This window comes from Hoplias malabaricus, chromosome 5, assembly GCF_029633855.1.
Source record: "Hoplias malabaricus isolate fHopMal1 chromosome 5, fHopMal1.hap1, whole genome shotgun sequence".
Taxonomy (NCBI): domain Eukaryota; kingdom Metazoa; phylum Chordata; class Actinopteri; order Characiformes; family Erythrinidae; genus Hoplias; species Hoplias malabaricus.
In genome coordinates this window covers 45,074,972-45,363,329 of record NC_089804.1, presented here as the reverse complement: position 1 = coordinate 45,363,329, position 288,358 = coordinate 45,074,972, and the positions used below count along the sequence as shown (strand labels likewise).

Here is a 288,358-nt window from a genome sequence, read left to right as displayed (position 1 = left end):
AAGCTTTGTTTCCTAATCAGTGTGTCGCTGCGTGACATTGCTCAACATGTAGGGAAATCACAAGTTTGACCCAATGTAGTATAGACATTGCATTAACAAAGCACATCATTGCCTAATACTGCATTGCAAAACTAGGGCACCATTGAGCACCAATGAGTGGCCAAACAACCATCGATCCCCAACACTGCACCTCATTATTGTCCTGTCCTAAGACTCAACACTGCTATAATAGCTATTTAATGATCCTCAATCCATCTTCTATAATCAAGACGGTGCCTGGAGGCACCAAAGACCTGGAATGCACTTGAAATTTATGAACGCTGTTTTACTCACAGAGGGGAAAACAGCAGAAGCTCATGGTAATTGTTAAGTGCAACTGTTTGTTTTTCTTAGGATTTTGCATAACAAATTCATGACTTTACTGCATGTAAAAAAAACAAAAAACACTACAAATTATAAATAATTTTCCACACCATGGCATAAACCATTCTTATGGACCCAAAGTACCATCTAAAATCCAGTGTGCATAGTCCTCACAGGTCAATCCTGAGGCAGGACTGCAACAAGCGTGATACAGCTAACGGAGCATGGAGGAGAGCACAGCCTTAGTTCTCGTGTCCAGGCATCTCCATGGCAACCCCTTTAAAGTGCAGGACCTGGAGCACTTCTCTGCCACTCCCTGTGCTCAGTAGATAGATGGGGAAGAGAGAAAACAAGAGAAAAAGAGAGCATTCAAATGCCCTAACACCATGGCCTTTAACTCACTCAGCCAATAACCTCCACCACTAGATTATAGATGGGTCCCTCTAAGAAATAGGTGGGCAAAATGAAAAAGGGATTAATGTCATTCATTCAGCACGGTACTGAACCAGTAACATCACTTACTCACCAGAGCCTGTATAATAGGGGTGTTAGGTCAATGAACAAAAAACTCGATGTATTTTTCACATCTTCACCTTTAAGGTACGGTATGACTGGAATATTGTCAGTGTGATAGCATTACCTACTAAACTAGCATTTCAAACAAGAAAGGACAGCTAATGCCCAATAATTAGTACAAACAGTACACTGAAATGAAATTGTGTTGTTTTAGCCTCTGAGATTTGTATCGGTGGTGTTTTAAAAAATAAATATATTTAAGTAAATAAATACGCTTGAGATAAGTAGTTTAGTGCTTGGTGCAAGGAAAAAAAAGCAAGTGAACAACCCGTTCTGGTCAATCACAGCAGGGCTTGATTATTTAATTATGTCATTTTCAAGATAGAATACTTTTATTTCCAGATCCAAACCTCATATCTCCAAAATAATAACCATTCAGTATACAAAATATATTCCATTCCCATTTAAGAATATGTTCAGTGTTCAGTACCTCTACTGATTCATTATTCATTAAGTTTCTACATAATGTTAAAACACTAGACAGCTCCAGCAGCACTGCTGTGTCTGATCCACTCTTACCAGCACAACATCATTGTCCTTGCAGTACTGAGGATGATCCACTACTCTAATCATACCTGTTCTCGGGTGGTCATGTAAAGGTCCTGACCATTTAAGAACAGAATGAAAGGTGACGAACGATGCATGCCGAGCAACAGACGGACTACAGTGTGGTCTCCTGTTAGCTCAGTGGAGCTGAGAGAATGGACAGTGAATGTAGAAACAAGGAGGTGGTGCTAAAGTTATGGTGAATCTTTGTAAGTGAATGTGTGTGTACTAAAGTCCAAAATTGGTTCTCACTGTTGTCTCACCGCAGCGTAAAGCAGGTCAGTGTTTAGCCCTCATACAGAGCAACAGGTGACAGATGTTCAAAAGAGTTTAGCTCATCTCTGCTTCCTCTTTTTTTTTGTGAGCTCATCGTCTGTTTCAAATGAAAGCACATGAAAGAACGGGGGAAAAAAGCAAAGCCGCCTTTAACTAATCTGCTCACAGCCGAGTCAGTGCCACATAGAAATATCGGCTGGTTGTGACACCAGCCTGCACCACATTTCAGAAATAAAAACCAATCCACATACACACACTCCCAGGACAATAAAATGAAATGGCTCAGAGGTGGAAGGAACCTGCTGGGCCTTTCCGAGTCCATCTGTCTCTGTGTTCTATTGACTCATCTGACCTTTCAACTTAAAGTCATCATGTCATGTCCTGAGGTCAGCGTGGAGTGTGCCATCATTTCAGCTGCCAAGAGAAGTGTATGTGGGTGGGAAGGCATATGTTTAACTCTCTGCTAAGATCAAATTTGACACTTGCAGGACATCAACAGATTCCTAGAAAATGTTTTAAAATGAGATCTTTTGGTTACTAAAATCACAGGGAATTTCCACTTATTTTATTTTTATTTCCCAACCAATGAGCTGTAAGCAAAAGTCATTCAGGGCTTTTAATGGTTTTTAATGGTGACAAACTCTAAATTTTAAGGTGGTCACAATATGGAACATGGTCACAGTACCTACAATGAAAGCACAGACATTTACTACCCATACTGACTGTCCATCCATCCATCCATCTATTATCTGTAACCGCTTATCCAGTTCAGGGTCACGGTGGGTCCAGAGCCTACCTGGAAACATTTGTTCGCAAGGCGGGAATACACCCTGAAGGGGGCACCAGTCCTTCACAGGGCATACTGACTGACTACAAATGTATTTACATGTAATTGAGATAAAGATAAAACAACTACCAAGCATCTTAATGCATAAAAACTTTGTGTTATAGCTTTTATATTACATTCATTCATTCATTCATTATCTGTATTCATATATTATCTGTAACCGCTTATCCAGCTCAGGGTCTCAGTGGGTCCAGAGCCTACCTGGAATCATTGGGGGCAAGGCAGGAATACACCCTGGAGGGGGCGCCAGTCCTTCATAGAGCAACACACACACTCACACCTACGGACACTTTTGAGTCGCCAATCCACCTACCAACGTGTGTTTTTGGACCGTAGGAGGAAACCCGAGCACCCGGAGGAAACCCACGCGGACACAGGGAGAACACACTTAACTCACAGTCACCTGGAGTGGGACTCAAACCCACAACCTCCAGGTCCCTGGAGCTGTGTGACTGTGACACTACCTGCTTTTATATTACATAGTTTATATTAAATGTAATATACAGTATATATATTAAATATATTATACAGTATATCTGGCTCCTTTCACCACCAATGGAATTATATCTAAGCTGGTAAATTTCCCTGCCTTTTACATTAAAAATAATTCCAGACTGAGTGACATTGCTTACATCTTAACTCTTTAACCATGCAAAGCACAATGGAACTCACATTTAATGCTGTGATAATTTAGCAACATTATAGAAATCACCCAGAACACCTCACAAGGCTAGGTATATAAACTTGCATGTAACTCCAGGTCTAGGATGTATAAAATCCTTCCCAGAATTTTGTTTCAACTGACCTGACACCTCTAAGGACCATTTCATGTGATTCGGATTCGAGAAGCTAGGTAAAAGAAACCTTTGAATGGATTGTTACTTTTGACACCTCCGATGAGGATGAAATAATAACAGGTCTAGTCAAGTTTATGAAAAAATGTCTTTCAGGTTTTGCCCTTGTCTTTCAACATGCACCCACCTTTGCTTTTATGCTTGTCCCTTTTCTCTCCAGCTCTTTCAGCAAGCTATGAAGGGCACCTATGAAATGATGGCACCCTGGTTTAATTAATATCACAGAGATTTAGAAACAGTCAAAGCATTCTTATTGATCCCCTGACACTACGGGGTTGAGAGTCTTCAGCTTAAACGGACTTTGCTCACATTCTTAAAGCAATCTGCCACATCGTGATGAACATCTAATTTGGCAAAAAATGTACTTTAGTGCTTTTCAAGGTAGAATATACTATTTTCAAAAGAAGGTCCATTCAGAGTGCAACTCCTCACCAATTCGGATTTGTGTCCAAATATCACTGAACTAAGATACTACTAGATACCAACGTCAACGCTGAACCCTAAGCAGAGAAAGCCAAATATAACAAAAGTGTAATACCAAATCAAAGTAATTGTTGATACCTGGGAAAAACATGATTCAAAGCAGCAGATTTCCTAAGATTCTGAATGGCACAGACTTCTATTACTCATAAACAACATTAGCCTCACAGCTCCACTGCAAACTCAAAGAAGCGACTCTCAGAATCCAAACATATCTTGGCTGATTGACCTCACCTGGTATGAGGCAAAAACAGAGGCTATTATGTAAGCACCCACAAAAAAAAAAAAAAATATATATATATATATATATATATATAGTGCCATTTTGTACATTTAAGAATAAATTTTTAATTAATTAATTCAATTAACTACATAAAAAACAAACATTTTAACTATTACAAATAATAGGTTAAATGTGTTTTTGTTTATGCATAAAATAGCAAAATGTGGCTAAGCATCCATGCTAAAATTGAGTACAATAAAGAACAATGATTTACATAAAATGCACTATTTTAAAGTTGATTTTAGTGTATGCTTAGTTGAACTTCAGAGATCTGAGCGAACCCTGAAATAGAAAGAACATGTAATTTTCTTCTTCCTTTTGATGTTAAGGAAATATGTGTGAATAAGAGTGAATGAGAGACACTGTTATTATTTTAAACTAAATATTACAATATAACAAGGCAGAAAAACATATTTGTATTAATGGTCATATTTCATATTTGCGTGAAAAGTCCTATTGCCCCTGATAGCAAGGAGATGGCGGACCACTGTCGACCCACTGAGGGCAAAGTTGGAGGTCCACTAGTGTTTTCAGTGTTTTTTTGGCGGACCACTGGTGATTAAACAGAATTTTAGACAAAATGCCACATTTTAGCACTTTTCCATTCACAGTCCAATTTACATTTTTTCCTTCATTAGGTTCTTTGTTATCCTTTATGAATAAGATTAGTAAATAATTTTAATCCAGCACAGTGTCAACATTTGTAGGATAATCATTTTATATCATTATTATATCTCTCATAGTTGTTGGTAATATTTGTATTGGTTTGTTTTCCAGAATAAAAGTCTCTGTGAATGTAAAATCTGTTTGAGGAGATTATAAATGAGTTATATCCTGTACAGGACAGTGATCTGAGTGGTCTGATGGTGGACCAGCAGTGGTCTACAGTCAGTGGTGTGCCAGACTTTTTATGCCAGTGGACCGATACATGCTCGCTGTCTCGGGATGTTTTTTTATATAGAATAGGAGTTATTAACCCAAAACACACGTATGAAAGACACTTTAAACTACACATTTAATAGTGAATCAGATTCTGACACTAACAATTTAACGTGGAAGGGAAAAATTGGAGTAGGAAGAGAACTTTAGCCTCAGAAAACCGTGGTGATTTGCCTCTCGAGGTAAATGGAGATGATAATGGGGAATGAAGGTTGCAACCATTTTCACTCAAATTACTTTCCATCCTCCATCGTCCTGAGGGTTATTTAAGGTGTTCAACAACAGAAATGTGCCCTTTACAGAGCTCTGTGCTCGCCAACGCTGTCCTAAAGCCTCACCTTGACAACCTTGGTCTCACAACAGAAACTAAACTAACTCTCTCTCACTCAGAAACACTCCTCCACTCTCGCCCGCGGTCACGCTTATTCTCTCGCTTCATCTCTGACCTCCTTCACTTAATTTTCATTACCTCTCTGTTTCTCATCTACTCCATTATCGCTCTTACTTTACTGAGGAGAGAATCTGGTCGAGTATTCTAGTCTCACAGTTTACGCTGTGGTCAATGCTGACCCCTAGTGAACGCTGTCCGCAATTACAACGCAGTTTTAACCCGGGAAGGGAGACAAACCGGACATTTGTTGAATGACTCAATACACTATATAGGCTGCTGTTGGATGCTTTTGGCACTCATTGTCAAGGTCATATTTCTTTCAGTTATTTCGTCTTTATAAATGATTGGTTTTATTTGTAAATTATTTTGTATCTGTACTGGCCTCCTCCTCTTTCTTTGATCTAAAGCTCTCATAAACTTCACCACTGGCAATTTGGCATAGTATATGTCAGACAGGTGTGCCTTTATTATATTTATTTACATATTATTTGTCTTGCAGGATTAACCATGTGTGTCTCGGTAATTTAGAACTTTGTTCGTTTGTTTGTTTGGGCCAGTCTCACTATTCTTTCATTCCTCTTCACTTATACTACATGTGTCATTCGGATGATCTGAGGTCTGTGGACACTGTATGGACCGTTGTGCTACATTCCATTCAAAATCTGAGAAAGGAAATGAAAGAAAAGTGAGCAGAAAAGAAAAGAATTATTGTGGTGAATGATTATAAAGCCATAAAGCCACTGTGTGTGGTTCCTTCACTGTACCCTCAACCCCCCTGAACAGCAATAGCTGTTTGAAGGCAGAGGGAGGGCCGAGAGAAAAAGGGATGGATGGAGGGGACAGAGAGTGAGAGGCATGGAAGAAAAGAAGAAAGGGGGAGCTGGGGGGAGGGGGTCAGCCTTGGGATAGGCCTGGTACACTAGCGGAGGAAAAACAATGGGACAGGCATGGTTGCCAGGGCAACATGAGAGAGGCTGGAACTGCTTAGGTGAGTGGTAACTAAGTAACAGGAGCAAACAACAGATGAGGATTAGAGCGGTACCCAGATACTGGGATATGATATTAAAGAATATTTGATGAATATATGAACACACATACACAAACACACAAACACACACACACACACACACACACACACACACACAAACACACACACACACACAAACACAAACACACACACCCACACACACACACACACACACACACACAAACACACAAACACACACACACACAAACACACACACACACACACACACACACACACACACACACACACACACACCACACACACACACACACAGTCCAAAGCACTGTAGAGTCCCTGTGTCATTAACAACCTAATATTGTTAATATGGGTGTAAGATGAGAGAGAGAGAGAGAGAGAGAGAGAGAGAGAGTGAGTGAGTGAGTGAGTGAGAGAGAGAGAGAGAGAGAGAGCACAATTATAGAAAGAAAGAACTACAAATTGAACAAAATGAGAAAATAAGAAAATGTAACAAGGACAAAATGTGATGTGAAGCACTATCTTTTCTAAACCTGCATGAGTGACCGAGTGAGTGACCGAGTGAGTGACTGAGTGAGTGAGTGACTAAGTGAGTGAGTGAGTGAGTGAGTGAGTGAGTGAGTGAATAGTTACAAGCTGGTTCCATTTGGTGCTGCGTATCTAAAAAGAGATAGAGACAGACAAAGAAAGAGTGGGAAAACAAAAACAAGAGAGTGACAGTGAGAAAAATAATGTTAGAATAAATAGAAAGAGAAAGCTTTGAAAAGAGACAAAGCTATAGAGGGAGAGGAAAAGACATAAAACTGTATCCTGATGTCTGGCAGGTAAATGGCAGTGTAAGCCTGTGAGAGAATAGAATGTCAAGATAACTGTTTTTTTTTCTTTTGAATATCAGAGAGTAACACACTGCTGTGAACAGTGCAGCTGTGTTGAAGTAAAAATGTTTGTGTGTATGAGCTCCGGAAATTTCAAACATTTGTTTCTATCCGGGCTGTGAATGGGGGCCCCTCTTACCCTCCAGAGAGGCCTCTCTCATTGCGCCTGCCCAGCCCAGATTAAGGGCTGCTCTGCCTGAACTGAAATACTGCAGGAAGTCCCCTTGTCCACCGCAGGACCCAGCCTACACACACCAACGTCTGGACTGTGGTCTGCCCTGCAGGGAACGAGAACAAGAAGCCATCAATTATAACCCTGTGAATAAAAGCATCAAAAGTCATTGTGTGTGTGTTTGTGTCAGATTGGCTTGGTCGGTGCTGCCTATCACACCACAGAACTAATTATCTACATAAATATAAAAGTCTACTGTGGCCAAATTAGTAGGTTAGGTATTTTGCTTTCTAGCAAGTGCCACTTGGTCACTTCCATTAAGCTCTAATAAACAAACTACATTTTCACATTGCTGTCCAATAAGTGGATTACAAACATCAAATAAACAAATAATACTAACCACTGCCATCTTATACCATCAGGCAGAATTTAACTTTTGTTCGTTACTACGATCCATAGTATGTTAGTAACTGTGACTACAGTTGGGCAAAATATCATTCATTCATTGTCTGAAACCGCTTATCCAATTCAGGGTCAGGGTGGGTCTGGAGCCTACACGGAATCACTGGGCGCAAGGCGGGAACACACCCTGGAGGGGGCTCCAGTCCTTCACAGGATGACACACACACACTCCCTCCTACAGACACTTTTGAGTCACCAATCCACCTACCTATGTGTGTTTTCAGACTCACAGACAGTCACCCGGAGCGGGCCTCAAACCCACAACCTCCAGTTCCCTGGAGCTGTGAGACTGCGACACCTACCTGCTGCACCACCGTGCCACCACAAAACATCATAAGAAAATAAATGTACTTTTTTTACATTTGTGGATGGTTAAATTTGCAGAATTCTTTATGAGAGATTCACAATATATGAAGAGCTCATGGTTTTGTCAAGTGATGTAAACATTTAATGACTAAAATATAGTTGATTAACAAGGTTTTGGTAGGATACTGATATTATATAAGACATGAGGAAAGATTGACCCCGGCAGTTAAATTATTACCACAGGGCCATGAGCAAAAGTGAAAGACAGCAGAGCACAGCCTTACCTCCTGTTTAAAACCACACACTTGAAACATGGGAGAAGATGAAAAACGTGTGTATGTGTGAAAGTGTACATAGCTCCTCCACCACTGGGTACACCCCTCAAAGAACTTGATGAACTGTGTGTAAACTCTCTCTTCCTGTCTGAACACTGTAGTGTTACAGTCACATTTACCACCAACCACTCTGATCACATCAGGAGATCCCACAATCAAAGTTTTCAGTCATGGTTTCGACCATAAATTAACAGTCATAGAAAAAAAATGATATAGTCAAATATTTTATGAAAATATTTAATGGAGCACTAAATAAGCCAAATGTAGTGTACATTTATATTATTATTTATTTTAAAACATATTTATTTACCATCTTTTCTGCCATTTTATGTTTTGTTTAATTTTATTTGGGCAGCACAGTGGCAGATACTGTTGCTATCACACAGCTCCAGGGTCCTGGGGTTGTGGGTTTGCGCCCCACTCTCCGTATGTTTAAGTGTGTGGGTGAATGTGTGAGTGTGAGTCATGATTCGAAGGACTTGCGCACCCTCCAGCCTTGCGCCCAGTGATTCCGGGTAGGCTCCAGACCCACCACAACCCTGAACTGGGTCAGCAGTTACAGAAAATGAATGAATACATTTATTTTAGTTATTTGTTTATTTATTTATCGACTGATACTAATCTAAAGCTATGTCCCAATTGCACATTTCTAACTATTTGACTATGTAGGACACAGTGGTCAAAGTTGATTATACTAAGAAATCCACAATGCATACTTCAAATTTTCGAGTATAGTAGCAAACGGAGGAGCTTCTCATGTCAGGAAAAGTTTTGCCTCTATCTAGTGTCCAGTTACCCACATAGTGCACTTAAATGTTTTAAAACACAGACAGTGCACTGAATGCTGACCAATTGACTTGAAGGGTTGTAAATATGGGGAAAAATGTATTATCTGCCATAAAATGCAGTATTTTAAACTACAGAGGGAGATATTGGGGTTTCAACCTTTGAAAAGAATGGCGGACAATGTTGCAACTGTAGTTTGATGTTTGTTGTCATAGCAACACTTTCATGCCTTTTTATTAAAACAATGTGAGTTTGTAGTGAGTAATGTCAGTTAGTACTATACTGTACTTGTTAGTACTGTATTAGTTTTCTCTCTGCATCTAGGCACAGTTTAACGCCATTTAAGACCAGTTAGATGTAGTTATATTTATAATGACAAAATAATAAATGTAACTGAGGAAATGCAGCATGGTTGCCATGGCTCCCTGTGTATGTCTGTGTTTTACCCTTTGTGTGGAAGGAACATGGGAGTTCAAGCAAGGTGTGAACAAGGTGTGTCTTCAGCTCGATGCCACGAATCTTACTCAGAGTTTAATCCTTCCTGTGTCACCATGCTTTGTAGTGAAGGAAGTAATTAATAAGTACTTGATTGATGAGCGCTGTTGTCATACAAGGGCTGATATTCCTTAAAACTTCCTATGCCTTGGAGCAACAGAAAAAGAAAAGCTTAAAATTCCATTGGCCTGGAGTCAGAAACTTCTTCAGCTGTGAGTTTCCACATGTGCTCTAAGTTTTAGCAAATACACCCATGAACAATATTTTACCAGACATACTGAATAAATTAAAGGTTATTTTCTTTAAAACATTATTATGTATAATTTTAGGGCGACATAATGTCTCACAGCTCCAGGGTCCTGGGGTTGTGGGTTCAAGGCCTGCTCTGGGTGAGTGTCTGTGATGAGTTTGGTGTGTTGTTTTCTCTGGGTGCTCCGGTTTCCTCCTATGGTCCAAAAACACAAGTTGGTAGGTGGAGAAGTGACTCAAAATTGTGTGTGTGTTGCCCTGAGAAGGACTGGAACCCCCCACAGGGTGTGTTCCTGCCTTGCACCCAGTGATTCCTGATAGGCTCCAGACCCTCCACGAACCTGAACTGGAAAAGCAGTTGCAGAAAATTAACGAATCAATGTATAATTGTTATTTTCAATACTGATATTTTAGTTTAGGCTTTGGAGGTAGCTAGCAATTTATGAAAAAAAAGAAAGTGGCTCCAATGTATGAGATATGGTTACAATGGGAAAATATATTCATTTTGAACACTTTGGTCACATTGGTCATGTATGAATTATGTAAACATGGACTGCAGTGGAAAGAAAACTAGTGGGGCAGTGAGAAATGCTGGTTAATGTATTTAGATGGGATCCTTAGCATCATTTTGTAATCATTTGTACTATAACCTGATAATCTTGCCACATTTGAAGTTCTGTAGTTAATGCATGTGCATGCATAAACCGTTTAGTGTTACATTAAAAAATATTTAAAGAAAATATATTGAAGTGAACATGTAGATAATCTCTATCTGTTTAATTATAGAGCTGGAATTTAACAAGGAGTACAACTGAGGTGACTGCACTACAAAGACTGAAGATACCCCCAGTTTCTCATTCAGAGTTCATTCATTTCAAAGCTGTCGTTCCATTCCATTCATTCATTATCTGTAACCGCTTATCCAATTCAGGTGGAATCATTGGGCACAAGGTGGGAATACACCCTGGAGGGCGCGCCAGTCCTTCACAGGGCAACACAGACACACACTTTTGTGTGTTTTTGGACTGTGGGAGGAAACCCACGTTGACACGGGGAGAACACACCAACTCCTCACAGACAGTCATCTGGAGCGGGAATCGAACCCACAATCTCCAGGCCCCTGGAGCTGTTTGACTGCGACGCTAACCTGCTGCACCACCGTTCCATTCCAGTGGTCTTCAAAAAGTTACATACCAATTACATTTCTCCCTTCAGCACGGCACTGTCTCCATATTAACATGCCCTTAATACGTATATTTAATAAAATGCTCTGATCTGTGTAGTATGCTAACGGCAATGGCAATTGACTCGCCAGCCGACAGTGCCAACGTGCAGCCGGAATTGGGCAAGACGTGGCGTTCCTCATTCACGCCGAGACGGCAGACAGCCAACGGTGCCGAGCCTGAGTCAGAATCGGCCCAGTTCTATCTTGCTAGCTGGGTATTTGCCTAAGAACATTTATTATATATACGTCATATTGAAATTTTCAGTTTATTTGATACTTGAGGAATTCACACTCTTGTTGCATTCGTCTAAATAAAATATGGCGTTATTTTTTTGCCACAATTCGAGCGAGCAAGAAGGTTTTTGCACGCGCGACGATATTTCGATATCTTGCTCTCCTGTCCTGCGCGGGCGATTTCTCTGACCCGTGAGCTCGCTTCACATTTACCGTCATTACAAAATGCCTCAGTTTCAGCCAATCAAAAACGACAAAGGTAATTTCTGATTGGATGGCTTGACCAAGTGGGCGGGACATACAGGCCGGAGACCAGTAAATAGTGGGACACCGGTTACAGGTTATGGTTTGGGGCGAAATCTGAAAATATCCTCCGTACGGCAACAGACCAGTGCACCACAGCCAGTAATTTTATTTTATATTAATTGAATTGGCCAAATGGTAGAGTTTTTATTTGTTTTTGTTTTTTTGCCTTAATTGTATTTATCTAGTTTTACTGAGTAAGCAACGTAGCTGATGTGCTGAAAATAATGTACATAGTATAAAATAGTGCTAGAAACGACTGTAAATGGTACTGCAACTACTGTAGAAACTTCTTTATTAGTAATCCCAGACAGCGAGCATATATCGGTCCACTGGCATAAAAAGGCTGGCAAACCACTGTAGACCACTGCTGGTTCACCATCGGACCACTCAGATCACTGTCATGTACAGGATATAACTCATTTATAATCTCCTCAAACAGATTTTACATTCACAGAGACTTTTATTCTGGAAAACACACTAATACAAATATTACCACCAACTATGAGAGATATAATAATGAGTATGTGTCTGATATAAAATGATTATACTAAAAATGTTAACACTGTGCTGGATTACAATTATTTACTAATCTATAAACAATAACAAAAGAACCTAATGAAGGAAAAAATGTAAATTGGACTGTGAATAGAACAGTGCTAAAATGTTACATTCATTCATTCATTCATTATCTGTAACCCTTATCCACTTCAGGGTCATGGTGGGTCCAGAGCCTACCTGGAATCATTGGGCGCAAGGCGGGAATACACCCTGGAGGGGGCGCCAGTCCTTCACAGGGCAACACAGACACACATTCACTCACACAATCACACCTACGGACACTTTGGAGTCGCCAATCCACCCACCTAAAATGTTACATTTTGTCTAAAACTCCACCAGCGGTCCTCCCAGAAAACGCTGTGTAAAACACTAATGGACCTCCAACTTTGCCCTCAGTGGGTCAACAGTGGTCCGCCGTGTGATAGATATCTATCTACCTATCTAGATAGGTAGTTATCAACATACACGGCTAGTTGGTTATGTAATACTAAAATCTAAATAACTTATAATAAGTTATAAATAACTTAAATAATAGCTTAATACTGCAGTTAAGTTAGCTTGTGGTTAGCTATTCATAATTCTGTCGGCTATAACTCTAATGTAGTAAAATATCCGCGCGCGTGCAAAAACCTTCTTGCTTGCTCGAAATATCCGTGCGCACATGCAGAATTGTGGCACAAAAGTAATGCCATAATAAAACAGCATGCTTTCTGGTGTATCTGGCAGTTGACAAAAAACAAGTTATGAAGTAAATATTAACATGGTAAAATAGAATAAAAAGTAGAATAAAAAACATGGTTTGAGACCTTGGTTTACAAAGATGTCCATTTCATATTAATGTAGTATTTATTATTAATATTTCATTCATTCATTCATTATCTGTAACCCTTATCCAATTCAGGGTCGCAGTGGGTCCAGAGCCTACCTGGAATCATTGGGCGCAAGGCAGGGAATACACCCTGGAGGGGGTGCCAATTCTTCACACAGACACAGGGAGAACACACCATACTGCTCACAGAATAGTCACCTGGAACGGGAATCGAACCCACAACCTCCAGGCCCCTGGAGCTGTGTGACTGTGACACTACCTGCTGCACCACCATAAAACATATTTTGTCCACTATCTCAAAAATCAGTGCTTACTTGGAGTTTGTCAAGAAGATTTTAATGGTAATGACTGTAAGAATAAACAGCACATTAAGGTACCCTTGGAGCAGCTTAAATCCATACACTAGTAAATGTATACCTGCAGTCAATACAACTTTTCAAGTCCAAGATTCGTCCAAGACCATAACTCAAAGTATTACTTCATAAGGTATCCAACCAATGTCCATTCTGAATGAATCCAAACAAAAGCCTACCCTGAAAGAAGCCAGCCAATACCAACGTTAAAACGTAAACATGTGCAATGACTTGCACTACACTGCATTAAGGCTACTTAAATACAGATTAAAATTCCATTCTGTCTATTCTTGCCTGGGAGTCATACTTTCTTTACAACTTTGCAATTAGAAACATGTTTTCTAAGCTGTAACTCTGTCAAAATGACAAATCAAATCACCCATAGTGACTGGGGGTTTTTTTTCATGTGAGTTTTGACATTTATGGCCAGAATTGAATGGTTTACCACTTCTTTCGTTTGAAAATACATACTGAAGAACCCATTTATGTCAAACTCCATTTTAGTACAAAGAACTGAGTGAACAGAACTAGTTGCTACCTGCCTCTATCAATAATTGTGATCCAGTATCCAAAGAAGTAAACATCTGACCACAATAACTCTGAATAAATCATGCAGATCATTAAGCAAAAAGAGCGATGATGTCAGTTGCACAATCATGTCAAGTCTTGTGTTTTAGAACATGGTATTTTGCCTTCTGGGCAGACAGGCTTTAAAGGGGCACCTCTGACTGGGTCTCTCTTTATTGGCAGCATTAGGTGAGGAAGTGATCAAAGATGCTTTTATTGACAAGGAGCAGGCCCAAGCCTGCCACTCTCTCCAACCCAGTCACAACCTCAGAGTAAAAAACAACCTGCAGCAGTGTCTCTTCACTTCTACACTACACTAACACAGCATTAAAGACAGCAGAAGATTGAAAGCTTGTTACACAGGTCTGACCCAGCTTCAAACTTTAAGAATGGATGGTTATCTCTTCTATCTTATGACAGACATGCTTTTTCAGGCGTGGAGCCCAATTCAGTACTGTGCTATATTCAGTATGTCTCAGTTCTTGCAGCAGTACAGTGGCAAGCATTTTGTCCCCTCAAGCATATACTCTTAAAAATTAAGGTTCCTAAGTGGTGGACCTACTGTTACAGAAAGAACTGAAAAGATGGTAGGTTGGGGCCTTATATATACACATGTGTGGTATAAAACTATTTATTTGGTTTGATTCAACATTTTGATTATAGTGAAAAAGCAAAAACATGAAGAAAAGCAACATTCTACGTCAATTCAAACTTTTTCCAATGACCTATCTTCATCTACAGTCAAATAAAACATTACTTAATGAAATCTTTTTGCATTTAATTCCATTGAAAGTTTAGAAAATTATTTACTTCTCCTGTAAACTTACTATTTTTGGAGATACATGTTTTTAATTGGACTGTGACCAAACTAAAGATGAAAATGGAGCAAAAGATATATATTGCTCTATTTTCTTCTGTAGGCAATCATCCCTCCACTTCATGTCATGTGAAGTTAGCCACCACATCTTTTCAAACTGCTTTAAACCAGAGTCATAGGACAGCTCAGTGCGCTTGGAAAACACAAATCAATCCTGTTATACAAGGATTATAGAAAACACATTTTAAAATTTGTTTCCTTTAATAGCTGGTTGGTCTGCAGTGTACCACACCAAATTATGTCTTAGGCAAAGAAGTTGCAATGACTCACGGTCACTTAAGTTATCGCAAAGCCAAAACCTGCAGGGCTGAAGACTGTGTGCCTTTCACTCTCACTTCTACTTTCTGTCCCCAAAGGAGTTCTCAGTAATGTATCTGATATATTACACCCACACACACAGACAGACAGACACAGCTCCAGGCGACATTTAGAAATTTACATATGTGGGAAAGTGGCACTATTTATTACAGAGCTAGACTGTGTAGGATCAAGGGACCATATACATATTCAACCATACATAGTTTAGATTAACAATTTCTGATGAATTAATCCATCTCAATACTTCCCAATATCTGATCCATGCTTGAGTAACTACTGCAGTGTTTCTTTAGTTTAACTGTATACTTTAGCTCATTTCCCCCAGTCTGTCTAATGCCCTGCCAACACGTGCATGCACAATAGGTGTGGGATGGTATGAAATTTTTTTTTCATACATATATTTCTTCATACAACTTTATAAATCTTCATTTATATTATTAGGTTATTAGACATTGCATTGATTAGGGTTAAGGTTTTAGGTCTACTTTTTACCAAAACATGAACCCTACATACAGGTGCATCTCAGTAGATTAGAATATCATCAAAAAGTTGCATCATAAAAAAGGTGCACAAGCAACAGGGATAAATGCAGACTTGAAAGGATTGTCATGAAAAGGCCATTCAAAAAAATTGAGGAAGATTCACAAGGAGTGGACTGCTGCTGGAGTCAGTGCTTCAAGAGCCACCACACACAGACGTATCCAGGACATGGGCTACAACTGTCGCATTCTTTGTGTCAAGCCACTCATGACCCAGAGACAACACCAGAAGTATCTAACCTGGGCCAAGAAGGAAAAGGACTGGACTGTTGCTCTGTGGTCCGAAGTCCTGGTTTTAGATTAAAGGAAATTTTGCATTTCATTTGGAAATCAAGGTCCCAGAGTCTGAGGAAGAGTGGAGAGACACACAATCCAAGCTGCTTGAGTCTAGTGTGAAGTTTCCACAAGCAGTGATGTTTGGGGAGCCATGTCATCTGCTAGTGTCGGTCAGCTGTGTTAAATCAAGTTGAAAGTGAGTGCAGTTGTCTACCAGGAAATTTTTGAGTACTTCATAGTTTCCTCTGCTGCCAAGCTTTATAGAGATGTGGATCCATTCATTCATTCATTTTCCAGCAGGACTCAGCTCATGTCCACACTGCCAAAAGTACCAATACCTGGTTTAATAACCACAGTATCACTGTGCTTGATTGGCGAGCAAACTCACCTGACCGGGGTATTGTCAAGAGAAAGATGGAGGAAAACGTTTCCTGACTCACTCGTCCAAAACACCCCAAAGTGACTCAATAATATTTAGATCTGGTGACTGTGCAGATCATGGGAGATGTTCAACTTCAGTTTCATGTTCATCAAACCAATCTTTCACCAGTCTTGCTGTGTGTATTGGTGCATTGTCGTCCTTTTACACGGCACCGCCTTCAGGACACAATGTTTGAACCATTGGATACACATGGTCCTCCAGAATGGTTTGGTAGTCCTTGGCAGTGACGCCCATCTATCACAAGTATTGGGCCAAGGGAATGCCATGATACGGCAGCCCAAACCATCACTGATCCACCCCCATGCTTCACTCTGGGCATGCAACAGTCTGGGTGGTACACTTTGGGGATTCTCCACACCGTAACTCTCCCGGATGTGGGGAAAACAGTAAAGGTGGACTCATCAGAGAACAATACGTTTCACATTGTCCACAGCCCAAGATTTGCGCTCCTTGCACCATTGAAACCTACGTTTGACATTGGCGTGAGTGAGCTAAGGTTTGGCTACAGCAGCCCGGCCGTGTGTATTGACCCTGTGGAGCTCCCGACGGACAGTTCTGGTGGAAACAGGAGAGTGGAGGTGCACATTTAATTCTGCCGTGATTTGGGCAGCCGTGGTTTTATGTTTTTTGGATACAATCCGGGTCAGCACCCGAACATCCCTTTCAGACAGCTTCCTCTTGCGTCCACAGTTAATCCTGTTGGATGTGTTTCGTCCTTCTTAGTGGTATGCTGACATTACCCTGGATACTGTGGCTCTTGATACATCACAGAGACTTGCTGTCTTGGTCACAGTTGCGCCAGCAAGACGTGCACCAACAATTTGTCCTCTTTTGAACTCTGGTAGGTCACCCATAATGTTGTGTGCATTGCAATATTTTGAGCAAAACTGTGCTCTTACCCACTGCTAATTGAACCTGCTCTAACTGGTGCAATGTGCAATTAATGAAGATTGGCCACCAGGCTGATCCAATTTAGCCATGAAACCTCCCACACTAAAATGACAGGTGTTTCAGTTTCATTGTCCACCCAGTGTACATGAATGAGGAAAAAGACTCCATTGCATGTTTTCAGGTTTGGAAGTGAGAACAAGATCTACCAGACCAACAAAACCAAATGTAAAAAATTTAAATGACATCCTACAAAGACAAGTAGAGATTTGTACTTTTACATTTATGACATTTGTCATTTTGTACAGAACATCTCATAAATGTCTATTTGGGAACCTAGTGTTTAAACTTGGGGTCTGTTTGGAAAACTGGGCCAGAGAAAAGATATCATCAAGCATACAAAACACAGGGGCATACAATTGGTTAGTAGAGGGCTACAGCCTTTCGCAAAATGTATGTTTTGGTGATGCCAACAACATGCAGCCCTATAGGGCAAAAGACCTCAAGGATGCTTGTTTCAAACACATGAATTTGAAACTGATTTGTGATTTGCACATTCTAACAATGCCTGAATCTACTGTGGTTCAATTCAGATTACACCTCAGTTACAAGTTAAATAATTTCTTCCCTTATCTCCACCATGTTGGCCAGACAGCAGTAAAAAACTCTGAGATTTCCTTGCCTGAATCTTAAGAAAATTTGGGTTATAGACCTCTGCAGGCACATGTGCACAGATATAATCAGCTAAATGAGAAACAGGACACACTATGGCCTTGAAAGCCCAAGCAATTTTGGACTGTTGGACATTGAGCAGTTATATTGGGGATAATGAAAGAAATGAGACATTCTTCAGACTTGCACACCTAAATGAATGTGTGCAAACAAAGAAAATTTGGTGAAAAGTTGGTGCTCCCTTTAGGTGTAAATTTGGAGGTGCTTTTGACACCATTACAACATACACTAACATGTCACTACAGTGTGAGTGTTACTGCTGCGCTGATGACAGTCGCTTTCCATTTATTGTCTGGGACATAAGAATGGCTGTAACTGTGTATATAGAAAATACACTTCTATGCCTGGTTTACCTGATAGAAAGCTTAGAGATTCTAGGTGTTTCACAAACCATAATGTTATATACCATTCATGTGTGAGCACACTGCCTGATATCTTTTCTTTCAGGTAGCTGATAAAAGCTATAGTGAATACAGAGGACACTTTCAGACTGACTCATGATCAACAGTAAACAAACCCACTGGGTGGGCATCAAAAGGGTTCTGAACATTCAGAAGGGTTCCAGCTGTTGATGCTAGAGAAGACAAGCATGGTGTGAGACAGAAAGAAACACACGACAAAAGAAAAAAAGGCAATCTCACTGTCAGTGGCTTTATGATATCCACAGTACCTTACACCTGATTCTGAGAACAAGCCTTGGCATGCAAAAGAAAGAAAGAGAAAGAAACAAGGATGACCTCCAAGTAAACAAAAAACATAGGTTTTCACAAAAGCAATTTTGGATAAAAATCCCCCCCAAGAACTCTGTAAGCTACAAATGGCAAAACTGAGCTCTATTTCCACTTTAGGGCTCCAGGACAAACCTTATCTCAAAATTGAGAAGTGGGTGTGAATTTATTTCTGAGTGCATGGCAAATTGTAAAATGTCTGCATTTAATCACAGCAATGAATAAAACTGCATGTGCGTGCTTTGTACTTGGACTTGTCATGTACACCTTAAAACACCTACATTTAATTGAATACATAAATAATATGAGCTAATCACGCAGAGGAATGAGATCATCTGAGTGATATTTGAGTGTTTTATTTGTTTAAAAGTGCAAAGAAAATCGATTTCATCTTACAAAAGACAACAGTTTCATCACGGGCGAATGAAGGTATTTGTATGTATACCCACAGGTTATACACCATATTCATTTGTCATTCACACAGAAACACACACGCACACAAGTTACTGTGATTCAGTAACACTGTCAAATGCGGCACATTAGAGTAGTCCACAATTAAGTGCTTCTCAGCTGAAGCAGTCCATGCTGGCTTTGGCCCTCTCCATCTCATGAAGGAAGTTATAGAACTGTGGGAGAGTCAGTTCTAAGAGGAAACAGAGCAATAATAAATAGAAATAAGTCAGAGAACCTAATGTGTTGTAAATTATGAAAAAGTCAGAGAGCACCCTTTATATAAAATAAGATATGGCCAAGTTAACTGGAAATTAAAGAAATTAAGTGTTGTCTTTGATTCTAAATAAAAACCCGCAGGTGCCAATAATTCAAATGATATAAACTAAACTAAATGAAGCTAATTACAAAACTAAAATGTATACAATTCTGAACATACATATAAATGAAAACCACCGCCTACATAAAAGGAAAGTGTTGAAAAATTAAATATAATGTTTTTTGTTATAAACATTAAACCACACAATCACTAATAGATCCTAGTGGAGAAAGAAAACAACAAAAAAGTAACATATGATCCATTTAAAATAGAAAAGTTGATATTTTCTGTTTAGGTAGTTGGCAAAATCTTACCCATGTACACATTTTCTGTAGTGTTCCCTTTTCTGACCACCAGCTTAAGCTGCAAGGAATAACAAAAGAAAACACTTTACATGAAAGACAAACCTTTTCATGTCAATCTGCTGCAAAGTGAATGCACCAGCAGTTAGATGAGCAGCAGCAGGGACTTGCTGCCTGATCAATATCAGTCTAAGTGCCACAGGGCACCAAAATGAAAGTGTTAAAAAGCATGCCTTCTGGCTATGATTCATGTGGGTGACAGCCTGCCTGGGTGTGTGGTTCTGAAGTCTGTTTATGTGAGCAGGGTGATGAAAGACTGACAGGTAAAAAGACTGCTCTAAGTACAAGAGAGAAAGCAAAGGGGCAGAGCCTTTGGCATCTACACAAGACCACTGCGTGATCAGTCAGACAAAACCCATTTTGTGCTGTATGTGACTTCAGGGTAGGGAGAGATTGAAAGCCATTCAAAAATGTAGACTGTTCTGGTGTTCTCATCTCCTTCAACATATTCAGACCTTTTTTAGACCTTTATTAAATCATTCTCTATTTCTGTGGCAAAAAATATTCAGAACCAAAATACAAATGAATGTTAATAAAATGTAATTCAAGGCAAATATATCTATAAAATCACCTAAATTATTTTATCTAAATTACATTAAATATAAAATACAAGCAGACATAAAGTATGCTTAAAATAATACTTGAAAAAAACATATTATTTACCTGTAGGAAGATGTTTCCAGCCTTCTGCAGTTCACTTGTTCCCACAGTAACTATAAATATAGGCAGATATTTTATTCTTTTTCTGCTATTTAGTTGTTGTATAAAAGAACAATATTTACAATAAAATTAATCATCAGTGCATCCCCATATAAATCAATTATTTTCCAACCTAATTGGTATCTGATGCAAGTGACCTAAACAAAAAATGAATTTTCTGGTGCTTGAGAAGCTGAAGGGCGGCCGGCACGGTGGTGCAGCAGGTAGTGTCGCAGTCACACAGTTCCAGGGACCAGGAGGTTGTGGGTTCGATTCCCGCTCCGGGTGACTGTCTGTGAGGAGTGTGGTGTGTTCTCCCTGTGTCTGCGTGGGTTTCCTCCGGGTGCTCCGGTTTCCTCCCACGGTCCAAAAACACACGTTGGTAGGTGGATTGGTGACTCCAAAGTGTCCGTAGGTGTGTGTGTGTGTGTGTGTGTGTTGCCCTGTGAAGGACTGCCGCCCCCTCCAGGGTGTATTCCTGTCTTGTGCCCAATGTTTCCAGGTAGGCTCTGGACACACAGCGACCCTGAATTGGATAAGGGTTACAGATAATGAATGAATGAGAAGCTGTTTAAGTGAGCTTTTAGCCAATGGCTTTATTGCTCTTGTTTATGAAAAGTAACATCAAAATTCTTGCTTGTAATAATTGACCATACACTACATAAAATGTATGCTAAACACAGATTGGGCTGATACACATGTACACATTTATTTATTTATTTATTTTTACATTTTTAGAATACGAATAACGAAGGTATCACAATAAAAACTAACTTAATAAATAAGTTCAGAATCATATTAATATTGTCCCCAAAGTCCTTGTTCCCAGGCTATAGATTCAATAAAACTAGGTTTACTGTGATTAATCTACTGGTGAGATTCGTAAGTTTTCAAATATGCTTTTAGCTCTAAAATATGCCTGGGAAATATATTTAAAATGAACTTAATTTGACTAAAGTTTGGCCAGCACGGTAGGTAGTTTGGCCAGCACAGCAGGTAGTTTGGAGTGTTCACCCCGTGTCCGCGTGGGTTTCCTCCCTAAAACACACTGGTGTTTCACTTTTGGTGACTCAAAAGTGTCCATAGATATGTGTGAGTGAATGTGTGGGTTGCCGTGTGAAGGACTGGCGCCCCCTCCAGGGTGTGTGCTGTCCTTGCGCCCAATGATTCCGGGTAGGCTCCGGACCCACCCTGAACTGCTTACCTGACCCTGAATTGGCTAAGTGGTTACAGATAATGACTGAATGAATGATTGAATGACTAAAATTTGATTTAAGTTGTAATTTAAATATTAATATACATGTTTTGGACAAGTAACAACATTCTACCAATATCACAAAACAATCAGGCTTGTTTCATATTTAGCATGGTTCACCCTACATAATGTCAGTTGAAGAATTTGTTGGGCCTCTAATTGTAAACATTTATGTGCAAGTTACTTAGCATACTTTTACACTGGTTAGTTTTTTGTCTAATTAGCTTAGTTATTATTTGAAAGAATGTAAACAGCCTTATTCAAGAATGTCTTGGCTAGTGCAGAAAGTGTCCAATATGGAGATAGCAGTAGCAGATAAAATGAGTGTAAGATGGGAATAACTTACCACCAAATTTCCACTCCATATCAACCAGCTGGTTGATCATCAGAGTCTGTCCAACAGCAAGCCTAGACAACACTGGGTAATGAACTCGCCACTGTAACATGGGAACAGATAATATTTATGACCCAAAAAAATGATTGAAAGAAAAAAAATGAAAAAAATGAAAGTTTGATAAACCTGAAAAAAAATTTGTAAATAATAATATTAAAAGCGTATAGGCTTAAAGGCAGTGTGTTATTTTTTTGTATTGTATTACTTTGCATACAATTGTACAGAGCCTTATGTATGGCAAAAAAAAAGGCTTAAGAAGCAGCTCTTCAAATTAAGTTATGACGTACCTGGTCAGAGAAGTGAGTGGCCTTGTCTTCATTCAACCCTATAAAATGGTAAAATCAGAGAAACATTAGTTGATCTGCACTACATGAATTACTTATAGATTTTCTAAGAGCTTAGAGAATGAAAACATTAACGAGACTATAAAACCTGTTTGATAATGGTGTAAACAAAGTTACTGAAACTCCAAATAGAATGTGTTTAGGTTTCTCAATATTGATCCCGGTGTCAGTTCAGCGTATGAAGGTAATGGAGATAACAAATTTATAGCTTTAGTTCTAGGTAAAAAACTGCAAGTCCCAGAGTGCATTGCGTTAACTACACTGAGGCCAGATATGGTGCTCTGCAAGTAAACCGTTTATTTCATAGAGTTGACAGTTCCATTTGAGGATGCAGTAGACGAAGCATTCGAAAGGAAGAAGTTGAAGTATGCGGACTTGGTGGCTAAGGTGAGGGAACGCGGGTGGCAGGCACATGTTAGACTGATGGAGATAGGTGTTAGGGGATTTGTAGCCAACTCTGCCACATCCCTGCTTGTGGCCCTGCAGGGGCCGGAAATTAAGGGCAGCTGTGACGGAGTTATCAGAAACAGCTGAAAGGTCTAGTCAGTGGTTGTGGATAAGGAGAACACAAATTACTTGGGGAAATGCACTGTAGAGGTGCTGTTGTGGTGGTTGGTGATGTAGCACGTAAAGATCACATGGAACTGGTGGCAATGAGCATGCATTAACGGTGCCAGTGGGGCAAGGTACAGCCTTAATCACCAGCTCCACCGCATACTGGCAAGGGCAGAGAGTTTTGTTTTTTGTTCCAATTACAGCATTGTACAGACAATTACAGCACTATACTATAAACAATTTGGGGAGTGGGTCTTACACCCCACCCAAAGTTACATATTGTACTTTGTGCAATACTGAGCCCAGAATGTGTCATTTAATTTCATTCAAAGCTGTAATTTTAAGATAACACAGTGCTGCTTTAAAATAAAATAAGGTGAAATTTGTGTGTCCTGTATTATAAGGGATTTTCCAATGTTTTTTCTTCAGAGTTACAAAAATAATAACATTTTTAAAATGCAGGCATGTGTTTTTTCATGGGGACTCTAAAGCTAGCTTGGAGTAGAGTGGGTCTGGGATGCCAGACTTCACTGTTGAGCCTTCTGGAGGTGTAGTGGGCTTAATTCACCAAAAAACACTGACGAGGTGAGGTGCCTACCTGATGACCCCTGTGAAGAGCTAGTGATGCAGTGCGTGCTTTGTGTACTCATGTGATGGGCTCAATGTAACTGTAGATGTTAAGGGTAGCTGGTTGCTGATTGGATCATAAACGGCCACAGCAACCTTAGGGTGTAACTGTAGGATTGGAACAATAGAAATTATGTGGCTGCTGGTAGGAGGAGAGTGGGGTGGGCCCTATGTGAAGTTCTACTGGAGTGGCATAGGATATTTTACATCTTATCTTGTGTATTATTGTAATAATAATTAGAGGCAATCAAGCAATCACAAATTACCAGAACAAAGAATGTCATACCCAGCAAGAGCAGGTCATCTTTTACTTGCTCAGCAGTCAGGGTCTTTTTTAGGGCACCTAAGAGGAGCACAGAGACAATCTGCTTCATAAGCACTTCCCAGAACACTGTTTTGCTATTTTTATTTCAAGGGTAAAACCACATACATTGTGCTTACTGAAATATGTTGTCTAATGTGTAATATTATAGTACAAAATGATATACTGTGTTATACCAAAGCATACTCAATATACCTGGCCCAGTTTATCTATTTGCAAACCTTTATGTAACGTATAGAGTAATTTTACTAAGACATAGTCTTCATAAAGATCAGCATCCGACTGAATTTGCTTATGGTTGTCACAAGCACCGTTTTTTACTTTCTCAAAATGAATCCTGCCATTTTGATGGGGCTCTAAATATTTTATATGCCATTGTGTAAAACTTAAAACTGTCCCTGGATGGCAGGCACTGTTTGTTTGCATCCATAAATATAAGTAGCTTTAAAACCTGAGCTTCGTTTCGAGGCACTGCTGCTTCTCATGTCCTTTTATGACTGTACAGATTTTATATTATACAACTCAGCAGCAGATCTGATTTCAGATGTGCATGACTGTACCACATCCTTATTTTCTATACATAGATAATAAATAACAAATAATGAAACATCTACTTTATGAAAGCAATGTAGGTGAATAGAAACATCAAGACCATACAATTTAGAGTCTAGATTTATCGAAAACTGACAATGCCGCCATGAGATTTTTATGTTATAATATCACTTTCAAACTCTGTGGGCTTCAAAGTGATGTTCAGCCATATACTGGGGGAAAAAATGTATTCTTCCAAAAGAACCTCCACAGAATATGCCTTGAAAATATTAAAGGCCCAGATCTTACATAGTCTGTATATGTGAATATAGATTTCACATAGAACTGAGTTTTGAGATTACCATGTGGAAGAAGGAGAATGCTCTTCATTAAGCCTCTAAGTGGACCTGCACCCATGCCATTCTCCCCAGCAAACTCGTTCAGCTGTGCTAGGAACCGTTCAGACTGAAGGAGCGGGGAACCCACAAGAAAAAATCTTTTTAGAAATTTTAAAGTTATCCTTTAAAATCATGTTTTCATACATATCCACAAAGTCCAAAAAAGCAGGAGTCAATTCATAGTAGGTATGGTTATGGCTTACAATATACAGTCTAGACTGGAGATGTCTCACTCACCTCTTTAGGCTCTAATAGAAACTGGTACAGTAACTCAGTCAAACTCACAAATTGCTGCAGAGAGCAGAATGTAAAGTAAGTGATTAACAGAAAGACAATTCATAGAAGAAAAAACAAATCAACAAACAAAATGACATTATGCTATTAACTGTCCATGATTCCTATATGTCCAAAAGTATCCAGACACCCTTTTAATCTAATTTGGCTAATTCAGGTGATACTTCTCTTAAACTGAGCAGTCATGACTTACTTGTACAGTATTTTATAGTTTTATAAAACATTATTACAGAATGTAACCTGATTTTAATAATGATTTTGGGAATGAATGCACTAAAGGGCTCACAGCAATATTCCAAAATATAAATATGTGCAAGTGTTTACTTAATTTTTCAAATGGAAGTGAAAATACTTTACAATACTTTAATACTTTACTGCTGTACATTGGTCACTGTTTTTGGAGTCATTAGCTAAATTATGAAGATTCAAATATGGAGTTATATTATATATTTAAGAGATCTACAATTCTTATTGATACTAATCAAAATTATGTTTAAGAGCTCTCTATTCATTGATGGAACATTATGTATTTGCATCTTATGCCTATTTATATCAAGGACAGGGGTGAGAAAAGGGTGGTTGTGTCCGTGTGCGACAAAAGAAGTGAAAAATGACAGAGAGTGAGAGTGAGGCAAGTTGGAAGGGTCTTTGTGGAGTAACTGGCTAATATGTTTATAATTAAACATACTCTATCATATATAGTTTTGAATAAAAAAAGTAAAAACTCGTAATTCAATATTTATTAGTAAAAATTCATGCTTTACTAGTGAAAATACAATTTTGATTAGTTCAAACTGAATTACAGATATCTATAATTGTCATTTTTACAAGACAAAGTTTAATATTTATTTAATATTAATTTATATTTTTTAGTTTGAGGAGTTTAAATACTAGCATTAGATACATAAAGTAACAAACATGTCAATTTGTCAACAGTCAACAAATACATCTCTGTTCTGAGTTCATGGGAAATTTGTGCAAATCATATTTCTTGGTGAAACATTTAAAAGACGGTTAAAGGAATTAGAGTGAATATAATGACATTTTCTTTAATTTAATAGGTCTGACATTGTATATACAATGAGGATATATCAGAGGAGAATGACACTAATTTAAGAGCTGTCTAGGTGGCTATTAACCTTACAGACTTTGGACCAACGGTTTTCGTGAACAAACAAAGAGATATAAAACACAGCATGCTGGCAAGGGCAGAGAGAACTGTCATGAGAAAGATTACTAATTCCTTTAGCTGTGTAGGTCTAAACAACAGTACAGGGCCTTACAGACTTTTACAGATAAAAAATGTAATCACTATTTAAAATAGACTACCAAATAAAGAATCATACTAATACTTTCACAAGCTACACAAAAAGGTATTAAGTGAAATTGTTTTAATAAAGTTATCTTAATTTTACTCTTATATTGTAATTTTGTTCTAAAATGTATTGGTAGTTAATTTAAAGGAACCTTAGGTAAGATTTGGGCTTTTTGCTCCTTGGGCACCCCCTGGTGTAATACATCTGTACAGCACTATACTAAAATTAATTGGGGGAGTGGGTCCTACACTCCACTAAAAGTTACATATTGCCCTTTCTGCAATACTGAGCCACACAGTTTTCCTTTAAGTAGAATAAGGTGTCACAGTCACACAACTCCAGGGACCTGGAGGTTGTGGGTTCAAGTCCTGCGACTGGCGCCCCCTCCAGGGTGTGTTGGTACTTGCGTGCAATGATTCTGGGTAAGCGCCAGACCCACCGAGACCCTGAACTGGATAAGCAGTTACAGATAATGAATGAATGTATTATAAGGGATTTTCCAATATTGTTTTTTAAAATATTTATTAATTTAAAAAATGCAGGCATGTGTGTTATCAAAAAAGTAATACCGGGGAAATTCAAGTTTTCTCCCTGATTAATATGGCCATGTGGTGATGTTTATATGTTAGAATACGTCTCTTGAGGGAAAAGAAACATTGAATGTCATGGCTGAGGGGTTTTGCTTTGAAATTCCCGCTGGGGACGAATTGGTTGCCGAGCCAATTTATGAGGGTGAAAACACGTTGAAGGGTTCCAAAGTAGGTTTGCAAACGGGATTCGTTGCGTTTCGTCATTGGTGTAACTGCGCTATCATACCGCCAGTGTTTCTTACGTCAAAAACCTAAAAAACCGACTGCAGGGCGGAGCTGTCGAGCTGCAGGCCAGTGACAGACAGAGGCACAATCTTAGATTCAAAACAAACCACTTTATAAAACTATGTACATTTCAAAAACTTCTTACTGCAGATTTATTTCAACATTGGTGTATTTCCCCTCTAGCTGAATATCACCGAACGGTACTTAGCTATACTTAAGAGAAATGTTCTGCTTTTCTGTGGTGTTTATTACTTTAATTTTTAGGTTGACATTACGTGTCCTAAGTTTGAATACAGTTCGGTGATATTTAGCTAGACTCGCTGAAGGGGAATTACACCAATGTTGAAATAAATCTGCATATTAGCCAACTTCTTTGTGGAATTTTCCGTTCCACCTTAAATGAACAAGTGACGTGCGGGTTTCACGAGTCTACAGAATGTACCGGTTGCATTTAAGGTGGAACGAAACATTAGAAGCCAAATTTAGCATCGTTTAATTCACTCACTGATGGCTTTATACGCATAGTGAAGCCTTACCTGCTCGCTGAATTTATTCAGGGTCTGGAAATCATTGGTGACACTGTCGGGCAGTGTTTCTTTAGTGAAATTTAACTGTAGCATTTTCTGCTCCGTTAGCTGCACAGCTAGAAAGGAAGCCCAGACTCAAGACAAAACTAGCGAGCTGATTCATTTCGCAATTTTCGTCACACGTTTTTTTATTTATTTATTTTTTTACCTGGCTGTTTGGACAAGTTTAACTTTGATCACATCTAAATGCAAGAATAGTATCCTAATGTTTTAGGTGCCTATTTATGATAAATAAAATAGATATTTGTAGTTTCTCATTTTAATTAATATTATTAATCAGTCGTGTTACATGGTAAAAGAGTGGAACATGTTGCATGGTTACATGGTTCGGTAATGTTATGTTAATGTGTGTTATAGGCGAGTAGTGTGTTATTGGTAGGCTGGTACACTTGGTACATGGAAATATGGTACAATGAAAATTGTTCATGATACAATATGTCATAGTATTAGTATTAGGACTGTAGGATTTGTCACAGAATATGTTTTGCATTATGTGTTAAGATACTGTATGAATCTGTAATACCTAATTTACAGAAAAAGTTTGGGCATTTTGTAAAATGACAAAAACAATTTTGATTTGTCAATTTTTGAAAACTTATTTACCTGAGAGAAGCACAAAGAAAATATATTTTTTTAATGAAACAACTTGATTGTGGGCGGCACGGTGGCGCAGCAGGTAGGTGTCGCAGTCACACAGCTCCAGGGACCTGGAGGTTGTGGGTTCGATTCCTGCTCCGGGTGACTATCTGTGGTGTGTTCTCCCCGTGTCCGCGTGGGTTTCCTCCGGGTGTTCTGGTTTCCTCCCACAGTCCAAAAACACGTTGGTAGGTGGATTGGCGACTCAAAAGTGTCCGTAGGTGTGAGTGATTGTGTGCGTGTGTGTGTGTCTGTGTTGCCCTGTGAAGGACTGGCGCCCCCTCCAGGGTATATCCCCGCCTTGCGCCCAATGATTCCAGGTAGGCTCTGGACCCACAGCGACCCTGAACTGGATAAGCAGTTACAGATAATGAATGAAGGAACTTGATTGTGTTCTGAATTTGATGCCTGAAACACATTTTTATTTCTTAAAATTGAGACAGGCAAAATAAGAGTAAAAAGTTTATAGAAAATTCATGCTAAACTGTATTGAAGCATAACACTATGGTGAACATAAAAGGTTTAACAGGGGCATTCACAAAAGTCAGAGTATTTGCAAGTAAAAATAGGTTGTTGCTCATCACTTAATTAAAAAAATCTTGAGAGAACTGTCAGATAGTTCAATCCAAGACTGAAAGGATTAGAGGTCTTTTACACACCACAGCGACCACTAACTTTTTGAGCTGCTGAAGTCTTTTATCTACCAAAAATTATACTTGCAAAATGTAAATAATATGGTATTCTCAGTCCCGAGATGATTAAAAAGGGCAGTTAAGAAAGAATTGTCCTAACTTTTTTGGTGTTAAATTCTAAATGTAATTCTAATGTATGTACATTCTGCATATATTCTTTGGGTTTTTGTCAGTTAAATAAAGGTTCACGGTTATTAATAAATCACGGATTCTTGTTTTTACTGCATTTGTAAGTCCCAAATATTATGGAAATGTGTTTTGTATGTTAACTACAGTGAATTATATTGTAACACTTTATTCATAATACCACTAAGCATTCATTTTTTTAGTTCAGTTTCTGTAACCGCATATCCAGTTCAGGGTCGTGGAGAGTCCGGAGCCTACCCAGAATCACTGGGCACAAGGCGGGAAGGGGCTACCACTAAACAGTAAAAAAAAAAAAAAAGGTGAAGGACAATTGCTGTGCTCATATAAATACTTGATAGTCTCATGCAGGCTCACTGTTGGTTTTAAGCAAAATGACTGTATTTGCTTGTAGAAAATGCAAGCTTGAGTTCATTCATCACCACTGTAAAGAAAAATAAATATGAAAATTTCTACATTGAGCCATTTCAAATAAAAACACATAATGACTTTGTTTTCATCTTAGTGTAAAGTGAAATATGCAGATTTTGAAACAGCAGTTCTCTTCTAATCTCCCTTCTAAAGTTTTCTCCATTACCCAGAGTTCCAAAAATTATTCTATTAGCACAGTGTGTGTAAACAGATCACATTTTTCAATCAAACGCCTTCTCATTATATCGGGTGAATTTTGGGTTGGGTAGTTAGCATTTTGTATACAACTTAATGTTTGATCAGCTCAGGCCCAGTGGTTTCCCCTCATGTATTTCCATCAAAAAGCAGAGAAGCAGAACGTTAGACTGTATAATTTATATGATTGAATTGTATATTTTGTAAAGTCATATATATAACGGTAATACATATAACGGTAATACTGTATAACTCTGTATATAAAAATGCGCTGTCCCAAAATGAAGGTGGTATATATGACTTGTGTTTGGTGCGTCAAATTTCTGTTCGACGTCTTTCAGTACAAGGTCAAAGAATTAATTAATGTGGGAGATCACTGACTGGTGATGTCACACTCTGAAAACTGGTGGGGAAAAAACACAGGCTCAGTAGTCCATTTCAGTTGTGAGTTACGCGCTGAGTTTGGGTTAAAAGTGAGAGGTGGAAAGCTGAAAGCAGACAAAATACTCAGAAGACCATTCACTCTACTTTATGCTCACATGTAAGAGAGGCTTTATGTCTAAATATGTGTGTTTTGAGGCTTAAATGTTTGCAGGAAAATAATTTGCTCTGGTGTGCCTGTTATCTGACCAGCTATGTTTCTAAACAGTGTAGAGCCTGCCTTACTTAGCTTATTTTCTAACTTTTCTGTTCCTCCAGCACCAGTGTCTAAAATTTGTTCTGAAAACCCTTCACTTGACCCATGCTCAGATATGAGACTCACATAGCCCAACAGTGCTCCCATCACCCCCACCCTCCTACAGTAATACCGTATACCATGATAATTTTTTGAGGCAGTATGAAAATGTGGATGCCACCCATCCCTAATACTGTGTATTTTTTTTTGTTGTTGTTTTTGTTTTATAACAATGCTATTCAGTGTGTTACATGATAATACATGGTAATAGTGGTAAATGTGTTATGGTCATTAAAAAAGGTTTTATAACAGTCTGGTAATAGGATACATGTCACTAAAGGTATGTATGATAAACTGGCCCATCTTTACACACACACACACACACATATATATATGTGTGTGTGTGTGTGTGTGTGTGTGTGTGTAAAGATAGGCCAGTGTAATATACACTCTTAGAAAAAAAACCTTTTAGTAACATACATGACTTTCAATAAAAATATTTACAAAGTAAATACTTTCATGTAAATGTAACTTTAAACGTACAACAATGTTTTTAGGGTACATATGTATAAAGGTGCATTTTCTTCTCCAGAAACAGAGGTCAATAGTTATAAGCTTTAACCCCTTCGTCACACAAATTGTCAAGAGGAACTGTTTTCGACAAACTCTGTGTTACTTAGCATACACTTTCAGAAAAACTGTCACTGTGGTGGAACACACAAGGGTACATGCAGTACTTTTAGTTAGACAACTTCCTCTCCACAGTTTGTGTGATGAAGGGGTTAAACCTGAGAAGGTAAATGTGGTGTTGATTCAAAGAGGGCGCGATTCGAGACCCGGGAAAAGTCACGCCTGACTAGCGAGGCGCCGGAACGCGCGGACTGGGCTCGAGAGCGACGAGTTCATTTCCATATCCCCCCACTGGGGCTTTATAGGCGCGTGAGACGGAGAGAAACGGCCAGGAACTCAGAGCGACACCTCGACCACCTTCGGACTAACGACAGAGAACTCGTCGTCCGTCTCACTTATCGTTGTGTTGTTTTTTTCCTCTCCAACTTTGTACAAACAGGTAAGTTTGGCTCCAATACCTCCTCCTCCTGTTCTAACTTACTGCAGCACTTCTGGAGGCATGCGCTCTACCTGTTCTTCTATTCTTCGCGACTTTTCATCGTGCAAAAAAGAAAAAAAATGTAACACTTCGGAAAAGCTGCTGTCGTCACAGATTTTAAGTCTTGATCGAACTTTTACTAGGATTGCACAATGCACGCGCCAGCCTCGATTGCGATTATGTAAGTGACATGCGTGGAAATGAGCGAGAGTGATTTTCCACCCCATCTTTCATTAAAGGTAAGCTTGTGTTCTTCGTAGCAAAGTGCAATGGACGTTCATTCCAGTTATAAGCCACATCGACTTTATCCACATATATAGCTAAGTCTTAACAGTGTGCCAGAATAGTGAACCATATTCAGAACTGCATTGTGTGCATGGCAAGTTGTGGTTTATGGAGGTTTGCCGTGAATAATGGCAACGTGTAGTGACTTCTGAGAGTTTGCCCTCGGCTGTGAATGCGCGGTAGCTCCGCGCGAGCGTGCAAACACGAGCACAACAAACTACCCATGGAACACGAGCGCGTGTCTGTGTTTCTTAATGAGGCGCAAGGCTGCGCGTGCTGTAGCCTGCCGTTATTTTTTAGTGCTAAGAAATATGAAGTGTTACTTGGAGTTTTCTCGAACCTATAGCAGTGGCGGGTCGCATATCGTAACTACAGGCAGGTGGTCTGACTGCGATAAAGAATTAAAACAAAGGGTGTAATGAATGTTGATACTGTTTCAGTGAAACAGTAATCTTATATTTTTATCTCTCTCTCTCTCTCTCTCTCTCTCTCTCTCTCTCTCTCTCCATTTATCTATCTATATATCTCTATCTATCTATATGTATATCTAACTGTTTATGGAACTATTTTAGCCCCCGTTTCAACCATAGAACCACCACCAGTTTAATAGTTGTGTGCCGCTCGCGCGCTGCGCACACTTGAAAAGGTTTTGAATCATGAATCGTTTTATTGAACCGATTCGCCCGTTAACAGTTCGTTCAAAGTGAAACTTTCTCCTTGTCAAACATATGCTGACCTACTTACATAATATACTATGAAATAGTGTTAAGAATAATAATGTCAGATGTTTATTTGGATTTGTTGACTTATGTGTTGCCTATTTTCAATCACATTTTTTCTCTCCATGTTTCACTGAAATTAAACCAGAATTTTGTTATAAATCTATTCTTCATATATCCCAAATTATTGTATTTTTATTATTAAGAGAAAAACGCAACAATAAAGTATAGTAAATTAACAAGTACATACAAGACTGTTGGGTTTATTTAAAATGTTTAATGGAACATACAGCTATAAAAGGCAATGGTTGAAACACAGCCATGTTTATTTTCAACAAATGTCCACACAATTCTGAAAAGTATGAGGGCATTTACAAGAGAATGAGGTTTAACTCTGCTTCTGATTCACTTAGCATTCACAATTTGAATTAGGCAGATCTAAAGAACCAGTTGGATCAAAGTGAATCAAACACTGGCTGTCTTGGGGCTTGGGATCTTGGGGCCTCGCGCAGGAATGCTGTTTCGTTACATCAGAATTTGTGTGGAGCTCTGAGCCGACCCTTTAGCTTGAGCAGCTTGCCCACATATCGCTCCTCTGGTGTCTACTGCCTCTCGACTATTTACTTTTACTTGTGGTTGGATAGAGGATTTCTACACTTGAGTTATTAGAAACAGTTTCAGCCATAGGCCTCATCCCATATTTGAAAATTGAACCCTTTACACTCTTTTAAACACAGTGACAGGGAGAAAAAGTGGTGATGTGGTGAACTGCAAGAAAAAATAAAGATGTTGATGTCATCTCATCTGCAGGACAAATGTTTGCTCATATATTTATAGGACACTCCCAACTTTTTTTTCTACATCATACATATAAACCAAAATGTAATCAAACTCCTCTATGATCACCCAGAGTGATCTGGGTTCGTTTTGTTTATTTTGCCAGACACAGGTTTGTGAAATAAATGTGATTTATATTGTGAAATACGCCATTGTAAATTATAGGGGTTGACACCACAAATAATATGTGACTCACACACAGCTCATAGACTTTAAATTGAGCCATCATGGGATTCATAGTTTAACTGTTAAAGGGGAATTCCACAATTTTTTTCTAAATCTATAAACATTTTAACAGTCATTCATTGGGTTTTAATGTGAAATGGATCATTAAAGACTCTGAATTGTCTAAATGGTTATGGTAATAATTTAAGGTCTGAATATTAGTTTTAATTCCTCTAAACTCTACTTTACAGCAATCCTTTGCACATAATGATCATCAGTGTGTTGCCCAATGTTGGTGAAAAGTCATTTTGAAGTATAGTTTTGGCCTTAAACACCTTGTTTTTTTGGCTGGTTAAAAAGAGTAAAAAAAATCACTACATGCGCATTTGTTCATTTTTAGTTCCTGTCACACTTTATGTCTCAACTGTTGAAACTGAGTTGAATTTTGAACAGTTGGTGGGATAGCCTTAAACTAACAAAAAACTTATCAAGTGTCATACAGTGTAAAACTCCAGCTGGTGAACCATGCAATCACATAGTGTTTTATAGTAGAGTGCAATAATAGAGCTACAGGAAATACTATGAAGACCATAATGAAAATTTCTTATGATAATATATAATGGGGATTGGGACCTTACATCTTTTTTTACTGTGGGTTCTTGGCCAGGTGCAGAGGTCACTTCTTTAGAAATATTACTCAGGGGCTTTTATGTGCTGTCTTCCTGTTTACTCTGTCTCTTTGCTCATATTCAGATGTAATGAAGCATTACAGCATTACTGTGTGATTTAACAAGATCTTTTTTTTTTTTTTTTTAGTAAAAAATAAATATAATTCATTAACACCAACAAGCAGGCTGAGGAGTTAATAATTATTTATAGAAGCTTTACTGACCAAAGATGTTAAAACTGCAGAAACACAGTAAAAATCACTGTGTATTTACAGTATATTACATTAGAATTTTATTCAAAAAGTTACTGTTTAACTTTTTTTGCTTTGAAATCTGTAAACTGGTATTTCCATTTTTATTAACAGTACACTCTCTAATCTACAATACGTTCTTAGTTCTTATAAAAAGTGCACACATGTCCCTTACTGTGTTATTAATCCGTAGGATAACAGTAAAATTACTGAAATTGTGTAATGTGCAAATGTGACACTACTTAAAATGATGTAAATAATGGCACTACTTTACTTGTAGCTATTAGACAGAATGAGCAAGTTATAGTAAATGGTGAAGTTCTACGGTGTGCTGGGGCCATTTCCACCCACTGGGCAAAGTTTAATATATAAATGTTTACCTGAATCCTCAGCAGCCTGCCATGCTCAGTTCTGTGAAATGAAACTTAAACCTCTTTGAATACAGGTTTTCAGTTTTCCTTGAAAAGCCCTGATTTCATAGACACCCTTTGTGGCTGTAAATGTCTCTCTCTCTCTCTCTCTCTCTCTCTCTCTCTCTCTGTCTCTCTCTCTCTTACTCTTTCTCTCACTTTCTTTAACATAACCTTTTTTCTTATACCCCCACACACACCTACGCATGATTAGATGCATACACACACACACACACACACACACACACTGCATTGACAAAAAGCCCCCTCCCTAGGTTTAGTCCCTAATCTCTGTCACTCAGGCTTTCACCTTTGATGTGGCCTCTCTTTGTGTTCTCACATTCACTTTCATTCACTCATTCACTCATTCACCTTTCTCAGATTCAGATTCTTCCTTCTTCCCTGGGCTCGGTCTGTGTGTGTGTGGGTATGTGTGTTTGTATGTGTGCACGTATACTCAAGTACACAGGCCTTTTAACAATTACAAAAGATCATTGTGTACTTCATGCTTTTTTAGGTAAGGATAAAAATATGAGAATATTTTATATATGACTGGGTCCAATTCATATTAAAAACAAAAACAAACAAACAATAAAATAACCTAGTACACATTGTGATGTTCTGACATACACCAAAGTCTTCTGATAATATGTTTCTCCTAATCCAAAAGAGGCTCCTTAGTGCCACAGGTGTCAGTGAAGAAAAAATAAAATGTTTGAAAAGAAGAGGTGGTTTCTCAAAAGAAGCATGTGCTAAACTTCACTCCCTACACATTGTGTAATTTGGTGACATCTGGAAAGTTGGTAGATATACAAATCTCTTAAATAAATAATGATTATCACTGTTTATGTGGAGGTGAAATGTCTTTGTACACACTCCAATGTCTTTAATTGAATAGGAATATCTGGTAATGTTGACTTATAAATATAATATGTTATAGTTTGAAGTCTCATACACAGTCATGCATGCTCTCGGCCCACCCAGACACAGCTGGTTTTGCCTAGACCTATGCTGCTCCTTTCAGGTGTGTTCTGCAGCTGTGACATTCCTTCATCTTGAAGAAGGCCCAGTAGTACGCTGGCAAAATTTTCAACACCTTAGCTGCTTGAACAGGTAGATATTTCTTGTTATTGCTTAAAATAACATGCCCTATTTTAGAGATGCATGAATACTGGTATAGGGTATTTTCCCGATACAGTGTTGATTTACTCATAATCACAAACGAGGCTCTGATACCAACATCCGATACCTTGTGCCTAGTGCACGTTGCTGCACTAATGAGCAGACATCTTAAAATATCAGCGATCTGGAATTATTTCACAGTCAGTAATGGCAGCCCAAACAAAGTGGACTGCCGGGAGAACCCAAGAGCAGTGAGTATGCCGCACTGTTTTGACTGTCCTTGAACAAGCTGGATTTTTCTTCACTCAAAGTGTATTTTCCCGTTTGTGAGAGCACTGTTCATTTGCCTCGTTGCCTGACGTGGTTTTTCCTTAAACAAAATTATTTTCTTTGCTCGCAAATTTTTAATTGAATCCAACGTCGTAGATCAGGCTGCTGCTCTTAACACTAGAATGGCCAGGATTCTATAACTACTAGAACGAGCACCATGGTAATTTTGACCGTCTGATATTTAAGATATATATATATATATATATATATATATATATATATATCAATAATAATAAGTTCTATTAATTGTTATTTATTTATTGCTAATATTTAATGTGCAGAACAATTGCAATATATGGATATATGATGTTTTACATCATATAGAGATTTGCTGTGAAATAAAAATTATAACAATAAAAATAATTTAAAACTTACTTGCAAATATAAAGAACAATAACACTTAAATGTTTTGCATAATTCCTAAATGGTTGAGTAGGGTATTGCTTGTGCATTCTTTGTTTTCATGTGATTCACATAAAGTCATTCATTCTCTTTTATAGCTAATTCAACAGCGCAAAGTTTTTCCAGGATGCTTTCTTTCTGAGGTAAACTGTAGCTGGTTTGTCAAGGTAAAGACTAACGTGTTGGAAGAGCAATAAAAAACAGCTGGCTTGGGGAGAGAGAGATCGTTCATAATGTAAACGGTCAAAATGACCTGGTCTTTCCAGGTTTATGTGCTCAGAACACTTTTGTGATTTGTAATATTAATTTCAAAACAATGTTAGACTAAAATATGCTCCAATATAATTAAAGTCACAGCTTTGGACATGGGGGTTTAATATGTGAAAGTTATTATACCCAAAGTTTCAAACAGGTCAAAATTACTGTCTCTTCCTTTTTACTGTTAAATAAGCACTGCCTATAAACAAACACTCCCAAGTGCAGAACTTTCCAGCTGTTATCTTATAACGGAAACTATCTTATCAAAGATGCACAACACTGTGCAAATGCATATCAAGAGCTTGTTGCTCATTCATTCATTCATTGCCCGTAACCGCTTACCAATATTCAGAGTCACGTTTGGTCTAGAGCCTACCCGGAATCACTGGACGCAAGGCGGGAACACACCCTGGAGAGGATGCCACTCCTTGCTTGTTGCTCATATATATAGATAGATTACATAGATTTTTTTGTTGATCCCATAGGGAAAATCAAGTTATTGGTGGTGTAAAGTGGGAAAATGCTAAAAAAGGATTGGACAGTTCCAGAAATGAATAATAAAGTTTTTAATTAAACAAAATTTTTTTAATTAATAACTACACTATTATGTTCCTGATTGCTTAATTTTAAGTAAGTATTTTATTGGTATCTGCAAGTACAAAAATACACATAGTTGTACACGTTTGGAAAAAAATGGTATTTATGCATCCCTACCCTATTTTGTCCGACGTCTTGTCTCAGTATATGTTATGCGTTTTATAGACTGGTTTGAATGTATGATCTTGTCATTTTGTAGTTTAAAACGTAGTGTTTAGTTGTTAAGATTTGGTTTAATTTGATCATTGTTTGAAAAACGTATTTATTTTATATATTTGTATATTATTTGGCACTGAATCACACACTTGTAGCTAATATTTTATAATGAATAGGCACAAAAACATTGAATTGCTTTTTGATAAAAGCCAGCTTTACAAGAGAAGAAATAAACCTTCTTTACTTCTAATGTTTAAGTTGGATATCCCTAATTCATTTTCTCCTGTATTTTGCAGTCTGAGACATAGTTTTACACATCTGTTTCTTGCATATTGCCAAAGGCATCATTAGCCATCCCTCCATATCATTAACGAGATGTTTTGTATTGATAAGGCAGAGTGATTGTTAGTCTGGGCGATGGCTCACTTGCTGACTCCAGTCAGTCACTCTGTCAATTGTTATTCATGTCTGAAGTTGGTAGATGTCCCAGGCAAGGCCTGTCTGCCAAACAGAGTACATGAATAATGTACATTTTAAGTAGGTATCTTTATGTGAGTAGTGTTTGTTTAGTTAAAATAACATGGTCTCCAGGTAGAGGTCACACATTGGTTGATCTAGGGCTGGCTTTGCCTAGGCAAATCATTACCATTAACATTCCTGGAGTAGAAACATGTCTTCTCAGGTCAGTGGGTTCAGTGACCTCCACATACCTGTTAAGCCCAAGGGATCACTGAATTATGGCTCAGGTGCTGTCCCAGCGCTTACTGATGAACTTTCTGCAAGTTCTGTGGACAAAGAAGCAGGTTGTGTATTGAAATGTCTGGTTTCTCTTTGTGTGATTTTCCCCTCTTTTTGGCTTTGAAAGACTTTGCACCCTTGGGAGTTTTGTTAACCAGCAAGTGTAGAAAATACCCGCAGGGACTAGATATTTTCAAGACATGGACACTAAAAGATGCTTTTAAAAATCCCCCAAAGTTGGTTTTCTGTTTTCAGCAGGACTATCATTAACACTTCAGTTCAGATTCAAAACTTTCAATTGATTCAACAACTGTATTTGTAAGATGAGATATTTTATCATGCTTTTGATTCGTATTCCTAGATGCAAAACACTCATTAGATTGGTCTGTAACTCTCTCTCACACACTCACTCACTTGCATTTATGAAAATGTTCAGATACATCATGCATGTACTGAATGTAAAATGTGTTTAATTGTAAATATATATTTACACAGCAATCATAATTTAATTATATATCAGAGTAATAGCTTTAAGCCTATTCCTTATATGTGCAAAAGTGTGTGGGCCTTGTTGACCCTAATAGTTTAATTCTGCATTATTATTTGAAATTTTAACGGATATATGTTTATTTTTTAACAGATTTGAAAACCAGAAAAACGGTAGGAAATCCAACTGAAAAACGTGATGCCATCCAACAAGTACTCATCCGCTATCATGGCGGAAAGTGACAAGATGACAGCCACAGTAAGAGAACTGCACTTTACACATGAATGTCAGTCTAAACATCAGCCTTAATTTAAACTACTATTTGATGCAGCGAAACAAAAACACCCAACAGCTTTATGCAGGGTGACAGCGGACTCCACTCCAGTTTCACCCGCATGTCTCTGCAGTGTTCAGAATTCAAGGTTCAGTAAGAGGCTAATGGTGCAGTGGAATTCAGCCAATAACAGACTGTGTGTATGTGTGTGTGACTGTGTGTGAGAGAAAACAAAGAGACAGAGAAGGAGAGAACTCAACACGTAAAAGTTGTATAACCGTTAGCTGTATTTTATGTTTTAATTTTGTACTGCAGATCAAGCAGTCATCTCGTCAATACAGACTGCTAGCAACAAATAAAGAAGGGAAACCGCTTCCTCTTTTCCTGCTGCCTCCAGCCTGCAGAGAGAGGGAGTAGCACCTGGCTCAGTGAGGCTTGGCAGTCTGTATGTCAGCTGCCACGAAAGAGTGGGAGATGGACAGAGAGAGAGAGAGAGAGAGAGAGAGAGAGAGAGAGAGAGAGAGAGAGAGAGAGAGAGAGAGAGAGAGAGAGAGAGAGAGAGAGAGAGAGAGAGAATTGTGTGTATCGGCTTCCGCTGTCTGAGTCCAAGAGAAAATGAGTGAGGGTACTGTGTGTGTGATTTAGCTTTGTGGCTCAGATGGTTCTCTTGAGTGCTGTTCTTCACTGACCTCTCTTTCATTTTCACACAGAATTTCATGAACAGTGTATACCTTGTTCATGAATACATATTTTAATAAAAACACATTACTATTCATTAATTAATTAATTACTATTAATTAATTAATTAATTAATTTGTTTGTGGCAGATTCAAATGATTATCTTGAACCTGTCAGTTTAATGTAGACATTTGTATCACTAATAAATTATAGAGATTTCCAACCCCAGGCACATGTATATGTCCCATATAAGAATTACAAGTGCCCAGTCATAGAGGGAGTGGAGCTATTAGCATGGAATTGGCAATGACTAATGTTTAAAATTGGGATAAACATATGTTTAAACAATTGTTTTCACATAAACAAACCACAGCAAATCTTGTGACAGGCACAACACTCCATGTAACAAGTGTCAAAAATTTAGCATTTTGTTTAGGCTGTCAAATTGGAATTGGCTCTGAGCGTGCTGGAAATAAGCATTGTACATAGTCCTTTATTTTGGTTCAGCAGTTCCTCGTTTGTATTTTAGCAACAGAAATGAAAATTAGGAATTCTCAGAGAAGTGTAATTTAGCACTACTTTTACTGGTCAGAGTGAGCTGTGACAGTAAAAACGCACAAGATATCACACAGCCAGAGTAACAACTCTATTGGTCGGGGACCAGAATCCGCTTTTCACAGTTCACTGAATTTGAACTTCATGCAAAACTTTAAAGACGAAATTTATTTACCTGCAAACTGTGTACACGAAATTTGCCTGTCGATGTGAATCTCACTGAAAATCTTGGGATTTTACATGTGAAAATGAAATTCATGGGGAAAAAAACCCAGTGTAATAGAGACTTTTTGAATTTACTAAATTTTTCTAAGGTTTGCATGCCATTATATAATCTACATCAATATTTAAAATATGAGAATGCTACACAAATTATATCTCGGGATACAGATGATTTAATTTTGTGCAACCTTTTGATGTAAACTAAATATATAAATAAATAAAAGAAAAGCAAATTTATACAGTATTTTTTTCAGTGTATATTTCATGTCCGAAATATTTGTAGCTTTCATGTAGAATTATATTATTTAGTCATTATTTTGAGAAAACATACAGTTGGAACAGCAAGCATTATATTATTTTAATAATATTTTTTGTTTGTTGTTAAAAGGGATTAATGTATGGTCTGTCCACATTAATTAATTTCAGCCAAGAACGGTGGGGTCTAAATAAACTTCTACATTTCAACTATGTTCCTATAGTGACAGGGGCAACATGATGGCGCAACAGGTAGTGTTGCTGTCACACAGCTCGTGGGTCCTGGGGTTGTAGATTCAAGTCTTGGTGACTGTGAGGAGTTTGGTGCATTCTCCCTGTGTTCGCGTGGGTTTCCTCCGGGATCTCTGGTTTCCACCCACAGTACAAAACCACACATTGGTAGGTGGATTGGCGACTCAAAGTGTCCGTATGTGTGAGTGTGTGTCTTCCTGAGAAGGACTGGCGCCCCCTCTAGGGTTTGTTTTCACCTTGCACCCAGTGATACCAGGTAGGCTCCGCACTGGGATAAGACAATGAATTAATGGAATATAGTGACATTTTTTTAAAAAATTTGGAAAAAACAGAATCCTGTTCTATGAGACACTTTGGGAAGACTGTTCGTTTACAGATGAGCAGGCTGTCTGCTCTTATCTTCTTGGTACCAGCAAGAGAAGAGGAATGCACCACAATTTCTCATTCATAGTACTGTTCAGCTGTCCACAGTAATCTAGCCTGCCTCTCTCTGTTCGGATTGATATAGTTTAACACTGGCATGGATTCAGTCAGCATGTGTACTTCCAAGTGTTACTGAGTGTCACTAATGGCGTCAGGCTCTTTCACACTCATGGCTTTCAACAGAAGTTGACAGGTGGCCTCTGTGTGGCTTCGTTCTTGCCACTTCTTCATAATGTAGATTTTGTTCTGCATCTTCCTGCTGTGTCTTTTGAAGGGCTGTTCAGTCCTTTGGCGTGTTCAGGCATTGATGAACAGCCTCTACATGGAATTCAGTTCACTGTAGCTTTGAGGGTATGATAACTGCATGTAGACAACAGATAAACTTGCATGGGATTACTGAATCCATGCCTGAAATGCATGAAAACTCTGATAGAACACAGGTTGAGCATGACGAAGATCTGCAACAGGCAGTGTTACTCCACATGGTGCTTTCAGCATTTCTCTTGCAATAATTGCACAATGCAGACAAGACCAGTATCATGCATTGAGCTTGTTATCCTAATATAAACCACAAAGGTTTTGGAGGGTGAAATTGTTTATCACTAGGCACCATATCTAGCGAATTCCTAACCCTTTAACACCTTCTATCAAACTTCAAAAATACTACATTTTCCTCAAGATTTCTTATTAAATAATACAGATATTCTAAGAGGGAAATAATGTTGAATTTGGAGGCAGTTGTAGCTGTCTATAGCTATAGGCAAATGTTCTAAAGTAATAGGGGATTTAGGAACAGGAAATGAAAATCACAGGTGTGAATTGTGTGAGGCGGGGGTTTATGCACTGCACATATATTGAGCAGTTTTCCCACTCTTATGTGTAGTGGTCAGAAGGGCATGCTCCTGTTGCTTCTTGTTTGTGGCTCTTGTGTGCTGTACAAATGACCCCTGTGTGATTTACTTCTGAGGAGCTCCCTGTCCCTGCAGAATCCCTGTGTGTGTGTGTGTGTGTGTGTGTGTGTGTGTGTGTGTGCATTTGAAAGACACTGCAGCAGACCAGCAAACATGCAAGGAATGCTTGGAGCTCTAAGGAAGTGTCATTAGGACCCCAGTCTCTCTCTCTCTCTCTCTCTCTCTCTCTCTCTCTCTCTCACACACACACTCATGCACTCTCTCTTTCTCTCTCTCTCTCTCTCTCTCTCTCTCTCTCTCACACACACTCATGCACTCTCTCTTTCTCTCTCTCTCTCTCTCTCTCTCTCTCTCTCTCACACACACACACACACACACTCTCTCTCTGTCTCTCTCTCTCTCGCTCTCTCTTTCTCTCTCACTCTCTCTCTCACACACACACACACACACTCTCTCTCTCTCTCTCTCTCTCTCTCTCTCTCTCTCTCTCTCTCTCTCTTGTTCTCTTGTTCACTTTTTCCTGTCATTCCTCTCTAAATTTCTCTCTTGCTCTCTCCCAGTTTCTCGGAGGGGCCATTCGTGTCCCTTAGGAAAAATAAATGAAGGAAATGAGAACCCCTAAACAATTTAACGCCATCTCCGCCTTTTCTCCTCCCACAGAACTCATACAGTTGGATGACTATTGGAATGAGTGCACCCTTAATCATTAGCCATGACACATATACATTACGTTTTTTTTGTTGTATAGTTTACTTATCTGCTCGGTCCTTTCTAGACTCCATGTCCGGTGAAGTGACCCTCAGTTTACTAACTCCTGGAATCTCACTAGTGTCCACTTAGTGTCTGAGTGTTTAGGTTTGCATGGTTTTGCAATGGTGGAACTATTCATTGGGATTACATTCTAAAGACTATCTGTGGGAAGTTGATGTGACAGAATCATGTGTTCTAAAAACCTGAGTAATTAAAATTATTAATAATGAAAACACTTGTGAATTCATTTTTCACTTTTAGTGTGATTCGAATAATATTAATATCAGGAGAGTTTAGTTTATTATTAAAAGGTAAAACAGATATTAAATTTGGCTAATATTTCAAATATATATATTCTTGTTTATCCATTGTACCATAGAAGTGCAGAGCGTTAGATAATGTTCTTCCTGCTGCTTTTTATATATTTTATACATTTCACTGCTATGGCCCAAAATTCCCATTGCCATTATATAATATAATTTCACTCCATTCCTCAGTACTGCTCTGACTCCCTTAAGATAAGATGACACTTCCTTTCACTAATTGTCTTGATTAATTTTTGTAAATTGAATCAACTACAACAAGTAGCTTAATAAATGCAGAGCAATATCAGTAAATATTCAACTCCTTATTTGAAGCAGTGCACTGTAAGATGTGATTAAAATGGTCACAAAGCTAATTTTATGAACAATTAAATTTACAAAGAAACCACTAAGAATGTCAGAAAAAAATAGAATGCCAACACAATTCAAATCACCCAAAAATTGCATGGATGGATTTGCACCTTGATTTTTAATCTGCTTGACACTCAGAGGCAGAGGAGGCACAAACTAATCACAGTTTACACAACCTCATCATGGCTTTCCATAATGTCAGGTAATTTTTTAGGTTTTTAAAAGGTTTACCTTAGGTACCTTTTCTCATCATTCAGACACATATAGTCATCTTTTTCAAATACATTTTGAATGTGTCTTCTTTAATCTTACAAGAGTATGATTTCATGGTAATCTTTTGTAATTAACTTTTGATCTTAAATAGTTCTGATATATGTTTTACATAACTATGTAGTTCTTTACAGTGTTAAGCTTTTAGATTGTATTTTATGTTATTGCATGTGAGCATCTGTTAATTTGTTGTAAATAAAGGGAAATTAAACATATCTAATGAAAATACAGAATCATTTTAGTAGTACTGAAACACCTTTGGGGCGGCAAGGTGGGGCAGGCAGGAAGTTTGGTGTGTTCTCCCCATGTCCGTGTGAGTTTCAGAACATCAGTGGAGAATTTGCATGGAAAATTATGGACTCTTTTGACTGCTATCTTTGAAATTTAGGCTTATAAACCTTATGATCTGTCTGACTCAGAGTACACAGCAGTCATATGCGTGTTTGTGTGTATGTATGTGTGTTATATACTAGACTGACTTAAGTGGCTTCAGATTTCGGGAGTAGTATAGCTGGTTGCATTTTGTGTGTGTGTGTGTGTGTGTGTGGTTACAGGGTTAACGGGTGCATACTGGAAAGGGGGGCATTTCCCCCCCAACAGCAGAGCACTCGTCTAGGGCGGGAGAAAGAGGGGAAAAGAGTAGGGGGTAAAAGAAGGAGGAGCATTTTCTTTTTACAGTCTCTTTTTCCTCTTAATTGCTTTAATGGTCAGATATCCAACTGTACCCACACTCTTTTTGTCCCCCTCTCTTCCCCTCTCACATACACACATATACACCCCAAACACTCACGCTCCATCTGTCATGCTCTCTCTCTCTCTCTCTCTCTCTCTCTCTCTCTCTCTCTCTCTCTCTCTCTCTCGCTCTCTCTTTTTCCCTCTCTCTCTCTCTCTCTCTCTCGCTCTCTCTCTCTCTCTCTCTCTCTCTCTCTCTCTCTCTCTCTCAATGTTTCAGTGTAGAGTGTGTTTGTGTGGCAAAGCAAATGTGTAAAAACATCATGGCTGGAGTATGGATTTCAAAGGTGCACTGAGATAAAATCTGAGATTTTACATGTTTTGTATATCATTAAATGACTAATTTCAGTGTAAATATGTAGTGTAGGAAAGTGTCATGAGCACAAAAAGAAGCCACACTGCTCTGATTTACTTTTCTGAAGGGCTTGTTTTCACAGATAGCCCCATCCTCTGGAAACTCACCCCCACCCCCCCCGCCCCCAACAACGAGACCTGCACCACCCACCACGCTTTCTCTAATCCCACTACCAAATATTCAGTATAACACAACAGTTCACATTCCACCACTGAGAACAATATGCTTTCTTCCATAAAAACAGCCACTAACACAGAGTGAGACAAGAATCGATGCTGGACTGACTTTTCTGCTGTGGAGAATACTTCTGCTGGAAGGCTCCAACTGGACTCTGAACACACAGTTATTTTCGTAGAAGGACTCTCCTGGGTCAGTGACTCCTCTCCCCGCTAATGTGGGGTGAGTGCACACAGGAAAAAACTGCTTTCTCTTCTGTAACCCCCGTCGCCAGGAAATTGTCACCTTAAAAACTCCTGTAAATTAAACTTCCAAAGTTACCATTGCACTGCTGTTTACATTTATTTACTTGCTTACATTCCGGGCACATTATTTTGTCTAAAGGGTACTTTTCTCAGTGTTGTTTATCTTTATCAGTGTTAAAACATTTCAACTTTGTCAGCTTGATGGGAGGTGGGGTTGAGCTGCGGTAGTGTGACATCTACTGGCAAAATCTCTGATAGGGCACCTTTAACTTTTTCAACATTTTTCGTAGTAGAAGCAAAATCATCTAAAAAAACGTTTTAATTTTACCAAGACGATATTTTAACATTATTTGATTTTCCATTATGTTTTTAAATATATATTAGTTTAATCTGTAATTAATCTGTTCTCTAAACACATTTGTTTGGGGCTATTTCCAGGTTTAACAAATGTTACAGAACGCTGGTCAAAAACTCTAAACAAAATGCTGTACTCTGTAACTGGCTCCCCCTCCAGGGTGTGGCCTTGCGCCCAATGATTCCAGGTAGGCTCTGGACCAACCGCGACCCTGAACTGGATAAGCGGTTACAGATAATGAATGAATGATGAATGTGGTTGAAATGTGGTATTGCACACAACATGTAGTAGAACATGGTGTAACATGGGTTGTCCTGCAGAATTCTTCCCTGATTGGTGGAATTAACAGGTTATGTATGAATGTGAATTTGGAATAACTTGATACTTGTGGTTGAATCTAACTATGCATGTGCTCTGGAATTGTTTACTGAGAGAACTTGTTGAAGACCATGCCTTCCAAATAGGGGTGGGCAATATGGCCCTAAAATAATATTATGATATTTCAGGATTTTTGGGTGATAATGATATTCTTGGCGATTTGAAAAAACATTGAAAACTAATTTGATTATTTTTAAAAACACACAATTGCAACAAAATAAATGTTATATTAAAGGAGCAATATGTAGGATATTTACTGTTCTTAATCATAAAATGTCCAGGGTATGTGATCATAGATTAAGGAAACAGTCAAAGCTAAAACACTGCTGCCTCTCACAGCATTGCTAAAGCAGTATATTCTCCTTGAGAAGTGCCCAGTCTGGTGCGGAGCTCCTATGATCCCACCCTTGGTCCAATCATATTACAGTCCACCGTGTGGCCAGCTCTACAAACAGTGTCTCACAGCCATGAAATGACCAAGTGAACATAGATAACATTATATTTTACAAATATACCAAAAGCTCCATTGCCATTCTAAAAATCTCCATGACCAGAGACATGAACACACCAAACTCCTCTCAGTAAAATGAGAGGAAACTGGCCCTTGTTTGAAAAGTGGAGGCAGATTACAAGCAGCAACACTACAGAACAGAGCCAAAGCTGGCTAATTTTCTCCTGAATGGGTAACAGTAAATAAACAGAAAAAATATAGAAGTACAGATGCCTGTGAATAGATTAAAAGGAGTAAACACCAGAGGCTGTGTGTTTTATTTAAACAAAGTGAGGCATAGCAACGTTGGAAAGGTGTCAGGACTGTGTTTTGTGGACTGTCTTTTAGAGCTATTGTTGCCCAGTTTGACCCAATATCACATTATGTAGAATTTTAAAATGCTACATTGATATAGCTGTATTAATATAGCTTATAGCTTATTCAAATGAGTGGAAACAACAGGCAATTTGCCAATTTGCAATGTGCTAAAGTTAGCCTGATTCATTCATTCATTCATTATCTGTAACCGCTTATCCAATTCAGGGTCGCGGGGGGTCCAGAGCCTACCTGGAATCATTGGGCACAAGGCGGGAATACACCTTAAAAAAACAGTTAAAGCAAGAATAAAAATCCAATTAAACAATTTAAATATTGCAATAAAAGGAAATAATTATGCAATTATACACAGATCACAGTTGAATTACAACTGAATATTTGTTCATTCATACATATGTTTGTTTGTTCGTATATTCGTTCATTCATTTGTTCGTTATATATATATATTAATTTATGCTGATGAAAGTCATTCAGACCCATAGATACCTGTTTTCCACACTGTGAAATAGACATTTTATTAGCACACATATTTAATTATTTTTGAAGAATATCAGCCCTGTGAATTCAGCAGCTTTAAGGAGCACCCATTGCTTATACAGACTTTCATCTTTCACAAATATCTACATATTATCTACAGAAAAACCCAGTCCAATACAATTGGACACACTGGAGCAGCTGCACATAAGCCTAAGATAAGATAACACTAATAATTATAATAGTAATATAATAATGATAATGTAATAATGTAATAATGATAATAATAATTCACAATTTAAAACCAGTAGCCCTTTTGTGAAATTCACAGTACAACTAGGTCTCCAGTCTGTTTTTGTGCTGGTAAAATGTCTGGTGTTTGTACACATCCCTGGCTTGACAAACGGGGAACAAACAAAATTGTTCATACCAAAGAGCAAAACACTAGTCCAGCCAAACAGCAGCATGTGGTGTTCCTTTCACATGCTCAGGACAGGTAGAGGAGAGGAACAGTGGAGGGTGGAATACATTTATTGTAAAGTAGATATGATTTCAGAGCCCAAACTGGAGTCAGTTTTACTGCAAATGTCCACCTTAAGTGAAGCCATCATAGCTTGTAGAGGCAGAGTTTTTTTCTCCCCCTTTTATCAAAAGGGCTTCAGAGTGTGGTGGCTTTTCAACCTGGCTTCCGAACTTCAGACGTTCAGAGTTTCAACTGGGAGTTGATGACATTATGTTCAGTAATATGATGAAAATGAGGGAGTGCTAAGTTTCAGAGAATGTTTAAAGTATAAGTGCTTAGAAAACCAAGTTACTGTGCAAATTAAAAGTTGATTTAAACAAGTATCAGAGCCACAGTGATCTGCATCTACATTCTCCTTGCGTTACGCTCCACATCAAAGAGTGATGGCTCAGAAATGGCATTTTGTAGACAGTGTAAATACCTCTGAATGTTAAAAGTAATGACAAGGGATGAGGATGTTGCTCTGCTCCTGCTCAGTAGGTGTAGGTCTGCTTTATTTGCTTTGATTTGCAAAGGCCTGGAGCTTCGGAAACAGTTGCCAAAAAGGTGTGTTTGTGTTTTGAAATAAGAACAGGAAATTTCTCCATCTGTTTTCTGTGGCTGGAACCAGTTCATGAACCAGATTTCATTTGGTTGAACAGAGCTACCTTGCAAAAATAATTTGTTCATTCATTGTCTTAAACCGCTTATCAGGGTTCAGGGTTGCGGTGGATCCGGAGCCTACCCGGAATTGCTGGGCATAAGGTGGGGATACACCCTGGAGGGGGTGCCAGGCCTTCGCAGGGCAACACACACTTGCACATTCACTCACACACTCACACCTAGGGACACTGTTGAGTAGCCAATCCAACCCACCACCACGTGTTTTTTAACTGTGGGAGGAAACCAGAGCACCCGGAAGAAATCCAAATATACATGGGGAGAACACACCAAACTCCTCACAGACAGGCACCTGGAGCGGGACTCAAATCCCAAACCCTGGGACCCAGGAGCTGTGTGATATTATTGCAATAATGCATTCAAGGTTCCTGCTATAATGTAAGATAAAAGCACTGGCGTATGAATGTTCAACACTCTGGCCTTTTGTGTTCTAGCACAGTACACCAGGGCCATTATCTCATGTCAAAGCACTCCCTCTCATTTTTATTGATTAAATGTAGTGCATTTTTGCCTTTGGGATGATTTGGAGTGATGTTTATTCATAGTCATAAGATGATATCAGCACCTGATTGTGTTTATGCAGCTGAATGCAATCAAATCCTCTGATCAATGTTCCAACATCTAAGCCTCCCCAGAAGAGTAGAAGCTGTATCTGTAGAAGAGAGGGACTTCTGCATAAGATCCTTGCATTCAGAAGAAATAGAAATTTTTCTGAAGAAGTTCTATAGACATTTAGTAATATAGCTTAACTCTGGACCCTTTTTAAGGCACTGTATATGATTTAAAACAAATAAACTTATGTAAATTTCAGCAAACATTTTCCCATAATACTCTAATTATTTTGGTCTGTTTGCATGCTGAAAAATCTGGTGTTGGTTCTCAGCCCTGGCTCTGAAAATGGGAAACAAATAAAGTGGCTCAGACCAAGAAACACAGAAATATTTAAGCCAGTCAACAGCAGGTGGCATTTATGCTCATGCACAGGACAAGGGAAGTTGAGGGGCAGGGGAGACTGTGTGTATTAGTGGTCTGCACTCGTGGGTACCATCACAATACACTATATGCAGGCCAGTCAATTTTCTTCCAAACCAAATTTGCTCATCCATATCTTTAAGGACCTTGCTTTATGCAGTCATGTTGGAACGGGAAGGGGCCATCCCCAAACATGTTGGGAGGATGAAATTGTCCAAAACCTGAAGCATTAAGTTCCTTTCACTGAAACTAAGGGGCTGACCCAACTCCTGAAAAACAACCCCTTACAATAATCCACATCTACCAAACTTTACACTTGGCACAATGCAGTCAAACAAGTTCTCCTGGCAACCGCCAAACCCAGACTTGTCCATTGGATTGCCAGACAGAGAAGCGTGATTTGCCACTCCATTGCTCTTAGATCAGGCAAGGGTGAAGACATGTAAACATTGGTGAGGCGTGTGGGCAGTGGAAATACCTCAGAATGTTAACTTGGGAGAAAAGTGATGCTTGACCAGTGTGTAACATTGACATGTTTTTGCTTTTTGACAGCTGTAGCTCAGTGCTGAATGTTTGTGAGAGATAACCGTAACTGGATTAAACATGTATTATTAACTTAATTGAGGTTAACTTTCACTTGGACACTGGATTCCTCCATATATTTTTTCCGCTAGCCTAGTGTCGTTACCTTGGCAATGTGCATGCTTGGGTGGGGGCAGAACTTCTGAAGGAGCACCAAAGGGAGGGGTGTGTTTGTTTGGCTCTTGAGTTTAAATCATATTCCAGAATCGTATACAGCACCTTTAACTGATAAAATGAGTTTAGTTTACAAACCTTATGCTGGCACAAATGTGGAGAGGAACATTTGCGGTCTTGGCACAGTTAAACATGAGTACACTCACACCTAAAGTGTGTGTGTGTGTGTGTGTGTGTGTGTGTGTGTTTGTGTGTATGCAAGTTGGCAGACTCTGTGGTTCTCTGCAGCACAGCTGTAGCGTGAAAGATGTCTGGAATTCCAGCTGAAGATTCCAGAAATGCAACAGCAGCCTACATTGTTCCCCCAAACACACACAAATGCATAGACTAATAGTGACTGGGCTAAATCTAATACTTTTAATGACTGTTATCTGATGTGGTGGCCCTTTGATGAAATGATTTTAATGAAGTCTCTTCTAGTGGAACCTTCAATCTGTCTCTCTGCCTCATGCAGTCATCAAACTCATGATTCATTGTTTGGTGACTCAGCAGCTGAAAGGCTTGAGTGCTGACATCACAACAAGGAGATAATTAATGATGGCACGGCACTGTTCCTCAAGTAAGCGTTGAAAAAATCCAAATTTGTGGTATTTGTTTAGAGGGTTTGCCCACTTTTGATAAAGCATAAGGCATGCAGTCACACTAGGCTCATAATGTCCCATAAACACAAATGATGCAATCGATAATATCCTTACCTGTCTAAAGTGTGTGTGATATGTGTGTGTGTGTATATATATATATATATAGTCTGTAACCGCTTGTTCAGTTCAGGGTTGCAGTGGGTCCGGAGTCTACCCAGAATAATTGGAATATATTGGATGCTGGCAGCATCATTAACTCTGCATTCTCCATGTTCAGAGAGAGAGAGAGAGAGAGAGAGAGAATTGAGAAAGAGACATAAAGGGAGATAGATATAAAATGAGACTGGGGGAGTATAGTGAGAGGAAGAAGGGGAATGTGAAAGAGAGGGAGACAGAGCGTGTGAGAAAAATTCTCCCATGTCATTTTTGATGACCCGCTGTGTAGGCAGATCACATGTTCCTGTTATCTTTTGCTTCTGTAAGATCTGACAGTTTTCCAAACAGATAAGAAAGTTCAAGTATACACACCTGACTTTACTGTGTGTACTCACTCTCTGTGCCCTCAGGCCTGTCTTTCACCAAGACAGTTTGTTTTATTGTATTCCCACTGTGGTATTCATCATCACTGTCTTACAGAACAAGGAACAGTTTTTACTGGCCAAGCAAGATATCACTTACAAGAAATGTGTCTTGGCAGTACTTCATGCTATGGCAAACATAGCAACAAGTAATACATTGAGAAGATTAGTGGCAGAGGAAGTAATAAAATTAATAATAATATTCATTAATTTTCTTCAACAGCTTATCCAGTTCAGGGTCGCTGTGGGTCCAGAGCCTTTCCAGAATCACTACCAGAATCATTATCTACTACCACTATTTTATTATTTATATTTTTTTGTGATTATTATTGAAAGGCATAATGAAATGGGAGCCTCGCTCCGGGTAACTGTCTGTGAGGAGTGTTCTCCCCGGGTCCACATGGGGTTCTTCCGGGTGCTCCAGCTTCCTCCCATGGTTCAAAAACACACGTTGGTAAATTGGCTGCTCAAAAGTGTCTATAGGTGAGAGTGAATGTGTGAGTGTGTGTCGCCCTGTGAAGGACTGGTGCCCCCTCCAGGGTGTGTACCTGCCTTTTGACCAGTTATTCCATGTAGGCTCCAAACCCACCACGACCCTGAACTGGATAAGTGGTTACAGACAATGAATGAATGAATGAATAATGAAATGGTCAAGGAAAATATACAGAGCAATAGACAGACTACAGTCTGGAAATGTAGAACCACAAAGTGCTCCTGTATGGTCAGTTGAGCTGAGAGAATGGACAGTGAGCGAAGAAACTAGGAGGTGGTCATAATGTATATTTGTAACATAATGCAGTTTAATAGTAGGTAAATTCTCCAGAATTTTAGAGCGGCTGATGGCTCAGAACTGCAAGGGCGTGGCAGTATCACCTGGAAACATAAGTAACCCAGTGTTAGTTGAGGTGTTGAGTAATACTGTCAATGAGCAGGTGTAAACATATCTCTGATTGGTTCTTTGGCAGACCTTATATCATATAAAGCTAATTTAGTCCCACCAAGATCAAAGCAAACAGGAAAAAAAAAACTCTCAGCAGCAAATGCCTTCATCATATATTCTATGCCATTTCATAGCAAATTTATCACAAAATATAGATAATATTTTGGTTAATATTTTTAATCATGAAAATCCATGAACAGAGGCTTTTAGTACACAAAGAATTACACAGAAGTCTGAACAACTAATAAAATAAGTGTTTTCCTTTACAACAGCTACGGCTGTTGTTTCTTGTTTCTGGTGGTATCAAAATAAAGAGAGGAGACCAGTTTGGAAGTAATGGAAGTTCATTGAACGCTTACTTTCCAGAATGAAGTCTCAAAGCTCCACAGAGTCTGTATTGAGAAATGAAAAACACTTTTAAATGTTACGACCTTACATAAAACATAACAAAGACAGGATCTCATTTTGATTCATTCATTGTCTATAACCGCTTATCCAGTTCAGGGTTGCGCTGGGTCCGGAGCCTACCTGGAATCACATCAGCCCTTCACAGGGCGACATACATTCACTCACACCTACGGACACTTTTGAGTCGCCAATCCACCTACCAACGTGTGGTTTTTGAACCATGGGAGGAAACCGGAGCACCCGGAGGAAACCCACGCGGACACAGAACACACTACCTGCTGCACCACCGTGCCACCCAAGACAGGATCTGAAATTGATTAATCTGTTGTAAGATAAATGATGTCCTAGAGTTGTATATTTTTCTTTTCTCAGAAACACCTTCATGACAGATCCACACCCTTTCAGACCCATAATGCATAGTTGTCTTTTCAGTGGAGGTATGGGCAGAAACATCTGTATTCCAAAACTAGAGTGGAGCTTGATTTTCTGCTGTCTGTCAAATATGGTGTTTACAGTCTTAAACAGATGTTAGAAGTCCCATTCAGAATTAGCCAACATTATTATTCATAAAAACCTTTTGTGCCATCACTGCAAATCATTTTTTAAGCACCTTTATTGCTGTTGTTCTTTCTGAGCATGCGTCCATGCAGATGCAGATTCTCATGTTTAAAACTTGTCAGTCAAGTTTCCCAACTTTTTCCCAGCCCTGTAAAACTGCATCCTGGGTTGGGTATCATTTTGTCGAAGCTTTTTCTTTGTGAGAAGTGTCTGTGGAGAAGTCAGTGATGTGGGGAGGTGGCTGCATTTGTGATTTATTGCTTGGTAAATGGTTTAGGGTTTTAATGAGACGGAAGCCTGGGGAGGACCTGGTGATGTTCAGGCCTGTTCTATCTGTTATTTTGTTTATGAATGAGAATGAGAGTTGTTAGAACTAGTACACTCACAATTTTGCACGCCCGTTAGATTACACGTTTTTAAATTTTTTTATTTTATAATCTATAATTGATACTGTTAGAAGACACTACTTATAATTTATCAATTTAACTACTTTAGGTACATCCATTAAAGACAAAGGTGTTCACAAACAGTTTATATAATCTCCACTGAAAATATTGACCAATAAAATGTTATGTTCTGGAACAGCTGCTCAGGTTTCCCGGCATTGGACTGAAAAGCAGTGGAACTGTGTTCTCTGGTGTGATGGAGTAACATCCAGTTTGTTTGGGATGAGTTTGAGTGGCCTGTGTGATTCAGGACTAATCATCTAACATCACCAACTAATTCTCTTGCAAGTACATTGCAGCACACCCTGAGAGAATGTCTAGTGCAAGAACATCCCAGACGAGTAAAGACCCTTAAAGTAGCAAAGTAGGACAAGCTGCTTGTTCATACTGTTTATTTAGGAAGAATTGATGCATAAGCAGGGGTCCACAAATTATTGGATGTGTAGTGTATGTTAACACATCCTTTACAGGCAACAAATTAACTTGCCAGTTTTTTTTTCCCACACATGCATGTACAATCTATGCTATTGTGTTTTATCATAATGAAAAAATAAAACATAAAATATTCCACAGCTTTTGAAAAATGATGCACTGTATGAGCAGAAGTGTTTTTGCTGTAGATGATACATCTCTGATTTTCACTCAGAAGACCTACAAAAAACACCATTTGACCAGTGAGGTCCAAACCTTGGCACATAACTGAATTTGTGTTGCTTCTTGGGAACGTCTACGATGTGTTTCGCTCTGCTGAGTGACTCGTTTTTTCTGATGTTGCATACTAGTTAGCATGTGAATTGGAGTGTGTCAGATTAACTAAGTACCAACAGTGTGTTTGGCTTCATTCACTCACTTGATGAGGATTTGGTTTGGTGTGGCTTCTGCTCTCGGATCTGAGACTAGAATTGCAAGACTAAACAACACTGTAGATTTATACACATTGCCAAATTCCATCATGTCTTATTAATCATAGTCTGTCCCATATGATGCATTTAGACATCTGCTCTTCTAGTAAGACTTTAGATGGGGTGTGTGAACATTTCTGTTAGTATTTGATGGCATTCAGCCATCAAATAGCATTGGATATGTGGATTACTGCAGTAATTTCACTGCATTTTTAACAGTGTACACAGAAGCCAGCATGGCATCTGTGCAGTTTTCCACATGCTTTGCTCATCTGATGTTACTCTCTCTGTCTCTCTTTATTTCTTCCTCAGGCTGCTGTGAATGGTGACATGTCAGCAGTAGAGGGTTTGTCTGAAAATGACAGTGGCCTGGAAATGACCAACGAAAATATCCCTCTGACTGGAGCAGAGCCACCCTCACCTTTCTGCCCCAAACAGAGCGGCGGTGCAGCATCTCCTGCAGGTGGATAAATGCACTCCGCTCACCTGAACATTTAAACATATTTAAGCATATATGTACACGAGTACCTCCCAACACATCCAAACACAGGTTTACATACAGATCACATAGACCCTGTTAGCTTTTGCAACAGGGGCATGTTTTTTTAGGGAAAATGTAGAAAATCTGTACAGAATAGTGAATAAGTGCCTGTTATATCCCCATATTGGCACAAACATCCTGGACTAAAGCTCATGTCTATACAATGTTTTTTATTCTATTACTGAGGTGTGTTTGACCAGGACTGTTGTTACTGAGGGAGTTCAGGGTTCAGTGCATTGAGTAAAAATCACTGCCAGTGAAAACATTCACCATTCGTTCGTTATCTCCATCCATCCATCCATTATCTGTAACCGCTTATCCAGTTCAGGGTCACAGTGGATCCAGAGCCTACCTGGAATCATTGGGCGCAAAGCAGGAAAACACCCTGGAAGGGGTGCCAGTCCTTCAAAGGGGAACACACACACATTTACGCCTGTGAACATTTTTGAGTCGCCAATCCACCTACCAATGTATGTTTTTGGACTGTGGGAGGATACCGGAGCACCCGGAGAAAACCCACACGGACACAGGGAGAACAAACTTCTCACAGACAGTCACCCGGAGCGCGAATTGAACCCACAACTTCCAGGTCCCTGGAGCTGTGTGACTGCGACACTATCTGCTGCACCACTGTGCTGCCCCCTTTCAAAGAGTGCTTCAGAAACACTTTATGTGTGTGTAGAACACTCATTATTCCAAATCTCTCAAGGCTGATATTTATTTTGTCTCTGTCTATTTGCTCTCTAGACCTACCAATGAAAAATACTGTGATAAAAATAACCACCAATATTTTCTATCTGTCTCTCTCTCTCTCTCTCTCTCTCTCTAAGATGAAAGTGTGAACCGTCTGAGGAGGAAGAGGTCTCGGAAACGTTCTGAATCATCAGAGTATGACAATGCGTGGGACTCCTGCAGTGAGGTCTGAACTTACAGCATCACACTGAAATCTCACACACTCTGAACCTCTTAAGTGTTTTGAGACTTAAGGCAGGCATTCAAGCTTATGTTTATTGGAGGTGTCCATGAAAATCATCATATATGCTTTTCTCATTCACACAGATGTCACAGATTTTCAACCAAAACCAGCTGCATTTCTAGACATCTAGTCATAAGGGGTTTTTCAATACTCAGATTGTGGTATTTTATTAGGCTCTATCCAGTGTGCTGGTGGAATATCTTATATCTCAGTTTATTATAGCTAACGTTTTGCACATAAAGGTCATGGTTCTGGATATATGAGATATGTATTTGTGCGCTTATGTGTAATGGGAACTTCATTTATGCCCTCATGAAACCCTGATTTGTTATAATAACATCCTGTCTGCCAGATCAGAGAGCCTAGTGAACCCTGAGGATCAGAAAGGTTTAGGAAAGTCTACCATGGGAATGTTATCTCTTTTGCAATGGGCCATAAGATGTTTTAGTGTGGAATTCTCTTTGTTCTCTCAAAGGGTATGTGCATAAGGAATTGATAGATCTTCTCTCAGTGTGTTTGTATGTGTGTGTGTGTGTGTGTGTGTGTGTGTGTGTGTTTGTGTGAGAAAGAGAAGGAGAGAGGGAGAGAAAGATAGACAGATAGACTGGCTGAACAGGTTCCCCTGGGTGCACAGTCATGGGTATAGAATGCTTTAATCAGATAAGTCAGAGAAGAGAAATTAAATTATGTGTGCACGTGTGTGTACTAGAACAAAGCTGACACATTCAATCCCTGGCATAAATTTTGGAGTAACCACCTGTAGGAGATGATCACCCAGTTTGTTTTTACTTTGTTGCTAATGAACAAATCACTGATATGACACAAACAACTTGTGTTTAATAGCTGAATATAGCTCACATAAACTTAATGGTTTGAATAAATGGTATATGTTTGTGCAGGGAATTCCAGTCAAGTGAAATAAGACCACACAGTCTTTTTTTTTTGTAGAATGTTTAGAAATGTTAACCCTCACCTATCTCCCCCTGATTATCTCCAGTTACAGCACTGGACACTGATATTTAAGTGAGAGCACAAAAACAGGTTAAACAGAGCAAATAGATAAGTGAAGAGAAATGAATGTACTAAAAAATGATGAAAAAAAGAAGAGATGAAAGAGAACCAAGGGAAAAGGACTAAACACCAGAGCATCTGCTCACTTGCTTCTCACTGCTCTGCAAATGTTTTAGGGTAAAGAATAGCTTGTTATAATTAAAAGGGATTTAAAATCCCTAGTAATAACTTGTGGTGACATGCATTATCATCCTGAAAATTATTGCATTATTAAACCTTTATTCTACTGATTTAATGAGTAAAAAGTAAGGTAATGTAGTGATTGCCTTAATGCCTGGTCCTTCAACTGACACTCAAACCCATGTCTCAGTTGTGTGCGGAATTTAATTGTTTTCTTCAGTTAGTCCTGTTTATATGTTTCACTATAACTGCATCAGACAAAAGTTTCAGTGTCATCTCCTTGGCCAAAGCAGATCCACGATTCATCCCTGAATATCAGTTTTAACCAATCATTCACAATCCCTGACTGATGACTGAGTCTCTTTAGCCCACTGAAGCCACGTTTTCTTTTGTTCAGGTGTAAGTACAGGCTTTCATTTGGCATTTCTTTCTGTAAATTCTGTTTTATTCAGCCATATGTTATGCATTTTATTAAGGCATCTTGCTTTGATTATTGTTACACTTATATAGCGATATTCTAGATACCCTAGAATATACTAGAATATACATATACTAGATATAGAAGTGGAAGCCAAACCCGCATAGCATACTCTCAACCAGGAATGACCATCCACCTGGAGGACTGCATGGGGCACCAGGTTCACCCAGGATAAATCGCCAATCCATATCTGGGCATACACACATACACATTCATTCGCAGTTATAAGAGAAGTCAATATACCTAACCTCCATGGTTTTGGACTGTGGGAGGTAACCGGAGACCCCGGAGGAAACCCATGCCGACATGGGGAGAACATGGAAACTCCACCCAGATAGGACTTGAACCCAAGATCCCAGGGCTACAACAATTGGGAACAACCTACACCCTTTGCTACACATTTTTTCAGATGACAGCTGCCTTGTTGTGGCCATGTTTTGTTTCAGCCAGGACCCTCCCTTTTAGCTACAGAATAATTTTAATATTTATGCCTGTGCTGATTTTGTTTTAGAAATGCAGAAAAAGGGGTTCCATTATTTCACAATGCCAATACTTCGCATTATTTAATTCAATAAATTTCAGGTATATTTCATAAAGCTAGAATTGTCAGCTATTAAACCAGTAACGTTTGTATCATATCTGTGAGAATATCCTCAATTTTAATGATTCCATAATATTTGGCAGGTGTTGTCGCTGTAATGTATATTTTATATTGTAGGAGAAGGCTGATCTGGGTTCAGACTGTGGCTCAGGACTTAGACAGACACCGCGTCCCAGAATCATCTTCCAAGCAGGACTAACGGCGCACTCTAAACCACGCAACAGAGAAAGGGGCCGCAACAAACAAGAGCCATCCAGCCTGGTAAAACGCACACACATACACACACACACGCACACACACACACACACACACACACACCAACTGTAAGAAGAAAATACTGTACAACTGCACCAAGGTACAACTAGCATGAAACTGTGTCAGTGCAACTCTAACAATTTTTTGTCAGAAAAATATCCTTGTATATCTATTTAATATTTGAAAATACTAACTGTTTTCTGCACTGTATAAATGCGCAATTGCTTGTAATACAGAATATCTACCATGACAAGCATAATAAATTAAGAATGTTTTAGAACTTTTTTATAATTAAAATGTTGAATATACAAGATTTTGTCAGATGGCAACAAAACATAATGGCAATATTCATATTTTACATAATATTTTATCAAGTTTACTTAAGGTGTAAACTTGAGGGTAGCACCCAAGTGACGTGAGGAGAACCACCTCATTGCCTGCACACACTTGCCCAGACTCAGACAGTTGGACTTCTCCCAGCTCATCCAATTTCACTGCAATACTCTAAACTGGTGAAGAGCAGTGTCTGTAAATGAGACAGTAATCAAGGATAACATGGAAATGTATATGCTTTGCAAGGAAATCAAAATCAAACATAATTCAATTTTAATCAAGTATGCTACAAGCTGCCAGCCCAAACAGTGCAATGCAGCCATTTGTCAGGGTTTGTTTTCATATAATGTCATATAAAAATGTCTGTAGGAAATGCCAAAGAAAACTTTGTTTGTTTTGTTGGTTACATGTCTGTTGGAAACTGAGGGTTTATAAGGCATTTAGACAGCCATTAATAATGAATACACACTCCAGTTCTGCTACTAACAGCGGATGAACTATAATTCAAAGTAATATTACGTAATACATTTAGGTTTATTGTGGCCCAAAATTTAATTTTGTGATGAAATCTGATTTGTTTGTTTGGCTATTCACAGTATATTAGTAATGTGATCTATGTACAATTTAAGTCTGATCATATTTTCATTTTAAAACAGAAAAAGAGACGAATATACAGTACCACTTAGGAAGGGTTTCCTTTAATTTGGACAATTTCAGACATATTGTGAATGTACAGTACCAGTCAAAAGTTTGGACATCTTCTCATTCAAAGTTTTTTCTTTGGTTTTTATTATTTTCTACATTGTAAATGAATATAGAAGACATTAAAAAGTATGAAGGAACACATATGGAACCAAAGTAGTGTTAAACAAAACTGAATGTGTTTTATAGTTTAGATTCTTCAAAGTTCTCTCAATCAGCTTCATGAGGTCGTCAACTGGAATGGTTTTCAGTGAACAGCTGTGGCCTCCTCAAGATTTAATTTGTAGAACTGCTCGCATTCTTAATGTGTTTGAGACCTTAAGTTGGGTTGTGCAGAGGTAGGGCTGGTACACAGTTCTATAGAGTGAATAGCCCTATTCCACCAATGAATAATGAAAAGATGTATGCAAACTTTTGATTGATACTGTAAGTATTTATAAAAAAATGTTCCAAAGGCAATGTGCTAAACAGCAACTCTAACAGTAAGAGTGCAAAACTTAAAATTAACTATTTAATTTCTACTAGTCATGAGTTTCCCTGACATTGGCCTTATGAGCAGGTGCTCATATGCTTGGTTATTGTTCTTATAAATACCTGTGTGGAAAGGAATGGTGACTAAAGTCAGACTAAGCATACAGAAGCTTCACTCATTCACTCACTCACTCACTCATCTCTTAGTCTCTCACTCGTTTGCTCATTTATTCACTCAAGAATTCACTTACACACTAACCTAGGCATTCGCTCACTCTCCTAATTTCCAATTTAGTCCAGCTTTGATTATGAGAAAAAAATGTGCTTTCCTGCAGAAGATGTTTCCTCTTCTTATATGACATTTGCTTTTCTTGGAACATGCCCCTTTGTACTTCTTTGTAGTTTTTCTGTAAATTTGTGTGTCATATTTGACCCCCTGTCTTAAATCTGAATTTTCACAGGGACCCTTGGGGTTCTATTGTCTCTTGACCCTCATGCTGTAGGTGAATAATAGATTGATTTAGCTGCGACTGAGCAATTGACCTTGTGTTTGTGCTTTACGTCTATATGTATGGCACAATACCACATTGTGTTTATATTGCTATTAGTATCAGATTTTCATTTAAAACGGTCTAAATTCAGATATTCCTATGGAATCACAGCCACTTTTATGGAATCCGTTAGAAAAATCTGGATGTGATTTTGCTGGGTTAAGAATATTTTTATGGAATTGTGGGTATTTGTTGACTAGTATTTTAGCAACAATATGATAATAGCTCTAGTGCTTAACTAAAAAGGCATGATTTCGGCATGAAAACATATAATTTAGTCTCTGCCAGAACCAAATCTCATGTCTCCAAAATGAATTAGAAGGTAAAAATATTGTTGTCATTAAAAGATTATTATGAATATTACATGACTTTAGTCCTGTTGGATTCATTTGTGGTAAATAAAATATGATAATATAATAAAATCTGATAATAAAAAAAAAAAAAAATAATAATAATAATAATAATTATACATGAGATAAGATGTAATATATCCTATGCCCTATACTTCATATAGGGGTCATCAGGTAGGCACCTCCTCTCGTTAGGCCACAACACCTCCACAAGGCTCAACAGTGAAGTCTGCCATGCCAGACCCAACCCCCTTCAAGCTAGCTTTACAGTCCTACCTTACCCTTAAATATCAACAACCGTAAATCCACACTGGCCTCCCTGGTGTCTAAGGCTATACCTAGTCCCACTGGCACCGTTAATGCATGCTCAGTTCCACCAGCTCCATGTGATCTTTACGTGCTACATCAACAACCAGCACCTAGGTACCCTTAATATCTACGGTTACTCACTGAGCCCATCACGAGTACCCAAACCACTAGCTCTTCACAGGAGTCATCAGGTAGCCAACTCCCCTCATCAGTGTTTCGCTGAATTAAGCTCACATATAATATAACATAAGCCCCAAATAATATAAAAGTGGAGATACAGTAATGAATTTAGAAAGTAGTTGTTGTGTAAGAGTCATTGTAGTTAATTAACAGCTAATGTATTTTCAGGGGTTTTTCCTCATCTTTTAGTTTGCTGTACTATAGTTTACTGCTGGAGCAATCATGCTGAAAATAACTATGCTTCCTTGTGTGTGTGTGTATGTGTGTGTGTGTAGATATCTGATTTACCTGAAGGACCCAGTCTGGAACTGATGGAGCAGGACTCTAAAGACTCAGCTCAGAGCAGCACTACATCCACCTCTACTACTGAAACAACCAGCCAACCTGAGTACAATGTACACACACACACACACACACACACACACACAAAACACACATACACATACATTCAAACACACAGTCATAAGAATTTTGCATCCATCTGCTTATCCACTCTTGTTTAGTCTTGTCTCTCTTTCTTCTTGTACACACAATCAACATAATCCATGTTTGTCCACCTGCCCTTGAAAAGTAACACAAGACACTGTTCTACTATGGCTTTTTTTTATAAGTGCAAACAGAGGCTTAGTGCCCACGCTTTCTCCTTAGGGTTAAATGTTACAAAGCCTGTCAGCTATATGTTTGCAGAAAGCATTGATGACTTGCACAAAGAGATCGTTAGCTATTGAATGATGCTATTGTGAGCTGGAGTGTCTCTATTCAGTGCAGATATATACACGCACAGGCCCAACCACGTGCACGTGAACTGAGAAAAGGAGCCCTGTCGACATGGTAACCAATTGATCATGAAAGTCATGTTCAGACAAGTGCAGTAAATGTGGACTTTCACATCTTTCTTTCTGGGATCTTTGCTAACCAGGCTGACCATTTTACACAGAGATCCTGATCAAAGTGCTTTTGTGTTGGACTCAAATGCTCTTGTAAACAGAACTAGGACATAACCATAGGAATAGTATAGACTATAGAATGTGTAAAAAATGTGTATACTATAAGAAAGAATTAAAAAAAAACTTCTAGAAAGTTATACTGTTCAAACATTTGGATTGTTCTTGTTCCTTGCAACAATTTTTTTTCCCATGATTGAATCCTGTTTCTTCTTCCTTGTTGATTTGTCTCCTGTGTAGGACAATAAGGGTTTTGGAATAGGGGAACTGGTGTGGGGTAAGATTAAAGGCTTCTCCTGGTGGCCAGGGATGGTGGTACCCTGGAGAGCCACTGGAAAGAGACAGGCATCCCATGGCATGCGCTGGCTTCAGTGGTTTGGAGATGGCAAGTTCTCAGAGGTGAGTGAGAATCAGGGGCTGTGTCCAAAACTGTGTCCTATTCACTAGATAGTGCAGATTATTGGGTTTCCCTCATTTAGTAGTGGTCACTGAAAACGTGGATTAGAAGTGGATTATTTCATGTAAATATGATGTACACTAGCAGACACAGAATACCCACAATGCATTGTGATGTTTGTTTTCTTGTGTAACTAAATGTTCCATGACATTTAGATTTTTTTTATTTCTGTGTAAACAAAAGCATGTCCCAAATGGCTATTAAATCCACAACCTTGAGTCACATGGTAAAAAATGCTGCCACTGCGATAACCCAACAGAACCTATTTAGATATAGTGTAGTGGCTGAAAGCATTCTTTCCTGGAAGATTCCAATGTAGAAATAGTGAATAGGGCACAGTTTTGGACATAGCTTTTGAAAGAGCCATCTGTCATTTTCTCCTGTGATTCTTCTTCACATTATGGAATAGGTTGTATAGTGACCCCTAGCCTGGAACAATCAGACAGTTTGTTCTAAATCTATTTTAAACATGGACACTCCCATGTAGGAGACTCAGTCTATGGAGCATAAACTAATTCATTCAGGGATTATAAAGCAGATTTAATTGTTCATTTCAATTCATTCATCTGATGTAATTCATATACAAACAGTAGATTACATGGTCAGTAATCTGTGTGATTTGTGTTACTGGTAGGTTTCTGCAGACAAGCTGGATTCCATCACAGCCTTCTCCAAGTTCTTTAACCAGTCCTCCTACACCAAGCTGGCCTCATACCGCAGAGCCATATTCCAGGCCCTTGAGGTGAGATTGGATTTGTTCTTTAGTATGTTTGGTACACACAGCATTTTTCAGGTAAAGGAGTTCGGTTAGTATTTCCAAATGAGTCCTAGAATACACATTGTTCTTAATTTATAACAAAAACATTTACCCTTTTTTTAAAAATTAGCATCAAGTCCTTAATTTGTCAGAAATTGATTAAAGCAGGTTTTACATTTATTTTAGGGTCTAAATATTAAACAAATTTGGGAATGCTGAATAAGAATGACAAAACTTTTAAATGAAATTGGGAGTATTTGTATGATTTCGACCAGCTGTTTTGTGTAACATGAGAGAAAAGAGCATTGTTGTATTTTAGACTGACAGAGGATTAAGTGAGCGTGGATATCTTAATAGAAGTCTTTGATGGGCCAGTGCACCTGCTCTTTTAAATCTAGGAATCACAGTGTATATTACATATATTTGATTTCTACAGCTGTTTGTTAGTGTGTGTGTGTTTACTAGATAAAAAGATAAGACTTAAGTACATTTATCTTAGAACTGTGTGGAATTTCCCGACAGTTACCATAATTATCTGCATGTAGAGAATCAGAAATTCTATTGAAAGATGCAGAAGTGGCCAAGTCCCAACATGTTCTAGATCCCTGTCTGCTCTTCCCCTTGTTCTTTCGGCGAAACTCACAGCCTCTTATCTTCCTTTCTCAATCTCCCTTTTCAATTTAGGAGTGCACAATTTGTCTCTTTTTAGTCATTCAGGTATTTGGACTGGTTGTGTATGTTCAAACACTCTACATTTTCTGCCAGTTCTGTCATTTGTCTTGTTCCTGAAGAACTTGTTAAGTCATTAAAGACTCAGATATTGATTAAATTAAAAAATGTGATGTGGTCATTGAACAAGTTTCACCAACTATTATGATTGTTTTTGGTACATGAAACACCATAAACATCACAAATGGACCACAACAAAAATGCAGAATATGACTCTTTTAACTGAACCCCTAAAACTGCAGACAGGAATGTTAAACTAGTTCATTATTATTTTTATAACTTATATTGATTGACAATTTTAGGTAGTTATTAAGTTTAATAACTTGGTTGAAATTAAACGATTTTTAAGCAAAAAACTGAGACTGAATAATACAGTAGAGTGTAATGAGCAAGTAAAGAAAACTCAATCTGTCTTTCATTACATGCAGCTCATCTCTTCCATAGCAAAATATGAGTTTTCTACAGCTGTAGCTACTGTAGATGATTGTTTCAGCTATGTTAGCTGTCATGCCAAGAAAGAAAAATAGTATATTTGTAGGCATGTATTTCCTCCAACTTTAATTGTGCATTTCTGTCTCTCCTTTTAACTCATGGCTCCAAAGTTGCGAGATTGTTAAAGTATTGAATGGTACTCAATTACTCCAGAGAATACAGTTCCACCCACTCCACAGCCCACCTCTCTAGCCTGTTATTAATGATGGTTTTGATTGTTTACCTGCATCAAATCAAGCAACTACAAAGGCTAGCATTTCTCCTGCAGTGTTGCTATCAGTGTGTGAAGAGTGGGAGAAGAGGGTTGCATTGACAATCCAACACAATGGGCAGCACTTTGAACACATTTTATAAGTGGTCAGAAACTTATAAGCACACCATTGTTTTTCTTGTGAAATTCCCAATAAGTTGGGATAATGTGTCACATGACCCACTTCCCACTGAAAAAACAAAAGTTGGATCCAAAATTGCCGACTTCAAAAATGGTCACCACCCATCTTGAAAAGTTTTCCCCCTCCCATAGACTAATGTGCCACAAACAGGAAGTTAATTTCACCAACCATTCCCATTTTATTAAGGTGTATCCATATAAATGGCCCACCCTGTATTACACTCAAGTTTACTCACACTTGTATCAGAAGAGAGTTGGATTATACAGATACTGTTTATTTCATTATTTTTTCTGGATTATTTTACAATCAAATGTTTCCATTTGCAACAGATGAATACATGTTTCCTGACCAATATCGCATTGGCTTTCCAAGATCTGTTGTGGCCACATAAAAAGAAAGTCATGAGTCATGCCATGTGCTCCCCCTAGGCTGTGCTCGCAATCTTACTCAACTAGACATGCCTAATCTTGTCCTATCAAAATATGTTTAGTCATTGTAAAATCACTGCATTCTTCGAGTTTGTGACACTATATGTTACAGTGTACATTAACTCTATGGGAAAGTCAAGGTGTGTTTTGTTTTTTTTTTTTGTTACTTTTTATGAAAAAATGTAGGTGGTCAGCAACCAAAGCATCCTCTACTATGATTAGTGTACACTGTCCCTAGAAGTGCTTAAATTGACCATGTTAAAAATGCGTTGGACAAAGTGCTAAATAGATAGAAATAGATCATTACTTTTCAGACTTACATGCCCAGCTTCAGCAGAAAAATAAGAAATGAAATGGGACACTGGAGCAGCTGCACATAAACCTAAGATCACCCTACTCAGTGCTTGGTAAAGGCTAGAGTGGTGTATGTATTCCACAATCTTTGGTTTGTGGAGCAATACCACTGTTCTTTAGATTGGAGGTGCATCCAACACATTTGGAATGTTGATGGCAACAAATGGCAATTGGACCCTTACAAAAATGTTCAAGAACCTAATGTAAAACCTTCTTAGAACAGTTGCTGAAACAAAGGGAGACAAACTACCTATTAATAACCTTCATGTCTAAAGAAATCTTGAATGAGTAATGTCAAACTTGGCATGTTGTGTTTCTAAAACTTATATTAATGTGTGTTGCACAGCTTAGTTTTACTGTTGTGCCATAATTTAGTTTCCACAATTTGTCTTTGGTTATTAATCCCGCATATAACTTCCAAAATACCCTCTCTTGTTTGTGTAGATTGCCAGTATACGTGCAGAAAAGACCTTTCCTCCATGTGAATCTGATAGTTCAGACGACCAGGTGAAGCCCATGCTGGACTGGGCTCATGGTGGCTTCCTGCCCAAGGGAAAGGAGGGCCTGAAACCCAGAGAGAACTCTGGTGAGTATGAGTCATCAAGTCAAACCACCAGCCACAGTCAGATCCAGCTGTATGCCGCCTTCTTAAACCTTACAGTTGAAGAGTTTTTACTGTCGTTTTGCATTTTTTGTCATACCACATACAATATGTGTCTTCTGCATTCAACCCATCTGTCGCAGTGAACAAACACATACAAACTAGTGCACTGGTGTAGTGAGCACACACACACACACACACACACACACACACATATACACACACACACACACTCACACACACCTAGAGCAGCAGGCGGCCATTCCCAGTGCCCAGGGAGCTAAAGGGATTGAGGAAAAAATGACAGCCTCTACCCCCTGTATTACTACTTAAAGAGTGTAAGAAATGTATTTTTATCCTGTGAGTTTGTTGCATGAATTACTATTTATGGTACTCTTTGGACCCCCAGTAGCTGGCTCCACAAAAACTCAAAAACATATACAGCCATACACAAAATAGCTTGTGAAACCACAACAAAAGCAACAGATTATTACACTTTGTTACAAAACACAAGATCAGACGGTGAATGAATGCCAAGTTCCACAGCTGCCAGCACATCTTTTCTATCTGTTGATAATATGGACACATTGATATCCTTAAGAAACCATGAAACTAAAGCCAACATAACCTAAGTATAATGCTGTTTGATGTCACTCAATACACTGCTTTAAATATAAGTTTTAGCAATGTAAAACACACTGAGTTATTGAACTAAGAGGGTTAGCCTTACAGTATGCAGTTTACTTAATTTTAATTTGTATAATTTTACTATGAGCTTCAATAACACATGCATTCCAGACACACACCTAAAATACACTTACAGGCTTAGATCTTGTAAATTTAGTTTTTTATATAATAATAATAATAATAATTTATTTGAGATACAGTATTAAATTTGTGATTATAATTCATATATCAAAAGCTAAATTTATATTGCCTTATTTTAATCTGTATTGTAAATGTACTGTATCATCAAATTTTCATTTTTCATGTTAATACATCATTAGGTATATGTAGTTATTTATCTGTAATGAATTACATTTTCATTCTGTTTACATAATATATTTATAATTTTAAGTCTGGCAAAATTTGTGAAGTGTAAACATGTATGGTAAACAATGCAAATTGTCTGTAAATTAACATGTAACATTTCCAGGACTAATTTATTCTTTTATTTTACACAGTTCTTTAAAGAAAGCTTTTTGCATGGGCAAAAACGTTTGATGATAATAAACACTGTAGAATTTATCGGAACATCAAAGCGAAAAAAAGAGTTAAAGCAGCTCTCCTGACCACCTCACACCAACAATTGAGGTGACAATGCTGCAACTCCAGCAAGTCTCATGTGATTTTATTCAGACTTTGGAAATTAGTCTGTGACAGTGTAATTTCTTTGAAAGTCATTTGGTATAGGGCCGGCATAAATCATATCACCTCAACAAATATTAACACAAGGGTGGCACAGTGGTGCAGCTGGTAGTGTTGCGGTCACACAGCTCCAGGGACCTGGAGGTTGTGGGTTCAATCCCGGGTGACTGTCTATGGTGTGTTTTCCCCGTGTCTGTGTGAGTTTCCTCTGGGTGCTCTGGTTTCCTCCCATGGTGTGAGTGAATGTATGCGTGTATGTGTCACCCTGTGAAGGCCCCCCCTTCAGGGTTTGTTCCGGTCTTATGCCCAGAGATTCGGGGATGAATGAATGAATGGAATATTAACACTCAAACCAATGTAAGAAAACGCCCATATGGTCTGAAAAGCAGCCATTAAGATGAACTTCTGGAATATACTTTTATAAAAGCTGATATGGATGAAGCAGCTTTATGCACATATACCAAGAATGTTCTCATCTTTCAAAAACCTTTGTGGTATGAGGGGTTACAGCAATATTTTTGTCTTGCAAATCCCATAATGTTTTGCTCTGAACCCACATAACTCACAGCATGTTTTGCTATTCTTGATTGCAGAGAGGCCACGTAGTAATGTTTGATAATTAGTTCAGGATCATAAAAGCTGCTCCTTTTCATCAACTTTTTTCTATTACTCCTAAGTCTAAGAAAATGGAATGATTTGCTGAAGAGTGGTCTATTTAATTTGCAATGCTCTCTATGGAGATTGTAGTAAACGTGTGTAAAGTTGAGCTCTTTTCTCAGCCATTGTTACACCATACCGTTGTTGAATTCAATCAATAGAAGTCTATGAACACAAACACACACATGCACACACACACCCAAGCACTCACATGCAGAGAAAGAGAGAGAATGAGAGAGAGAGATCTGCTCTTGGGCTCTAGCAGCTGCACAAATTATACCTAGCAGAGACAAGGAAATGCAAACAGAAGAAAAAACCTGTGCTTGATTAATGTGTTACCATTCATGATTTAACCTTGAAATATGAGATTACACTCGGATGGCTTTTCTATATGGTTCATTTTGTCTTATATTTGTTCCAAATTCGGTAATTAACAGACAGTGTGTTTTGATTGGGGATCAGATTTCTTTTTTTTTTTTTTGCTTGACACACCCTCACACTGCTTGTTTGGTTTCCAGCCGGTGTGCTGTCACTGTGGGAAAAAGAACATAATCTTATGTTTTTGACCTTAAACAGGAAGAAAGACAGCAAAACATGTAAAGACACATAAGACATATTTAGTGCGATATAACCATTCCCTGCTCTAAACCACAGATTATAACATACACTGTTTCTTATTAGGTGCCCCCTTCAAGATATTTTCTGATTGAGGAATATTTGACAATCCTTAGATTATCTGTAGGTGTTTGGATGCCTCTTTAATATAAATGCCTTAGGGGGGTTGTTGTCCTCAAGATTGGTTTGGGTGGAGTATTGAAATTGTCAGTAAAGCTGACATGTTCTAGGCCTGTGTGTTGAAAACAATGTTATTGTGGCTGAAAAAGAGGCCTGAAAACATTTAAGTGTTTACTCCAATAAGAGTGAAAATGCTAGAAATATGGAAGCATATAGTGACTACGCCAAATTCTTACTTTGACATATTAAATATCATTGAAGTGATCAAAGGTTATTTGCATTGTTTTTCCTACAATTTAATCATTGGCCATCCCTCTCTCTAGCTAAGTCTCTCCCAATAACAAAGGTGCTGCTGAGGTGTGAGGGTAAAGGTAGCTTACGTTTCCTCTGAGGCATTTGAAGACATCTTTTTCTATTTGTCAAACTGCAGCTAACAAAATGGTATTAGACTTCCAGATGAGGGCAACACTGACTGCCCAACTCTGGAAAAATGCAATACTTGCCTTCAGTTATATAAGCAAAGAGCACTGGTGTTAAACCTCATAGTGCTCCAGCTTTGTACACTGTACTTTGCAATGTGGAGGCTAGTCAGAGTCCAGGTGTATTTTCTCTCATTGCTGCTTTGTTATGAAGTATGTGTCTGTGTATATATGTTTTGCAGCTGAGTGCTGTTTATTTCCTGCTGCAACAGAGAGTGGGACACTGCAGGCTCAGCTGCTGGAATCAAACCCACCAGAACTCGCGCCGTCTGCCAAGAGAGCCCGCCTCAGCCTCTGCAAGACAAAGACCACCACAGAGGACATATACAGCAGAGGTCAGAGTCAATACACACCAAAAACCAAGCTAAAAATTAAAGTCATTATGTACAGAAAACATTTATTTCTCCAAAGATGTGTCTTTTTAATTAATGGGATTTGCTTTTCAAGTGTTCATTTGCTTAATTTCAGAACAAATGGTTAATGAAGTCTTGAAGAATCACAGATGTATTGAAGGTACTATATTGCAAAATGACTCACAGTCTTTTATGTTAATCACGTCTGTCTTGTATGACTCAAAATCTCTCTCACTCTCTCACTTTGATATAACAATACAGAATATATATTTATGCATACTGCGAACTGTACATTGAAATTATTTTAGTTATAACTTTTTTAAACATATCACTCATTCTCAGATTTCTGTCTGTCTTGTGGGAAGACGAGAACAGCAACCTTCCATCCACTGTTTGAAGGAGGCCTTTGCCAAGCATGCAAGGTAACACCATAAAATTTCTTGAGAATCCATGCACTCAAACAAGCACAAACAAGAGCATACAACAGTCCTGCAGCTAAGTTTCCACAGCACCTGATCTAATGTCTTAATATCTTAATATGCTAAATCAAGCTTTTGATCATATTACACTGAAATAAATTATCGTTTTGTGGTAATAAATTGATTCATGTCACTGATGTTTTGAGAGGTGAAGAAATATAGCCTAGAACTTCTTCCTTATCATGTTTATGGCTTGCTGGAGCTCATATGCACATTTACGCCTTAAGAGTTGACAGTGTGAGATGACATAGTATATCTTTGGATGTGAATATGATTTATCATGTGCATGTGCGTGTGTGTTTTCAGGATATATATCTAGAGATCTCTTACATGTATGATGATGATGGATACCAGTCATACTGCACAGTGTGCTGTGGAGGCCGAGAGGTTTTGCTCTGTGGGAATGTTAACTGCTGCAGGTTAAACACACATAGACACGTATACACATACAAACATGCACATGATCTCACTCTCAGACCCTTCACAATCATCCATAAACCCTATATATGCTACTGCTCTGTTTCTTCTGAAAGCAGATTATAAATAGCCTGTTTCTCTCCCAAGCTACTTCGAGCTTGGTAAGAGCGTCATTTTTTTTAGGAAGACTCAAGACTAAATACTGGGACATTGCTCTGAGGATTTAATAGCATTCAGCCACCAGAGCTTTAATGCTCTTTATGAGCATTAATGCTGTTTAGGGTTTGTTTCGATTCACAGACACCACTCCAGTTCAACTCAGATGTACTGAATGGAGTTCTATATCACCAAAGGGGTGTATCCCTCTGTAGCGTCATTGACTTTGTGCATGGCGACCTTATCTGTAGCTGTTCCAGAGTAACATTTGATTTGTAAATGCTTTATATATGGAGATTATACAAGCTGTGCAGTTTAAAGTAGAAGACTTTTCTGATAAAGTTGTCAATACAAACACTTAGATTTAAGTGTAATTTGATTGTTGATGGGTTAACACGGCTTCTGCCACGCTAAACTAAAAAAACCCTGTACTGTGTTGCCATTAGTTTTTTGAAACCCTTTATTAATATATTATATATTCATATAATATATTCATGCATATATTACAAAATTTATATGGCTCACTTTTTTAATTCTCAGTTCAACTCTCTTTCCTCAGGTGTTTCTGTGTGGACTGTTTGGACCTGCTGGTGGGGCCTGGAGCATCAAACAGTGCACGGGATCTGGACCCCTGGCTGTGTTACATGTGCCAGCCATTGCAGCAGTACGGAGTGCTAAAGAGACGCCATGACTGGAGCCTCAAATTGCAGGAGTTCTTTGTCAATGACAACGGACAAGAGTTTGTGAGTCCCACAACATTTGAGTGATCAGGATCATTTATGTACTGCTTCCCTGTCCTTGTCCTAGATCACCAATGATTTCATCAATGATTTTTCCGTATATTTTAAAACAGCCACTAAACAGATTCCTGGTCGGCTGGATTTTTTAGTAACTCTGTACAAAATATTAATTTGAAAATTGGCCTCAACATATATTCAATGCTGGAAAAAGGACTGCAATTTAAAGCGCATGCAAAATTACAACTCGATGTACAAGGAAGAGCTACTCCAGGACCAAGATTAAAAACATAGGGCATCCACCATTTTATGCTTACCTTTAATATTGCTATCCTTATGTTATGTTCTCTTATTCTTTTTAGGAATGCCCCAAAATTTACCCAGCAGTCCCAGCAGAGCAAAGACGTCCAATTCGAGTTCTCTCACTGTTTGATGGCATTGCCACAGGTGAGTGTGTGGATGCAAGCATCTTTATATCTATTTCCTTACATGTAGTGTTGCTCTGCTTTTTCATATCATTCATTTATATATATGGGTCAATCAATATACTCCCTATAAATATATTGTCCCTATATGTATAGACACTTTTGAGACGATAGTGTTGTGTGAGGTAAAACCAGAAAATTTGAATTCTCATAATGCTGAACACAGATTCTGTTTATGGATAAAGTCCTGTCCTTCAGCATAAAGAGCCAATCAGCTTGCTGTTAATGGATAAATTCCCGCTCACATGCAATAAGAGCCAATCAGATTGCTGTTTATAGAAATGGAGTAAAGTTAACTACAACTACAAGAAAAGTCAATAAGGACTATTTAAATATGCTTTTCACGGTGGCGCAGCAGGTAGGTGGCGCAGTCACACAGCTCCAGGGACCTGGAGGTTGTGGGTTCGATTCCCGCTCCGGGTGACTCTCTTAGTGCAGATATAGGCATAAAGTTAGAGAATTCTAAAGAATATGCAAAAAATCGTCACTGTATCTTATTTACCTGCCTACATAGTGACTGGCTAGTTGTCTGCAATTTATTTCAGGGTTAATAAAGTCTTATCCTCAGCCGTGGAGGAGCATGGTTTATGACTTGATGATTTTTTGCAGGTTATCTAGTCCTGAAGGATTTGGGCTTTAAGGTGGATGTGTACATTGCCTCTGAAGTGTGTGAGGACTCTATATCTGTGGGAGTTGTCCGACATGAAGGAAAAATCAAATACGTGCATGACGTTCGAAACATCACCCGGAAAAATGTAAGTGAAGAACCACATCCTCCTGTGTCAGTGTTTACAGTAAACAAGGAACTTTTTAAGATGTGTCTTAAATCAGATCTGTTTCTTTCTGTTTCACTGTGTGACACAGACTTGTTGTTTGTGTCATGAATATGGCTTTTTAAAATCAGGCTTGGGCCACCTTCATATGTGGTACTGAAATCTGTCTGAATGGCCAGATTGGAATTCATGTGACTTTTGTGTCACTCCAGCCACTGAGAATGATCGTCGTACTAGGGTCCAAAGCATTTTTGTTTTAAATTGAGGTGCTTAGGACATGGAAATGGACTGGTCAGAGCATTTTATAATTTTTTTTTAATATTGGGAAATAAAAAAACTTCTGAAATTTCTTAATCCATGTTCCTGTGGATCTTCTTTCTGAGTAGTTCTACATCAGTTTGATATTGTTCATGTGCATTTGATTAAATGTGGATAATGGAAATATTAACCTCATTTTGTCTGCGCTTGTCTCCTACTCTTTGGAGACTTTGTGTTTGCGAGAGACCTGGTAAATTTACACTTAGAGCGAAACATAAGTTTGTGTTTTAATAATAATAATAATAAAGTATTTTAAAGTATTTACTTATTACTCTGGTTTATACAGAGCTCATTTGGAATAAAAAATTGGGTTTTTTGTGATATAGCGCTTCACAGTCTGGTCCCATTCCTTCAATTCATAAACTTTGTAAAGTGCTTTGTATGAAACAGTTTGACATACAAATTCCTTCTGGTCTGAGCCTGAATCACTGTCCTTTTGCGCTTGCGAGTCAGTTTATTAATGTAATCTGTTCACACTTATATCAGATATAGGTCACATATAAACAGTAAATTAGATTTGGGCCACTTTACCTGCTGAGTGAAAGTAGCCTAAGTCATCCTGATTAGGAACTTCATATGTCAGTGTTTAACTAGTTAAATATTAAAGTGCTGCACTCATTCTGTGTCTCTTTTCTAGGAACACACACTTTCTTTTCTTCACACTTCTTTTCCTATTTGGTTACTGTCTCCACTTTCTCTTAGCCACCATCCAGCATGCACACACATATAGACCTGCTGCTTGCTCAACAACTGGAACACTGGAGCACAAAGCCCTCCCAAATCCCCCTTAACTCCTTCACCCTTTCACTACACCATCCACCATTTTGCTCGATCATCAATTCACTCGCTCAATCAGCCATTCATCCCATTGTACACTGGAGGCAGGATTTTGGTGGGAGGGACAGCAAGAGTGGGATGAAAAGGCTCTGTGACAGAAGAGAGGAGAAGGCGGGGGCTGGATCAGAGCCTGGGTGGTGAGAAGGGGTGGCAGTGAGAAAAAGAATGAATTAAAAGAGGCTGAATAGGGTCCAGCTGCATACATTCTTTCACTCACATAAACAGATGTGATTCTGATATCAGGCAGTTCTATTAGATGGAGTGTTGTGCTTGCATGCATTTTGTACATTTTGTGTACAAATTTGTCCTGACACAATTAGAAGACTATGGAATCTTTCTAAAAATGCGATAAAAACTGAAAAATTGTTAATTCAATTAAACATTTATTTAACAGACAAAAAAACACTTTCAGTGTTGCAATGACAAAATTAATTTCTATTTGTTAAACTATAAAGTTTAGAAATTGAGAAACCTGAAACCTGAAAAAAAATCTAGGACAGGTGCATTTTTACCACTGGGTTACATCATCTTTTTTATTTAATTACACTTTTTTTTATTTTGGAATTGAAGATACTAATTGTTGCAGTTTAGTATTGCAAATGGCTGTTTTGCCCATTCTTGCTGTATAAAATACTTGAGTTGCTCAACACTCAGTGTTCGCAGTTGTCTCATTCTCCTCTTCATGATGTACCATACATTTTCAATAGGAGACAGATCTAGACACAGGCAGGTCAGTCAAGCACATGCCCTCTATATAAAGACATAATTCTGACGGCACAATATGTCTCTCCCAAATACCAATAGAAACCTCTATGTAATTTCTATGTAAATTCTATGTAAGCTCTAGAAAAACAAAATCCCGGACGTTTGTGAAATTCCACTTGGACATATTTTTAAGTCTAAAAAAGAGGACATGTCCGGGTAAATGAGGACGTCTGGTCACCCTAGTTCAGGAGCGTGATCTGTTCAGACTGATGTCAGATATATGTCACATCATATAGACTGTGAACAGCAGAACAAACAAAAAATTAGGTTTGGTCATGAAATCGGATTAGGGGCACTTTTACCTGCTGTGTGAATGTTGCCTTAGTTTTTTAGCCATTTCCTTGTTGAGACACTGTGGCTAGAATTTAGAATTTGATACCTAAAAAAATGAGACGCAGTGTAACACTGTACATAAGTTCACCTACAAAGGAGCATTTGTTCCGTTTACTTTTATTGGATAATTCAGTGTGATGAATGCTAATTTCTAAAAATCTGTGTTGTTGAGTCCATGGCTTACATATTGCTTCTTTAGTTTAAGGACTTAAAGTAAAGACTGAACTACAGAAATGTTTGGATCATCAGCAGCAGAGTTTCTACAACAGTTAGCTTGTGTCCATGGTAGAGTTGGTGAAAGTGTGCTATCCTTATATTAACACTAGGTGGTGCTAATGTTTTCCACAGATTGCAGAGTGGGGACCGTTTGACTTGGTGATTGGTGGAAGCCCCTGTAATGATCTTTCCATAGTCAATCCAGCCAGGAAAGGCCTCTATGGTGAGACCATATCACTTCTCTATATATTCATACTGCTGCTTTTGCATTTAAGGAATGAAATGTCCAGGAATACAGGTCCTTAAATGTTTTTTGTCCAACTCAATTTACAATTCTATAAATAATTCCACAGAACATGTCCCGTTCTGTTTGAAGTGCTGGAATTTTGTAATGTTATGAATTGAATGAACAATGCTTTCAAAGATTTGTTTAAAAAAAAAGTAGTCACAGAACAACAGTGGTCAATAAACCCTTCTCCTGGAGATCTACTTTTCTCTAGCATGCCCCTTTCCATTATCAACACTCATGCACATCATGTGGCTAAATATTTTGCAAAAATTCATTAGCAGGTCTGGTAGATTTTGATTGGAACTAGACTCACCTAAATTCAGCTCGCTGCTTGCCAGCACTGGCATCAGTTAGCAGACATAACAGAAGTAGCAGTGTTGAACTGTTCAGTGATGTTGTATTAGTGGATGTTGCGAAAAAGTGGCAATAGTGCTTCACATGTCTTAGGGGAAAATCAGTCATCACATGTTTTTCAGTGACCTGCTGATTCATTACCTCTTAGTGTTGATAAGATGTTTTCCTTCATGGTATCTTTTGTGTGTAGAGGGAACTGGACGTCTGTTTTTTGAGTTCTATCGTCTGCTGAGTGAAGCAAAGCCAAAGGAAGGAGAAGATCGGCCTTTCTTCTGGATGTTTGAGAATGTGGTTGCAATGGGTGTCAATGATAAACGAGACATCTCTCGCTTCCTGGAGGTTTGTTTTTCTCAAGTTATTGGCTCAGAATGAAGCCTCTATAACCTGCTTTTCTATTAAGACCTTGAATCTGTTCTATAGTGAGACTAATGTGGCAAGTTCAGGATAATTCTTAAGAATGGAGCTGTTGAACTTAAATGGATGATTTGGCTTAAATGTTTATTTAAAAATGCCAATGTGTTTGAATGTGTTACAGTGTAATCCAGTGATGATAGATGCCATTGAAGTGTCGGCTGCTCACCGAGCAAGATATTTTTGGGGCAACTTGCCAGGAATGAATAGGTACTCAATCACTGTATGCTGTACATTTCAACTTCATTTAATTCTTCGGTCACCTTGGATTAAGTTTTCTGACATATAAAAAAATACCTCACACCAATTACTGAAAAGAAAATTATGGCAAATAGCGTTAGCATAGATTAGCTTGGATAAGATTTTTCTTTAAAGTACATATATGCAGTGTACTCAAAGACAGATGTAAGGGAATAATACTGTGTATTGCAGGCCTCTTTGTGCTTCTGGGATGGATAAGCTTGAGCTACAGGACTGTTTGGAGCATGGCCGTGTTGCCAAGGTAACTATCCCCTTTTAGTTCACTGATGTGTCACAGCAGTCACTCACTTATCACACATACACCACCCCATCCTTTATAAATTAATGTGCTTACTTTTATGTACCTGCACACAATGTAAAATATGTTTTATTTATGTTTTATCTGAAGTTTGGCAAGGTGCGTACTATCACAACTCGATCTAACTCCATCAAGCAGGGAAAAGACCAGCACTTCCCAGTCATCATGAACGGCAAAGAGGACATCCTGTGGTGTACAGAGCTGGAGAGGTAAATGCCAAGACAGGTTAAATCATTTAAAGGAACAATAAGGAGCAATTTCACACTGAAATAGCAGCTTTAAAATTACTGTGATGCTTCACTGAACTGTAGTAGAGAGAGCAGAGCCTCTGTCATTACTACTTAAGGCTCAGCACTGCAGAAACTACACTATGTAAGTTTTGGAGGAGGTTTCAGGACAGAGCTGTAAAACCATGTCACACCTTGCAACTGTAGCGGGAGTCTGGGAGCAAAAATACCAAATCTTAACCTAGTGTTCCTTTAAGAATATCTAATAAGTTGAGCTGTGAAGGTTAATATGCGATTTATCTCGAAATTTTATCATGTTAAATTTTATCTTTTTTTTTATTTTACTTATTAATTTGATCAAATTTGTCCACAACTTCCTCTCATAATACACTCATTTTACAGAGTCTAGTGACATGTTAGCATATTCATTCGGAGATGCAAGCACAGCATTGCTGCTGTTGAGTTCAATAGATAGATTACATTATTTTTAGGATCCTGGAGTTTTGTGATTGTGACACTACCTGCTGTGCCACCGTGCCACCTGAACAAAAAAATGTGCCATTGATTTTGTTACATGCTGTTCACTTTTACATACACATTAAGATTAGGAATCTAAATGTAAGTAATTTAATGTGTCCTCCTTTGTGCCTTGCAGATTTTTATTGAATAAAACACTATCATATTTATTGTCCATTAAAGTAATTAAAGTGTGGTTAAATGATGGTTATAAGAGCTTACCAAGAAGAGCTTAGTAAGTTGGCTTAGTGTTGGGTTGAACTGCTAGTTAAACAAACAGTTATACTACAAAATATTAGCAAATAGTATTATAAAAATGATTGTTTATTTTTACATCAAATTGTTCACTCAAATTTTTTTGTAGTTCCCGAAAGCCCTCTTCCACCATCGTTTGGTGCATTTTCATCAAAATAAATAGATTCTTTAACAAGAAAAGTGCATTTCCACCTGGAAACAAAGAACAATAGGCCCTTCTGGATAAACTCTGACATCCTCCATTAGTGTGTCTATCTAAAGAAGCTCCAGAAAGAGCACTGTGCCTCAAATAAAGTGTTTTATGCAGTGGAGAAAGATGGGGTCATTTGCAGCATGTAATATTGTTCATAATCTCATGCTGGGTAAAAGACCAGCAAACCACATGGGTCTGTGTACCTTTTTTAAAATGGGAAAATGAGGAATTACCCTTTTTTCTATTACTAATTTAAAAAAAGAAAATCACAGGGAAATAAAACAAGAAAATGCTCTGTCTATATGTTTTCTTTGACTATGGTTCAGCATGACAAAGAGTGTTTTCTTTTAGGATAATCTCACTATTCGAAAGCTGTGCGGGACAGTTCTGGAACCATGTTCCGAAATTCCAGACTTTGCATCATTTCCACATGTGTATGGTGGAAATAAGTGTTCTGAGTGAAAGCATTTAAAAAAATTAGAGTATTTTTTGGTGGAGAATGGCTGTGGATTAACGAATTAATGTTCCATAGAGCAGGTTCTCCAGTGGGGTAGCCATGTTCAAAATAAATTTAGAAGAAAGAAGTATAATTTGAAGAAAATGAGCGTTTTATCCGTTAAAACGATTTTCATACATTTAAAGTATCTCATTCAGCGTATCTCTTTTTGTCTTTCAGGATTTTTGGGTTTCCTGTCCACTACACAGATGTGTCAAACATGGGCCGTGGGGCAAGGCAGAAGCTGCTGGGTCGCTCCTGGAGTGTGCCAGTAATCCGGCACCTCTTTGCTCCGCTGAAGGACTACTTTGCTTGTGAATAACTGCTCTGGAAATATATTCTTTATCCACTCGACCCAAAGTCATACTGCTTTAATATCAGCCACCAAAACAGAACGATCAACTTCACAACAACTCACTGAGGACCAGTGAAGTCCAGTCTGTTACCACTTCATTATGACAGAGGAGAAAACATACCCACAGCTCCAATAAGATTCAGTCCAGGAGGTGATGCTCTAGCTCTGTCTCAAATTTTGGAATAGTTTTGGTTTCAAAAGCCCTGCTAAAAATAAGAAAAAGGGGCAATTTCTGATATGCTGCACATAAGTACTTCAATTTCAGGGACCCCTTTCCCTCATAATAGTGCCTTTAATATATTTTGGTCAGGTCTGTTGATCACTTCCTAATGGACAAAGCTGACATTCTGGCAAATAACTGATACATCACTTAAAACATAAAAAATATCAGGATGCTACCAGTGTATAAGGTGTGTAACAAATTGATAGTTTATAAGAAACCACTGAACATCAATACACTTGTATGCATTATCAACATCATCATATATTTCTGAAAGAACAATTCTCCCTGGGTTGCAGTCTGTTTTGGAGTTGACATTTATTGACATTTTTTAAAAAAGATTTTCATTGCAAATATGAAAGTAAACAAGTAAACTATTCAGTTATTTGTGAAAGTGTCAGTTATCCATTAGAACGGGTGTATGAATGCATGGAGAAGATAAGTCAGTCATGACGCCAAAGATCAGATCACACGGACATTGAGCCTTAATTTCAGTTTACAAATTTAGTTTTCTAGGTAGATTTTTTTAAATGTAAAATTGCTACCAAGTGACAGGCAGGTTTTAAAAACTGTATTTCACGAATTTGTATTTCATTTTCTTCTCCTTTAACTTCAGTGGTCCATTGTTGGGGAGATATATGCGTGTGATGAGAAGGGATGTGGATTGTTTGTCTTTTGATGATAATCTGTTATTTGTTCCTCGTACTGTAAGTGTATTCTCAAGGAAATACTTGAAAAAAAGTGAATGATCACTAAGCTGTGAGCCCACACAATTTTTTAACAAACCTGTTTTTGCGAGTTTCGGTGTTCTAAGTATCCAAAATGTTTTTATTGTGTACAATTTTAGTCCATACAGTTAACTTACATTGCAGGTTTATTTCTGAAAATAAGGACCTGCCTTTCTAATAAAACGTATAGGGAATAGGAATACAAATATATTTTATTTTTCTTCATTAGGTCTTGATTTTTTTATGGCAGTATCAGGAATATCATGAATACAAAAGAGTGTTTTATTCTTCCCCAGAACATCACTGTGGTGACACAATGACAACTTTTCTGCCTTCACAGATTTTAAGTGTATAAATAGTTATCATCACTGTACTAATTGTTAACCTCAAATGCCAACATGTTTACATTTCATCTGGTTTTTGACATATAGCTTATGTCAGCTGACTGGAATTTTATTTTGTAAATTCTCACTGAAAGCTAAGTACTTGTTTTGTATGCTCTTTCACAGCTATGTGCTTGTTTTATTTCTTTAATATCAGTGGGGTTTTGATTGGATACTTTCTTATGATTTACATAACTTTTTCTAACCATCATTCACTCATGGTATCTTTTTAAGAGCGTATTCTGTACCATTGACAAGGCCATTGCATAAGAATAGCAAATATACATGCATTGAATACTTCAGAAAAACTACTGTCTTGATTCAAAGCTTGAAAACATGAACCTTTTATAAGACAGAATATACAGTTTGTTTATGTTTGTTTGTTTAGTGTGTCATATAAGGCAGTAGTTTTAAATATATATTTTTTTCCTCCATATCTTACTTCCAAGCTTTTGCCTAATAGCTGAAAATATATACACAATAGCACTGCCTCCTTTTTAACAGTTTTATAAACTTTATAATTTAGTGTGCTGATTTAATATTTTGTTGTAATCTTAACACTTTATACTGTTTTTTTTTTTTTTTTTTTTTTTTTTTTTGACACAAAAGATGGTCACCTGCCTGCTGTTTTGTAACCTAATGGACACATTAATGCTTAACACTTGTATGTTAACAGTACATTTATACAGAGCCCATTTGGGAATATGTGTGTTAAATCTCCATGACTTTATTTTTATACTTTTGTACTCTCTTATGCTTTTTGTATACGTTTTTCTTAGCAGACATGTACATCTTTAAAAACATGGCATTGTTAGTGGCATTGACAACAATAAAAAAGATTAAACCAGAAGAGCAAAATATTGAATTGTGCTGATTATTTCTTCTAAATACACAATAAATACTGGAAATGGTTCTTTATATTTAAAATGATTAAAATATTGCTTTTGTTCATCAAAAGTTGATTTATCCACATTCAGTTTTTCCTGGCTCAAATCCTTTTTCTTCAGAAATATTTCAGTAAAAAAAAAGGCAACAAAGGATGGCACGGTGGCGCAGCAGGTAGTGTCGCAGCCACACAGCTCCAGGGGCCTGGAGGTTGTGGGTTTGATTCCTGCTCCCGGTGACTATCTGTGAGGAGTTGGTGTGTTCTCCCCATGTCCGCATGGGTTTCCTCCGGGTGCTCTGGTTTCCTCCCACAGTCCAAAAACACATGTTGGTAGGTGAATTGGTGACTTAAAAGTGTGTGTGTGTGTGTTGCCCTGTGAAGGACTGGCGCCCCCTCAGGGTGTATTCCTGCCACCGTGACCCTGAACTGGATAAGTGGTTACAGATAATGAATGAATAATTGTCTCAACAATTTCACTGAAGTTCTGTTCTATGGGTTAATGATTGTACTGTGATTTTTACTTTTTTTTTTTTTTTATGTTTGATAACAGAAAAAAATATCTCATAACTGATGGCCTGATTCTAGAGAACTGAGGAATTGAGTGGTAACTTATGGTAACCAATAAGACAGGTCCCATTAGATAGTAAAATGTAACACAATGATTAATTATGGAACAACTAGAATGTGGCAATGTCTAAATATACATTAATGTGATATACATGCCAATCATCAACAAAAATAAAACCACCAGCCTAATAGTCTGTAAGTCCCCTTGTGATACCAAAACAGCTCTAACCTGTCGAGGCATAGATTCCAAGGATCTTCAAGGTCTCCACAGACTTGCAAAGTGATATTTATTTATATTTGGAAAGACAAATGATATTATTTCAATATTATGAATATAAGCAACTTTAAAAACTAAGGTCTACTGCAGATATGCTAATGTTGGCCTTACATCAAATGGCTTTTCAAGCTATTTTAGCCTATTTAAGCTATTTAGGCACACACATCTTGAACATTTGGTGTAAAGTAGTTTTGATCACGTTCTTGAGTGTCTTTTTGTCGACTTTGCAATGAAATGTTTAATAATTTTTAGCCTTGGTTCATGCAAATAGTGCAAATGATAGATCATTAGTCTCTGCAAAATCAGTCTGTGACTAAAAGTTCTTTGTCCTTAGATGCGAGAGGTTGTCAGATTTAATGTTTTAAAAGCCCTTTCAGTTCAAATTCTCCTGGCGTATGGTTAGCATAAATAAAAACGAGAAAGCCAACTTCAGCTACGGTTTTAGCATTTGCAGGCTAAACTTTCAATTTACTAAATAATTAATGTTGTACATTTGGAGTTCAGGGTAACGTTTCTGTGTATATGTTTCGTGTTCGTAGTGTGATTGTTACATAAAAACAATTTAAAACGTATGAGTACGCTAATAAATATATAAATAGAATTGCACGGCGACGCGGAGGACGTCTCGCACGTAGTTAACGCTGTTTATTCGTAAACTTGCCTTTACGTGTAAAACGGTTTCCGTTGACCTGTGAGTTTTGGCCAATCAGAGCGTCACTGGACTTGTGGGCGGAACTTCACTCAAATCAGCCACACAGCCCAGCGGTGCGGGCGGCGGTAAGTGCGGATTTGATGTGTTTTTAAATAAACCTACGGTTAATGTTTGCTGCGGGGGAGACGTGTGATAAGTACATAAACGGGTTACCGTGGTCGCGCTTATTTTGGCCGCATGGTTGCCCTGATAATTCAAGTCTGAGGGAGAGGGAGAACACGTGTGTATTGCGGTTCTCCAGGGACTGGAGGCGCTACAGTAGCTACCTTGGTAAAGTTAGCTAAACTGAGAGGACATTTTGTCGGGGCCGCAGTCATGTTTCTCTTCCTCGTTGTAAGCAGTGTTAATCCAGTAACTTTAGTTACAGTTAACTATTCTAATTAACAATATTATAATCAAGACATAGTGCAGTATGGCATATTATCCTCTTTACCAGTAGTTAGGCTTTTGTAATTGTTTGGTAATCATTTATGGCTAGTCAGGTCAGGGGAAAAACGGGTACTGTATCCTCCAATTACTTTGTACTTTAATTCAACAAAACTGGGAGTTTTTTCTCACTTAGCCAGAACACTCCTCCTGGAGTAGATTAACCTTATGTAGCTAGCTAAACTGATCAATAATGCATTGTGGCGCAGCACTGCAGAATTTGGAGCTAATGAAGAACAGCCATTGTAGTGAGTTAAGCGTGTGATTAAAGGGCACGCTTCCTTCAACAGCACATCCAGTAAAAACAAGCAAACAAAATGAATGAGAGTCTTTCATCATCCGGGTCTTTGGATCGCCGTCTACTGATTGGCTGATGCCGACTCACTGCTGCTCTTTAACGTTTAGGTAAAGCTGGGGCTTTTGTGTCTGTGACCCCCAAAATTGTAGACGTTTAACAGCGGTAAACATTTAGAAAATGATTTCCCTGTATAAACCAACAAAATATAGGCTAAATGTTTTTCGTGTTTTTGTTTTCATGATTTTTGTTCATGTGCATGAAATCTTACTGTTTATGAAAATTAACATTTGCGATTGGACATTGGCTCCTATCAATGATTTCAAATTGGCAGTGATTTTGATTTAATGCTTATTAGCTGTTTAAATTAGCTGTCTAAATATTAATGCTTCACATAAATCATTGTATGTAATATATGATTTCTCTAATGGTTTCCTCCCCTCCCCAGATTATGAGAAGATGGTTGTGAATGTGCTTTCTAATCAAGAGGATAAGCATGCCGACTCTGAGCTACTGGCCTGGCTTAACTGCACGTTGCAGTCTAGTTTTGTCAAAGTGGAAGAAACATGCTCAGGTAAGAAACTGTTACTGAAATGCTTAATTGACTAAATTTCATTAGACATGCTCAAACAAGCTTTTTAACAAGTTGTGACATATTGTCAGAGGCGATTAAAAACAAAAAACTGTACCAGGCCTCAGGCTGTATGAGCTACCGTAGCTTGGTATTGTAGACTGTGTGTATGTCTGTTGGAACTGGCTGCAGTCCAGAACTGTCTCACAGCACTTAATGAAGAAAAGAATCAGACAATGATGGCCATGGACTGTCTCTGCAAAATCAGTCTGTGACTAAAAGTTCTTTGTCCTTAGATGCGAGAGGTTGTCAGATTTAATGTTTTAAAAGCCCTTTCAGTTCAAATTCTCCTGGCGTATGGTTAGCATAAATAAAAACGAGAAAGCCAACTTCAGCTTCGGTTTTAGCATTTGCAGGCTAAACTTTCAATTTACTAAATAATTAATGTTGTACACTTGGAGTTCAGGGTAACGTTTCTGTGTATATGTTTCGTGTTCGTAGTGTGATTGTTACATAAAAACAATTTAAAACGTATGAGTACGCTAATAAATATATAAATAGAATTGCACGGCGACGCAGAGGACGTCTCACACGTAGTTAACGCTGTTTATACGTAAACTTGCCTTTACGTGTAAAACGTTTTCTGTTGACCTGTGAGTTTTGGCCAATCAGAGCGTCACTGGACTTGTGGGCGGAACTTCACTCAAATCAGCAACACAGCCCAGCGGTGCGGGCGGCGGTAAGTGCGGATTTGATGTGTTTTTAAATAAACCTACGGTTAATGTTTGCTGCGGGGGAGACGTGTGATAAGTACATAAACGGGTTACCGTGGTCGCGCTTATTTTGGCCGCATGGTTGCCCTGATAATTCAAGTCTGAGGGAGAGGGAGAACACGTGTGTATTGCGGTTCTCCAGGGACTGGAGGCGCTACAGTAGCTACCTTGGTAAAGTTAGCTAAACTGAGAGGACATTTTGTCGGGGCCGCAGTCATGTTTCTCTTCCTCGTTGTAAGCAGTGTTGCTGAGAAATGTTAATCCAGTAACTTTAGTTACAGTTAACTATTCTAATTAACAATATTATAATCAAGACATAGTGCAGTATGGCATATTATTAGAGTACGCTAATAAATATATAAATAGAATTGCACGGCGACGCAGAGGACGTCTCGCACGTAGTTAACGCTGTTTTATACGTAAACTTGCCTTTACCTGTAAAACGGTTTCCGTAGAGCTGATGAATTCTTGTATCAAGCATAAATGGGCAAAAATTCAATTGACAAAATTGCAACAAGTAGTTTTAAATGATTAAGAATTGTAATTAAAAAGAAATGTAATGCATTTGTCTCCATTTTTGTCATTTTGTTGAGTGTATTGCAGACATCAAATTCTGTTTTTGTTTATATGTATAAAAAAATACTCAAATATTGCTGATAAATTCGGTTGCTTCTGAGTTTTGGCATTTGTAATTAGAAGAAGTTGAATTTAACCAGGAAAAGAGAGTGTAGATAAATCAAGTTTAAATAAACAAAAGCAATATTTTAATAATTTCAGACATACAGAACCTCTTCCAGTTTTTTTTTTTCTTAAATGTGTATGTAGAAGAATTATTCAGGACAATTCAACCTCTAGCTCTTCTGGTTGATTTTGTTTTTAAGACAGTGAAACAATTGATTTTTTTCATTGCACATTTGTTTGTTAAATATTTTAAACAAATCAAACATTATTCTTTTATTGGATCATATAAAATTGTTTGGTAAATTACAAGTGCAGTGTTCCAGTTCTAGAAACATGTATATATTAGTATAAACCTGAGGAGTTTGTTCTGCTTTAATTCTTGTGAATATTTCTGAAGTTATTTAATGTATCTACAGCGATTTGTGTGGAAGGAATGCTTAGAAAGACATTAATAGATCCTTTGCTGTGTGGTATAAGTTTTCATCTGTCAGTTGTAAAGTATCTAAAGCATTGTCTACTTCTTTCATGCTGGTTTTACCACATTGACTTCAGCTTTTGATGTGTTATTCTCCAGGTGCTGCCTATTGCCAGCTGATGGATTTGCTTAAACCTGGCTGTATTGACTTAAAGGAAGTAAAATTCAGAGTTGAAAATGAAGTGGACATTTATAACAATTATAAACTTCTTGAACATGCCTTCAATAAGATTTCTATCAAAGAAGTAAGTTCATATTAGGTCATAAGTGAGTTTTTGATCCATTGAGTTTTTGCAAATTATGAAAATGCCCATTAAAAAATCTGAATAGCAAAGCCAACATTTCCCCTAAACATCCAGATATTGCTAAAATAATTTTAGACGTGAATGAGGTGGAACCTTTAGAATATTGCTAAAGCACAAGTCCGCAAGAGAGAGATGGAAAATTACAATGACGTTTCGGCTAGTTCATACAGTGCACCTAAACCCCAGACTGTGCGACCATGAGCTTAGGACCACTCTGTTTTAATAATAATAATAACAATAAGTTAGATTTATATAGTGCCTTTCTAATACCCAAGGTCGCTTTACACAAAGAGGAGGGGAAGAAGGGGGGGGGGGGGGGGGGGATAGACGAATACACTTATGCCTGCAGAGTGCAGAAGTACTGAGAGAAAAGATAGGTCTTTAGCTGGGTTTTAAAGGCAGAAAATGAAAAGCAGAGACGAAGCCTTTGTTGGTAATGAATTCCAGAGCTTGAGTGCCATCATTCTGAATGATCTACCACCAGTGGTAACCAATTTAAATGTTGGTACTGACAAAAGACCGCACTCAGAGGACCTCAGTGATCTAGTAGGACAGTAGGGGTGTAAATATTCAGAAAGGTAGGCTGGCGCCAGACCGTGCAGAGCTTTGTATGTGAACAGGAGAACTTTAAAATGAATATGGAGTGAGATGGGTAACCAGTGGGGCTGATGAAGAACAGGGGTGATATGAGCTGATTTTTTAGAATAAGAGAGGACCCGAGCAGCAGAGTTCTGAACACACTGAAGGGAGTGTATGGTCGTAGAAGGAATGCCAATGTAGAGAGAATTACAATAGTCTAAACGGGAGGAAATGAAAGCATGGACCAGAATTTCAGCGTCCTTCACAGAAAGCAGGGGATGAAGGCGAGCAATATTACGTAGATGGAAAAAGGATGTTTTGGTTAGGGCCTTAATATGAGGTTTGAAGGACAGAGAGGAGTCAAGAAGTACACCTAAATTGCAAACAACTGGTTCAGTGTTTTCATAACACCACCACCTGGTCTTATTTTAGTGCATGTGTTGATTATTGTACACATTATAACACTGTGCAAAGTCAAAGGCCACACAACATTTATTTACTTTCCTCTCAAAATAATAACAAAGTTCTTTATGACAGAAAAGACAGATGTCCCAAACAGATTGTTAAATGTCTTCTGATCTAAGTAAAACCTCACTTAGATCTGTCAGTCTCCCTCTCGTTGATGCCTCACCTGATCATGGGAACCTATGTATGAAGTTTGTTCGCAAAGGTGCAATGAATGGGAACAAGTCTAGGCACACCTCCACCGTCTTGGTGGTGGTTACGTAAATTTTGCAGAGTAATACTTGAAGAGCTCTGAAAATTGGCACCAGTGGAACGCCTCTCAGCCAGTCAGATTGCAGGGCCTGAAGTAACTGGTATAGTCACTATTCTTAAATAAACCTATTGACGATTGTTTTCATCCCACGTTTGCTCATGCTCATAAGACTATGTTGTGTGGAATTTGTTAGCCAAATTATAATAGTCATTGATTTCTCCTTGATTTTTCAACAAACAGAAGAGAACATTAGTGCTTTGGGCATTCTTGTCTTATATTTTTGTGATGTTTATATCTTGCCCTTCACTGCCATTAACAATACTTGTTTATTTGGAAGTTTACTAGATAGTCAAGGAAATCTGTCATGCTATCATTCTTATATAAAACTTATATATTGTATACCTTATCATCAACATGCCCAACCCGAGGTCTGTTTGATAGTTTTGCCTATTCTGAAATTTAAAATGTCAGCGGTGGAGTCCTATAAAGTTTTGAATATTCACCCATGGTTTTCAAATAAGGTTTAATTACAAATTACCAACCTGACACTATCAAATACCACTTTGTCCTCTGCTTCTGTTTTTCCAATACAGCCACTGCAATTTGACTCTTTGATCCGAGGCAGGTTTGTAGAAACACGTAATCTGCTGAGATGGTTCAAAGTTTTTTTTGATCAGAATTTTGAGGGACAATTGTATGACCCTGTGGTGGCACGAGGTGGACAAGGCATAGAACCCGTTGTTGACAAGAGACCAAAGGCCGTTGCACAGCTGGACTTTGGTAAGACATTGAGATATTTATTACATTTTTTTATAATGCAGGCACCTTGTTAAGACTCAGTTAGGGGCTTATATAATGTTTTAAGTAGTCATAAATTGTGCTAAATTGTTGAGTTTAATTAGAATAACATCAGTTTTATTATAGGTAAAAAAAAAAAAAGCTTTGTTTTTGTATTCCATTTCTTTGTAGCAAATGAAGCTCAACTCCTTGCCAGAGATCCAGACACACTTCCAGGCCAAGTCAAGGAAAAAGGAGGCACAAACATGCAGACCAAAGTTGTTGACACTTTCTCCTGCAGCCTGCCAGTACTGCTTTTTATCTGCAAACACCAGCCCTCAGTCTCAGCCAGCACAGACCCACTTTACACATGTAAAGCAGCCAGACAAGTGCTTGGCCAGAAATACCCTAATGACATCACTGCTTCCTGCACTCAGACTCCCTACTGTCTGTATATGTACCACGAAGTAGAGCTTATGGATGGGGATACGGGCAGTGTAATCCTGATAGGATATTTTGACCAGGCTGCTGGAAAGAGCAAAGTTAGGTTGCTTGATGTAATTGAGCCTATGGAGGAGCCAAGTACTACTCTGCTGAGCTGTTTACTGATGACTCTGAAGAAATTTGAAATTCCTTTAGTGAACCTTGCGATGTTTTATTCCAATGCACCCGACACTACAGAGCTTGTTTCAGGTCTGAAGAGCCTGAATCCCAGAACTCTCTTCCTGTGTAGCCTCACTGACCTTGCAGGCCAAGCATGTTGCAGTGGCTTTATGGCAATGGAGCTGTCCAAAAAAATCCAGGAACTTCTCAAAAATATCCACCAACACTTTTCATCTCTCCCAGCCTCTCTGAAGGAACAGCTCAAGGACATGGAGGATTCAAACTTCCCCTCTTCTTTGACATGTGATTGTGTCCTTTTATGGACAGTAGTTCATAAAATGACCATAATTTGGTCTGACTTGTTGCAGTACTTCAGCTCTCTTGCTGTCAGTGGCAATATAAAGGAAATTTGTGGCTTCCTAAGTGATAAATGTTTAAAAGCATGTTTCCATTTTCTATCACATGTTCTACAGCCTCTCTGTGAGTTTCAAAAGAGCTGGGATTGTGATAGTGATATGATAAAAGGTGTTAAAGATGCTTTTGATTTAGTTCACCTTTACGCATCCAGCTTCCTTCAGCCTAAATCCATTGACCACTTTAAGAGAACCTGTGGACCACCCAGAAGTGATCTGATGGAACATCTACCAAAAGAACAGGTGAACGTTGGTGAGCAGGTGGTTGAGTATCTTCGACAGAATGATTCAGAGCTGAATGACCATTTTGATCTCTTCTACAAGAGTGCCATTTCATTCTACATGGCAGTTTCTTCCAGCATCATCAATAATTTACCTTTGCCTGAACTTGCCTTCAGAAACCTGGCTCTTATCTTAAGCCCAGACGGAAAGATGATAGTCACTGGGAAAGCTGTAGCTGATTTAGGTTTGTTGTTTGGGGTTTGCCCAAATGCAGAGGATGTTAATCTGTTAACAGATGAGTTTTTTGAGTACCAGTTCACTGACCGGGAAAGCTCAGCAAGTCCATCTGGACAGTCAATGGGGGAGTACTGGAGGACAGAATTAAGGATAATGGGAAGGACGTCCATTTTCAAAAAGCTTATCCTAAGCCTCTTGGCTCTGCCTAAATCATTGAGAATGGAAAGCGTTTTTGCCCAAGTAAGTAGCTATGTAAACTATACAGTATAAATAATTACTTAATATATATGGCATACATTTGAATTATAATGATTTTTTTTTATTTATTTATTTTTCATAGGCAAAGAAAAGTAAATTCAAAGAAATCTCCTATAGTTACCCTTGATTTCAGAAGTATCAGATGATAATAATAAGTAATATCAAATGTTAAATTCAGACCCAGACAATTTGTATAAATGTTTTTATCGCATATAGGGCCAGTTATTTGGCCGGGGTCCTCAATTCTGTTTCTAGACTAAATATGGTTTTAAATTAAGAAAAGTATAGTGTGGGCAAAGTGGCCCTTGATGTCACCTTGTTATATATTCAGAAGCTGAAGAATGTGTTCTGGGGTTTATCATTTGTTTTTGAGATTCATGCCCTCTGTTCATCGCAGATATTTCACACTGCTGGTGATGACACTCTCCAGGAGAAAGAAATGGACACTTCTGAGGAGAAGATCATGCCCCAGGATGATGATGGCACCGATAGCAGCTCCTATAAAAGTGCCCCCTCGCACCCTCTCAGCCCAGAGGCCCAGGAAAGTGTAATGTCAGGTAACGACTTCAGATTAGCGGATGCTATAGCAAAAATCTTATCGCAAAAATTTTCTATATTTAATTTGTTTGCTGATTATGGATTATCAAGTTTACAAAACCATGAACCTTCACTCAAATATAAGTATTTTCTGGTTGCTTATCTCATTAAACCAATTTTTAACTATTGAGAAGTATTCTATTAATCTGAATTGCATTTATCATGGAAGTATGTCATTGGTAGTTTTAAAAACATACTACTCCTTTCTTTTGTGTTTTCAGTATTAAACAACTTTACCTTAAGCCTTAAATTCTGTCTGTACTTGTAGTGATAGACTTGGTCTAACTTATGAATTAAACAACAAATTATTATGATTCTCAGATGTTATTGACTTGACTGAACTGGAGGATGAAACGCCTATGGAAACAAAGGCTTGTACTACTACTTCAGGATCAGAGATGCAAAGGGGAAAGCAAGGTTTAGTAATAAACATTTTTGTGAAATTTGTGCGATTTAAACACCTGTAGGTTCTCAGGGTATTAAATATATAAATGTAATTATTTATTTAATTATTTGTCATATTCCTCACCAGAAAGGCAAAATATTTTAGAATCAATTGTCATTGATGATGATGACGAAGATGATGATATCACTGACGATGATGACACTTGGACTGATATTTATCCAAAGGTATCTAGAGGTTCAATTATGTTTTAACGTCATTTACTGATATTCTATTTTTGACTTTTTAAACACAATCTATTTTCACTTTTTCAGCCTGTTTACTATAAAGTGAATGACTTCACTTCGGAGAACAATAAAGAAGAAATGGACCACTCATGCCAGGTAAACCATTGATATAAAATCCTAGTGAGAGCTGGAGACTGAGTGACCAGGACTATACTGTGCTCTGTACCTCAGTTCCTCAAATAATTCAGCTGTTTATAAAAGCACCGTGGAACTCAGTCAAGTTTGGGGCATTGGTGACATTTTCTTGTGGAAATATCAAATTGGATAAAATGTGCATAAGAACATTACATAACATGGGTTGTGATGTGTTCCATTTTCCAGAGAAGAATTTTCTGATGACTGAGGGTGCTTTAATGTTGAAGTATTCATAGACAACTTGATCTCTGAACTCGTGTCAATGTTTTTTAACAAATCACACAAAAAAGTGATGCAAAAACAAAACACTGGACTTGTTTTCTTAGCATTCTTTAACAAACCCTAGAGTCTGAAACTTAACGCTGTGCTCTGGGGCGAGGTCCCATGCCTGATGAGCATGATAGTTATATCTAAGATTGGATTAGTACCACATGTATCCACCATTTAAGCTGTCAAATCTTTACCATGTAGTTCATTTTGATACATTTCTCTTTAAATAACAGAAAGCCTTTTCATTGGAAAAAACATAATAGTAGCTAGAGGCCAGTTATGCCAGAATGATCATCTACAGTAACTGATGAAGATTGGAAAAAACAGGAATTGCTGTAAAAACTAATGAGCTGTTGCTTGTCTCCACCTGCAGGTTGAGGAATGGGTTGCAGTGGGTGAGCAGGTGTGGGGACAGGTGAAAGACTTTGCTTTTTGGCCTGGCCAGGTATTAGAGCTTACTAAAACGGAGGAGAGAGAAACAGTGTGTCAAGTACAGTGGCTTGGCTTTGGTATAGTCTCTAAGGTAAGAAAAAGATTGGACTGTTTGTGTTCTGTACTGCACTCTTAAGCTGCCCACATTTTGAGATGTCATTGTATTGTTATTGCAGGTCCATCCAAAAAACCTCAGGCCTTTTTCTGAGTTTGCACAAAGATTCTGCCCTAAATCATTTGTTAATGTGACCACATACAAAGAAGCCATTTTTCAGTCTCTGCAGGTCAGTTTTAGCGTGTTGACTCTTTCAAAGAATCAATGCTATTTTCCTCTTCATCTTTCACTTTTCACCTTGCTGCTTGATCTGTTCTTAGTGTAAAACTGTCATTTAATTTCATAACACCAGTACTATCCTGATAATTATTTGAAAGCAGGTGGCTGCAGCTGCTAGATGCAGTGAAGCAGTCTTTTCTCTTGAGTCTGCATGTAAGAATGAGCTGCTGATTGTTCTGCTGGACTGGGCGTTTGGAGGCTTTAAAACTGCAGGACCAAATGGACTTAAAGCTCTTCTTACTGAAACTCGTATGCCATTAGAAGGAAGCAGTAATTCACATTCAGCGTCCATGGTGGTCTGTAAACCTGGTCAGTATGAATTTTAGGACAGCTGATTGCGCTAATAAGTGTAAATTCTTCACTCTAATAATTGTCTATACATTTTCAGGGCACATTGCACTACAAAAATCAAATGAAACGCATGTAAGGAAAAAATGTGGCAAGTTGTTTGAACTGAAAGAAGTGTCAATCTGCCTGAAGAATCTATCTGAAGCAATGGACTTGCAGAATGGATGGGTGGACCTAAAGGATGAAGAAATTTGCAAAAAGCTGAAATGGAAAGAGTACACCTCACGCTTTGTTAAAGCTCAAAGAAAACAAAAATACATTTCCAAGAACAAGGATCACAAAAAGAATCAAAGTCCACACGTTCGGAATAGGGCTTGCAGCAGGAGTATGTATATTATTCCTACATTATTATGTTGGTAATCTCTTACAAATTGTTTATGATTTGATCTGATTTTTATTTTTTCTTGGGTGTTTCTTATAGATAAAATGGTACATGAGGTTTTGGTCAATCGGAAGAATATTGAAGGTGGGATATTGGATTTTTTAAAATTTCTTTTGTAGGGATAGGAGTCGAGTAACATTTCTAGTTGAGGACCAGTTCCAATTTGTCTGATTTCTGTTGATTGGTGCCCATGGCCAAAAGAATTTATTATTTTAAAAATCACGGGGAGCACCTTCATTTCCATACATTCACAAATATACACCTTTAGTAATTAAACAAATACTTTCACCATGATCCAGTGCACAATCTACTGCTCTTTGTTTGGCATTTGTCAAGCATTTTGCTTGTTTCCCCCATGGAAACACAATAAAATCTGTTCTATACCGAGAGGAATTTGTTCAAGAAACACATTCAGGCCCAGACCACGTGGATTCAAATATTTTTAAAAACACAGATTTTAAAAGATTTAAAAGATTTTTAAAAATCTGCGACACAGATTTGTCGCAGTCACACAGCTCCAGGAACTGTGGAGGTTGTGGGTTCGATTCCTGCTCCGGGTGACTTGTCTGTGACTTGACTTCCTCCGGGTGCTCCAGTTTCCTCCCACAGTCCAAAAACACGTTGGTAGGTGCATTGGCGACTCAAAAGTGTCCGTAGGTGTGAGTGTGTGAGTGAATGTGTGTGTCTGTGTTGCCCTGTGAAGGACTGGCGCCCCCTCCAGGGTGTATTCCCGCCTTGTGCCCAATGATTCCAGGTAGGCTCTGGACCCACTGCGACCCTGAATTGGATAAGAGGTTACAGATAATGAATGAATGAATATATTGGGGGCCAACATTTCCAGAAACTTTAAAAAAAAAAAAAAAGATTAACTTGAATTTAAATGTTGAGCACTAGACTGAATCCAGGTGAATGCGTGACGCGAGGACACACACTGCTGTAGCCTCCTGTCATTTCACAGATACTCTCCCTCCAATAATTGTCTGAACATTGGTTTGCCTGTTGTTACTAAACAGACCTTCTACATTGTGTTCAGAACCAGAAATTAAAATATAATATTACTGTGATGTACACAATTACATTTTTCAGGAATCAATAAGGAAATCAAACTATAGCACCAAAAAGCAGACTTGACAATGGCCCTGGTATCAATGAAATAAGCATTTCCTTAAATGCTTTCCATTCAAAGTGTTTTTAATCAAGTCCTGTTTAAACTCAGTTCTGTGCAAAGATCTTCATCATAAAACGTGTGGTTTTTTTCTGTATTTTTATTTTATTTTATTTGTCTCCTAGATTTTTGCCTGTCATGTGGATCTGAAAATACGGAGACTTTTCATCCACTGTTTGAGGGGAGTCTTTGCCTAAAATGCAAGGTACCTTGGTGTGAACATACTAAAACTCTTCTGTTGTAACAGTTAATATTTCTTGCAGTAGGGCTGCGTTATCACTTAGAGTTTTATTGCTGTATGGATATGAATTTGTACATGTGATTCTTTCTTGTGTAGGATAATTTCATAGAGACGCTGTATAGGTTTGACGAGGATGGCTACCAGTCTTACTGCACTGTGTGTTGTGCCGGACTAGAGGTTATTCTGTGTGGATATGACAGCTGCTGTCGGTAAGTTAAATCATAATTGTAGATATTTTTGTCCTTAGTAACTCAAAAAATAAAAAATTGAACATGATTTGTTCTGTGCATAGCTCCTATTGTGTGGACTGTGTGGATATCCTGGTTGGCCAAGGCATGTTCACCCAGCTAAAGGACCTGGATCCATGGATCTGTTACCTGTGTTTGCCAGAAAGCAGCTCTGGGGCATTGAAACCCAGACATGACTGGAGTATACGTGTCCAAGAGTTTTTTGCTAATAATAGTGCTATGGCATTTGTAAGTTACAGCATTTTTTGCCTCATTTAATTTTTACTGCATTATTACTTAAAGGGATTATGGAGAACAGCTGTTTACTACAGCAAACAAAACTCATTTGTAACTCGAGCTGTTTAGTTTTGTAGCATTTTTGGTATGAGTATACTTCTATGGATATTTAGCTGTCATCTTAAAGTTCTTGCTTCTAAATGATTGTGTTGTTCCATGTAGCTGTAATACGGAGAATAAAGCCTCAGTGGCTGCTATGCTATGTCCATTGCTGGTATACTTGACTAAGCAACTTCTGAATCACAAGAAATGTGTAAGGATTTATGGCAGAAATGTGACGGGTGGTTACCTAGCTAAAAGAAGATTCTAACACACACACACACACACACACACACACACAGAGAGGGAGAGAGATGGCCTGAATTTACACAGCTGAAACAGACAGAGGACACAAGTTGAAGTAGTTAGTAACTTGCTTCATGGATGTGTGTGGTGTAAGTTAGTGATCATTTTTGTTTACAAAAGTGTTATAATCAGGTTTTTGAGAGTTACTGCTGGAGGAATTAGCTCACTTTTTAGCATTGGACATCTATTCTGGTAATGGGTGCTTTTCTGTTGCTGTGTGGGTAAAACAGAGAGTGTACTACCAAAGTTACATTTTTTGTGGCTTTTCCACTGCATGGGTCTGGCTCTAATCGACTTGACTCTACACGGCTCGGCACGATTAAAGCTTGTCCCTTTTCCACTGGCACAGCTTGGTGACGTTGCAAAACCCTGTCTCTAACAAGAATCACTGACTTCTCAAAAACCATAACAACGGCAGTGTGGAAAAGTTAGGTGCTGTATACTCATGTATTTGCGGGTTTTTTTTTTTTTTCTTTTGGCTGAACAAGGCTTCGTTCAGTTTCATTTTTGCACGTTTGGCTTTCACTGGAGATTTCTGTCGGCCACCAACTCGGAAAGGAGCATATAAACCTCTTTAAAACACCTTGAGGTAAAGTTACCAGCTGCCGTTGTGAGTCCGATTAAAAATAAATGTGAAAGCTGCTGTAATTCAATTTAACAAGCAGCAAGTTTATGCTGGATTTGAATGAGCTCTGCATTTTGTGGTGATTGACATGGCTCTGGCTAATCAGTGCTCTGCAGGGTTTACACGTCACCATTTATGGCGCTTTTCCACTGCATACGTGATTCGACTCGACTCGGCACGGCTCTGTTGCTTTTTCACTGTCCAAATCTGGTACCTGGTCCCTGAAAGCTCCTCCACACGTTCCAGGGACCAAGTTCTATTCAGTGGAAAAGCGGCATTTATGGTTGTAACAACATGGTGCAGTGTATATTATGAGAGAGATATAGGTTTTATCATGTAGTCGACATAATTTTATTCAATTACACACATTACCCCCACCTTAATATCAGCTGAAGCCCCAAGAGCTGCTCGCAAATGATGTAAATATCCCTCAGTGTGTTACAGTACTGTTGTGATATCAAGTCACACATACACACACCCATCTCTCTCACACTTGTGCTCTCTCTTACACACATATGCTTTTCAGTGTTCTGCAGTCTCTCCACAAACAAACCAAACGGCTCCAGATGGTGTTTCTAAGACGTAGCTCAGCCAGCAAAGCACAGAGAGAAAGCCTGAGCCATTTTGGATCACAGTCGCTTATCAGTGGCTCTGTAAATGGGAAAGCAGCTATGTGCAAACACTGCACCTTTTTCTAGCACGCAAATAGAGTGGAGTGCTAACAAATGCAAGGCAATATACTTAACTTTTTATTTTTAATATACCCTTGTAACCTGTGTTTGACAAATACTTGTGTTGAAACCGATCAAAGGTTCACTCCTTAATAGTAACATTTGTGTAGTTGATGAATATGAATCAAAGGTTCACTCCTTAATAGTAACATTTGTGTAGTTGATGATTATGAATGATGAAGTTGATGGACATCAGACATATTACCATTATTTTTCTTTTAAAAGCAACAGATTCAAAAAGTCTCTACCATCTATACCATCTATACAATGCCTCAAATTATATTGACACCATTGTACTTTATCAATTAAGATCTCGCCATGGGTGAAACTGATTAAGAGAAATATTGTTCAGCCTAGATTTTATTTTCTTTCTCTCCCTATTTATTAAAAAAAAAAAAAACTTCTGATTTCTTTCCTCTACAGGAGCCTCATCGTGTTTATCCATCAATCCCTGCTAACCTGCGCCGTCCAATCAGGGTTCTCTCACTATTTGATGGTATTGCTACAGGTATAGTAAAGGCCTATTTAAATGTTTTAGTTGTATTTCAGTGTTTCAAAATGTAATTTGTTTTAAAACAGCCTGTGTCTTTTTATAGGGTATCTGGTTCTCAAGGATCTTGGCTTCAAAGTGGAAAAGTACGTTGCATCAGAAGTTGACGATGAATCAATTACAATTTCTATGGTGAATCATGATGGAAAAATCACCCAAGTAAATGATGTGCGGAGAATCACCAAAGAACACGTATGTGCAACATCCCATCATTTCTGAAATATATTTCATTTTCTTGGTAAAGCTGTTTTTTAACACACACACACACACACACTCTGCCTGGCCCAAAACAAACATACCCACTATAATAACCTGTACGTTTTTATATTTTAGCTGCTTCACTTAACGTATATATGCACATTGTAGTTCTAAAATTACAAACTTTATTTCACCTGTTATTCTCAATACATTTTCAGTGTTCTTCTATGGTCAGGACAACCAAAGAACGGGTACTATTTAAGCCTGGACAATAAAGACATTTCTGTCATACCCATGAAAATTTATTTCAGTTCTATGGCCACAGGTGTATAAAATTAAGCACCTAGGCATGCAGACCTCTTCTCTTAGTACAATTCCAGCGTGGTAATGTGATAAGATGCCACCTGTGCTACAATTTTTTCTTGCTAATATTTATTTCATGGATGAGTGAATTTGGTGTGGAAGAACTTGACTCAACCTGATGGAACACCTTTGGTATGAATTAGAGCAGAGACTGCAAGTCGGACCTTCTCATTCAACATTAGTGTCTAACCTCACAAATTTCGCTTCTGGAAGAACAGTCAAAAAATTCCCATAAACACTCCTAAATCTTGTGTAAAGCCATCCCAGAAGAGCTGAAACATCATATTAAAGGAACACTATGTAGTATTTTTACCTAAAAATGATGGCTTCAAAAAATTGTGTGGAACCTCTGACTTGTAATAGGGAGATATATTGCCTACTTCAATGCTCCCAGGTCTTCTCCCCTAAACAAACAAACAAACAAAAAAAACCTTTGGAATCATGGGGCAGAGATCTTGTAAGAAATAATAATAATGATGCTTTTTACAAACCCAAGAACACATTATATAGTCCAAAAAATGTGTAATGCTTTTTAAATAGTATTGTTTTAAACCCTGTGGATTAAGAATGGAATGATACTCAAGTTCATATGCGTACAAGCCAATATTTTGTTTAAAGTATCTGAATTTTGTTCAGATTGAGAAGTGGGGTCCATTTGATCTGCTCATTGGTGGCAGCCCATGCAACGATTTGTCAATAGTAAATCCAGCACGTAAGGGCTTGTTTGGTAAGTCATGAATTATTATTATTATTATTATTTTTTTTTTTTTTTTTAAAATGCAGTTGTATTCAAAAGACTGAAATTAAGTGAAAGTGCTAATAATTAGATTAGGATAAATGTAATTGATGTACAAAACAAAGCACACAGTCTTGCAGTCTACTTTTTGCAAACTTTGTAAGTCATTCTTAATAGCTCACCGAATGTGAGGTTATTATACCATAATAGAATGCTACTCTTGCATACATAAACTGTGTATGTATGAGCAATATTAATGCATGCAGAATATTAACATAAATTTTTTTAATGCTTAATTAATTTACTAATTTTAGCCATAACTTCCTCCCATAATTCACTTTTTACACAAGCAAGTGGATGTAGATTGTATTTATGCTGATGCATATATTAAATAATTCTTAAAAGCTGTAGCCTTGAGAACAGTGTGATTAATCGCAGCACCTTGTGCGATTAAATATATAATACATTTGATCCCACTGGTCTAATTTTCATTCATCTGTTTCTGTTTGCAGAGGGCACAGGCCGGCTTTTTTTCGAATACTATCGGCTGCTGAACATCATGAAGCCAAAGGAGGATGACCCTCGTCCTTTCTTCTGGCTCTTTGAGAATGTTGTGTTCATGAACAACCGAGACAAAGCCGATATTTGCCGCTTCTTAGAAGTGAGGCTCCGTGAGAAATTTAGAAGTTTTCAGTATTGATGTTCCTTGTTTTTTTTTTGTTTTTTTTTTTTTTTTTTTTTTTTTTTTTTTTTTTTTATTTGGTACCCCTTCTGTTTCACTCTTGTATGCAAAGGTTTATTTGCTGACTGTAAGAGTTGACGTCTGTGAAATAATATGGCCTGTTATGGCAAGTTAATTCTGGGGTAGTTGATATTGTGAAAACCAAAAAAATGAATCCTCACTTAATCCACAAGTTCCAACCACACGCCTCTAAAACACAAACATGCATGGATGGGTCTTTATAAGTCACACAGGAAGAGGAGCACAACATATTGCTATCCAACATCACCTACTTCACGTTTCCTTCACATATAAGAAAACACTCGATGTGGTTTGGCATCTCGCTTCCTCGAGCCGCCTTCCTTTTTTTTAGCCGTCTTTTGTTTAGCAGTGCAGGCAGCTGCCATAACTCTTCATATTTACTCTCCTCCATTCCTGAAGCTTTCAGGTGTGTGTCTGTGGTGCCACGTTAAAATAAAACCCCCAGGGTGCAAAAACACCAGATGAAAATATAAACCTGTAAGTTTAAACATTTTGTATGTATAAATATCCATACCACGTGCAACAATATTCCCCGTTTTCCCATTTCCAAAATGAGACTTGAATGGCTAAAAGGTACACATCCTCCATTTTGGTGTAGGTGGGCAGTCAAAACAAGGAGACATAAGTCAATAATATTCACTGACAAATGGCCCTGATCCCACCTCCAAACTGTCAGAACACACCCATTTTAAAACTCAAGTGTAGAAAACAGCCAAGGGCAATTGGTGTCATATGAATCAGTGCAAACACAGTTCCCCTCTCTGTGCTTATGAGTTTCACACTGGTGCTCATGACATATATATTTAGATATGTGAAATGTTAAAACCTGAAGTCTTTTCCACCTGGTGTTTTTGGCTCTGTCTAGTTTTGACACTGTTCTGGTGCCATTTGTCTCTTCAAGTGCAAATCATCTTTTGTGCATGCATAATTACTGTCTTTGTTTTGCTTATAGTGTAATCCAGTCCTTGTTGATGCTGTTAAAGTGAGTCCTGCCCACAGAGCACGCTACTTCTGGGGGAACCTCCCAGGCATGAACAGGTGTGTTGATGTCCACTGCATGTTATTTACACTACTGTATGTGACTCTACTCGGATTTGTTTGCTTGTTCGTTACACAATTTTGGCTTATTTAGTTTATTTAAAAAGAGGTTTCAGACAATGAATTAATGAATATTATTGACTTAGTTTTGTTGTTTTAGATTATTTAGGAGCATGTTTCATGAGTTTCTGTGGTAATTCAAACAGTGAATTTATCAGCCATGTATAAGCTGTCATTTTTCTCCTTAAAAACGTCTAAACGTAAACACCGGGGAGAAGTGCAGTTCCCCATAATCACAGACATTCCCTTTAAGTTTCAAAAAAATATATATGTTAAATTTTTCTCTTCAGTCTACACCCCTTTTAGAGCTAAGATCACGTTCATTTTAGTTAATGTCTTTTCTGTAAAATTTTAAACTGGTGTTTTGTTTCTGTCTAGACCAATAACTGCTTCTCAAAATGACAAACTAACCCTCCAGGAATGCCTTGAACCTGGCCGCACAGCTAAGGTCTGTTTTATTTTTTGTAAATTTTTGTTAAAGAATAAGGCAACAAATGACATTTCTAAACTTGTCATTATGCTGTTTGTTCTAATTTTCTTCTGGTATTTATTTTAGTACATAAAAGTACGCACCATCACTACACGCGCAAACTCCCTCAAGCAGGGACCTTCTGACGGGCATTACCCAGTCACCATGAATGGAAAAGACGACAATATATGGATCACGGAACTGGAAAAGTCAGTTTTGGGGGTCCCCCCCCCCCCACTTTTTACTCAAACCACTAATATAAATGCTACAGTGATCTAAAGCTGTTTTTGCTCCTTTGGCAGGATTTTTGGATTTCCGAAGCATTATACAGATGTAAAGAACATGGGTCGTACTCAGAGACAGAAAGTGTTGGGTAAATCCTGGAGTGTTCCAGTGATAAGACATCTCTTTGCTCCACTGAAGGATTACTTTTCCTGTGATGAGATCCACTCAGAATGTGGAGATGTTTAGGAATTCCCTTTTAGTCACAGATCGAGACTCATGATTAACTTTTTTGTATTTTCTTTATAAATTGTTTTGAGATTTAACAGTTTTGTTCTAAAATGTTTAAATAATGAAATAATGCTGAATGTATTAGTCAAAGATATTGATTTCCTGTGCCCATTTATTTTAATATTGTGATTATTTTTCACATTAGGCTTTTAAATGTGTTGAATATGAAAAAGGGTGAACTGTGAATATAGTTGATCATCAGGAAAGTCTGAATATATTCCTACTGTGCCATATTTTACTTTTCTTACGTAAGGGATTGTCATGAACATACGTTTGTCTTTGCGGATACATGAACTTTTATAAAATGGCAGGAGCATTGCAGAATGTTGTTGTTTGAAACTGTTTAATTTTAATGTATTTTGTGTCTAAATTGAATTTAAATCTTTAATGATTTGCAATAAAATGACATGAAATGACAATTTGGGTAATGATGTAAAATGAACAATAAAGCAATGTGCAATAAATAATATCAGGTCAATATATCAATCAATAAATCTAATTTGGTATCATCGATATTTTAGCTGATATCTTCTGGCCTTAGTATCACTTCATTATCAAAGTGAACTCCGCTCTTAATAATATTAGTGTAATTCTGGTAGATTATTATTATTTTTGGCTTGTTATATTCAGAGAGTATATACAACTTGATTTTTTGCAGTTGTGTGCACCGTTTTCTAAGGTTGCAGTCCCTAAACGTCGGAGGGACTTTTACTGAACCGGGCTGTTGCATAAGGCTGGTGTTCACTGAATGTTATTTGGACATTTCTGAGGTGAGAGTGTTTATAAATGTTCGCGTTTCACTTGAATTAATGCAGAGAGAGTGATCAGCTTTTCTCTTCGAAGTCTGGGCTCTGTAAAAGTTTCTACTTGATGAAATTGGGTTCAACAACGTATGTAAAATAACTGATGTGGAAACGGTAACATTATTGACCGTTTGAGAAAACTAGCTAACTAACATACACAAGCTCAGTTAATATTACACGGCTAAAGAGGAACATTACCGTTACTTTGTTTTGTGTGTGAAATGGCCAAGTCACAATTGTACCTAAGCTGGCTGCTTATTCTAATTTTCCGGTCCACCTTAAATGGTGCGATAGTTTCGTGCATGAAGTGCCATTTAAGGTGGAACAAGAAGCTTCCCATTTCTGCGTCGTTTCAGTTCGCACAATATGATGACAAACAGGCGTAATGCGTGTAATCAATCGGGGTTGTGATATTAAGCGTGGCTACTTTAGCCTTTAAGCCATATGTCTGTACAAATATTCACGTAAATAGTGCGAAAACTTACTTGTTTCTTACCTAACCGAAGTCTATGGCAAACATTGTCTAACCACTAACGTTAGCCTTGTGAATATTAACTGAGAGTTATTGCAACAAGAGGCTAGTTTGATTTCTTGTATTTAACGTTTGCTTTTATTAGTCAACCGTATCGTAGTAACTGCAGGACTTAGTATATATATATATATTAGTGTGTTAGTTAGTACATGTATCATGCGTGAAATAATCAGTCAGAATACAAAAGTATGACGTAAGTATCTTACATCATGAACCTAAACAATCCTGTCTACTTGCTTGGAAGGTTTGAGTTGAGTTATTGAGTTGCAGAGCAGTGTTGGAGGAGAGAGTGGTGTACTGAATAGTTAGATGAATTCAGTTTTTATTGTAATTTCTTAGCACAAAGTACAAGGCAAAAATAAAATCAGTAGCAATAGTTACACCTGGGCTTCTTTTAAGGTGTTATGGGATTTGTATTATTCATACTCATTTTTCAATACTTAATGCTGTATTTGAGTGGACAACAAATTATTACCAAGTGCTTTTCTGAATGTCTGTTTAAAATCTAAACTCTGCTAAATGAATAATGTATTTCTGAATTTCCTGACTTTGGATATTCAACACCTGTGCAGTACAACACTTATTAATCCGTAGAAACAATTCTTTTTCAGTATTTTCTTTTGGTATGGCGCACACACCATTCCTACCCCTTTTCTTTCCGTTGCATCCAAAAGGCAGTGATTTCAGAAAGGTTTCCCTTATTCTGAAGCCTCCTAGAGACACTTGTCAGCATCAAAAATAAGACTGAATCTCATAGAACATCAGCAAACCTACAATATCTGACCTGAGCATTACTGCTAAAGACTTGCAGGAGTAGAAGTACAACTCATCCCTTTTGTGGAAGCACTGAGTATGGGAGTGTCTGGGGAGTTCACGGAGCTCCCAGCATGCTTTTGTGTTGGGCTGAGGTCTTTGTATTTGTCTTGTAGTGTCTATTGGACGTGGTGTTTTCTTTTGACAGAGTGCTATTTAAAAGAATATGCTATAGTCAAACTACACTAAAAAGTGGACACAATTTCACTAAAACATTTACCTACGCTAACGAAACTGAATGAGCAGCTGCTATTGTTCCTGTATTTGACTTGTCTAGTGAAATATTTAATGTGGAAATGGTAAGTCTCATGTTTCTTAATGATACATATTTCTTTTTATAACATTTCATTCGTCTTACATGGGTCAGTTTACAAGGCTAATATTAGTGTTATTCACCATGCAGCTTCCCATTTGAATTTTTAGTGCCCAGTCCAGAGTGGAGCTCCTGTGATCCGGTCCTGTGTCCAATCACATTACGTCCAAACCTACTGAGTTGCCAGGTCTACAAGCATGCTAGTGTCTTGCGGCCATGAAATGACCAAGTGAACAGATATTTTACTGGACAAAAAAAATCTCCATGGCCAGAGACAAACTAGAATGAGAGGAAATATTGGCCTTGTATTTGAAAGTGGAGGCAGTTTAAAAGCAGCAACACTACACCAAAGCTGGCTAATTTCCTCCTGAACAGGTAACAGCGAATAATACAGCAAATGTAAGCGTTTCACTAGTAGGTAGATGTTTTAGTGACATGATGTGCACTTGGTCTTGTGGAAAAAAAATAGGAAATAAGATGTAATTTGAAATGAGTTTTGTTTATAACATGCTAGCTTTAACTTTGCATAGCTGTTTAAGGTGGAAATGAGTATTCAATTAAGAAGCTGGAGAATAATGCAAATACGACTCATAACTGACCCATTTATAGTGGAACTAAATGCTTGAATAGGGAAATTGTGAAAAAGAAGCAAAGATCTGCCTCCTAAAATGACATTTATGGTTGAAGGGAAAATAACACCAGCCTTGTCTAGTTTAAAACGTTAAGGTGATTTAGACAGTACATTCTGGATAGTGGCCAGGTCACTACATGATGCTGGTGGAGGAAAACGTTTCCTGACTCGCTCCTCCAAAACACCCCAAAGTGGTTCAATAATATTTAGATCTGGTGACTGTGCAGGCCATGGGAGATGTTCACCTTCACTTTCATGTTCATCAAACCAGTCTTTCAGTCTTGCTGTGTGTATTGGTGCATTGTCGTCCTGATACACGGCACCGCCTTCAGGACACAATGTTTGAACCATTGGATGCACATGCTCTTACTGGTGCAGTGTGCAGTTAATGAAGATTGTCCACCAGGCTGCTCCAATTTAGCCCTGAAACCTCCCACACTACAATGACAGGTGTTTCAGTTTCATTGTCCAACCCCTGTAGCTTTAGCTCTTAAGGTGGAACAGACAATTCAAGATGTTAAATAATGCCAATAAATGGACACAACAACACTTTCTAAATTCCTAAAAACATTTTTGATGGGAAAATCGATAAGTAACACCAGCCTTGTCTAGTCTAAATATTTAAGATGTGTTTGGACAGTGTTTGGCCTCTCTTTCAACTTATGTGTTCTTTTTCCCTTGCGTAGGTAAATGTTTTAGTGAAATGATAAACACTTTTCTGTGTACATGTGTTGATTATGGCACATGTACACATGGGGGGGGGGGCTCCTTTTAAAGTTAAATTTGATACATAACACACAAACCACAGCATTTACATTTTTATATACTTTTAGTTTTTACTTTATTAGTTAAAAAAAAAAAAAGACCTACATCTGCCCTCAGCACTCATTATTCCTCCGAAACACGCAAACAGTTTACTTGTGTTATTTACTTGGTGTAGACCTAATACTGCTCATCGTGTTTTAAAGTCATTTTGTTTTTTGCAGCCTGAGCTTAATCATTAAGGATGTTTTTACACCATTTTGCTTGTGTCACCTTATTGTCCTTAATAACTTAAAAACCTACAGCAAATTAAAGATTCTTTTCCTCTCACTGATGCAGATACCAGAATCCACATTGAAAGCGCACCAATGCAGACAATTAAATGTGTAGTTGTTGGAGATGGTGCAGTGGGTAAAACTTGCCTTTTGATATCTTACACCACAAACAAGTTCCCTTCTGAGTATGTACCAACAGTAAGTACAGCATCATTGTTATAATCATATGTAGTGAATACCATCGAAGAATTGCAGTCATGTGATTTATTTTTTTGTTCGTTAGTTTAGCTTTGGTGTGGGTGCCATATTGGGGATGGATTATCTAGTTTCTAGATGAATTTGAAAGACTGATAAATTTATCGCATATATAGCTCCAATCCCTGTACTGGAAAGAGTCTTATAACACTTAGAAGCACAGACACCAACTGCCACTTTGCTTTGGGGCATAAAGGATCTGAATACAATTAAAAATCTGCAAACCAAATTAGCATTTTTCTCATAGGATTTAATAAAAAACTGTTGTCATGTCAAACTAAAGTGTTTTTCTTCTCTTGTGACTGAATGTGAGTGAGTTATTCTTGCACAGATCTTATACATGCCTCAGTAATCTTATTGCACTCTTAAAGTGTAACAGATTTTTGGAGGATAACAGTTTATCACAAATGTCTGCCTAAATTATTTCTCCAGTTTGGATTCAAGTTTAATAAAGTAGCTCTCTTATTCTGAAAGAGTGAGGTTTTCATCCCAAATGTCTCCCTACACCCTCAGTAGGCCACCCTGTAGGACATAATATAATGATTTCTGCACTCTAGTAGTAAAAATAATTTCTAGTGAGCTGTAATTTTCACGTCCCCATATCAAATAACTGTATGGGTGCATTATTATTAGTTTTATGTGATGTGCACCATGTAGGGAGTACAGTGCTACTTTGCCTCTTCACTTAGACAGAGCTCTGTTTACAATTTACAACTGTGTTTACTATTTACAAAGCTTACTGTTTACAAAGTTTATATATATATTTTTTTTCTTTTCTTTTTAACTGATGTAATGAGTAGGTCCCCAACGTGACAGCTACTCTACACTGTTACATCAGCTGCAACCTATACCATATTGTTATAACCAAATGCAGTGAGGATGTGTGAGTACACAAAGTACATGTGCATGCTTATATTGTCGTCTTCTTTTTTTTTTTCTTTTAGGTCTTTGATAACTATGCTGTAACTGTGATGATTGGTGGTGAACCTTATACTCTTGGATTATTTGACACAGCAGGTACAATGTTTAATTTGTAATTGCACATGTTCTTTGAATTCATTAAAGGTACTAAATAAATATATATTACTAATCAAAGGTAGAATAAAGCATTATGTCTGAAGTGTTAAAAGTAAAGGCTAAAGCAAGAACAGCCCTAAAATGAGATTAAATGTATTAAGTTTAGTAAAACTTTTGTTTCTAGGTCAGGAGGATTATGATCGGTTGCGGCCCCTGAGTTATCCACAAACTGATGTCTTCTTAGTTTGTTTCTCAGTAGTTTCACCCTCATCCTTTGAAAATGTAAAGGAAAAAGTAAGTTTTGATTTCATGACAAAATGAATCAACAACAACCAACAGTTAGACTTTTACCATTTACACCTCTGTAAAGTTAAGTTGTTGATGTGTTAATTGCTTCAACTAGACTCAGGGAGGTCAGCCCAGCCTAAAAGTTTCTTCAAAAGGCTCTTTTGTCTTTTCTGATGCATGCAGTGGGTGCCTGAGATCACCCATCATTGTCCAAAGACTCCATTCCTATTGGTTGGAACGCAGATTGATCTAAGAGATGATCCATCAACTGTCGAGAAGCTTGCAAAAAATAAGCAGAAGCCCATCATTCCAGAAACAGCAGAGAAGCTAGCCAGAGACCTCAGAGCAGTGAAGTATGTGGAATGTTCAGCTTTAACACAGGTGAGTTTACAGTACATTTGTTCTTTGAGACACCTTATAAAACCAGTAAAACCAAAGTTGGACTGGAAGAAATAGTTTTGTCGTAATTTGTAGGTTTGCTAACTTGCCAACTTTAAACACAATTTACATTTTAAAAGATAATTAAAATAACAAAAGTACTTTTCAAGAGAGCATATAGAACATGATTATACAATAATTTTACAAGAGCTGCTATTTATATTATAGCCTACATCATCAACAGTGTTATTTTAAATTTTAATTGGAGAAGTTTATTCCAATAACAGATTGTGAAATGGTTGGAGAGAAACAGGAAGCAACCAGCCATCAATGTTTTGTGGCAAAAAAAAGACAGCTGTTACATTTTTTCCTCAAATTCTTTAGCTTTGCTTTGAATATGAATAATATATTCTCTGCACGTGATTTTAAAAAGTCATACTTGGAGATTGTTCATCCATAAATTTTGACAAGTGAACCACTGTAATAACCCAGCTAAAAGACCTGCCCTCATTCAGTGTTGGATTAATTTGTGACCATACTTGATTGTGAAATTCTTTTCTCCTTATAAAGAGGCTTTGTTCACAACTGTGGAATGCCGGTTTTACTCAGACCCTGTTTGTGTTCCTGATCAAACATTTTCCTGTTGCTTTTCTTTGCAGAAAGGGTTGAAGAATGTATTTGATGAGGCCATTTTAGCCGCCCTGGAGCCCCCAGAGCCTAAGAAGAAGCCTAAATGTGTTCTTTTATGAGTTTAGCTTCATGTAGGTCATTTCAGGCATAAAACTAACATGAAAAATTTTATGTTTTGGTTCTAGGCCAGTTTTGGTTGTTAATCATAAATCTTTATCAGAAATGTTCTAAGGAACAAATCAAACACATTTTTCCTTTCATATTTGCCTTTATCTGAAATATAATTTGTTTTATGAGGGTACTATCATTATAAAATTTTTCATTTAATATTATATTGGTTTGTCAAATGTGTCATGACTGTACTACACGGACTGATCTAAGGTAGAAGCTAAAGAAAGCTTTTAAATGGTCAATATTTAGACAAAATTAAGATCAAATATTTCATAAAACTTAAAAAATTCCATGCATTACTGGGATGGCAGCAATAATTATGGTGTTGTTTTGTACAAACCTGTGTTCTCCACAAAATCTACGAAATAAGTGTTACTGTATTTAATTACATTTTTCAGGCTTGGTTAATGTATCAGCTGTAGTTCTTTTTAGATTACAGGTAGCTTTCTACCTGACTACTATCTTCAAGAACTATCATACAATGTATCTTACCTGGGTTTTTTCTTTCTGAAATATGTTCAGAAGTTAAAAATATATTAAGAAATTCATTCACTTTTATTCATGCATCAATTAATTACCCAATTCATTATTTTTGACTAAATTATAATGAAACTGTTTGGATTTTGATAAATTTTTTCCTTATAATTTTTGGTAATTTTTGATTTCTTTGCCCTTTGAATTTCATTATAACTTTCACAATTTCAGTTTATTTGGATCAGTGTTGAAGTTTAAAAACTTAATTGCAAATGTCATTCATTTCTTGATAAATGAAAGAATTCATTAGGATAATGTTGTAAAGTTGATCTCTGGACATTCAGTCATTAAATTGAAACACACGTTTTTTATATATATTTTTATATTGAATACTACATTGAAATAAACGTTTCAAACATACATACCATAGTTCATACCAATGATGTATGATACTTAGTGTGATGCCTCAATAGTGATACCATTGTGTAATATAGTGTAACTTCATACATAAGTAAGAAACAATTATATTATTATAATAGTAATTAAAAAAAGACTTGGAAAAAGTACTAAACTTGAAACATTAACAAGATTATCTACTGTATCTGTGGTTTTTGTCTTGTGTTGTCTTAATTTAACCAATCCATTTTATACAAGCTTTCTCATCTAATAAACAAATAATTTAAATATTGTATCACTAACTAATTAATAACAGATCTGGCAAATGAAACAACTGCCTACATGTGACCTTCTACTCAGGTGACGACTGAAAAGGTGGCACACCTTATTTCGCTTTAGTGGAAGCTAAAATTCATTTCCTTACATCTTGAGCCCTTTGCAGACTTCACTGTATTTCATATATTTTGTCAATGGATTTTTGTTTTTACTAACTCTTCAGCTTCTGAAAACAACAAATCGTGTCTCACAGAAATAGACATAAATATAACAAACGTAAGAAAGAGTTAGCTTCTAGACAACTGGCATGTTGCATTGTACAAATCATTTAGGAAACTAACTTGACACTGTCATCTAGTATTGATGAGTTTTATTTCTGTTGTCACCGTATGTAGACAATACCACCTGTAACCACTAGATTCAGGAAGCTTAAAACAGTTTATTTTCATAATATGACAGTATATGTGGATGCCTGTATTCAGTTCATTATGTCTAATTACTTTGCATCTAAAGTGACTTTACAATCAACTGTCAAACAAATAAATTATAATTTAGCTACCCTCAGATATTTTAAATTGAGATGTATACATATTCTCACTCAATTTTCAGATAACATTATTTTAAATGCAAAAGATCCAGAATAAAGAATATTGTGAAATTACGGTAGCCATACTGACCAGAATTATCTGGTGCTTGATCCAATCACTCAAACCACTTTCTGAGGTGGTCAGAGATGCTTAAGACCACATTGTTCTTGTAGCGTAAATGACAAAGTGTCATGATGTGTCTCTAAATGCAACAAGCATCATCTGCTCCCCTGAACAAGCCAGGGTTTTTCCAATTAACTACATACACCTTGAAACTTCCTTGTTTAAGTAACATGATACAGTCATCGCTCCTAATCAACGAATTTGCTTCGTTCTCTTACAGCGTCTTCACCTGATTTCAGCGCGCTGTGACTGCATTAAAAATCGTTTCAGTTCACAAGCGAAATCGTACTCTGTGAAAAGGCCTTGATGCAAAATTAATGTGTCCACATCATTGGTTGCTTCTACATGTTTGTTTTGTCCTGCTCCTGCGGGTCATGCACCAAATCCCTGCAGTTAATCCCCAGCTCCTCTCGACTGTCCAGAGGCTCCTGCAGAACCTCCACCACTAGTTCCAATCCATGTTAATGAGAAAGAAGGCCACGAGAAGAGCTGATGCAGTACAAAAAAAAAGGGTCATGTACTGACCCAAGTGGCCACTACATATCAACTCGCCATTCCATGCCAGATATGAACGGGGCCTGCTGAGATTCTTGAAATCGCCCAAAAAGAGGTGGGACTGTATGGAGCGAAACCTAACGCTGATTGGACTGTGACACTTTGAACAGCCAGGACAAAACATCTGGCGGATGGTTAATGTAGATGAGGGTTACTGTGGTTGAATGAGAAAATATGCACTCCCTTTCCCTTTTGGCAGTGCATCGCCACAATAAAGTATCCTCCCATGTCTGTAAGGTTGTATTTACTTTTTGAATAACCACAGAAACTAATTTGTAAATTAATATTTTTAGTTTTGTAGCTCTTTCAGTATGTTTACTTTCATGCAGTTAGTGGTCTTGCGAATTTGGGGCAAGTTCCTGCTTGCTGCACAATCTGAAAAAGCAACAGTAAGTGTAACCGGCGTTACCCAATCCCTGAGGATACACTGGATACAGTGTCTGCTGATTCAAGTCAGTTTACTGAGTAAACTAAATAAAATGCAGTTAACAAAAGATGAAGCATCTGTCTCCCTTTGTACCATCTCCTCAGCCGTGCTCAGAACAGACTGAGGAGAGAGAAGGGAAGAGAAAGGAGGAGTACAAATGATGTCACAGTGCCGCCAATAATACGTATTAATAAAGAAAATGAAAATGTGAAATAAAAAATAAAAAATAAAAAAATGAAAACCAAACATTTTTCACATAATTATCTGATTTCCCAAATATTCAACAATAAGAAAAAGTAGTAAAGGGCTAAATCTTTTCTGTTTTTCTTGTTTTCTCAATGCAAAGAAGGAATTTTAGGAGTAATTTTAACTGCTACAAAAGAAAAAAAAATCATCTAAAGCAGCAAAAAAAAAACACACTCTGTTCATGCTTTTTAACACCCGGGTGTATCTCCACAATCTAAACGCATCCAGATGGCATTTCTCTTGGATTAAACAGCAAATGCACAGAGAGCCATTTCAGGTGAGACACCCCCACCCCCAGAACTGAATTAAAAACAGCAGGGCTTTTTCCAGCACACAGACAGACAGCAGAGCTAGCAAATGGTGATGAAGTATTCTCTGAATATTAGAAAATGTGTTTTATGAACATTGCTTTTATGGATGCTGTAAAAAATGTAATTTAAATGTAACAATTCATTGCTATATATCTTTGTATACTTACTCTGCCTGAAGCCCTAAACTCAAGTAATCATTCATGAAAAAAAAAATACTTGTCGGTAATGGCTGAAATCTAAGATGAACATTTGTGTGGGTTTTTAAAGACTTTAAAGCATTAATAATATACATCAATAAAAAAAATTGTATGTATATACAGAATGTATATTTGTAATAATTCTCCTATACTGTCCCACTGAGAAATAGCAGATAATTTACAAAGAATGCAATAATATGATAAACTGCCTGACAGACGAAAGGCCCTATAACATGGGGTAAATCATAAATTCATTTTGAATCAGAAAATCAAAATATTTTTTTCTAAATGTACACTATTCCTGAAGTCTAGATGGTACTAATAAACAGTATTTTAAAAAGGCACAAATAGGCCTGCACAGGATTGTTATTATTCTGAGCAACATTACTCTGCTAAAAGGCACAGAATAATGTTGTTGTTGGTGACCCATGTCACATTGTGCCCTGCCCAGAAACATGTCCTTACCACCATGAGTGAAAGCAAAATGAACTCCTTGACCATATGCCTGATCAAAAGTAATGTTTCCCTTAGTTAATGCTGATATGTGTTCAACATTTAGCTAAGGCCACCTGGTAGAATCTGTACTAACACTAACACTATATACCCCTCTCAGCCAAGCTTTAATAGGTGGTAATATTGTTAAAAAAAAAAAAAAAAAAAAGTGTTTTTGTAAGATTTCACATGCACACTCATAGGCATATGCAGCGTTTTACTGTTACATTAGCCTAAACTCAAACAGACTGATATCAGTTACTGTCTGGAAAATATTTTGCTGATTTTGTATATTCAAGGCCAATTAAACCAGGTTGCCAGTTTGAGGAAAACTGTACCTATACAAACAAGCCAGAGACAATTAAGAGCTTTGGATGGTAGTGGCTAAAATATTGTGCCATAATCAATATATTCACACAGAAAATTGTACATTATTTCACTAAAATATCAACCTACAGTAGAATAAAGGCAAAAGAACAAGCTGCTGCCATATTCCCTACATTTATATTTACTTTAAATATTTAACTAGGGAAGGATGGTGTTACTTCCAATTTTGTCCTTCACCAGTTTAATGCTATGTTTTAGAAACAAACCTTGTTTTGAAACAATTCTTATTTCCCATTTTATCAGTTTAAAACACACAGCCGAGTGTACATCGTGTCACTAAAACATCTACCTACCCCAGTGAAACGCCGAAATCGGTGTTATTTGCCAGCATGAATTCTTTGTTCCACCTTAAATAAGTGAAAATATTTTTCAAATACAACTTACTTCTTAATTTGTTTAGAACACACCATAGTGAAACACTATTTACCTCATTTTTTTTAAACAAAAAAATAATTGACTCGGAAATGACTCGGGTCAAAATTAGCTGATATTCTGAATTCAATGGTTTGGATTGTTGAGTGAACATATAGTGCATATCCAAGTTTTGGTGCATAAGGATGACACACATTATTTTACGTTACTATAATATTTATGTAATTATTTGTACATATAATTAGAAAAATGTTTCTGTTTATTTGCAGTGTTAACTAGTAAATTAAATGATTACATATTGTATGTGTTGTACACATTGTGACCTGTTGCTGAAGGGAAATCAATCAATGTGTAAAACATGTTATTTTCTAGTTTCTATATTAAAATATATATGTAATATTATATAAAATATTATTTTTTTTCTCTAGAATTAACCCATTGCATAACAGACTGCTCAGAATGCCACACAAAAAGTAATAAATGGGCCATGATATTACACAAACACAAAGTTCAGTCAAGAGTGTATATTCAGAAATATCATTTAACAGTTTAAGGATAGATATTTTAATCAGATTACTATACATTTTTGTAATGTTTTTATATAACTGTAATACAAACATAAATAAGAACATAAACATAGCACTGAATATCATTAGATTATCCGTTAGTCTGGTGCACGTCTTTTATACATGACCACATGTTCTTAACGCCAACAACTATTTACAAATATAGCAGGTCATATCTGTTTTCTACAATGTGACATGAGTATTTTTATTAACATTATTATATGTACAATTCATTACTTCTTGTTTCCTTTCATTAAATGAGGCATCAAGGCACAGTTTTGATGATGAACTGCTTGCAAACACTATGCTTCGTCTGCTGGGAAAACTTCCACACAACTGTTAGTGACTCGTATTCCATACCAGCCCGCCCAGAACTGTGTGTCCTTCCCTCCGTGAGTGAACTGGACATAGCGAACACCTGGGCCATAGTTTTTAAAAACATGGGAAACCTAAAATGAAAAAGCAAATAAATAATACAGGACAGTTACTTTTAGATTAATAACTCAAACTCAAATATGTGAGTTTGAAATATCTATCCAAAAGATGTGGATGCTATTATATATATAACATAAGTATGTATGTATATATACACAAATACTGTGTATATATACTCACTATGTGTCTATATATGGTCCCCTTAAAACCATACCCCTCTGCAGGTAGTCAAGTGACAACCTTATTATTTAAGACTTTAATACTTGAGCATATGTCACTGAACTAGACACAAAACAAGAACCAAATAATTGTTCATTAATGATAATTGAGCTCAAAAGTCATATCATTCATACACACACACACACACACACACTACAATAGATCATCTTTATAATCCAATTGTTTATCCAGAGGTGTACAAAATAAGAAAGGCTAAGAGGCAGTTCTCCTGGAGGATGGCTCACCACTTTCAGTGACAGCAGAGATACCCATGGCATTACAGGCATCACACACTACAAGCCCCTTTCGTGGGCCTGGGACAGCACATCCTCTAAGCTGAGAGAGCTAAACTAAGCTAAAACTTATTTGCTCGGTTTGAGGCACACAACAGCACTACTGTAGAGAAATCCTGTCCCTCACCAAATGATCAAGTGGTGACAGTCCTCAGCCAGTGTGAGGAAAACATTCAGCAGGATCAGTGCTTGCTGACTGTTCAGGGGAACGTCTTTCTATCTCACCACTATCTAGCTATCCACCACTATCATCCCTGTCCAGAAAAAGACATCGCCCCCTGTTTCAATCACTATCATCCAGGGGCACTCTCCTCATCCTTATGAATTGCCTTGAATGGCTAGTTATGCAACGCATCAACCTGCGGTCTCAATGTCCAATGTAAAGCACATGAAAATCTTGGATAAAGCACGGTTAAATCTTGGTTGGTGGATTTTTTGTGATCAGTAGAATATTTCAATCCTTAACAACTTATGTTATAACACAGATTGGTTTTAGTAGTCGAGAAATAAGAGAGAATTAAACATTAACCTTGTTCCACTGCTGATCATTCCACTGTGGAAAGGTGACAGGCTTAGGCCGAAAGGTTTTAATGACCTTCTTTTCTCGACTGAGCAACTCCACACATATTTCATACTGACTACCACAATCCCACCTTGGAGCATACCTGCATAAAAAGATCCACTTAGCAAACATCAAATATTTTAAGTGAAAGAATTATGAAAGTGAAGAAGTGAAAGAATTATGAAAGCTGAATTATAGCTTACCAGTCTGATATCACAATGTCAGGCTGTATTTTATCAAGCAAACCAGGATGGTATCCCTCTTTCACCAAGTTGATCAGCTGCCGCTTCACACATGGGCTGATATATGATGAAAATGAAAGCTTCAATTGCACGTTAATATTTTTATTATAACATGTTGTATATGAAGGAGACCCTGGCTGTCTAAAGTGTATTCTGACTACAATATGATTTGATGAATTAAATCTAATTTTGAGGAGGCAGAGAGAAAAACTTACAAGTAAGACGTAACAAAGCATTTTGTTACTGTTTCATCTGGATGAGGCTCAAACATTCCTTCTATAGTCCACTTGTCACCTCCATTTTCTATGATTTCCCAGCCTTCATAGTTCTCTAGACAAGAAAACATGGGTGATGTTGCAATGGTAATACTACTTAATTAAACTATATTAAAATGCTCCTTTTCTGACACAAGTGTTTACTGGCATGTGCAGAGCATGTGGAGCAATGGAAGTATGTTGTGATGGACCACCATCCACTACTTCTGGCAGATTGAATGGTCTGAAGAGCTACGTTTCTCACATCAAAACACTGAATCTCCCAATGACAGAATTATGAAACAAATTTTAAAAATCACTGAAACATTAAATGTGAATCTGTGGAGCCGAATACACTTAATAGCTAACTGCAAATAGTGCACCACATTAACATCTAAAGAAAGCCTCTGAAGGTAACAAATAATCATGGTAGGTATTTTGTTTACCTTCTGCATTTGGGTTCTTTAGAAGATTTCGTCGTTTCTTGTACAGCCAGTAGAAAACCTTCCAGTCTCTTGAGCTTTTGTCAGGATTGCGGGGTTTCAGTCCTTCTCTGCGGCATTTCTCTTTCCAGAAAGAAGTGCTGTCTATCACAGACTTCCACTCGCGACACACTAGCCTACAAACAATGATCACCTGCTGAGCCGGGACGTTCAGTAGAATCTCCTCAATAACTGTGTCAGGAAGTGCTGGACACTGAAGAAATTCACAAAAAGAAAACAGATGGGTCTCAGTTTCTATCAGCCTTTACCCAATCAAAGCAAAATGAAATCATAAGAGTTACTGTGGCAGTTGTTTAGCCTTCTGTGTCTCACTGATGTTTCAGTAGATATGTTTACATACTAAAATGCATAGAATTAATTAATTAACTCTGATGACACCTAGATGTTATACCCACAGTTTGGTCAACAATCTGATTAAAAAACACACCACAAGAAACGAGATTTAATGTAGACGCATAAAGCAGCACTTAATGTAGGCATTACTGTGACAACAAGCATGTACTCACAAACATGTTGAACGTTAAAATGAACTGAGAGCTTTTTAGAATGACCCATTATTTCACAAATAATTGTAAAGGCAGACTGCATGGCTAATCTTTTTTATTTTTATTTATTTTTTGCTCTACAGTTTGTGTAAATCCTGTCGTTTCTGTTGCTCACTTGCCTGTGACCCAAATGCACACATCTCTGAATTTGTAGTCTTGGCCACAGACGCTCCGCCCACAGATAGACAGAGTCTCTGTTACTTTACTGTGTTAAGCTGGACTCATTGTCAGGATTCTGCCTGTTGCTTTCTGATTGGCTCTCCGTACTTCAGTGTAAATGCACTTCTGTGTATCATTTTGTACTGACTCTGGTACAATGGCAAGTCGTTTTAACATTAAATAGATTTCGTCTGACAATCTTTAATTAAATACTAGATATCTACAACAGAGTTTTGACTAGTAACAATTATATTTTGACTAGTCTGAATGACCATTTAAGATACCTGCATTTACAGTCTGACTACTAAGAATAGAAATTTATTTATTCATTCATTCATTCATCTGTAACCGCTTATCCAATTCAGGGTCGCGGTAGGTCCAGAGCCTACCTGGAATCATTGGGCGCAAGGCAGGAATACACCCTGGAGGGGGCGCCAGTCCTTCACAGGGCAACACACACACCCTCACACACTCACACCTACGGACACTTTTGAGTCACCAATCCACCTACCAACATGTGTTTTTGGACTGAAGATATTTCTAATGATGTCAGCATCATCTGATGAGTCATTAATCCTGAATTAGTATTAAAAATATCTCTAATTTAAATTTGACTATTTAAAAAGACATTGTCGTTGCGAGCAATTATCTGTGTGCTGCCACTTATTGCAGCTTATTTTTCTGTAAATCTGATTAAAATATTAGCTGCAGGTTGCGTTTTCCCTCCTACCGTTCCCCACATGCATTAAAATGAATCATAATAACACCAGCTCATGCTCCATCAATAAGAAACTTTCATAAGTTTTATTCATTTACTGGGAAAAAAGGGGGAAAGAGGCTGGAATATTTCATTTTATTTTAATCATTAATTTTATAATGTTTATATATAAATATATATACTGTTCTGTGTTGGTTTGAAATCATTAGGTCCAACAACATGAGAGAATAATAGATTTATATGGTTATTTTAATATTTATAAAATTAATGACTGAAATTTTCACCAAAATAAGCCTTGCAATATGTAAAAAATAAATATTTGTACTTTTCTAAGTTGTTTGGATTTCATTTGGTCCAATATCTTTTAATATTTACTTGCTTATTGAATTCATTAAAAAACAAACAAACAAACAAATAAATAATAATAATAACATATTTTCACCAAAATTAGCCTTGGTATGTAAGGAATAAAACTGTATACATTTGCAAGTTGATGTGATATCATTAGGTACAATAAGGAAAGAGATTAAGTTTTGGATATTAACATTAAACACTATACATTTATTGTAGTACTTGTGCGACGGTCCCTAACGCTGGAGCTGGGCTGCGTTTCTGGCTCAATCTCAGCAAGTACAGTTTAGTAAACAAAGGTTATGGATGTCATTTCTTGGTTTCCTTTGTTACATTAGGAATCTGCAACTGTACCGATGAATATACTTTTGGTAACTGGCGAAAAAAAAGCGGAATTCCGAATGTCAAACAAATGTCGAATATGAAACCAACTTTATCCCAGTCTTGTTCCGCTGGTGTCATTTTGGGCTAAAACGGCTTGTCATAGACTTGTGATCATTTTACATGTCAGTCAAACTTCCTTCCTGCTGTAGTAGGAAGCTCTTGGTCAAATTAACTGGCGATAGGTACAATCCCCAAATGATTAAATATTGAGAAAGGCTAACAAATAAATGTGACTTTTTTGAAAATTAAAAAGGAATCTCAAACATTCAGGTACCTGACTCACGTCCATTCCGAGTGTCTCCGAGTTTCCCATCCTCCTTCTCTTCCTCCCCTTCATCGACCAAACACAGGGTTACAACTCTTTCTTCTGACCCTAAACGGAGGTTATGCCATATGTAAATAATTCACAATCATTTAGTTCTTCTGGTAGCACGATTACCTTTTACAATACCATTAAATTATTACCTATTACTCTGTACGTTGTTTCAGTTTCTGTTTGAGACAGGAGTTGTAGGGCAGTTTATACTCAGAACTTTCTTTTACAAGTACAATGATATTCCTGCTACCTATAACTCTCTGTTCTATGAAAGCAGTGGTTTACTTCGAAATACGGCAGGACTCCTTGTCTAACATTCAGAGGACCGCAGTGCATTACAAGAGGAAGAAACCGTTACATCGAGATGTCGAGCAGTTTCCTTCCTCATTTTTCACTTTCTACACTTTGCTGCCCCCTACAGTGCTGGACAAATACTTTTCTAGAGCCTCAGCCTAAACAATAATGTACCATAGTTATAACCGATATAAAGGGTGAATATAAATCAAATAAAAATGTAAATGGGTTTGATACAGGATGCAAGCATTTGTTTCGAGCTTGTTAAAAAAAATCCCAATCACTCACCAGTCCTAACATGGGCTCTGAGTTTAGACCTGTGTAAAATAGCTGATGTTGCACTGCTGCTGGATTTAACACACAGATCTCTACAGAAAGACCTTGGTCTTTGGAGCCAATACAGGTTTATTAGATGAGAGGGGTCACTCTCTGATTAGCAATGAGCCAGCTTTGAAAATAATCCAGCCTTGCTATTCCTGTTCAGGTGCTGTCTGTACATGGTTTCTTGGACACTGAAATGTTTAAGACAGGAATTTTTAAGACCCCAGTCTTCAGAAAATCACCCCAGGACTTTTAAGCTATTTTATTGTGATGCACTGAAAATGGCCAAACCCCATAGAAGGTTGTGTCAAGAATATACACATTTAGCTTTCGTTTCTGCGTATTTTGCAGTGTGCAGGACACTTTAGTAGTAGTATATAATGTCTAAGGACCTGAAATGAACATTATTTAAAATGAATTACATAACCCACAGAGACACGGGGAGAACACATCACCCAGAGCAGGACTCGAACCCACTGTGTTTGTGTGGGCTGTGAAAGAGAAGAATAGAGAAGGACACATGTTGGAATATGACACAGGGAGAAATTAATACGTTATCAATGTGAAGAGTCAGAGATGGTGTGTGATTGAGCATTGATTTACAGCCAGTAAATTAGATCTCAGTCTTATTACCATTTAACAGGTAATATGAGAGGGTTTTTCTTCATCCTGTTTTTAATCCAATTAGAAATACACTGTACATTATCGTATCAAAGCAGCACATTAATTCATGTGCTTCAGATGATGAGGGGGGAGAGGCAACATGAAAAAAATGTAGAGATAGAAGAAAATGATCAATGGACTGAGACTTACAGAAAGAAACACTTTTTTGTGGAGCGTCAGGGAAAGACCAGTGGAGCAGTAAACAATATACGTTTATGATCAGAAAGTGGAAACAGTATAAAATGAAGATTGAGAACAGACAGAGGAAGAACAGACCCTTTGTCATGAGTATGAAAAGTACATGCTGTGTAAAGTGAAAGCTATCAAAAACAGACAGAAAATCAGAGGGAAATTTAGTTTTGGGTTTTGACATGGATAATAAAGTCACCAAGCAGCAACAAGCGGGAAGAGATTGTACAGGTGAGAGTGAGTAAATCGGACAGCACAGGAACGAATGTTGGATTAGGTTTACGTAGACGACAATGTAACACCACAGTGACTGAACCTGATAATTTAACCGCAATGTATTCAAAAGAGCCGTGACCCTGAGACAGATTGAGTGGCAAAGAAAATTATGATGAAGATGTATTCAAAAGATGTAGCAGATGTTATGCTCACTTCAGTTACATTCATGCTATTAAAGTTCACAGCTAGACCACCACCTCTGTCAGAGGAGCGAGGTTTACAGATGTAGCTGAAGTTAGGGGGGTTGCCTGATTTAGAGTATACATCTACATGATGAATTCTGAAATTGAATGACATCCCATTCTTAATCCACAGAGTTTAATATGATGTTGGCCCACCCTTTGTGGCTGTAACAGCTTCAACTCTTCTGGAAAGGGTTTTCATAAGTGTATTTATGGGGATTTTTGACCGTTCTTCCAGAAGCCCACTTGTGATGTGAGGACGAGAAATGATAGGCTCACAGACCGTGCTCTAATTCGTGCCAAAAGTGTCCTATCAGGGAGAGTTCAGGACTCTCTGCAGGCCAGTCAGGTTCTTCCACACCAAACTTGCTCATCCACGTCTTTACGATCCTTGCTTTGTGCACTGGTGTGCAGTTATGTTGGAACAAGGAGTGGAAATCCCCAAACTGTTCCCACAAAGTTAGGAGCATGAATTTGTCCAAAACCTCTAGGTATGCTGAGACATTTTGAGGTCTTTTCACTGGAACTAAGGGGCCGAGCCCAAACCTTGAAGAAAAATTAACCACACCATATTCCCCACTCCATCAAACCTTACACTTGACACAATGCAGTCAGACAAGTACCTTTCTCATGGCAACTGCCAAACGCAGATTTGTCCATCGGATTGCCAGAAAAGTTTTTCACTCCAGAGAAGACGTCTTCACTGCTCTAGATTCCAGTGGAGGCATGCTTTACACCACTGCATCCAAGGTTTTGGATTTTATGAAGCCCTGCAGAAAGTTTCCGACCTCTGTGCACTACGTGCCTCAGCATCCGCTCACCCCGTTCTGTCATTTTACATGGCATACAAATTAGTGGCCGAGTAGCTGTCGTTCCCAAACACTTTTATATAATACCACTGACAGCTGACATTGGAATATTTAGCAGCAAGAAAATTTCATAACTGGACTTTCATATCACTGAACCATACTATAATTCACTGAGAGCCACCCATTCCTTCACAAACGTTTGTAGAAGCAGTCTGCATGCCTAGGTTTTATACACCTGTGGCCACTGAGGTGATTGGAACACCTGAATTCAATGATCTGGATTGTTAAGTGAACACTTTTGGCAATTTAGTGCATATACAAGTGTTGGTGCATGAGTGTGACAGGTGCCAAATATTATTTTATATGTTACTATCATATTTATGTAATTATTTGGGTTTATATTCAGAAAAATGTCTGTTTATTTACTATGCTAACTAGGAAACTGTGAGCCATTGCAGAAGGGAAACGAATATATATATATATATATATATATATATATATATATATAAAATGTTCTTTTTTCTCTAGAATTAACCCATTGCATAACAGACTGCTCAGAATGCCACACAAAAAGTAATATATGGGCCATGATATTACACAAACACAGTTCAGTCAAGAGTGTATATTCAGAAATATCATTTAACAGTTTAAGGACAGATATTTTAATCAGATTAGTATACATTTTTTGTAATGTTTTTATATAACTGTAATACAAACATAAATAAGAACATAAACATAGCACTGAATATCATTAGATTATCCGTTAGTCTGGTGCACGTCTTTTATACATGACCACATGTTCTTAACGCCAACAACTAATTACAAATATAGCAGGTCATATCTGTTTTCTACAATGTGACATGAGTATTTTTATTAACATTATTATATGTACAATTCATTACTTCATTTTTCCTTTCATTAAATGAGGCATCAAGGCACAGTTTTGATGATGAACTGCTTGCAAACACTATGCTTCGTCTGCTGGGAAAACTTCCACACAACTGTTAGTGACTCGTATTCCATACCAGCCCGCCCAGAACTGTGTGTCCTTCCCTCCGTGAGTGAACTGGACATAGCGAACACCTGGGCCATACTTTTTAAAAACATGGGAAACCTAAAATGAAAAAGCAAATAAATGATACAGGACAGTTATTTTTAGATTAATAACTCAAACTCAAATATGTGAGTTTGAAATATCTATCCAAAAGATGTGGATGCTATTATATATTTAATATAAGTATGTATGTATATATACACAAATACTGTGTATATATACTCACTATGTGTCTATATATGGTCCCCTTAAAACCATACACCTCTGCAGGTAGTCAAGGGACAACCTTATTATTTAAGACTTTAATACTTGAGCATATGTCACTGAACTAGACACAAAACAAGAACCAAATAATTGTTCATTAATGAAAATTGAGCTCAAAAGTCATATTCTATGTATATATGATATATACACACACACACACACACACACACACACACACACACACACACACACACACACACACACACACACACACACACACACACACACACACACACACACACACACACACTATATCATCTTTATAATCCAATTATTTATCCAGAGGTGTACAAAATAAGAAAGGCTAAGAGGCAGTTCTCCTGGAGGATGGCTCACCACTTTCAGTGACAGCAGAGATACCCATGGCAGGAGATTACAGACATCACACACTACAAGCCCCTTTCGTGGGCCTGGGACAGCACATCCTCTAAGCTGAACGAACTAAACTAAGCTAAAACTTATTTGCTTGGTTTGAGGCACACAACAGCACTACTGTAGAGAAATCCTGTCCCTCACCTAATGATCAAGTGGTGACACAGCCCTCAGCCAGTGTGAGGAGATCATTCAGCAGGATCAGTGCTTGGAAAGCACAAGGGGAATGTCTTTCTATCTCACCACTATCTAGCTATCCACCACTAGCCCCCTGTTTCAATCACTACCGTCCAGGGGCACTCTCCTCATCCTTATGAATTGCTTTGAATGGCTAATTATGCAACGCATCAACCTCCCTGGATCCTTCTAATTTGCATATCGGTCCAATCTCTTACACGATGATGCCATCTCCACTGCCCTTCACTCAGCCCTCACACACAGAAGTCTTATGTTAGAATATTATTCATTAATTTCAGCTCCACATTCAACACTATCATCCCCCAACAGTTCGTTCTCAAACTAGACAGACTGGGGCTGACCCCTTCTCTGTGGAATTGGCTGTTCCTGACTGGAAGACCACAGGCAGTACGGGTTGGCAATAGCACATCCAGCATCGCATTGAACATCGGGGGCCCCAAGGATTCGTGCTGAGCCCCCTTCTATTTACCCTGCTGACGCACAACAGTTCCAACCTCTTCATTAAGTTTACAGATGACACGACTCTAGTGGGTCTCATTAGCAACAACAATGAGACAAACTACAGGAGCGAGATGAGCCACCTGGCCTTGTGGTACGTGCACAGCTGTCTCTCTCTGAATGTTCATAAGACTGGAGATCGCTATGGACTTCAGGAAAACAGGACCCAGCATTCTCCTCTGACCATCAACACTACTGCCGTGGAGAGGGGGAGCAGTATCAAGTTTCTTGGACCTTTCCTAGAGCATCAACACAACATCTCTGGCCAGGAAGGTCCACCAGCATCTCTACATCCTCCACAAGCTGAGAAGAGCTAAAGCCTCACTCAGAAAGCCCTCTGAATGGCAGGCAATCCTTCTCACTCACTACACAGTTTCTTCAGACTGCTGCCACCAGGGAAGAGACTGTATGGTCTCTGGGCTAGAACCAGCAGTATGATACAGACTTTAATCTGTTAGGTGCATAGGTTACTTTAATTTTATTATGGCAACATCAGGGATATTGCTATATTTAGTTTGATTAGTGCCTATAACATATAACAATTACACATTCTACACTTCTGGATCCATTATTAGGTTCAGATTACCTTATTAGATCCTTTAAGTCTTGAAAATCAATGGAATTCTCTTTTAACTGATTAGGCTTTACAATGAAATGCACTGTTTTGAGTTTTTGAGAAATTGAAATGATCATAAAAACACGTATCTCCCTTTTCAGGAACAGGAAAAGACAAGTATTTCTCTGATGGCAACAGTAAAAATAAACTAGAGATAACACAATTTATACACATTACAGCTCAGAAATATAAAATTAGTAGTAGAGAAATAAGAGAGAATTAACATTAACCTTGTTCCACTGCGGATCATTCCATTGTGGAAAGGTGACAGGCTCAGGCCGAAAGCTTTTAATGACCTTCTTTTCTCGATTGAGCAACTCCACACATATTTCATACTGACTACCACAATCCTCCCTTGGAGCATACCTGCATAAAAATATCAACTTAGTTGAATATTATGCAAACATCAATTATTTTAAGTGAAAGAATTATGAAAACTGAATTATAGCTTACCAGTCTGATATCACAATGTCAGGCTGTATTTTATCAAGCAAACCAGGATGGTATCCCTCTTTCACCAAGTTGATCAGCTGCCGCTTCACACATGGGCTGATATATGATGAAAATGAAAGCTTCAATTGCACATTAATATTTTTATTATAACATGTTGTATATGGAGGAGACCCTGGCTGTCTAAAGTGTATTCTGACTACAATATGATTTGATGGATTAAATCTAATTTTGAGGAGGCAGAGAGAAAAACTTACAAGTAAGACGTAACAAAGCATTTTGTTACTGTTTCATCTGGATGAGGCTCAAACATTCCTTCTATAGTCCACTTGTCACCTCCATTTTCTATGATTTCCCAGCCGTTCTTAATGTTCTCTAGACAAGAAAACATGGGTGATGTTGCAATGGTAATACTACTTAATTAAACTATATTAAAATGCTCCTTTTCTGACACAGGTGTTCACTGGCATGTGCAGAGCATGTGGAGCAATGGAAGTATGTTGTGATGGACCACCATCCACTACTTCTGGCAGATTGAATGGTCTGAAGAGCTACGTTTCTCACATCAAAACACTGAATCTCCCAATGACAGAATTATGAAACAAATTTTTAAAATCACTGAAACATTAAATGTGAATCTGTGGAGCCGAATACACTTAATAGCTAACTGCAAATAGTGCACCACATTAACATCTAAAGAAAGCCTCTGAAGGTAACAAATAATCATGGTAGGTATTTTGTTTACCTTCTGCATTTGGATTCTTTAGAAGATTTCGTCGTTTCTTGTACAGCCAGTAGAAAACCTTCCAGTCTCTTGAGCTTTTGTCAGGATTGCGGGGTTTCAGTCCTTCTCTGCGGCATTTCTCTTTCCAGAAAGAAGTGCTGTCTATCACAGACTTCCACTCGCGACTCACTAGCCTACAAACACTGATCACCTGCTGAGCCGGGACGTTCAGTAGAATCTCCTCAATAACTGGGTCAGGAAGTGCTGGACACTGAAGAAATACACAAAAAGAAAACAGATGGGTCTCAGTTTCTATCAGCCTTTACCCAATCAAAGCAAATATGTGTGCGAATATGGGATGCTATGTTTGTATCATGTTAGCTAGCTACTTGTTTGGTCCGTTTACATGTTAGTAGCATACCTGAGCTAGTTATATCCTAAACATCCATGTGCTAGCTAAACTTAGGCTACTGGCAGATGTTCAACAATGAAGTGGAGTATATGCCAATGTAAAAACGGATGTCAATTTCATCGGCCACTGCAACCAAAATATAAATCGACACCATTGGCATATGACACTGTCACCCGAACGTAAGATGCCAATGCCTTTCCATGTTATTACTGCTACTACCATTCCGGCTATTTTCAGTAAATTTACTCCGCGAAGTGGAAAGATGGGGTATTTTGGCAAAATATAATAACTGTAGTTTGTTCGCTGATCCTCGACGACTAAGATAATGAAGTTTCAGAGATTTTAGGACGTTGCTTGTGAGCAGGGGGAGGGGCGAAACCCGAATATCCGCTGAATATCCAATAGAAACCGACATTTGCCGACCTCTAATAGGTCTTGTCATAGACTTGTGATCATTTTACATGTCAGTCACACTTTTTTCCAGCTCTTGGTCAAATTAACTGGCGATAGGTACTCCCCTTAAATTATTAAATATTGAGAAAGCCTAACAAATAAATGTGACGTTTCTGAAAATTAAAAAGGAATCTCAAACATTCAGGTACCTGACTCACGTCCATTCTTGTCTCCAAGTTTCCCATCCTCTTCTTCCTCCCCTTCATCGACCAAACACAGGGTTACAACTCTTTCTTCTGACCCTAAACGGAGGTTATGCCATATGTAAATAATTCACAATCATTTAGTTCTTCTGGTAGCACGATTACCTTTTACAATTCCATTAAACTATACTTTAAGTTATACTATTGCCTACTCTGGACGTTGCTTTCAGTTTCTGTTTGAGACAGGAGTTGTAGGGCAGTTTATACGCAGAACTTTCTTTTACAAGTACAATGATATTCCTGCTACCTATAACTCTCTGTTCTATGAAAGCAGTACTTACTTAGAAATACGGCAGGACTCCTTGTCTAACATTCAGAGGACCGCAGTGCATTACAAGAGGAAAAGGCCATTACATCAAGATGTCGAGCAGTTTCCTTCCTCAAGGCATTTGAGTAGCGATGTGTCGGTCGCGAACGAACCGGTTCAAAGAGCCGGCTCTTGTAAGTGAACGATGAGAGCCGGTTCCCGTTTAAGACCGAGCCATTTTTTTCTAAGTCTTGTCATTCAACCAATCAGAGAACAACAAGCAAGCTCAAAACTTCCAACCCTCCAAGCTGAGACACGTGGTTTTCCTGAATTACAAATCTGCCTTCCAAAAAATAGTTGAAGAAAATGTTAAATCAGTTAAATGTTTGTTGACAGTTGTGGTTGTTTTAATCACTACCGTTGAATGCTGCTGTTTTGCACTTTGCATTGTATTTGTTTTTTTTTTGTTTGTTTGTTTCTTTTTATTATTATAGTATTTTTATTTTATTACCCAGAAATGGATGATTATTTAATTTAATAAGCTATTTTGTAATACCTACCTTTTGCGTTCCATTGGCTGTATTTCAGAGTTTACAAGTGATTTTTTATTAAGGTGTTTAAATAAAAATCCAGTTATTTATACAATTGAATGTGTGAGTGCCATCAATGAGTTATTACAAGACAGCCATAAAAACAATTGGCCATTGCAACACTATTTGTTATTTTTAATATTGAACAATAATATTTTGTCCATATAGTAATGTAAAATGTAGGTAATATTGTTCTGTACCAGTGGAAATAAGTGGTAAAACAAAGTGCCATTTAGGAGCCGAAAGAGCCGGCTCTTTATGAAGAGCCAAGCCAAAAGAGCCGAAATTCCCGTCACTACATTTGAGCAGTTTCCTTCCTCATTTTTCACTTTCTACACTTTGCTGCCCCCTACAGTGCTGGAGAAATACTTTTCTAGAGCCTCAGCCTAAACAATAATGTACCATAGTTATAACCGATATAAAGGGTGAATATAAATCAAATAAAAATGTAAATGGGTTTGATACAGGATGCAAGCATTGGTTTCGAGCTTGTTAAAAAAAAATAAAAATCCCAATCACTCACCAGTCCTAACATGGGCTCTGAGTTTAGACCTGTGTAAAATAGCTGATGTTGCACTGCTGCTGGATTTAACACACAGATCTCTACAGAAAGAACTTGGTCTTTGGAGCCAATACAGGTTTATTAGATGAGAGGGGTCACTCTCTGATTAGCAATGAGCCAGCTTTGAAAATAATCCAGCCTTGCTATTCCTGTTCAGGTGCTGTCTGTACATGGTTTCTTGGACACTGAAATGTTTAAGACAGGAATTTTTAAGCCCTCAGTCTTCAGAACATCACCCCAGGACTTTTAAGCTATTTTATTGTGATGCACTGAAAATGGCCAAACCCCATAGAAGGTTGTGTCAAGAATATACAAATTTAGCTTTGTGCAGGTTCCTACGTCTTTTGCAGAGTGTGCAGGACAAATTTTAATAGTAGTGTGCAAATGTCTTAGGACCTGAAATGATCATTATTTATTAATTCATCCATTATCTGTAACCCAGTTTCCAGTTCAGGGTCGCGGTGGATCCAAAGCCTACCTGGAATCACTGGGCGCAAGGTGGGAATACACCCTGGAGGGGGCACCAGTCCTCCGCAGGGCAACACACACTCACACATTCACTCACACACTCACACCTATGAGCATGTTTGAGTCGCTAATCCACCTAACAGTGTGTGTTTTTGGAGCATGGGAGGAAACCGGAGCAGACAGTCACCCGGAGGAAACCCACGCAGACACAGGGAGAACACACCACACTCCTCACAGACTCCTCACCCGGAGGAAACCCATGCAGACACAGGGAGAACACACCACACTCCTCACAGACAGTCACCCGGAGGAAATCCATGCAGACACAGGGAGAACACACCACACTTCTCACAGACAGTCACCTGGAGGAAACCCACGCAGACACAGGGAGAACACACCACACTCCTCACAGGCAGTCACCCGGAGGAAACCCACGCAGATACAGGGAGAACACACCACACTCCTCACAGTCACCTGGAGGAAACCCACGCAGACACAGGGAGAACACACCACACTCCTCACAGACAGTCATCTGGAGGAAACCCACGCAGACACAGGGAGAACACACCACACTCCTCACAGACAGTCACCTGGAGGAAACCCAAGCAGACACAGGGAGAACACACCACACTCCTCACAGACAGTCACCTGGAGGAAACCCACGCAGACACAGGGAGAACACACCACACTCCTCACAGACAGTCACCTGGAGGAAACCCACGCAGACACAGGGAGAAAACACCACACTCCTCACAGACAGTCACCTGGAGGAAACCCACGCAGACACAGGGAGAACACACCACACTCCTCACAGACAGTCACCCGGAGGAAACTCACGCAGACACAGGGAGAACACACCACACTCCTCACAGACAGTCACCTGGAGGAAACCCACGCAGACACAGGGAGAACACACCACACTCCTCACAGACAGTCACCTGGAGGAAACCCACGCAGACACAGGGAGAACACACCACACTCCTCACAGACAGTCATCTGGAGGAAACCCACGCAGACACAGGGAGAAAACACCACACTCCTCACAGACAGTCACCTGGAGGAAACCCACGCAGACACAGGGAGAACACACCACACTCCTCACAGACAGTCACCCGGAGGAAACTCACGCAGACACAGGGAGAACACACCACACTCCTCACAGACAGTCACCCGGAGAAAACCCACACAGACACAGGGAGAACACACCATACTCCTCACAGACAGTCACCTGGAGGAAACCCACGCAGACACAGGGAGAACACACCACACTCCTCACAGACAGTCACCTGGAGGAAACCCACGCAGACACAGGGAGAACACACCACACTCCTCACAGACAGTCACTTGGAGGAAACCCAAGCAGACACAGGGAGAACACACCACACTCCTCACAGACAGTCACCTGGAGGAAACCCACTCAGACACAGGGAGAACACACCACACTCCTCACAGACAATCATCTGGAGGAAACTCAAGCAGACACAGGAAGAACACACCACACTCCTCACAGACAGTCATCTGGAGGAAACCCACGTAGACACAGGGAGAACACACCACACTCCTCACAGACAGTCACCTGGAGGAAACTCACGCAGACACAGGGAGAACACACCACACTCCTCACAGACAGTCACCCGGAGAAAACCCACACAGACACAGGGAGAACACACCACACTCCTCACAGACAGTCACCTGGAGGAAACCCACGCAGACACAGGGAGAACACACCACACTCTTCACAGACAGTCACCCAGAGGAAATCCACGCAGACACAGGGAGAACACACCTCACTCCTCACAGGCAGTCACCCGGAGGAAACCCACGCAGACACAGGGAGAACACACCACACTCCTCACAGACAGTCACCTGGAGGAAACCCACGCAGACACACCACACTCTTCACAGACAGTCACCTGGAGGAAACCCACGCAGACACAGGGAGAACACACCACACTCTTCACAGACAGTCATCTGGAGGAAACCCACGCAGACACAGGGAGAACACACCACACTCCTCACAGACAGTCACCTGGAGGAAACTCACGCAGACACAGGGAGAACACATCACACTCCTCACAGACAGTCACCCGGAGAAAACCCACACAGACACAGGGAGAACACACCACACTCCTCACAGACAGTCACCCGGAGGAAACCCATGCAGACACAGGGAGAACACACCTCACTCCTCACAGACAGTCACCTGGAGGAAACCCACGCAGACACAGGGAGAACACACCACACTCTTCACAGACAGTCACCTGGAGGAAACCCACGCAGACACAGGGAGAACACACCACACTCTTCACAGACAGTCACCTGGAGGAAACCCACGCAGACACAGGGAGAACACACCACACTCCTCACAGACAGTCACCTGGAGGAAACCCACGCAGACACAGGGAGAACACACCACACTCTTCACAGACAGTCACCCGGAGGAAACCCAAGCAGACACAGGGAGAACACACCTCACTCCTCACAGGCAGTCACCCGGAGTGGGAATCAAACCCACAACCTCCAGGTTCCTGGAACCGTGTGACTGCAACACTACCTGCTGCACCACCGTGCTGCCCTTCAACATTTATGACCGTAACAGTTTGGTATTGACGATTTGGCTTCCAGCCCAACTTCAAAAATGGACTGTTCAGTTGTTCCCTATCACATGTTGCTAGGTGGATTGGCTACTCAAAAGTGTCCATTGAGTGAATGTGTAAGAGTGGTTCTCCCTGCAAAGGACTGGCACCCCCTCCAGGGTGTGTTCCCGCCTTACACCCAGTGATTTACATGTAGACTCTGGACCCACAGCAACCCTGAGCTGGTTTAACACTCTGTGCAGTAGTGCTGGGATCATTAGCAAGCATAATATTTTCATGAACATAGGAACAGAAGGTTGCATGCCAACATGTCCTTATCAGAATCATCAGAATATCTATGCGACAGAAAGTCCTGTGACCACATGCGTAAGACTTTATCAGAATCATCAGAATTGTCAGTAAGATCAGACCAGTTTTTTTCTTTTCCCATTCTGTTTAGGGTAGCAGTGGGTCTGGAGCTGACTCAGAATCACTGGGTACAATGGATGAATGTTTGCACAGCCAATCCAACACACGTTTTTAGATTGGGTAAGAAATCTGAGCACCCAGAGAAAGCCTGTTCAGACACAGGGAGAATGCGCTACCATACAGTTTACTCTAAACATGTGACATTGCACATATTTCACTGAGACACATGTATATTTGCTGGAAATCCATTGATATATTTTTCAATAAAATATTTAGAGCTACAAAAAGAAAAAAAAAATTACGGTCACTATTTTGACAAAAGGGAACAACCGATGATCTGTCACTTATATTCAGTTTATTAAATATTTAACAATATTTGTTATAATGAATTGCACATGTTCATCTATTTTGTATGTTGAAATTGTGAATTCAGCATGCACCCTGTGTATAAATTGAAACACTTCAACTTGCTGATATGTTATCAATCACCCTGGTTTAGTGTATTTAGCACAAATGCACGATACTGAATTTTTTATGAATGCGGCAAAAATGCCCTGTGTTTTTTTATGTTTTTGTTGACATCATGCAATTCTGAGTGTATATTAGTTAAGTACTCACATATGAAAGTAATCTCAAAATAAATATACATGTGCAACAACGTATTCATTTATGCAGTTTTAGTATAAAACCAAAGCCCCTCATAGTAAGATTTGAATTCTTGCTGGGTTTGACTTTACAGATATCTGGTAAAGATTTCATAGAGAGCTACATTTCTTCTTGGTTCTCTGCCCCAGGTCTCATCGCAGTCTAGGCACGCCCCCGGTGGTACGAGTCGCTGTGGTATGTGGCCAATGAAGAGGAGCTCTACTTTGCTTTAGCCAATCCAATCACAGAGTTGCCTTGACGAGTACATAAATATCAGTCCCTGATGTTTTAGGGAGATCTGAGGGCGTACTTTGCTCTACGCCTGTGTAAATGCGTACCGTCAAAGTTATAAGTTTTAGAGAAAGGACTAACATGGCTGATTCTGGAAATGGACAAATAAACGATGTTTCATGCTCTAACGAGGATGAACAAGACGAAAAACTGGTAAAATCACCTTTTACGTGCTTTTAAAGAGTTTATGATTCTGAGCGTTTTAATGTAGATTTTACCGCACCAAACTACTCGTTAGTTTAGTTTTCGTGTTTACCAGGTTTCAAACTGTGTCACTGTAATATAACTATTCATATTAAGGCACGTTTTATTTAGAAACATCGACGAAGCTTTACACATTTCACATAAAATAGGAGTATACATTACCCGTATTTGACTACATGTAAAGGCTGCAAAAGGCTTGAGTAGATATCAGGGTAAAGATGAATAGTATTGTAACAAGGAGGGAAGGTATGATACCACCTATACTTTTCTTTTGCTGACATCATTAATGAAATCCTGGGCAGCAACATCTGATACTAATACCAAACCTTGTAAATAAAACCTTAAACATTCTCATTGATATATTTTGAAACTTATTTAACCGTAATGGGCATAGAACTGTAAAAATGCAACATACAATTTGGTTCATTTGTTCATTCAGGCAACAGTTTTTCTCAGGTCTGTATTTTGCAATTTAATTCTGTGTATTATTAAAATAAACGATGTAATCCATGTATATTTTTTCTTATGTCACATTCAAAATTACTAAATATTAATTCATATCCATGCCAAACTGCTGAGTGTACCTTGCTTATTATTTCGTCAGCCCAATGTGAAAATGTTGATTCAGAAGAAAGATGCACAAGTTGTGTCTTTGCTGAAGGATTTATAGCAAGCTGATTGGAATTAGAATACCATGTTATTCCAATAAAGAAAAGAGTATGATGAAGCCATGGATTAAGACAGGAATCATGTTATAAAAATTAGCCTTTTTTGTCTTTTGCAGAAAGTCGTAGGTATCCCACTGTCAAGGAAACTATGTTATGCCATTGGTGGAATGCCCTATCAAATGACATTGAATGCCAAGGCCTTTTTCATGCCAATCTTCCTTCTGGATGTTGTGCAGGTAACATTATCTATGCTTTGAACCTTGAAAAATCTGTTGTGAGGATGATTTGTGGTGGAAAAGTCTGCTGCAGAATATTATGATAATGCTTTCTGTATCATTATTAAGTACACAGAAGTTCTCAAATTCTAATATTTCGCAGCAACTTTTTACAGAAGACATCCGTAGCATCAGTGGCAAAAAATTTGAACATGTGGGACGAAGTTTTAGGATGTACATTTATTTGTATCTTGGGTTTAACTTGTCACATTGTATCTGTATATGCTGCAGTATTTAAAATTTATAGGAAGCCGCTGGAAGGTACTTTGCAATTTAATAATGTAAGCATCCTCTCTGCAGTGGATAACAGGTTGTGTGTCACTTCACCTAGTGCAAGGGTTAACTTAATTATTGACTTTAAACCTAACTTTTAAAAAGTTGGATTTTAGTTTGGTTATTAATGGTTTTTCACCTTAGTATGTTCATGATATTCATTATGACAGTATACACACATGAGATATTGGAAACTTGGAGGTTAAAAAAAAAAAAAAAGAAACATAATGCATAGCACAGTTTTCTGCAGTTTCAAAACAGATGCTGTTGAAGGCTTAAGATGTATTTTTTCCCCTTAATTTAAATAAGGCCAAGACATCAGAATGAAGATTTTAGTTAAACAACATATGTAATAATGTATTTCACACTTTGTTCTTACAGAATAGATTTAACAACCCCTGTAACATAATGTAGAACATGAAACAGGAAACAAGATAAGATTAAGCAAGTGATTGCACAAAATTATTGCATTGTCTAGTTGTTGCACTGCCAGCTACTTGACTGTTTGATTGCATTTGGTGCAACGATGAAGATACTCTGTAACATAAGGCTCCAATTAGTTGCTCTGCCAGTCTTATGTTTTTTGTTTGCTTGTTTTCTTTTTTTAAATGTGTGGTAGAATCTCTCAGAGCAGTACTGGTGAATACTTGTCATCAAAGGGAGGCAAGGGCTGTTGCATAAGCAGATTTGCAATAATCAGAATGCGTTTGACTCTGCATACCTCTGATTTGATATTGTTCCTCAGAAAACAATTAGGCAAGGAAGTAGTAATTTGTACACTCATAAGCTATAACATTATGACCACTTCCTTGTTTCTACACTCAATGCCCTTTCTGTCAGCCCCACTGACCATACAAGAGTACTTTGGAGTTCTACTATTACAGACTGTGGTCCATCTGTTGCTCTGCATACATTGGTTGCTCTATCACACTTCTTTAATGATCAGGACTGTCAAATGACCACCATAGAGCATGAAGCATGGGTATGATTTGGGTGATAGTGTGTTAGTGTGTGTTTTGCTGGTATGTGTGGGTCAGACACAGCAATACTCCTGCAGTTTATAAAATTCGGTGTCGCTGCTGGATTTAGAATCAACCCACCAAACAAAACTTTCTACTACCCAAATAACAAAGAGCAACAGATTACAACAGACTACAGTTTGTAATTATAGGACTATAAAGTTCACGTATACACTCAGTGGACAGTAAGTGTAGAGAAAACGTGGTGGTAGTAATGTTATGATTGATTATTGTATACGCCGTTTGGCTTACAGTCATTTAAAGGTTTGTTTCTTTCAGATGAAGCCCTTCTATGTGTCAGTAATACTTTTCCTTGGACGGGCCTGGGATGCCATCACTGACCCTATAGTTGGCTATGCTGTGAGCAAGAGTGGCCGCACTCGCATTGGCAAACTCATCCCCTGGTAAGATATGACACAAGAGGAGAACATGAGAAGTAATATGCTGAATTGGTGAATTGGTGTACATATTTGTGCAAAAGACAAAGGTATCCCTTTCATTAAGGTATTCTGCTTTCAGAACAGCCGTAGTTCATCTGTCAGAAAAAAAATGTGTATAAAAATGTAACATGGTGAGGACAAGGATATAGTATGCAGAATGGGGTTTATTTTATACAGGGAAATGAGAGAAACAAAACACTAAAACAAATGTGAAGGCAGGAAAACATGGAACCACAATTTCACTAACACACAAACAGTGACAGAAAAGACTGAGACAAAATCATAGGGGCTTGTAAGCATGCAGTGGGCAGAGAATAGTGAATTCTGTCACATGGCTATGATACCTCACAGGTGCAGGGCATAGTTCCATAGGTGGGTAATATTGACATTTTTGCTGTATGAAAACATACAGCAAAGATGAAACTGACTAAATTCGAGAGTGCTAACTAGAATTACATGAAAGTAATTACAGACCAAATGTGCTACAAAACTAAATAACGCGAGTTACAAATGAGTTTCTGTGGTAATTTAAATAGTGAATAAAAACCTACAGACAAGTTAAACTTTAGCCGCGTTCAAATTAGTCATTTTTTCCCCCCTACAAACATTTATTCCACATTAAAATTGCAGAGCTTCTTAACATAAACGAGAGAACAGCATTTTCCCCACAATCGTAAACATTGCCTTTAATTATAGCCACATGGGGAGTAGAGTTTTTAAACCTACATTTAAAAATGCTTTAATTGGGAACATCTAACATCTATATAATGTGTGGCATAAAAGGGAAATGCTTTTTCACCTTTTTTGGTTTGGGTTCTGGGTTCTAACTCTTTAGCCAGTATCCATGGATCTAAGAGAGCTACTAGGTTTGTTTGTTTTATTAAGTCAAATCTATATTTCCAAAATCCATTATGTTTCCTTTGTTGTTTGATAAGATCAGCGTCGATAACAACATACAGATGCTGGTCATAAAATTAGAATATCATGAAAAAGTTGATTTATTTCAGTAATTACATTCAAAAAGTGAAACTTGTATGTTCTACTCATTCATTACACACAGACTGATATATTTCAAGTGTTTCTTTTAATTTGACATTTATAATTGACAACTAATGAAAACCCCAAATTTAGTATCTCAGAAAATTAGAATGTTGTAAAAAAGGTTTCATATTTTAGACACCTGGTGCTGCACTCTAATCAGCTAATTAACTCAAAACACCTACACAGGCTACACAATCATGGGGAAGACTGCTGATTTGACAATTGTCCAAAAGACAACTGTTGACACCTTACAAGCAGGGCAAGACAAAAAGTCACTGCTAAAGTGTACAAGCAATAAGTATAACCGCACCCTGGAGAGGATTGTGAAACAAAACCTATTCAAAAATGTGGGGGAGATTCACAAAGACTGGACTGCAGCTGGAGTCAGTGCTTCAAGAACCACCACCACACAGACGTACGTAAGACATGGGTTTCAGCTGTCGCATTCCTTGTGTCAAGCCACTCTTGATCAAGAGGCCACGTCAGAAGTGTTTTGCTTCCAAAAAGGACTGGACTACTGCTTAGTGGTCCAAAGTTATGTTTTCTGTGAAAGTAAATTTTGCATTTTCTTTGGAAATCAATGTCCCATATTTACATGTTAACTTGCAAAATTTTAAGTATGTTTTAACGTGCAACATGTTTTGAATCCAATGGCCTTGCTGAATCTACATTAAGCCTTAACATAACAAATAATTACAAACAAATAATTAAATTCCAGTGTTTAACATTATGAACAATGTATTTTGGGAGATTTTGTATAAACATAAGTGTTATATTGTTGAACAATTTAAAGCATATTTTATTTTAAAGCATAAAGTATAACACGCACATCATGAACATATCCCAGATAGCAAAAAGGACCTGGCCGAGATCACACAAGATCTGGCCTGGATCCCTTATGGGCCAATATTGGAATGGATCCAGTTAACTGATCCAGGTCAGCACTGGCCACTGCAGGTCCAGTTCTCAGTAAAGTCTTCACTCCTACGGCCTAAATGTGGGCCACATCCAGTAGCCTCATTTTACATCTGAATCACCTCTGACCCAGATCTGCACGCTGGCATTTCAGATTCATTTGTCCTCCAGCCCAGATCTGCAGGTTCTCCAGCAGTTTTACTATTTTAAAAAATGAATTTAACAATCTACTGAAGGTAATTACATTATAACATGGAAACAATGAGATCTGCACTATTTTCACTAACAAATTAAGGAAAGCTCCTTTTAATTAGGCTTTAAAATATTAAACAACTATTAACTGTTTTTCTGTATTTTAAATACACCACAAATTCTCAGCCCTGCAGTACCCATGTTCTGCATATTTTTGTATTTTAAATTTTTTAACTTTAATTTTGTCTTTTAGTTCGAAGAAGATTTGTACTAGGCATATCAGAGAAAACACCAGAGAGAATTACAAGATTTTGTAAAACATGAAACTTCAAATAATGAATGAATTATGATTAACATTAGTGACAGTGCCATTCAGCACAGCAAAAGTTTATTTAATTAAACATTACATAACAGCATTAAATGTGTAAAATAGAAACCTAGATCATTTGTTGGGTGGCCTTTCCATGTATTCAGGCATGATGTGGCTTCAGCAAATATACCAAAAAGCCCAAACAAACAAAAAAAACTGATAAGTCACTAATGTTTACTTAAATGTAACTCACAAAATCTAACACATATCCAAAAGAATCATTATTTGTATGGTAAAATTACCCCAAATAATTATCTCCATGAAAATCAAGAGTCTTAAATCTTTCATAGCATCAAAAACACCACTGCAACACCCTAAGTAATAATTTAATCAATTAGGATACACAGCTAACTCTAATGTTGTAAATGTCACTGATGACTTTTTCAAAATTGCCGCCTACATTTACATGTGCAAATGCTTTCTTCCTTCCAAATATGGTAGTGACACCCTCTTAAAAAAAGTTCATACCACCCAACTGTTGTGAGATTTTGTATAAACATAAATACATTATATTGTTGAACATTGTAAAGCATAAAACCTAAGTCATATACGAGTTAACGAGCAAAATATTAAATATGTGTTAATGTGCATGCATCAACATATTTTGAGCCCAACGTCTTTTCATACGTTACAGTAAATAAATACCAGTATTTGAGAAGAAATTTCCCATGACATTTTCAAAAACTTTTGGAATTATCTATTTTTCAAAGATGTATCCAGACCTGGAAATTGATATTTTCATATTCAATAACTTTTCCAGTTTTTTCATGACGGTACGAAACCTGTAATGTGGTGTTAAAAACATCTGGAAGGTATTAAAAAAGTGTCTTAACCATGTTCTTAAACAGTTCATATCGTGAAGGACGACTTTAAACAGACAAATTAACAAAACTCCAACCGTTACTCATCAGAAATGCCAGAGAACCGAAAGGGCTGCAGTAGCAGCTGCATTCGTGGAGTGACCCTTAGGTCAGTTCAGTGCAGTGGCCCTGGGCCAGGTGCTGCCATTAATCAGTAACACATCAGAGATTAGAATCACAAATAGAACCCGGACTGGATCATGATTCGATCCGCTATTCGTAGCCTGACTGTTATGCGGATCTGCCGGAGTGAAAACGGATACGGATCGGACTCATCTGCTGTCGTCTATTATACGGTGTGTTGTACAGTGCACCCCTTCACTGCAAAGATGACTACAGAATTCACTGCTGGGAAAAAAAGCCACCTTTATTGAGATTTTTGTTCAGTTCTCACGTTTTTAATAGAACTGTATACAATGAAATGTGTCTTCGCACACATTCTACGTGTTTTCTGAAAGAGGAGGATCTGGAAAGTTAATTTCACTTGGGGTTTGTGTTGACACGGTATTGTTTAGGTAATATGCCATTAAAACAGTGTTTATCATAATTTATCAATGTGAATGAATTACGCTTCAGTATGTGTCACATTTATAGTGTGAGTGAAAAATTATGCTTGTTTATTGTTTGATACAAAATTGTGAAATGCTTTAGAACATTTTATGAAGAAAATAATTTTTATATTTAATATTATATTTTATAATATTTTATATTAGTAATTATATATTATATTTAATTATATTTTAGGATATTTGTCATACCCTGGCCTATCTTGTTTGTTTTCCCCCGCCATGTGGTTATGTCTGTTTGTTGTTGTTCCTAGCTCCGCCCTGGTTCCACCCAAGTCCCACCTTAGTCTTGCCTCTGTCTTGTTATTGTCTTCAGGTGTTCCTCGTTTGTTGGTCTAATTAAGCCCCCTTGTCTCACGTTCTGGTGTCGAACATTTCACCTGTGTTTTGTCGTGTTCCCAGTCCGGTCCTGTCGTTGTGTGTCATTCTCGTTTTCCCTTGATTCCAGTTCCCAGTCTCGTTGTGTTTCCAGTTGCTCGTTTTGTCTATCTCTTGTGAATAAAGTTTGTTGTGTTGTAGCGAGTGCGTCCGCCTCAGTCAGTCCCCTTCCCTCGCGCCTAACAATATTAAATGCCAGAGTGTTTTATTGTGAAAAATAAACTTGGTTTATAAACGTGGGGACCAGCTCGCTAGTGTCTATCTTTAAATAAATAAATAAATAAATAAATGTAATTATACCGCGACCCTGAAATGGAGAAGCGGAGAAGAAAATGATGATGATGATGATGATGATGATATATGTAATTATAATATACACTGCATATACGATGTATAAATCCCTCACTGCAAGAAAAAAAATCTATTTTTTAATTGAGATATTTTTTCTATGTTCAACAAGGTTTAATGTCAACAAGGTTTTTAATGTAGATAGAGAAGTAAATATAAATAATAATAAATAATAAATAAAATAGTTCATGCACAACATTGCAGATCATATCTCTGTTCTGTGTGTTATCTGAAGTGATGATAGTACATTCTGTGCTGTGTGTTATCATGAATAATAAAGAGGGGCAGGGGTAGTGTTTAAGCAAAATCTGTTAAATCTGCTTGATTTTCTATCTTCAAATACATAGGTAATTTTGAAAAACTGCTGAAGGACTTGTCTTTAATATAAAAAGAAACAACTACTGAGTAATAAGATGACTTGTATTATACCATATAGTATTTCAGTTATACCTGATCCGTTCTGTTACAACATATGTCATCTTCAGCTTTAGGCATTTTATGTAATAGACCACTTGTAAAACTCTGTGACTCTATGCAAAAGTTTCAGCAATGGGAAATGGACATGACTATAATAATACATTTGACATTCTTAGATTCCAGACAGGTCTATATTTACATCTATTGGTACCTTTAGCTAGCTAGCATGTACCAGTCATTTATTCCTTAGAATTTCTCTACATATCTACATTAGCCATTGTAGATGCACAAAAAATAATTCTGTAATTCTGTTTCCAAGACTGAACGGGTGCAGAAAAATAAAAAAAATATATATTAGAAGACCACACATTCAATATACTCAGTCTTGGAGACTTTTGTGTAAATATATAAATTACAATAATATATAGTCTCAAATAATGTCACAGTACAGTACAGTATTTCAGTTTAGCAGGGGTCATATGTTCTGATCCTAAAGAGTAAAATCCAGCTTGTTTATTTGCCAACTCTATGTGTAGCTCTTTTATTTCCATTCAATTCTCACTCAGATTTTGTTTACTTGCTCAGTCACTCATGTCCACTGTTCCTGTTTCTCCCCTTCAGGATTGTGTACAGTACACCCTTGGGAGTGGTCTCCTACATCTTAGCATGGTACACGCCTCAGGACAGCATGTCTGCAGCCTCCAGCTTCAGTTGGTACTTCATATGGAGCTGTCTATTTGACACTTTCATGAGTGTAAGACCACTGTCATGACCAAATTGTCACTGTCCACAGAAAAACATGTATCTACATTTTTGTGAATTTGTTGTTTACTACACCATTTGAATGCAGTAGCATTAAATAACCTTAACTAAGTCATTATCTGTAAGCGCTTATCCAGTTCAGGGTCATGGTGGGTCCAGAGCCTACCTGGAATCATTGGGCGCAAGGCGGGAATACACCCTGCGGGGGGCGCCAGTCCTTCAAAGGGCAACACAGACACATTCACTCACACACACAGACACTTATGAGCAGCCAATCCACCTACCAACGTGTGTTTCTGGACCTTGGGAGGAAACCAACGCACCCAAAGGAAACACATACGGACACGGAGAACACACCAAACTCCTCACAAACAGTCACCTGGAGCAGGACTTGAACTCACAACCTCCAGGTCCCTGGAGCTGTATGACTGCGACACTACCTGCCACGCCATAAAATGTTTTTACATTTAATTCATTGGAAAGTTAAGAGGGTTTTTCCCTTCCTCTGTAAAGTCACTAATTTGGAGATGAATGTTTTTCTTTGGACAGCGACAGTATAGTATATAACCTATGAACCAATTCAATTAAAATTTACCAAAATAACATTAAATAAATAACATTGAGCATCACTATTAGGTAACAATGTATTACAATTCCCACAATTAAAACTCAACAATGCAGAAAAATTCTTTTTGTGGCTATAGAGCCTTATTTGGGGAAACTGAATTGTGTAATAAAATTAAAGGATCTGGACATTTAAAAAAATATATAGACAGTGTTTGGAATTGTTACTTAATTTTGTGATATGGTTGCCTGTAGTTAAATACACCTACTGTGTTTATATCTTAATTCACCAGCAATTATACTTTATAATTATATTACTATATAAGTGTACACAAAGTAATTAGTCTGCCTGTTGCTTCACAATGTATCAAAACTATCAGGTGTAATTTATCAGGTCTACCAAGGACTGTAGGCCCACATGTGATTAGATATTATAGGATTTCCCAGTGCTACCATGCAGCTATTTTTGCTGTGCTTATTATGGTCCATGATTCAAATAATATTGGGTTAGTGGTTCAGTGCTGTTTCCTTTCCACAGATAGGATGATGGGTGATGAACGGAGCGTAGAAATAGATGAACAGCAGCAAATAATTGTTTACCCAAAGAATGTACCTATATTTTAAGTGAATCTGATAAAATGTTTGTGGTAACAAGTTTGGTGCTTCTAATAAACTGGAAGTTTAGGGTATTTAGAAAACAAGATGAGGATGGTCCCCTTCACCAATTTTTCTACTCTTTCTCAGTGCTACCATGTGCCCTACTCCTCCTTGAACATGTTTTTGGGAGGGGGCGAAAAAGACAGAGACTCAGCCACTGGCTACAGTAAGACACACCACCTTTTGTATATTTGGTCTTTAACAGGTGTAGATGATTTTTCACATACAGTAAACATTGATGAATTTGTATATAATTAATGTGTGTTATTTAGAAAATATCAAATTAATAGTTTTTTTGTTGTATATTTTAATGTGTATTTTTAATCTTTAGTATTTGTGACACAACAAAAAAAATGCAATAGCGTATTTTGTATGACAACTTGACAGGAGTAGTGATAGATGCATAACACAATGTACTGTAAATCCTTTAGAAGATGAGTATAGTACAGGGTGGAGCATTTATATGGATACACCTTAATAAAATGGGAATGGTTGGTGATATTAACTTCCTGTTTGTGGCACATTAGTATATGGGAAGGGGGAAACTTTTCAAGATGGGCAGTGACCATGGTGGCCACTTTGAAGTCGGCCATTTTGGATCCAACTTTTGTTTTTTCAGCATCAAACTTATTGGTAATTTCACAAGAAAAACAATGGTTTGCTTGGTTTTAACGTAACTTTATTCTTTCATGAGTTATTTACAAGTTTCTTGGCCGACTTCAAAATGGCCTCCATGGTCACCACCCATCTTGAAAAGTTTCCCCCCTTCTTCACCCAAACAGGAAGTTAATATCACCAACCATTCCCATTTTATCAAGTTGTATCCATATAAATGACACACCCTGTAGTGAATAATGCTGTGCGTCTATATATAGCCCTTATTTCCTTTGTATAGAAGCACTTTGTAATATTTTTTTACATTTACAGACTGTAGCCCATCAGTTCCTCTGCATACATTGTCCACTTTTACACTGTTCATCAAAGGTCATCACCTCCACAGGACCACCACGGAGCATGTATCATTTGGGTGGTGGATCATCCTCAGCATATGCTATTACGAGTGGAACAGACATAGCACCAACATAAATGTCCACGACCGGACCTCTGAGATGGCACTCTGCTGAGGCAGACACACATAAGTGAGCTCCTCATAGTCGGTATATGAAAAATACCTCCTATCAAAATAAAATTATACTAAAGTTGTTTTAACTTGGGGGCGGCACAGTGGTGCAGCAGGTAGTGTCGCAGTCACACAGCTCCAGGGACCTGGAGGTTGTGGGTTTGATTCCCACTCTGGGTGACTGTCTGTGAGGAGTCGGTGTGTTCTCCCCGTGTCCGTGTGGGTTTCCTCCGGGTGCTCCGGTTTCCCCCCCACAGTCCAAAAACACACGTTGGTAGGTGGATTGGTGACTCAAAAGTGTCTGTAGGTGTGAGTGTGTGAGTGAATGTGTGTGTGTGTGTGTGTGTGTGTTGCCCTGAGAAGGACTGGCGCCCCCTCCAGGGTGTATTCCCGCCTTGCGCCCAATGATTCCAGGTAGGCTCTGGACCCACCGCGACCCTGAACTGGATAAGTGGTTACAGATAATGAATGAATGAATGTTTTAACTTGAGGATAAAGAGAGGGAAACTATCGAAGCGTCATAAGAGTGACAAAAAGATATACAACACCGGAGGAAACTCGGATGTGAGTGAAAAAGCAGAGCATGGGGAAGATGGTGACGGTGAAGAAGCTCGCCACAGCCAAGATGCACTGCTCAAATGTTTAGTGCTGCTTCATGAAGAGCTAAAGGCATTAAACAGGATATAAGACGGGGTTTAAGTAAATTAATCATTAAAGTTAAGAAGACCTCCTTTTGTTTAAAGAGGAAGTTTTGAGAGTCAAAACATAAGGATTACGGAGGCTCAAACACGGATATCAGACATGGAATCAGCCTGCCTGGAGTTGAAAGATGCTCTGATAACGATGCTTAGAAAGAACAAGGAGATGCAGGATAAGATAGTTGACCTGGAGACGCACTCTAGAAGAAATAACCTACGAATATATGGAGTTCCAGAAGGAAGAGAAGGGAAATTGGTCTCAGAATTTGTAAGTTAAACAAAAGTCACATTGACCTGCCTGATGAGGTTGAGCTCCAAATTCAGAGGGCACACAGAGCACTGATTCCAAAGCCGACTATAGCCTCATCTCTGAGATTAATAATAGTGTACTTCTTGCAGTTTCATAATAAAGAGTTCGTTCAAAGGAAAACCTGGCAGCAGATAGTTGAAACTGATGGTAAACAGCTTTAGTTTGATAGTGACTATGCCGCAGACATAGAGAAGCGTAAGGCGTATGGGCCCATCAAAGCAGCTTTAAAGGAGAAGGGGATTCCAGATTACAGATCTATAGGAGTGCAGATGAGTCAACTCAGGACCAGATTTTACAAGGTCTTCAGGTGAAAATGACAACACAGATGAGCGACCTGATGAACAACTGAGGAACAACTGAATGAGAAGTTGCAATGGAAATGCACAAACACTACAGGCAGAGCAGCTCAACGTGCAAGAGAAAAGCTCACAGAGTTTAGAAGAGACTTGTAATGTCAGAAACAAAATGGATTAGGAGTTAAAGGTACCCTAGATGGTACATACAACAAGTAATTTGAAAAAAAAAAGAGGCTTCTACTGGTATAGAGGGGGGAAATAATTTTTTAAATTGAGGAATATATTAAGGTTTTGCGTTTTTACATTCAATAATTTATTCACCCTATTGTCCCTTTTGGAGTGATTTGCCCTTCCGGATTTGCCCTTGATGAAATCGCCTACGTAAGCACTAAATGTCTAGTAGAAGTGAAAATTATTTGACTACTAGGGAGGGCATTTATATTTATAAGGCATTGTACCCTCCTCCCACCAACAGGAAAAACAGAGGATGGCAAATGTCACCCTTTAATTTGGAAGTCACAAAGTTCTATGTTCAATTGAGGTTCCAGTGTTCATTTACTTATTTAGTGTCTGGGTTTAAACTACTTAACAAACCTATAATCAGGTATGAAAGAGAAAAATTTTAAGATACTGTCATTGAATATTAATGGTCTGAAAAATCCCGTGTCCGCATGGGTTTCCTCCGGGTGCTCCGGTTTCCTCCCACAGTCCAAAAACACACATTGGTAGGTTGATTGGCGACTCAAAAGTGTCTGTAGGTGTGTGTGTGTTTTGCCCTGAGAAGGACTGGTGCACCCTCCAGGGTGTATTCCCGCCTTGCGCCCAATGATTCCAGGTAGGCTCTGGACCCACCGTGACCCTGAATTGGATAAGCGGTTACAGATAATGGATGGATGGATGGTCTGAATAATCCTATTTAATGACAGAAAATAATGTGCAAATTAAAGAAGAATAAATCACAGATTATATACTTGCAAGAAACACATTTATCCGGAAAGGATTGTGAGAAACTTGGTTTGGCTATACTGATATATTCTATAGTTCATTTCTAAATGGTTGTAGAAGGGGTGTGACTATATTGATTTCTAAATCAGTGAAATTTGAATGCATTAAACACGTTAGTGATAAGGAAGGAAGGAAGATTTATTATTGTTAAAGGGAAACTGGAGGGCGAAACAGTGACATTGGTTAATGTATATACCCCACTTAATAGTGGAAAGCATTTCTTTAAAATCTTGCTTGATAACATAATTGTGGAAATGAAAGGAATATAAATTTGTGGAGGTGACTTTAACATTGTGATGAGTAGTAAATTGGATACAACAAATAATAAGAATATAAATGTTACAAAAATGATCAGAACAACATTTAAAGTATTTGGTATAATAGACATCTGGAGAGAACTTCATCCCTCTAAAAGGGATTACACACATTATTCTGCTCCTAATGATAGTTACGTTAGAATAGATTATTTTTTATGAATAAAAAGGACATATACAAAGTTAAAGAATGTGAAATAAAAGAAGCTGACGTATCAGATTACTGTGCAGTTGATATAATAATCCAGTTAAAAACACAGGATAAAAACAGATTGAATGTTGTAATTCTAAAAAACAAATCAATTGTAGAAGAAATAAAGAATTAAAAGGTAATATAGATAAAATCTTAAGCACAGAAATTGAAATGAAGGCAAGATACCTAAACAATCTTATTATGAAGTAGGAACAAAGGCAACCAGATTATTGGCAAGAAGTTTGAAAAAACAACAGGTCGATAGGACAATTTATAAGATAAGAGATATAATTACAAATTAAATAACTTATGACCCTAAAAAAATAGAAAATAATTTTGTGAATTATTATGGGAGTTTGTATAGCCAACCCCCCTCAGCAGACCTTGACCAAATGAAAGCATTTCTTGAGACACTGGACCTACCAGCAATTGGGGAAAACCAAAATTATATTTTAACTTTATCCATTACAAAAACAGAAATAGAGAAGTCTATGGGTAGATTGAAAACAAATAAATCCCCTTGTAGTGATGTTCTACAAACCGGATTCCAAAAAAGTTGGGACACTAAACAAATTGTGAATAAAAACTGAATGCAACATCTAATATTTTATCCAGAATAGAACACAAATCACAGATCAAAAGTTTAAACTGAGAGAATGTATCATTTTAAGGAAAAACATGATTCAAAATTTCATGGTGTCAACAAATCCCAGAAAAGTTGGGACAAGGCCATTTTTACCACTGTGTGGCATCCCCCCTCCTTCTAACAACACTCAACAGACGTCTGGGGACAGAGGAGACCAGTTTCTCAAGTTTAGAAATAGGAATGCTCTCCCATTCATGTCTAATACAGGCCTCTAACTGTTCAATCATCTTGGGCCTTCTTTGTCGCACCATCCTCTTTATGATGCGTCAAATGTTCTCTATAGGTGAGAGATCTGGACTGCAGGCTGCCATTTCAGTCCCCGGATCCTTCTCCTACGTAGCCATGATGTTGTGATTGCTGCAGAATGTGGTCTGGCATTATCTTGTTGAAAATTGCAGGGTCTTCCCTGAAAGAGATGACGTCTAGATGGGAGCATATGTTGTTCTAGAACCTGAACATAATTCTCTGCATTAATGGTGCCTTTCCAGACATGCAAGCTGCCCATGCCACAAGCACTCATGCAACCCCATACCATCAGTAACGCAGGCTTCTGAACGGAGCGTTGATAACAACTTGGGTTATCCTTGTCCTCTCTGGTCCGGATGACATGGCGTTCCAGTGTTCCATAAAGAACTTCAAATCGTGATTCATCTGACCACAGAACAGTCTTTCATTTTGCCACACTCCATTTTAAAAGACCCCTGGCCCAGTGCAAACGTCTGAGCTTGTGGAGCTTGCTTAGAAATGGCTTCCATGCACTGTAGAGTTTCAGCTGGCAACGGTGGATGGCACGATGGATTGTGTTCACTGACAATGCTTTCTGGAAGTATTCCTGAGCCCATTCTGTTATTTCCTTGACAGTGGCATTCCTGTTTGAAGTGCAGTGATGTTTAAGGGCCCGGAGATCACGAGCATCCAGTAGAGTTTTACGGCCTTGACCCTTACGCACAGCAATTGTTCCAGATTCTCTGAATCTTTTGATGATGTTATGCACGGTTGATGATGATAACTTAAAAGTCTTTGCTATTTTACGCTGGGTAACACCATTCTGGTATTGCTGCACTATCTTTCTGCACAACAATGGTGGAATTGGTGATCCTCTTATCATCTTGGCTTCAGAGAGACACTCTGAGAAGCTCTTTTTACACCCAATCATGTTGTCAATTGACCTAATTAGTGTTAATTGGTCTTCCAGCTGTTCGTTATATGCTCAATTTCCTTTTTCCAGCCACTTATTGCTACTTGTTCCAACTTTTTAGGGATTTGTTGACACTGTGCAATGTTGAATCAACATATTTTTCCTTTAAAATGTTACATTTACTCAGATTAAACTTTTGATCTGTCATCTATGTTCTATTACAAATTAAATATTGACATTTGTCATCTCCACATCATTGCATTCAGTTTTTATTCATAATTTGTTTGTGTTCCAACTTATTTGGAATCCGGTTTGTACCATCCAAGTGGTATAAAACATTTAGTAAAGAACTCCTACCTTTACTGGAGACAGCATTAAACTACACACTTGAGCACAGCGAATTACCACCATCCTGGAATGAAGCTATTATATCAGTAATTCCCAAAGGCAATAACAATGAAACCTGCTCAGCTTACAGACCTATATCTGTACTTAATATAGATAATAAATTATATACATCGATTATAGCAAAAAGATATGAGCAGTTTATGAATGAAATTATAGATGAAGACCAGACAGGCTTCATTAAGGGATGCCAGACTCAAGATAATATAAGGAGAACTTTACACATTATAGAACATGTTAAAAAAATTAAATTAGTGCAGTTCTAATAAGTCTCGATGCTGAAAAGGCGTCTGATAGCATTAATTGGACATTTTTATACCAGGTACTTGAGAAATTTGGACTGAATGAGAAGGCAGTTAATTGTATTACAATTGTAAGGACACTGGTTAAATAATTTCATGACTCAGGAGATTGGTGCTGAATGCTTTGCTTTGATAAACTGATAAATTCCTTTTTAGAATTTAGGGTAGTTAGAGAAATTCCCTCATATATTAACCTCCCTCCTACCTCATGTAACACTGTATTACATTTCATTAATTGAATGTATAATCAATATTCATTATTTTATATTACATTTAATAAACCAGTTGTTTGATAAAACCAGTACTTGGTGACTGAACAGGTAAAGATAATACATATTACTTAATGGCTCTCAACCATGGAGCTTAACAAAATTAATTAAATAATTAATTATTAATTAAATAATAATTAATAATCACTGACCCTGCTACATAATGAATGAATGATTTTTTTCATTATATTTTACATTTTCGTTTAGAAAAATACACTTTGTGAATTGATTTGTGTTACTTGTGTACTCTTCTCTTTTTAGGGATGGGGATGGAGATGTTTGCAGTATTGCTAGGTGCAGCCATTCAAGGTCAAATTGTGGGAGTCTACCATGCTAAGAGAGTGCATGTCTGTAGCCATCTGAATGACAGTGCCACACTTGGAAACTATTCACTTGAAGTGGAGGTTAACTTCACTGCACCTCTCTCTGAGACTCTACAGAACACGGTGAGCCCTCAACACACACACACACCCAGACCCACGCAATATATATTATCTGAAAAAAATATCAGCCACAAAGAATACACATATATGTTGTCTCAGAAATACCTTGCCGTTTCCGATATAGATCTAGTAGAAATCATGTAGATGTTTAGAAATTTCACGTTCATAGTTAATATTAAGATAATGAATATTGAAAAGTCATAGCTTAAATATTTTTGGTTTCACTGCTCTGCTCTTTCCTATGCAGCAGGACATACTGTTAAGAAACAAGTTGTGGATGCAGAAAATCCAGTTAAAATATTCAGTATTTAATCCCTGGGGCATGGATAGGAAACATAAGACTATATGAAAAATCTTACCATACTGTCTTTTATTCATTTTTGAGCAGAATGTACTGTTAATTTGTGTCTGTGCCTTTGCTGTGCCATTACTGAGCATTGGTTCAATTTCTGATATTTTCTGGTCAGTATTTAATAAAATGTGCTATACTGAATGTTTTGGTTTGTTAGAAATTAAACTTGATATTCTCATTCATAAACTTGGAAATATCCCCTTGTGGAGCTGTTCCTTAATGTGAGTATGTGATATTCCTTGTGGTGCAGTTCAAATAGAAATGTGCAAAGCTCCTCTTGGAATTAGTTTTGATGGTGAAATTCAGACGTGAATCTGTTGATATACAATATGAACAGAATATAACTATATATTGTTGAATAATTAATTATGGAATTGCACCTAAATAACAAGTGAAAACAATGACATCAACATCAGACCTATGAGGGTAAAAGTACACAATTTATTTAAATGTACTTCATTCGGCGGCATGGTGGCACAGCAGGTAGTGTTGCAGTCACACAGCTCCAGGGACATTGAAGTTTGTGGGTTCGAATCCTGCTTCAGGTGACTGTCTGTGAGGAGGTTGGTGTCTTCTCCCTGTGTCTGTGTGGGTTTCCTCTGGGTGCTCAAGTTTTCTCCCATGGTCCAAAATCACATGTTGGTAGGTGGATTGGTGACCCAAAGAATTGTCCATAGGTGTGTGTGTGTCACCCTGTGAAGAACCGGTGCCCCCTCCAGGGTGTGTTCCTGCCTTGTGCCCAATGATTCCGGGGCCAACCACGACCCTGAATTGAATAAGTGGTTACAGACAATGAATGAATGACTGTACTTTATTCATAGATTTATTCAGGATAGTGGTGACAGCCTATTACAGCATCTGTAATCGTTACTTTTTACACCAGTTAAATTCCCTGTAAAACAGATCATATTGGTCAGAGTTTTGTTCATTTTTGCTCATTGTATATATAACTTTATCTCATGTTTGATCTCAAAAACACACAGTCCTAATTACATAATTATTAGTAATAGTTGTCTGTTGATATTCTACAGAGAAAAGCATACTTGATTTCTGCATTGGTGATAGGAGCTCTCTACTTCATCAGTTGCCTTGTGCTGTTCTTTGGAGTGAAGGAGCAATTGGGTAAATATTGACCATTAGAGTAATATCCTATTTTTGGGTAACACTGAAATGTCTCTTGAATTGTCAGACTAATGTACACATTTGAAACAGAATTTCAGCATAATATAAAATGAAACATATACAAATCAAGTTAATTTTATTTGATGCAATATACGATAATGTAAAATGTCCAATAACAGCATTTATTCTTCACTATAAAATAAATGTACTTCTCTCTCTCTCTCATGAGTATTTATACTTATTCTCACATCGTACTTTTCGTCATTTAAAATGGACATACAAAAGGACCAATCACAAGTCTACTATTCTAGCATGATCTGTAGAAGGACAGCCAATTAGAATGCAAATGGCAGAATCTTGACAGTGAGGTCAGATTTGTGCACTGAAAGACTCTCCATCAACTTGTGAGAGGAGCATCTGTGGCTGAAACTAATTTATACTGGTTGCTTCTGAGGACAATAGATAGACAAACATAGATCATTGACATTTACAAAATAAGGACTGACTTACCTCTTAGTCATTTATAGTTTATTCTTAGCGCTGCTTCAAGAATCATGTGCCGGATAAAACTTTCTTTACTTGACAGAAAAGTGTACGTTTTTAACATAGCTGTTGACAGTCAACAATCAGATTACTGTATAAGGCTCTACAGTTAATACTTTTGTGATTAAAAACTGAAAATATGGATATTACCATAAATATAATGTATTAAAGCATTTAAAGTTGCAACAAATAGCTTTAGTGTTATTTTTAGCTTTTATTCATCAGAAAAGTTAGCTTCCTTTACTCAAGTTAATTTCCTATTAGGCATGAAAAACCACTGCTGTAATGCCTGGTGCCTGCATTTTCTTGCCGTTGATTAATGTTAATGTGGTTTCCAGACCACTATGTTATTACTTGGAACTTGCCTAAAGTTATTTTTGTTCAGGTTTTAAACATGTTTTATGCTCAGAATACCTGGTAAAACCAGTTTTAAAACGTTTTTATCACATAGCGTTACAGACACCACCTGATGGCCTGATATAAATTTTGACAGATAAATTTTGGATTGCAAGTAATTCAGACATTGTTAACAGCCCAGATGAAATCTCCCTGTGTGTTTGTGTGCCTTTTTCACCAGCTCCACTGAGTAAACTGGACCGCCTACAAATGGGGTACCTAACTGGCATGAAAATGATTATCAAACATACACCATATCTGTGGCTTGTGTTTGGTTTCTTCTTTTCTTCAGTTGCTTTTCAGGTCAGAAAAGCCGTTTTTGTATTTTTCTATTTTGAATGTATGTAATATTATAGCCTTGGCTTAATTAAAAAAAAGAGCTCTTAACCGTAATTCATTATTTATGTCTCAGATGGCTCAGGGAAACTTTGCCCTCTTCTGTACACATGTTGCTGGAATGGGGGTGTACTTCCAGCACCTTGTGCTCATATTGCTGGTAAGTGCTCTCTTATATTGATATAAGTTTTCATTTAATTATTGTTGAGCATAATTCATTATAAGGGAGTTTTTCTATTTGATTTTATTCTACATATATTAATCATTACTCTAAACAAAGTAATGCAGTTTGATTTTGATTTGAATCCTGCATGTACTGCTTCACCATGAATGGATTTTATATTTTTAGATCAAACCTATTGTATGATTCCTCTATCAAGCCTAAAAATGTTGAAAGAACAGTACAGGCTGTTATGTAGTAAAGTCAGGACAAAATTGCTATTTCTAACAATTTAAACATACAATTAGGCAGATATTTTCGAATAGGTAGAATTCCTTTAATTATTACCTTGTTTAATCATTGCTATCTATCTATCTGATGTGTGTGCAGATTGCAGCCACATTGTCCATCCCTCTTTGGCAGGCAGTACTGGTCAGACTGGGCAAAAAGCCCACTATATTCATTGGTCTATCTGTAAGCTTTCTTTCTGATTACATTTTTTCATGTGTACATTACAGTTTTTCATTTGGAGCATTTCTCAGATCAGCATTGAATTTCTCAAAATTACTGGCTCAAACTCCACATCACTGTGCACCTCATAAAAGACTCCTCTCATTCATTTTGGACAAACAGCACATGCTTTGGTTTATTATGCAGGTGATGTTGTACAGCTGTCTGCACTTTCTTACATTATCAGTTACTTTTATCCTGTTGGTCAGAATGCATTAGACTGGTCCTTTGTTGAAGAGTTCAACCCCCAGAACATCCAGGCACTAGTCCATTGCATAAATCAGTACACACAGAAATGTTGATCAAGTTGTCATGAGCTATGAAGCATATTTATATATTTCTGTATAATTCTGACATTTTTGGTAAGTGTTTACTGAACTGATGATTAGCTCTCAGGTGAACCATGACATTCACAGATAGGGGGTATGTTCATCCATCAGTTCTGTAAAATAGCTCAGAGGTGCATTTCATGAACCTTCAATTGACAAACTTATATAGACAGAGCACAATACAATGGTACAGCCCAAAATATGTAAGAGGACAGCCACATACTCAGATGACCCTGCTGGCTGCTATGGATGCAGTATTTGAGGACATCACAGCTGATGCCTGTAGAGGCGGGATAAGACATTTCAAAAAATATTCTTTCCATGCTGCATTGCAAGGGAAGATATCAGATATGATGTCGATGAGAATCTGCGGCCCGACAGACAGGAGTGTCAGGAGGTCTATAAAGACTCCAGTGTAATTCCCCATGCAGCCCCATATGTACATCTCTGCCTGAAGGGTATTTCCCCGTTTTTTTCTATTATTTTGTGCTAAACAGTCTTGTCTTTCTTTTCTGTATCATAATGACACAGTCTGCCATTGACCTACCGTACAAACAGTAAAGAGCATGAATATGAATCTTGTACAGTCTCTTTCACTAAAACTCCCATATACAGGAATGTCTAACTTTGTTTGTTTATAAGCACCTCACAGTAAAAGTGCAGCCTCGTGCATTTTCACTGTCATTAAAAAGATTCAGAAAACACTTACATATAATGACAATGTGGCTAAGAGTTTTAACTTTCTTGTTCGTAAACAATGACCCAAGGTCTTGTCATTCTGATGACACTGACATGATCATTGACATAAAAACTTCAGTTTGGCCCATGAAATAAAGATTCTGAGCAAGTTACAGGCATTTGCTGATAATCCACTATGTGGTGCTGTTTGTACAAAATGTTTTGAGAAATGCACATAATGTTGTCCAAAGTGGCTGAGAAAACTCTAAGACAGAAGTATGAGAAATCTGAATAAATGCATTTAATTTAATTAATAGATAATCTAGTCATTCGCTGAAATTGTCCTTCTTACAAAATAAATTATTTTTCCTGCCATAGGGTTGCAACCAATACTTAGGTTCATTGTCCTTTTTTTTATTTGTGATTTTTTTTTCTGTCAAGTGCAACTAACATAACATAAAGAATTAGTTGTTTTAGTCCCTGATCCACTTAGTACATTTAGTCCAGAATATCTGACACGTCATTTAACATCTATATAGCATTTCATAATATGAAGAAGAATAACTCTAGGAAATAACACAAGATTAACTGTGTTTTTTTTTTGCAGATATACGTTCCCTGCCTCATCATTGTATCCAGCGTGAAGGGCAGTTTTCCTCTTTTTGCCTTTTTGAGTATTTTAACAGGCATCAGTCTAGCATCCCTCTATTTATTGCCATGGTTAGTAATGTATCTCTAATCACTTACACCATTTAAAAAAAGATAACATTTTATTTATGTAAAATGTTGAAACTTAGAATGTGTATTGTTTTTAAAGTATAGATTTATTTGATGCCATTAACACATTCCAAAATAAGGGACAAGGGCACGTCTACCACTGTGTTGCATCAATCATCCTTTTAACAACACTGGACTGGATCTGGACTAGTTTACTAAGTTTTACTAAGAAGCCATGCTGTATGAATCCATATAGAATATGGACTGAACTTGTCTTGCTAAGTCTTCGCAGAAAAACACATTGTCTGGATAGCTGCATGTTGCTCCTGAACATGTATATACAGTTAGTAAGTAACTAAGTAAAATTTTATTTATAGAGGACATTTGAAACCAAAGTGCTTCACAATAAACAAAAGAAAAATTTCCACCTTCTAACCACCAGCATCACAGAGAACATACAGTGACACAGAAAGACATACATTAACACAGCTCCTAATCCACAGATCCACAGCTGCCAAATGCCAGATGGTAAAAGTGTGTTTTAAACTTGGATTTAAAGACAGTCATAGATGGCGCGTTTCTTACATCACTTGGAAGACCATTCCAAAGTCTTGGTGCAGCAACAGTAAATGCACGATCCCCTTTATGTTTAAGACGAGACCTAGGAACAGTCAGATACGATTGAGCTGAAGGCAAAGCATGTCCACAATGTATGCTTAGGCAAGTCCAATTAAGGCTTTAAAAACCATCAATGCCATTTTATACTGGACTCTGTAATGCACTGGAAGCCAATGTAGAGAAGCTAATATTGGAGTGATGTGCTCTCTTTTTTTGGAACCAGGTAATAATCTGGCTGCACTATTTTGAACTAACTGTAAGCGCGCAAGAGATGCTTCACCAATTCCAAAGTACAGTGCATTACAGTAGTCCAGTCTGGATGTAACAAAAGTGATTTCAGTGAGGTTGTGGACCCACATCAACCCTGAACAGGATAAGCACTTACAAACAATGAATGAATAAATCTAAACATTTCTGGAAATGGGGTTTGTAGTGACAGACCATGTTTTAATCCCTCACTTAAAATAGCACTATGCAGAAAAAACATGAAACTTAATTTATTTGTTTCTCTATTGGTTCACTTCTATTTTTCTCATTATATTTTTTTGTTGTTTCTCTCTGCAGGTCAATGTTGCCAGATGTGGTGGATGATTTTAAAGTGAAGAATCCATCATGCTCAGACCTGGAGCCCATGTTCTACTCCTGCTATGTCTTCTTCAACAAGTTTGGAGGAGGCTTGTCAAATGGAATCTCTACTCTAGCACTGCAGTAAGAATTTATTAATCCAGTAAAATTCAGACCACAACCTGCTGTTTTGATCCACTTCCTACATCGTTAACAAAAGCCTGTGCACCTGCTCTGGTTCCTCATCTTACAATTCTTATTTATCAGTGATTACTGATCAGGGTCCCTCACCCTACAAGATTGCTGCAGTTACACCCATACTTAAAAAACCTGGTCTGGACCCATCAGATTTAAACAATTACCATCCAATCTCTACCATTTCCTTCCTACCTGAAGTTCTTGAACGGACTGTGGCCAGTCAGCTACAGAAGTACCTAGTGACCAATATTCTCTTTGAACCTTTTCAGCACATTCCACAGCCTCCGAAACAGCTTTAGTCAAAGTTGTAAATGATCTTCTTTTATCCACAGATGCAGGTGCTCTTAGCATAGTTTTACTTTTAGACACAGTGTGTCACTCTTCTCTTCTGTCAAGGCTGCATGATCTGGGCATCAAGGGCGCTGTCCTGGATTGTATATCATACCTAACGAATAGATAGCAGTTTGTCACCCTTTCTGGTCATACGACCTCTTCTGCCACTGTCACTCTGGGAGTTGTCCACCCCATGCTCACCTGGAAACCTGCTTACAAATAAACAAGTGGATGAAACAAAACTTTCTCATGCAAAACAGTAAGAAAACTAAACTCCTCCATATTGGCACCAAGTCAACTCTCAATAAAAGTCCCCCTCTTACTCTCTACATTGATGATGTAGCTGTCTCTCCATGTTTTCTTGTTTGCAATCTGGGTGTAGTCCTCAACTCCATTCACTCATTCAGTGCCCACATCAACACGGTTTTTAAAACATCATTCTTCCACTTGCGTAACTTTGCCAAAATCAGATCATCCCTCTCTCAATCTGAGGCCAAAACTCTTATCCATGCTTTTATTTCCAGGCCCTGCACTGAGGGGCTATTCACCATTCCTCCTTTCAGCCTGCAAGGCTTTGGTGCCTGAGCTTTTCCTAGATTTGCACCTGCACTCTGGTTAACAATCAAATTCTCTCTCCATATTCAAATCTAATCTTAAATCACATCTTTTCACAGTTGCATATAATCTGCCTCAAGCCTAATCTGTTCTTCCATTATGTCCTGTCCTGTTATATCTACTTCTGTGTAAGTGAATGCATCATGTATGTATCTAAGTGTATGTATCATGTCCCTGAGTCGTACTTTAACACATGCAGGGAGATTTTCTGCGTCAGGCGCGTTCTCGCGGCGGGAGATGAAACGCGTGCTTTAAGCGTGGATCAGTGCTGGTGCAGCGCGTGCAGAGGAATAATTTCCTGCTCCGTTCTCACACACTGATTCAAACATTAATTTTTAAAATCAACTTTATTAAAGAAAATCTTTTACACACATTGAAATTTTAATACGGAGCCCCTGAAGTCTCGTGGTGGAAAAATATTATTTAGAGACTTAATCCGTTCCCTCAATTTAGTAATTCGTTCCCTCAATTTAATAATCCTTTTCAGACACTGGCTATGCGTTAGGACACTTGTTGGATCTCTCCTGTCCATTCCTTATTTACACATTACAACCACTTTTTATAGTAAGCACTTTTATATAACATTGATAGTTCAGGTAGAGGAGGAAGTGAATCTGACGGAACTTAATTTCGTTTTTAACTGAGCGAGTTTGGCGCGGCACATTCAGCTGGAGGTGGGCTAGTGGGCTCCTGTTTTATGCATGCACGTAACCGCGGCCAAAATCACATCTTATTCTCAAGCAAATTATTTAGTAAAATCTAATTGACCTGCTATTGTCTTTATTTATCAATTACTACATACAAAAGTAATGAAAACATAACGGGGCTTTTGCCTCATTAGAGGAAAATGAGATCCGGCAATACTTATATCGTCCACAAGAGGGCACCCCAAGATTTAATTTGACACCTCATTCAATGTAATGGGGCATTGCGTGATAATATGACGATTTTTGCAAAACGACACATTTACGCACCTGGTGAGTCCATTATTGATGGTCAGAACCTAATATTGCCCAATTTGTCATGTCCATAACACATCCATGCAATGTATGTTTGTAATTAATATTAACATAAATTTCACTACTCAAACGGAAAAAGGACAGTTCCCGCTTTCAATGTCACCTTCATCTTGCATTCATTCATTATCTGTAACCACTTTGCCAATTCAGTGTTGTGGTGGGTCTGGAGCCTACCCAGAATCACTGGGCGCAAGGCAGGAACACACCCTGGAGGGGGTGCCAGTCATACACAGGGCAACACACACACACACACACACACACACACCTATGGACACTTCTGTTGAGTAAAGGTATTGTACCTTTATTTCGTAGGCTACACTTTGCTGTAGATGATATAGAATGAAGAAAATAGATATAAACATACACCTATGCAATAGGCTAAATTAATCAAATAATTACAAATAAGCAGCACTGTGTTGGCACTGACAGGTGTAATCCTCTACACAGCGTACTTATTTTTTATGTTTTTGTTCATTTTTTAATCATTCATTCTTGAAAAAATATGACAATAGCAGGTCATTTTTTTTCCTGAATAATTTGCTTGAGAATGATATGTGATTTTGGCCGTGGCTATATGCAGCACCACAGGAGCGCGCTGTCCCTGTAATGGATGACTAAATTGAGGGAACGAATTACTAAATTGAGGTAATGGATGACTAAATTGAGGGAACAAATTACTAAATTGAGGAATGGATTACTAAATTGAGGGAACGAATTACTAAATCGAGGTAATGGATGACTAAATTGAGGGGCGTGACATGTGCTCTTTTAGGCTGGTTGAAAACCAGGCGTGCTGCAGCATTCTGGATCATCTGTAGCGGTCTCACAGCACAGGCCGGAAGACCTGTCAGGAGGGCGTTGCAATAGTCTAGACGGGAGATTACTAACGTCTGAACGAGGAGCTGTGCTGCATGTTGAGTTAGGTATGGCCTAATCTTCCTTATGTTGAAATAGGAGAAGCGGTACGATCGAGCTACAGCGGTAACGTGATCTGCGAAGGTCAACTGGTCATCAACCATGACACCTAGGTTTCTTACAACCTTGGTGGGAGCCACTGATAGGGACTTTTTTACTCTAAGACACAGCGGTAGTAGAGAAAGTATCAACATTTGAATATTAATCATCTGTCCCACTTAAGTTTCATTAAGCCTCATTCAGTTAATCTAGATTAGAGCTGCAGGACAGAAATAGGTATATCTTCATTGGTTGAATCAAAGACCCCATGCAGTAACATGCAGTAATACCCGTCTCCTGATATCTTCAGTTTTGCAGGGTATCAACCCGGGGCGTGTAGACACAACTCCTCTGTGATCATCACTCTGCAGGTGCTCTTTGCCCCAGTGCCCATCATCTTGCTGCTAATTGGTCTGGTGCTCTTCTACTTCTACCCCATCAATGAGCAGCGACGTCAGCACATTCAGACTCAGCTGCAGAAAGTAGCGTATGTAGACAATTATGCTTCATACTGAATTCATATTAAACTGGATGAGTAAGCAGAAACAAGCCACAGCAACCATGAAGTGTTTTAGTCCAGAAGATGGTGCTATAGCTTCTTATGCTGTGAGGATTTTTCTGACATTGTGTTGACAGGTCATTTTATAACTAATGAACACAGAATATACAAATTTCAGGGATTCACTCTTGGTCAAAATGAGAAATTAATTCTGTTAGATGTTAAAGCTACAGAAAGCACTGTTGTTTTCATTTCAACTAGATTACGTTAATGATCATATTTTACAGACAGAATGATTTTCTAAATATTAAGTTTTCAAAACTTACATTTTGTCAGTTTATTCATTCTGCTCCAACTACTCCAAAAAGTAGTTAATAATAATAATAATAATAATAATAATAATAATAATAATAATATTATGAAGGGCGGCATGGTGGCGCAGCAGGTAGTGTCGCAGTCACACAGCTCCAGGGACCTGGAGGTTGTGGGTTCGATTCCTGCTCCGGGTGACTGTCTGTGAGGAGTTGGTGTGTTCTCCCCGTGTCCGCGTGGGTTTCCTCCGGGTGCTCCGGTTTCCTCCCACAGTCCAAAAACACACGTTGGTAGGTGGATTGGCAACTCAAAAATGTCCGTGAGTGTGTGTCTGTGTTGCCATGTGACGGACTGGTGCCCCCTCCAGGGTGTATTCCCGCCTTGCTCCCAATGATTCCAGGTAGGCTCTGGACCCACCGTGACCCTGAACTGGATAAAGGTTACAGACAATGAATGAATAATAATATGGCACTTAATATCATCAGTGATGGCTTCATTATATTTTTAATATATTTAATAGTTAAGTATGGAAATAACAATTTTAGGTATTTTCAGCCTCTGGGAGAAAACATAATCATGAAAGACTTATTTGCTAAGTGCAGCATGTCTTCTCAGCATTTAAGTTAAATCAACACACCACGAGAAGCTCTGTGTCAAACAATTTGATCTGCTGTACATGATATGCCATTCTGTGTTTTTCTTGTTTTACAGCTCAGAGAATAAAGCGGAAATAAAGCAAGAATCTTATCTGTAAGGAGTCGACATTGGAAATTTGACATGTTCAATTCACCTCACCACCTTATTTTTTTACATCAGTGGATCTCCACAAAAATAGTGAAAAGCCAAGAAGTGCTAATTGGTTTCACTCATAGAGCTTTTCTTATTTAAAAGGTAAATGGGTCAATAGCTTGAAATGGCAAACAATCCAATACACTTGCCTGCTACTTTTATTTAAAAAAAAGCCCAAATCTGACTTACATGAGCGTGTAACAGAATCAGTAATAAGTCATTTGCCAGCATTTCAAGGCATTCTGTACGCATTCATACTGCAGGTAAAGTTGCCCATTGCAAATTATTGTACATATCCTACTGTTTGTTTGGTGGTTTAAAATGTTGTAATGACAGACTGTACAGAGCATACTTCCTAACTGAAAATTATCTGCAAAATACCCTCCATGTGTCACTTAACACCAAAAAATAGACAGCAGTCCTTTTGACTTCAATCTTCATATTTTCATCAAATCAAACTGAAATTCTTCTTTAAAATCTTAAGAAATTAGTAGACACCACAATGGCTGTGCTTGTCACAGTTTACCGAAAAGTGTACAATTTGTAAATTTCTGTTTGTTTTAATCTGGAAGAGAATCACGTGAAGAAATGTTAGATTACAATGTGAAAAAATTAAAAATAAATATAGGAAGAACTAAGCTAATTCAGTGACAAAACAATAATACTTACTGGATAAAGAAACTCAGTCTGACTGAACCTTACATGCCTGTGCTTTTATGTATTATATCCCAAAATAAATACATTTTGCTTTTTACATACCCAAGGACACTTAAAAAATGAGAAGGGGCAGGGTGAAAAAAAATAAATCAGAGAGTGAGAAAGTGTTCTGAGAAATGGTTTGAACCAAGATATAAAGATGTCAAGAGAAGAGAAGAGGGTAAGGAATACCAAAGTGAAGAGACAAAGACGCTGAAAGACCTGCCACACAGAGGAAAGCCCATACCTAGGAACTGTTAGAAGACCAGAATCAGCAGATCTGAGTTTGCACAGAGGGGCATAGGGATGTAGAAGAGAGGACAGATAGGTGGGAGCAAGGCCTTAAAAGTCAAAAGCATTATTTTATATTGAATGCATTCTGTGGAACCCCATGAAGCTTGTGAAGGACTGGTGTGATATGGGCAGATATTGTAGTGTGTGCTAAGACTCTGGCCATGGAGATTTGAATGTACACATCCTTTTCTCTGAATCCCCCTGCAAGTAATTGGTGAGGGGGGCGTATCTGTTATGCTGTCAGGAGCATGGCTGCCATCTTGAAAACTGACATTTTGGATCAAGGGCAAGTTTTTCCAATGGGAAGGTGGTCATGTAGCATATCAAAGAAAACAAAGAATGTAAATAAAAAACAAACAACTGTTGGTCCAAGACCTGAGTTACAGGAGACAATAACTGATTTGTGCTTCCTGATACTAACAAACTGAGATCTAACTTGTAAATAAGAAATAACCCAGAATAACACAATACCAAAAAGGCCAACAGAGGACAGATGTGAAATGAGCATATTGTGACTGATTATGTGGAAGGCCGCAATCAGATCTAGAGATTCAGAAGAGGAAATGAAGATATAGGTTTAGAAATTATATGTGATATATCATCTCAACGAATAGAATTTGTTTAAAGGACTGATAGAGGGATTGACAGAATAGGCAGAACAATAAAGAGAGACAGGGATGGGAAAAATCAGATTGTAGTGATTTTATTAAGGCAAATATTGAGAAAAGCATTTCATCTTAGAGGAGGAGACAGCTGGGGTAGGAAGATCAAGTAACTTGCTGAGACCCATTAATGAACTAAGAGTAATTAGAGCAAGCACATTTTGAAGCATCTTTATATTTGGTCATATGATCAGAGAAGGTGAAAGCATGTGTGTTTAAACCAGGTTTTATAGAGGCACTCAAGATGTCTTTCAGTGGTTTTATATGACAAAACTCAGGAGTGAACTAGGGAGAGGAGTGAGATGAAGGTACCACACTGAAATTCACAGAGCTCCTGAGAGCAACCCATTCTTTCACAAATGTTTGTAGAAGCAGTTTGCATGCCTAGGTGGCCATGGAAGTGATTTGAATACCTGAATTCAATTATTGGGATGGGTAAGTAGATCATTTTGGCAATATAATGTATTTCTCTACTGAAAAGTAGAATACATTTTACAAAATATATTCCTGTTTGTATCTTACACGACTGAGGATAGGATAGAGGATTATGCCTTTATGAGGAGACGGTAATATGCTTACTATAAACAGTACTATTATCTACACTGTCAAAACCCCAGGGTGTAATTCTTCCCTCAAAATCTTTCCACAAGAGAGAACCAGGCTACTTTGGAAGAGATGAGGCTACAAAAACAAGAAGTTTGAAAGTTGAGGGAAAACATTTATTGATAAGAAACTCATGCAGACAGCTTTTACTCTTTGTTGACAAGATATTGTTAATGGAGAGCTGGAGTCTTTACTTTTTTAGTCTGACCACCCCCAAACATTTATAGTAAAATCCCACCCACATTCAGTCAACCTACATGTTTTAATGTGTGATAAAATATAGCACACAGGAACCATCACTATAGCTAATTTATACCTTGTAATTTAGCAAGCCAGCAAGAAACAATTGTTCTCTAACCATATGCATGTGTGTGTCTGTAAGTTTTGGGGAGTTCCTCCGCCTTACAAATGTGAACTTACCAAACCAGTTCTACACAGAACTCGACTGACACACACCACGACTGATCTTGTTCATACAGAAAGCATTGCAGACACTGCTTTCTGCAATGCTCAAGCTTAAAAACTTAAGCATGGTACCGATGACATTGTGTGCAGATGTTTCCGCATATTGCAGCACAAAACCAAACAGTAAAGTTGAGTAAAATACATACAATTTAATAATAATAATAATAATAATAAAAGAATTAAATTAAGATTAACATTAGTTGATGCAACAGATTCACAAGTACCAAGTATGGGATAGGCACTAAAACATCGTCACTATATATATCAAATTTGCCTATGCTCTCATCTGTAACTATTATTACATAGAGCCATCTGAATATAGCTATCACTTTATATTGTATCATTATTTAATTTAGCAGTACAAAGGTTACATTTTTTAAAGTTAATTTTTTGTTAAAGGAATCATATGGAACACAGATATGTCTGAAAATTGTATGCCCACTTTGGAATCGTTGGAAAGGCCTCCCCTGCCTGTAAGCGCCATGTCAGCTTAAAAGAACATGGGTAAAGAAGCCTGTCATTAATGTTGGTAGTCCTAAAAAAGGGTGGCTGGCAGATATGGATGCTTAAAAATAATTGTCTTAAAATGTGTACAGTTAAAATTAATGTATCAATATGCTGGTGAACCACTATAATGCCAAATTGCAATACAGGGATTTTTGTCGAATAGAAATTGTATTGGTAGAACTAATTGTGCTTATGTTGTGCAAAATGTCATTAGATTTCTCAATCAAGGAAGACAATCAGTTTAAGATGGGCTAAAGCCCTTTATGCACTTCCTATCTTCATGCGCTAGAATAACTCTACTTCAAAACCTACAATGTATGCAATGTGAAGTGTAAATATCACTTAACAGAGCTTATACATATCATGAAGTAAGCCAATTTGAATACGTCTTCCAAAATTGTATTTGACAGTTGTATTAACATAGACTAGCAAAATACAAAACTATATAATAATTAAATTAAATAAAAACTAGAAAGCTGACACAACACGTGGTAAGTGCTTATGTTACGTAAAGATCGAAATGTATCACACACTTTTATATTTGTCTCTGTTATCAGATAAGCACCAGATATGTTTGTTTCAGCTAATTAATCTCTTACTACGAATAGAATATATAATAGAGATTGACTCTGTCTGCAAACAGCCAGGTTCAGGTGAGAGAGTGAGGTCAAACTGATGTGATCAAGTAACTTTATCCTCCATTCAAGCACAACAATATACTTTTCAGCATTTTCAACAAGTTATGTCTACATATCTACACATTGCATCAGCATGCTGCCCACTCACTAACCAATCAGAACACTGTCCACTGTGTAGCCAAATCAGGGAGCAAACGTTTTCAAACCAGTCAATACAAGCCACATGTACAGCTTTGGATTCTTTATTTAAGTGTGTTAAAGGAGTGCTTTCATTCAAGCCTAATGTTAGGAATACTAATATCTGCTTTTAAGCTTTGTAAGAAAAGAAAGGCAGATCTTTAGAGGTGCTTTGTAAAGCTGTGGGGAATTAACATTCCTGCCTTTTAGTTGGTAACCAGTACTTTTTGCCTCAAAGGCAGCAGAATGATTTTGAGTAGTGATTTTTGCACATGAGCAGTTGTAGGCCCATGAGTATAAACTTTGTTCAAAAGTTGCATATGCTTTTTTTTTCTGGACCAGAGTTCCTGTAGAGATTTATTAAGTCTTACAGTATGTTTATAAAATTCAGAATGAGTCATCATGTACTTTGGTCATAAATGAGGGACATTAGGATGCAGAACAGCTAAAAAAAAAAAACTCACTGTAGAGTGCAGGAAGGAAAGAGAAAAGAACAGTTAATGAGGCTGTACTGTATCTTTAAACATACATCAGTGCTTTACAAAATTTTGCGGCAACCCCTATAGAAGTTTCCAGTGTCTAAGTCTCTGATTTTTGTACAGAGACACATAATGGATTACCATTTCTTATCATTGACTTTATCTTCTGTATCCACAAATGTAAACAACTTGAACTGCTTTGCACATTACGCATTAGCATGTTGTCTCTTCCTCTTCCTGTTACAAAGAACACAGATAGCTTTGAAAAACAAATGGGCCTCATTAGGCCTCTTCATGTGCCATAAGAAAAAAGATCTTATGTTTCATATGAGGCAAACATGTTTTTCTTGCTGAAATCGGTTCACTGTAAGTCAGAATTATTTTGTCTATGATTATGGTTAAATAATAAACAAAAACTAAAAAAATTGCAAAAAATTATACTCATTCATTGTCTGTAACTGCACGTCCATTTCAGACTTGCAGTGGGTCCGGAGCCTACCTGGAATCACTGGGCGTAGGGTGGGAGCACACCCTGTGGGGGACACCGGTCCTTCGCAGGCTGACACACACTCATGTTCTGTGGACACTTGAGTAGCCAATCCACCTACTGAAATGTGTTTTTGCACCACAGGAGGAAACCCATGTGGACACAAGGTAGAACACACCAAATTTCTCACAGTCACCGAGAGCTGGCCTTGAACTCACAACCCCAGGAACCTGGACCTAAGTGTCAGCAACACTTCTTGTTACACCACTGTTCACCTCCCATCCTTATACTCAATTTTTGCAGTTTCATGTTTTGAACATGAAAATGTACTTGTTAGTATTTTTGTTCAAGTGGTCAAATAATCTGGCATCCTTTAGTCTTTGTGATATAACTGATAAAACCCTTAGTCTCTAACATTTTATATTATTAATGTTATATATAACATCATAAGTCATGTGGATCTGTGGGAACACATGACATATGAACCACTCCTATATTTCAGTCGTACCTAAGCGCTAATTTTGCTCCTGCGAGATCTGGACACTTGTTATGATGTTAAGAAATGCTAGGATACACATGCCTCCTCAAGTCTACAAGTCTTCAAGAGGCTTGCTAGATAATGTGCATTGGATTAATCTGTAAACTAAACATGAAAAAGTTTACAATTTCCATTGTTCTCTAAGTACTTCATTAACCCTCCTGTTATGTTTATTTGTCAGGAACAAAAAAGATGTCTTTATCCAAAAGATGTCTGAAACCCAAAAAATCCTAACAATCAGTGTGAATATTTAACTACTAACTCCATTACTAATTATTCTATCAATATTTAGTGCAGTGGTGTTCCTTACCTCTAAAAGGTAATAGTTCAATTAGGATAATTCACTCGTTTTGCATAAAAAAAAAAAAAAATTTTTATTTTTCACTACTTTATTACTTTTTAAAGACTGGCTGTTGATTCATCCTTTGACTTATAGACCCCAGCCAGGATGAGGAGCCCCAAATATGCATCTAAATGTGTTTTATTTAATGTTACACTTATATAGTGCCTTTCTAGAAACCCAAGGATGCTTTGTAATCAACACTCAACATTCAATCCACACACACAGTGGCGAGAAGCAGCAGCCAAACACGCAGCGTACTCTCAACCAGGAACGACTGTCCACCTGGAGTACTGTATCAGGCACTAGGGTTTCACCCAATCCATATCTGGGCACATACACATTCAGGCATTCTTTCACATACACACTTGTCTTTCATTCATTGTCTGTAACCGCTTATCCAATTCAGGATCGCGGTGGGTCCGGAGCCTACTCGGAATCACTGGGCGTAAGGTGGGACCACACCCTGGCGCCAGTCCTTCACAGGGTGACACACACACCTACGGACAATTGAGTCACCAATCCACCTACCAACGTATGTTTTTGGACTGTGGGAGGAAACTGGAGCACCCGGAGGAAACCTATGCGGACAGAGAGAACACACCAAACTCCTCACAGACAGTCACCTGGAGGAAACTCACGCAGACACAGGGAGAACACACCACACTCCTCACAGACAGTCACCCAGAGGAAACCCACGCAGACACAACACACCACACTCCTCACAGACAGTCACCCGGAGGAAACCCACACAGACACAGGGAAAACACCACACTCACAGACAGTCACCCAGAGGAAACCCACACAGACACGGAGAGAACACACCACACTCCTCACAGACAGTCACCCAGAGGAAACCCACACAGATACAGAGAGAACACACCACACTCCTCACAGTCACCCAGAGGAAACCCATGCAGACACAGGGAGAACACCACACTCACAGACAGTCACCTGGAGGAAACCCATGCAGACACAGAGAACACACCACACTCCTCACAGACAGTCACCCGGAGGAAACCCACACAGACACAGGGAAAACACCACACTCACAGACAGTCACCCAGAGGAAACCCACGCAGACACAGGGAAAACACACTCACAGACAGTCACCCAGAGGAAACCCATGCAGACACAGAGAACACACCACACTCCTCACAGACAGTCACCTGGAGGAAACCCACACAGACACAGGGAAAACACCACACTCACAGACAGTCACCCGGAGGAAACCCACACAGACACAGGGAACACACCACACTCACAGACAGTCACCCGGAGGAATCCCACACAGGCACAGAACACACCACACTCCTCACAGACAGTCACCTGGAGTGGGACTCAAACACAACCTCCAGGTCCCTGGAGCTGTGACAGAGACATTACCTGCTGCACCACCGTGCCTCACCGATATCAGAGTGTGTGTGTGAGAGAGAGAGTGGGGTGAAACATGTCTCACTGTAGCAAACAAAGAAATATTCTGACATTTCTGACACGCCTTTACCTCCAGTTTGACTGCCGGGTCAAATTGACCCGAACAGTATCTATGTGATATAAACATGCAGGGGGTGGTTGCTAATATGTGAGAGGAACCATTTTCATATTATATGTTGATTACACTAATTAAGGCAAGCAGAAGAAGTTTCATACTGAAAACATTAACTATTATTCCTAGATCTTCAAACTTTAAAATGGGTCAATTTGACCTGCAACGTAACAGGGGGGGTTAAGCTTAAATTTGTAATGTTTGTTTTAAGGGTCAGGCATGAATGCTTCTCTGTTAATGAATGCTCAGTGCCACCAGTTCCATGTGATATTTACACGCTACATCACCAACCACAGTAACACCTCTACAGTATATTTCCCAAACTAGTCTGTGCTCCCTGTCAACTTTTTCTGATACTACTTTACAGCCCCCTTTAGCTTGGCTACAAATCCCCTAACACTTATGTTGGTCTTGCATGAGCCTGCTAGCCACGTTCCCTCACCTCAACTACCAAGTCTGCATACTTTGCCTTCTTCCATTATAATGTTTAATCTACTGCATCCACAAATGGAAGTGTTAACTTTCACAGTACCTGTCAGGTATGTGATGCAGACTGAGGGAGACAGACGCACTTGCTAAAACACAATGTTTTTATTTCTACAAAAGATAACAAAACAGACACTAGAATAATAAGACAGGATACTGAAACAAAGAAAGACCAAGACAGCGAGACTTGAACAGAATGACCTAAACAGAGAGACTTTGACAGAAGGACAATACATGGAGAGCTTAACAGGGGCCTAGACAAAGAAGCTAAACAGAATAAACTTGAACACAGAAACCTAAACAGAGAGAACTAAACAGACAGAGAAAGCTAAACAGACTAAAGACACAAACAGACCTAAGACAAGAGAGATACAAAGACTGACTTAAAGGGAATGAGTAACAGACAAGACAGACAAGACAGACAGACAGACAGACAGACTGGAGAAAGCAGACAGACGGTAGAAAGCAAACTAAAGGTGGAATGGGCAACAAAGAAGCACAGAGACAAGGGAACTTAAATGAACACCACAGACAAGGGACACCTGGACTGATAACGAGGGGCAGAATTACAAATGAGACACTGACAAGGAGGAGGAAGAAAGGCGGGACATGGGCGGAGACATGGACAATAGCAAACAGCGCCATGTGCCAAGTGAGCACATGGCAGGGACAACAGACACGACAGGACAAGGGCATGAAAGTACCACACCATGTCTAGCCTCAGTATAGTTAATGCACTGCACTCTGGGACCTGATTTTTTTTTTAATCTACATCCAACAGTGTAAAATAAAAGAACATATAAGAACGTGAAATCAACAAAATTTTAAAATGAATATTGAATATACAATTAAGGGTGGCACGGTGGAGCAGCAGGTAGTGTTGCAGTCACTCAGCCCCAGGGACCTGGAGGTTGTGGGTTTGATTCCCACTCCGGGTGACTGTCTGTGAGGAGTTGGTGTGTTCTCCCCGTGTCCGCGTGGGTTTCCTCCGGGTGCTCCGGTTTCCTCCCACAGTCCAAAAACACACGTTGGTAGGTGATTTGGCGACTCAAAAGTGTCCGTAGGTGTGAGTGAATGTGTGTGTGTGTGTGTCTGTGTTGCCCTGTGAAGGACTGGCGCCCCCTCCAGGGTGTATTCCCGCCTTGCGCCCAATGATTCCAGGTAGGCTCTGGACCCACCGCAACACTGAATTGGATAAGTGCTTACAGATAATGAATGAATGAATGAATGAATATACAATTAATACAAAAAATGGTACCAATATGTTCCATATTTAAAGATGCTGAATTTGCACCCTTGAGGGTACCACCTCAGTGACAGTTTTCTGACATTTTAGCAATTCTATCTGTCCTTTTTGCTTGTTGTTCATGGGTGTAGTTCTCCTATAGATCTAGCTGGAGTCAGTAAAAAATCTATGGAGCCTTTATGTCACATTACGATTCATGCAGTATGTTTCTTGCTGTACGTGTGCTTTAGTGTCCACTCTAGTGGAATAACCTGCCTGTTCTTTGTAAAAAAATCTGGTAAAGGGGATATATTTGTCCATCTATGTCAAAAGAAAAAATATCTAGTTTCCAATTCCAATTTTCAAAATTTCCAATATTTGTCCAATATTCTAATTGCTACATTTTACAAATGTTAATATATTGGCCACCAGAAATACCATATGACAGCATCCCTACATTAACTGAGCTGTGGAATGTTAATTAGTGTGATAATATACATCTAAAATCAGAATTATGGTCTATTCGCCAAGTAATTTTGCACATAGAAAATGTGCCTTTAAACTAAACTTGAAGAGAGGACGTATGACAGGGAACACCAATAAAACACAGCACACAAATACATCAGCTAATAGAGGCCATCAAGCTACCACTAGTTAAGTGTAGAGGGACAGAGTTTGTGGCAGCAGGAAATGACACAACTCATGAAGCAGCTAAATTAGCTGAGGGGTATTCAGTGAACCAAATGACAGTTTTAGGATCAGGACAACAACCAGAACTAACGAAAGATCACGTCAGAGAGATTCAGGACAAGGCAGGAGCTTATGAAAAGAATGCATGGTTGGCTAGAGGAGCTAAGGAGACACATGGTGTGTGGAGAAATTCATAGGGCCTTGTAGTTGGTCCCAATAATTTATTGATGTTGTTAATGAAATAAGCACATGGACCAACTCATGTTGGAGTTCCTGTGATGCTTAGCAGCCTGGAACTCTATTAGTGACACCCGTACATGGAACGTATGGTCAAAGAGTATGTTAATGAATGCAACATTTACCAAGCACACAACCCAAAACCAGGTTACAAGACTGACGTGGGTCAATTTTCAGTACCCAAGGGACCCTTTAAAGAAATATGCATCAATTTCACCGATATGGGAATTGAGCATCGTGTGAATGGATTCAGATAGTTGCTGGTGATGGTGGATAGGTTTACCAGGTGGGTAGAGACCATACCAACAAAAACAGAAGATGCCAAAGAGTGATCAAATGGCTAAAAACAGAACTGATCCCTAGATATGGGATCCCAACAGTAATCAGAAGTGACAAAGGGGTGCATTTTAACAATGAAAAGATGAAGGAGATGAAAAGATGAAAACAACGAAAGAGAAGTGGAGGAAGTTTTGGGGATCACACACAAATTTGGATCAGTCTACCACCCTGAGTCACAAGGGCTGGTGGAAAGAGTGAATTAGACAATCAGGACTAAACTAGCCAAAACATGCCAATGCACTGGTATTATTGTCCATTAGGGCCTCACCACGGGGGAGACACACATTATTCCCCATACCAATTGTCAACTACTCAAGAGGTAAGGTTGACAGAGGGGGAACAGTTGAAGAAGGAACCAGCGAAGGCAATTGGGTAAGGTTTATTATTAAAATTTATTAAGAACCAAAATGAATTATTAGACATAAATAATAAATTACAGCAGCTATATGCCACAGAGTTCACACTGTCTGAGGGAGGTGCCACGGCAGCAGAGAAACATCAGTAGTGATGTCATTGCAGAAAAAGAATTAACATTTTTTATAATATAATACTAACTAACAGCATTAAACAACATGGAAATGATAATAAAATGCAAAAGATTTTTAGAATGGATGCATTTCCTTGCAGGTAGACTTTCTGTATACAAAAATGTTTTTGGTAATAGACACTTATATAAATATCATGATTATAATAATAATGTACCCAGGTTTAAAGAGAAACTCTACAACTGTGAAGAACTACAGGTCACTCTGGTTTGTTTACTTTCAGAGATCTGCGTTTTTTACATTTGAACTTTGTCTTTGTCTTATAGTCTTTCATGCAATTTACCGTCTCCTGTATTTGAAGACATTTCCAAGTTAAGAAATTTGAAACAGCAAATATAATTAAATCTTCGTTCATGCATTTCAACGTTAGGTGTTCTCTCCTTTGTAAAAACTCCAGACACATTTTTACTGCCATTTCTTCTATGTGTAAGTAATTTCTAATATCATCAACAAACATGTAAAATATAATGTACCTTTCAAATGTTTTTTTTTTAATAATAGTAACGTAAGTCATGGATTAAGCTCTCCTTGGAGCAAAAGCTTCTAACACTGCATTTAATTTATTGCATTCAGGTAGTGGCCTGGAGCATTTCAGGTGTGGGAGCTTTTCAGTTAATGATGTTGTCATCTCACTTTTGTGTTTGTGTTCTGCAATTTGCAGTTCTTTTCTGGTGTTTCTGTATTTCTGTTCTCATGTTTGTGTAGCCGGTCTTTCTTTGTACCCTTTATGCTGTTGTGCTCTCAGGATTTGTATGCACCGTAAATGTTGTTGTGATATAACTCAGCTGTACCTGCATGGAATCAATAAACCAACATATTACATCATTTTATTGAATACCTAAGAAAAGTACTTGGCAATGTATTTTACTTGGCAATCGATGGCTTTATATCAGTTTCTGTACGGAAATTGTTTTGACATAGTGTAGATTAAATGATCAACTATGCAAGCCACGCAAGTTCTGACCTCATGCACTTAACTTGAACTGACAGTCTTTGTCTGAGTTACACAGAAGTACACAGGTTTCCAGAAGCAGCTGATTTAGATCTGGGGTTATTGCTGAACTGGTCTTGGGTCTCTAATTGTGAAATTTGACCTCTGTACATCTCACTTCAGGCTGAGATGTTCAATGTTGGCCATATTACCTTCTCTACATAGCAAACTAGACAGGCGCCATGTCTTGAATTTTTGTGATTTTTGTGTGCATTTAAAGTTGGTATGCAACTTGTGCTGTGGGCTATCTATCTAATCAAAAAAGAAAAATAGAGAATGAACCAGTTAAGTTCACTAATGAGTGGGGGAGAAATGAATAAGTTCAGAGCAAGCATTATATATATATATATATATATATATATATAACATGGACCTCATATTCAAAATAATAAATTCTTACATAGATAATATAAAAAATATTCTGCAATAATTCCTTTGCAGAAGAAACAATATTCAATCAACTACCAGCCTAAAAATTATTTTATTAAATTAATTTATTGTAGATTTTAAAATTATATTGATTTCTAATGCCCCATTTCATCCCCAGAACTTGTATTATATTATTATATTTTACACATTCTATAATGAAAGATTACAAATATCTACCTCTCCTTCTGGAGAAGAGAATGTAATGTAAATTTAGGGAACACAACTGGACTTTAAAATCACTGTTGTACCTTTAGTGACCAATAATCTACTTACCCTACCTTTTATTCTGAGAGTGTACTAAAAGCATGCACCACATTTTATCAATCAGAAGTAACTTATACCTAAAAAAGGAAAGGGGCATTGCTGGGAACCAGACATTTAAACACTCTATATAAGAATAAACACTCTAATAATTTAAGACAAATTTAAAACATCAGTTTCAATTTCACTTATCTGTTGTACAGAAATTACATTAATATAAGCCATGGTGCCCCATGGCACACCCTGAGGAAACACTGCATCACTCTTACTTTTAGGTAACCTAGGAGAAGTATCCAAATACCAAGAACCATCTGTTATTTAGACATCATGTAGGCACAATGGGCAAAGAGAGAAGACCTCTACTACTTTCAAAAGGAAATCTGTGATCATAAGTACCACTGGAATTAAAAAAAAAAAACCTTGCTATTTTACCCTTGACTTCAGTAAAATTGAATTTAAAACTTTTACAAATCAATATGATGCTGTTTTTGTTTAAGTCCTAATTGTATAAAACATAATTTACAACATGTGCAGCCATGGCCTAATGGTTAGAGGACTGGGCTTGGTACCAGAAAGTTGCCGAAGGTTCAGTCCCCAAGAATGGTGGGAACATCCACAGCTGAAGTGCCCTTGAACAAGGCACTGAACCTACAACTGCTCTTGGGTGTTGGGATGGCTGCCACCACTCTGGATATGTGTTCACAGCCCCTAGTGCACTGGTGTGTGTTCACTGCCACAGATGGGTTGTACAATGACAAATAATGGCCCATTATTATGATATTATTATAATTTGATAAAATGATATCCCTTGGATTACTTAGGTGAATGTCTTCAGTGGAATGCATTTATCTATTTTAAAATCAATATATATGTTGATGATGATGATTATAAGGCACAGCTGTAGGTTACAGTTTCTCCAGGTAGACAGAACAAAGCCTGATGTTGTGACTTAAAATAAGGAATTAAATGACAGCAATGAAAAAATTTGTGAAAAATCTAAATTTACACAGCTGACTATACACAAGCACTGTACTATATACAACCCCAATTCCAACAAATGCAATGATTTGCAAATACTTTAACTTATATTCAATTGAATACACTACAAAGACAAGATATTTAATGTTCAAAAGGATCAACTTTTTTTTTTTTTTTTTTTTTTTTTGCAATAATTCACTCATTTTTAATTTGAGGCCTGCAACACATTCCAAAAGAGTTGGGAAAGGGGCATGTTTACCACTGTGTTACATCACTTTTCCTTTTAACAACACTCAATAAGCATTTGGGAACTAAGGACACTAATTGTTGAAGCTTTGTAGGTTGAATTCTTGCATGATGTATAACATCAGTTGTTCAAAAGTCTGGGGTCTCCATTGTCGTATTTTGCACTTTATAATGTGCCACATATTTTCAATGCAAGACTGGTAGTACCCACACTCTTACTATGAAGCCACGCTGTTGTAACACGTGCAGAATGTGGCTTGGCATTGTCTTGCTGAAATAAGCAGGGACGTCCCTGAAAAAGATGTTGCTTGGATGGCAGCATATGTTGCTCTAAAACCTGTATGTATCTTTCAGCCATGGACACTAACACACCCCCATAACATCAGAGATGCTGGCTTTTGAACTTTGCACTGATAAATATCTGGACAGTCCTTTTCCTCTTTGGCCCGTAGACACGACGCCCATGAGTTCCAAAAACAATTTGAAATGTGGACTCGTCAGAGCACAGAACACTTCCACTTTGCGTCAGTCCATCTCCAGTGAGCTCAGGCCCAGAGAAGCTGGCAGCGGTTCTATGTGTTGTTGATTATGGCTTCTGCTTTTCATGGTAGAGTTTTAACTTGCACTTGTAGATGGAGCAGTGAACTGTGTTCACTGTCAATAGTGTTCTGAAGTGTTCCTGGGCCCATGTGGTAATGTCTATTAGAGAATTTGCTCACACAGTTATTCACAAAGTGAACATTCTTGCTTGTGAAACACTGAGCCCTTCAGGGAAGCTTCTTTATACCCAATCATGACACTCACCTGTTTCCTATTTACCTGTTCACCCTGTTGAATGTTCCAGACAGGTGTGTTTTGAGCATTCCTCAACTTTCCCAGTCTTTTGTTGCCCCATCACAATATTTGCAAAAAGACAATAAAGTTTATCTATTTGAACATTAAATATCTTGTCTTTGTAGTGTATTCAATTGAATATAGATTGAAAAGGATTTGCAAATCATTGTATTCTGTTTTTATTTATGTTTTACACAACGTCCCAACTACGTTGGAATTAGGGTTGTAAATTAAGTATGGAAGTGTTAGTCCACATTTGTAACTGAAGCAGCTGATACCCAAGATGCTACCCCTCTGTAGTGATGTGTCGGTCGCGAACGAACCGGTTCAAAGAGCCGGCTCTTGTAAGTGAACGATGAGAGCCGGTTCCCGTTTAAGACCGAGCCATTTTTTTCTAAGGCTTGTCATTCAACCAATCAGAGAACAACAAGCAAGCTCCAACCCTCCACCCCTCCGAGCTGAGATACTTGGTTTTCCTGAATGCCAATCTGCCTTCCAAAAAATAGTTGAAGAAAATGTTAAATCAGTTAAATGTTTGTTGACAGCTGTGGTTGTTTTAATCACTACCGTTGAATGCTGCTGTTTTGCTCTTTGCAGAGTATTTTTTTATTTTTATTTCCCAGAAATGGATGATTATTTAATTTAATAAGCTATTTTGTAATACCTACCTTTTGGGTTCCATTGGCTATATTTCAGAGTTCACAAGTGATTTTTTATTAAGGTGTTTACATAAAAATCCAGTTATTTATACAATTGAATGTGTGAGTGCAATCAGTGAGTTATTACAATACAGCCATAAATTGGCCATTGCAACACTATTTATTATTTTTAATATTGAACAATAATATTGTGTCCATATAGTCATGTAAAATGTAGGTAATATTGTTCTGTACCAGTGGAAATAAGTGGTAAAACAAAGAGCCATTTAGGAGCCGAAAGAGCCGGCTCTTTATGAAGAGCCGAGCCGAAAGAGCCGGCTCCCCAAAAAGAGCCGAAATTCCCATCACTACCCCTCTGGCATTGAGCATGGGGACTTTAGGCCCATTTGGGCTCATCCACAGCGTTTTGTATCGTCAGTGGGTGCACCTTAACAGAATGCGCTATTTAAATAATGCCCGCAATCTTTGGGACATGCGGCTACTACGGTGCACATTTTAGGACATTCATCAGGCCAGTCTGATGTTTTCTGAGGGAGTTTGGACTGAGGCCGTTTGGTCTGAAGCCTGATGTTTAATTACACGAATTCTGAGACATGACGATGGTTTTCCCGAGACTTGATGCCGTTCAGTTCAATGCCTGAGTACTGACGCTGATGTCTGAGGATGTCCTAAAATGTACACCGTACGTGGGTCGCTGTCGTAGTGCACTGCAAATGAAGAGAGGATGTATTTTGCTTTAGCCTATCAGATTACAGCTTTGCCTTGACAGATTTCAGTCCCAGATGCCAGCGTTAGACTGCTTTAAGGAAATTTCAGGGCGCGCCAACTTCTCTGTATCTCGGTGTACTTTAGCACTTTCTAGCTCTTAAAAGTTTAGAAGTCCCCAGAGTTATATGTGCTGGAGAAAGGAAGACTAACATGGCTCATGATTCTGGAACTGAAGATATTAACCAGGCTTCATCCTCTAACGAAGAAGAAAAAGACAAAAAACAGGTAAAATCATCTCACACCGTCTAGGTTCTTTTAATGAAATTTTCATTCTGAGCGTTTGAATGTAGATTTTTTCCGACCAAACCACTCTTTCATTTTGTCCTCATGTTTACCAGTTTCGAAAATTGTCATATATACGGTAAGCGACCGCTTTAAAACACATAAACCTGTCACTGTAATTTTTTTAGAAGAGCTCGAACGGCCATTTTAATAAAGAGTCAAAATGATAAAACAAAAAAGAATCAAATATCAGGATAAAGATGAGCAGGAATGTAACAGGTTGAAATGGTGTAATATCACCTTTTCATTTCTTTTGCTGATATAATTCAGGAAATTCTGAGCATTACTAATCAGATATTACAAAGCCGGTATTTTCTCTTCAAAGCTAAACTTGTAAATAAAATGCCATATTTGGGTTAAAATAAACTGTTAGCAGAGGTAATTAATAATGTTTTTTTTCCCTTTTTTTTAATTTAATGATGTAAATTTGTGATTCATATGTGAATGTGAGACTGGCCCACTGTGCAGAGTGTGTTTCTAATTTGTGCCAAGTGATTTCATATGGACTCTGGATCCACAGGATCCTAAACAGGATTAAACAATTACAGAAAGTGAATGAATAGTGAAACATTTATTTAATTGGTTTGTCATAGACATTACAAAAAGGAAAAGAAGTGTCGCAAACATTTAATTGATTTGTTTTTTAAATTAAATTAAATAATTTTAAGGACAAGCTCAATGCAAATAATCTGTTCAGATGAATAATTCTTCCATGAAATTCCACATTATTGTTTAGTATACTGAACAGCTTCCAAAGCATCATGTTTTCTTCACAGCTCTTTTCAGATATTTATCTTTCAGTATCAATAAATTAAATTATTTGATCCATGCTTCTTCTTGATTATTTAATTATACTGTTTAAAAATGTATTTAAAATGTATATCCAGTCCATGGGCTTTGGAGATTAAAACTTTTTTTTTTGACATCATGTTGATACATGTCAAGTCACGTTTATTTATATAGCACATTTAAAAAGACAGTGAATGTCAGCCAAAGTGCTGCACAATAAAAATCAACTAACAAAACAAACCAGTTAATATTATAAAACATACATGTAAAAGAAAAAAAAACAAATAAAAGAATCCAACAATAAAATGTTGTGGAGAAAAATACTGATGGCAAGACAACAAAAACCATAATGTGCCATATGTTATAAACCAACATAAACAAATGGCTAAAGTAATTTAAAAGGAACCAAAGGCCAGAGAAAATAAATAGGTTTTCAAATTGGACTTAAAAGTTACTACTGTAGGGGATTGCTTTATAAAGAGTGGGACACTGTTCCAAAGTCTTGGAGCGGCTACAGCAAAAGCCCGATCTCCTTTGAACTTCAACCTAGAGCGAGGGGTGTCTAAAAGCAATTTGTCAGAGGAACGTAGGGCACGTGAGGTAGATCGAAAGCAAAGATTTACAAATGCATGTAGTAGGAATATACTGATCTTAATGTTTTTTTTTTTTTTAATGAAATATGTAGGCAACCTTAAGTCAGTGGACATTGAATGGCAGCTTTAATTGGTCAACTCAGTCTCAGCCATGATACCAGCTAGTGCAGAGATAAAAATACTTTTTCATTTCCTCGTTGAGATTCTTTGAAACATACTACTATATTACGTCCAGTGTTCATTAACATGAAAAAGTTTTTCAGGTATTGTTTTAACTTACATTGTAAAAAGAAAAACGAAAATCATAAAAAAAAGGTCAAATGACTGGCAGCAATGGCTGCCAAACAAAAACCATAAAATTATAATTTAAATTCAGTGGAAAAACAATAAATTTACAGAAAATGCCAATATATATATTTATTTATATTTATATAGAGAAATACTGTTATTTTACAGCTTTCTTTGATACAGATTTGAATTGTTACGATAAAACACTTTCAATATAGTGACATCACAAGTTCCACAAAGAAATACCAATATTTTAGAGATTTTTTTCCTGAATTATTATGAAAAAACACTTTCAACGTCACTACAAAGTTCCACACACACACACACACAAAAAAAAAATACTGTGGTGGAGAAAATAAATATTAAGAATTGAAATCTAACGGAGCATTTACAATCAGAAAGTAGTTTATTAAGCTTAAGGTGGTCAACACACAATAGCACAGAGCACTGTGTGAATGTGGACAAAGAAGATGTTTTCACAGAGAGTTTATAAAGGTAGTTTATACGTCATATGCATAAGATAATCAGGAAGGCAAGGCGGGAATACACCCTGGAGGGGGCGCCAGTCCTTCACAGGGCAACACACACACTCTTTTGAGTCGGCAACCCACCTACCAACGTGGGTTTTTGCATTGTGGGAGGAAACCGGAGCATCCAGAGGAAACCCACTCGGACACAGGGAGAACACACCAAACTCGCACTCGGAGCGGGAATGGAACCTACAACCTCCAGGTCCCTGGAGCTGTGTGACTGTGACACTACCTGCTGTGCCACCGTGCCACCAGTCATCACATTTAAACTGAGTTATTTGTTTGTTCAATTTCAATATAGGAGGTGGTTTTAAAAAATTCTGTCTCATATAGGAACCTTTCCTTGAGAATGGAGAATGGGGATTTAAATGTTCCTGAATGTATTTGCTTGTAAGAATATAACTAGTTGTGTCTAAAGTCATCCAGGTTTTATTCACTTCACCATATGTATTTTCAGAAACTGAAGATTCAAAAGGATCAGTACTGGAATGTGGCATTAGTGAACATACAATGCATGTGTCATTTGCAATACCAGTCTTCACTGTGAAGTTTGCATATTGCCAGTAAACATTTTACTGTAGTCTGAGAACCTTTCTGTAGTCTCAGGTTTTGCTTCCCTGCATATTTTCACTGTCATCCAGATAGACGCTGTCAGGACGATGCAGGCGAAAATGAATGCTGTCATCTTGCAAAGGTTGAACAAGATGTAAAATTTTCCTGCCATAGTGATTTTGTTGTGTCTATTTTGGGGCTGGCGCTCTTTGGCAGTGTGAGATGTGGACCCACGTGTCCCTCTTAGCAATCTTCGTTGCGGTGTGAGTAGTCAGGAGCACCTGGAACGGTCCTTGCCAGCGATCCGCTTTCCGGTTCGCCCTCTTGTAGACCTTAGTCAGGATCCAATCCCCAGGCTTCACCGTGTGTCCTGTAACTGCTGGGCTCGGTAGAGATGCTTTCACCCTCCTGTGCACATCAGACAAAACAGAACACAATGTTGCACAATATTTTTGCATGTGATCGTCTTCTAAGGCCAGTGTTTCTCTTTTGGGAGCACATCCTGTGTTTAGCGGATGGCCAAACATTATCTGGAAAAGGGAGAGTTTTGTCGTAGATGACACTCTTTGTCTCATACTCATGCACACCAGCGGCAGGGCTTCCACCCAATTTAGCCCTGTTTTCTGACACACTTTGATCAGTTTTTGTTTTATTGTGCCATTTGCTCTTTCTACCACCCCTGCACTCATAGGCACAGTGTTAGTGGCATGTGTTATTAGCAATGTGTAGTGGCATGTCAATTACTTTGCTGATGTGTGTTAAAATTTTGCTAAGAAAGGATAGCCCATTGTCAGATGAGATTTTCCTAGGAATACCAAACTTGGGGACAATTTCCCTCAATAGTAGTTTTGCTACCGTTAGTGCATCTTGGTGAGAAGTGGGGAAAGCTTCTACCCATATTGAAAACATGTCAATGATCACAAGCACATATTTCTTTTTCAGACATGGTGTTAATTCAATAAAATCCATTTGTAGGTGATCAAAAGGCATGTCAGGTTCTGGATGTCCATGTGTGTGTTCATATGAAATGGCACCTGTTGAGTATACCTTCAGACAGGTGAGACACTTTTTTGAAAAACTGAGAAGCTTTTTACAAACCACTGTTGATTTATTGTGTTTACCATTCCTCCCCTCGAAAAATGGTCCACTCCATGGGCCATTTTCGCAAAGTAAGGAAAGTAGTAGGAGGGTAGACATTGTTTGTTGTTTGGTCCCAACCAGATTTTCCCATTAAATGTACACCCTGTTTTTCTTGAATTTCCTCAGGTGTAATATCCTGAGGTTCAACAATAGGGGCTTATATTAAAAACACCTCAGGGTCAGATGCTGCCTTCTTAGCTGCAGCATCTGCTCTCGCATTATCCAATGCTTCTGGGTTTTATCACTTGTATGTGAGCGTACATGTACTACTGCCACCTGTTTTGGTAAAAGAATGGCATCCAGAAGTGCTGACACTAGTATGTGATGTGCAACTGCCTTACCTGATGATGTTAGGAAATTTCTTTGTTTCCACAAGGTCCCAAAGCTGTGAACAACCCCATAGCTGTACCTGGAGTCTGTGTAGGTGGCGACTGCCTTTTCTTTGGCTAGTTTGCATGCCTCAGTCAGTGCAACTGGTTCAGCAGCCTGTGCTGAAAAACTGGAAGGTAGGCTACCTGTAAGCAAAGTGTCTGTTAGTGTAACAAAAGCAAACCCTGTTTTTGCCATGCCTTTAGAGTCTTTGTAGCTGGATCCATCTACATAGTGAATTAAATCAGGATTATCGAGTGGGACATCTTTCAGGTCAGGTCATGGAGAGCAGACAAGGTCCAGTGTGTGCAGAGAGTCATGGAGCTCCTCTTCCTGTTCTGTGGGAAGGAGAGTAGCTGTACACCTTTTTACTGTAACATTCTGCATTTCTGTTAATAACGTGTGATATTTAAGCCACCTGTCTGCACTAAGATGTGATGTCTGTTTTTCCAGCAAGATAATGGACACTGCATGTGGAATGTGTAGGGTGATATTTGCACACCCCACTATCTCTCTAGAAGCTATGATAGCCTTCTCTGCTGCTGCTATTGCTCTTAAGCAGTAGGGATAACCTTGAGCTAAGGTGTCTAGCCGCCCACTGAAATAGGCCACTGTTTGAAGTTTGTTACCGTGTTCTTGTAAGAGAACAGAAGTCATTTAGCCTTATTTTTCATCTACAAATTGCTCAAAAGATTTTTCTGGATTAGGCAGAGCTAAAACTGGTGCGTTCTGAAGGGCTATTTTTAAATTTTCGAACGCCTCCTCCCCTTCAGGGGTCTAGGTTACTTTGGATAAGGCTGTAGTCTCATGCAGTGAAGTGTCATGTAGTGAAGCAGAGGTTTGTGCATAATTTGGTATCCACATTCTGCAGTATCCAGTCATGTCTAGAAAAGAGAGAAGTTGCTTTTTTTGTATTTGGTTTTGGTATGTGAGTGATTGCAGAGACTCTTTTTGCACACAGTGACTTTCCCTTTGCTGACAGATCATGTCCCAGATATGTGACTGTTGGTTGCACAAGCTTCATCTTGTCCCTGTCCACTCTGCTTCATTTCCTACCACAGAATGGCCACAGAGAGACAGTGTCAGTTATACAGGTGTTCTGATCAGGAGAACCTATCAAAATATCATCTACGTACTGTAGAAGTGTACGAGTACCTGGGAAAGAGAACTTAGCTCAGTTATCCCTCAGGGCTGTATTGAAAAAAGATGGTGACTCAGTGTATCTTTGTGGGACACATGTGAATGTGTATGATTTCCCTTGAAAAGGGAAAGCAAACCCAAAAATTGAGAGTCATTGTGCACTTTCAGACTGAAAAAAGCATTTGCCAAATCTATCACTGAGAACCACTGTGAATTTTCTGGCCCCTGACTCAGAATAGTGTGCGGGTTTGGAACTTCTGCTGCTCGATCATGAATAGCCTTGTTTACTGCTTGCAAGTCTTGAACAAAGCGCCACTGCTCCGATTTTCCTGGAGCTGTGGATTTTTTTACAGGCCAAATTGGAAATCTACATGGTGAGTCCGGGCATCCTATAATAATCCCTCTTTCCAACAAACTGTTCAAAACAGGGATTATTCCATCGATGGCCTCATTTTTCAGAGGATACTGTACACAGAGGAGTTGTACACAGCCTGTAATCTCTTTTTGGAGTGATGATTAATTCTGGAGCTCCTTTCATAAGACCAACATCATATTTGCCTTTGGACCACAGCCAAGGTTCAATGGAGTCTAGAAAATCTGCTTCGTAACTGATGCTGATTTGTTGAGACAAAAGTGACACTTCAGCTTGGGCTGAGAATGACACATTTACTGTTGTTCTATATATCTTTCCGAGTAAACGACTGCCCACCTGTCTGTCTGGACACTGATGGATGACTGTCGAGATCCTCCTCCACGCTTCAGACCAGCTGCCCACGCTCCAGCAACCACCAAGTGCCTTGAAGCTGTCCCTACACTGAAGTTCTCATGGACTACTAACTATCATCACCAGTAGATTGACCAGAGGAGGATGGGTCACCCCTTGTGAGCCTTGGTTCCTCCCAAGGTTTCTTCCTCAGCTGGGGGAGTTTTTCCTTGCCACTGTCGCCCCTGGCTTGCTCACTTGAGGGTTTTACATTTGTCTTTACATTTCATGTCAAATCTTGTCTTACTGGAATTCTGTGAAGCTGCTTTGTGACAACATCAGTTGTGAAAAGCGCTATATAAATAAATTTGATTTGATTTTGGATGTTTTGAATATTCCCAATTTTCAATTTCACTAGGCTGTCAATCAGTGATTGTTAAACAAGTTAAAATGAAGTTTGACATGTCTTTCCATTGTTTATTTTTTCCCTTTGCTGAGGAAATGTGAGGTACCTCCCCTCGAAACTATTGACTCTGATCTGAGTTTAAATTTACTGCGCAGTCCATCCATTGCTCTCCAGAAAATAGGGTGGTTACAGAGACTAACTCACTGTCTCTACCTTGGAACACACACATTTGTTCCATATCAACAGGCCAGGTTTCCACACTAGCAGTGCAGTGCACATCCCCTGAGGTTTTGACATTATCATAATTAAATGTTGCTCGTAAATTATTTAAAAAGGGTAACCATAGGTTTGAATTTTCTAAACACCATCCCATCCACACTCTTGTAGGATTGGATGGAATTTGTGGCAAATTTAACATGGTCATCTCAATACCCTCCTTCGTGCCTGACACTTTCATTCCCAATTTACACATTAGGTCCCTAGCTAAAAGATTCACCGGGCAATTTGATGATAGAAGGAAAGCATGTTTTAGGGTTTTGTCACGTCCTGCATGGTGACACCAAAGCTCGTCAGTGTAAGATTCCATTAAAGGAACTCCACCCGCCCCCAATATAGATGTTTTCCTCCCTGATAAACGTGGTTCAGGGTGTAAGGCCCCTGTTTTTAAAACATAAATTGTAGCCCCAGTGTCAACTATAAAAGTTATTTACTTTGTAATTCAATTGTTGGCAAGGCAGAGGGTTTGGTTAGAAGCATTTGATCATTTAAAACAGTCTTACCAGCATCCAGAGGTGTGTTTGGTGTGTGTTCTAATCCCTGTATGATTCATGCCTCCTCTCCCTCAAACTGTGTCTCTCTCGCTGGCTGGTTCTCAGGAAAATTAACAGCAATGTGTCCCATTTCGTTACAGTTGTAACCCTTGTATTGAGAGAAGTCTTTGAAGCCAGTGCCACCTCTTCCTCACCCTCTTCTTCTGTCTCCTCTGAAACCAGCTTTTGACGCCTCCAGTACAGCACACTGCAGTTGGTGCTGCTCCTTTTCTCTCTTCTGTTGTCCTTGCTTCACTTTCTCATTCAGTCAACATTTTTCAACATGCAAAGTCCAGGACGGTCTGTAACCTTCCTGTATCCACTTCCACATAATCATCTCTCACATTTGTCTGAATGTCGGATTTCAAATCACTTAGGAAGCGTTCTTTTAAGTGGCTTTCCCACGGGCTCATATCGTTCTTGGGATAGTAAGTGCGTTTCTGAAGTCTGGAGTGAGCTTTGTGGATTTGTTCCAGTTCCTGTAGATAATCAGCGACAGTCTGTCCTCCTTTCTTCTTGCACTGAGACAGTTTGTCCAGATTCAGTCTAAGTGGAAACGCTGCTTCGATCCTTGTATAGAGGGCAGTCACTGCGACTTGGCAGGGTGATCCAGGGTGCCCCCCATACTGTATGTCTTTGGGAAAAGGAAGATTCCCTTGTACTTTAGTCCATTCCAGTTTCATCTTGTGTGCACACATACTTTTTCTCAGTTCATTCACAAAAGGTTTTCACCCATTCACAAAAAGCTTCAGCTTGACTACAAACTTTGGTCCTCCCTCTGAAATTGGAGGGAGATCTTCACATACCTCTTCACATCTGAAAACATAGTCTGCCCCATTAGGTCCCATCACCAGGATACTCGGCATTTGAAGCGAGGTGCTCGGTCCCTCTGGGCTTTCCTGATGCGGTGCAGTGGGAGGAGGTCTTGCTGCTTTTTTTCCACTTTTTTCTTTGTTCTCTGATTTGCTCCTCCAGGACTTTAGGACATTGCTGCAAACGCTTCATCCTTTTGCTGATGGTAGCTGAGGTTAGAGGAGGGTTGATAACAGCTTCATTGCCAGCATTCTCTTCTCCCGCTTCTGCTGTTTCATCTACGTCATTATTTGGCTCGTCAATTCAAAAATTGACCACAGATTACTGTTTCCTTTTTTTTTATTATTTATTTATTTATTTTTTAAATGTGAGGTGTCTGGTGTGTGCTTACACCCCTGGACTTCATTTTCCTTATCTGCCTCTTTTTGCGCTGCCTGTCCCATAAGCATGCCAATTTGGTTTCCATGGGAAAATCTCTGGTATTTTTTTATTTTGTTACTGTTACAATGTTCTTCAGCTTTATCAGACCTGTCTTGTTGAGCTTGTAATTGTTGTTTAAAGTTGACTAGTTCATTTTTATTTAATGTCCTCTCAGGGGGAAAGGGACAGTATTTTACCCACTCATCTAATTGAACGCAGCTATCTAGTTCCCTTTGTTCCCTCTATTAATTCACCAAAAGGAGGTTCATTGCAATGTACTATTGGGGCTGGGAAAGGTTTCCCTTTCCCTCCCTTTTGAATTACCTTCACCCATTTCTAAGACTCTTGGAGCGACCAAGAATTGAATACACAGACACACAGACAGTATTCTACAGACGTCACACGTATAAACTCCTTCCGAAATGCAAGATACTCACTCACCAAGAGATTTTGGAAAAAAATAAAATTTAACCTTTGTATTCAAATAATTTAGTAATCTAAAAATCCACAAAATGGAGATACATGTTTTTAACTGGAAAGTGATATATACAGGGTGGGCCATTAATATGTAGACACCTTAATAAAATGGGAATGGTTGGTGATATTAACTTCCTGTTTGTGGCACATTAGTATATGGGAGGGGGAAACTTTTCAAGATGGGTGGAACTTTTGAAGTTGGCCATTTTGGATCCAACTTTTTTTTTTTTTTCCAATGGGAAGAGGGTCATGTGACACATCAAACATATTGGGAATTTCACAAGAAAAACAATGGTGCCCTTGGTTTTAACTTTATTCTTTCATGAGTTATTTACAAGTTTCTCTTTGTTTACAGCCATTGAAATGTCGCAGAGCTTAGCAAGTGATAGAAATTGTGTTGATATCTGGTGAACACAGTAAGCAGGTCATTGCAGCAGATTTCAATGCAAGACACCCTACGAGACCACCTATCTCCCATGCTACAGTTAGCAAACTGCTTGCCAAGTTTTGTGAAACAGGTTCAGTGTTAAATTGATAAAACTGTCCAGTGACAAAACTGTCACTAATGAAGAAACATCAGTGGCTGTCCTAGCTTCATTCAGCAAGAGCCCCACAGTGTAGCACTCGCCGCATGTCACTGGAGAGTGGCATCAGTCGAACATCCCTTCAGTGGATAATAGTTACTCACAGATGGCACCCTTACAAACTCTAGCTGCTGCAGCATCTCAACGAGGATGACCCAGATCAGGGCACTGAATTTGCAGAATGGGCAAAACAAAAATTGGAACAGGACCCTCATTTTACACAGAAGTTCAGTTTTACACAGTTTTGTTCAGTGATGAGGCAGACTTTTATGTGAATGGTGAAGTTAACAAAACCATTCAAATGGTCCAACAATTGGTCTGACACTAACCCACCTTGGATAGATCCCTCAGAGACTGTTGAAACAAAAAATTTGATGGTATGGTGTGGTATATGGGGTACAAAGATAGTGGGGCCATTCTTCATCAATGGAAACCTCAAGGCCACTGGATATGCGAAATTGCTGCATGATGATGTGTTTTCCTCTTTACGCACTGAAGTTGGCACGTTCCCTGAGTTTTTCCAGCAAGATGGTGCACCACCACATTATGGGTGTCAGGTCCGAGCATTCCTAGATGAACAGTTTCCTGGAAAGTGGATTGGTCGTTGTGGGCCAGTTGAATGGCCCCCAAGGTCTCCTGATCTGACCCCCTTAGACTTTTATCTTTGGGGTCATCTGAAGGCAACTGTCTATGCTGTGAAGATACGAGATGTGCAGCACCTGAAACTATGAATACATTGACAATCCAACACAATGGGCAGCACTTTGAACACATTTTATAAGTGGTCAGAAACTTGTAAATAACTCATGAAAGAATAAAGTTACATTAAAACACAAGCACACCATTGTTTTTCTTGTGAAATTCCCAATATGTCTGATGTCACATGACCCTCTTTCCAAAATGACCAACTTCAAAATGGCCACCATGGTCACCACTCATCTTGAATATGTTTTCCCCCCTCTACTAATGTGCCACAAATAGGAAGTTAATATCACCAACCATTCCCATTGTATTAAGGTGTATCCATATAAATGGCCCACCCTGTATACGTGATATACATTAATATATATTTTCACTTCATCATATATTTTGGAAAACATAACATTAAGTAATATATAGCCTAAAATTATTACTGAGCAGCCTTTCAACCACTTTCATCAACAACCCAGCTTACATTTCTGAAACCTGTCACCAGCAGAAGCTGGTGTTGAAGGAAAGCAAGGAAAGCTTTGATGCAGTAATTTTCATCTAATACTCACTGAAACATGATAAAGCTTTGACATAGCTTTCTTTGATAAGCTCTACAAATTGACTGAAAGTGTTTTTACCTTTTTGGTCATTCTTAAAAAGTTAACAAACCACAAAGTGATATGACTGCTATACACAGCTTTAGTTTTAAGTAGCTTACTTATACATATCTTGTAATTCAGAGGATGCGGTGATGTACAAAAGAAAAATATCCAAAGAACAAAATATGTTTATATTTTCCAAAAAAATATAACCAAAAATATATCCAAAAAAAAAAAAAAATGCGTATCGCGGCGCATATTAATTTAGCCACCACAGAACATGATAGATGTCTTTGAAAACACCATTAATGACTACCACTCAAAGTGCCAAATATGAACATAACATTGCGCTAAATACAAAATGACGACATGATTTTAGTGGTCTATGTAGAAAAATGAACTGCTAAGCAGATTGGTTATCATTTAAATGTGACTAATAGTCATTGATGATAGAAAATTTAGCGAACTTTTAGTGCCTTAACGTAAACGTTATCTTGCCTAGTCTCGACAACGATTTCAAGTGTACTCCTAAACTTGAGAATTCAAATTCAAAATGAGGTTGAAACCGAATTAGAGTACTACAACACTAGCTACGTTAATAGTCAATGACGATAGGAAAAGTTTGCGAACTTTTAGCACCTTAACATTAACGTTACCTCAGAGAAATTCTGAGTCTTGACAACGATTTCAAGAGTACACCTAACCTTGAGATTTCAAATTCAAAATGAGTTCGAGACTGAATTCGAGTCCTACAACACTAGCTATATTACAGCATTTCAATGCATCTATAACGTGAAAAAGACTTGTTTACCAGCATATATTATTTAACCTATTATGTATTACGCACTGACTGATTTAATGCATTTAAATTTTTTTAGATATTCATGTTTTATTGTATACATCTTATAAAATGAAACACAATGTGAATTTTTTTTTACTTGGGCTAACTTCACAAATTTAGAACTTTTTCCTACCTGGTTTTGCCAGGATATAAGTTCGTTGAAATTTCCTGTTTAAGGTTTCCAGTATATTTTCTGGCACCCTTCAACTACAATTTGCTCTAAAAAAGAATTTGTCAGGCAGATGTAAAATAATCCAGGTAGGCAACTAGCTCGTACCACACAGAGACACACATTTGTCATTGGCCAGTTTCCTGAATGACAGTCAGGTTAACCAGTCATGGTCACAGCAACACGCTCAGATAGCCAATAGCAATTTCTCAGCATGGCAACTTAGCAACAAGGAAAAGAGAACTTTTTTTTTTTTTTTTTTTTTTTTGGTAAAATGGTGTTTTCATTTCAGTGTGTAACTATAGTTCTGTCAGTTAATTTGTCTCCAGGTCTGATTATTTCCTTGGTTATGCTCAAATATAGAGCCTTTTTTTTCTTCCCCAGAAGTGTCCCTTCAGCACCCAAACATACAAAAACATTTTACTGACATTGACTGCATAAGAACCAAAATAAAAAATTGACAGATGACAGATCACCTATAGCCACCACTACTTCTACTTAAAAAAAGAAAAAAAAAGTTTGTTTGTCTATATAAAAATCTATTGTCTGAATTGACATCATGGAAATGAGCATGGTTTCAGAGGCAGAAAGGAATAGGTTTATTTATTTATTTATTTATTTATTTTTTTAAGCAATTTCCTACATCATATTCTGTGGCAAGTACATATGTTCAGAATCCTATATGTTTTGTGAGGACATTAAACAGTCAAAATAGGAATATAGCTACATGTAAGCTAATAGTCCCGTGCACTGGTTTGAAATTAGACCGCCACATCTTAAACAACCATGCTGTTTACCACGTTAGTCTTTCAATTTGAATACCCATGCACTATGTTACATATTAGTATTACTCTTAATTTTACTTTTAACAGATGAATTTATATTCTTTTTCTCACTGACATCACTGATTGATTGCAGGCAGAGGCACAACATGAGAGGTTGCTTTGTACTCTTTTAAATGAAAAAAAGACTGTGTATTAATAAAACAAACTTGATAAATTTGTAACCAGAATCGCAAAGTTTTAATGTAATGTAATTCATGTACACATGAATATTGTCACGCACTCGTCCTGTCATGTCTGTTTTCCCCGCCATGTGCTCTCTCAGCACATGGCTCTGTTTGTTGTTGTCCATGTCTCCGCCCTAGTCCCGCTTTTGTTCCGCCTCCTCGTCTGTGTCTCATTTGTTACCCTGCCCTCTCATTATCTGTTCCAGGTGTATCTTGTCTGTGTCTGGTATTTAAGTTCCCTTGTGTCTCTCCTGTTTGTCGGTCATTTGTACTGTGTTTCCTTTCTTTCGAAGTCTATCTGTTTTGTTATTCTTTTGTAAATAAAGTCGGTTGTGTTTTAGCGTGTGCGTCCACCTCCGTCAGTCCACCCCGCGATCCTGACAAATATAAACTAAGATTTTCAGTAAAATTACAAAGGAAAAGGTATGAACATAAAGTTTTCAATAACTAACTTAATGTTTAATTACAGAAAATTGCTGTAAGTTTACATTAATTTGTTTATAATTTTAGAAAGCAGAAAAAAACTGTATAAATTATATTGTACTTTTTCTGTAAAGAAAAGAGAAATGCATGTAATTTGTAATTATTTACATAATACTTAAAATAACAGTTGTGTTATTAATTTACAGATAATGTCTGTAATTATACAGAGGTATGTATACAATCAGGAAAAAAAAGAAAACTACTTTAAAAAAGTACAGGTATTTTCAATAAAATTAGGATTTTTTTTTACAGTGTATGTTACAGGTATCAATGTTTTACATTAGAACATAAAGTCATAAAGCTGGAAATTTACAGGAATGAAGCAGTCTGATATATTTTTATATATAATTTTTTTTTTTTTTTAAGAAATATAATAAAGCCATGGATTAAAACCGCAAATCATTTAGAGCTGATTAAAGTCAGATATGATGTTATAAAAACCTTTTTTCTTTTACAGGAAGTCATAGCTATCTCACTGTCAAGGAAACTATGCTATGCCATTGGTGGGATGCCCTATCCAATGACACTGAATGCCAGGGCGTTTTTCATGCCCATCTTCTTTCTGGACGTGGTGCAGGTAAAAAGTTTTATGTACATAGTCAGAAAAACTGTCACTGTGGTGGTAGCTCTTGTTGTCACTCAGGTGATGCCTTTAACTGTACATTTTCAGTACCTTCATTTAGGGAACATAATTGTACCATTTTTCTGTAATATTTGTTGATTTTAACATGGTTTTGATTCAGAGGCAACAACTTTTATTTTACACAGTCCTATAATGTTATCTTGCATATATTCACCTCTCATTCTAGAGAAGAAAATGCATTCTATTTTTAAGGTTCAAAACTGGACTTTTAAACCACTGTTGTAAAACATTTACCCACACACACCCTTGCATGCTACTTTCTCAGTGGTAAGAGTGTAATAGGAAAAATAAGAAGCTGGTAAATGAGAAACTAAGTGCAGCCTTGTCAGTCACAAGTTTGGAATTTTCATTTGCATATTCCTCTTCTACTTTAAATTTAAATTAAAGCACACTCAATTTAAATGCTCCTGTATTAAATTATGTTGCTTTTTTGGTGGTGTTCCTGTTTCCTTCAGGGTGTTTACATAGAAATGTATTTACTTTTCTCAGTGTTATGTCTTTTATCTGTGTTAAAACGGCTGTGTTGAACTTCCTGCAGCAAATTTTAAATGAGAAGCAGACAACAGATTTTTAGGACTGACTGGGAGAGTCTGCTTTCCCTGGTGCTACTTACCAGCACAATTCTTTATTCAGAACATTTTTCTTTCTGTGATTTTGCTCATGCTATGTTGCTCCTGTCCCCTCTGAATTTGTTGCGAATATTATAATCGTCATTTAGCTCAGTGTTTAGCAGCGTTTTCTACATTTCCTCCAAGCTTGGAAAGCATTACCAAACTGCGGGACTTAAAACTGTCCACCAACCAAATATTTCTACTACCCAAATGTTTCTGCTCTGTGGTGGTCCTGTGAGGACCCTGAGCAGAGCAACAGATGTATTACATTCTGTAATGTTAGAGCTACAAATATCATGTATACAGTCAGTGAACACTGGATGTGGAGAAAACATGGTGGTATTAATGTTATGACTGATTGTTGTATGTGCTGTGTGGTTTACAGTCATTTATTAAAAGTTAATATCTTTCAGATGAAACCCTTCTATGTGTCGGTAATACTTTTCCTTGGACGGGCCTGGGATGCCATCACTGACCCTATAGTTGGCTATGCTGTGAGCAAGAGTGGCCGCACTCGCATTGGCAAACTCATCCCCTGGTAAGACGTGACACGAGGAGAACACGAGAAGTGATATGAATTGTGGCTGAATTATACAGTAGTGTGCAAAAGACAAACTTTCATTCATGTGTTTTCTGCTTTCAGAACAGCCATATTTCATGTGTCAGAAAGGATAATAGAATGCAGAATGGGATTTATCACAGGAGAGATTAAAGAGAGAAACAAAACAATAAAAGTAGAGTAGATGCAGGAATAAATGGACACTGAACCACCATTAGACCAACACACAAAATGACAGAAAGCACAAAGACAAGGGGCTTTTAAACATGCAGAGGGCAAAGAACAGTTAATTACCTGGCTGATGAAACCTCAGGGCATGGCTAGGGCAGGGAACAAAAGATGAAGCACAAGGAAAAGAGGGGTTGGAAATGAAGACCCAACAAAACAGAAAAAAAAAAAAAAACATGGACAAAACACAACCAAAGCACATGGGCTGAGTTAAAACAGATTCTGGGTTTTACGATTTAGCCAACATCCATGGATCTAAGAGAACGACTAGGTTTGTACTGTGTAATTAAGTCAGAAAGATTTATTTTGGGATAAATCCAATCTGTAATAGTAGTCAATTCTTCAGTAAAACGTATCTTTGCGCCTGAGTAGTGGGTAGTGGGAGGGTTTACTGTCTGTTAACCAAGTGTCAAGTCTGTAGGGCTTACCGTTTGGGCTATGCGATTCCTTTTATGTCTTTTTTTTGCAGCGGAATAATGAAAATCTGAACAATTACAGCAGGGTTCCTTGCACAGTAGTGCTCAGAGCTATAATAATAATAATAATAAAAAGCAGAAGGATAAAACAATACTGAAGCACCTTCACTGCTTGGACCCCTAAAGAGGAAGAAAAAAATCTGACAATTAAAATAGGGTTCTTTACATACTTGAATCCTAATTAAACCAAATTAAATTTATATAGAGTATATATATATATAAAGTTATATAGAGTATATCAACTATAATATTTTTAGCTTTTCATTGAATTAATATACAAATGAATTAAATTTTTTTTCTGAAAAGAGGTCCAGGACTGGCTGTTTTGGAAGGTTGGTTAACCGAAATAGGTTAAACGAAATAAGAGTATTGTTGATGTTCCTGTTAATTTTAAATTAAAAAATGAGACGGTCTTATCTTGAAAATGATGATAAGATTTCTGTTCTTCAATTAACAGCACATAGGACAATCAATTATTTTCTATTAACAATGTTTAAGTAAGACAGATTACATTGAGTGCAATATGCAGAAAGTAATAAGTGCATTAAAGAAAGACTTTAAGTGCAAGAGATACTCTCGGAAGAGCTGGGTCTTCAAGGATTTCTTGAATGCAGAGAGGGTTTCTGTTGCTTTGATGGAAGCTCGTTCCACCAGTGTGGTACCAGAGATGAGAATAGCCTCGACTGACCTGTACGGGGGGTTGGTCGTGTTAGTTGGCGCTCCTTTGAGCAACGGAGAGGGCGGGCGGTAACATATGGTTTTAAAAGTCTATTGAGGTAGATGGTAGCAGAGCCAGTGAATACTCTGAAGGCCATCATTAGTGTATGTTATCATAAATGATAAAGAGGGGCAGGGGCAATGTTTAGGCCTAATCTGTAAAATCTGGACAGAGAGATTTGTGTACACAAAGTTCCTCAATAATTCTTGAAAAGTCCATATATGGAGGGTAAGTGAGAGAGAAGGAGAGGATGATTAAAGTGATTGTGGTGATTCTGGTGGTGGTTGCAATGAATCTGTCAGTCTGATATACCCCTTTAATTTTGGAGACTATAAATGTCTTCTCTTGGTGTCTATGTATATGTGTATATATATATATATGTATATGTGTGTATATATATGTGTATGTGTGTATATATATATATATATATATATATATATATATATATATATATATATATATATATATATATATATATATATATATATATGTGTGTATATATATATATATATATATATATATATATATATATATATATATATATATTGGGCTGAGCCACTTATAAGGGAAAAATGAAATAACAGTTTTGTGCAGAAACTGAGTTCTACAAATCAGCTATATCCCGTGCTAGTTAGAATGAAAAACATCCTTGATCTCCTGTATGTCCTGTATATTACTAATCATTTAGTGATTACCATCAAACACTAGTGATTCAATAAACACTCGCATAGGTTAAAGAAACATGCATTTAAAAAATTCCCTTCACACTTTCAGAAGTTTTTGACTCAGGTTATAAAATCTCATCCCATATTTCCAGTATTGTTGCTCAGGGGCAAGGTTTATTTTTGTCTGCTGTTGTATGTGATTTTCAAAAAGACTGGAGATTGATTTTCTCCCTTGAAAGACATAAATACTAAGACATGATAAAAGATTTGTTTAAGGGACTGAAATACAAAGATCCTGTTTTGACCGAAATCTGTGTTTGACTTTTTCTGCTGTGACATAAATTAAGTTTACATCACACTGTACACTGAGTCTGCACTTAACTTAATGGTCTTGAGTACCACCCTGTTTATCTGTCCAATCAAGTGTAACCAAATTCCTAAGAAATAGATATCCTGGTGATTGGTATGTTTTCACATTTTACATGTGCTGGAATTGAAAATCACTAGCTTAAACAGCAACTGGTTGAACTACACAATCTCATTTTGGTCTGACTCATCTCTTGCTCCATAATGTTTCTATTTTTCCAAACTGCCACAGCCAAGATCAGAGAGGTAAAAATATTAGAGGGGCAAGGTAAAATATTACTGCAGTAAAAGTAGAAGTCTTCGTTGTAGATCTTCACTTAAGTAAATCCGAAGGTAAATACTTTTGTACTCAAGTATAGAAAGTAAATGTACCATTATGGCTGTGATGTTCTATTATAATTATTGTAACTAGACACATGCTCAACACATTGTAGGTGAATTGTATGATGTTACACTTGGTCCCCCAGTCTTTTAATAAAATATCATTAATTAGTCTGACATGGTTGAACAAAGCAGAAATGGCCAAAGATTATATACAATGAATAAATAACTACGTACAGCCAAGGTGCTGCTCCTCCAAACCAACAGAGGTCGCTGTCTCCTGAGTGTTAAACCCAATTTATGCTTCTGTGTTGAACCTATGCCATAAGCAGTGCAGCCTGATGCCCATTTCTCCAGAAATGTAACTTGACTGCTACATGGTTCAAGTTGCTCAAGTACAAAAGTCCATAAATATTAACTACTCTACACTACACACTCCCTAAATAATGCATTTTAAATATTTGTAAAACTAATACCAGAACACCAATACATTGTGTACTACAAAGGGCTGAAGAATATGTTTGAAATTCAGCCCTAGGTGTTTGTTGGTGTAATTGCAGAGCGATGTTCATGCCCACTTGTGACACTTGTGCAAGCTATGGCATTGGCTGGGAATTGAGTCAATGCAAAATCATACATTGGCCTTTAGTGTTTTTTTGCACTAGAACATATATTTGTTTTTTAGTCATTCATGAACAGTAGATACGATTTTTTTCTGCTCCTGGGGCTCCCCCAGTACAATTAACTTTTACAGCATTATACTGAAATTGGTAGGGAGTGGGAGGGAAGGAATGGTTTCCTGTCCTACTCCAAAAGTTACATAATGCTGAGCTAAGAGTAGCAATGACAGAGACCCTAATCTCCCTATTACAGGTCAGTGAAGCATCACAATGATTTTAAAGCTGCAATTATAACTAAAAATATCACATTGTGTTCCTTTAAGCTCTCTGTTTTGTCTGCATAGTTGCAGAGTATCGTTTGAGCTGTTTCTGCAATTCTGAGACATATTTTTCTGAAACAGACAACGATTATGTTTTTTTTTTTTGTGTGTTTAATAAATCTCCAATTGACTCTCACCCTCAGTGGGTGATTTGTGGAATCTAAAGATCCGTAAACTGTACATGAAGGAATAGTACTAATGATTAGAATAGAATGAGTGCTGATGACTCAAATTCAGCCAAATACTAAATGGTACAAATCATTTTGTTAATTCATAATATTTCTAAGAACTGAAACTGATTACTTACAGTCTCAAATTTGCACCACAGTTCATTAAAAAATTCTGCCTTTGGTATTATTGGTTTTAGGTGGAGAAATATTTTTACTAGTTTCAGCGCAGCGACAATGTTCATTTGTCTACTGGTGCCGTTGAGATTTGTTCAGATACATTACTATTTTATTTACACATAAACCAGGAATGGCAGATTTTTATAATGTAGTGGAGTAAAAATATTATATTTGACTTTGAAATGTAGTGGAATTCAAGTAAACATTGGCCTAAATGGAAAGTACCGATACACAACAAAAGTACCTTAGTACAGAAACAAAATACTTCTACTTTGTTACTGTCAACCACTGCAGATAATGAGATTTCTTGTATTCACTGCTGAAGAACTTGTGTAAATATTTTTATATTGTGTATATTTTAAGCATGTTTCCTGCTTTTTAACTAAAAAATGTCATGGTACTGAACATTTTTTCAGGCTAAAGCAATTTAGCAAGGGTCATATATTTTGTTCCTAAAGAGTAAATTCCAGTTTGTTTATTTTCAATATTGTGTGTCAAAGAGAAAAATACTTTTCACATTCTTAACAACACACTTTAAATAAATTTTCCCTCTGTTCTTCCATAGTTATAATTATAAATAATAAAATCAGTATAATTCCTGAATGTGTAGCTCTTTTATTTCCATTCTGTTCTCACTCAGATTTTGTTTACTTGCTCAGTCACTCTGGTCCGCTGTTTCTGTTTCTCCCCTCCAGGATTGTGTACAGTACACCCATGGGAGTGGTCTCCTACATCATGGTATGGTACACGCCTCAGGACAGCATGTCTGCAGCCTCCAGCTTCAGTTGGTACTTCATATGGAGCTGTCTGTTTGACACTTTCATGAGTGTAAGACCACTATCATGGCCATCCACTAGGGCCTGAGTTAGAAACATCTGACTTAGGAACTTTTTGTAATGTGTAAAGCAGGGCTGTCACTAGAGATTAATGATTAGGGGGGCCTAAGCATTAACTAGGGGTGTCCGGGATGCCCCATAGCAGCAAAATTATTTGACAAAGTACAGATTAAGCAAAGCCACAAGGAGCTGATGCTTTAAAAAAATGATTCTCCATCTATAGGTAGAAAACCAAAACTGAGTTGTGAACAACTATTAACCCATTATATACAGGCATCTGTAAAATATACAGTCATACGTCAGGAAAGAACATAAACATCGATTCAGTCTGCCCCATATACTGCAGTGTTTAATGCATGTACATTTTAACTGGCTTTTTCACCAGGCTTACTTTACCCTCATCAATAATCAGGCTTTCTCTGCTAGAATAATCCTGTTTCAACTGCATCAGTGGCTTTTCAATTTGGGTACTTTAAGGTTGTAACAGGTATTCCATTAATTTTTTTTTGAGTTGACACTCACTGTCAGGAAATTAAATATACCTTCTCCCTGCATACACCATGTTGCTTAGACTTCCAAGGGCCCAGTATACATTTGTGAAACTTTTTCCACAGTAGAAAATTTGATAAAACTTTTGTTTCCAGAAATGTATTAAGCCAACTGCCATCAGGTCTGATCATTGCCTGTCAGGAGCCTTTTTGAACAATGGTAAAGCAGAATCTCATGTAATTTGCAAATCCTGTATTACGGATTTAAAATTCATCATTAACTGCAATAAGGTCTGAAGTGAAAAAATCTTATTGGTCTAAGAGTCTAAAAGTAATTCTCATTCTCATTACACACGTCCAGTCAAAATGTCATAGAGTGAATTGCTTATTTAGGACTAATATTTGTGAATGAAATGTAGTTTTTCCAGGATCAACATCAGTTCTATATAAAAGCAGAACTGTTGTTCTCAGTGTTTCAGCACTGACCTCCTGTGGAGTATACCGCGAAGCAGGATTATATGGTTAGCGAGCTAACTTTGTGTTCAACCCTGGATTTAGTCATACCACGAATGTGGCTAGATCGTGTGGCTAGCAGATGACCTGCTCTCAGAGCTGCTGCAAAATGAACCCCTGTAGGAGGGGCTGTGACTCCATTGGATGCAGCACTGAATGATGGACACATAACTCTGGCTGCTGATTGGCTAAATAAAGGTGACGACCAAAGAATAGCGCTTTCTTTGTTTAGGAACTGTGCAGAATCTGTATGGCAAGTTGCTTTAATATTAAATCGCTTTCTTCTGACTATCTTTAATTAAACATTGGATATCTACGACTGAGTTTTGATTAGTAACAATTATATTTTGACTAGTCAGAATGATAATTTAAGATATCTGCATTTACAATCTGACTATTGAGAACAGTAATTTAAGATATCTACAATTATATATTGACTAGTCAAAATATCTTCTAAGATATCCCTAACGACATCAACAAATATGCAATTTGATGAGTCATAAATCCTTAATTTGTATTAATATGATTGTAAATGCAGATATCTTAAATAGTGATTCTGACAAGTCAAAATATAATTGTTACTAGTCAAAACTCTGTTGTAGATATCCAGTATGTAGTAAAAGATAGTCAGACGAAAGCAATTTAATGTTAAAATGGCTTGCCATACTCCCCCAGTTCCTAGTGCACCCAAGTTTCATTACGTTGGTAAATTGAGACAAACGGAACCGTTGTTGAAAATAAAAGAATCAGGTTTAATGATGCCAATGGTGTAAAGCCAATAGTGATGTAAAATTAAACAGCTTTCTTGCTGGGAAAATAAGTAATTCCAGTTAGAACAAAAACTGAAAGTTGTGGCACAACATGTTGTGAATTTACATGTCGTCACTGTCCCAAAAATATATATCTCCATTTTTGTGGATTTCTGTTTATCACATACAGGGGTTGGACAATGAAACTGAAACACTGAAGACATTTTAGTGTGGGAGGTTTCTTGGCTAAATTGGACCAGTCCTGGTGGCCAATCTTCATTAATTGCACCAGTAAGAGCAGTGTGAGAAGGTTCAATTAGCAGTGGGTAAGAGCACAGTTTTGTTCAAAATATTGTAATGCACACAACATAATGGGTGACAAACCAGATTTCAAAAGAGGACAAATTGTTGGTGCACGTCTTGCTGGCGCAACTGTGACCAAGACAGCAAGTCTTTGTGATGTATCAAGAGCCACGGTTTCCAGGGTAATGTCAGCACACCACCAAGAAGGATGAAACACATCCAACAGGATTAACTGTGGACAATGTGAAACATGTATTATTCTCTGAGTCCACCTTTACTGTTTTCCCCACATCCGAGAGAGTTACGGTATGGAGAATCCCCAAAGTGTACCACCCAGACTGTTGCATGCCCAGAGTGAAGCATGGGGGTGGATCAGTGATGGTTTGGGCTGCCATATCATGGCATTCCCTTGGCCCAATACTTGTGATAGATGGGCACATCACTACCAAGGACTACCGAACGATTCTGGAGGACCATGTGCATCCAATGGTTCAAACATTGTGTCCTGAAGGCGGTGCTGTGTATCAGGACGACAGTGCACCAATACACACAGCAAGACTGGTGAAAGGTTGGTTTGATGAACATGAAAGTGAAGGTGAACATCTCCCATGGCCTGTACAGTCACCAGATCTAAATATTATTGAGACGCTTTGGGGTGTTTTGGAGGAGCGAGTCAGGAAACGTTTTCCTCCACCAACATCACGTAGTGACCTGACCACTATCCTGCAAGAAGAATGGCTTCAAATCCCTCTGACCACTGTGCAGGACTTGTGTATGTCATTCCCAAGACGAACTGACGCTGTATTGGCCGCAAAAGGAGGCCCTACACCATACTAATATATTATTGTGGTCTAAAACCAGGTGTTTCACTTTCATTGTCCAACCCTTGTAATTTTGTGTTGAATGGACCAATACTTTAAATTTCTTGAAATAAAATGTTTATACATTTATTTCCATTGTTCAAAGGGGTTTATCCTTCTTCTGTCAACTTACTGTTTTACGGATAAATGTTTTTCTTTGGACAGAGACAGTATTTAGCCAATTTATCTGGAGCCTGTTTCTAAATTCAACCAATTCAGTAAAAAAAATTACAAAAATAACACTGAACAAACAACATTGAGCATCACTATTTGGTAACAATGTATTACAATTCCCTCTTAGAAATGTATGAATTCTAATTCATGCCAGTGTTTTTCCCTCACATTTAGAGAACGGCTGATCAATTGTGCATAGGAATAGATGACTGCCAACCAATAATTTGTAACATTCAAAATGCAACAATATTGTAGGTTTATCTGATAAGTTCTTAGGCTACAGGTTTGGTGCTTCTAATAAACGGGCAGTTCATGATATTTAGAAAACTAGAAGAGGAAGGTCCCTTTGACCTATTTATGTTCTCTTTCTCAGTGCTACCATGTGCCTTACTCCTCATTAAACATGTTTTTGGGTGGGAGTGACAAAGACAGAGACTCAGCCACTGGCTACAGTAAGAGACACAAACTTTTATATATATTTTATATAACTTTTATATATATTTGGTCTTTAACAGGTGTAGATGATTTTCACACACAGTAAACATTAAGTATGAATGTAATTAATAAATATTATTAAACAATTTAATATTACATAGACACAACAAATCAATAATAGAAAAGTATTTTGTATGACAACTTTAAACTTGGTGTCACTTCTGTCCTGTTCTGTTTTTTTTTTTTTTTTCTTCTTTGCTTCCTTTCTCTCTCACTCTTAATTTTTTCCCCCATGTTTCTTAGCTTCACTTCTTGTTTAAGCACACTCAGCTGTTCCTGCAGACTGTTGCCATAAGGTCTTTGTATGTAAGCACACTGCCTATGTCTTTCCTTTGTTGGACATTTCAACATGCGCTCTTCCATGTTTGTGTGTGTCCAGCAATCCCAAATATTTGTTCATTTTACCTGACTGTCTTCTTGTGTATCTAGCTGTTTCTTTAGGGTGCCTCTGTTTCCAATATGTTTGTTAATGCTTAGCTGGTGTTTCAGGTATCTTATTCTCTAGTAGCTCTTATTTAGTTTGTGCCTTGTTTGCTTTCCATTGTTTTATTAGCTATTAGTCTTAATTTTGTGATCCTGTTTTTGCTATTTCTTGTTCAGTCAGTATCCTGTTTGATTTCTTTTTCTTTTTAGCTGCTATCTCTACCCTAGCTTATCTCCTTTTCCTTCTTTCTAGTGTTAGTCTCTTGTTGATGCTGTTTAGTTTCTGTCACTCTTTGTTCTTTGTCAGTCTTGTATTGAATATTTAATCACAGCTGAAGTGCCCTTGAGCAAGGCACCTAACCCCCAAACTGCTCCCCGGGCGCAGAAGTGGTTGCCAGCCCCTGCTCCGGTTGTGTGTGTGTGTGCTCACTGCCCCTAGTGTTTGTGAAAAATTGCTCACAAGTGTGTGTTTTTGTGTTCACTGCCACGGATGGGTCAAATGCAGAGAAGCAATTTTCCTAACGGAATAAAAAAGGTGTTTCTTCTTCTTCTAATTATTATTATTATTATTATTATTATTATTATATATTTTTTCCCCAAAATATTTCACCGTCAGAGATAATTTTACACTGTCTGAGTAAAATCACCTGAAGTCTGGTAGAGTGTGAACTCCTCTCATCTTGATAGTTTGGTGTAAGATGATCAGGAGAGCTGTCTTTCTCTCATCTTTGGGTTTGGATAAAATCAACCCTGTTCTATATTATCAAAAGATTTTGTCTTTGCTCATGCGAATAGTGACCCTGCCAGATCCACAGTCTTTTCAAAATCATGATTTGTAACTTAAAACCTATAGCCTTTAAATGAGAAGTCTTTTAAAGTCTTTTCAGAGTTTTAACATTTTGTGTGTGCGTGTGTGTGTAGTGCTTAGGTTTTGCACAGTAGTGTATATCATATACAGTCCTGTAAATTATGCAGTTTTGTACAATAATACCACAATAACAGGACATCATTTACTGCTCTAGTGAATTGGCTCTTGTTTTTTTTGGATTTTTGCTCATTTGTGTATTGTGTATATTTAGGGATGGGGATGGAGATGTTTGCGATATTGTTAGGTGCAGCCATTCAAGGTCAAGTTGTGGGAGTCTACCATGCTAAGAGAATGCATGCCTGTAGCCATCTGAATGACAGTGCCACACTTGGAAACTATTCGCTTGAAGTGGAGCTTAACTTCACTACATCTCTTTCTGACACTCTGCAGAACACGGTGAGCCCCCAACACAGACACACACACACACACATTTATTGATTCATTCATTATCTGTAACTGATTATCCAGTTCAGTGTTGTGGTTTGTCCTAGCTGGAATCACTGGGTGCAAGGCAGAAAAACACCCTGGAGGGGGCACCAGTCCTTTGCAGGGTGACACACACTCACACATTCACTCACACACTCACACCTATGGACACTCTCAAGTAGCCAGTCCATCTACCAATGTGTGTTTTTGACCGTGGGAGGAAACCGGAGCACCCAGAATAAACCCACGTGGACACGGGGAGAACACACCAAACTCCACAGTGTGTGTCACCCGGATCCTGGAGTTGCATGACTGCAACACTACGTGCTGCGCCACCATGCCGCCGCCACCCCCCCCCCCCCCCCCACACACACACACGCACAATATGTGAAATAAAATATATTCTATGCTCTATGTTTTTCTATGCAGTAGACATTCTGTTAAATAAAAACTTGTGAAAATAGTCCAGTTACAATATCTTTCAGTAGCATCCTTTCAGAGCACAGAATAACTGGGCACAAGGCAGGAACACACTCTGGACTGGGCACCAGTTCATCACAGGGCATAAATCCACAACCCTAAAATTTCAGCAGTTAAAATGTAAACCTTTGTATTGAGTCCCACTCTAGTTGACAGTCTGTGTAGAATTTGCTGTTGTCCCCGTGTCCACATGGACTTCCTCTGGGTGATTTCCTCCCATGGTACTAAACACATGTAGGTAGGTGGATTTTCTACTCAAATGTGTCTGTGAGTGAATATGTGAGTGTGTGTCACCCTTTTGTTTGTAGATTGATTAAAAAAAAATAAATCACACAAAAAAAGCAGCAACATAGCATCTGTCATCTTTACCTTGTTACACCAATTACATTCCCTGTAAAATAGGAAATATTGGTCCTTCTTGACTTTTGAGATATATATATCTTTGTTCATTTTTGCTCCTGTTTTGTCTACAGAGGCGAGCATATTTGATTTCTGCATTGGTGGTAGGAGCTCTCTACTTCCTCAGTTGCCTTGTGCTGCTCTTTGGAGTAAAGGAGCAATTAGGTAAATATTGATCATTACTGTAATATTTTATTTTTTAGTAACACTGAAACATCACTTGCACTGTCAGTCTAATGTATATATTTCAAATAGAATTTCAGCAAATTACCTTACATTTCATCAAATAATGTTAATTGGGTGTGTTTATGTCCAATTACAGTGCATGTTGTGTAAAATAAATGCATTACAAATGCCTCCTGCTAGCCTTATATACATTTTGACTGATAAAGCAACAGTAACTTAGCAGGTGGAATTGTAGGAATTTTACAAACTTGACCTCAGACTTCAGATTTTGAGGTTTCAAGTTTATAGTTTTCCTAAATTTGTCTTCTCCTTTTTTTTGTAAATAATTACCGTATATCACTTAACATATGTTATGTTATATATTGTCGGAAGAATGTTTCAGTAAACAACTATGATGAACAACCTTTGTGTTTGTGTGCATTCATCACCAGCTCCACTGAGTAATCTGGACCGCCTACAAATGGGGTATTTCACCGGCATGAAGATGATTATAAATCATACTCCATATGTGTGTCTTGTGTTTGGTTTCTTCTTCTCTACAGTTGCTTTTCTGGTCAGAAACCTAAAGCAGTTTGTGTATTTTTCTATTTAAAAATATTTAATAATCCTTAGCTTAAAGGAAATAAGCATCTCTTAACTAATGGATTATGTTTCAGATGGCTCAGGGAAATTTTGCCCTCTTCTGTACACATGTTGCCGGAATGGGGGCACACTTCCAGCACCTTGTGCTCATATTGCTGGTGACTACTCTCTTATATAGAAAGAAATATTTGATTTAATTATGGTTTAGCATAAATAATATACATGTACTATAATATTTTATTCTTCATATTTATATTAATGATGTTAACAAAGTCATTCAGTGTGATTTGATATGAAATTGTTTATTTTAGAGAATGGTGATAGGAACCTAGTGTCTATAGTTTTTGCATGGTTAATAAAAACATTTACATTTTTATAATTAACCCATACATGCTTTTATATGAAAGAGTGATAATGCTACCAATAGAAAAAAATATATCATTTTTGGGAGCTGTTTTGCTTTATGATATCCTGCATGAACTTCTCCACTATAATGGATTTTACATTTTTAGATCAAACTTATTGCAGAACTGTTCCAAAATCAAGAAAAATCAGGACAAACATATTAATAGCACTGATCTTACAAGAAATGTTGGATGAACAGATCTACAAACCATTGGCCTTTTAGGGCACATTTCAGGACAAATATTATAAATATATGTTTATTTAACGATATTTTATTGTATTTATTTTTTTGGTGCAGGTTGCTGCAACACTTTCCGTCCCTTTTTGGCAGGCTGTACTGGTCAGACTGGGCAAAAAGACCACTATATTCATTGGCTTATCTGTAAGCTTTCTTTCTGATTACTTTGTTCAGGTGCACATTAAGAGAGTGACTTTAATGAAAAGTCTAATTCAGAAGTCTGAATAAATGCATTTAACTAAGTTAAAAAAGCAAAAATGAATCCAGTCATAATGGATTTCATAATGTGAAAAACATGTTATTGGAGAAAGTTATCATGTGTTCTTCCTTTATGTTTTATACATTGCAGCTCTGTGTTCCTGCCCTCATCATTTTATCGACTGTGAAGGACAATTTTCCTGTTATTGCCTTTTCAGGCATTTTAATAGGCACCAGTGTAGCATCCCTCTGTTTATTGCCATGGTGAGTGAGAATTAACAAAGACAAGTTGAAATGGACTATGTTTTAATCTCTTGGTTAAAAATAGCTCTAAAATGAAAAACATATCAGTGAAACAACAGAGAAACTAGTACATCTTTCTCATTATATTTTTTTGTTGTTTCTCTCTGCAGGTCAATGTTGCCAGATGTGGTGGATGATTTTAAAGTGAAGAATCCATCATGCTCAGACCTGGAGCCCATGTTCTACTCCTGCTATGTCTTCTTCAACAAGTTTGGAGGAGGCTTGTCAAATGGGATCTCTACTTTAGCTCTACAGTAAGAACTTCATTCACTCAGCCTTTCTTTATGTGGGTGCTTTATTAGTGCACTTCATTGTTGAAAGTGTATGAAATGTTAATTATTGTTATTCAGAACAAAACTATTGGGAGAATAATTTGCAGAAATGTAATATAAATATTATCAAGTCAGTCTATGCAAAACAATTTGTCTATGTTTATTTACCTCAGAGATCCACCATTTTGCAGAGCCCAGTTAGCTCCTTGATCCAAGAATATCAATATTTAATTTAATTATTTAATTAAATATTTAATTTAATTAAATTAAATATTTAATTATTCCTCAATATTTAGCTTTGAGGAAAGACAATATCACTTCTTTTTTTTTTTTTTTTTTTTTTTAAACTCTAATACACAGCAGGCCCTGTGAAGGACTGGCGCCCCCTCCAGGGTGTATTCCCGCCTTGCGCCCAATTATTCCAAGTAGGCTCTGGACCAACCACGGCCCAGAACTGGATAAGCGGTTACAGATAATGAATGAATGAATGAATGAATGAATAATACACAGCGGTAGTAGAGAAAGTATCAGCATTTGAATATTAATCATCTGACCCACTTCAGTTTCATTAAGCCTCATTCAGTTAATCTAGATTAGAGCTGCAGGACAGAAATAGGTAGATCTTCATTGGATGAATCAAAGACCCCATGCAGTAATACCCGTCTCCTGATATCTTCAGTTTTGCAGGGTATCAACCCGGGGCGTGTAGACACAACTCCTCTGTGATCATCACTCTGCAGGTGCTCTTTGCCCCAGTGCCCATCATCCTGCTGCTAATTGGTCTGGTGCTCTTCTACTTCTACCCCATCAATGAGCAGCGACGTCAGCACATTCAGACTCAGCTGCAGAAATTGGCGTATGTAGACAATTCTGCTTCATACTAAATTCAAATTACACTGGACAAATAAGCAGAAACAAGCCACAGCAACCATGAAGTGTTTTTAGTCCAGAAGATGGTGCTATAGCTTCTTATGCTGTGAGGATTTTTATTACTTGTGTTAACAATATTGGTGCTTTTCTATTGCATGTCATGAAATATATGAGTTCACAGGTTATATGTAGGGCTGAGAGGAGGAGTTTGGGCATGGTCCTACTCCCAAAAGTATTTTAATTACTTCAATGACTATCCTCAGTGGGGAGTTTAGACTAAAAATACTACAGAAATGTTGTACTAAGAAAACATTTCCTATCTAGTTTATGCATGGAAATGACATTTTTAGGCATTTAAACTTGTTCTGCAAATACTCTTTCAGCCTCTGAGGGAGAAAACATAATCATGACAGAATTTTGTTGAATGCAGCATGTCTGCTCAGCATTTTAATTAGAAAAATACACCATGAGACATTTTGCATCAAACAAATTGATCTGCTTTGTGTTATGTAACTTTGATTTCTTTTTTTCTTGTTTTACAGTTCAGAGAATAAAGAAATAAAGAAAGAAGCTTATCTGTGAAGAGATGAAACCTGATAGTTATGCACTGATTTAGTCTGGTATTTTTTGTTCATGTATCTCTCAGCAATAGTACATATTGACGTCTATGAAATGGATGGACATAATGCAAACAGGCAACATCTGTGGGTGGCATGAGGATGCTTTTGCTCCCCTATAATGTTCAAGTCACCTCACTTTAATTATTGAATCAAATAATCTGAAATATCAAATCTAAATATCAAAGATATATATAATTTACAAAAAAGTTTACAGAAGACAAAAAAAAGTTTTGTTAATAAAGAATAAAATAATGTGAGAGCAGATATGCTAATTTAGTGACAATACAGTGATACTTGCTGAATAAAAAACCTTGAATCAATTTTGTAACTGTAAATCACAATTGCCTAGTGTGCAAATTATTTCAAATCTATTGCAACTCAGTTGGAATTGGTACACAGACCGTATTACAAATATTGAAATTGTATTGTTTTTTAAAAATATAGACATTTTTATATGCAAAGGATAAGGCCCAAAACCAGTATTGACTAACTGTGAATTTCATGCAATTTCAGTGAGGATGCACTGCATTAAAATCAGTGCAATTAATAACTGCCTGTGCTCAGAAACACTTCCCAAAATTGTTGCACATGAACACAGTTCACTGCATACACACTTGTGAAAGTTACAACACACAAATACAAAGAAAAAGCCATATTTATGTAGGATCCAGAAACACTGCCTCCTTCTGTAGGCCTTAGCTCATTTAAAATGGACTTAAGTAAAGTGTAAAAGTTTCCAGTGGTCTGTTATGTAAAAATTAGAAAATCCTCATGGAAGTTAGATGCTACATCTTCTGGACAAAAGAGAGGGGCCATCTGGATTGTAAGTGCATAGTTGAAAAGTCAGCATCTGTGATGGTATGGGGTGCTTTAATGCCTTGCACATTACCAATGGCACCATTAAAGCTAAACAGTATATACAGTGTTAGGAGCAATATGCTACCACCCTGACCTCATTTTCTGGAAAATCTTTGTTATTTTTTTTTTTTTTTTTTGCATGCTTTAGACAAAATTATAAAATAATTACTAGAAAATATAGATGGAATAATTTAAACACAATTATACATATTTGGTAACATAACATTTTTGGGAAATAAGCATTTTGAAAGAAATAAAAAAAGTAGTCAATTTAATATCAGTTATGGGCTTTAAAAGGCTGTGTGTCAAACCAGTGCCGCACTTGGAGCAGATGCACAAAGCAACTCTCTGCACTTGTATAAGAAGGTGAAGGAGGTGACTGCTCACGTCTGTCTCTATCCTTTACTTATGTCCAATAAGCAGCTGAATCTAGGCTTTCTTTACCCTGGTTTCTCAAAAAACTGGGGGATTGCGTTCCCTCCTTGGAAAAAAAAAGAGGGAAAATGCTTTCTTTACTGTTCCCTTACAGACCTAATCAACTATGCTGTATGTGTAGTACATTGTATTTTTTTTTTTTTTTACACAAATCAGGGCAAAATTATGAAAACTGAAACATTATGCAATTTACACATGGAAATTTTAGATTCTCAGTTTTTAATAAATTCCTCAATTAAGTAGTAAATTTTTCAGTGTACCATCTCTTGTTGCTTCACATACCAGCAGTGGTACACCTACCACAGTTTGAGAACCACTGATTTACACAAAATACATTGAATTTAAATTTATTCCAAATTAATTGATTTAAGTTACTCCTGTCACATTCTCCTACACATCAAATGGAACATAATATTGGCAAGGTTATGTGATCATTAAGGCCCTGTCTACCTGTATCTGTACATTTTTAATTCATTATTAACATCATGAAAAAAATGAGAGCTCCAAACTCCAAAGGGATTGTCAAAGCTCTAGGTTTATTACCTGTGACCCTACAGCACACATTTATAATATGAAAGGTTGGTTGGTCTCTTGCTGCATGTTGAGTAACACATTGGGTTCTTTTTTCTATAAAGCACTTCCTACCACTATATATAGTTTTTATGATTCTTCAGTAATAATCTCTTAATTTGCTGGGAAATTGTATTAGCAATGAACATAAAGAAGCTCAGACTCAGAAACTTTAATGGACATAATGATGGCTCAAGCAATAAAACACTTTATTCCACTTTCAACAAATTAATAAGAGATAAATGGGAGTTTTCGCCTCATGTCCACATGGGTTTTCTCTAGGTGTTCTGATTTACTCCCATGGTCCTAAAGGACACGTTGTTTGGCATTGCAGTGTTGCCCTACAATGGACTGTTGCCCCTTCCAGGGCGTGTTTCCGCTTTGTAGCAGTGGCTCCTGACCCACTGTGACCCTAAACTGGATAAGTGGGTTCAGATAATGGTAGGGGAGAAAACATTCACAGCAAAACTTCTCACAGCCGCTGTTTTCTGTTTCGAACAAAAGTGTCTTTTGTTACGGTGACTACGGCCACAGGCACATTTAATGCATGCTCACTCATTTCCTCTGGATCTACTGCACTACACACTGACAAGACAAAACACCATACTCACCTACCCAGTTGTCTGTGTAGATAATACACCAATCACCTCAGCCGTTCCACTTTTACAGTGTATATCCCAAACTTGCCTGTGCTCTCCAATCTACAGCCACTTTTCTGGCCTCAAAATCTGAACTGCAGAAGTAAGGATGTGGCAGACAGCTACAAATCCCCTAACATCTATCTGTACTGGTCTTTTATGCATCTGCCGCCTGCATTCTCTCACTTCAGCCTCTTTCTTTCCAAAGCTTCATCAACTGCATTCTCAAATGGAATTGTTAACTCTGTAAACTAAGCTATTCTTTTACTTTCAGAGTACCACACACAGCATATTTATTGCAGTAGATTGTGGGATCTGTATATTTTACCTACATTTGTTAGCAATTTCCAATCTTGTGCTTCACCTCATCTGCAGAAATGTATAGCCTGGGTTTGCTTTCCAATACATTCCCCCTCATGCACTAAATTATCCACTCTGTTAATACAACCACTAGGCTATACATTAACCTCCAAACACTTATTATCGAATGAACACACTAATGCACAAATCACTTGATTATGTCTGGGACAAACTAATATTACATGCTGATAAAATACGCTTCAGTGTGCCAACTCTACAAATAATTTCTAATTAGGTTCTTCATCTCCCCATTGTCTACAGTTTTGCAGAGTTGGAAGCATATCGTAAGTTGCTCTTTCTGTTAATGAAAAAGAAAAAGAGTCATCATTCTCATTTCAATGTGACCTTATTAAATGCTTTCCACAAATCCCCTGACCTAAGTCCTGTTTTTTCTGCTTTGACCTTGGTCAATCATGTCCCTTAGATCTAATGAGCTTTTGGCTAACTGCACAACCACACAGTTTCCGTTTAGTTCTGGCTTTTGTGACTGCTGTCAGCTCTTTTATCTTTAGGTCTTACAAAATCATCTCGTGACACACCTTGGCTCATTTGCACTATTTCTCAGTTGCTTTGGAGCATTTCTCAGAATTTCTCAAAATTACTTGTTCAAATTCCACATCTTATACATGTCATAAACGATGTTAATCATGCAGATGATTTTGTATAGATGTCTGCACTTTCTTGCATTATAAATTACTTTTATCATGTTGATCATTATCCAGGTAGGCTCTGGACCCCCCGCGACCCTAAATTGGATAAGCGGTTACAGATAATGGATGGATGGATGGATGTTGATCATTAGACTACTTCTCTTCTGAATTCAACAGATCTGAATGTTGAACAATACTGATTTAAAAAAAATTTAAGCCAGTTCCTGGATCAGGATCCTGTGGATATTTATGAAATCTTAAAATGTACAGTACGAGTCAAAAGCTTGGACACATCTCATACATAGTCATTGGTGGAATAGGGCTTTTCACTCTATAGAACTGTGTACCAACCCCTACCTGCACAACCAAAGTTATGGTCTAAAACACATTAAGAAGGTGAGCAGTTCTACAAATGAACTCTTGACGAGGCCACAGCTGTTCACTGAAAACCATTCCAGGCGACGACCTCATGAAGCTGACAGAGAGAACGGAGAGAGTGTACAAAGCTGTCATCAAAGCAAAAGGTAAATACTTTGAAGAATCTAAAGTCTAAAGCATATTCTGGTTTGTTTAACAGTTTTTTATATACTACCTAAATCTGTATGTGTTCCTTCATAGTTTTAATGTCTTCCATATTAATTTACAATGTAGAAAATAAAAAAAAACTAAAAAAAATAACTGAAAGAAAAGATGTCCAAACTTTTGACTGGTACTGTACATTCACACAATGTGGGAAATGGCCCCAAACAAAAGAAACCCATGAGGAAATACATGAGGATGCAGCACTGATAAAAAACTAACTCACTGAAGAGTGAAAGAAGGAAAGAGAAGGAAGCAGTTATGGGCCTGTACTGTACCATTACAGTTATTCTCAGTCGCTTTAGAACATTTCTCGAATCATCAAACATTTCTCAAACAGCACCACACCCAGGATTACTGGCAAAAAACTTGCTCAAAATCCTTAGTTCATGTCCCAAAATTAAGCTTTTATGTCAATGAACATGTCAGTGTCATCAGAATGACCTTGTGTCGTTGATTATAAACAGGACAGTCAAAATGTTTAGCCACATTGTCAGTATTTCTGTACGTGTTTTATGAATGTTTTTGATGACGGAAAATGTACAGGGCTGCATTTTTACTTTGAGGTGCATATAAGCAGTACAAAGTTTCTTTACTGTATGTAGGAGATTTACTGAAAGAGACTGGACCAGATTCAAATTCATGCTCTTTACTTTTGGTCAATGACAGACCTTGTCATTATGATAAAGAAAAGAAAGACAAGACTGTTTAGCACAAATGATAAACAAAATCAGAAAAATCAGTAATATCAGCATGGGAAACACCTTCATGCAGAGATGTAGGCCTGCATGGGGAATTACACTGGAGTCTTTATAGACCTCCTGATGCTCCTGTCTGTTGGGCCACAGATTCTCATCGACATCATATCTCACAAATCTCGCATGCTGCATCCATAGCTGCGAGCAAGGTAATCTAAATATGTGGCTGTCCTCTTACTTATTTTGGACTGTTGACCCTGATTTATTTTCTTCTGTGGTTAGAAACTGTAACAATGTGTTGTGCTTTGTCTATATAAGTTTGTCAATTGAAGGTTTATGAAATGCACCTCTGAGCTATTTTACAGAACTGGGGGATGAACATTCCCCTTTATCTGTGAAAATCATGGTTCACCTGAGAGCTAATCATCAGTTCAGTAAACACTTACCAAAAATGTAAAAATATGCTTCATAGCTCATGACAACTAGATCAACATTTCTGTGTGTACTGACCTATGCAATGGACTAGTGCCTGGAGGTTTTGGGGGTTGAACTCTTCAACAAAGGACCAGTCTAATGCATTCTGACCAACAGGATAAAAGCAACGGATAATGTAAGAAAGAGCAAAAAGCTGTACAACATCACCTGCATGATTAACCAAACCATGTCCAAAGTGAATGAGAAGAGTCTTTTATGAGTTGCACATGTAACTAGATGATGTGGAGTTTGAACAAGTAATTTTGAAAAATTTAATTCTGATCTGAGAAATGTTTTGAAATGCTTTACAGAAATGTATTTTCTTATTGTGTCTTACAAGGTAATTAATTGGATTTGATCATAAAAATTGCAGCAACCCTTTTAGATGGAACAGTTCCATGTTTAAGTCTCTAACGTTTGTACAAAGACACAAATTTGTCATTTCTTATCGTTGGCCTCATCTTCATGCTCATTTTTGCTCATTATGTGTTGTTGTCTTTGCCTCTTCCTGTTATAAAGAGCAGCAGAGGTATCTTTGAGACTTCAGACTGCAGTCAAATATCCCTCACATTAGGCCTCTTCATGTAACTGCCTTAAATGCAATAATAATAAAAAAGAAACACAACGCTTTTACGTCAAGTAAAATTTTATTGTAATTCCTTCTCCACAAGAATTAAATATGATTTTTTTCAGGGACTGTAGAGAATCACAGGGCAAAAAATTATGACAACTGTACAAAGGTAAAAAAGAAATGCAAATAACAGCATACAAAATACAACAGACATACATATATATATATATATATCATATTATATATTCAAAGCAATTACAATGAAATATACCATAAAATGCTTTTGTTTAGACTGTAGCAAATATATGTCCTGGCAGCTTTTTATCAGTGTCAGAATGCAATGTCTAAATGTTTTTGACATTTTCAGACATTCCATTACCTGAATTTTTGCATTTAATACTAATGGTGGCACTGAATGTGTTACCATATAAAATTTATTATGCTTGATCCAAATATTTATGATACATTTATTATATCATTGTTTTTATAATAGTGTCTTTGAACTGATAATAAGTTTTTCTAGGTTCAAATTTTCTAAACTCTACATTTCAATTGCAAAATTAAAATAATAATAATAATTATAATAATAATAATGAAGGCTCCTGAGTTTTCCATGAAAACAGAAGTGTGACAATCCAGCTTCTTAAAAGAATTGTGGCAGACACTCAGTAAAACTATCATCTAATTTCTTTATAAATCTGTATAAACTGTACCTAGGACTAATATTTAAGAAAAAAAAAGCAAATGATTGTCACATATTATACTGACTGTACTTTTGCACAGTGCTGTATATACAGTCATGTGAAAAAGTTAGGATGCTCCATGATAATCTTTGTCTTTTTGAACATATTTTAACATATAAACATTTGAGCTTCTATTGAACAGTACTGAGAGATGGAGATTATGTAACTAAACAAATAAAACTAAAGAAATGATTTATAAACATAAGTTGTAAAATGTTATGAACAAAAATAAACATTTCTTGTGAGGAAAACGTTAGGACGCCCTATGCCTTAATAGCTGGTATTTCCCCCTTTGGCTGAAATGACCTCAAATAGTTTCCTGTAACCATCTACCAGTCTCTGACATCGACTGGGAGGTGGTTTATCCCATTCCTCTGTACAGAATTCTTTCAGCTGTGTGATATTGATTTCTTGAACGCACAGATCACCCCACAGCCTCTCAGTAGGATTAAGATCCGGGCTCTGATTTGGCCATTCCAGAATTCCTTGTGTATTTAGTGGAATGTTTTGGCTTATGGTCATGTTGCATGGTCCACATCCACTTCAGCTTCAGTTTTTGAAAAGATAGTCTCACGTTTTCCTCAAGCACCCTTTGATACAGTGAAGAATTCATAGTAGATTCTATGATGGAGAGCTTGTCAGGCCCCGCTGTAGCAAAGCAGCCCAAACCATGACATTTCCACGTCCCTGCTTCGCGGTTGGTATGGGGTTCTTGTGGTCAAATGCTGTGTTGGTTTCCTAAACTATATATGAGTTAAGATAACATAAGATAAGATAATACTTCCCACAGTGGGGAAATTCACAGTGTTACAGCAGCACAAGGAAGGTAAAGTACCCAGTAATACAAAAAAGAGGTAACAAAGAAAAACTTTATTTCTATAACATAAATAATTGGAATATAAAATATAATACAAAATAAAAATATCAAAATCTCTAAAGAATATTTACAACTAATGAACATAACTATTGTACATGGAATATTGCATGGGATTTTGCACATTAAATTGTAGAATATCACAGTATTGTATTAAGTATAGGGCGGCACGGTGGTGCAGCAGATAGGTGTCGCAGTCACACAGCTCCAGGGTCCTGGAGGTTGTGGGTTCGATTCCCGCTCAGGAAGACTGTCTGTGAGGTGTGTCCATAGGTGTGAGTGTGAGAGCGAACTTGTGTCCAGTGATTCCGGGTAGGCTCCGGACCCACCGCAACCCTAAAATGGATAAGCGGTTAAAGACAATGAATGAATGAATGTCTTAAATATTGCACATTGTATATATCATCAAAATAAATGTACATTCTATTTTCTTAGTGTAAGCAAGAGAGTGTCAGTGTAGATAGATGTGAGTGGTTTACTGTAGTAGTAATGGTTGTAAAGTCTAACAGCAGCAGGAAGGAAGGACCTGCGATAACGTTCTAACACTTGGGGTGAAGCAGCCGGTCACTGAAGGAACTGCCAAGTTCTGTCATAGTCTCATGCATGGAATGAGTCATTCTCCAGCATGCATGTTAACTTGGGTACAGTTTTGTACAATTGTCTGCTCTTCCTTACATTATCAGTTGCTCTTATCAACCCCCAATACAGCCATTCACTAGTCTGTAATACTAAAAGGACTTAATATGCAGATTATTTCATGATCTCACATGGATGAGAGAGGATGTGAAATTCAATTTGGGAGGATATAAACAGGGAACTGGAGATCTCTTCTGGCCTCAGACCATAGTTTATGGCCATCATAATCCTCCCAACCCCCATCTAAACACTGGCTCTTGAAAAATGGTCCAGTATAAGCCCATAATTATGCATTGAAAGGAGTTGCCCCTCACCCTAAATGTCTGGAGAGATCAGCAGATGGCCCTGCTAAGTTGACCTTTATCTCAACTTTTCTTCTTAACCTAAAGAGAGCTTTTTGATACTTTCAATATGAAAAAAACTGAAAAAAAATCCTTTTCTACTGTTAGCCAAAGACCTCTATCAAACAACAGAAATTCATGTAACAATCAGCCTAATATCTGATTGAGCCTAATATATATATATATATACAGGGGTTGGACAATGAAACTGAAACACCTGTTATTTTAGTGTGTGAGGTTTCATGGCTAAATTGGACCAGTCCTGGTGGCCAATCTTCATTAACTGCACATTGCACCAGTAAGAGCAGAGTGTGAAGGTTCAATTAGCAAAAGGTAAGAGCACAGTTTTGCTCAAAATATTGCAATGCACAAAACATTATGTGTGACATACCAGAGTTCAAAAGAGGACAAATTGTTTGTGCATGTCTTGCTGGCGCAACTGTGACTAAGACAGCAAGTCTTTGTGATGTATCAAGAGCCACGGTATCCAGGGTAATGTCAGCGTACCACTAAGAAGGACGAATCACATCCAACAGGATTCACTGTGGACGCAAGAGGAAGCTGTATGAAAGGGATGTTCGGGTGCTAACCCGGATTGTATCCAAAAAACATAAAACCACGACTGCCCAAATCACGTCAGAATTAAATGTACACCTCAACTCTCCTGTTTCCACCAGAACTGTCCGTCGGGAGCTCCACAGGGTCAATACACATGGCCGGGCTGCTGTAGCCAAACCTTTAGTCACTCATGCCAATGCAACGTAGGTTTCAATGGTGCAAGGAGCGTAAATCTTGGGCTGTGGACTATGTGAAACATATATTGTTCTCTGATGAGTCCACCTTTACTGTTTTCCTCACATCCGGGAGAGTTACGGTGTGGAGAAACCCCAAAGAAGCGTACCACCAGACTGTTGCATGCCCAGAGTGAAGCATGGGGGTGGATCAGTGATGGTTTGGGCTGCCATATCATGGCATTCCCTTGGCCCAATACTTGTGCTAGATGGGCGCGTCACTGCCAAGGACTACCGAACCATCCTGGAGGACCATGTGCATCCAATGGTTCAAACATTGTATTCTGAAGGCGGTGCCGTGTATCAGGACGACAATGCACCAATACACGCAGCAAGACTGGTGAAAGACTGGTTTGATGAACATGAAAGTGAAGTTGAACATCTCCCATGGCCTGCACAGTCACCAGATCTAAATATTATTGAGCCACTTTGGGGTGTTTTGGAGGAGCGAGTCAGGAAACGTTTTCCTCCACCAGCATCACGTAGTGACCTGGCCACTATCCTGCAAGAAGAATGGCTTCAAATCCCTCTGACCACTGTGCAGGACTTGTATATGTCATTCCCAAGACGAACTGACGCTGTATTGGCCGCAAAAGGAGGCCCTACACCACACTAATAAATTACTGTGGTCTAAAACCAGGTGTTTCAGTTTCATTGTCCAACCCCTGTGTATATATATATATATATATATATATATATATATATATATATATATATATATATATATATATATATACATATACATATACACACACACCCACACACCAATTATATTTTATGGAATGTGCATATGTTTACAATCATATAATGCACGTGTGCCTACCCACATAGCCCCTGACGTCTAAGAGTTTGGGACTTTTATTTTAACTGAATATAATATTGTAAAGAACAAAAGAACAGGTCACCGCTCAGACGGACGAATGAAATGATAGTGCTTTAAGCTTGCCCACACTTCCCAATCAAAAATAACGAACCGTACATTCTTTTTGGAGACAGAAACGAGAATTCAAATGGAAAACGAAGAAACCAGCTCTTTTTCGCTTCTCTCATTCTACATTCAGTCTAAGAATGAAACTAATAAAATGTACACGGACCGTACAAAGACCACGGACCCCTAGATGATGTGGCGTTTGAAGTAGTTTTGAGAAAGTCAGTTCTGAATCTGAGAAATGCTGCAACGCTGCAACAAATGACTTCATGCATGTATGTGTGTGTCTGAGTTTGAGAGAGAGAAAGAGAGAGAGAGAGAGAGAGAGAGGATGTTTTGATCACGTGGCTTCACAACGGAAAAGTTCGATTCATTTACTGAACCGAATCTTTGGCACATCCAACATAAAGTCATTTAGTTCAACAATTTGAGACTGGATTAACAAACACATAAAATGATAATTATACAGAATTCATATTTTATTAATATTATGTTATGGTTTTAATGTCTAATTTAATCATTACATTGATTTAAAATGTAGTACAATATTAAAATATATCCACATTCGAGTCTATTTCTATTTGAACTTACGAGTCGGTTCCCTTCGATTGAATAACATTTTCAAATAAGCGATTTATTCATTAATATTAATAGGCCGCAATAAGTAGTGAATCGACCTGCTGTGGTGATGTATTCCGGCTCTTTTCAGTGAAATGGATCAATTGACTCTTATTAAATCGTATCAGAGCCGAATATCAGTTCCCTTTCGTGTCGTTTCCTAAACTTCATTGAAAACAACTGAGTCAAAGAATCGATACACACGTTCGACATATCACTAGTAGAGCTAGTAGAGCAGAGACAGTCCAGGGGGAAAACGCAGTGTGAGGAGAGACTGTGGTCAGATAAAACAGACGAATAAAATGGGAGTCGAGATTGAGACCATAACCCCAGGCGACGGTAAAGAAAAAATAATACATTTTATATTAAATAGTCTTTAAATTTGGGTGTATTCTGGGGCTTAGCTCGTTTTATTTCTCTCTTTCCTCTTCACAGGAAGGACTTTTCCTAAAAAAGGACAGACTTGTGTGGTGCATTATGTTGGTGAGTTGGACACTAATGTTTTCCTCAGTTATGTGCGCGCATGTTTTCTTCTTGTCCAGTGCTATAAATGCAAGCTAAATTAAACGGAATAAGTTGGCGTTTTCTGCTGTTTACATCAGTGGTAGGAGAATCATTAGGATGGTTTGGACGTCCTGCTGACAGCAGACCGTAATAGAGCAGCCTAATGATTGTTTGGCTTCTAGTGACCATTGACTAAATGGGCACAATTAATAACCATTAGTTTTCTCTAGGACACATATAAAGCCCTTTAGAAAATATGATATACTGTGATACAATACCATCTGGAAACTACAGAAATGTATAAAACTAGACTCCATTAATAAAACTTTAATAGTTTTAATGACTTTTTTCAGTATGGAAGACATTTATTGCAGATTTCATCATCATGCTGGACTTGCTTTGATGTTTTTTGTTCAGCGGGACTGCTACACTATTACTGACAAACCAAGAAATATATTAGAAGTGTTTGAGGAGCGGTTTAGATCTGAGAGTCCAGACATGTTTTGCTTTATGGTGGTCTGGTCTCCCTCCACCACATGAGACAGGGATGTTTTTAAGCCCTCATCCCATTGCCTGGCTCTGCTGGACATACGGGATTATCTAACGCTGACAGTCTGGACAGGATCCTCGTCTCTCTCCTGGGGGGATGTGTTGTGTTTCAGTTAGCAGTCTGTCTGTTTAAAAAAAACTGGTAGTTGGGAACCTAGCTATTGATAAAATTATTTCTCACACTTATACATAGATACAAAAATGACAGCTGTCTCTATTACACTGGTAATAGGACACTTGGTATTTAATTATGTAAATCTACAGTGCCTCAGCTGTGGTAATCTGTTTCAAAATTATTTCAGAACTGATACATAGCAGACAGAACACATGAAATCATACATGTGACTACAGTGTTTTCCTTCTGTGTATCCACATTTTATACAATGATATAGAAGTAATGTCTCATTGTCTCTATTGGTGCAAGAAGACAGAGATTATGTCAAAAAGTGTGTTGACACCTATTGTAATTATAATGTCCCCAGTATGGGGCCATTTAAGTAGTGGAACTGTGTAGGAGAAGCCTTTGCAATCTAGAACTAATCATGCAACATCAGTATCTATCAGGCAGAATGCAATATATTCCTCACAGAGGATGGAAATATTTAGTGCAAATATTTCAAAATATAATCCAAACCCTTGTTATAGTTGATTCTGAGGTAAAGATTACATTATGTTCTTGATATTTTTAATATGTTTTTCCATTCAGAAGCCAGTTTAGAATTTCCACTTGTATGTGTTTTAATAGTACAGAGTGCTAATTATATATAGCACACATTCACTGTTTCAGACAACAACGTCAAAATATTTCAGACACTGACTACTTAATAATGAGGCAATAAACAATACAGAATGAAGTAGAATATATACTGAATAGACTGAACACTAACTTTGGCTTTCTTGAAAAAAAGGACTATAATAGAGATATAAACATGTACAAAATGGCCAACATTTTTTAACTGTTTAAATTGAAACACCTTTTTAAACGTTCATAATTGGTGCTGTGAAATGATCTTGTATTACAATTATATTATATTTTAATTGCTGATTTTCACACAACAGTCTCAATATCCTGTGAGTGGCAGTTGTATTGGTGGAAACTCCTTGTTGACAAGAGGAGGTTAAAAGACTACGGCCAGACTTTTTTGAGCAGATAGAAATGCTACTTGAATAATCACTCTTTGAAACAGTATCTATACCTTGGATGTACACTACTGGTGTGGTGTTTTTTGCAGTTTCCCAAAACCAGAAATGATCTGTTTTACAGATCTGCACCAATGCGGAACAAATCATCAACAATCATTAATTAGAAAAGAGACAGAGTACAATTGGTTAAGAGTAATATTTTATATTACCATATGGCTCAAATGAAACAGAGAGTGCAAATCCTGTTCAAAAGAGCTTCAATTTAACTCAATTTAATACAGACAACTCTGAATAAAAAAAAGCATTTCAGCTCTTAATAAAAGCATATCTGAATGCACAGTACATTGAACCTTGAGGTGGATGGGACAGAAGGCCATGTCATGTACATTTCCTGTCATTAGTTACCAAAAATACAGTCTACAGTGGGCACAGGTTACCAAAACTGTGCAGTTAAATATTGGAAATACATAACATATTTTTAGTTTTTTTTTCCTTCTGCAATGTGCAGATGGTAGAATCAGAATTTGGCATAAACATCATGAATACAAAGACCCAACCTGCCATGTGTCAACAGTTCAAGCTGGTGATGATGTAACACTTTGGGTACTGTTTTTGTAGCACGGTTTGGCCCTTTAGTTGAACATCAGTTGAATGCCACAGTCTGAATATTGTTGCTGATCGCATTCTCTCTTTATAACCACAATGTATTCGTTTTCTCATGGCTACTCCTAGTATGATAATGCACCTTTTCACAAAGCACAAGTCCTCTCAGAGTAGGTCCATTGAAATGACACATGAGTTTAATATACTTCACTGGCTTTCCCATTCATCAGATCTATTTCAAAAGAGCACCTTTGGGATGTGACAGAATGGGTGATTTGAAGCATAAATGTTCAGATTAAAATATTGCAGCAGTTATCTTAATACGGCCTACAATTTTTATGGAATATTTTAAGCACTTCAAAGGCTTTTAAGTATTTTGAACGTTCTGAGAGTGAAAATATACCATACATATTACAGTAATGGTGTTCTTGTAGTGTATACATGTTTGAAAAATGCTTTATATTAAATATATAGTTAACTTCTCTAAATTAGTTTGGATGGTTTTTGTCTTTATGTTATCGTGTTTTTAAAAAAGAAAGTGGACATGAACTTTTATTTAAAGAGAATTTCACTGATTTATTTATGGTTTTTGAAATGGAGGTTTTAGGCCAGAAACACCAGAAAACTTGGTGCCAGAATCAATTCTCAAGAGTACTCAAGTGACACACTTCACAAACAACCACACTTGTTTATATCTTAACCATTTAGTTATACAACATTTTTAAATCATTTCAATCTACATGCATCATTCCACAGTGAAGGCTAATATGAACAAAGATGTGTAAAATCCAGACTTCCTTGAATCAGTTCATTGTTGTTTCTGAGCCACTTAACATTAATTAGTGGATCAGATGCGCATGTTTTGTGAATCATTGCTGCTAAATGTGGAGACATGGATCCAGATTCAACTGGGACAGCTGTTAGGGCTATTTCAGAGGCACTTTCATTTGTAGCTAACCCTGTTACAAACATAGACCAAAATCTCCATTCTGCATTCAGTATTTCCGAGGTATGTTCTTGGTGAATGCACAATTTTGTCTTTGATGCATTGCATAACATAAAAGTACTGCAATTTCATGATTGTGTGGGAAGACTACCAGACACTCATAACATCTGCCCTTTTCCTTATCTTTTCCCATTGCTCCTCTTCATTTTTAGGATCTTTGACAGATGGCCGGAAGTTTGACTCTTCCCGTGACCGAGACAAGCCCTTTAAATTTAAGATTGGTAAACAGGAAGTGATTCGAGGCTGGGAAGAAGGTGTTGTGCAGGTGTGTAGATATTTGTAGTGGTGCCAAACTTGCCTAGAAAAAACCAAACAACAACAACAACAACAAAAGTGCACATTGCTTCATACTAAACTGTCAGAAAGACATATCTGCCTCATATAGCTGTCTCTTAAAGATTTTGAAGTAATCCTCACCTGAGAATGCATTGCATGCATTACTGGCATAACATACATTCAAAATGACTTTTCCTCTTGAAATATTTGCAACTTTTTTGTGACAATCAAACTGTCCTTTTTGCTTGTTGTTATTCATGGAAGTAGTTCTCCTATTGAACTTGGGGTCAGTGATGAGTCAGTGGAGAATTTATGTAACGTTAAGATTGATGCAGTGTGCTGTTTGTCAATGTGAGAGTGCTCTTTAGTGTCCACTCTAGTGGAATAACACTAGAGTACCCGTTCTTTGTAAAAATCTGGTTTGGCAAATTCACATAAGGGGATAAATTTGGCAATCTACTTAAAAAACAAAAACAACAACAACAACAAAAGCCCTTACTGATATTAAAGTCAATTGAAATAAAATATCAATAATGCATTTTGTACTGGAATCCATGTGTATTGACTCGTATATGACAGCATTCCTACATTGCAAAAATAATCTGTGCAATGTTAATTAGTATGATAAATATCTCAGAATCAGTTTATTGGCGAAGAATATTTGCACATACATATTTATTTGTCGACATAAAACACAGTAATAACATATGATATAGTATATTTAGATCACCTAAGATCCTACAGAATATATGTAGTTTTTTTATTTCATGTTTTTAACCTGCTACTTGTACTTTGCATAAGGAACAAATACCAGTATAATTTGGGATATCTGTATATTCAAAGATTTATTAATTAAAAACAGCTTAGTTCATAATATCGCAAGTTAAATAAATATCCATAACCCAAAGTCTCATTTTCAGGGGACATTTTAAAATGTGTCATATTGAAACAAAATAATGTATTAAAATGTTGAATGCGCACAAGAGTTGACCTTCCGGTGGGTTTGTGTTTTTTAGATGAGCGTAGGCCAGCGAGCAAAGCTGACCTGCTCCCCAGACTACGCCTATGGTATTAAGGGTCACCCTGGAATCATCCCACCAAATGCCACTCTCATTTTCGACGTGGAGCTTCTCAGTCTGGAGTAACATTCCATCACTGCATATTGTTTTTTTTCCATGCTTTTATTATTTGGTAGGTATATATGTCTACATTTATTGTTCCTGTATGATATTGTCCTACTTTTCAGAAACATAAAATTCATAATTGCCCCTGAAGTAATGGCTGATGAAAATCTAATGTATACATTTTTAATGAAAATGAACTAGCCCAAAAAAAAAAAAGCGCAACAGTATTCATGTTTCATGGATGTTGCTGCTATTGTTTTTAGCTATGAATAATTATATTTTTTCAATTGCTAAATGGGTCATAGTGTCAGAAACCACACAAGTAAGCGTGTTTAGAATTATGTTATTTTTCACTTTACTTGGCATGATTTGAGGCAAGAGAGTAATAGTTTAATTATATAAGCTAAAACGTCCATTTGTTCTTTGATGCATTAGCCTCATTACTTTAGTAAAAAATAAGTAAAGAAAGAAAAAATAAAAAAATAAAGAAAGAAATGTACAAACTAAATTGATTCAGTCAATAGTTATTGTCCCTATAGTGAGACAAGCACTGGCAATGTTTGACATATACCAAAATATGTTTTTTGTGAATACAAAATTCTGTGTTATTTTATTGGGATTGCGCATGATCTCACAAAGCTTACAAACAAAGCAATTAGTCTGATTGTCCATTATTTAGTTTCTTGCATATTACAGTTAGAGATACAAGCCCCTTATGAATTATTACGATGCTCTTTTTGCTAAGTTATTGTGTGACTGAGCAAATGGAAAGCACACACCTCTTACTAAATATTACAGATTGGAGAATTTTCTTAATAAGATCATGCACCTACTCCTAATCAAATTTACACACTTAGACTTGCTAAGTGGACTTTGTTACAGTCATGAAAATATTTAAACAAATGTACAACAGACAGCTTGTCATAGTTCAGTGTTGGATAAAAAAGCTACTGTTGTGTAATATATTTGTAATATAATATTGGCACCAGAAATCATATTCTGAAAATGCTGTTGCTGTGCAGGAAAATGTCCTTGAAATGTTCAACCTGTATTTTTAGGCACTATGTTTTCACACTAACATACAAACATTTAAATTAGGCCAAGTTCTTTTAGAAGGGGCCATCCTACCTGAACTCTGTGCCAAAATGTGACCATTTTTTGACAGTTTCACCTGACTATCCACTAGTACTCTCCTTCCTTTTTGGCTTAAGAATAAACAGCCGGCTATATACTGAACAAAATGTGGTGTAAACAAACAATATTTATTCAAAAAGCAATATATAAATAAACAAACAGTTTTAACACAATTAACTTATTACCATAAGCATTTTCTCTGTAACAGCTGCAGTCCTTAAGGTTGAAAAGAAGAAAAAGAAGCTAACGTAGCTGTTTATTCTCCCGCGTGCAGCTTTGTGTCACCTTAAATTATGCAGTAGTTTTGTTCAGGCGCCTGTTACTGTTTCACTGTTTAAGGTGTAACGAAAGCGGCATATTTGCTGGTGTTAGTGTGACTTTGTGAATAGCGCGACCGCATTTAAGGTGGAACTGAAAATCTTAGACGAAGTTTTAACGTGTACCTGACAGTATAAAAAAATATCGGTATATGTTACATTTTTACTTTTCTGCTTCAAAGTTTGGTTCTGTGTCGGTAACGCTGCTAGGCTTTTAAGGTCGTGGAGAGCAGCTGCGCAGTGCACGCCACCTCTAAATATATTCCCGCGGCTATGTTCGTAGACTGTTATTTATTAACAATCCAAATTCGAGAAGAATCGTCACAGGTTTACCTCACTGCTGTTCCCGCAACTCAGTCTCTTTGAGTCTCCCCCCGTCTCCGCCTTCACATACTGAAGTGTAGTTTATCTTCATCTTTCATCTTCTGATGATACACAAACTCTCCCTAACTTGAGACGTATGGAAGGCCGTTGGGCTCAGAACACGTTGGATTCTCTCTGTTAACACGCCAAAATATTTACATGTTAACGCGTTAACACGTTAAGTTTGTGTATTTGGATTTTTCTCCGTTGGGAATCGTTGTGTTCGTGAATCATGATTATTTACTTCCACCTACCTGTATGTGGCGTTATTGCTGAATCAAAAAAAGAGCCTTAAATAAGCCATAAATTATGAAAAAAATATCCAGTGTTTAATGTTCAGATAAATGCCTTTTGGGAGATTTTATATAAAAATATACATTATATTGTTGAACAATAAAAGCATATATTATTTTAAAGCATAAAACAAAACTCACACATATATCAGCTGGCTTTTGTTGCTGTCTTCTCACTGCTCACATAGGACTCGATGTAGCCATAGGCCAGTGCTTAGCTCACTATGTTATAGATAATTAAGTATGAAGTAGGGGCTACGTTCACAGAGGATTTATGTTTTATTGTCAGCTACAGTGTGTGATGTAAGTCTTATTATGCATATGTAAGTATGGCTGGATTCGAGGCCTCCCATTGGTGTAAACATGTAAACATATAATTTTTGGTCACATGCCCTGCACAATGTTTGTAGTGAACATATAGGGTGGTCCCGCTCTGGGCCTAGGCTTTTTACCTTTTGGTTTTGTCTGACTACAGCTATTAGAATGGTTCTAATGAGCCTAATGTGTTGTTCAACCACAGGGAGACTTTCAGAGTCGCAGAAACTTTTTCTTTTTTCCCCCTCGAATGGCTGGTCGCACCGGTGCAACCTCAGATTTTTTCAGTCGCACCATTGAGAAATTAGGTCGCAGTCTAGAGCACTCTGTCATATTTGATTAGCACTGAACAATTTAGATTGTTATGTATTTTCCACAATGTGTTCATTTCTGATCTTTTTTGTAATGAGAGACATTTGAATTTGAGCAATGCTCATGCCACTCATAGACATTCTTATCATATTATTCCCATAACTTTATTAAATTCAGCATATCATCAGTTGGCCCAAAACAGGAAAATTTAAGTAATATTGCAATAGACTACAACTTAATTGCCACCTACTCTTTAACACCTTAATATTTGTTTTTTAAATGCCAGTTTTTTAGAGCTGAAATATTATATGCAGGACTACATTTTGAATTATTTTACAAGTTATTTATGAAGAACCAAACTGCCTAGATTAAGCAATGTGTTTTGCTTGTCAAAGTGATAGAGGCAGTAGTGTTTTATATGGTTCAGTTTAATAAAATGATGATGTAAAATATTTTTTTTAAGTTGATACATTTTTTCTATTGTTAAAATTTAAGCAACTGTGTATGTGGCTTTAATGGCACTTCAATGCACTGAGTGACTAATAAATAGGCCAAAAATCAATGAACAAATGAGAATGCTCTATTGCAATAAATGCCTTGTATCTGCTTTGGGGAGTGGTGCATCTTTACTGTTTTTCTTTCCCTTTCTCTTAAAGAAATTTGAAATGTGTCCAACATACACTTTATGGACAAGAGTATTGGGACACCTACACATTACACAGGAGGTTTATATGAAATCCTATTCTAAATGCATAGATATTAATATATAGTGGGTCCCCCCATGCAGCTATAACAGCTTTAATTCTTCTGGGAAGGCGTTGTATGTTCCCACGGTGTATCTGTAGGAATTTTTGCTCATTCCTCCAAAAGAGTATTTTTGAGGTAAGACAATGATGTTGGATGAGAGGGTCTGGCTCGCAATCTCCATTCTAGTTCACTCCATAGATGTTCAGTGGGGTTGAGGTCAGGGCCCTGTGTGGACCACTCAAGTTCATCCACACCAAACTCATGCAGCCATGACTATTTGGACCTTGCTTTGAGCACTTACAGTCATACAAAAAAGGACCTTCCCAAAACACTCCCTACAAATTTGGAAACATATATTTGTGCAGAATGCCTTGGTATGCTGAAGCATTAAGATATCCCTTTACTGGACCTAAGGGGCTAAGGCCAACCCTTCAAAAACTACCCCAAAAACGTATCTTTACAGTTTGGCAGAGTCCCCGTTTGTGCTTGATTGTATACATCTGTGGTCATGGGACTGAATTAAACACCTGAATTCAATGATTAGGTGTTTCCCTGTTTTTCCATATTGCGACAAATATGTGGGCAGTTTTTCTTTGCCTTAATTCATAATGCTTATATAGGGCTTAGTGTACAAAGCCTGCTTTCATTATTTATTTATTGTAAGTGCATTAATGGCAGTCAAATTAATAGTCAAGAAAATGTGGTTGTTTTATTGATATTTTTACTGAGGTAAATTGTAGTGGTTCAACTGATGACTGGGCATTTAACAAAAAAAAAAAAAAAAAAAAAAAAAAAATATATATATATATATATAAATAATTGGGGAAAAACAACAAATTAAACCTCTGAACTGGACTGTTGAGCATAATATACTTGGGATGACTTGCAGAAGCTGTTTTTATTCAGACCCAATAACCGACCTCACTAAAGTTCATTCATTCATTCATTCATTATCTGTAACCCTTATCCAATTCAGGGTCGCGGTGGGTCCAGAGCCTACCTGGAATCATTGGGCGCAAGGCGGGAATATACCCTGGAGGGGGCGCCAGTCCTTCACAGGGCAACACAGACACACACACACACACATTCACATTCACTCACACCTACGGACACTTTTGAGTCGCCAATCCACCTACTAACGTGTGTTTTTGGACTGTGGGAGGAAACCCACGCGGACACGGGGAGAACACACCAACTCCTCACAGACAGACACCCGGAGCGGGTATCGAACCCACAACCTCCAGGTCCTCCCTAAAGTTCTCGTGTCTTATTCTCATCAAAGCAGAAATATAACAGTTGTAGTCTTTCCAAAAGATTATTAGCTGTTATAGCAGCAAAGGGGCTCAAACTATCTTAGTCTGCACTTAAACAATTTAAAATACTCATAATTTCAAAAAGTAATGCTGCATGATCATGCGATATATTTAGAAAAGTAAAGCTTGTGAGCACTAAATACGCATTATGTGCGTGAAGGACTTTTTTAAAGGCTCAGCTGTGGGACGTGGGCAGTCAACAAACACGTCACACGCTGGAGCAGGAAGCTAGCGGTTGACTTCCATTTCTCTCACAGTTCCCTGAGAAACAGAAAAGTGAAACGGGCTTTGTCTACGGAGCTCCACGTCTTTATCATTATTTCCATCTACACTTCTCGATTTTTACTGAAGTCGCGTTTCTATAATTTTAAAGGTAAGACTATTTAATAATATAATGGTGTGTATAAGTCACTAAAATACGTAGCAATGTTTCACCGTCTTATCTGTCTGTTAATATATTGTAACGGAGACTAGCTGCTTGGTAATGTATCTAAGTCGTCAATGACGGAACAAAGTCTTAAAATGGCCCCGTTACCATTAGACATGCAAGTTAACATTTACAAGAAGTGAGAAATTGCGTTAACGACGAGCGTGTTTTTCCCGTGAGTCCATTGCTTTGTTAACGAAGATTAAATACGCCCCTTGTTCAAATTTTCCGTTCCACCTTAAACGGGGCTTCCCAGCTTCGTATTTTCATCGAGTGCAGAAATGAAATGAGCGAATTAGAAGTCCATTTAAGCTCTTGAAATAACGCTAGCAAGCTTAAAACACACCTTTTACCAAGCTACCGCGAGAAGAATGCGCACATAGCTGTCCACAGTAACGAAAATACTAGGTAGATATAATTATAACTGGGTTCAGAACAGTGTGGCAGTGTTAGTTTACGGTCAGCTGGGTAATGTGTAAAATGTGTTTATATAGTGGCCCTATTTGTGTGCTCCGGAAGCCTAAACCGAAACGTTTTAGAAACAGCTAGTTAAACGTAACGTTAACCTTTTATCTGGTCGAATTTACAACGCTTCCAGTTACGTTTTCCTCACGTCATTTGCTACGTTAGCCAGTTAGCTAGTGAAATATTTATAGTAACGTTATAAAACAGAAAGGTTCCATGTTGATGCCTTTTTTTAAAATTATTATTTATCTGAGGTACAGAAGGGAATGCGTAAGGAGTGACATAAGCTTACATAGTAGCTACTTAACAGAAAATTAAAAACTAGTCTGACTAGCACGGGAGTTTGGATTTGGTTCCCAAGCACTTATAACGTTTTCTAGGACAAATAAATAGAGGATTAAGGGGTTTTCCTTGAAACTACGTCATCTCATCAGTTGACGCTGGACAGCTGACTTTGACTGGCGTGCCATTGTCTTACTCACCAATTACCATTTGAAACTTGGTACAATGAACATTTTTATAACTACGTGATTTACCTAACCATCCTTCCGTACAGCACTATTTGTAGGTTATTCATTGGTCCTTTTTCTAAGTCCCAGGCGGTTGCCATGGGAGAGCCATTTGTCATGCATAGCACTCATTCATGCTAGAGCTCGTTTGGACTCCTACTGAGTACTCGACCAATACACTGGTTTTAAAAGAAGATCGTTTGCTTTGTTGGTTGTGTTCAGGACCTGCGGATTGCTGTGTTGAAGCAGACATTTATGCTTAAAAAAAAACAAAAACAGACATCTTTTTTTATTTGACACACTAGTTTAGTAGACTCATTCTTGTTGCTTCTTAGAGTTAAGTTTCCTATTGTCATATTTTATATAAAAAAAAAAACCTTACTGAAATTAATTTAATTATTAATTAATTAAATAAATAAATTAATTAATTAAAATTAATTTTATAACATAAAATTTGGCATAATAACAAGTAGAGGTGTTAAATTATGAGCAGTAAGCTTCATTGGGTACATTTGCATTTACACAATAGTCAGGTTTGTTTCTTAATCAGTCTATTAAATGTGTTGGCATGAACTGTATTAAGGACTAGTCTCTTTTATCATTTAAAAAAACGACTAAACAACAAACAAACAAACAAAAAACACTTTGTTTTCTCACTTTGTTCATGGCATATATAAATCTGGCAATTTTTCTGAGTTCCACTTCTGAGTTGCCATTTTGGCAAAGTTCCACTAATGTAAAACATTGGTCTGATTGTAAAAAATAAAAGTTAAGTTAATTTTTAGTTGTTCCACCAGTCATGTTTATGGGTAGAGATTGGCACTGAAAATTAGGTGTTGCCTGATAATGGTTTATTTGTGTAGTATAGACAACATTCTGCTGTAGACAATGAAGGCATACATCTCTTGGAGAGGCATTGGACAGGGCTATTATTCAGCATTTGTGAAGATTCACTGTTTCAATGATGTAATATCTATCAACTCAGGAGAGTGCACTGAATTAGAATGAGTGGTTTGACGTGTTTAGTAGTGTTCAGTATATTGTGAAGAAGTTCTTTAGGTTATTTAGGAATTTAAAACTGAAGGCTGATTGTGTTGGTGTAGCTGATTCAGTTCCACTTTGTTCTTGCAAATGTCTACCTATTTGGGTAATTCCACAGATGGACATTATATAGATAGGGTAAATAAATTTTTCCTTACTGAAGTTCTATGCAGTCTTGGTTTTCCCTACAAAATAAAACAGAAAATGAGAGATGTACAAGCCAAACAAAAAAAGTATTTGAGAATGTATTATTTACATGTAAGATTATTTCTGATCTTTGCATTTACAAATGTTTTATTATTTAAAGAAAATCTATTTAAACTAAGATATGGATTAGTATGGTAACGGGGGGTGTTTGGACTTTTGTAGGGAACTTTTTCCCCAAAATCAAATATTATATAACTTTAAAAGAAAATACAATATCATAAATACAAGATCATAAAAACAAGTTGAAGTGTCAGTGCAAAAAATATACTAGAAATTAAAAGATACAACTGAAATTCTACAAATGATTTCATCATACTCGCATCCACAACACCAGTACTAAAGGTGTTAATACTAACTGCATTGGTCTGAAATATTTCAACTGATTAATTGTTTAGGCCTGCTTTCAATCATCACATCAGGGTGATAATCAAACCACATATGAATTAGGAATATTTAAAGGTACAAAGTGCATGACAAAACCAAGTAATCCTGTGCATAAGACTTTTTTTTTTTTTTTTTTTTTTTGGCAGTTCTAATTCAAATCATGTTCTGTTTTTTCTGGCTCCTTTTTACAGCAGCAGTCAGATTTCAAGTGTGGATAGGATTGTGATGTGGGAGGAAAGTTTTTCTGCCTAGGCTGCTTTGTGGCAGATTATTCATGAGAATGTGTAGGAGTGTTTTTCTTTTTTTGCTGGACAGCCTACTGGGCCAGCCTAGAAGAGGCATTTTCTCTTACTGACTGACTGACTGACTCCTAATGTTGAAACTCGCATGCACTTCTGCTGTTAGTTTCAGCCATATTTCACAAGGTGATGCTACTACACCATCTGTTTGTTTGGTCATATTTCACAAAGCGCTTTTCCACCAACAGGGAATCAAAACGGTTCCAGTTTGTGATCTAAATTTGGAACAATTTGCATTTCCACATAAGCCAAACAAAAAATAGTTCCCAGCTGAAACCGAAGAAAAATAGTTTCTCCAGCGCAAACTGTGGCTTTGTCCGTAGGCGTGTCGAAGGTTCAGTAACTCAAGAAAAATTTGAGGATCTGAACTCTTTCGCGTTATCGCCCAGTGGAGCTGGACGGGGTCAAAAGTAGGAAATAAGACAGGAACGTGCTTCATTTGTGTATGTTTCTGGGGCTGTGTTTGGCTCTGTTTTGGTTACGTTCCTCCGCTGTTCACGAGTTTAGCAGGATGGTTCGGAACTCTGCAGCATTTACATATTGTGTCACAGAGAGAGGAGGACTGCTGAATTTGTCTTATTTCATGTGAGTGTGTATCTTTACCTGAAATATTGTAAAGGGATGTGGTGGGGAGACCACATCCCCTTTTGTGTCATTAGTGTTTATAAAACTCTATATAGCTGCGAACAGCCACATTATACGCCACATGCTTTACATTGTTACATTGAATAAATAAGTAATTCTAATTCTTAAAATCAACAAAACGTTCATGGTCTTATTTTTTCTTTGGTGGTAGATCACCTTGTATTTATTTTTAAATTAAATGAACAAGAAAAAAATTGATGTTGGTGTTATATATTATGAACAAATCTTTGTGCTCCTTTTTTTCTGTAAAACAAAATCACATAAAAAAACCCACATGTAAACAAAGACATTGATATGCAGCACCAAATCTTCTCCAGACCTTCCAATAACAAAGGTATGTGTTTTGGGCTTTGTGACAATGGCTAAATGGCTAAGGGTGGTATGGCAAATCTAGGCTTGCCTTGGTTTCTTTTTCAGTCTGTGTATGGAGGGGGTTAATGACTCGAAAGAGAGTATAACATCCTAAGCTACCATCTGTAAAAAGTGAATAGAGATGGAGAATTTCATTATTTAATTATGCACATAGAATGTGAAACTAAACAGATGAGGTAAATGTAATGAATTGGTATTATCTCGAATTTGCACATTGCAACATTCCCATTGTCAGCAGTGTTGTTTTAAGTGGGGAAATATAACATTGTATTACAAGGCTTTTGAACTGCATGAATTGGATATAATACACACATTTTAAACAAGTCAGCAGTATCCTCATGTACAACACAACCAACTAGACAGATGTCAATTTGTTGCTTGGTTAAAACTTGTTTAAATTGATATGCTATTATTTGGCCAAAAAGCTTTTCTTTACCTCATGACATTTCATCAATTTTTCTTCACTTTCAGCCAGTTTGTAGCTGGGGATTGCACTGATGATTGCAGTAATGATTTTAGAAATAAGAAACCTGTGTTTAGGCCTGCTTACTGGTTTGTCTGAACATTTGTATTTTCAAATTAGTCATGAAATAAAAATAATTAAGAGTTCATATCCTTGTGTAGTTCTTGCATTCATTAGATAACTAATTTTACCCACCTGTTTATAGTGTTGCAATCTCAGGGTTAGGTTTAGTTCATGAGACTCCATTCTTTCTCCAATTTATTTTCCTGCTTCCCCTTGTTCTGTAATAGAACTCGTGACGTGTTTGTGACTATAATAAGGAAGTTGCCCTATCTTATGTTCATGAACATAAGATAAGATATTGGGAGCTTTATATTCCATTGCAGGTAACTTTGATGTTGAACCTATTAATTTCCAGAAAGAGGGCCAAGATTTAAATTTGATCTCTAAGTTGTTTGTTAGGAGTTTTAAGGCCTTTGATCTAACAAGCTGAAGTTGTTTCTGGTGACTTGAAAGAAGAGTAGCAAATCTATGCCTTCCTAGACGCACTTCTTCTGAGTGTAGTGTTTAAAGATTTTTTAAGTCTGTTAACTGCACATGAAGTTTGTCTTGGCTTGGGTTAAGTGTACCTTAGGTAACTTGACCTCTAGTGAGTTTCATTGAGAGAGACTCCTATTGAAACGCCTAAATGCATTACTCATGGTCATGCGCTAGAATGACATATGCCACTGTTCTTACTTTATATTTTTAGAATCATGTTTTTTCCTGTGAATTCTTTCTGTTTCTCTGTAATTTGTGATTAAATATACGACGACTTGTATTTCAGTCATGAAAGAAATGAAACAGAGATGACATGGACCTCTCTTTTTTTTTTTCTTCCATTTTTTATTATTAAAAGGTTTTCAGTAGTGCTCTGTGTTCAGTAGGAATGCATATTTTGACAGTTGGTTTGAACTTTGATACTGTCATTGATTAATGTTTTATGTTAACCAGAAAAATAATGATGCACCTTGATATACAAACACATCACATGAATTCTATATTAATACACAAGCTTTTCCTTGAAATGTGGAACAAAGAAGTTAGGTGAGACAAGATAAATATGTATGTGAACATTGCAACCTGAAACTGTATTTATTATATACCTTACAAAAAAATAATTTTTGTGAGGGGTTGACAATATTATATGACAGGAAACTGATGACATTGCTAGCTGTGGCTCATTGTAGCTCAGTGCCACTTGAATGTCATGCACAATGATCTTTTTAATTTTGCACACTTTCAGTTTAAATTATTCCTCCCACTGGACTAAAGGTTTTATGAATATGTAACAAACAGATTCTTGTTTTGTCACTTTTGGATGTTTTAATTTACTATAGAGCATTTTTGATATGGTAATTATTCCATCATTCAAACATGATTTATATTATGTGTGTGTGTGTGATATATATATTTCTATTTTTTTTTTGTCTTGTATTTCATTTCTCAGTTGGATTTTTTTGGAACCCATTGCTTGTTTCCTCATGCACAATTCAAAAATCTCTGTTTTTAATTGATTGTTTTTTCAATATTTTATACTGTTATGTATTGAGTGAATCCTTATAAATTGGTTTTATCTGTTGCATTTCTTTGTGGATATTACTTATTCTGTTTACCTGAGGTGGCTGCACGCATATTAATATTTTTGTTGTGTTACTGTGAGTGCAAGTCATAATAAGATGCTTTTGTTAACTTATAGGGTTGTTACAACAGATTTTCTGTATAGAAGTATAAAATCACACAATGAAAAGCTTAGGATTTACTTGTCATCAGATAAATTTCCAATGTTAATTAATTTCAGTTTTTCCCCCCTCAAAACCAATTAGCAGATATCTAAGGTACTCTAGAAAAGGGAGGCATGGGAGAAAAAGTCTGGGAACCACTGCTTTAGACTAAACAGCATTGTGTCCTTTTTTGCAATGCAAATATAATTATGATAGGAAGGTTCTGTCATTTTAAAAGAAGAAAACAACAAAAACAATTAAATACAAACAAATTTTGAAAGGAGTTGTTTAGGCAAAGAGCTATAAAACATCTTTAGCTTTGTTTCTGTGAACTCCATTTCCACAAATATTTGGGACATATTGTAAAATCCTATCAAAACCATAACCTGAGATGTGTTAATTCTCCTGAAATATCTGTTACTGACACATACACTCACAAAACCTTTCCATTGTTTCATTGTCAAAATGGATTGTATTTTGTATATAAACACATTTAGAAGCTGATGTTTATGATACAGCGGCACGGTGGCGCAGCAGGTAGTGTTGCAGTCACACAGCTCCAGGGACCTGGAGGTTGTGGGTTTGATTCCCGCTCCGGGAGACTGTCTGTGAGGAGTGTGGTGTGTTCTCCCTGTGTCTGCGTGGGTTTCCTCCGGGTGACTGTCTGTGAGGAGTGTGGTGTGTTCTCCCTGTGTCTGCGTGGGTTTCCTCCGGGTGACTGTCTGTGAGGAGTGTGGTGTGTTCTCCCTGTGTCTGCGTGGGTTTCCTCCGGGTGACTGTCTGTGAGGAGTGTGTTGTGTTCTCCCTGTGTCTGCGTGGGTTTCCTCCGGGTGACTGTCTGTGAGGAGTGTGGTGTGTTCTCCCCGTGTCTGCGGGGGTTTCCTCCGGGTGCTCCGGTTTCCTCCCACAGTCCAAAAACACACGTTGCAGGTGGAATGGCGACTAAAAAGTGTGTGTCTGTGTTGCCCTGTGAAGGACTGGCGCCCCCTCAAGGGTGTATTCCCACCTTGCGCCCAATGATTCCAAGTAGGCTCTGGACCCACCGCCACCCTGAACTGGATAAGGGTTACAGATAATGAATGAATTAATTAATGTTTATGATACATAAAGTAAGAGTGAAACATTTATATGGATGCATTTTATATGGTATACAATTGAACATTAAATAATTCCATAATAGGTAATTAAATAGCTGACAGCCAAGATTATCATGAATGGGAATAAAAGGACCTTCCACAACAGGTTCATGTTTTTGCAAACAAAGAATTGTGGCACATCACTTTGTTGAACTGTTTGACAAATTTTGTCCCAAAGTGCATTTGTCAGTGCAAGTTCTTTCACTATTTCCTGTTCTCTGGGCTCAAGCTCATCTCAGGTGGCCATTGTGTTTTCTGTGCTTTTGATGAATGGGATCAAAGCATCAGTGACTTGCACATGCGAGGAGATTTCATTGATACTTTTTTCCTAGGAATTCCATAGTTATATAATTAAGAAAATGTGTGTGTGTGTGTGTGTGATGGCACACCATGAAGAGGAGAATCAGGCAACAGTGACTGTAGATGGCAGCTGAAGGCTTGTATGAAGTCAGAATGAGCAAAAATTCCACTTGTAAAACTTTCACAAATAGTATTCCCTTTGCCCACGTGATTAAACAGTGACTTCTCATAAGGAAGTGTTACTCAGGCCTTTTAGACAATCCAACAATTTAAAAAAAAATTGGTACAAGGTGGGAACAAGTGCACACACACACTCTGAAGTGTGTTTTCAGCACTGGAAAAAAATGCTTGTCCCTGGGGAAAAAATAGTTTCATGGATGGAAATTTCTGACTAGACATGCAAATAAATTACAAAACGTCTTCATGTCAATCTCTAATAGAACACAGAAGCATGATGTACAACTTTGTACAACTGCAATAATGGGGCTGAGAGTGTGGGTGATATATCTGTTTGATAGATGTGTCAACAGATGTACATGATGTCATCTCCATTATGTTGATCCAGGCATATTCCAACACCTTGGTTATTGGCACGGTTAGTCCTGATCCAGTATAAATATCTGTGGTGTGAAATTATTTTTCTGCTGCCATTCTTTTGCTGTTGGGAAACAGTCTAATATTTAATACCAATATTTTGGCGTTTTAGCTCACCACGTTTTCACAGAACATGAGACTGTTACAAACACTAGTAAAAACATGAAAATCTGAAAACGTCAAATTTGCCAGCAGAAATTATATTTATTATTTAAAAGACAAAAATAAGAAAGTATACCTTTGCTTCATAGAAAACAAGGCACACAAGTTTAGTTTTAAAGCACCATTCATACATTTTTTTAATGAATTTTGAATGAATTTGAATGTTTTTTTTTTTAAACCAGATCTGATAAATATGCTACCCTACACCATTAAAATATTTATAGACCAGTAACAGTACCTTTAAGTTCTATTAGTCTATTCTGTACAGACTGGTATCCAGTGTTAGGATTTATTAAGGGTGGGGGTATTGGGGTTGATGGGTGATGTATAGTAAGAACACAGGCAGTTGCAAGCTGTTTAATGTTTTTTTTGTTTTCTTTTTTTTCTTGGGGGAATCGAGTTAGGAGATATCTGGGAATGTATCTGTTGGACTCATCATGAGATTTAAAATTTGAAAAGGACAAAGATTTGCTGAATTGGTCTTATACAGTCTGTACAAATTGGCATTGACAAAATTGAACTGACCCATGACCTAATATATGTTGTGCAACTTTAAAGACAACCGCTGCAAACTTTTGTCATTCTAAATGAGACTTCTGCAACTGGAGTTTGGCCCATACATACTGCGCAAACCGCTACAAGAGTAAAGAGTGCCTTCTCCAGACTGCTTTCAGCTCCTTTTATAGATGTTCAATAGAATGCAGATCAGACTCTCAGCCATTCTGAGCCATTCTTAGGCTGTGACTGAGGCTGCTTACTGGGCAGTAGGTTTTGATCCAGAATGCCTTAATAGTCTTGAGATTTGATTGTGTCTTTCATAAATAAAATGCAATCTGTGCCAGAGCTAGCAAGCCCCGAAAAAAAAGAAGCTTTGTGGTTTGTCAGTATGCTTGATAAAATTACTTTTTAGTAATATGCGGTATATTTAATTTCAAACTGTGGTTGATTTTCCTCCTACAGCTGCATCCAGGGAGCTTCATTTCAATCCTATGAACTTTAGGCTTCTTCATAATATTTTAACTGTAGGAACAGGGACTTCTTTGAAATGGTTTTATAGCTTTTCTTTTTAACATGATTTTTTTTTAAATGTTGTGCAAATGATATCAGACAGCAGAATGACGGCATTTCTCTGTTTTAGTAGGCTGAATGAGTGATTTGTGTTTGTGTAGATTATTTCTTTGTTGTAACAATGCTTCTTGGAACTGAATCTTATACCGTTGGAAAGAGGATTTGGCAAATTCAGCTCGTCTGCTCATCCCACAAATGCATGTTCCTTACAAACGTGGCACCATTTAAAGTGGAAGTTATCAGGCTTTCCAATAGTTTAAGATTTATTTCCAAGAAGCATTTTTACAACAAATAAATAATCTACCATACACAAATTTCCTTAGTTTTTGTGCTATGTATATTATGGAACTTTGGTACCTGGCACCAGGTAATCTTTTGAGTCGCTGCTGTCTCCTGGGTCCAGTTGAACCAAGTAGAGACTAAACATTTTGTGAAACCTTGCGTAGTGCTGATTGGCCAAAGAGACTTGTCAAACACGATGAAACTGCAGACATCTACAAACTAGAGCTGCATTTCAATTTCATTTTACACTCCCACACTTCCACTGAGCACTCTGAATTTTAAAGCACTTCACACAAGTGACCACTCACAGTGCAAAAGGAGGAGTGGGTTGTTCAACTGGAACTCTCATCCTTGGCAACAAGCACAAACATGCATCCTGCTGAACTAAGTTCTTATGTGATTTGCACATTGCATTTGCTGTGGACAGTTTACACCATCCTAGTGATAAAACATGTCAGTAAGTGATCAGAAGGGCTGAACATTGAAGAAATACTTTTTTGATGTTTATAACCTCATCACTGTGTAAAATATATATTTTTTTGTAGTAAAGCATTACAGGCTATTTTCACATTTTAAACAGTGAAATTACAGCACAGTAGTGATCACATTTTGTTATTGTCCAGCATACAATGGCAGAAGCAATTCAAACTCTGCTTGGCTTGGTGACTGATTAGAGTCTGAACTGGTGCGCAGAGTTGAGTTCAGTCCCAAAAAGCAATATCCAAATACACAATAAGTAAATAATGTTAAATAGTACTGCTGCTGCTGTTGTGGTTTCCGAAGCCCACTGTTCCTTTTAGAGATGGTTTTATTGTGATGTAACTGGCTATATTTTGTGGGGGATTTATAATGGGAAACCTACCAGGTGCTAAGCGAGTAGAGCCCAGCAGTAGGTAACAAATGTTTTCTCTTCTGAGTAACTAGCCCTTGCTAGTAATGAAAGTTTTGGAAAAAAAATGTTTGAGAGAGATTGAGAGGGAGTATTATGTCAAGAAGAGTAAGGACTGAACTGCTTGTTTCTACAGTAATTATTTGTTAATTTTGCTTCATGTAATTTGTTTTTATGAGGAATTTTCTTTTTCATTACAATGACTTTTCATTGTTCTCTCTGTTTTTAGAGGATGTCTCTGTATCCATCACTCGAGGACTTGAAGGTGGACAAGGTGATGAAGGTAAGTATGTTTGTACAATAAGAAAATATTTTATGGCAAATTTGGGCTAATTTATGTATTAAATATGAAATAATATAGTAACAATTAACATTTATATAACTCATGTCATGGTAGTTAGTAGTAGCTTCAATTTAGCAGGTTGGTCAATATATTACTTTGTGATGCTTTGTGAACATTTGTATGAATAACTTCTCTCTTGCAGGCACAGTCTCAATTTGCCCAGTCCACATCTTCGGCCCCAGCCATCACTGAGGGTGCCCACCAGCCTGCCACGCTGGAGATGCCTAGCTCAAGTGAGTCCCAGGCTCTATGCAGCCTATTTATTATTTTCACTCCCAAAGATTGCAGATGTCTTTTGTGCTTGCTTTTATTTTGAGTGGGCTGAGTGAGGCTCCAAGATGAAAGGCATGACAAGGTTGTAGTGTGATTGTAAGATAATGGACAGATGGAGATATTCGTCTGGAGCTCTGAGACCCACAAGCCTCAAAATGCACTAGTCTCTAGCTTTATTTCTTCCCTCCTGTCCCTGCTTTCAATTTTTCCCCCACTTTCCCTATTGTTTGCTAAACTGTGTCATGCGAGGCCAACTGTGAGATTCTACACAGAAAAGAAAATGAGAAGCAAGAAAATATGTGACAGGATCAAGATTAATAAAAGTGTGTCTATTTATTACAGTATTAAAACACTGAGCTGAATTTATACAACTAATAGTTGCAATGCTCATTTGTGTCAGAGGCTTTTCATATGGATTGTTTAGTAAACAAAATATATCATAGATTTTTTTAATGAAATGTATGTGTATTTCCATACGTTTATGATATATGGAATCTCAGGAAAAGCAATTTTTAACAAAATATAAAAAATAAAATTAATTTGTATCCATTGTGGGTGGCACGGTGGTGCAGCAGGTAGTGTCGCAGTCACACAGCTCCAGGGACCTGGAGGTTGTGGGTTCGATTCCCGCTCCGGGTGACTGTCTGTGAGGAGTTGGTGTGTTCTCCCCGTGTCTGCGTGGGTTTCCTCCGGGTGCTCCGGTTTCCTCCCACAGTCCAAAAACACACATTGATAGGTGGATTGGTGACTCAAAAGTGTGTGTGTGTGTGTGTGTGTGTGTGTGTTGCCCTGTGAAGGACTGGCGCCCCCTCCAGGGTGTGTTCCTGCCTTGCGCCCAATGATTCCAGGTAGGCTCTGGACCCACCGCGACCCTGAACTGGATAAGCAGTTACAGATAATGAATGAATGAATGTATCCATTGTAAAATATATTGTTGTTGTCCAAAGAAAAACAATCTATATTTCTGTCAATTTTTTAGTTTAGAGGTTTACTACATCATTTGAACAGAGCAACTCTCCTTCACAGTGTGAATTTATGATGAATGGACCAATAGAAATGCTCCAAAATTACTTGAAATATAATATTTTTTTCTCTTGACTTCCACTGAAATCTAAGTAGGTTTTGTCTTTCTCCTATAAAGTTACTATTTTTGAGATGCATGTTCTATGGACAGGGGCGATATAATAAGTTTCTTATTACACTCCTAGAAATCAAGTGTTCAAACCTGCTTCTCCATTTCAACTTACATTTCTCTCTCTCTCTCTCTCTCTCTCTCTCTCTCTCTCTTTTTCTCTGTTTACCTCTCTCCCGTGCTCCTACAGAATATGTTGCCCATAGGGCTTTGTGAGGCTTTTGTTTACTCTCACCCAAAGTAACTCTGGGTAGTCGTAGCAACCTCATTGATGCCATCATGTATGAGAGAGGGAGGGACCACTTTGTGTTGTGGTTGGTCTAGGGCTTGCAGATCGGAAAAGGAAGGGGAAGAAAATTGCAGCAGGCGCAGGCCTTGTCTGGGCTACAAACCAATGGTGATATCACCATTTCCACTCAAGATTTACTGCCTAAATTATATATTTTTTCCCCTCTAGGCACTCTGTTACTTTGAAATGTGTCTGTTTTCACTTTCATTTCCTGTAATTTCTCCCTCCTACCCTGTGCACTCCACCCATTAGGTTCTGTACTACTCTAAGAATACCAGTGTCAAAATTAATTAAAAAATTTTTTTATATTTTGCATAACGTACACAAAACGGACATACCCAGCCCTGTCCCAATCCAACTATACATTTAAAACATTCTCAAGAAAAAGGAGACGGGTAATATATATACATATATACAGGAAAGAAAAGAAAAAAAAGGGTGGACTTTTTTTATATTCTTGAGATTCTTTAAGGTGGTGAAGTATGGGTTCTCAAAATTTAAAAACATGCACCCGAGAGTGCGCAATCGCTCCATTGAAATAAACATATACATTTCTAAATGTATTAATAATAGATGCCTTCACAGTGCAGCCTTGGACCTGGTCCTTCCAGAGAATTCAGTGATTCTGTTGCTCTGTTTTATTATGGTAATTTTAGTAAGAATTTCCAGTCAAATATAAAAGGCCAATGTATTTTGAGAAATGTGTAAGAGTAGGTGAATTGGCTCTTTATTTATGATTCTGCTGGGAGAGCTATTTTGGAAGTTGACCCATGGGTGTGTCTGGAAAGAAGAAAGGTTTTGTTTGATTTTTGACTGGAATGAACAGCCAGGGATCATGGAACTGGTTTGTGACTTACTCATGTTTAGGAACTGCTTAACAAGCAGGAGGCCTCGCATCAAAACAGATACTGTTTTCTTGTAAATTAAACATAACTATCTCAAATGCGCTGAGCAAGGATGAGTGATCTGTCGGTGCTGTGCCCACAAACAAATCAAACTTGATTTAGCAAAAATAGATCAGCTATAATGATAAATAGTAGCATATAGTTATTTTTGTCAGTATCTGTAAATTGTTTACACCAGACTGCTGTTCCATTAGAGTTGGTATTGTGGCATAATTCCAAGTTTCCATTTCTAAATACAGCTAATATGTTGGATCTAATTGAAACTAGGCAGACTGGAAACAACAAGTTTTTCCACCATGTTAATGTTAGCCTGACAATAAACTGACAGCAGATCTGTTCCGGCAGTTGTGATAATATTTAATTTGAAATATATAATACACCTGTTATGTAGTGTACATTACAGGTTTGTGTGTCCTTCCACTGTCTATGAATTATATGAAATAATCACAATACACTAGGGCAAAAGAGATCTAAATGTCAAGTACAGTCCCATTTTCACAGTAATTAATATGAATGTTTACTTTGGCTATAGTGCTCATCTATAACCCTTTCCAGATCCCAGCCTGATTTGTAGCTCAGTAGAAGTGGTAAAAGTGGTAACTGCTTGTTCAGTAAAAGTGGTAACTGCTTGTTATATAGCAGTGGAGAGGCAAATGATGATAATATTTTTGTGCATTTGCGCTTGTTTGCTTGTAGTACTGGGAAGCACAGGGAAGCACAGGGAAACATGGCCCATATCACCACAATTACACTCAAGAAGTTGTTACTGCGTACTGCATGCAAACACTCTTGGGCTCCAAGGCAGTCAAAGGGCCAAAAGCTGTTGTAACATAATAATAAAGTATTCACATTTTAATGTGCAAATTCTTATCTTTTTTGGGTTTCTCAGGTCTGTACCCAAACCTGGAGGAGCTGGGCGAGTATATGGGCCTTCGTCTCAACAGCGATGAGGTACAGAGGAACTTGGCACTGGTCCCTGCTGCAGATAATGTAAGTTTATATCTTTACTTTGGGAGGCAGTAGAATATGTAGTGTACAGTCTTTTCATGTTTTAGGTCATTGTGTGCGCTTACATGTTGACATAAAGCTGTTATGATTTGTAAAATGGGGGGTATCAGTGTTTTTAAGACTTAATGACTCAAACGTACCACTGACTGTGTCAACAGTCTTATAACTGTTTGCAACACTGTGTTCTTGGAAAGAGAATACACTGGACTGACTCATACAGCAGGAGTGTGCATGTATGTGGTCCGGATATATATCAAATTGTGGGGACTGAAATCTATTTACACACTCATATTATGGAGAGTCTTCCATACAGAAAAACAATCATGTATCTGTAGTTTAATTCATGTTTTAAGATGCAGATATGTCAAGGGTAATATAAGGTAAGGGTCAGGGTTAGGCTAGTAGTAGTTATTCTTAAGGATAGTGTAAATGGCTGGTAGATTATGAAACGTCCCATAAAACCATGGTGACGTGTGTGTGTTTGGTGAACATGCGTGGGTGGGTTGGTGACTGTGTGGGTATGTATGTGTCTGAGACTGTGTTAGTATGGGTGCATAGCTTGCATTTGCAGTGATTCTGGCTTGTCCTTCTGCACTGACTCATTTCCCACATTTTCTTTGGCCAGCCAATAAAACAGAATATAGCACATGGGAATAATTATTGTCTTGCCATGATGTTGGTTCATCCTGTTTATAATAAGGTATGGGTTTTATGGTAACTAATACATAGATTTACTAATATGCTGTGTGTTTTTATCTCACTGCAGCAGGTGGCAGTGCCATCAGGTGTAGGGGGCATGGTGCGACCTGTGACAGGAGCTGACATGGGCATCAAGAGGGCAGAGATCCGCCAAGGTCTGCGAGAGGTCATTCTCTGCAAGGACCAGGACAGCAAGGTTGGCCTCCGACTGAGGGATATCGACAATGTGAGTAAACCCTATTACAGGAAACAAAACCTGGTTTTCTTCCAGGCAAATAAGCTTTTTGTCACACTGCAGGACAGTTCACATATGTAAATTAAAATCACCAAATTCCAACCTTTTTGATGACATATTTGTGCGTATGCTGAGTCAGGACAACAGGAAACGCCCCATCCCAAATATATGGAGGGGAAAAAGTTATCTGACTACAATTACTCCACCTGAAAATGTATCTTGAACCTGATATAGAAAAGTCATATTTTATGTGGTGCTTATATGTTCAGATTACACATTAGTGTGTCTTGGTTGAAAACTGTATTTCAGTATTATGAAATGTCTGATTTAAGAGGCCTAATAAATGCTAGTTTAAAACTTTTGACTGTCTTTGTTTTCTTTTTTCCAGGGTGTGTTCATTCAGCTTGTGCAGGCAAACTCACCTGCAGCACTGGCTGGCCTTCGTTTTGGAGACCAAGTCCTGCAAATTAATGGCCAAAACTGTGCTGGATGGAGTGCAGACAAGGCCCATAAGGCTCTGAAGGCAGCGGCTGAGCAGCGCATTGAACTTATAGTTCGCGACAGGTCAGTTATGCTAAATCTGCCTGCAACAGCAAATAATCTTAAGCTTCAGCAGCTGTTCATTTTGACCTATATGGCTTAGATTGCTGATTTTAGTCCTTCTTACTCACTGTGGTCAGTAATAGGAATGTAAATATTTATTAGTTAATTATCAAGCTGATTTTATATTAAATATTATTTGAAATTGCACATACACATGACTATACACAGAAAAAACGTAAAAGTATGACCACTTCCTTGTTTTTACATGGCTCATTGTCTCAGTTCCACTGACGATAGAGTCACATTTTATATTTCTACAATTCTACAATCATGAACTGTAGTCCATCTTTTGCTCTGCCCCCAGAGGACCATGTTATGTAGGTATGTTAGGGGTGGTGGATAATTTTCCGTGCTGCAGTGGCACTGATGTGTTGGTGTTGTGTTGATACGAGTGGATCAGACACAGCAGGGCTACTCGACTTTTTAAACACTGTGTCCGTTCACTCTCCACTCCATTAGACACACCTACTATGTAATTGTAGAACTACAAAATGCTCCGGTTCGATCTGTGGAGCTGAGGGAATGAATGGTGTAAAAGCAAGGAACTGGTGGTCATAATGTTATTGTTCCTTGGTGTACATTTTGAACAACTGAAGGAAAGAATTCATTTTGTCATATTTACAGAACCTTTGCTGTAGTTTTATTGACTTGGAACATGTGGTATAAATCCACCTATCCAAGTTGAATGAAAATGCAAAACCCTCATATTTTGCTCTTTAGTTGGCTTTAACGCCATCTGGTGGACAACGTTATCTTGAATAACACATTTGCAGCCTATTGCAGTCCCACGTTTTGACCAAAAATGTTTTGAGTATATTTGTCTGAATTAATGATAACTTTGATAACTTTAAGAAAACCCAACTGTTCCCTAAATGGCATTGTTGTTAAAAGAGCATTTATAAATTATAAAAGGCATTTATATAAATGCCTCACAACCCCTGGTTCTTATAATAGTCATTATAAAGAAATCCAAGTCAGCTTCAGTTATACATACTTTTTTTTTTTTCTTGCTGCCTTATTCATAGGCCCTTCCAGCGCACAATCACCATGCACAAGGACAGCTCTGGCCACGTTGGCTTCATCTTTAAATCTGGCCGTATCACTTCTCTTGTGAAGGATGGTTCTGCTGCCCGCAACGGTCTCCTCACTGATCATTACATCTGCGAAATTAATGGCCAAAATGTCATTGGACTCAAGGTGATATAGTGATTGAATACATTGCATTGAAATGTATAAATCACTAGACTGATTGTGTCATTCAGAATTATAAATGATAGATTTTGCTTGTTACATTTATTGCCAGGACCCTCAGATTAAAGATATCCTGACCTCATCTCCTTCTGCCATGACCATCACTGTTATGCCCAAGATCATCTATGAACACATGATTAAGAGGTAAACACTGTCATAGTACCAACGGCCTATTAAGAGCATATCGCCCAATTTGTGCTCAGTTATACAGAAACATGATTGGCCACTGGCCAAAAAGAAAGATAATGATTTAAAATCACCCTGAACCAGAACAGTAGGAAGATTAGTATAAAAATTAAGGTGCATTTTCTGATGAGAGAAAAAAAAATAATTGAAAAGTTGTTTGTTTTGAATTGCCCTTGTTGCAATATAAATTACTAATATAATTTTACTGATTCAGATTTTGGTCTGAGAATTATAAAGGGAGGTCTATTAATAGCATTTGTATGTTAGACGACGTCATGTTATATTATTTCCTAAGCTTGAATTGCTAAATTTAATCAGCAAATCAAAGTACAGTCAACAATTACTTCTGAATCCAAAGGAATATTAATGATTAGTGAGTAGATTCAGTTCTGAAAGTTTAAATACACTTACACCTAATAAAGATATGCAAGCTTTTATTTGAATGTTTTGCAGCCTTCGTGAAACAAAACATACTTAAGATGTAGCTTGGCAAAACTATGGCAAACATCTCAGGCCAAAAGGAGTTTTGTAGAGCATGTAGACTCAATTTTCTTTGGGCTCAAATTCCCTTTATGAATACAAACTCAGACCATAGATGTTAATCAAATGGAATGCTGCTTTTAATTCCTTTCTCTCTCTGTCGCAGGATGTCGGGTGGCCTGCTGAGGTCATCCATGGACCACTCTGTGCCTGAGGTTTGAGCCGCTCACACAGCATTCTCCCATTTAGAATGCTTACAATCTCCAGCCTTCCCACTGGACCCCTTCTGCCATATGGGTGTTCTTTCTCGCTGAGCAGATAATCCTCTTTTGTCACACTCATTTATAACATAAAAATATTGCCTTTTTTCTATAAATGTTGAAAATTCTTGTATATCTAGTTCATTTTTCTATCTTTCTGGTCACTTTTGCCATCGTTTAATTGCTGTCTTTTTATATGTAATGATAATAACATATATAAGATAATGTAACCGCTATCATTTCAATTGTTTTTGAGTTTATTTTCTAACATTGCACCTTTTTTGATGAGTAAGAAGACAAAAGGAATACAAACAAGAGCCATAGGTTTTGCTCCAGGGCTTCCAAAGTAAGAACAGGATTGTGGGCATTGATTTGTTTGTCCAAAATTATTTTGATGTCTCATACATCAAATTTACCGCAGTCTCACTTTATAGGGTCAAGGGATCCACCTGTGTGCCAAGAAGGACTTGTGCTGCCAGAACAGGGTCAAACTGATGACTTTTGTTTTAAATTTCATTTCAGTTGAACAGTTTGTTTTTTAAAATGTGTAATCTTTGATAACTCATTCTGCTGTCATATTGTAAATTCATTGACCCTTAGAAATTTATATACGAATGTAGCCTCCAGATACTGTAATTATTCTATATAAAAATAAACAAATCATCATACTGGTAATAGTGTGGTATGCAATAATGTATTATGTAGAGTTATACCAGATGCCTTTCATGTAATACCTGTCATTTCATAACTCTCAATTTCCAGAATATTATAGAATTCCAGAATACATAACAGAAATGAAAATAAATAATTTGAAGAGAGAAAGCGTATTCACCATGCTGTTTAATATAGAGGCTTTTGGTTTATACAGAGCAGTGAGTGAAAACAGAATAACTATGAACAATTAATCCTACACAAACTACTATTGCTATTAAACTAGCTGATTTACAACTGTGTTTTCTCAGTGTATAGAGGCACATTAATACATGTCCCTATTTTTGTGAAAAATCCACTTGAATGAACTGATATATCACTAACATTAATAGAAACAAATCACAGACAATGCTATCCACAACCTGACTTCAGTTTAAAAAAAATAAAAAATAAAAATTCTGGACCAAAATGAACACTCCAGACTCCTGGATGCCCAGTAATGTCAATTAAAAACATATAAATATTAACTGTAATGAGAGATGCAGCATGTGAAAGTAAAATAAACGAAGGACCAAAGGGGTAAACAATCTTGTACATTTTATAATCTTTGATTTGCTAGAGAATAAAGTTTAATCTATGCAAGGCAAAATTTAAGACTGCATTACTTGTAATTGTATGCATGTAGCGTAAATTATTTCGCTTGTATTTTATCCCAAAGCAATGAGATATAAGCAATGCTGGACTGCTCTTTTTTGGAAAGTGCTGGCTATGAATTTATTCATTTGGAATTTTATTACAATAAATATTGGTTTGCCTGTGGCCAACCCCACAGAGTGATTATCACTCAGCAGTTGTATTTTGTGGGAAATGAGGCACTGAAGAGTATGAACAGATTGTGATGCAGCAAAATTAAGTTTAAGATAAGACTAGCATCGCAGTCAGAAAAAAATTCAGAATCTCCATTTTTGTTTTCCATTATGCATTTTCTTTAAAAAAAAAACAAAAAAACAAAGTCTTTACATTGGAGTAAAAAAATATATAATTAGCCAACAAATAAAATTGTTCACTTTTACTTGGAAAAAAAGTTACATCAACTCCCATTTAAATTTTAGAATATTTTTCAATTTATCAATAGAGAAGTAAAATTGGAGATTGGAGGTTTTGTCCTGACAGTGACAAATTTTCGTCTCTAGCTTTATACAACGTACTTTGGACCCACGCAAGGAATCCTACACTGTGTAAAATGAGTACATTATTACGCAGACTGACTAAAATACAGAGTCTAAATACACACCTCTTGAAGAATATGGCTTTAAGAAAAGCATGTCAACTCCTTGTATGTCACTTTCATTAAAACAGGCTTTTCAACAGCATTGAAGGTCATTTGTTATTTGAATGGCTCATATAAAAGGCTAAAATGCATTAAAAAGAAAATTGAAAAGAAATAATATGAAGGCCACTCATTCAACATTGAAAGATTAAATTGTAATTTACGCTATATTTTCAGCATCACATACAATCACACTTAAGTGCTAGAATAGCCTGAAAGTCTGAAGAGTAGGTGAATTTATCATTACACAAAGGGCAACAAGGATTGTCATGTGGTTTGAAGAACAGAAAAGCAATTGCAAAAGCTGGACCCTGCAGGGCTGCACTCATTGTACACTACAGCATATAAAAGCCAGCGGACAGCAAGACAAAGCTACAGTCACTCCACACAGAACAGGGAAAAGAGTGGAGACCTAAAGGCGACAATTACTGATGACTGAGACAATCTGTACTTCTGTTCAGCCCATAATTACGTTTTCCTAGTCTTGTTTGCTTTTGTTTTTGTTTTTCCCAAATGGTATTTGGTCATTTTATATTTTTCAGTGTATCTAACGTGTTTATAGATTAGTATAGTAACTACTCCTGACAGGGCTTTTTTCTCAACTAGGTAATGTGAACCTTGTGCAAATTTTGTTGCTGCTGTAATTTAGTAATGTTTGTAGGACATGAGAATGATTGACAATTTATTTGTTTTCCTACATAATAGTACCACTGTTAATTAGGCAATAGGTAGCACGGAAGCTCACTAGATATTTAGGGGAGGGTACATGAGCTTTGCCTGACGTAAACAAGGACTACTGACGTGCAGACTGACCAATTAAATGTTTACAGAGAAGGTTATCGACCAATAACGCTAGCTCTACAGTCAGACTGTCCAATCAGAAGATTTTAGGCTACTTCACCATGCCCCCTTCTCACTCAAGCAAACCAATCGGAGTAGGGGGAGTAGGGGAGGGCGGGACTAGTTTGTGAACGAAACGCTTCTCGAAATTCTATGTAAGCTCTAGAGAAACAAACGTTTGTGAAATTCCGCCCGGACATTTTTTAAGTCTAAAAAAGAGGACATGTCCGGGTAAAAAAGGACGTCTGGTCACCCTACTATATGAGCATACTGTTCCCCTATGGGCAACTATGCATTTATTTTTATCTATAATGGTTGACTCTGTTATCTATTCTGCAGCTATTCTATTGGCCAAATGACCACATAATTTGGTGGCAACCTCTTTTCAACTGTGATATACATGATGTAGAAATATATGAATTGTTTGAATGGCAGAATTGTATGGAGAGAGATTAGTCTCAAAATACTTTACAAATGCGTAAATGTTATTCCACAAATTAAACACAAGTCACAAATATGTTTCACTGTTCACAAATGAACACATCCCAATCTGTGTCTCATGGTCTGCAATTTGTACAAATACAGTTACATTCATAAACACGTGTTTGGTTTTCATAGATATATCACAATTTTATTATAGAATCTGCATTTGTCGATCAAGTCACTCACGTGTTTTCTGTAACATATTTTATTTGACAACCCTAGTCTGCAGCGAAATTAGGGAAGTTCCGCTGGATTTTAACGTCGTTAAATTTAGGGCACCGTCAAAAGCGTTCCACAGTGATCCCCCTCCTAACTGTCTGTGATATGAAGCTGAATTCAGCGGCTTGGCTGAACTTTGTTCGAACTTCCACATTAAATGCTGCGCAAATGCTTTTCCATTTAAGTTGGCCCCCATATCCTAAAACAACAGTGCCCCCCTAGCGGCCATATTTGTGGATCAGGCTGCTGTGTGTGGAGCGGGTGAAATGCGAAAGGACAGTCTCAAAATCCAAAAAACCCACGAGAGGAAATGAACAAATGCACGTCACGGGAAACTCGTGAGAGACTTGATCCACAAACGCAGATTTTACAGATAAATTTTATATTTGAGACTTTGACTTTACAAATATATTCAATGTAAATTTAAACAAATGTATTTATTTTTGCATAAAACTATGATATATCTATGAAAACCAAAAACATGTGTTTATGAATGTAACTGTATTTGTACAAATTGCAGACCGTGAGACAGATTGGGATGTATTCATTTATGAACAGTGAAACATATTTGTGACTTGTGTTTAATTTTTCGATTAACATTTACGCATTTGTAAAGTATTTTGAGACTAATCTCTCTCCATAGAAATTTGGTTGCGAAAAAAACAAAACAAAAAACAAAACTGAACTGGAAAATATGAGAGTACAGCTACATCAAAACACAAGAGCATGTTCCGTTTGAATAGCCTTAAGTTCAGATATTTTTGGATGAAGCAGGTGTCCACCAAAAATGTAGCCATAATTAAGGATGTTTTTTCAAATAAAGTGGCCAGTGAATATATGCAGGTGTGTATGACGGATTTGTTTTAGGTTTACAATAGTGGTCTTTGTAGGTTTTACACACAATGCACTTGGTTTTAAGTTACACTCTAACAAGCTAAACCTCAAGCAACTGCCAATAAAGTGAATCTTAGTGCAATCCATGTCACACCACACTGAGGTGATTCAGTCAAACTGAACATTTCCATCAATGTCAGATATATTCAGATTAAATCTCAACAAAGAAAACTGAAGATGCTACTTCAACAATTACAGTAAAGGGAATAAACACACGGACAGTTTCTCAAAGTGCAAAACAAGAAATGTACCTATAGAGACCTCATACAGACCTGGTACAGTCCTTAATTCCTGTTCAATGTCAGTGCCACTTTCCTTAATATTATTATAAACTCTGTATGATTGCTTGTTCTCCATGCATCCTTTAGCCATTTTTAACTGCAACAAAATCAAAAAGCCCAAACTTAATAACTATTCAGTAATCTTTGTTTACACTACTCATTTTGGCTTGGAATAATAGAATAAAGATAATAATTTCTGATGCATTTCTTACGGATTGTTCTATCAGTGACATATGCAAAGCGTATAAATTTCTCAGCAGTAGCAGCTAGCCTGCTTTCTTAAGGAGAAAGATGACTGCCCTATGTTAAAGGCCGTTACTCAGGCATAAAGGGAAAACTACCATACCTAGGACTGCTACAGTAACAGCCAACTTTAACCATTCAGATGTTTGGCTACACCATACAGAGAACACAACACCATTTACACACACATAAGATATTACAAACCAATCACGTTTCACTAGTTTTGCTGGCTTAAAGCACACCAGCCAGAGGGATAAATTAAGCAACAGGAAGAAAGGAAGACACAGAATCAGGCATTGGGTCCATTTCCATACAGTTTCTTCACTCACTGGAAGGTACAATCAGTGTCAGGCAAACAAGAAATATCCTGTCACATGTGCATGAGAGCATTTATTGTGTGTCAGATTTCCATCAAATATCATTTAGATATGCATCAGGTACACAGCAGCTCCTTGTCCTGCCAAATAGTCTTGTAGAAAGGCGGGCATAGGTAAGATTTTAAAGGTAAGGGCGACTGCTTCAAACAGCCAAAGAGGTCTGATTTGATTTCAGTTACAATTTACTAGTACGTCCCCTTTCAATAGTTCTCTTCCCATCCTTTCTTAAAGACTATAGCAGGACGAGAGCTGTTATGGTTAGGATTCCATGGCAGCAGATGCTTCCACAGCAACGGGTGCTTTAACATTTTTACCCCTAATCTGGGATTGCTTCAAGTGTGCATTGCAATCTGCGTGCAGATCAACTTTATTACGGGAGGATCCCTGGGTCCCAGATATCATATATTCATGCCCCCTGGACCTCCTCCACCTGCAGGATAATGCCGCAGGCCTCCGCCACGACGCAGAGAGTGAAGGGCCACAGTGCAGCAGCCACGTAGCAGTGCTCCTATGTGGTACATGGGCTGGCCACCCTGCCTTGGACCCCGGCACAACCATGCCACTGTGGGCACCACAGGAACTGCCACCGCCAGCAGATCTACCAGGAAGTGACGGCTCCAGTAGCTTTTAATGGGGGCTCCACAGCTAGATGATTTGGAGTCATCTGCTTCGGCTTCTGCTCCATGTTCATCTTCATTGTCTTCCTCTACTTCTACAACAGTGACTCCGCTGATGCCAGGTTGCTCAGCTTGGGAAGCTGTGCTGCTCTGTGGCTGGGAGGTTTGTGGGGTGGGCTCCACCTGCAAAGCATAGGGTGAAGATGTAGAGCTGTTTTGCAGTAGATCTATAGTAGGAGAAACCACAGTAGTGTCAGCTCCGTTAGACACTGACTCTGCAACCACACTCCCTCTAACAGTTGACTCTGCAGAAACAGGAGGTATGTTAGCTGATCCCTCTATAACAGATGGTGAAGTGGTGAAGTGTGGAATATTCTCCCTAACCACAGTCTCCACAGTAACAGGTGAAAAGGCAATGGAGTGCATGGCAGCACCTGTAGCTGACATGGACTTGGTGGTGATGGAGTCAGTGGCGACGCATTCCATGGCAACTGTGGCTGTGACAACAGATTCCATGGCCACCGAGTCCAAATCATCCCCCTCGTCTGACAACCAAGTGGAAGTGGGGCTGCAGGCCTGCGAACGGAAAGTGCGCTCTACAATGGTGTCCAAGTCATTGTTGTAGGGTGCACTTGGGCCATGAGCTGGGGCAGAAGCGGGCCCCTGGTCATATTCCGTCTGAATGGCCTGTTCTCGCAGGTGGTGCAGGTATAGGTGATGATGTGAGAGGCATGGGTGGCTGACACTCACGCTAGGCCCTCCTGTCACTCCAGCTGCCCTACCCAGGCCACAGTGGAATGGCAGAGCCATACGCTCTCCACAGCATAGAGCCTCATAAGTGGCTGAGTGTGGCAGCCGTGTGCAGGCACTCAGCAGTGAAGCGGTTTCCTCTGACAGGCTGGTGGCCTCAAGCAAGAGGTCAGCCCGGGACGCTGGACCCAAAGGAGCCTCCCCACAACACACAAAGCCACTGTCCTGAGTGCCCTCACCTGAAAGGCATGGCAAGTCTGAGCCACTGCCACTCCCATTGCGCTCCACTACTGCCTGGTCGCTCAACTTGGTGTAGGTAGAGCTGCGGGTCAGCGAGCGAGCTGGGGAGCCTTCACAGGACCTCACCAGACACTCGCCAACCTCCAGCTCTGCCCCAACCACCCCTCCCCCGGTGAGCTTAGCCTCATTTTCTTTGGCCATTCCAGCCTGGGCAAATTCCATGCTCTGCAGTAGGGTCTCCAGCTTGTGATTTTGGAGGTTTATGTCTTGGAAGCACTTCTGTACGCCTGTGTCTGTGTCACCCAAGCTGGAACGCACCACATCAATCACTTGCTTGAGCTGTTGGATCTCCTGCCGTGCTTCTTTCAGGGCAAGCTGGGCCTCCACACGATGACATTCTTCCTCAATCCAGTCTTCCTGCATCCGGGACAGCTGAGTGCGGAGCTCATCAATTTCCGAATCTCTGGGGAGGGTGTGAAGAAGAGCGAGACAGACAGAAGGGCACAGCAAAACACAGAATAAAAAAGAGGGAAGAACACAAAGAGGTACAAAAAAGGTTGGAGAAGGTTAGACAGCATTTTTCATAATGCAGAAATGTGATATTACTAAACAATGCAGCTAAAAGCTCATAAACAAACCTTTTAAAATGCACCAGGAATGTTTAACAACAATAAATGAATAACTGCAGAACTATATATATGCAAATACACTCTCTATATTTATCCATCAATAAGAGCCTTCATCCTCGCAATTGGAGCAAAGCTCTAATGTGATGGATAATGAAGTTAAACCCATTAAACTTACCTGTCCTGTAGTCTTTCAATGGTCTCCTTGAGCCGTGCCCGCAGATGTCTGATACACACCTCCTTCTGTTGCAGAGGGGTCAGGTACTGCTCTGGGGGAGGGGGTTTTATACCATGATTATCTGTGCAGGAGGTGTATTTCATGTGACGCCTGGGCAAGTGGAGATAGAGAAGAAGAGTTGGAATTCTGGGCAAAAAATTATCAAATTTTTGCTTTATCTAAAATTTGCGAGAAAAGTGATGCTTGATTAAGTAGATTTGCACTAGAGTATTATTTGTGTATTTGCAAATATATATGTTAATGCAGTCAGGGGAAACATATAATATACTGTAGAAATGCAGGAAAAAAGACAACATTCAGTCTTCAGCAAAGTTTACACTGTTTTTAATCACACATGTCACCAAAACATTTGAAGAACAAGGTAAATTCTTTTGGGAAAAATAAACTTTTTACAAACCCAAATGCAACGACATGCAAATCAATTAAACTATATATTTATCTGAAAACAGTACAAAGAAAATATTGTAAATGTTGAAACTGAGATATTTTATTGTTTTTTTCCCCCCAAAAATTTCAATTTTGCTTCTGATAGATGCAACAAAAGGCTAATGCTAAAAAAAACAAAAACAAAACAAAACAAATGAGGTTGTCCCTGTCCCAGTTTTTGATATGTGGTGCTGGCATCAAATTAAAAGTAGAATTTCAATATTTGAAATGGTATTACTCTTTTCGATTAAATATAGGGTTTATATGATATGCACATCATTGAATTCTGTATTTTTTTTTATTTGCACAGTATCCCAACTTTTCCTAATATTATTAGGTTTATATATCACATAAACAAGTCTCTGTTTTTGACATTTGAAAGACAAATATACAGCAAAATGTGTGAAAATGTGTCCTACCTTGGGGTGGGGCTTCCATCACTGCCCTTACATGAGCCAGATGTGCTGCTGCTGCTGAGGGATGCATTTCCAAAAGGATCACGATTACTGGCAGGTGCTGGACTCCGTCTGTAGCACATCACAGTACCAGTTAAAGCAGTTCTAGCTCAACAATACAGGCATTGGAAAACCTCATATCTTGGACTATCATTATAGCCACTCATTTCCTACTGGGAACAACAACACATGCTCACTCACATTACACAAAATCACAAACATGCCACAGTACATAATTAATAACTGAATACACAGGGCCATCTGTTGTGACCCAGAAAAAAAAAAAAAACCTCCAACAAAAGCTCCCAAAATGTATGTGTATGTGTGGTAATATAACAAACATTTCATAACAACTAAAAGATTTGTCCGAATGAAGAATAAAGATAATGTTTACAAACTGAAATGAGTCAAGGCCTGATGGTAAAAGCTGAACAAGCAGTCCAGTCGGCAGTGGAATGTAGACTTAATAATGTTATGAATTGATACATTTTGCACAACATGTACAGCACTATCAGGTCAAATTTGAGCAAGTCTGTAACCCAAGACCAAAGCTACCTGCTTACATTGGTGACACGTTGTAAAGAAAATGAAATTTTTACTAGAAATAAAAAATATTCCCTGCTAATATAGGTGCTGGTCATAAAATTGGAACATCTTGAAAAATGTTATTTATTTCAATAATTCCATTCAAAAAGTGAATATCTTGTATATTGAACTCATTCATTACACACAGACTGATTCATTTCAAGTGTTTATTTCTTTTATTTTAATGATTATAACTGACAACTAATGAAAACCCCAAACTCAGTAATTCAGAAAATTAGAATGTTTCTTAAGACCAATACAAGAACAGGAATTTTAGAAACGCTGGCCAACTGAAAAGTATGAACATACAGTACTCAATACTTAGTTGGGGCTCCTTTTGCCTGAATTACTGCAGCAATGCGGCATGGCGTGGAGTCGATCAGTCTGTGGCACTGCTCAGGTGTTATATGAGAGCCCAGGCTGCTCTGATAGTGGCCTTCAGCTCTTCTGCATTGTTGGGTCTGTTGTATTGCATCGTCCTCTTCACAATACCCCATATATTTTCTATGGGGTTAAGGTCAGGTGAGTTTTCTGGCCAATTAAGAACAGGGATACCATGGTCCTTAAACCAGGTACTGGTAGCTTTGGCACTGTGTGCATGTCCCAAGTCCGGTTGGAAAATGAAATCTGCATCTCAAGTTGGTCAACAGCAGGAATCATGAAGTGCTCTAAAACTTCCTGGTAGACGGCTGTGTTGACCTTGGACCTCAGAAAACACAGTGGACCAACACCAGCAGATGACATGGCACCCCAAACCATCACTGACTGTGGAAACTTTACACTGGACCTCAAGCAGCGTGGATTCTGTGCCTCTCCTCTCTTCCTCCAGACTGTAGGACCTTGATTTCCAAAGGAAATTCAAACTTTACTTTCATCAGAGAACATTGGACCACTCAGCTCCTTTTTGTCTTTAGCCCAGGGGCGAGACGCTTCTGACACTGTCTCTTGTTCAAGAGTGGCTTAACACAAGGAATGCAACAGCTGAAACCCATGTCTTGCATACGTCTGTGTGGTGGTGGTTCTTGAAGCACTGACTCCAGCTGCAGTCCAGTCTCCCCCACATTTTTGAATGGGTTTTATTTCACAATCCTCTCCAGGGTGGGGTTATCCCTATTGCTTGTACACTTTTTTCTACCACATCTTTTACTTCCCTTTGCCTCTCTATTAATGCACTTGGACACACAGCTCTGTGAACAGCCAGCCTCTTTAGCAATGACCTTTTATGTCTTGATTGTGTAAGGTGTCAATGGTCATCTTTTGGACAACTGTCCAAAGTCAGCAGCCTTCCCCATGATTGTGGAGCCTACAGAACTAGACTGAGAGACCAGCTGTTTTGAGTTAATTCACTGATTAGAGTGTGGCATCCGGTGTCTTCAATATTGGACATTTTCACAATATTCTAATTTTCTGAGATACTGAATTTGGGGTTTTCATTAGTTGTCAGTTATAATCATCAAATTAAAAGAAATAAACACTTGAGATATATCAGTCTGTGTGTAATGATTAAGTATAATTTACAAGTTTCACTTTTTGAATGGAATTACTGAAATAAACAAACTTTTTCATGATATTCTAATTTTATGACCCGCACCTGTAATTGCATCGCCACTTGAATAAGTGTAGATTTTGTCAAATGTTACTTAATGAACATAAGGTAAAAAATTAGTTAACTGCAATCTCTGGTTATATTACTAGAAAAACATACATTTTCTCACCTAGATGGAATGGTCAAAGACCCTCTGTTGCCATCTCACCTGTTGCTATGCAGACTGATCAGCTTCTACACAAATGATGTGTAGATATTTTGGTCTAGATATTTTTGGGTGGTTGACCTCAACATAGCAGCAGCACTGATATGATTAAAAACCCAGCAACACAACTGTGCCTGATACATTATATGTTCAAATGTCTTTATGGCCATATAATGCACTTGTACCAGCGCCACATGCAGTATCATGCAACCACAATGTCACTTCTGCAGTGAAAAAAAAAAAACAGCATCAAAAACGTTGGTCTTGTGGTGAAAATGACAGCAGGATGTATGACAGTCTGTAACTGTACCTATAAGGCAAGAGAACCTCCTAAAGTGGACAAGAGTGGTAGGCATTTCTAATAAACTGAATGGTACATTACCATTGATTACATCAACCACACAACAATTCAGTCAAATTAAAACAGGACAAATGCTGAAGAGCCTGAATCCATGCCAAAGACAAAGAGAGAGAGAGAGAGAGAGAGAGAGAGAGAGAGAGAGAGAGAGAGAGAGAGAGAGAGAGAGAGAGAGAGAGACATGGGGAACAAAGATGTGCTAACCGACAATGGTGCTCCGGAGACTTTGGTGTTAGAAATCCTCTGCTCTGCCTCATAGAGACCATTATGCCTGACTCCATGGGGCTGTAGTCTAGCTCTATAAACCTGCAATAGTCAAAACTGACCCACAAACAAGAATGCACCATTACATAGTGGACAGCATGCACACCAACACCTGCTTAAAAGTACACCGTTTTTATCTTGGTCATGTTTAATTAGGAACAAACTTTACAAAAGAAGTACTTTGGGCATTCCAAATACAAACTGTGCCATCACTGATAATCTACCTACATGAAACTTGGTCACAGCCAAATATCTCTTCAGTCACTTTATAAGTTAGGATGCTCCTTTCTCTCGGACCATGAGTTTGTCCCCTGTTGATGGCTCAGACATCCTAGGCATTCTGCAGACTTCTGTTAGCTTACACTACAGATAGCTTAAAAAATAAATTCTCTTTAATCGCCCCAAAGCTTTTTTCCAGAGAGGAATCAAATCCACAGGAACAAGCAGAATGGAAGCAGGATTTATTTCCAGGCTGAAAGATGTGGAGAGGTAGGGACAAAATTGTGCTGGATTGTGCTGAGTACTCTTGTCTTCTAAAGGATTGCTTAATATTTATTTTGAGCTAAGTGGAGGTTGGCTGTTTGTAATATCAAATCAAATATTAGTTTTATCTGTAGGAAAATCTGGACCATGTTTAAAATATATTTGGCTCAGACTGGTAATGTTAACTGAAATATTCAGGGTTTAATTTGTTTCACATTTTGAATCTTCCTTCATATGCGCCTTCATTTGTGTGATTCCCTCTTCAGCTGCTATCTTTCTGTGTAACAATTTTGTATTTGTATAAAATATTACTCCAGTAAAAGGAGAAGTCCTCGTTGTAGATCTCTACTTGAGTAAATGTACAAAAGTATTTAACTTCAAATGTACTTAAGTATCGAAAGTAAAAGTACTATGATGTACTATGGCTCTAATGTCCTATTATAATTTTTGTGACAAGACTCATGCTTAACCCACGGTAGGTGGACTCTAGTGTAGCTGTTGGTTCCCCAGTCTTTGTGCTGCGCCTCCAAACCAACAGAGGTCGCTCTCTCCTGAGTATTAAGCCCAATTAATGCTTCTTTGTTGAACCAAGTCTCTGTGGAAAAGTAACTTGTCTATGCCGAGTTAACTATGCAGACCACAGCGAATGTGATCGGTCCAGAAATATAAACTCTTCAATATTAAGACTAAATACTAACAAAGAAAATGTTTTAAATTCAGCCCTAGTGGTCTGACGGTGTAATTGCAGAGCGACGCTGACATCACAATCAAGTATAAACATTCACAATGGCATAGGACGCTTGTGCATAAAACATTTTTTATTCAAACACTAGGTAAGACTTGGGGAACTTTTTCTGCTCCTGGGTCTCCCCCTAGTGCAATTAACTTTTACAGCACTGTACTGAAATTGGTAGAGAGGGGGAAGGAAGGGGTGGTTTCCTACCCTCCTCCAAATGTTTCATAGTGCAGTTTCTGAGCCAAGCAATGACAAAGGCTATATTCTTCTTATTACAGGTCAGTGAAGCATCACAATGATTTTCCAGTGTTCCTTTAAGCTCTCTGTTTTGTCTATATAATTTCAGAGTATAGTTTGAGCTATTTCTGCAATTCTGAGACACCTGTTTCTGAAACTTTTCTGACTTTATGCCTGATACCTGTTTTTGTCTATTGGACTTGTTTATCTCTCTGTACTGACTTTTGGGTTTTGGGGTATTTCTTCTGGTTTTGACTTTACCTAGTGTTTAATGAATCTCCACATGACTCACCGTCGGGGAGTGATTTGTGACATCTACAGTAAACCATGTTTATGAATGAACAGTAGTTACTGATGACTCAAATATAGCCAAAAACGTAACAGCACAAATAATTTTGTTAATTCATAACGGTTCTAAAAACTGAAAGTGATTGTGTCAACAGTTGATAAAAACAAAGTCTGCCTTTGGTATTATTTGTTTTAGGTAGACAAACATTTTTACTTGTTTTAGCATGGAGACAGTTTACGCTGAGATTTGTTCAGACACATTACGGTTTTATTCACACATAAACAAAAAAGTAACGGCATATTTTCATAATGTAGTGGAGTAAAAAGTAAGATAATTGACTTTGAAATGCAGTGGAGTAAAAGTAAAACGTCACCCAAAATGGAAATACAGATACACGAAATATGTGCTTATGTATAGTAACAAATTACATTTAATCATTATTGTCCACCACTGTTACTTTCAGAGGATACCCAATAAACCACAGGATGTCCCAACATTCCATGGGATTTCATAACAGCATATAGGATTACATGCCTTTTCATCCAGCCAAAGTTCAAAAGGAATAGTCTGTATTATGTCTGCCAGGTTGTGAGTGGAAAAACTCAAAAAAGAAAAAGGAAACGGAGTGCAGAGGCATGGATAGCAGACGTGAGAGAAAAGATCTGGTATCATTTCTGATAGCAGAGAGACACAGCCAGGGAGAGGTGACACAAGGAATAGTCCATTATACTGTGATCTTAAAGATGGACTGGATCAAGCACAATGCTTATGATGCTGTGTGAAAGAGATGCTCTATTCTGTTGTGTGAAATATAGGCAAACAAACCATTTATACAGTGAAGACTTTTTAACATCAAAATCATCCAAGTATCTTAAAGAGAAAAACATTTCTAAATGTATTTGCATATTTTCTTTTTAAAGTCTTTAACCGGTAGAGAACATTTCAATTATGTGGAGGTATAACACATTGTTTGAATGGTTCTTTAAATAAAATCCACTGACTTTTTCCATAATGAACCAAATGTAGTTATCAGTGCCATCAATCCAAAAATCCCTTTCAGCATTTTGAGAGGATAATACTTGATTTATTGAAGTACATCAAGGAAAAACTTTCTTCATAGCTAATGTCTTTTTTTTCTTTTTTTAAATGTTGCTATATCTCTGTCTCACAGATTTGAAGTTAATAAGCCATAGCTACTGCTCAGACGACTACTGAATATGCAGATCAACTGTGTGAGTGGAAACCATGTGTAGGTCCAGTCCTTAACCAGTCCCTAGCCCTTCACCTGTACTTGCTACAGGGCTAAGAGAAATGGGTAGGCATGATTAAAACGGATCCCTCTGCCATTACCTATCCATTCCTTCAAATATCTATGCTAATGGTTTGGGGCTGGGTTTGGCATCTTTCATGATGCCTGGCATTGGTCAATGAAATATTTACTTTCGTTACATAACAAAAAGTCAAACAAACTTAGTTTCAAGTACCCAAAATATCAAAATATTAAAAAAAATGCTTACAATTCCACCAAACATAAAAGTTATGGAAACCCAAAGTAACTAAATGCCAATCATAATTAATAAAAATAAAACAGAGTTCAGCTCATGTACAACTATGACACTAACACAACAATAAAGGTCCTACAGGAATTCCACTGTAGAATCAGTATTACAATATTGGTTGTAAAAACAAAGACTTGTTACAGTTCTTGAGCATTTCTACTGCATAGTCATAAAGTTTAATATTAAAAGAAATAAGGAACAGAATTCAGGTAGATAATAACAATTTTGCAGTGCATTATATGTCTTGCTTTTTGAGGAAAAACCTTTTAGTGGTTAAGTGCAGCACAAAATTTCATGGGCCTCACTGAATGATAAGTTATCCATGGCTTAAGGGATGGTTTTGAATTGGACCTGGTTCAATGAGCAGTGCACAGACTATTTAACTACAGCCATGCTCAACATAGGTTACTGAATCTGAAGCTCACGGAGGGAGCGCAGATGGGGAGGACAGTATTTGCTGCATTTGCTGCAAGCGCCATTTAGGCTGCAGGGCCTTCAGGGGGTTGAATCTGAGGAGAAAGACAAGACAGAAAGGCACAGAGCTGGGCTCCACTGTAAGTAAAAATGCTAGCATCTAATTAGCTTACTCTGTTTCTAAGATCACAAGTAAATATGCTTTATATGATTACTAAAGTAACCTGTTCATAACCACAATTGAGTGTGATGTGTACTAAACTTTCTTAATATAAAAATATTTTCTAAATACTACAATCACTATTGCTACAAATATAGCGGGTGAATTAACTGAATGTCAAATCCCAACCAAAAGATCTACCATACTGTTTTTAATCCATCATGACTTCTGTTATATGTTTTATAATTCTTCTATTTGTGTTTTATTGATTTCTATTAAAATGCCTGAAGTGTTGAGCTACAGGTTGAAAGGATTGCCTTAACAATAAAACTAATGTATCTCATCTAAGATGAAATTGCTTTTATTGGTGCTGAGTCTCCTGGAACCAAAGATTCCTCAGGTTTAATAGCTCCTCATCTGCCCAGTGTAAAATCAATCTTAAGTTGGAAAGAGAAAAAGGCACCATTAATGAGCTGGCATAGCCATGATTGCTGAGAAAAAGAAAGGAAGACAGAGAGAGAGATAGAAAAAATAAAGAGAGGCCTGAGAGACAGAAAAAATACAGAGAGGCCAAATCACTTGTGGTGCACAGAGACTGATGGAAGGCGAAAAAAAATATAATTGCAGTTAAGTATATATTGATTCTTTCTATCATAAAAACACTTACAAATGTATCATATTTGAAATTCAAAGAAAGAACATCAGAAGGAACTCCCAAGACTACATCTAAAGACCATAGACAGGCACATTAAACAAGACAAAAAACCAAGTGTCAGAATGTATAAGATTACAAATGAGAGCAATCAGATCAAGTAAAGACTAAATAAATGGGGGGAAAAAATCAAGAGTGATGGTTTGCCTCAGAGAGATGGCAGAAGAAATCAAATAAATCACCATACCTACGAGACCCTGAGCCAGATTTTTTGTTGACAGGTGAAGACATGGAGACCAGCTGGCTCATGCTTTCAGCAGGTAGATCCCTCTTGATAACTCCTTCCTCTATTTCTGCCCTAGGAGCACTCCTTATCAGCACAGTGCCAAGATTTCAGCTACAGCCAACCTGGACAAGAAAACAGCAGAAAATAAGAATCTTTTAATGGGGTGAAGAAGAGTTAACATCTGCTTAACTTTCCAGCAGATCAGAAGGCTGAAAATTGCCATTTAATTATACACCAATAATATACATTAAAATGTAATATACTATGAATGTTTGTAGGATTTAATATGGCATAGTGGCATAGTTTATATATATATATATATATATATATATATATATATATATATATATATATATATATATATATATATATATATAAACTATGTCTATATACAGGTGCTGGACATAAAATTTGAATATCATGAAAAAGTTGATTTATTTCAGTAATTCCATTCAGAAAGTGAAACTTGTACATTATACTCATTCTTTACACACAGACTGATATATTTCAAGTGTTTATTTCTTTTCATTTGGTGATTATAACTTATTATATAGTGTACAAGCAATATGGATAACTGCACCCTGGAAAGGATTGTGAACCAAACCCGTTCAAAAATGTGGGAGGAGATTCACAAAGACTGGACTGCAGCTGGAGTCAGTGCTTCAAGAACCACCACCACACAGACGTATGCAAGACATGGGTTTCAGCTGTCGCATTCCTTGTGTCAAGCCACTCTTGAACCAGAAACAGCATCAGAAGTGTCACTTCCAAAAAGGACTGGACTGCTGCTGAGTGGTCCAAAGTTATGTTCTCTGATGAAAGTAAATTTTACATTTCCTTTGGAACTCAAAGTCCCAGAGTCTGGAGGAAGGGAGGAGAGGCACAGAATCCACGTTGCTTGAGGTCCAGTGAGAAGTTCTACAGTCAGTGATGGTTTGGGGTGCCATGTCATCTGCTGATGTTGGTCCACCGTTTTTTCTGAGGTCCAAGATCAACGCAGGAAGCTTTAGAGCACTTCATATTTCCTGCCTGCTGACCAACTTTATGGAGATGCAGATTTCATTTTCCAGCAGGACTTGGCACCTGCACACAGTGACAAAGCTACCAGTACCTGGTTTAAGGACCATGGTATCCCTGTTCTTAACTGACCAGAAAACTCACCTGACCTTTACCCCATAGAAAATCTATGGGGTGCTGTGAAGAGGAAGATGCAATACGCTAGACCCAACAATGCAGAAGAGCTGAAGGCCATTATCAGAGCAACCTGGGCTCTCATAAAACACCTGAGTAGTGCCACAGACTGATCGACTCCATGCCATGCCGCATTGCTGCAGTAATTCAGGCAAAAGGAGCCCCAACTAAGTATTGAGTGTTTCAGTTGGCCAGCGTTTCTAAAAATCCTGTTTGTGTTGGTCTTAAGTAATATTCAAATTTTCTGATACACTGAATTTGGGGTTTTCATTAGTTGTCAGTTATAATCATCAAAGTAAAGGAAATATGTGTGTGTGTGTGTGTGTGTGTTTAGTGACTTTAAAGTGATAGTAAAGAAAATGGTTTTGTATTGAACCCAGAACACTCAAAGAATATTTTGCATGATTAAATGGTTCTTTGCACCATGGTGTTCTGCAGATTGACATAGATGGTTCTATATAGAACCAAAAACGTTTCATCTATTGTAACAAGCTTGACATCAAGAATAGAAGATCTGTTTTGGTGTCATGTAATATGTTGCAGGCATTAAATTGAAAATGAGCAAATATTTTTCAATGGATAAGAACATTTCTGGGTGGCAAGGGGTAGTGTCGCAGTCACACAGCTCCAGGGACCTAGAGGTTGTGGGTTCGAGTCCCGCTCCGGGTGACTGTCTGTGAGGAGTTTGGTGTGTTCCTCCCACAGTCCCAAAGCACACGTTTGTAGGTGGTTTGGCTACTCAAAAAAAGTGTCCATAGGTGTGAGTGTGTGAGAGAATTTGAGAGTGTGTGTCTCCGATTCAACATTAGAAATACAGTTGTTTTACTATATTCAAATAAAAATATAGGGTTTCAATTAAGCTGTTCCTCGTCTTTGCTCTGCTGTGGTCACATTAAGAGAAATCACCAGAACACTAGCGCCTGATTATTTTTATACAGAAATATTTTAAATATAAATTAGAAAGCAGATTTCACATGCAAGACTCAGACTCCCACAGTGTGGTAGACTTAAAAGCCTTATGTGAGAAGCCAATCTTAAGCCAATATTTATATCTCTGTGAAGTAATGGCCATTATTTAAATATTTATTTATTTATATACTTATTTGAATTGTGAAGTGAACTGCTATTAAAATTGTGTGTCAATGACAGTAAATGTACTTGTGTGCATACAAAACATCAGTCACAGAATTGAATTAATTAGGGACATTAGAAATTATATATTATATTTTAGATATTTCATATTTTATATTAGGATCTTTGATGTACAAATGAGATTTTCTTCATTTTTTGAGATGTCTAAACTCTGTAGTCCACTAGTTGTTGAAAAACAGCATATTATATTCCTGTGAGATACATATACAAAACAAATAACCTCAGATATTATAGAATAAACTTTTAAACAAATGTGACTTTTTAAAATGACTTTTAAAGTCAAAACCCACAGTATTAATCCCATGTATTTTGGGTGAAAAGGGACATTTGGGAGGTAAGTAATATGAATATGACATTATTTTTTCCTTAGATTTTTATCTTGAGATTTTAATAGATTTTGAAAGCATGCCTATAGTGATAAAATTAATAATGATATTATTGGTTCATATAATGTTCACAAATCATCACCATCCAAAGAAAAGTCATTTTTTGAGTTTTTAGAAAACTGCATAATTTGAACATAGAAAATGTCATTTTCTTTGAACAGCAGCACAAATACACATACTATGGCTTTTTCACTGGAAAACAATTTACTCTAATGTGATGTCACCAGAAATGATAATGAAGAGACAGTCCTACTGTTTTTTAAGTGCTTTTTATTATGCCACAACAAGGACACTGGGAACAAAAACAATCCCCTTATACAAACTGTCCCCAACACATGATTAATTCCAAAAATTACCCCAATAATGTGAACATGGAGAGCTGCAGTGCATGCTGGGATACTCTCTGGCAAGTCATATGGCAGAGTACATTATATTCAATTTATTTAAAAGATTGAAAAGTTGACTTAAAATGGGCCCACATAATGTCAGTGGGTCGGAGAAGAAATAGCTTTGGGCCTAATACAGCTTATTGCAGCACTGGCCAGTGCTGTGTGGGACAGACATTGGCCAAATGTCATGATCCAGGCTATAGACTTGTGTTATGGCATATGCTGTGTGAGCTCAGACATTGGCCAAAAGTCATGAGATTTGTCATGAGCCCAGTCTTGTGCACCTCTCTGACATCTGACCCACGTAAGGTGAACCTGTGTCTAAAGTGAAGCAGGCAGACTCAAGCTAAATGCTAGTTCATCATGTAGATTGTGACCATTATATTTCTAGAAAACTTTACCACCAAATACATTCACAGCTTGTTTCTCTGCAATGCTTATAGCAATAGAGCTATCCCCAGATAGGGGAACTTGTGGATTTGCTGAGGTGTTTGGGGTATTGTGTATCTGTTGTCCCTGACCTTATATGTTTTAGCCTTCAGATGATTTGTTCATGTTATTATTATGATTTCAAAATATGTAATGCCTTTTGAAAGAAAAGATTACATTGAAGATGCTTGAAAACACCTAACCAAACCCTACATCAAATCTATGCTGTCCAGTCTACTTTGTTTGGGTGTGGGGCTATTATCCTTTCAGGAATCCATTATCCATTCTAGCCAGTCTCCTTCCGAACCTAGGCCCATATATAATTTAGCAAATGCTGGGTGAGGGGAGGATGTCAACAAGAAGGAGGAAAAACATATTGCACATTAGACTGAGATTTTGTTTCATTTTCTCCCTTAGAGGAGAGGAAAGATAGAGAGCCTGGAAACCCATAATTTCCAACTTTGCAATCAGTCCTTGAAATTCCAAATTATTAAAATACTAACGCCCTCTATGCACATAGATATCTCTGTGCATAGAGGATATTTTATTGGTTAAATAAAAATTGCTTCTGAGCTGTGCACCTTTTGTAATGGCCTGTTTAGCCAAGTATATTCAAAACTGTTTATTGAAACTTTAGCTTAGAAAATAAATTGTATTCAGTGAGGTCAGGTACTCCAACATTGATTATTTCAGTAACACCACTATAACTCATTACAAAAATATTGGATAAAGCTTAATCACACCAGTAAACACAACTCTTTGGCCTTCCTCGTTTTTCTGCTCCTCTGAAGTCTGCATGTAGCACTTGTGCTTGGTTGTAAAGAATGTGAAAACAATGTGCTGTAGGTGATTGTGGGATGCCTTTGGTATGCTGAATCTGGATGTTTCTCTCCTACTGAACCAATATAGATTTGAGGCTGTATTGATAGGTCACTGATTTAAAGGGCCTGAAGTGGAGCTGAGATGTTGACTTAATCCACAACTCTGATCATTTCAGGCATGGACCTATTGGTCAATCCCTGAACTCTGAACCTGCTGATCATTAGGTTCACATTCCACAAGCAAGAGAATGTCATGCTTCCCTGTTGTGAATGTGTGGTTATTAAGGTATAGGCTCCACTTTTCAGGATAGTCCAGGAACTTGGCTCAGGTCTTCTGGTATAAATGTGTAGGTGGGGCTGGACAGAGCTTCTAATCGAAAGCAAGTCCATCAAGGAAATGTTGGCAATACAAACTAAGAGACAAGACATACAATTAAATAGTGATGAATCAGAAAGTTTGAATATTTAATCATGAATCATGAATTAGTCATGACACTAAAAGACTAGCTTATTTGATATGTAAATTTGCTTGTCTCTGATATTAAGTGTTCAGAAGAACCATGAGTTGTCCAAACACTGTTCTAGATCACAGAGCAAGTTATAGCCCATGTAAAACTCATTTTATGTTTGTATAAATGAATAAAATGTATCACTATTTTTCAAAGAGCAAACTACCCCTTTCTTCCAGCCAAGTTGGCCAAGACATGGCTATGGTAAAATATTCTTTGGAATATTTTATTAATAATGCCTTGTGAATATGAACGTCCAGTTGGACTAAAAGGCCCATCCATAAAATTCATCCAATGCTTCAAAAATGCATTGTTGTGGTAATTGAAATTGTAACATTGTAACATTGTAACAAGAAGTTTTCAGATAATTTGTAGAGGCCTAGAAAGCTGTGACAACGTTTTACTCTAATAATGTATGTTGCCATTAGGGTTGCAAAATTCTGGGAATTTTCAAAGTTGGGTAATTTACCATGGGAATTAACAGGTAATTATGGGAATTAATATGAATATTCAAAGCTAAAAGTGAGAAACTTAAAACTTAGTTGGAAAAAATATACTGAAGCATAATCTTGGCTAAAATAGATATGATACCAAAACAGTTGAATAGCAAAACTGCTCAATCCTAAGCACACAGCACATTACACACTGAAGGGCATTGAGACTACACCCCCCTGCACTGTTCATTCTTCCAACACATGTACAGCATATGTTCAGATGATTTGTAGAATCCTGACACTTACCACTACTGAAAGCACACATTTAGGTTCATATTTAGACAGTAATAGCACTGAAACATTTAAGTAACTATTAAATCAAGGTGTAATCTCACAGTTACTTGCTATCTGGTAAATCAGAAAATCTTAATGAGCAATTTCATTAAGAGACTAGTTTACCAAGGCTAGCAGGCTAGCAAGAGATTAGCTTACCAAAGCTAGCTACCTATATATATTTTTTTTGCCTCAAAGGGATTCTGTATCCAAAAATTAATACTTATTAATTATTTATGTGATTATGGAGGATACCGTGGCCTGAAAGAGTTGTGTTCTTTTTATTTTGGGATATTCAAAGTTCCCAGGCTAAATTTCCCATGGAAAGTTACCAGTAATTTATTGGAAATTTATCTGAAAATGTCCACCCCTTTGATGAACACTGCAGTAAATTTGTACTTGACCCAGTCCATGTAAATATCTGAAAGTGTTAATGTGTACACATATAACAATAAAGCAGCTGTCAATTTATTTTCAGAGGCAGGGGGACAGCTGACTTTATCCAGAGGCTTTTGGGCTGATGTCCCCCATGCGCACAGACCTGGCCTTGTTACATAAGCAGACACCATCACAGATGCAGACACACACCCTGCTGTATACAGCTTCAAAGCTGATTGGGGAAGAGAGGAAGCATGAGTCAGGCTATTTATACCTCTGATTCGTTTACACTAGAGCAGCATTTTCCTGCACGCCTTTACTTTAATTTTGCAAAAGTGATAAATCTGGCTAGTTAGGTCTGCTCACATTTCCGTCTGCACTATCCTGGTATGGGAACTGACCTTGAATTATCTAAAAAAAAATAAAAAATAAAAAAAAAAATCAACCTTGAAACATGTATTTTTAGTTGTGAAAGGAAACCAAACCAACAGATGGAGAACACATCCAACTTGTCACAGACAGTGACAGAGACAGAAAATATTTATGCAATTTTTATGAATATTTGTGATGGGCCTCTAAAATGTGATGGGCCCCTATGTGGTTTACTAGCTGTTATTTAAGTGACATAAAATGTAATGTTCAATAAAGCATTTGTACACCATGGTCTTGATAGAACTAATAAATTATGATATAAAAAAGTTAAATATTTTTTTAAATGATTATATAAGAATAGAAGGCTTGGGACTGCAAAGACATTGGTTAAATCCCCATGACCAACAAGAAAATTGCAGGCAGGGGGACTGAAGGAACATCACTGCCCTTCTGCCTTAATCCATGGCTTAGATGCCCTTGAGCAAGTCACCTAACCCTTACACATAACACTGCTAATGTGGCACTGGGGATGACCGCCCACTACTTCTGGTGTGTTTTCACTGCCCCTAACATGCTTTCATACTTTTGTGTGTTCGCTGCCACAGTAAATAATAAATACCTAAGTCATATCTCATTGTATGTTGCACAATGACCAAAAAATGCATTTTGCAGTTTAAAAAAAAATATGAAAATAATGAAAATGAATGAAAATAATAAATAAAAATGAAAAACTATTAATAGTGAGATACAACTTAATTGCAAGCACTTTTTATATAATGAAAAGCTATCATTAAAAGTCAGAAATTAATTTTGACACTTCTTCCTGTATAGGCTCCAAAAATATAGTACATAAAAATAAAGAAATACTTAGGTTTTTAAATAAAACATCTTACGTCATACTGCATTGCACTGAATCCAAATTAAACAGGACAAATGATGCTCTCTTTAATGAAGCTCATATTTTGTGATGGTCCTTTTTGTCCATTTCTATAGTGTAAACTACATGCTGTTGGACAATGTAGGAATGTGGAGTGCAGATGTGTCTAAATTATTTACACTGTTCAAAAAAATGGCAGCATAGCAGGAAACCCTTCTAAGTAACTCGAGAATACCAGTGGAGTAGTGCTAATAAGAAAGATGTTCTTTGTTTGGAGGCTGAGATTATACTCTTTCATTACACAGCATGGTTTATCTTTGTGAACATTGTGCCTCTTAACATAAAACTGCATGTAGTCCTAATGTAATAGTTCTAAATAATATATAATAACTTAGTACTTTATTATATAAGTATATTTCAAGTGTGAGAACCCCAATTTGAGAACTACACACTTAAGGGTTATTTGACCAGGATTTTCTAAACCTTTGTATACAAATATATTTGGCTTAGCATTTCTTAATGTTTCTATGGCATATGTTTCTTGTTGTATAAGAATTTACAAGGATCTGGGGTACACAATTTTCTTTCAATAGGGTGCAGCAACTGCAGTAAATTCTCTCTGGGACTCCCTAGCTCACGACTCAATTCCATGCAGAGAAAGAGTGAGTCACTGTCTCACCCCTCCTCTCCCCCACCTCTTCACACACACACACACACACACACACACAGAAATACATGGAGTAACAAAGCCACAGTAAGGCTGTATTTGTCCTCCAGTGGAATCACACTGAGTACCAGCCACAGAAGAATCATATACAATCAAACAGCAGACAGAAGATTAAACAGACAGCTTCATCCTCTCTGCCTCAATAGTGCTTTACCTTGCCAAGGGCTAGCCACATGATAAAGGCTGACCCTTGGCAAAAAATAAAAATACCAGAAGACATCAGTAATGTTCATGGTGGATTCACACTGGTGCAGAAGTCTTGGTGAAAATAATAGGAATGAGGGTGGTTACTTGATTCAAGCATCACCGTCACATAGTGCTATACACAGCAGAGCTACTGAAGTTTTTAAACTCTCATTACTGTTGTTCTACTCCTTCATAACCAATAAAGTATGAGCTGATGTTAATACACTCACTCATAATCATTCATAATTTTTAATTCTAAATAATTTACCAGAAGTAATTAATGAAAAAAATGAAGTAAATAATCAAAATTTTACTCCTCTGACGTGTGCATGTGTTAATGCTTTAGGTCTCCTTGTGGATTTGAGTGCATAATTACAGATCTTTGCTTTAATAAACAATTGCTTTGGACATAGTATACGTTCTGTATAATCATATATCAACATTACATTTTGGGTTAATCTGGTCTTTTGTGAGTGTTTTATAGATCACAGTGATTCTGTATTACAACAGAAATTACATTAAAAGAGCAACCTGTAATACTAACACAAAATTTTATAAATTGGAACTATAATACAGTTTCAAAACAGTGGAGAGAGCTGTCTGCCTCCTCCCCCTCCTCCACAGACGTGAAACTCGAGCAGGTTGCCAGTTTGAGGAAACTGAACGAACAAGCAAGAAATGTGGACTGTAATAACTAGAAGAATGTGCCATAATCAACATATTTACACAGAACATGTTCATCATTTCACTAAAACATCTGCCTATGCAAGAATAAGACAACAAGCGGCAGCCATTTCCCTGCATTTACAAGAATTTGCCGTCTAAACCATCTTAAAATTTGAGACTAGACAAGGCTGGTGTTATTTTCCCTTCAACCATAAATGTAATTTTAGGAGGCAGATCTTTGCTTCTTATTCATAATTTTTGGATTCAAATGTATAGTTTCACCTTAAATGGGCAAGTTTAAGAGCCTTATTTGCATTATTCACCAGCTTATTACTGAATACTCATTTCCACCTTAAACATTTATCAGAAGCTAAAGCTAGTGCTAGGTTTTACACACAAAACTCATTTTGAAACACTCGTTATTTCCCATTTTAACCATTTTTTATTCATATCCAAACATCTACCTACTAGCTTAGGTGAATATGCAAGGCTTTTCAAACCATTCTTATTCCTTAATTTGTTTAAAACACACACACACACACACACCATGGAGAAGCACACATGAATCTGCATCAATTTCTTTAAAACAAACAACACCTTTCAGTCTTGTTGTTATTTACCTTCTTAGTATAAAACACTCAAAACACAGTCCTAACACCTTTCAAAGGCTATGCCCCACTTTCTTTACATAAAACACAACCTATGGTGTTTACTCCTTAAAATCTATACATAGGCATCTATACTTCTATGTTTTTTTCAGAAATGATTTGCTGTTACTTGTTCAGGAGAAAATTAGTTAGCTCTGACTCTGAATGTTCTGTAGCTAGTGTTGCTGCTCCTAAACTTCCTCCACCTTCCAAACACAATTTCCTCTCATTTTACTCTCTATTTTTTGTGTCTGGTCATGGAGATTTTTAGAAGGGCAATGCTGCTTTTTAGGTTCAGTAATATATAATATTAACTCTGTTCACTTGGTCATTGTTTGTAAATCTGGCCACATGGAGGACAATACCAATGAAAAAGCTTAGCATTAATTCATAGGGCAAACCTTGCACAAACTGAACAATTATTTCCTATTATTTAGTTAAAAGGCCTTGAAATGTACACAGCAGTATTTAGGAAAAAAATATTAATTGTTTTATACTGAATGTGCTGAGTGTGCAATGCTTAATATCATCTAATTTAATTCTTCATCAACAATATTGTCTTAATTTTTAATTAGTGATTTTTCAACTACTAACAGTACAGGAACTGTCTTTAGATGACTAAATAAATAAATACAATACAATAAAATAAATGCATTAAAAATAATAATAATCAAACAAACAGACAAAATAAAAGCCCCTATAACAACAAACACTACACAAGGTGTGAAATGTTAACCAAAGACTAGATAATAATATAAATTGTTGTTGCAATTCAGGATTACTTTATCAGTATCAGCTGTATCAATAGTCAGCCCTAGTAACAGTTACAGTGACAACAACTTTCACACTTCCAGAAAAATGTCACATCCTTACACAACATCAGAAACTAGCACCCAATACACTGACATAGCTAATATGTTATGTAAATGCTGGCCTTCTTCACAAGGAAATCTAATCAGAATTATTCAATGCACTACCAACTTTACACATATCTGAAGGTCATATGCTTTGTTAAACACATACACAAATTAAAGGCTAACAACACTATAATCCCCATCACAGAATTCTGACATTTTGACAGTTCGAAATTATATTTCCAGTCTACACAATAAAGACTGAAACAGTGAACTAGAGTTAGCCCAAGTGCTTGACGTTGATGTAAAATTTATACAATGTGGGGTCAGTAAATTTCTCTGTCAGAATTATTGTTGTTTTGCATATATACATGATTTTCATTACATCAGATAGTCACTCATCTTAATAAAGCAGAAGTAAGTCTGATCAGTTCTGCTTACTGATCATCACAACATCTTCCGAACATCAGAGAGGAGAGCTGTACAGTCCATCAAATGATAAAGTGGAATGAATAAAAAAACATGAAGGTGTATTTGTGAAGGGCAATTAAGCAGACATATTTAGCATGTACAAAATAATTTCTCCTTGACATTAAATAAAAACATGAAAGTATGTGTGCTAGGTGCCAGTAAAGACAAATTCTTAAAAAATATTTTTGTCCAACTTTAAATAAATCAATTGGTGCTTTTTTTTGCAATATAAGTAACAGCTTCTACTTTTATAAGAAGATTTTAGATTAAATAAAAATAACCTGACCATTATTAGGATTTCATGTCATTCAATGAGAAGAACATTAGTGAGGTCAAGTACAAGTTTTTGATCATGGACACCACTTCAACTCATCACAAAAGCTCCTTTGCTGCAGGTAACTAATTTCTCTTAGTTCCACTGATCCACAACCCACTGCTGGCCTTTTTTTATAATCATTTAGCTGATGATTGTCTGAAAGACGTCTTTATAGGAGTCTTCTATTAGTAATGACAAGAATCCCACTACAGACTGTAAAGAAACACAAATGGACATGTGGTTGCCTTGCAGACGTTTGTCTAAAACGGGCAGGAAATACACTGAGAGGGTGTGAAGTGTCTCCATGGAGATGGCCACTGTTCTAGAAAGAAAGATGTCCAAGTGCAGTGACTGAATCTTGCAACATGTTCTGCTGGTGGCGTGATACTGTAGATCTAGAATAAGGCCAAGCAGTGCTAATCCAATTGCACAAAAAGGTTGGAAGGAATGGGCTGACCTGGCCACATACGAGAAATAGGCTTAGTTACTGAGTAAAACATGAGAATGTGCAGAAAAATGTGTTCATTTATTCTACTGAGGAAATGAATTGTAAACTATAAAAAATTAGTTAAGCAATAGGTCATGACAACATCTATTTGTACCTTTATACCTATACCTATATATATTTACACCTTAACTCAACAAATTTAGTTTTGTGATTTCAACAGGATTATATGATTGAAATATTTTCAGCCTTTCAACTCAAATTTTTAATTACTCCAATGAACAGGACATTTGAAGGCATGAAATGAACTTGAAACTGTGAGTTATGACTATGGGCCAGGCTTTGGTATGCTTAGGAAGAGCTCCCAGCATGCACTTTGGCCCAAACTTTTTCAATTTTCTGGAGTTTATTTTGTTTTCATTGTTGTGTGCTGTGAGTGTGAAGTAATATATGAGTGTTTGGTGGTGCGCCTGTTAGGTCTTTCATTGTAGCGAGAACTGCATTTTTTCCAAGGCCTAACCCTCAGGGTGAAACAAAGCAGCTTTGTAAAGGTTCCGGCTGAGTCTCTTTACATGTCACACTGAAATAACATCTGTTGCTTGATGTTACAGAGAGTTTTAGTAAAGTGCGTTAAAGGCAGCTATGAAGCTGGGTTGTTTTTGAGAACGGTTGTCCCAGTAACTTAAAAATAAATACAGTAACGATAATACTTTTAACTTAAATACCATTCCATGACTTTCAACGTATGTGAAAAACGTTGAAACAATTAACTGAAATAATTAGTCATTCTAATTGGATTTAGCTTAAAATTTTAAGGCAGTTTTTGAACTTATGTTCTTGAGTTGAACCTGGTGATTTTTATTTCAATATAGCTTATTAACTTTTTAGTTAACTAACTTTAGTTTTAATTGCCTTACTGCAAACAATATTTTGCTTAGAGGATAGAGGCTGTGTTTTGATAAAATAGCATGCAGCATCCTTGCCCGAGGATAACATTATGCCATACAAGCATGAACTCTATAAAATTTGTCGCTGCCTAAAGAAATACATGTATCTCCATTTTTTATTGATTTTTTAGTTTACAATGACATTCTAACACAGCAGCTGTCCTACGCCTTAGAATGAGGACTTTAGGGGATGTAATAGGATAAAGCTGAATGCATACTTACAGGAGCTAAAAATGTTACATACAGATTATACACTGTTTATACAACATACACATTACTGAAAGTAAATCAACAATATCAAATAAATCAACATTGTTAGTGTTAATCACCACCGGAGTTTCTCTCTCTCTCTCTCTGACTGTGTGTGTGTCAGCACACATAGCAGATACAAGGTCAAACCAGGCCCTGAAAAAACGCAGAGCATCCTGCACCTGTCACGACACAGCTGTCATCCAACAGCATGCATCCAGAGCACCACAAAGCAAACCGTGCACCAACAAATCCTGGAAGCTCGAGTCCACTGTTAATGCACGGTATATGACGCACGTGTTACACCTAGAAAACACAACACATGCACACACACACACACTTCAACACAAAACACGCACGCGCACTGCAGTCGAAACGTCAACATCTGCCTCGCGTACTCACCGCAGTGTCAGCTGCACCCGCTCTGTGCGACTCGGATAAAGCATCGGTTTCATGAAGTCCGGCTGCGGCGCTGCGTGCATGTTAAAGGTGTTGCAAGATGATAAAGATGGCAGCGCGAGCCGTGTGTCCTTCGCGCCAGTCCTTCCGCGCCCTACACGCGGCAATAAGATGCTTCCATCACTGGTGCTGTGCATCGACCGAGGCTCCTTCAGCGCGCGCTCATCGCTGCGGTGGTTTTCTCCCTGCCCACCGCTAAGAGCGCGCGCTGATGGATTGTATGAGTCGGTGTACAGGATGCAGGGACAGTAAAATGATGGAAGGAAGGATAGATCCTGACCGGCGCATGAGCTTTGTCTATGTGGAAAAAAGACGACCTCGATGAAAGCAGCTGCGTAATGCTACGTTAGCACTTCTTAAAGGGGAAGAGCGCTCGAGGCTGGAAGAAGGGGAGCGAGAGGGGGACGGATGGAACAATGAACAACAGAGAGGAGAAGGGAGAGAAAAAAAAGCTGAGAGAGACAGAGAGAGAGAGAGAGAGAGAGAGAGAGAGAGAGAGAAAGAGAGAGAGAGAAAGAGAGAGAGAGAGAGAGTGCAATACATGCGAGTTAAACATGGCTGGCTGGGCTCACGATGGGCATGTCTTTTTAATCTGTTTAAATGTTATAGAAAATAAGGATTTTTAAAGTGAAATGATACAATTAAAATGGTGAACACATTTTACGCTAAATGTACTGTAAATGAAACTCTAAGGGAGTTTTATAAAAGGTTTACCTACATACAACCCATTTTGAATGTTAAAGAAATTGATTAATTTACATTCACTCAAATACACACAACAGCTACAATATCAAATGTAAAAAACTGCTTTACATGTACACTGACCATAACCATTCAGTACACATAGCTTTCAAACACACATTTATTGATTTTAACATTGAACATATGATTTACATTTATAACAATGACCACGGATGTCAGAGACAAACCCTGGAGTTTCTGCTTGGACAGCTTTTTGATTAAAAGGGCCATACATTTAGCTCATATTCATATATTACTTTTTTAGATGTGATGGCTCAAACAATTTTTAAGTACCTTAATTTAACAAATAATACCAATTGAAATTGCACTACATTTTTAAACATCACAGTGAACATGCAGTCATCATTTACATGCAACAACACATAGTCCAAAATATTGGATGCAGACAAATTTCAAATGAATCAATGAAAAAATGAAAACAAAAGTCCAGTTCACTGTTTTCACTGGTGTGTACAGCTCAGTGCAGTTTATTTAAGATAATTCAGGTTGAGTGTATGAGCCCATAAAAATGCAAAGGCCATTGCAGTTGATGGAAAGTCACTCGGGACCTTCTTCATTAAAATGAATATCTTAATGTCTTTGTGTTGATGAAGAGAGATAAATATTGTCATGGTTACCTGATCCAGCTTCTCAGCCCAGTTTTCCTGAATACATTGCAAAAAAGAAAAACAGCAATACATGAGGACAAACAGAAGAATGTAGAGTAGAATACAGGCTCCCTACATTACCACTTCCTGTATAACCAACATTTTACTAAAGAGATGACAGAAACTGAAGTTCTCAGTTTATCCTAATGGCAACATTAGAATAAAGGTCAGAGGATCATCAAAAATGATGTGGTGGTGTCCAGTATCCCTCTGCATGTGAACTTCAGCTGCAGTGTCTGATCTGAATCGTGAATGGATACTCACCACAGCAAAAACATAGGATATGAAATATGTACAGTGATTGATTAATGTTATTCACTGTGCAAAAGTTCAGAAAACTCTTATCCCCGTGTGAAAAAATAAAACTTTATTTTCTTGCTGTCATAGACATGATCTGTATGAAAGTTCTTGTGAAAATAAATAAATAAATAAATAAAAAACAGCTTGAAAAGTTCTACAATGGGCAAGTTAATTTTTGGAGGGGCTTTCAGTGAGTGAGAGACATGTCCTTACCTGGGATTCCTTGATAAGGTGTGAAACACTGAAGTAGATCTTTGAAATTTGAGGATGCAGCCTCAATATTAGCCTCTGATGTTCTAATATTGATGTCCATAGTCTGAGTAAGGAGAATTTATATTAACTCAAATTAAACACAAACACAAAAAATTATTCATGCATGGATTCAACTATTATACAAGGCATTCATAGGTACCTCATCCAAAACCAAGAGGACTGTAATGGAATATTTTCCATATGTTTGTTGTTCTGTTCTTGTTGTAGTCATGTGGGGGCGCTGTTTTCCACGTTATCTTTCTGTTTATGTATATTGTGTTGTGGTTCCCTTAACAAAGGTGAATGCTAGAAATGGATGGTCATGTCACTCTAAAACCAGGAAATGTCAGAACGTATGGCATTGAAAGTGGTTGTTATCTAAATCCAGTAACATCTGCATACATATTATGGCTTTGGTAGCATCGTGGGTATGTATTGATTGTTTAATTGAGTATCTTTAAGTGCACATCATTATTATATAAAAATAGATGGCTTGTAAGGTTGAGAGTGATGCTATATTTGAATGCAGTTGCAATGTTATTAATGACAAATACAAGTATGGGGACAATGAAAATTTGTATGTAAACAGTTATAAATAATAAATACATTGTAAATATAAACATGATAAATAGTCAGCTAAAATCTATAACTGTAACAATAACAGTTAATTCATGACAGAGTTGTTGCATCTATTTTGCACGGTTTATTCTTTTTTTATACGTTTATATGTGGTCAAAGGATTGATTAAGTCTTTTGTATGTTACATTTTCACTCTTTCTTTGCAACATCAATAGATATAACGGGACAGCTGTCTTAGAGTCTTGGTGTTAAGAGGACGTTTAGCTGGCTATCAAGTTATATCCAGCACATATAACAAGGGCAGTACAGTGAAACCAGTGAACTAGCAGGCAAGATAACGCAGTCTACACTGGCAGATGATAACAACACCATCCCACGTAGCAAGTGGACAGCCATCAGAGTACGGTAAAAAAGCACACAGCAAACTCTGGCATGGCTGAAGGAGGAGCACCATCGTTTAAAACACAATCTTACGATTCACAATCATCAGCAGGATCTGCAGCAGCAAAGGCCAGAGCTAAAGCTGAAGCTGCAAAAGCAGGACTTGCATATGCTGAGGAAGAAATTACTTTAAAGTTAGAAAAAGCTAAGCTTGAAGCAAACATGGAATTACTTAACTACAAAAAAGAGACAGTTGCAGCTATTGCTGAAGCAGAAGTTCTTGAAGCTGCTTGTGATTTGGGCAGTCAAAAAGACAGTTGTAACTAAGTTAGACTTTTTGCCTTCTTTGGAATCCACACAACGCACTGAACAATATGTTCTGGATCAAGCCAAAATCAAATCGACAGAACTTCTGTGCAATGATGAAGCACCTGTGAAAATAGAGCCTGATCCCAGTCACAACATTTTAACCACAGCTATAAAAAACCTGAAGCCAAACCCTTTATCCCTATTTCCAGCAACACTGGTTTGTCACAACTTACCCCGCAGCAATCTCGCAATGTCAGATTTGAGGACTACAATGTAACCTCTGTACCTCCAAATTTGGTCTATTCCAAACCACCCAACACCAATTTTGGTGACACAAACATAAATGACTTTGTCAAATACCTTGCTTGTCGTGAGCTTATGACTACAGGCTTGATTCAACGACAAACCACAGAACTTTAGAGCCTGGAAATGCTCTTTCCTGACAGCAATCAATGGCTTGAGCCTATTGTCAAGTGAGGAGATGGAACGTCTACCTAAGTAGCTGGGCAAAGAGTCGGCAGAACATGTTGAACGAATAAGAACAATACAAATCAAACGTCTAGAAGTGGGGCGACAATGATATGGGACAGACTCGAGCATACTTATGGCGCAACAGAAGTCATTGAAGAAGCTCTATTTAAATGGCTTGACACCTTCCCAAAAATAACAAATCGAGACTAAGTAAACAAAACTGTGATCTGTTGATGAAGCTTAAATCAGCAAAAGATGAAGGAGACTCGCCAGGCCTTTCCTTCCTTGATACTGCAAGAGGTGTTAACCCAATAGTACAAAAAACCCACTTTTCGTCTCCAGGAAAAGTGGGCTTCAGTGGGTGCAGCATACAAGTGACAAAAGCAAGTTCCCTATCCTCCATTTTCCTGTTTTGTGGACTTTGTTATAGTATTGGCAATGATCCAAGTTTCAGCTTCATCTCTCACACTAACACAGCTCCTAGGACAGAGAAAATGACAAGCAGAGAGAAATAGATGTACACAAAACTGGGGTGTGTCTTGGAGGAGCCTCTGATATTGGCCGACCTCCTACAAAATATCAAGACTGTGACAGACTGTGCCCTATCCTAAGAAAACCACATTCACACCATTATGCAAGTGACGCGTATTTTGAGAAAAGACAATTGAGGACCACAAGTGGTTCTTAAGGGAGAACAATGTGTGCTTTAAGTGCTGTTCATCAACAACACATGGCAAAAAAATTGTACATCCAAGGTACATTGTTCTGAATGCAAAAGTGAAAAACATCACACAGCACTTCAACCTGGAGCAAAAAAGCGGATCCGCCTCTAGAGTATGGCGGGAAGTAGGACAAAATTGAACCTCAACCTGAAGTCACAAACAAATTTACTGATGTCTGTGGTGGACACCAGACAGACTGCTCCTGCTCTAAAATGTGCCTTGTTAAGGTATATCCAGCTGGTCAAAGACACAGAGCATTAAAGCTGTATGTCATTTTGGATGAATAGAGCAACCGGTCGCTGGTTCACTCACAGTTCTTTGATCTGTTTGGGGGACAAAAGTCCAAGTGTCCCTTCTACAGGTAGAAGAGCTAATGTATACGAGGTGGAATCTCTTGATGGAAATGTTTGTATCCCATTGCCATGCCTCATAGAGTGTAATTAGATTCCTAACAACAGAGACAAGATCCCAACCCCAGACGCAGCTCTTAATCAGCCTCATCTAAAATCTCTAATACACCAAATCCCTGACATTGACCCCGAAGCTGAAATCATGCTCTTCTTACGTCAGGACATTATCAGAGTGCATAAAGTCCGCAAACGTGTGAATGGCCCAAACAACCTACCTTACGCTCAGAAGTTAGATCTTGGGTGGGTCATTGTGGGCAATGTCTGCTTAGGGAATGTCCACAAACCACACACTGTCAGCACCTTCTACACAAACAGTACAGTGCAAGGTCAACACTCTCTCTTTCAACCGTGCCCTAATGTGTTTCATTTCAAAGAAGGACATAATGACATCCAGGTCACCAATCTTCTACCACACTCTCAAGAGGAAAACATCTGTGATCCTGACCACCTTGGATGCATGGTGTTCAGTCGGACCAAGGATGACAACCAAGTGGCTCAGTCTATTCAGGATGTACAATTCATGAAAGTAATGGAGAAGGGGCTAAAAAAGACTCAAATAAAAGTTGGGTGGCGCCCCTGCCTTTTAAGTGTCCACGTCAGCACCGCCCCAATAACCATCCTCAAGCACTGAAACATCTTATGTCTCCCAAAAAACGTAGCTTTGAAAGAAATCCTGAAATTAGGGACCATTTCTTCAAGTTTATGGACCAAATGTTCAAGAACGCTCATGCCGATAGAGCCCCACCTTTCAGTGAGCAGGAAGAACGGTGGTGCTTGCCAACATTTAGTGTGTATCACCCAAAGAATCCCAAAAAGATCAGAGTGGTGTTCGATTTTAGTGCTCAATATGAAGGTGTATCACTCAACAAGGTCTTATTGACTGGGCCGGACCTCAACAATACACTACTTGGTGTGTTAATTTGTTTCTGTAAGAAGCAGTTTCCTTTACCACCGATGTAGAACAAATGTTTTACAGCTTTTTAGTTAGAGATGAAGACAGGAACTTTCTGCAGTTTCTGTGGTTTAAGGACAATTTCCTCTTAGGAGATGTTGTGGACTGTCGTATGAAGGTCCATGTGTTTGGTAACAGCCCATCACCTGCTGTGGCTATTTATGGCTTACACCAGTCCATATTGTGCAGTGAGATTCAAATCGACCCCAACGTCAAAAACTTTGTGATGCATGCCTTCTATGTTGATGACGGTTGATGACGGCCCACAGTCAAAGCTGCAGTCGACTTGCTCAAAAGGACTCAGGCCATTCTATCCAAGTCAAAGTTGAGGCTGCATAAGATTGCAGCCAACAAAAAAACAAAACAAATCATGGATGCCTTTCCAGCCATAGACCACACAAACGAGCTCAAGGATCTGGACCTAGATGGTGATATGGTACCAATACAACGTAGTCTTGGACTCAATTGGGACCTCCAAACAGACTCTTTTCTCTTCAGTGTCTCAGAGGAAGTAAAACCCTACACTCTGAGAGGCGTCTTATCCACTATCAATGGTCTTTATGACCCTCTTGGGTTTGTAGCCCCAGTCATTATTCAAGGCAAAACAGTGACTAGGATACTCCACTACCTGAAAAGATGGAAGAGGCTTGGGCATCTTGGAGATCTTCATTAGCAGAGCTGCATAATCTGTCCATCCCTAGACCCTATTGATGGAGATTGAGCATGTGAAAAACATATGAATCCACATATTCATTAGGTCAGGCATGGGACATTAGGTCAGGCATGGGATTTTCCTCACACACAAAGAATATAGAGACATATGACTGATATAAAACAGTCACAAACAAATAATATAGAAACATGTGCTTGTTTTAAACAAAACAGTCTTACGTATAGAAAGACACTTGAATTCATGACTCGGGTATGAACCACGTAGTGAAGAGAATGGTGTGTGGAATAATATGAGATAGCCTGGTAGCATTTTGTTGAGGTAGAAAACACTAACAACCTTGTTAAAAATAGGAGGGGCGAGATGGTTTCACCCCAAATGTTATCTATATAAACTGTGTTTCTCCTTGTATTAAGTGTGAGTGAGTCTGCAGGAAGCTTCTGCGACTGCTCCCCAATGCTTTAAAAAATAAAGAGCCTGCTGATCTTCCAAACAGTCGTTTTCAAGTATTTTTTTAGATTGGAATCTTTTATTCAGACTTAGCCTTTCAAGTATTATAGTTAGACTAGCTACGAGATCAACACGTCGTGGGAACGAAACTACACTGACACTTCGCCGGCAGCAGCAGTCATGAGAGATCTGTGCGTCTTTTCTGATGTGTCGACAAGAGCCATTGCTGCTGTGTCTTATCTCAAATTCACAGACACTGCTGGGAACCATCACATTGGGTTTGTAATGGGAAAAGCCAAACTAGCTCCTCGTCCCGAGCACAACGTACCAAGGTTGGAACTCACCTTGCTCAGCTGTGCTTGCAGGTGAAGTAGCAGACTTATTTTCAGCTGAACTGGACCTTCAACTTGATGCAGTAATCTTTTACTCAGACAGCAAAATGGTACTGGATTACATTTGTAATGAAACCAAACGCTTTTAAGTCTACGTTAGCAACCGAGTACAATGTATCCGGAGATCTTCCAATCCAAACCAGTGGTTCTATGTGTCAACAGACCAAAACCCTGATCATGCAACATGGTGGCCATCTGAAACAGACTAACTGGTTGACTGGACCCTATCCGAAACAAGTATCTCTAAAAACACCTACAGTCTGATTGATCCTGACTCAGACCCTGACATCAGACCACTAGTGTCTACTTTGAGCACTACAGCAACTACCAAACAGCTTGGTTCGCCAAGTTTTCATCTTGGAAGTCTTTAACTCGTGCCATTGCTCGTCTCATACACATCTGTCACTGTTTTAGGACAACTCCATCCAGGAGCAGCTCTTGTAAGTGCTGGCATTATTGTGAAGCAGGCATCGGAGTTGAGGAAATAAACCAAGCTTTAGCCATCGTCTTTCGGACGGTACAAAAGGATGTCTATGGTCAGGAGAGAGTTCCAGAAAGTAGTCCTCTTAAACGTCTGGATCCCTTTGTTGATACCCACTGCCTATTGAAAGTTGGGGGACATCATCATTCAGGCCTCAATCAGAGTGAAAAGAACCCATTGATTGTTCCTGGGAAACATCACATGGCAGTTCTACTCATCAGAGAGTACCATGAACAGGTCCACCATCAACGCTGTATCTTTACTGAAGGGGCAATACGCTCAGCTGGATTTTGGATAGTCGGTGTAAAGAAGAAAATGAGCAGTGTCATTTACCAGTGCATAACTTGCAGGCAACTAAGAGCTCCAGTCAGTGTCAAAAAAATGGCTAGCCTTCCAGCATCCCATTTTGGAGGATCATGGGAGCACATGATCAGTCTTGCAAAATGAATATTGGATGCAATGTTCCTTCAGATGAAAGACAAACTTGCCCATGAAGTATTGACAACTTTTATGGCAGAAGTTTCAGCAATAATTAATGCTAGACCACTTGTTTCCAGCATGACTGGTCCAGATGACTCTTTTATACTCGCCAGCTGCTCTCCTCATGTAAAAGGTGAACATTCTGCCTACCCCTGCAGGTGATTTTGGAGCTTCAGACTTATACAGGTGCCAGTGGTGACAAATCCAGCATCTTTCCAACACCTTTTGGGATAGATGGCGTAAGCAGTTCCTTCCAACACTCCAGCCACGCAGGAAGTGGCAATCCACTCACCCAAATATCAAACTTGGATCTGTGGTTTAGATAAATAGCTAAAATCTGTAACTGTAACAATAACAGAGTTAATTCATGACAGAGTTGTTGCATCTATTTTGCACTGTTTATTCTTTTTTTTTTGTAAATTTATGTGGTTAAAGGATTTATTAAGTCTTTTGTATGTTACAGTTTCACCCTTTCTTTGCAACATCAATAAACCTATAGACAACGGGACAGCTGTCTTAGAGTCTTGGTGTTAAGAGGGTGATTAGCTGACTGTCAAATTATATCAAGCACATATAACAAGGGCAGTACATTTTTAGACATCTGTTAAAGTCAAAATGTCACTGAAACTTAAATGCATAAGCAGTTACAAGTATAAATATATTTTGTATATTCACTGCAGCTTCACAACACCTATTTTTCTCGTATAACAAATGGAATCTACAAAAATAATATTTGGTGGAGACTTTGTCTAAACAACAAACTGTGCGGTGATTTGAGTTTTGAGTGTTAATGTTTTATTTTAAGTACTAGCGTAAGAAGGGTACTTAAGCTAGATAGGTCACTCCTAAATTTACTCTGTTGTTCAGAGAAAACAGTTAACAATGGGTCAAGGAAGTTCCAAAAAGACAAAAGGGAAACCTTTCCCAGTCCCAATAGTGCATTGCAGTATTCCATCCTATGGTAAATTAATAAATGAAATGAGACAAAGGGAACCAGATAGCTGCGATCAAATAAATGAATAGGTTAAATACTGCCAATTTCCCTCTAAATACTGATGAACTTGTCCAGTTTAAGAAACAATTGCAAATTCAACAGGACAATTATGATAAAGCTGTAGAGTACTGTAAAGATGGAAAATTTAAAAATGAACTGTGAACTTTTCATGGAAGCCAAATTGGCATGCCTGTGGGAAATGGAGAAAAAATAGTGGGCGCAAAAATAGTTAGATAAAAAAACTGTAGAGAAATAACATACACACTGAAAAGAAAACAATCTGTGGTCAGTTTCTTAATTTAAAGAAGGATTTCCTGTATGACTTCACCCTGTCCCCTCTGCAACCACCACTTCCAAACCCTCTTAACCCACCACCTCTCAGAGCAGCAGTGGCAGACTCATCAGGAGAAGAGGAGGAGGAGGATCTGAAAGAACGGGAAGAAGCAGGAGAACCAGACCCACCTCCCCGGACTGAGAAAACCAGGGTCACCATGAGATCCAGAGCAAAGAGATGATGAAATACATAGACTCAGGGACAAAGAACATCAGTTGCAGAAAGAAATAGACAAGTTGAGAGACTGAAAGAGAGAGCAAGAAGTCATGACATGCACATGTAACACCAACAGCTCCAGCACAGCTTCAAGACATTGACTCCGAAATTAAAATGCCAAACATTCAAATCATGGGACCAAAGGTCCTACCTATGTTTTCAGACCATGGAAAGCATAATGGTTTGTGAGGATCTAACCCCTAAAAGGAAAAAAAAGAGGGGGGGGGGGGTCTACAGCTTGAGCCACATTTATCAGGGAAGGAAACAGTTGCAGGTAGAATTCCATTGAGTGAGTATTTCACTGACGAGCTATTGTGTTATGCTGAATGTAACACAGAACTACAACATTCTTTCCTTTTATCATCAAGCTGTCCTGTCAATTTGTTGGCTAGAGATTTAATGTGTAAATGAAATTGGCAACTGTCATGTACTACAGAAGGTGTTGAAATTACACTATGTTACACTCAATTTGCCACAAATTTCATCCAATTCTACACACATCCGGATGGGATGGCATTTAGATTCATCAAACTTCTGGTGTCCCATTGTAGAGAATTTTAAAACTAAGTACAGTGTTGTAAAGGATGTGAATTATCTGCCTTTTACTGAGGGTGGAGGATTGGCCTGTTCAA

The 288,358-nt window shown here is 37.9% G+C and overlaps 11 protein-coding genes across 25 annotated transcripts; 7 read left to right on the top strand and 4 right to left on the bottom strand.

Annotated features, from left to right (window-relative positions):
* Nucleotides 1-19,013: 19,013 nt before the first annotated feature.
* Nucleotides 19,014-28,469, bottom strand: commd7 (COMM domain containing 7). Its single transcript, XM_066672170.1, has 9 exons — nt 28,328-28,469; nt 25,604-25,657; nt 25,331-25,433; nt 24,402-24,458; nt 22,877-22,914; nt 22,542-22,632; nt 20,905-20,954; nt 20,194-20,242; nt 19,014-19,753 (listed from the first exon to the last, which is right to left on the bottom strand). Exons 1-9 carry the CDS (start codon nt 28,409-28,411, stop codon nt 19,677-19,679), a joined length of 603 nt encoding a protein of 200 aa, XP_066528267.1. The 5' UTR covers nt 28,412-28,469; the 3' UTR covers nt 19,014-19,676.
* Nucleotides 28,470-31,983: 3,514 nt separating this feature from the next.
* dnmt3bb.1 (DNA (cytosine-5-)-methyltransferase 3 beta, duplicate b.1) lies at nt 31,984-82,823 on the top strand. The gene is made up of 22 exons (XM_066670555.1): nt 31,984-32,201; nt 39,819-39,923; nt 56,108-56,258; nt 57,167-57,255; nt 59,700-59,843; nt 63,009-63,128; nt 63,918-64,076; nt 64,769-64,876; nt 67,731-67,872; nt 71,309-71,461; nt 71,595-71,639; nt 71,822-71,901; nt 72,265-72,377; nt 73,091-73,274; nt 73,631-73,715; nt 74,363-74,508; nt 77,128-77,218; nt 77,829-77,977; nt 78,174-78,259; nt 78,482-78,551; nt 78,699-78,817; nt 80,476-82,823. The coding sequence occupies exons 2-22, from the start codon at nt 39,864-39,866 to the stop codon at nt 80,615-80,617; spliced, it is 2,436 nt and encodes an 811-aa protein (XP_066526652.1). The 5' UTR covers nt 31,984-32,201; nt 39,819-39,863; the 3' UTR covers nt 80,618-82,823.
* Nucleotides 82,824-84,388: 1,565 nt separating this feature from the next.
* LOC136696162 (uncharacterized) lies at nt 84,389-103,734 on the top strand. Of its 2 annotated transcripts, none has more exons than XM_066670325.1 (25): nt 84,389-84,488; nt 85,593-85,718; nt 87,744-87,889; nt 89,840-90,026; nt 90,216-91,738; nt 92,154-92,313; nt 92,675-92,770; nt 92,886-92,983; nt 93,071-93,139; nt 93,822-93,971; nt 94,057-94,164; nt 94,316-94,523; nt 94,603-94,887; nt 94,984-95,028; nt 96,235-96,314; nt 96,447-96,559; nt 96,643-96,826; nt 98,999-99,083; nt 99,172-99,317; nt 100,323-100,413; nt 100,935-101,083; nt 102,138-102,223; nt 102,662-102,731; nt 102,840-102,961; nt 103,055-103,734. In XM_066670325.1, exons 2-25 carry the CDS (start codon nt 85,604-85,606, stop codon nt 103,221-103,223), a joined length of 4,485 nt encoding a protein of 1,494 aa, XP_066526422.1. In that variant the 5' UTR covers nt 84,389-84,488; nt 85,593-85,603; the 3' UTR covers nt 103,224-103,734. The 2 variants fall into 2 exon arrangements, with proteins under 2 accessions (XP_066526422.1, XP_066526423.1); XM_066670326.1 differs by lacking the exon at nt 84,389-84,488 and adding an exon at nt 84,867-85,254.
* Nucleotides 103,735-103,943: 209 nt separating this feature from the next.
* cdc42l2 (cell division cycle 42 like 2) lies at nt 103,944-113,342 on the top strand. Of its 4 annotated transcripts, none has more exons than XM_066670356.1 (6): nt 103,944-104,035; nt 107,459-107,592; nt 108,594-108,666; nt 108,851-108,960; nt 109,138-109,335; nt 112,210-113,342. In XM_066670356.1, the coding sequence occupies exons 2-6, from the start codon at nt 107,488-107,490 to the stop codon at nt 112,294-112,296; spliced, it is 573 nt and encodes a 190-aa protein (XP_066526453.1). In that variant the 5' UTR covers nt 103,944-104,035; nt 107,459-107,487; the 3' UTR covers nt 112,297-113,342. The 4 variants fall into 4 exon arrangements, with proteins under 4 accessions (XP_066526453.1, XP_066526450.1, XP_066526451.1 ...); XM_066670353.1 differs by lacking the exon at nt 112,210-113,342 and adding an exon at nt 109,992-112,169; XM_066670354.1 differs by lacking the exons at nt 103,944-104,035; nt 112,210-113,342 and adding exons at nt 104,066-104,155; nt 109,992-112,169.
* A 1,965-nt stretch (nt 113,343-115,307) lies between these two features.
* Nucleotides 115,308-120,881, bottom strand: LOC136696956 (F-box only protein 6-like). 2 transcript variants are annotated; one of them, XM_066671762.1, is made up of 7 exons: nt 120,673-120,881; nt 120,491-120,580; nt 117,994-118,243; nt 117,509-117,623; nt 117,255-117,350; nt 117,019-117,154; nt 115,308-115,991 (listed from the first exon to the last, which is right to left on the bottom strand). In XM_066671762.1, the coding sequence occupies exons 2-7, from the start codon at nt 120,542-120,544 to the stop codon at nt 115,845-115,847; spliced, it is 798 nt and encodes a 265-aa protein (XP_066527859.1). In that variant the 5' UTR covers nt 120,545-120,580; nt 120,673-120,881; the 3' UTR covers nt 115,308-115,844. The 2 variants fall into 2 exon arrangements, with proteins under 2 accessions (XP_066527859.1, XP_066527858.1); XM_066671761.1 differs by having other exon boundaries at nt 115,311-115,991; nt 120,482-120,580.
* Nucleotides 120,882-123,881: 3,000 nt separating this feature from the next.
* LOC136696950 (F-box only protein 6-like) lies at nt 123,882-128,929 on the bottom strand. 2 transcript variants are annotated; one of them, XM_066671748.1, is made up of 7 exons: nt 128,783-128,929; nt 128,457-128,540; nt 127,455-127,704; nt 126,967-127,084; nt 126,713-126,808; nt 126,490-126,625; nt 123,882-124,371 (listed from the first exon to the last, which is right to left on the bottom strand). In XM_066671748.1, exons 2-7 carry the CDS (start codon nt 128,502-128,504, stop codon nt 124,225-124,227), a joined length of 795 nt encoding a protein of 264 aa, XP_066527845.1. In that variant the 5' UTR covers nt 128,505-128,540; nt 128,783-128,929; the 3' UTR covers nt 123,882-124,224. The 2 variants fall into 2 exon arrangements, with proteins under 2 accessions (XP_066527845.1, XP_066527844.1); XM_066671747.1 differs by having other exon boundaries at nt 123,883-124,371; nt 128,448-128,540.
* Nucleotides 128,930-134,323: 5,394 nt separating this feature from the next.
* Nucleotides 134,324-174,203, top strand: LOC136697481 (sodium-dependent lysophosphatidylcholine symporter 1-like). 3 transcript variants are annotated; one of them, XM_066672622.1, is made up of 14 exons: nt 134,324-134,462; nt 135,298-135,417; nt 137,028-137,152; nt 142,897-143,029; nt 144,346-144,424; nt 151,216-151,400; nt 152,781-152,871; nt 153,992-154,113; nt 154,223-154,306; nt 154,697-154,780; nt 156,431-156,543; nt 157,723-157,866; nt 161,152-161,328; nt 173,111-174,203. In XM_066672622.1, the coding sequence occupies exons 1-14, from the start codon at nt 134,349-134,351 to the stop codon at nt 173,247-173,249; spliced, it is 1,710 nt and encodes a 569-aa protein (XP_066528719.1). In that variant the 5' UTR covers nt 134,324-134,348; the 3' UTR covers nt 173,250-174,203. The 3 variants fall into 3 exon arrangements, with proteins under 3 accessions (XP_066528719.1, XP_066528720.1, XP_066528721.1); XM_066672623.1 differs by lacking the exon at nt 173,111-174,203 and adding an exon at nt 162,364-167,449; XM_066672624.1 differs by lacking the exons at nt 161,152-161,328; nt 173,111-174,203 and adding an exon at nt 162,364-167,453.
* A 3,974-nt stretch (nt 174,204-178,177) lies between these two features.
* Nucleotides 178,178-210,441, top strand: LOC136697482 (sodium-dependent lysophosphatidylcholine symporter 1-like). 3 transcript variants are annotated; one of them, XM_066672626.1, is made up of 14 exons: nt 178,178-178,783; nt 192,701-192,824; nt 193,915-194,039; nt 198,817-198,949; nt 202,418-202,496; nt 204,042-204,226; nt 205,210-205,300; nt 205,753-205,874; nt 205,978-206,061; nt 206,607-206,690; nt 206,896-207,008; nt 207,158-207,301; nt 207,999-208,175; nt 208,732-210,441. In XM_066672626.1, the coding sequence occupies exons 1-14, from the start codon at nt 178,719-178,721 to the stop codon at nt 208,769-208,771; spliced, it is 1,566 nt and encodes a 521-aa protein (XP_066528723.1). In that variant the 5' UTR covers nt 178,178-178,718; the 3' UTR covers nt 208,772-210,441. The 3 variants fall into 3 exon arrangements, with proteins under 3 accessions (XP_066528723.1, XP_066528722.1, XP_066528725.1); XM_066672625.1 differs by having other exon boundaries at nt 178,178-178,786; nt 192,705-192,824; nt 208,732-210,439; XM_066672628.1 differs by lacking the exon at nt 178,178-178,783 and adding an exon at nt 192,049-192,187 and having other exon boundaries at nt 192,705-192,824; nt 208,732-210,440.
* Nucleotides 210,442-219,718: 9,277 nt separating this feature from the next.
* On the top strand, nt 219,719-228,113 carry fkbp1ab (FKBP prolyl isomerase 1Ab). The gene is made up of 4 exons (XM_066672977.1): nt 219,719-219,912; nt 220,009-220,056; nt 223,531-223,643; nt 224,671-228,113. Exons 1-4 carry the CDS (start codon nt 219,876-219,878, stop codon nt 224,797-224,799), a joined length of 327 nt encoding a protein of 108 aa, XP_066529074.1. The 5' UTR covers nt 219,719-219,875; the 3' UTR covers nt 224,800-228,113.
* A 1,672-nt stretch (nt 228,114-229,785) lies between these two features.
* Nucleotides 229,786-251,582, top strand: sdcbp2 (syndecan binding protein (syntenin) 2). The gene is made up of 9 exons (XM_066672550.1): nt 229,786-229,945; nt 240,808-240,861; nt 241,064-241,154; nt 244,410-244,510; nt 245,295-245,453; nt 245,851-246,026; nt 247,091-247,262; nt 247,369-247,460; nt 248,149-251,582. The coding sequence occupies exons 2-9, from the start codon at nt 240,811-240,813 to the stop codon at nt 248,201-248,203; spliced, it is 897 nt and encodes a 298-aa protein (XP_066528647.1). The 5' UTR covers nt 229,786-229,945; nt 240,808-240,810; the 3' UTR covers nt 248,204-251,582.
* A 780-nt stretch (nt 251,583-252,362) lies between these two features.
* Nucleotides 252,363-278,263, bottom strand: snphb (syntaphilin b). 5 transcript variants are annotated; one of them, XM_066673303.1, is made up of 7 exons: nt 277,868-278,263; nt 264,648-264,808; nt 263,600-263,683; nt 259,811-259,927; nt 256,877-256,984; nt 255,972-256,121; nt 252,363-255,630 (listed from the first exon to the last, which is right to left on the bottom strand). In XM_066673303.1, exons 2-7 carry the CDS (start codon nt 264,707-264,709, stop codon nt 253,959-253,961), a joined length of 2,193 nt encoding a protein of 730 aa, XP_066529400.1. In that variant the 5' UTR covers nt 264,710-264,808; nt 277,868-278,263; the 3' UTR covers nt 252,363-253,958. The 5 variants fall into 5 exon arrangements, with proteins under 5 accessions (XP_066529400.1, XP_066529403.1, XP_066529401.1 ...); XM_066673306.1 differs by lacking the exon at nt 259,811-259,927; XM_066673304.1 differs by lacking the exon at nt 263,600-263,683.
* Nucleotides 278,264-288,358: the final 10,095 nt, after the last annotated feature.

What these genes read in the sequence shown, in the direction of transcription:
- snphb (XM_066673302.1), bottom strand. Translation starts at nt 263,748, where the DNA reads ATGCTAGCATTTTTACTTACAGTGGAGCCCAGCTCTGTGCCTTTCTGT. An exon ending in TCCCCATCTGCGCTCCCTCC is followed by an intron (nt 259,928 to 263,599) that starts GTGAGCTTCAGA and finishes TTTGTGGGTCAG; the next exon opens with TTTTGACTATTGCAGGTTTA. An exon ending in TCTCCGGAGCACCATTGTCG is followed by an intron (nt 256,985 to 259,810) that starts GTTAGCACATCT and finishes GATGTGCTACAG; the next exon opens with ACGGAGTCCAGCACCTGCCA.
- cdc42l2 (XM_066670353.1), top strand. Translation starts at nt 107,488, where the DNA reads ATGCAGACAATTAAATGTGTAGTTGTTGGAGATGGTGCAGTGGGTAAA. An exon ending in TGGATTATTTGACACAGCAG is followed by an intron (nt 108,667 to 108,850) that starts GTACAATGTTTA and finishes TTTTGTTTCTAG; the next exon opens with GTCAGGAGGATTATGATCGG. An exon ending in AATGTTCAGCTTTAACACAG is followed by an intron (nt 109,336 to 109,991) that starts GTGAGTTTACAG and finishes TTTTCTTTGCAG; the next exon opens with AAAGGGTTGAAGAATGTATT.
- LOC136696956 (XM_066671761.1), bottom strand. Translation starts at nt 120,544, where the DNA reads ATGAAGGGGAGGAAGAGAAGGAGGATGGGAAACTCGGAGACACTCGGA. An exon ending in GACATTGTGATATCAGACTG is followed by an intron (nt 117,155 to 117,254) that starts GTAAGCTATAAT and finishes CTTTTTATGCAG; the next exon opens with GTATGCTCCAAGGTGGGATT. An exon ending in ATGATCAGCAGTGGAACAAG is followed by an intron (nt 115,992 to 117,018) that starts GTTAATGTTTAA and finishes TTTTCATTTTAG; the next exon opens with GTTTCCCATGTTTTTAAAAA.
- dnmt3bb.1 (XM_066670555.1), top strand. Translation starts at nt 39,864, where the DNA reads ATGCCATCCAACAAGTACTCATCCGCTATCATGGCGGAAAGTGACAAG. An exon ending in AGCCAGGAAAGGCCTCTATG is followed by an intron (nt 77,219 to 77,828) that starts GTGAGACCATAT and finishes TTTTGTGTGTAG; the next exon opens with AGGGAACTGGACGTCTGTTT. An exon ending in AACTTGCCAGGAATGAATAG is followed by an intron (nt 78,260 to 78,481) that starts GTACTCAATCAC and finishes TGTGTATTGCAG; the next exon opens with GCCTCTTTGTGCTTCTGGGA.
- LOC136697482 (XM_066672625.1), top strand. Translation starts at nt 178,712, where the DNA reads ATGGCTCATGATTCTGGAACTGAAGATATTAACCAGGCTTCATCCTCT. An exon ending in ATCTCTACTTTAGCTCTACA is followed by an intron (nt 207,302 to 207,998) that starts GTAAGAACTTCA and finishes TGATATCTTCAG; the next exon opens with TTTTGCAGGGTATCAACCCG. An exon ending in ACTCAGCTGCAGAAATTGGC is followed by an intron (nt 208,176 to 208,731) that starts GTATGTAGACAA and finishes CTTGTTTTACAG; the next exon opens with TTCAGAGAATAAAGAAATAA.
- LOC136696162 (XM_066670325.1), top strand. Translation starts at nt 85,604, where the DNA reads ATGGTTGTGAATGTGCTTTCTAATCAAGAGGATAAGCATGCCGACTCT. An exon ending in CGTTGCACAGCTGGACTTTG is followed by an intron (nt 90,027 to 90,215) that starts GTAAGACATTGA and finishes ATTTCTTTGTAG; the next exon opens with CAAATGAAGCTCAACTCCTT. An exon ending in AACCTGGCCGCACAGCTAAG is followed by an intron (nt 102,732 to 102,839) that starts GTCTGTTTTATT and finishes TATTTATTTTAG; the next exon opens with TACATAAAAGTACGCACCAT.
- LOC136697481 (XM_066672622.1), top strand. Translation starts at nt 134,349, where the DNA reads ATGCGTACCGTCAAAGTTATAAGTTTTAGAGAAAGGACTAACATGGCT. An exon ending in TATTTGACACTTTCATGAGT is followed by an intron (nt 143,030 to 144,345) that starts GTAAGACCACTG and finishes ACTCTTTCTCAG; the next exon opens with TGCTACCATGTGCCCTACTC. An exon ending in CTGAGACTCTACAGAACACG is followed by an intron (nt 151,401 to 152,780) that starts GTGAGCCCTCAA and finishes GATATTCTACAG; the next exon opens with AGAAAAGCATACTTGATTTC.
- LOC136696950 (XM_066671747.1), bottom strand. Translation starts at nt 128,504, where the DNA reads ATGAAGGGGAGGAAGAAGAGGATGGGAAACTTGGAGACAAGAATGGAC. An exon ending in AAAGAATCCAAATGCAGAAG is followed by an intron (nt 127,085 to 127,454) that starts GTAAACAAAATA and finishes TTTCTTGTCTAG; the next exon opens with AGAACATTAAGAACGGCTGG. An exon ending in GACATTGTGATATCAGACTG is followed by an intron (nt 126,626 to 126,712) that starts GTAAGCTATAAT and finishes ATTTTTATGCAG; the next exon opens with GTATGCTCCAAGGGAGGATT.
- commd7 (XM_066672170.1), bottom strand. Translation starts at nt 28,411, where the DNA reads ATGCTACAGTTAAATTTCACTAAAGAAACACTGCCCGACAGTGTCACC. An exon ending in TGAATAAATTCAGCGAGCAG is followed by an intron (nt 25,658 to 28,327) that starts GTAAGGCTTCAC and finishes TGCTCTCTGCAG; the next exon opens with CAATTTGTGAGTTTGACTGA. An exon ending in TTCTATTAGAGCCTAAAGAG is followed by an intron (nt 25,434 to 25,603) that starts GTGAGTGAGACA and finishes CCGCTCCTTCAG; the next exon opens with TCTGAACGGTTCCTAGCACA.
- sdcbp2 (XM_066672550.1), top strand. Translation starts at nt 240,811, where the DNA reads ATGTCTCTGTATCCATCACTCGAGGACTTGAAGGTGGACAAGGTGATG. An exon ending in AGGTGGACAAGGTGATGAAG is followed by an intron (nt 240,862 to 241,063) that starts GTAAGTATGTTT and finishes TCTCTCTTGCAG; the next exon opens with GCACAGTCTCAATTTGCCCA. An exon ending in GAACTTATAGTTCGCGACAG is followed by an intron (nt 246,027 to 247,090) that starts GTCAGTTATGCT and finishes CCTTATTCATAG; the next exon opens with GCCCTTCCAGCGCACAATCA.
- fkbp1ab (XM_066672977.1), top strand. Translation starts at nt 219,876, where the DNA reads ATGGGAGTCGAGATTGAGACCATAACCCCAGGCGACG. An exon ending in GACCATAACCCCAGGCGACG is followed by an intron (nt 219,913 to 220,008) that starts GTAAAGAAAAAA and finishes TCCTCTTCACAG; the next exon opens with GAAGGACTTTTCCTAAAAAA. An exon ending in TTGTGTGGTGCATTATGTTG is followed by an intron (nt 220,057 to 223,530) that starts GTGAGTTGGACA and finishes CTTCATTTTTAG; the next exon opens with GATCTTTGACAGATGGCCGG.